The sequence below is a fragment of the Mirounga angustirostris genome, unplaced genomic scaffold (genome assembly GCF_029215605.1).
Source record: "Mirounga angustirostris isolate CCGP_5_RB_7025 unplaced genomic scaffold, mMirAng1.0.hap1 SCAF_8, whole genome shotgun sequence".
NCBI lineage: Eukaryota > Metazoa > Chordata > Mammalia > Carnivora > Phocidae > Mirounga > Mirounga angustirostris.
In genome coordinates, this window is record NW_026991716.1 from 132862955 (window position 1) to 133113558 (window position 250604).

General features: G+C 38.7%; 1 protein-coding gene, 1 non-coding gene and 1 pseudogene across 2 annotated transcripts; all 3 read right to left on the reverse strand.

Annotated features, from left to right (window-relative positions):
• Positions 1 to 30236: 30236 nt before the first annotated feature.
• On the reverse strand, positions 30237 to 212274 carry IPCEF1 (interaction protein for cytohesin exchange factors 1). Its single transcript, XM_045865784.3, has 14 exons — positions 212112 to 212274; positions 172938 to 173103; positions 169776 to 169845; positions 157779 to 157822; positions 118656 to 118709; positions 104955 to 104994; positions 104143 to 104312; positions 81692 to 81765; positions 80110 to 80181; positions 74792 to 74850; positions 73384 to 73472; positions 60602 to 60959; positions 44803 to 44996; positions 30237 to 35769 (listed from the first exon to the last, which is right to left on the reverse strand). The coding sequence occupies exons 5-14, from the start codon at positions 118677 to 118679 to the stop codon at positions 35563 to 35565; spliced, it is 1287 nt and encodes a 428-aa protein (XP_045721740.1). The 5' UTR covers positions 118680 to 118709; positions 157779 to 157822; positions 169776 to 169845; positions 172938 to 173103; positions 212112 to 212274; the 3' UTR covers positions 30237 to 35562.
• On the reverse strand, positions 54729 to 54830 carry LOC123838045 (U6 spliceosomal RNA). Its single transcript, XR_006789385.1, has one exon. It is a non-coding gene; the product is annotated as a U6 spliceosomal RNA (small nuclear RNA).
• LOC123838023 (U6 spliceosomal RNA) lies at positions 65017 to 65137 on the reverse strand (annotated as a pseudogene).
• Positions 212275 to 250604: the final 38330 nt, after the last annotated feature.

Consider the following 250604-nt stretch of genomic DNA (forward strand, 5'->3'; position numbering starts at 1 on the left):
TTTAAAAGCTCAGAAAAAAATTAAAATTGAATATATCAATCTTTGAAAGTATGTCTTGACTCAAATATATGAAAAGATGATTCTAGACCCTAGGCACATATTCAGAGAGAGATCAATTTTTCTGAGGTTCTTCCCATCACATACTTAATGCAAATTTAATAATATACTTTTTCAACTCACTTTGCATTTCCTATAACCTTGTGTGAAATGAGAATTCCATTAAAATCTGCACTTGAAATTGCACCTAAACTTTACAAAGTTACAGAGGAAATTACTACTTCCTCTGCTCTTTGAGAGGGGCTTAGGTTTGCATTTCATAGCCAACCCATCTGGAAACCAGTGCTTAGAGCACTAACATCCCCATGCCCCTGACCCCACACCTAGAAAAAATAGCCCTGTGATTTCGTGTGGTACAAGGGGTGAACTCCTTCCTTCTCTCCCAACCTCCAGAAACTTAGTTAAGTCTCTGATCCATTCACATCCAAAAGAGTGCCCCATCTGCCTGAAGACAAAATAAAACTCTATGACAATAGATTAAGATATTCGTAGACTGTACTACCAGGTCTGAAATAGTGCAAACGTTTTGCTATTTATTTGGGGAAAAAATGAACTGAGAATCAAGTGGAACCATAAAGGTTAAGGGAGGAAAAAGAGAGTTTACTCATTTTTATCATTCTACCATCAGAATTATTTAGCATCATACTTCACTACTGCTCAGAGGAGCTGGTTGGCATTACTATTCTTTATACAAAGAGATTGTTTTTAAAAAGTGTGCATTTTGTAGAGCAGGTAGTGAACTATTCAAAGTTGGAACAGTTCTGTAGAATATATTAGACCAGAAACAGGACCTACAGAAACCACACTTGAATGCAAGCAAGTTTTATAGCTTTGTGTTTCAGTAAAAACCTCTATATACTTGTAGAAAGAACATAAAACAATCCTAAGTAGTATGAAAATTGCCTGAAATTAATCATAACAGCCCCAAATGTTTTAATGCAAGCATAGATATGCTTTGATTTTTCAGATGATGTGTCTTCAGTTTTGATTTTGAAAGAATGGTAATATTAAATATATGTCATGAGGGGAGATACAATTTTTGCAGGAACTGAATTTGCCTCTATACATCTCAGTGATTGCACACCTCAATGATTTGCTGTCATTCAGAGCTATCTCATGAGTCAAACATAGTTTGCTTCTCCCCCTACAATTATGGCCATGAAATCCAAACCAGGGCAACTGAAAAAAAAGTTTATTGCTTAAGTTCCAACTAATAGTGTCACATTGTTAGCAATGTTTGCATAGCCTATACAGAATAAATGTATATTTGTCTTGTGGTTTCAGAGAAAGAACACAGAGGTCTTTTTGGAGACAGTAAGGAAAATTCATCTTAGTATTATCATATGCCCTGTAATAGGCATGTTTAGCAACAAAATAATCCTCCAGGAAAAGATGTGCTTTAACATTACCTACAACTTCCTTCTTACTTTGCTACTTGATTTTTGAAAGAACCTAAATCTTGAGAACAGGATATCATATTTACTTCCAATTCTCTTAAAAGAAATTTCTGTTGTTTTCCTTCCAATACATAAATGTTCTATTCAATTAGCATTACCCACTAAAGCTAGAAAGTTTTTAATGAATACACAGGGTTACAAAATGCCAAATGGAAATGAAAAAATAAGTGATACAAACAGAGGAAGAGAAGAGAAGAGAAAGGGAGGGAATAGAGGGGACACTAGGTTTCTGAGAGTGTGGATAAAATTGAACACAGTCACATTCATTGAACAACATGAGTGAGCTTCGTTAATATAAGCACAGTAAAACTGTTTTAATTAATGATTCCCAGAGAAAAGGGAGAGGAAATCACATTTGTGTGACCTGATGACTGAGATTTTACCATCCATAGTGGAGGGCGAAGCAGATGAATCACTGAGAAAAACAATAATTATTTTTCCCCATTTTGAGGAGGGAAGCAATGTCCCAACACTACATGATATTTGCAAAATTTGTATGTCTCATCGGCTCTCCTTTCTCTGGTTCCCTCAGAGATGGGCTTCTGGGATGCAGAGATACTTTTCACATTCCACTTCTGGTCATAACCATAACGTCACCACCCTGAACTGCTACGACATCAAAACAACCAAGCCTACAGGTCAGTTGGTGACTCACAGAAAAGACCAGTCTGCAAGTGCCTACATAGTTTTGGTTCCCAGAGATATTCCCATTCAGAGTTGGGAAAGGCCAGTTACAAGCATACAGTCTTTATTATGCCCTCAAAAGATCTCTAATCAGAGGTTAACCTGTGGATCCCACTGGTTTTTACTTTCTCTAAATAAGACAATGCAATTTGCATGAAATTTCCATTATCCAGCGTAACACTGAAATGTAGTATTAATTTCTACAGTTTTCCTGGCAGATTAGTACATCTGACTTTTTTCTTGCCATGGTCAAGATATCATGCTCTAAAATCGGTGGACATTACTGCCTAAGGAATCTGACTACCAGAGACTTTAAAAGGAGAAGAGTTCCCATTTATAAAGTAAATTTGGATAAAATGGTCAGTCAGATGTTTCAGAATGCCTATTCCTTATTTGCCACCTCTTTGAGGTTTTTTTGTTTGTTGGTTGCCTGGTTAGTTGGTTGGTTTGGAGATTCATTATTGTTGTTGGATTATTTTTTGTTGCTGTTCAAGAATTTTGACTTCACCCTGGGATATTTATCATCATACATAGACATGTTCCTCAATTTTCTCTACTCAGTGAATTTCCCTTTGTAATGACCAGTGTAGGAGGTCATCGTTGCCAGAATAAAGTGGAAAATTGAGACATATCTTTGCTCATGGCTTGACATCATGCTGGGGCCACCTACATTCCCCATTTCATAAAATAATGTCCCTCTTCTCTATATCATTTTGACTTTAGAACCAATCAGAATTCCATCTCTCATATCCTGACTAGCACAAGAAACCTATCAGCTGATTCTTTTCCTGCATCTCTGCAGGTGGTAAACCTGCTTCCTATTGCCTGCTCTGGCCTCTGCAGGAGTCCATTCAAAAAACAGAAAAATAACAAGGCCTTCCTGTTACTCTTTGGCTGTGAGACAATTTGTTCCCATCTGCCCCCAGGCTCACCAGCACTCTGACTCAGTGGGAAGCTGCTACTGATCATTGCTGTATTAACTCAAAACTCATTTGTCTTATGGAAATTCATGGCCCTTATTTCTCAAGAGAATGGAGAAAACAAATAGGCCTCCTACCCAGCTAGGTACCTTCCATGCAATCTACTACATCTATATAAATTAGATCCAAATAGCATCAGGGTATTTTTAAGATTTATAAACTCAGTATTGCAAATCATAGAACCTGGCAAGTAGTTCTTAGGATCCCCTTGTTGCCTATGACTCAATCACATAACTTCTACACGGATGGGGGGAAAAAATAACAACAATAAAAAAAACTTGTGTTTCCATCAAAAACTGCCCCATGATTTTTGTTTGTTTTAATAAATTTCATCCATTTACTGGGGATGGGAGGTGGATTTAATATTGATTACACAATTTCTTTTTCACTTTTATTATGAAATCCTTCCATTTCTTAGAATGAACTAAATCTTATCATAACTAAATGCATAAACCAAATGTATAATACAATTCCTAATAATGGCTGGTGATCCATTTATTGTAAGTAATGTTCACTACAATAAATATAATTCCAGTCAAATCTAAAAGCAGGGATAGCCCATTGAAGTTACTTGCACCAGGCTGTAGCTTGGCCCATAAAATGGATAGGCACATAAAAATATGAGCATCTCTTTTAAAGTATCATTTTCTCATAACAAGGATGAAGCTTCCAGTAGGAAATTGGGAGATCAGTTTGGTTTGTTTTCTTATTGATCCTGAAGACCATTGAAGTGATCTTGCTGGTTGTTGCTCACTTAGAGACAGCTGGACACTGAGCAATTAAAGACACTATGGGGAGAAAGCCACCCTATACTTCATGCAGAGATGAGGGAGAGGAGAGGGGAATCCACTGAACGGTAACTGATAGGTAGCAGCCATGCTGCTTCTGGCATGAATGTAAAAGCTAGAAGTCTTTCCTCTGGCTCTGGTTTTGCACAGTGCACAGACGTCTTTGTAAATAGTAGGAAATTAATATTATATTGGATCTATAAACTAAGTCATTTTGACTCTGTTACATTAAAAGAGAATAATTTTGACCTCTAACTGTATTTTGTAATATTTTGTAGTCTAAGAACTCTTGTCAACATTTTATGATACTGGTGATTCCCACATACAAAAAAAATTTGAGTTTGAGTGCCCACTGTTTGAGAAAATCCATAATGGAAAAACTAAAATGTCAATAAGACTTTTAGATGTCTATTTCATTTCATAAGAACATCTACATTCACTTGAAAAAAGTTCTATACATATTCTCAAACATATTTAGTTCATGGCCTGACAAACACGTGACCTTCCAAACTGGCTAGGAATAGCTCTGCAGCCTCTTGAAGATCAGAAGACTCTATGATGCTTGAAATGTCTGGTTTGGCTGAAGTTTCTATTATCAATCAGGTACTTTGCATTATATAGTATATTTGAAAATAACTATCATGGACATATACACATAGCAAAATGGAGCCTTGGAAATTATATGGTAATTGTAATCAAAGTAGAAAGCAATCAATGAAATAAAATTTATCAAGAACTTAGCTCCTTATTTGGAAGGTCCTGAATCAATAAATTACTTGCAAGCTTTTTTACATTTATACTCAAGAAATAAAATGAAAATTAGAAAATGCTTTAAACTATACATTCTCTATTTAAATCTTAATTTGGACTTCAAATTATGCTTTATCTCACCTAAACCATTAATTTCACTGAAAAGTTTGAATGGTCATAAATCCTGAATCCATAAAATTCAATGTTACAATTTATAATTTAATACTCCCACCATAAAAATTTCTACTATATGAATATAAAAATATAAACTCCCATTAATTTAATGGGAATTTAAAAATGAAATGCCAGTTTCCACTAACACATCCTTCTCTTGGCAATACATTTTCTGAATTTTTCATCTACTTTATAATAATTCTGGAAACTTAAAACAAGTGAACTTGTTGCTTTTATTTTGTTCTGTTAAATGAAAAATAAATTGCAAGTGGAGCTTTAAAAAAAAGAAATTCAAAAATCTGTTCTATCTAATATAGCAAATAGATGAGTTTTTTTAAAGTGTGAATCTAAGCATTAGGTGCTCTGTCACTTGTCATTAAACTGTTTGTAACATGGACACATTTTTGTTTTCCAAAGATAATTTCCATTAGAAAGGAGTAGTTGTGCTTCATGATTTTAATTATATTTGAAATTCAGGCAACTAAAAACACTTAATTTAAAAAGACACCCATGTTTCCATAGGAAAAATTAAAATATTATTTTTTAAATGTTTTATGAAATGAGATTCTCTGTGGTTGATTTAGTACAAATATTTTTATACAGATTCATGCCCTCACTATTCACAAACTACTTTTTCCCTAGCAATAGGAATGGCAGCAGAATTATTGCTTCCTTTTTCTATAGTGTGAAGTCAAACCTAAAGTAAGCAATCAACTCTCTTCGCATTGATTTTGTTCTGGTGGCTCCATTCAGGGGTCTGAGAGAAAAGCAGAATCAATCCTTTTCCTTGAACGTGTTGGGGATGAAAGGAGAGAAACAGATCTGCTGCTCTACATATGGATTCAGCTTCTATGCAGCAAATATCCAAAAAGCTGATTTTACAAATGCCAACTGGTAGCATAAAAAGAAAAGTCTAGAATAGTTCATGTTTTACAGATTTTCTAGCGAAGTAAATGAAAACATAACTACATCTTCAGAAAAACAGTATCAGTGTAAGTCCATAGATTTAACAGTGGGCACAAAATGCTTCCTGTTCATTTTTAAGAACTTCCCCATATCTGCCCTTACCTAGGTAGTGTATTTCACCCATATGGCCCTTCCAGGAAAACAGAGATAAATGAATTCAGTTGATCCTTGAACAACATGGATTTGAACTGTACGGGTCCACTTATAAGTGGGGGGTTTTTGATAAATACAGTGTCCTGTAAATGTATTTTCTCCTCCTTATGATTTTCTAATAACATTTTCTTTTCTCTAGCTACCTTTATTGTAAGAATACTGTACATAATATGTTTAACATACAAAATATGTGTTAATTGTTTATGCTGGCTGAAAGGCTTCCAGTCAACATTAGGCTATTAGTAGTTAAGCTTTTGAGGAGTCAAAAGGCTTATGCAGATTTTAAGCTGTGTGGTCAGGGTAGTCAGTGCCCCCAACTGCCGCCTTGTTCAAGGATCAACTGTATATGGTTGACTGGGGTAACACCAAAGAGGAATGTTTAGAATTATATGACATTGTTTTCATGTTGATGGTCTGGTAGTTTTTCTTTAGTGGTTTTTTTTTTTTGTATGTGTGTGTTTTTGGTTTTAATTAATGTGTTGGTCCCCTCATAATGTCTTTTTAATTGTAGAAAAATTAATATTTTCACTTGCAGTAAAGACGAAGCTATCATTTTGCACTTTATGCATATTTCCAGGTAGGAGAGGATGGTCAGCTTCAGTTTTCAAAAGAATGAACTGCCAAATCACAGTGGTCTCAGTGCAGGTCAAAATGTTGACTTGTACATCAAACAGTGAGCACATCAGTAAATTATTTTTACCTTATTCCTATTTAACAGTTGAAGATCGCTGTACATAAAAATATAAGCTTTTGACTGTATTACTCTTGTTGTGTCAGAATACATAATCATTTGGGCCTATATTGTGATTTTCTTGCATGTAATGTACAATGATATATATGTCTAATAAAGAAAATCTGATAGTGATATATAGATTTTCCTCTTGTCTTTCTCATTTGCACATGATAACTTACCTGTTTAAAAAGAATATTCTCCAAGTGAATGTTAATGTAGATAAGGAGCCCAAGAATCGACTAACAGATGACTTTGATAAGTACTTTATTTTTTTAAGTTTTTATTTAACTTCCAGTTGGTTAACACACAGTGTAATATCAGTTTCAGGTGTACAGTATAGTGATTCAGCACTTCCATATAGCACCCCATGCTCATCATGACAAGTGCACTCCTTCATCCCCATCACCTATTTCACCCATCCCCCCACCTTCCCTCTGATAAACCATCAGTTTGTTCTCTATAGTCAAGATTCTGTTTCTTGGTTTGCCTCTCTGTTTTTTTTTTCTCTTTGCTTTGTTTTTGTTTGTTTGTTTGTTTCTTAAATTCCACATATGAGTGAAAACACACAATATTTGTCTTTCTCTGACTTATTTCACTTAGCATAAAACTCTCTAGCTCCATCCATGGCATTGCAAATGGTAGGAATTCATTCTTTTATATGGCTGAATAATATTCCATTGTGTTGCTTGAATTCTGAAATATATGTGTATAAATATAAATATATACATATGTATTTAAATTTTTTAGAACTATAGCATTTTTTTATATGCTTTGTTGTCTCAAGTCACACTTTTAGGGGTGTTGATCAATTATTGCATACCTAGACGCCTACATAACAGAGTGACAATTCATTTTTCACATCCCTGGTTTCACTACAATAAAAAAACTTTTAAAATAAAAAAAAATTCCTATGTGTATGTGTATGTAACACTTATTTTTTTTAGTTCCTTTTATTTTATTATGTGATGTTAATCACCATACATTACTTCATTAGTTTTTGACGTAGTGTTCCATGATTCATTGCATATAACACCCAGTGCTCCATTCAATACGTGCCCTCTTTAATAGGTATCACCAGGCTAACCCTACCCCCCAACCCCCTCCCCTCTAGAACCTTCAGTTTGTTTCTCAGAGTCCATAGTCTCTCATGGTTCCTCTCCCCCTCCGATTGCCCCCCTTTGTTTATCCCTTCCTATTATCTTCTTCTTCTTTTTAACATATAATGTATTATTTGTTTCAGAGGTACAGGTCTGTGATTCAACAGTCTTACACAATTCACAGTGCTCACCATGGCACATACCCTCCCCAATTTCTATCACCCAGCCACCCCATCCCTCCCACCCCCCACTGCTCCAGCAACCCTCAGTTTGTTTCCTGAGATTAAGAATTCCTCAGACTAGTGAGATCATATGATACATGTCTTTCTCTGATTGACTTATTTTGCTCAGCATAATACCCTCCAGTTCCATCCACATTGTTGCAAATGGCAGGATTTCATTCCTTTTGATGGCTGCATAATATTCCATTGTGTGTGTGTGTGTATACACACACACACACACACACACACACATATATATATATATCACATCTTCTTTATCCATTCATCTGTCGATGGACATCTTGACTCTTTCCACAGTTTGGCTATTGTGGACATTGCTGCTATAAACATCGGGCTGCACGTACCCCTTCGGGTCCCTACTTTTGTATCTTTGGGGTAAATATCCAGTAGTGCAATTGCTGGATTGTATGGTCACTCTTTTTTCAACTTTTTGAGGAACGTCCATACTGTTTTCCAGAGTGGCTGCACCAGCTTGCATTCCCACCAAAGTGTAGGAGGGTTCCCCTTTCTCCGCATCCCCGCCAACATCTGTCATTTCCTGACTTGTTAATTTTAGCCATTCTGACTGGTGTGAGGTGGTATCTCAATGAGGTTTTGATTTGGATTTCCCTGATGCTGAGCAATGTTGAGCACTTTTTCATGTGTCAGTTGGCCATTTGTATATCTTCTTTGGAAAAATGTCTGTTCATGGCTTCTGCCCATTCCTTGATTGGATCATTTGTTCTTTGGGTGTTGAGTTTGATAAGTTCTTTATAGATTTTGGATACTAGCCCTTTATCTGATATGTTATTTGCAAATGTCTTCTCCCATTCTGTCGGTTGTCTTTTGGTTTTATTGACTGTTTCTTTTGCTATACAAAAGTTTTCTATCTTGATGAAGTCCCAATAGTTCATTTTTGCCCTTGCTTCCCTTGCCTTTGGCGATGTTTCTAGGAAGAAGTTGCTGTGGCTGAGGTCGAAGAGGTTGCTGCCTGTGTTCTCCTTTAGGATTTTGATGGACTCCTGTCTCACATTAAGGTCTTTCAACCATTTGGAGTCTATTTTTCTGTGTGGTGTAAGGAAATGGTCCAGTTTCATTCTTCTGCATGTGGCTGTCCATTTTTCCCAACACCATTTGTTGAAGAGACTGTCTTTTTTCCATTGGACATTCTTTCCTGCTTTGTCGAAGATGAGTTGACCATAGAGTTGAGGGTCCATTTCTGGGCTCTCTATTCTGTTCCATTGATCTGTGTCTGTTTTTGTGCCAGTACCATACTGTCTTGATGATGACAGCTTTGTAATAGAGCCAAAGTCCGGAATTGTGATGCCACCAGCTTTGCTTTTCTTTTTCAACATTCCTCTGGCTATTCGGGGTCTTTTCTGGTTCCATACAAATTTTAGGATTATTTGTTCCATTTCTTTGAAAAAATTTGATGGTATTTTGATAGGGATTGCATTAAATGTGTAGATTGCTTCAGGTAACATTGACATCTTCACAATATTTGTTTTTCCAATCCATGAGCATGGAATGTTTTTCCATTTCTTTGTGTCTTCCTCAATTTCTTTCATGAGTATTTTATAGTTTTCTGTGTACAGATTCTTTGCCTCTTTGGTTAGATTTATTCCTAGATATCTTATGGTTTTGGGTGCAATTGTAAATGGGATCGACTCCTTAATTTCTCTTTCTTCTGTCTTGTTGTTGGTGTATAGGAATGCCACTGACTTCTGTGCATTGATTTTATATCCTGCCACTTTACTGAATTCCTGTATGAGTTCTAGCAGTTTTGGGGTGGAGTCTTTGGGGTTTTCCACATAAAATATCATATCATCTGCAGAGAAGGAGAGTTTGACTTCTTCTTTGCCTATTCGGATACATTTTATTTCTTTTTGTTGTCTGATTGCTGTGGCTAGGACTTCTAATACTACGTTGAATAGCAGTGGTGATAGTGGACATCCCTGCTGCCTTCCTGACCTTAGGGGGAAAGCTCTCAGTTTTTCCCCATTGAGAATGATATTCACTGTGGGTTTTTCATAGATGGATTTTATGATATTGAGATATGTACCCTCTATCCCTATACTCTGAAGAGTTTTGATCAAGAAAGGATGCTGTACTTTGTCAAATGCTTTTTCTGCATCTATTGAGAGGATCATATGGTTCTTATTCTTTCCTTTATTAATGTAGTGTATCATGTTGATAGATTTGCAGATGTTGAAGCAGCCTTGCAGCCCAGGGATAAATCCCACGTGAATAATCCTTTTAACATACTGTTGGATCCTATTGGCTAGTATTTTGGTGACAATTTTTGCATCCATGTTCAACAGGGATATTGGTCTGTAATTCTCCTTTTTGATGGGGTCTTTGTCAGGTTTGGGGATCAAGGTAATGGTGGCCTCATAAAACGAGTTTGGAAGTTTTCCTTCCATTTCTATTTTTTGGAACAGTTTCAGAAGAATAGGTATTAATTCTTCTTTAAACGTTTGGTAGAATTCCCCTGGGAAGCCATCTGGCCCTGGGCTTTTGTTTATTGGGAGATTTTTGATGACTGCTTCAATTTCCTTAGTGGTTATAGGTCTGTTTAGGTTTTCTATTTCTTCCTGGTTCAGTTTTGGTAGTTGATACATCTCTAGGAATGCATCCATTTCTTCCAGATTATCTAATTTGCTGGCATAGAGTTGCTCATAATATGTTTTTATAATTGTATTTCTTTGGTGTTGGTTGTGATCTCTCCTCTTTCATTCATGATTTTATTTATTTTGGTCATTTCTCTTTTCTTTTTGATAAGTCTGGCCAGGGGTTTACCAATCTTATTAATTCTTTCAAAGAATCAGCTCCTAGTTTCGTTGATCTGTTCTACTGTTCTTTTGGTTTCTATTTCATTGATTTCTGCTCTGACCTTTATTATTTCTCTTCTCCTGCTTTGTTTAGGCTTTATTGGCTGTTCTTTCTCGAGCTCCTTTAAGTGTAGGGTTAGGTTGTGTATTTGAGACTTTTCTGTTTCTTGAGAAAGGCTTGTATTGCTATGTACTTTCTTCTTAGGACTGCCTTTGCTGCATCCCAAAGATTTTGAACAGTGTGTTTTCATTTTCATTGGTTTCCATGAATTTTTTTAATTCTTCTTTAATTTCCTGGTTGACCCATTCATTCTTCAGTAGGATGCTCTTTAGCCTCCATGTATTTGAGTTCTTTCCAACTTTCCTCTTGTGATTGAGTTCTAGTTTCAAAGCATTGTGGTCTGAAAATAGGCAGGGAATGATCCCAGTCTTTTGGTACCAGTTGAGACCTGATTTGTGACCTAGGATGTGATCTATTCTGGAGAATGTTCCACGGGCACTAGAGAAGATGTGTATTCTGTTGCTTTGGGATGGAATGTTCTGAATATCTGTGAAGTCCATTTGGTCCAGTGTGTCATTTAAAGTATTTATTTCCTTGTTGATCTTTTGCTTAGATGATCTGTCCATTTCGGTGAGGGGGGTGTTAAAGTCCCCCACTATTATTGTATTGTTGTTGTGTTTCTTTGCTTTTGTTATTAATTGGCTTATATAATTTGCTGTTCCCATGTTAGGGGCATAGATATTTACAGTTGTTAGATCTTCTTGTTGGATAGACCCTTTAAGTAGGATATAGTGTCCTTCCCCATCTCTTATCATAGTCTTTGGTTTAAGATCTAATTTGTCTGATATAAGGATTGCCACCCCAGCTTTCTTTTGTTGTCCATTAGCATGGGAAATTGTTTTCCACCCCCTCACTTCCAATCTGGAGGTGTTTTGGGCCTAAAGTAAGTCTCTTGCAGACAGCATATCAATGGGTCTTGTTTTTTTATCCAATCTGATGCCCTGTGTCTTTTGATTGGTGCATTTAGCCCATTTACATTCAGGATAACTATTGAAAGATATGAATTTAGTGCCATTGTATTGCCTGAGGGTGACTGTTACTGTATATTGTCTGTGTTCCTTTCTGGTCTATGTTACTTTTAGGCTCTCTCTGCTTAGAGGACCCCTTTCAATATTTCTTGTAGGGCTGGTTTTGTGTTTACAAATTCCTTTAGTTTTTGTTTGTCCTGGAAGCTTTTTAACTCTCCTTCTATTTTCAGTGACAGCCTAGTTGGATATAGTATTCTTGGCTGCATATTTTTCTCATTTAGTGCTCTGAATATATCATGTCAGTCCTTTCTGGCCTGCCAGGTCTCTGTGCATAGGTCTGTTGCCAATCTAATGTTTCTACCATTGTAGGTTACAGATCTCTTATCCCAAGCTGCTTTCAGGATTTTCTCTTTGTCTCTGAGACTCGTAAGTTTTACTATTAGATGTCGGGGTGTTGACCAATTTTTACTATTAGATGTCGGGGTGTTGATCAATTTTTACTGATTTTGAGGGGCATTCTCTGTGCCTCCTGGAATTTGATGTCTGTTTCCTTCCCCAAATTAGGGAAGTTCTCTGCTATTATTTGCTCCAATATACCTTCTGCTCTTCTCTCTCTTTCTTCTTCTTCTGGGATCCCAATTATTCTAATGTTGTTTCGTCTTATGGTATCACTTATCTCTTGAATTCTGCCCTCGTGATCCAGTAGTTGTTTATCTCTCTTTTTCTCAGCTTCTTTATTTTCCATCATTTGGTCTTCTATATCGCATATTCTCTCTTCTGCCTCATTTATCCTAGCAGTTAGAGCCTCCATTTTTTATTGCACCTCATGAATAGCCTTTTTGATTTTGACTTGGTTAGATTTTAGTTCTTTTATTTCTCCAGAAAGGGTTTATGTAATATCTTCCATGCTTCTTTCAAGCCCAGCTAGTATCTTTATAATTGTCATTCTGAACTCTAGTTCCAACATCTTACTAATGTTCTTATTGATTAGGTCCCTGGCAGTTCATACTGCCTCTTGTTCTTTTTTTTTGAGGTGATTTTTTCCGTCTTGTCATTTTGTCCAGAGGAGAATAGATGAATGAGAGAACAAAAATGCTAACAAGGTAACAATGATCCTAGAAAAATGTATGCTGAACAAATCAGAAGAGACCTGAAACTTGAGGGGAAACAAAGGGGAAGAAAGAAAAAAAAAAGAAAAAGATAAAAAAAAAAAGAATATGATCAAATACAATCAGGCTGGTGCATAGATCAGTGCCACACACTAGATTTTGGGTGTATTTTGTCTGTTAGAAGGAAGTGCCTCCCAAAATTTTAAAGAAAGACAAACTTATATATGTACAAAAATAAGGGTAAATATGATGAAGGGATGGAATATGACTGTAAAGATGAAAATTATAAAATATTTTATAAAAGGAATTGACAAGATAAGAAGTTGGTTGAAAAAAGAAAGAAGAGGAATTTAAAAAAAGGAGGGGGGAGACTGTGATCAGGCAGGAGACTAGAACAAAGCCATACACTATAGATTTAGGGTATATTTTGGTCTGTTAGAAGAAACTGTATCCCAAAATTTTAAAGAGAGAACAACTTATATATATACCAAAAATAAGGTTAACTACTATGAAGGGATAGAATATGACTCTAAAAATGAAAAATAAAAAAGATTTTTTAAAAAGGGATTGATAAGATGTTGGTTGAAAAGGGAAAAAGAAAAAAGAAAAATTCAAAAAAAAAGAAAGTTTTGTTGATTGTTTCATTGTTTCCTTCACTGTGCAGAAGCTTTCTTTTTTTTTTTTTAATGAAGTCCCAATAGTTTGTTTTTGCTTTTTTCCCCTTGCCTCCAGAGATATATCTAGCAAGAAATTGGCCTATGTCAAAGAGGTTGCTGCCTATGTTCTCCCCTAGGGTTTTTATGTTTTTAAGTCTTACATTTAAGTCTTTAAACCATTTTGAATTTATTTTTGCATTTGGTGTAAGAAAGTGGTCCAGTTTCCTTTTTTTACATGTTACTGTCCAGTTTATTGAAGAGACTGTCTTTTTCCCACTGGATATTTTTTCCTGCTTTGTCGAAGATTAATTGACCATATATTTGTGGGTTCATTTCTGGGTTTTCTATTCTGTTCTATTGATCTATGTGTCTACTTTTATGCCAGTACCATACAGTCTTGATCACTACAGTTTTGCAATATAACTTGAAGTCCAGAATCGTGATGCATCCAGATTTGCTTTTCTTTTTCAAGGTTGCTTTGGCTATTCAGGATCTTTTGTGGTCCCATACAAATATCAGGATTGCTTTTTCTAGCTCTGTGAAAAATGCTGTTGGTATTTTCATAGGGATTGCATTAAATCTGTGCAGTGCTTGGGTAGTATAAGCTTTAACAATATTTGTTTTTCTAATCCATGAAATGGAATGTCTTTCCATTCCTTTGTGTCATCTTCAATTTTTTTCATCAGGGTTTTATAGTTTTCAGAGTACAGGTCTTTCACCTCTTTGGCTAAGTTTATTCCTAGATATATTATTATTATTGGTGCAATTGTAAATGGGATTGTTTTCTTAATTTCTCTTTCTATTGATTCATTATTGTTGTATAGAAATGCAACAGATTTCTGCACATTGATTTTATATCCTGTGACTTCATTTATCAGTTCTAGCAATTTTTTGGTGAAGTCTTTCTGGTTTTCTATATTGAATAAGTACTTTAAAATGATTAAAATAAGTGGGCTTTTTCTCATCAATTGTTTGTATTTTTAAAACTAAAGTGTCCCTAAACCTTGACAATGATGACTCCTTCAATTAGAATTGCCAATCCAACTGTATAAAGAAAAAAAAAAGTCCTCTGCTATAAAGTCCATTGTTGAAAATAAATGTAGGTACCTTCACTTGTAGTCTACTTTTCAAAAATGAATTTGATATCTTAAGCAGTGAAATTCTTTGCAAGAAACAAGAAATTCAGTAGGGTAAATTTTAAAGCATGCTTTAAGTTGTTAGGTATGGTTTTTGAATAGGGAAGCTGTCTCCACAAGAAAACACTTTATGGTAAGAAAAAACTTTTTATTTTTTTTTAATTTTTCTTAAGAAAAAGCTTTTTAAAAATAATATTGGATAACTGCAGATTACATATTTTAAAAAGTTATAAATGTGAGCCTTTTGAAAAGAAAAACCTAAGTCCAAATCCCAATACATGTGAATGTTTTCTCTGCCTAACATTATCAGATGAACGTCCTGAAGCACAGCTTTGTTCTTCTGCTCAAAACCTCTGACTGGTGGTCCAGCACCTAACTATTAAAGTCTAATGCCTTCCCATGACATCCAGAATCTTCATACTTCCCATGAACATACCACAATTTATTCATCCAGTCTGCTATTAATGGACAGTTGGGTAATTTCTAGTCTTAGGCTGTCACAAACAATGCTTATATGTCTCTGTTTTCTGGTGCACATATATATCAATTTCTTTGGGGTACATACCTGAAAATGGAATTGCTTAGTAAACACCAAATGGTTTTCTAAATTGACTTCGTTAAATTACCCTCCCTCCAGCAGTGTGTGAGAGACTTTCAGTGCTACACATCCTTGCTAATATTTCATCTTGTCATTTTTAAACAATTTTAGCCATCTTGGTGGTATACAATAATATCTTATTAGACGTTTAAGTTGCATTTCTTTGATAATAATTATGTTGAGCATCTTATCATATCCTCATTGACATCTGCAAATTCTCTTTTTTGAAATGCCTATATAAGTTTTTTTGCCTATTCCTTCAGGGGTTTTATGTCATTTTCTGTTGACTTGTAGTTCTTTACATTCTGTGGGTACAAGTTTTTTACTGGATATATTCATGAAAGTATCTTTTCCCACTTTATGTCTTGACCTTTTACTCTTTCACAGGCATATTTAAATGAATGAAAGTTCTAGACTGTAATACACTCTATCAGTGATAGTTGTTTTTACATCTTGTTTGAGACATCTTTGCTGACTACAAAATGAAGACAATATTCTCCCATGTTTTTTCTAGAATCTTTTACCTTTTGCAGTCCATAATCCTTTCATAATATGCAATTATTTATGTATGAAATTAAAAAGACTTTTCCATATGGACATTCAACTAACCAACCACCATTTATCGAAACACGGGATCCCCTCTGCTTTGTAGTATACCTATGCTATAATTCAGGTAACCTTATATATCTGGGTCTGTTTCTCTTTAATCTGCTCCATTGGTCTATTGACATTGTTTTAAATACAGAAATTTTACAAGGAGTTTTGATTGTCTAATAGCATAAGGCCTCTAACTTTGTTCTTTGCCCTCAAGATTGACTTTGCTATTCTTGGCCCTTTACTTTTCCATATAGAAAATAGAATCAGCTTGTTGATTTCTACAGAAAAGGCCAAAGAGATTTTGATTAATACAAAGTATTGCCTGCTGAGAAGGACCTGTGCCTGGGGCATAGGGTTTGAGAGCTGAACAATGGAAGCAGCTTTAAGTTTGGCTGAAACCAAGTTTTAAAGAACTTTGAATGTTATTTAAGGAATGTATACTTTATTCAGTGGACAGTGGGGAGCCATCAGAGATCTTTAAGCTGGAAAGTCAAATAATTAGATTTGTATTTTTGAAAGATCACTAGGAAGCAGCATCCATGCCCAACTCCAACCACCTAAATTCCCAGATACCTGCCTTAAAAGTAGAGTTATGTTTATATCCAGGTGCTGGGTAATGGATTATTCCCCCTGGAACCTCAAAGCAGAGAAGTTGTTTCGTGCTTAGACCTGGGGTGGGGAGAGGCCTCCCCACATGTTAGAGTAAACACGGCCAGCAGTGTGCTCCTTTCCAATGCACCAGCATTCAGTCCAAGCCTTGTTTTGAGAATCAGGAGAGTGTCACCCTCTTTGAGCCAGTTCATGTCTGCAGGAAAGACGTGTAGTTCCCTGGGATATCAAGGTGATGAGAGCAGATACAATGTCTCTGTACTGGAGTTGTACCCAAATGACCCACCCTACCCCCTGCATTCTCACTCCCCCTTCCTCGAACCCCCAGACAGAGGCAAGGAACACACTCAGCACTAAAAGTGCTGGACACATAACACATACAGAAACCACACTATGTAGAATAAAACACACATAAAACAGCAACTTGTTAAAAGATCTTCATCCATGACTCAGACTCCTTTCATTCCAACTTCTGATCCAGACTGCAGGAGCAATCAGACAGTCCTACAAAAGTACAGACAGTTCTCTTCCAGAAACTGGCTGACTGAGCAGCTTATTTAAAAATTTGTATGCATTTTTAGGACAAGAGTCAAAGAAAAACATTATTCAAGAAGAGGAAATGGGAATCGTAGTTAGCCCACTTATCAAAAATAGATGACAGGAACTGTCTATTTAAATTAGATTTCATGTTGAGAAGAGAAGATCTCAGAGTCCTACTTTGTTTCCCGCCCATTTCCTATGCAGTCATGGGGTTTTCAGAGCAGTCTGGTGGCCAACTGAGACTTGGACCATTTCTGTAGGTCAGATCTATAGTCCGCATCCTTACAAAGCTTTGTTCACTGTGGGTATCATGGATTACTTGGAGCTCTCTTTTGTAAAAGCAAACTAGACCGGAATAACTAGAAGTCTATGAGAATAGATGTCTTCCCTTACTAAGTCTGTGTATGCATCCTAAGGAATATTGTTGGACTTAATCTCTGTCGAGATCTGGGGGGAGGGTGTGGGGGATCTTTACTTCTTTTTTCAATTTTATCCTCTCCCTAGTGACAGGCTCCATGTAAGCACAGAAAGGCTGAACCAGCCACAGTGCCCAAGCTCTCTGAGATACCTGGGTCTCTCATCCAGGCCTCTAGAGCCTCTCAGCCTCATCAAGGAGACACAGAGGCTCCCAATGATGAGCGGTAGGAGGCCTCCTTTTACAATTTTCCCAGAACAACCCAATGCTGGCAGCTATGTTCAGGATCTCCCACTGAAACTAGACCAGCCCTTTCTTAGAGCAAAATCAAAGCAGACATATACTAAAAACACCAAGCTAGAAAGAAAGTTGAAAGAATTTGATATTGGATATTACCTAAAGAATCACCAATGTAATCATAATAGAAAATTTCAAAACCTCTTTGGACTTCTCTTTTTTTTCAATATTGAGTATTTTTCACTATTTTGATTTGTATATGCAAAGTAGGTGAACCATCAGTTTTTGAGTGTTTAGGTCCTATAAAGACATAATTCAGTTCTGCCCATCCAGAAAGCCTAAGACATATCTTAGGGAGGCCTGGTTGGTCACATGGATGGCTGAAAGAATTTGTTGGTTTGGGGCTTTGATAAAGTAAGAAGCCATATAAAAAGGATCATGTGCTCAGTCCTACCTATATCACAACCTGTCACTAGTGCTGTTTTCCAGGCCTGCTACTTCTTCACCTCTGTTACCACTCCCTCACTCTTCCCATTCCTGACTGCACCAGAGCCCCATTCTGAAGCTATATAGTTAATATAAGATTCAATACTCTGCCTAAGGTACAGGAGAGAAGAACTGAGAGGAAACCCTTATGGGAATTTATGATATTCAGCTCTCCTTGACTCTTCTAGTGAAACAGTGATATCAAATTTCCATGGAATAATGTAGAAACTAAAGCTAGATACAGCCAAGTGGTTCTGCAGGCTAAGCTCACCTATATCCCTCATGCCCACCTTATATTCCCTCTCTGCATTGACTAAGGGACTTCATGTTCCACCTAAATTTTAGCCCCTCGGCCCCTTTTCTGAGCCTTCCTCCCTCAATGGCCCCACATCCCAGTAAACAGTCACCAAGCCACAATGTGAAATGCAGGCATGACAAAAATTTATAGCTCCTTAAATTCAAATACATGGAGAATGCAATGGAAACCAGCAGGTGTTTTCCATGATCTACCTATATGATATGGATGGAGCTAGACTTTGAAGGATTCCAACCTGTTCATGTGCCATGGAAAGGCTAATGACTGAAGCAAGCAGAGTATAGTTAGCTGCCCATACCTAGTCCCACCACTAGTTGGGAATGTAAAGTGCCTTTGAAGAACACTCACTTCATAATCCTGTTACTGACAATGAAGATGTAAAAGGATATTGTGAACATTCCTCAAGCCCAAACTATCTACAGTTTTTCTACTCAGTGCTTTACAATTATAGTTGCATTTAATCTGCACAATATCCTTACAGAGTAGTACTACTAGCATCCCATTTTACAAATGTAGATATCAAGACTGAGAGATTATATTCTCCATATAACCCAGGTAGTAAGTTATTTCAAAACTATGCTCTTAACTTCCACATTATACTACTTCTTTCAAAAATTATTCCCCAAGCATATAGGTGACATGCAAATGAAATATAAATAAAAGTCCATAATTAGAAAAATAAAGCTAGAGGTGAGCCTATGGTAAGGAGAAGATTATAGCTATGTACACCAATTAAAAGAAAGGATAGCAGGAATATATTTATTATTTTAAAATGTATCTGTTATCTCTGAATATGCTTATTTTCCATGGCATTACTTATGCAAGATCAACAAATTATTTTATGGTTAAATAAAGAAATAAACCTTTATACACTCAGTTCTTGATGCCAGGAATTTTCTAATGTCAAAATATCTTATTTCTATAATTTGGACAGAGGAAGTTAAACAGAAATTAAACAGCACGTGCTCTCTACCTAGAGTAGAGGAGATTATTGGAAATTCAAAAGAGAAGATTCTGGTTTGTTGACACTCTTATTACAATTATCTTACAGATCCAAATGGAGGTGTATGGTCTTTATACATAAAACAGATAATGGCACAGATTCAGTCATCAGTCAAATAATACAATACATGTTTTATGTGCCATGTGAGTGAGAGAAAGAAAAACTATTCCAGCCAAGTTAGCCTGGAAAAGTAAGTGAGATGAAGTATGTAAGCTGAAGGAAGGAAGTATAGAATGAAGATCAGTGGGTAGGATAATGAGGGACATTGGAGGTAAAGAGATTCACAGGAGGGATTCACACAAGAAAAGGAAGGATCTTGTTAAAAACAAGGTAACAGACCCAAAATAGAGTTGTTTATGCTAAGCCACATATCACCAAAGGAGCCTTAACTTACTTACAGTTTCACCATTCCCAGAAATGGAATCTTCAACCAATCAGGAATCTCCTGGCCAGCACTGTTAGGCAATATTCCTGATGGACCCTTGCCCTCACCCGTAAGGAAAGTCACCTGCAATTCAACAACCTGCCATTTTGCCTAATACCACTTCCTTGTTCCTGCTCCCTACTGCCTATAAAATCTTCCAAGCACCTTTCCATCTGCTACATTGGACACTGCCTGATTCATAATTGCTGAATAAAGCCAATAAGATGTTTACTCAGTTGAATTTTGCTTTTTAGCACTGAAGACCCAGAGGTCAATGCTGAGACTCATGTGTCTGCCAAAGGGCCCTGGAATTCATAAACAACATGTGTATTCACCTCTTCCAAATTTTCATTGGGAACAATGCTAAGTGCTAGAAAAAGAGAGATAGAAAGACATAGTCTTCGTCTTCATGGGGCTCAGATCCCAGAGTAAAACAAAACAAAACAAGAAATTGATGATGATCCCTCACCTGTAAAGCAGCTATGATGAGAGAAAAACTCTCTAAAGGCCTGATATACAAGGGAAGCCAGTGTAGATTTCTTTCTAAGTCAACATGACTGTGTATAAACTTTGTTCAAACCAAAAGCCTGATTTAGAGCCCACCACACATTCATTTGTGAATGAGTAGCCTAAAGAAAAACTATCTTGTCCTTGAGATATCAATCAATGCTCCTACTCCTGCATTCCTTTGAGATGAAACTCATGATTCCTGCCTATATGCTAATCTATAATCCATAATCTTTTGAGCTCTTACAAGATGTAAAAAGTATATAACCCTGTAAATACTGTTCATTCTCCAGCACACCTTCTTCCCTGTAAAGAGCATGTTTTCTGGGCAGCTGTCCTAACTTGGGCTCGAATAAAACTCTTTCTTACTTTTAGAGATTCTAAAAGATTTGCTCATTTAATGCTGACACGTGTAGGAATCCAGCAGAAAAGATGGGAAGAGGATCAGGTGTGTACCATTTATTGGAGAGGGCAGAAGCAATTCTCTGGGGACTTAAGCATGGTTTCCCTTTATGGTGCATCTCAGACTCCTTGAGTTCTCCCCTTACAATCTCTTATCTTTAAGTGTTCTTTCAACCTGCAGCAAACCACAAACCAGAAAATACACATAGTTTAACAACCGCAGTGGAAGGGACAGCAATCAATAGCAGTGCCTTTGAGTGGCCCCATGTTCCCGTTCACTCTGACTGTGATCACTCCCTCCGATCTGGTCACCGGCATGTCAGAAAGAGCCCCAGACATGGGGGTCACTGGGATACCCTTTTTAATATAAAATTGTCCTTAAGGAAAGGAAGAGTGTCACTATGGCTGCAGCTGGCTAATATATTTTCACAGAAGCAATCAGGGTGAAAGACACTTAAAGACCCAGGCAAGTGTGGGTGGCCACTCACATCAGCCCCTGTAGCCTGGCTTGCTAGAAATGTAATCAAATGCTCTTCATTTTCTCCACCATATATGAAAGACATGATCTGCAGACCAAAATGGCCAGAAACAAGGAGCATGAGATCCCACTACTCACATTTTAAATTTCCCCATGATGGTATCTCACACTTGAATCGGCTACCCCACAGGAAGATGAGGAAGCACGTGTGCAGACTCCACTTGTGATACATACCCCGTTTGCATTCCCTCTGTGCTGACAGGAGGCCTGAAACATTGATATGCAAGTCATTCTCTGGATGAGTCAGTTTTCTTCTCAAAGCAATTAGCAATTACCAGCATTTATTCAGTGAGCAGGATTCAGGCAGACAAACACTAACAGTCCGTCATTATCACAACAAAAGAAACACAGCTTTTATCCTCCCGAAGGAAGTAAGATTTTCAGAACTCCAACTTTCAAGCTCTCTCTCTCTTCCCAGACCTATGATTTATTGCATCATCAACCTTAAAATAATTTAAAGTTCAGCCATTTATTGATGAAGACCTGCTTACAGATGTGCCTTCCAGGAATCACACGCAGCCCCAGAAAGCTCCAAGAGACTATTAAACATAGATTTAATGGCTCAACCCACAGGGGCGCCATCTCTACACTCACCACCCTTTAATTATCTTCTGAGAGAGCCCACCATTCCTGCAAACCTCCTGTGGACTGCTTCCATGTTGTCACACCCAACAACTCAGATGCTCTTGCAATGGAGTCAAATCAATCATTATTTGCCACATTCCAATTATAGGCCAGTACTAGACACTGTAGAAGCAAGAACGAACAAACGACCCATGCACAGTCCCAGAGCCTCAGTAATGGAGCCAAAGCCAAACTGGAATGGAACCTAATCCACTTCCGGCTCTTACTGGATGCACAATTTTGGGCAAAGCATTTACCACTCTGAGCTTTAGTGTAGTTTCCTCATTTATCAAAAGGATAAAACCTACCTCACATGAAAGAGATTGTGTATATAAATTACACTGCCTTACACAAAATATGTAGGCAACATGCATTAGTGTCAGAAGTTATCAGTTTGTCCCAGCTTTCACCAGCTGGTAAGGATAAATATTCTAATGGTCAACCCTACCCTAAGCCTCAGCCTACCTGCCGCAGGTCCATCACGGCTGAAAGTCCAGCCCTTTCCATTAATTCCTTCTCTTATCCCCTTAGAAGTTTTGACGGGGGTGGGCATGATGGAATTTCTGGCAGCCCTGGCACACAGAACTTCAGACAAGGCTAGAATTCCAGCATTCCCAGTCTGCAAGCCTCCATTGCTGCTTTGTCCTGCGCCTCTCCTGACCAAGTTCCCATGTAGACCCATGGCACCTCTAGTGCCATGGATTCCTCTTTCCCAGGGCACTTGGACACTTGAATTGCAGAGAAAAATGAAAATAGCCTAACCCTCACTCACTCTGAACCTGGAATCTGGGACCATGAATAGGTCATTTATTCATTCGTGCTTCTACAGTATCTAGTATTGGTATATTTCTGTGCTACACCCAAGTTCTATAATTTCTCACCTGGATTCCTTATCTCTCATGAAGATATTTTCAAATGGGGATAGTTGCTTAAATTGATGTTTCTTTGAGGGGACAAGTGCTGGAAACTCCTATTCCACTGTCTTGCTGACATCTCTCCCCTTGCTTGGACTTTGATAGGAATATCATTAAATCTATTAATTTGGGGAGAATTGACATCTTTACCGTGTTGAGACTTCTAACTTGTGAACAAGGTATGTCTCTCCAGTTATTTAGATTTCTTTGATTTCTTTCTTCAATGTTTTGTAGTTTATAGCATATAAGTCCCATACATTTTTGTCAGATTCACACCTAAATATTTCATTTTTTTGAGTGATTATAGATGGTATTCTATTTTTAATTTTAGTATCCATGTGTCCATTGTAAGTATATGGAAATACAAAGGATTTTGTGTGTGTGTCCATTTACTCTGAGTCCTATGATTTTGCTGAACTCCCTTATTAGTTCCAGGAGGCTTCTGTTTGCTTTTTTGGCTTTTCTTTTTTAAGATTTCTTGGGACGTTTTACATAGACAATCATAGCATCTGCAAACAGGGGAAGTTGTATTCTTCTTTCCCTTTGTGATCTGTATGACTTTTTATTTCACTCTTTGTCTTATTGTACTGGCTAGAACTTCCAGCATTATGATGAATAAGAGTGGTGAGAGCGAACATCTTTGTCTTTTTCCCAATCTTGGAGAAAAAGGATTCAGTGGTTTACCATTAAGTATAATGTTAGCTATAGGTTTTTGGTAGATATGCTTTATCAAGTTATGCTATATCAATTAATATAATCATGTGATTCTTCTTTAGCTTGTTGATATGGTAGATTTGTTGACTGATTTTAAATATTGTATCAGCCTTGCATCCCTAAAATAAGCTCCACTTGGTCATAGCACATATTTCTTTTTATATATTGCTGAACTTTATTATTTTAAGAATTTTCAGATCTATATTTATGAGGGTCTGGTTTTTTTCTCCTGACTTTATCTGGCTTTCATATCTGCATAATAGTAGTTTCAGAAAGCAATCTGTCCCCTCCAACCTTCAGCCCTCTCTGCCAAACTTCTATGTTTACAGTTCCACAGGCCCTGTTACTCCTCTTGCTCTTTAGTCCAGTCTCATCTGGTGGTCCCGCAATCCATTAACTAGGTGTGACCTTATCTCAACCCCAATTGTGGACTAGTTCTTTTTCACGTCTCTTTAAGTTCTGTTCAATTAGATAGTAGTTTTAGATTCCCTAAACTTACTCTGCCTAGAATAGAGAACCTCCAACCAGAGTAACAGAGTCTCATTTCTAACATAGCAGAAGACCTGGTCATTAATATATACATACACACATGCATATAAATGCATAGGTATAATACATGTTCAATAAAAGAAGTTAATATTTATTTTGATTACTTTTCTACAGGAAGCTAAATTGCTTGTTTCATTAATACATCTTGTATTTTTCTGACTTCATGCTGCCCCTTTGTGTCTCAGACTAGCAATCCTAGTTCCTCTCTTCCTCTTTCTCCATCTATATCTCAAAATCCATCTCAAACCTCACCTCCCCTATGAAGCCCTCCTTGACCACTCCAGCACACAGTTCTCTCTTCTTCTTCTGCACTTTTTATAATTATTGTCTGTGATACACATCTGTCAATGAATTTATTCTTCCCCAGGACAGGAGGTAAAGATTAATAAGAATGAAAAAAAAAAAAAAACTGTCTTCACTTGTATAAACCACTGGAAAAGGCAGTGCATCTTTTGAAGAGGTAAATGAATTGCACTTGAGTTTGGGAGGGCCTGATGACCTATTAGTAAGCATTCATCAGCTGTTTCCATTTCCAGGAAAATTGAATAAATGTACTTTTTTCCTATTTTTCCAATAAAATACAACTAATATTGAAAAGAGAAAAACAGTAGAAAAAGTTAATAAAATTAAAAAGTATCTGTGAAAAGATCCATAAAATTGACAAATGTCTAGCAAGGCTAGCAAAGAAAAAAGAGAGGATGTAAATTATCAACATCAGGAATAAAACAGGAGTTATCAGTACAGACCTTGCAGACATCAAAAGATAATGAAATATTATAAACAACTCAAAACAGATAAATTTGGCAACATAGATGAAATGGACCAATTCCTTAAAAATCATAAACTATCACAACTTGTCCAATATGAAATAATTTGTATACCCTGTATTAAGGAAATAGAATTTGTTATTTAAAAATCCCCCCAAAAAAGATATGTCCAAGCCCAGATAGTTTCACTAAAGAATTCTACCAAACTTTTAAGGAATAATTAACAACAATTCTACACAATCTCTTTCAGAAAATAGAAGAGACTATTTCCCAGTTTGCTTACTTATCATTACTATAAATATAAATGGATTAAATTGTCCAGTCTAAAGACAGAGTAGCTAGTGGGAAAAAATTGGATCCAAATTATGATATCTACAAGAGACTCACTTTGGCTCTAAGGATATAGCTTTAGCTACACAGTTGGAAGTGAAGGGATGAAAAAAGATATTCCACACAAATGGTAACCAAAAGAAAGCATGGGTGGCTATATTTATATCAGACAAAATAGATTTTAAGTTAAAAACTGTCAAAAGAGACAAACATCAGTATATATTGATAAAGGGTCAATCCATCAAGAGGATATAAAAATTGTAAATATATGTACTGCCAAAATTGGTTTCTAACAAAAGGCCATAAACTGGGAGGCTTACAAACAACAGAAATTTCCCACAGCTCTGGATGCTGAAAGTTAGAGCTCAGGGATTGAGCATGGGTTCAGGTGAGAGCCCTCTTCCTGGCTACAGACTCCTAACTTCTTGTTTCATCATCACAGAGTGAAAAGAGAGTGAGCTATCCCTCTGGACTCTTCTTAGAAGAGCACTAATCTCACTCATGAGTGCTATCCATCTTCATGACTTAATTACCTCCCAAAGATGCCACCTCCTTGTATCACCACGTTGGGGATTAGATTTCAACATATCGTGAAGGGGCACCAACATTCAGTCCACAACAGTGATGTTATGTGGGACCCCACACATAGATTAGACATTCCACGAGCCCTTGAATGGTAGTGTTGGCTGAGGAACTATAGAAAGGCAAATCCCTTTGTGGATACTCGTCAATCCTAGTTAGAGTGAAACACTGCCTTTTTCCAGGTGGAGGAGGTCAAATTTAATCAACTTGCCAACAAGTATCTGCTTGGTTTCCTCAAATCATGGTACCTTCTTGGGACTCAGCATTGGTTTTTGTTACTAGTGGGCTAGATGTTCAGCAGAAGTAGCTTTCAGCTTGATGACAAAATGCATGGTCTGGGGCCCATGGGTAGCCTCCATCTCTGTCACCATGGTTTCTCTGTTTGTGAGCTCATTGCACAAGCCCTAGAGTGGTCAATGACAGAGGCTAGTAGACATCAGTTGGCTGACTCATGCTGTCCACTTGGTTGCTTAGTGCTTCTTCTGAAATGGATGCTTTTTGATGAGTATTAACATTTCATGCAAAGATCAGATCTTCACATATTATGCCCACTCTTATGGGTAGATTCTCAAGTCTCTCCCCTAGATGTCTTTGTCCTTGATGTTCCTTGGGCCACAGCTCTCTCCACACAAAGTGGATGACATGGGGTGCATTGCTGGAAGCTCAGACTCCTGAGAGGTTTTCCACTCACCAGTGGCTTGTAGAGTCGCCCATAGGTGAAGCTATGGAGCAGTAACAGTCATTTCTGGTTTGAATTCACAGATCAACCCAACCCAGTAGTGACCTAAGTGCAGGCATTTTCCTCCTCTATCTGACAGAGAACTCCCCCATGAGGTCAAATGTGTGAACTGAATGAGAGGTAATGATGCAATAGTGGGAAGTGGCTTAGGTGTCACTTGTTCATGGTATTTTCAACGCTCTCTGGAGCTGCTTAAGCCCAGTCTTGGATGTGCCACTTCCATTTCACAATGAATTACTTCTGCACCACTATTAGTGGTGTCTATTAGTACCCATCTCTTAATGTTTACTTCTGGCTGCAGAGTTAGCTGATACTCCATGGTTAGACTCTACCATAGTCAGTATCTACCAGAGCTATGTCCAGGAGCTATTTTTTAAATAGTGACTCTTTCTCTGTTGTAAATGGCATGGGCTTGGTCCAATGACTCTCAGATTGGAGATTGTCAGATTCCACTTTATTTCTTTCTGTACTGTATATATCTCTATTACCATGGGATCTGCTGAGTCCTTAAAAACTGCAACAGGCCCACCAGGCACAATGCTTCTTTCTTACTGGTAGAAGTACAAGATACAGTAACTAGTCCTCTACTTTGAATAAGCTGTCCTAGCTCTTCCCAGGCCATTGGACCCCTAAATCTTTCACATATTTGGCAGGCCCTTGAATCTTTGTAGGTTTATCTCTCACTCTCTGGTGTTCTTGTGTCTAATCACAGCCTCCAGTGCACTTGCCACTTCTTGTTCATCAAGTTCTCATTGTTTATTACATGATATTATCAATATAGTGGACTGATGTGATGTCTTGTTTAAATGGTTCATTGTCAGATAAAGGAGGAAAATGCCTCAACTTCTATTTTGTGACACATAGCAGCAGAATTAATATAGACTTGGGGCAAGACCATAAATGTGTATGGTCATCCATCACATATAAATGTGAAATGCCTCTGATCCTCCTTCATGATGAATATTGAAAAGAAAGCACTTACCTAGCCAAAGCCCATGTACTTGAGGTTGTAATCTGCTCTAGTAAAGACACCATGTCCAACATAGCAGCTACAATTGTGGTTATATTTTGGTTAAGTTTGCAAGACTCCACTGTAATTTGTCATGATCATCTTGGTTTGTCAGGAGTCAAACTGGAAAATTGGTATGAGTTGGGACCACTACTCTTATATTCTTAAAGTCTTTTAGGGTGGCACTAATCTCTGTCATTCCCCTTGGATGCGATATTGATTTTTATTTACTATTTTTCCTAAAGGAGGTAGCTTCTTGGACTTTTATTTGGCCTCTCTTAGTACAATAGCTATTACTGGTCAAAGAACCAACATGAGAGTTCTTCCAGCCACTAAGTATTGCCATTCCAATTATACATTCAGAAACCAATGGGTATGGGCCATTTATACCTTGACTTGTATATGTCCCTACCCTACTCTAACATAGTGCCATAATATTTGGGGGTGGTTCCTGGGAATCAGCAACAAGTTATACCCTGTATCCAATTTCCCTTGAAAATATATGTAATGTCTATTGTTGACATCCCATATATCTTGTCTCTAGGAAAACTATTTTCTGTTAATAATCTTCAAAGATGCTTACTGTCAGCACCAGTCCCAGGCTATCACTCTGAACTTGCTTCCCATTACAGTAATTCTGACTACCTTGCTGATAACTGCAAAGTGTTGCCATCTGACCTCAACTAGTCACTGGTCATGGGCACCCTGGTTGGGGATGGGGAACAGAACCTCCTGGCTTCTCTCATTTAGCTGAGGACAGTTTTCTGGAAATGAAGGATGCTGTTAGCTACAAAACCTCACAGTAACTGGGGAATGAAAGCTCTGGCCAGGTGAAGGGTTCTGGGAAGGCATCCACGGCGTCCATAACAATAGCTTTGGGCACTAGGATAATAACTAGCTAACCATCCAGGCACCCTGTTTGCCTGGGAATTTTGTCCCTTCCCTACATATCCTGCTCTGGACAGAACTGCCAAGACACACTGTGTATAGACTTCAGTGTTGGTAGAGTGTTTATGACTTCCTAAAAAATGTGGCTAGAAACACTAACCAGCATCATGGAATTACCTACAAATACAAGTTTGTTTGTTTGTTTAAGAGAAAAGATAATGTTCAGATTTACAAAGGCCAGCACGTCTGAAAATTCTATGCTTATCAGTACATTGGAACATCAACCCACACTCACAAGAGTTTCTTTATCCTGTGACCTGGCCACACCCTCGGTCAGTCTGACACGGCACAGGGCAGCTCACAAACCTAAGAATATGAATCCTAAATCATCCTTTGCTTTATGATACTTGATCCTTGAAAGTGACTTTGTAAGGCTTTGTCTTTAAATGCAGGATTATTAAAACCTGATCTGATTATTAAAATAATATACTTGTTACACCTGTGTACATGTGCTAAGACTTCGTTTTCTCAGAAAGATGGAATTACCTTTCTTATGATGAACATATTTTGACGAAATCAAATTCAAGTCACAGAGTAAGACAAAGAACTTTCATGCTTGGGGTTAAAACTTGGAAATCCTAGAATTTCTCGGAGAAATTGATGGTTCGGGGGGACGACGTAATAAATAAAATCTTTAAAAAAAAAAAAGATATTCGAAATGGAGGTTTGCACTAGGCAGAACAACATCCATCTCCTAATCACTGGAAACTGTGTACATGCCACAAAGGGCCATTAAGGGCAAGGGGGAATTAAAGTTGCGGGTTGAAGTCAGGTTGCTAATTAGCTGACATAAAAACAGAGAGTGTCCTGGATTAATCAAATGGGCCCAATGTAATGACCAGAGTCCTTGAAAGAAGGTGTGGCTGGAAAGAAGGGTACACAGAGATACAATATTGCCGATTTTGAAGACCGAGGAAGGGAGCCAAGAAGCAAAGAATATGGGTGACCTGGAGAGGGAAGGAAATGTATTCTCCCCTGGAGCCTCCAGAAGGAACATAATCCTGCCAACACCTTGATTTTAGCCCAAGAAAGACATTGTCAGACTTCCGACCTCCAGAACTATAAGAAAACACATTCTTCGAAGCTGCTAAATTTGTAGTAACTTGTTACAGCAGCAGTAGAAAACTAATACAAGGTTATTTAGAAATCAGGAACACACTGTACGTATGCCTTTTGCTGATCCCTTTGGTCTAGAATAATGTTTCCTGCTTCTGTGTGGGAGCTGGATGGAGGGAAAAAAGAGGGGAGGGCTCAACATGTGAAGCGATAACTGAGAGAGAGTGAGAAAAAAAAAACAAAACCCTTATTTGTTTGTGTAGACAGCAATCAAGGATTTGTGAATCAAGTTCAAAAGCAGGCTGGGGCTCCTGGGTGGCTCAGTCGTCAGGCGTCTACCTTGGGCTCAGGTCATGATCCCAGGGTCCTGGGGTCGAGCCCCACATCGGGCTCCCAGCTCAGTGGGAAGCCTGCTTCTCCCTCTCCCACTCCCCGTTTGTGTTCCCTCTCTCCCTGTGTCTCTCTCTTAAAAAAAAAAAAAAAAAAAAAAATGCAGTCTAACTTCTTCCCATCAGTGGTCCAAAATAAAGCAATTTATTATGCTATTTCAATATTTTCTCTGTTTATTTTTCACACAGAAACAGCTTATGCATTTTAAGGAACATATGTGCCACAGGTCTTAATTTTTATGATCTGCAAAATTTTTAAATTCTCTAAACAAAAGGTGGGTGTCTCGTAATGATAAGGGGTATGCAATGTGCAAGTCAAGTTTTGTGGACCAACAATTTTGAAAAGTATATCTTTTTCCTAACAAGCCTGTAAGCTGAGGACCACTGGAGAAGAGCACATCAGTTATTATTGAGATAGATTTCCCAACATAATTAAAGGCTGCATTTAAAAATAAAATCATCGAGTCAGTTATTCTTACGATGGCCACCAGAGGGCACCACAACCTTTGTAGAAGACAAAAGCCCAGCCATCAAACCCTTCCCAGCGAGTCTGTTCTTGGAAGAAGGAACACAGCAGGGCAGAAAACAAATACCAGTAGTATATTTCCATTTTTTTCATGTCATTTTACTAGATATATTTTCTCTTGTTTTTATTTGTATCTTACAAGTCAATCTAAAAAACATAAAGCAGAAGAAATGAGCCATGCCTCTTTTTCCAGTTCAAAGAGGATAGGTGACAGAGAGTGAAAGCACAATGAGATTGAAGAGATAATTTCCACATTGTCATCTTGCCCCAAACACCATGCAGTGCTAAAAGTCACATCCCCATCATGCAAGGACATGAAAGTCTATGGTGATTACAACTCCTGGTGTTTATTATGGGATGCTAAATGTCTCCACGGAGCATGCTTCCCCTTTGGACTCAACATAAAGAAATATCAATATAGAGCCATTAAGTCTCACGGGAAGAGATATGGAAGAACATTTGAAATGTAGAACTATTTTTCATGTTTTCTGTGGTCTGTGGTAGTATGGGGAAGAGGAAAAACGTGCAGAGGAAGCAAGGAAATCGCTTCCTGTCTCACAATGTAGAAAAAACATGGAGCTGTTCGGCATCTTGTTTACAGAGAGAGGCGGCTTTCTGTGAAGGTTAAAATTATTCCTCTGCCTTCACTCATTTCATATGGGTTGTTAAAATCTAGTTTCAGGGGCTTTCCTTTTTAATTACACATTACAAAACCCTAGCAGGGCAGTCACGTGACATTTCTAGGACTCGATTTCTCTTGTGAGGTAAGCACACAAAAAAATTAGAAGGAAATAAACTGGGAAATCTCAAATATATTTTATTAGACTGAAAAAGAGAGGTCTTCTAAAACTAACCAAAAGTTATTGGTTATTTTTATTATATTGGCTTGTTTGGGATAGGCATCCTCTGTACCTAAATTCCTCACTTAAATCTTCCGTGCGGCTATATATCAAAATATTATCTTTCAAGGAGAGTATCTTAAAAGAGGTCTGTATCCATGAGTTTACATATGGCTGGAATTTGTCTAGTACCTCTCCTCAAAAGACTTAATGTGTATTTTCTTTTTATCTGTTTCAATTCTATGATATTGTTCATCATTTTAAGTCTATCTGAGGAAGCTACATAATTACAAGGAGAAGAAATTGGGAGAGGAAGAGGGAGGGCCTAACTCCTAGTCCCTAGGCTCTCTGACATCTCCTGACATGCCTTTAAAAGAAAATAAATGAATTCCATTTCTTTAACTGCCTCTTTCCTCCTAGGATTTCACAGCACCTAAAACAAGCAGTGAAATTTCAAGAAGGAAGGAAAGAAAGCAGAGTGACTAGGTCACACCGCAATCCAGTCAACCCAGGAACCAATGGCCGCAGGAGGGACAGTCACTCTTCAGCCCTGAGGAGAAGAAGAGGCCCCCTCAGGTTTCCAGTGGCTGACTTCACAAAAAACCCCACAGGTGTGCCCGGTCCAGTGAATGCACACACCCCGCACCTCACAGGGCTGGGGGCCAACAGTGACTGCACAAGGTAAAGGGGAGAGAGAGAGGGGCAAGAGGAGCTTATTTCCTCCCCAGTGAAAAAGGAGGAAGGAGAATCCACCATCATCCCTGCAAAAACCACTGGGGAGGGAACGGGGGAGCCTGAACACACAGATCTGCAAACTACAAAGTGCTACATAAATACAAGGCTTGGGTTTCACATTGAAATCTGACTGCAAACACAATCTCTCTTAGGCTTCCTGGAGTCTTTGCCATGGTATACGTTATGATTCTTCCCGGGTCTTTGATGCTATGCTAAGATTGTGCCAGAACTAAGAATTATTAAAAGCAGTATATGCCTGTCAAGTGTGGGACCATTCATTTCGGCGTGTGCCGCAATGTGCCAGCCACAGAAGTATCCTATCAGGCACTAGTCTGGGTCTACACGCTAACCAGAGAGAAGGGGTCCTCCCTGCAACCCCAAAGACGAGTCCCAGCCGGATCCTAATCCACAGCCAGTGCCAGAGGGTTGGACTTGATTATGCTCAGATCCTCCGCTTCCTGAGCAGCCGTGGTTCTGGGTCATTCCACAGCCCTCAGACCCTATGTCTACAGGAGTGGGTAAAAGAATCACCCCTTAGACCCCATGAAACTACCCGAAATCCATTTCAGAGATGCCCCCATTCCCAGGAATAAACTGGAAGTAATCCAGTTTTCCCAATATCCTTTGCACCAGAAAAATGGCAGGGTTATTCCTAAATTGAGTAGAATGGAAAGTGTCACCCACTCTGCCTATCATTTCCTACTGCCCCCCACCCCCACTTCCTCTCAGTGGCCACAGCTGAAGCTGGGACCTCACAGAGGCAGCCCCCTACTTGCTAACACAAGGTAATGCAGAGGGAAAGCATTTACAGAAGGGAAAACCCTGACAAGCAGGCAAGCTTGGTCTAGAAGAGGGGGTGCAAGACTGGGCAGTTAGGTCTGACTTTCATCTGGGGAGTAAGTGTTTTCACAGAGGCAGAGCTTCTAGACTGACAACTTTGAAAAGTAACTGAAAGGCTCGATTCAATAATCTCATGGACCCATTTTGCCTTTAAGTTTGAGCTCTCCTAAAGGAATTTACACTCAGTGGTCAGTTATGTGTGCCTTAATGAGAAGCCCAAGCAAAGCACTGACACGTGTTCCCAAGCCTGGCCAAAAGCTTCTGAGCACTTCAATTTAAAGACTGTTTTGAAGTTTCTAGGTTGGTATCTCCAGCCAAGGGAAAGAAGGTGGAAGAGAACTGTGCCCAACGATTATCTCCTCCACTAGCAATTCTCCTTCCCTCAACATTTTCTTCACATCGTGACTCCTAAACAATGAACCTTCTAACAGCTACTAATTGTAGAAGTAATCAATAACTCCCAAAGAAAAGAGATGAAAGCACTAGCCTCTCCAAACAGGAATTTCAGGGTCTCATCTGAGGTCCTACATGGTTACTTCTCTCCAGCGCCGCCCGAGCCAACAGTAAATTCACCGCAAGCCAGGACCGCCGCCCCCCCACCCCAAGCTCCTATGTAGCCTGGATCCTTCCCCCAGCACTAGGAGCAGGTGCTCCTAAAGATTGGCTAGGCATGCCTTCTTATTTTACATAAGCTTCTAGTACTCTGACTTGTTTCCTGTTGTTTTTCTTTCTTAACACTGAGGTTGTTTTTGTTTACAAAGTATTAACACTTCTGAGTAAAGCGTGGGGAAACCTTCAAGGGCTCTTTCCATTTGGTCTGCAAATAAAATTCGGAGGGTTATTTCCATTTGAATGTCAAGCCATATGTTAACGCTCTGAAACACACCATATTGGGCTGACAATTAGCTAGGGGTAAGGGCAAAATGGGTTTTTGGTGGGTTGTGGTTATTCGTAGGATGAAAAATATTCATGGTGATTAGTAAGGGAAGATTTTCATATTATGTCTCTAATAAAATGAGTTCTCTTTAACAGCAGACCCCAAAATTTCTATTAGACCTTAGACAAAAGACTATATTAGTTGTGTTTCATTTGGTTTAGGGTTTGTGGGCATAAATGGCAGGAAGCTTAAAAAGTTTATTTACTAGAAGAAATAACCTAAGGTGAAAGTCCTTTTCTGGTTAAGAGAGTGACAGAATTCTGAGCACTCTGGGTTGAGAAAGAGGCAGAGAAAGAGAGAGGGAGAAAGAAAAAGAGAAGCCAGAAAGTGAACAATTAATAGTGCATGCCTCCACATTTATCCCACAAGATATCCTGAGCATTCCTCATACATTATAGTGCAACATAATAACTCCAGTGAATCAACAGTACTCCTATTTTCTCAAGCAAAAAAGTATATACTTGGAGAATATATATTGAGCAAAACATGTAATTACTTTACCATCTTTTAAAACACTAGTAATTTGACCTTCTATAAATATACTTAAATAACAAACATATTATAGATAGCTCTTCACATAGGACACAAAGTGACACAAACATACAAAAATAAAACAATCATATTTTAACTCTTTTGTTGTTTTTGTTGGGTTTTTTTGGAGTAAAGATATCAAACCCATTCAGACACCAGAATTATCTTGTCAATCTTGATCCCGGGGAGACAGGATGTAAGTTGACACTGGATATAGGCACCACTCCCAGGGACAAAGCAGCAAACATTCCTTGCTGGACTTATTTCTATCTCCTGCAGTGGTTTAGAAAAGCGAGGAGGGAGTAGAGGTCTCTACGAGTAATAAGATAGATTTCTTTAGCTGTTCTGTGGAAAGGAAACTTTAATCAGATCCCTCACCCTCCCCCCGCCCTGCCCCGGGGTCAAGTGTGGAAACATCAAGCTGTCCTTTGAGAGGGTGTTCAATAGAACATGCCTCCCCCTTGGGCTCTCCCACACACCAATCACCATGAAGTATTTCTCAGCTCATGGAAAAGGCACCACCATTCCAGACCAAAGGCAAGAGATTTGGGTTCCACAAAACCACATTTGTCCCATTCCAGTTTCTGTTGTAAAACATGTTCCTCCACTCCAAGAAATGATTTGAAGAATTCAACTACCCAACCCAGGGGAATATGTACATTCTTCTTTTGGAAAACGAACATTTCTATGAATAATTATCCCTGGTAAAATGTGATCTTTGTCCGTAGAACACCGTGGTTCTCTGAGAGCAAAGAACATACACTTCTCACATCCCACTTAAAGCCTAGCATAACCGAGAGCTCCGAGTAGGAACACGGTGTTTGTTCAACTGAACTCAATTCCTCGAGTCTCAATGAAAGCACTTCAGCCAGAATGAGGAGTCCTGCTGCCATCAGAGTGGGTCCTCACCTCAGCTGCATCTTTGGAGAGAGAGGCAATGCTTAAGGAACTGGTTTCAGTTTTCCTTTGAAGGAAAGCTCTTGCAACCTCTTGAAGAGTCACTTGGGGTAAGAGATCGGGGAGAGAATGCTGGCTTGTTCTCAAATAGAATTTTCAACACAGGCAGAGGAAGGTGGTTTCTCGACTCCCTCGGGAGTGCCTTCATGGGCAGACGTGGGGGCCCGCTGCTGCTGATAGATATCCTGGATCAGCAGGGTGTTCATCACCTTCCACTCCCTGTATTTCCTGGCTGTCAGCTTCGGATCATCCAGCAACTGGTTAATCATGGCCAGGTCGTGTTCTTTACACTGCCCCAGTAGGAAAAAAGAAAAGGTGGGGGAAGGAGGTGAGATATAGTGAGTACCTTAATTTCAATAAACCCTCTTCGGCGCTTTTACGAATGCACATATACATTCATCATAAAATTAGCAAAGTGTTTTTACACACTAATATTCTAATCCCTAACCAAGCCTAAGAGATATGGCAGGACACCCATTTGCATATATTTGCCAAATAGAAGGTAAGTATCCTACACAAAGGCTGGTGGAGAACTAGACATATAGCCAGGTTCTTCCATGTGGCTCTTCCCTGATCAATCCTTATTCCACACCTCAGTAATATTTCTATCTCAGGGTGAGCCTTATTACTTCTAAAACTTATAATTGTATCATCATTTCATTGACCACCCAAACTTCACTAAGTAAAATTGAAACATAGTACTCTCCCTAAGACATCAGATAATACAAAATATATTTTTATTTTATTAAATTGTCCTGTTTTAATAACTCACACACATGTATTTAATTAACATATACCGAATAAATATATAGGCTATCTTTTTATTCAAAGACTACTAACCTTCCATCAAAACAGTATGTGTTCCAATGATGCTAAATGAGCAAACAGATCTATTCATATTATTTTACCCTGCGTCCTCCATAACCAATAACACACATTTCTGAAATGTCTGGCTCAGGTTAGGGGAATGTTCTGTAGTCAAGGAATGGGCTAAAAATGAGGTGTTAACAGCCTCCACATTCAAGAAAGGTCATTCAGTCCTGACAATTTTCTCTCAAATCTATTGTTTCTTCCATCCCTCTGACCGCAATCCTAACTTGGGGTATGAAGTGCAGTTCATCACACTTGATGTGTCCCTGCCTCCAATCCTCACTTTAAATCCGCCATCCGCAAGGCAGTGCAGGGCATCACCTAAAAGCCCGAGTCCTCATAATGGCTCCCCTTCATGTCCGAGGTTGTATGGATTTGAGCTCCACCTGCTGACCTCCACTTCCTTCTCACTTCCTGCTCAAACAGTGGTGGTGTGCATTTCCCCCTACATAACATCAGTTCACACACTGTGATACTGTGCCACATGGAAGACCTTCCGTATCTTTTTCTGGTGAAATCTACCTCCCAGTGTTACTTTCACATGGAACACTTGCCAATCTTTCTTTACCGGATTTTACTATACCTCATAAATCTATACTCATTTCAGGCATCATGTTCTCCAGAAAATCTCTGAACCCCTCAACTGCACTGAGAAGCCTTTTTTTATGCTCTCATGCTTTCCAATGCTTAGAACTTACCATGTTATACTTCAATGTTAATGGATCTGTCATGCCCACAATTCTAAAGCTTCTTAAGGAAGGTGACAGAAAACATTTTATTCATCCCTGTATTCCTTACACCTAACACAAGGCCGCGTGCCAGGGAGACATTCAATACACGTTTATTACTAAACCAATCTTTCAGTCTGTCCCCAGGCCAGCATGTGTGTAGCTAAAAATTCACAACCAGGCTCACTGGTTGCAGTTCAAATTCATGACCACTGCCATTAAGTGGCTTTGCTACCACCCAGTAGTCATATTTTCCCACCTCTCTTCTCTCCCAATCTCCCAAATTACTATTTCAAAATTTTTCATCTCTACTCAAACCTCCGTGCCCATCCTCCCTTAGAGCTGATGAGTTTGCGCTCTAATTTTTTTTTTTTTTGAGGAAATGGAAACAATCAGAGAACACTTCTCCCAAGTTCTTATTGCCCACTACCTACATCAACACAGATATATCCCAGTCTTCCTTCCTGTTTTTTTGGATGAAATCTCTGTGCTCCCAGCAAAGGACAATCTCTCCATTTGTGCATTATCACCCACTCTCTCATACTCAAGAAATTCACTCCCACAATACTTCCCTCTTTTCTGTGACTCATTAATGTCCCACCTCCATTTGATCATTATATGTGCTGTCACCTCTCCCATCTTCAAAGCCCTCTCTAAACCCCAAATCTCTGCTCCAGGGAATGCTCCACTTTTCTCCTTGTCTCCAATGTTCCTCCCCACCCCCCACCATGCCCATTCTCTCACAGACCCACTCCCACCAAGATTCAACCAAAACTGCTCTTGTTAAGGCCATCGATGACCTCCATGTTGCTGAATCCAATAACTATTTGTCTTCACCTTATTTATCAACAGCATCTAAAACTGTTGACTACTCCTTCTTGAACACTTTCATCATGTCATTTCTGTGGCACATTTTCTTGATTTTTCTCATCCTAGAATGGCCACTTACTCTTAATCTCCATTGTTGATTCCTCATTCTGGCCCAATCGCTTAACATTGGAGATCTCCAGAACCCAGCCTTTAGCCTCTTCTCTCTTCTATGTATATCCATGTTCTTGCTAATTTCATGTAATCTCATGTCTCCCAATCTCCCTATATACTACAGGTCACAAATTTATATTGCAAGCCTTATCTCTCCCCTGAACTTCATACTTGCTTGTCTAAACTTCCTCTTTAGCAGCTCCACCTGGACACATACTAGGCATCTCAATATAACATGCCCAAAACTAAGCTCCTATTGGGGGCACCTGGATGGCTCAGTCAGTTAAGCTATCGACTTTTGATTTTGGCTCAGGTCATGATCTCAGGTCATGGGATCGAGCTCTGCATGGGGTTCCCTTCTCAGTGCAGGGTTTGTCTGCTCCAGATTCTCTCTCACTCTCCCTCCCCATCTGCCCCACGCCCCCACACGGGCACAGGCCCTGTCTCTTTCTCCCTCTCAGATAAAAAAAATCTTCAGAACTAAGTTCCTATTATTCTCTGCATGCCTCACCCACTACAAATTCTAATACACACTGAAACCTTTTCCTATCATGGCCTTTTGCAAAGCACCTAATGGCAACTCCACCTTTCCAGCAGCTCAGGCCAAACACTGGAGTGTCATACTTGACTCCTGCTCTCACTGCCAATGCACCAGCAAATCCCAAGTTCTACCTTCAAAATACGTCAAACTATGGCACACTTCTGTTCAGAACCTTCCAAAGGCTTCCTATCTCACTGGGTAGAAGCTAAAGTATTAGCAATGGCAATAAGGCACCTTATGTTATAATCTCTCATTGCCCTCTGACCCACTGCTATTCTCCCCGTGCCCCATTCTCCTGCAACACTCCAGCCACACGACCTCCTTGCTCTTCCTTAAGCCTACTAGGCATATTCCCACCCCAAGGCACTTGCAATTTTGTTCTTTCTGCCTGTAACATTCTGCCTTGGAACACCTCAAGACTCACCTCCCTTCCTTTCTCAGATTTTACTCAAATTCTACCTTTCAAAGAGCCTTTTCATGCCTCTCCTAGTTAAAAATCAATCCATCAGCATTCCTCATCCTCCTTCTATTCCCTATCAAATCTATCATCACTTAGCATACTATAAAATTTAGTTAGTTGGTTAGTTAGTTAGTTAGTTAGTTAGTTAGTTAGTTAGTTAATTTCTTCTTGTACCTAAATGTAAGCTTCTTAACGGCAGGCATTTTTGTCTGATACGCCCACTGCTATTATCCCCACGTGATATGCTAGACATTCACTAAATATTTGTTGGAAAAAAGTGAATATATGATGGGGCGCCTGGGTGGCTCAGTCATTAAGCAACTGCCTTCAGCTCAGGTCATGATCTCAAGGTCCTGGGATGGAGCCCCGCATTGCATTCCCTGCTCAGCGAGAAGCCTGCTTCTCCCTCTCCCTCTGCCTGCTACTTCCCCTGCTTGTGCTCTCTCTCTCCGTGTCAAATAAATAAATAAAATCTTTTTTAAAAATGAATATATGAAATAAAATGTGAATGAACAATTATGATTGTTTTTAAATCTCTTTTATATCATGAATCCTATTTAAAGCCTGAAGAAATCCTTTCCACAAACCAGAAAAAGGTTTATATGTATGTGTGTTTTATATACATATTATTTATTAAATATGTCACATTTGTTTATACATAAATATACAGATAGATATTTATATCTATACATTTGTATATAGTTTTAGGGATTCTAGAATTGGTAGCATTTATTCTACCCAAATGAGGGATCTGGTCTTAGATGATCACAAACATTGGCACAAAGAAATGTACTATTTGTTCTTTACAATTAGCTTTAACTTATGTTTTACTTGAGGCATTTTATTACATTTTCTTTTTTCTTTTCTTTCTTTTTTTCTACTTATTTTACTTTTTTTTTTTTTACTACATACACATAGTATGTAGTGGTAAGATTTACAATTTTGAATCAAGAGAACAAGAATATGGTGATAGATGGAGGTTAAAATATGTATTTGGATTCCAGGAAGGAAAGAAAAAATGTGCAGTGTGAAAGTAGCCAAAGAGTGATAACAAGCAGGTTGATCAAGAACCAGAAGCAGAAGGAAGGCAGGTTAAGTAAGTGGGTAACTAGAAAAGATTGCTTGTAGAAAATCAAGCAAGGCCAAGAGAATTTTCTTTCTTCTCTTTGAGTTCTCAACATCTGCACTTCAAATAACAATCTTTTCCCCCCAAAATAAGCTTTCATCCTTTGATATCACCATAGTGCTATTCATATGAAGTTGTTTAAGGAGTTTTACTTTGTTCTTAAGAAATTTTGACATCTGGGATGAAACAGGTGAGGGGATAAAGAGCACACGTATCATGATGAGCACTGAGTAATGTATGGAAGTGTTGAATCACTATATTATACACCTGAAACTAATATAACACTGTATGTTAATTATACTGGAATGAAAATTAAAAACTTAATAAAAATTATTAAGGGGCGCCTGGGTGGCTTAGTCGGTTAAGGGTCTGCCTGCATGATCTCAGGGTCCTGGGACTGAGCCCCCCCCATCGGGCTCCCTGCTCAGCAGGGAGCCTGCTTCTCCCTCCCCCTCTGCCTCTCTCCCCCCACCCCCCTTGTGCTTTCTGCTCTCTCTCAAATAAATATTTTTTAAATTATTAAAAACTATAATTTATTCCACACAAAAAAATTTTTGACACCTGCTTCAGAGAGACATCCTAATATTTTATTGAAAGTATTAAATAAGGGGGTGCCTGGGTGGCTCAGTCGTTAAGCATCTGCCTTCAGCTCAGGTCATGATCTCAGGGTCCTAGGATCAAGCCCCGCATCGGGCTCCCTTGCTTGGCGGGAAGCCTGCTTCTCCCTCTCCCGCTCCCCCTGCTTATGTTCCCTCTCTCACTGTATCTCTCTGTGTCAAATAAATAAAAAAAATCTTAAAAAAAAATAAAATAAAGAAAGTATTAAATAAGATCTTTGCAGATAAACAAAATTTAAAGAACCGATTTTCTTAAGGCAAAATGAATTAACTACCCCTCTAAATCTGATCAAAGATTTTAGGAAAAGTTCTCTTCAACTTTGGGCTAACACTTTTCATATGGTTAAACATATTCTAAACTAAACAATTCAAATTTCTTACCATTTAGCTCAAGCCTGTGTTTTATGGATAAAAGAAATAACTATAGAGAAGACTAGAGAGGAAGGAAATTAATGAAACAACAGAAGGGTCTGTAGTGCTAAGCAGAGCAGCATCCCAGCCAGCAGCATGGCGCATGGACCCTGCCTCTCCCTTGTGGTACAGGAGGCTCACTGGATGCTTTGAACTACATTTACAACATCCCCCTTGCCTTCTGTTAGGCAAGGTTTGGCAGGGCCTCCAGAAAATAGCATGAGAGAGACAATGCTCTACTCTCCTTTTTCACTCCAAATAGTACATGACTTGACTCAAAAACGTGTTCTACCACAGAAGTTGGGGAAAGGAGGGTTCGTTCCTCTTTTAACACAGACCAGAATAACCCTGAGAGCAAGTTTCAGTTGGATCCATTAATTACTCATTTTATTATTTTTTAAAGATTTTATCTATTTATTTGACAGAGAGAGAGAGGGTGATAGAGCACGCACAAGCAGGGGGAGCAGGAGAGGGAGAAGCAGGCTCTCCGCTGAGCAAGGAGTCTGATTAGGGCTCTATCCCAGGATGCCGGGACCATGACCTGAGCTGAAGGCAGACGCTTAGCCAACTGAGCCACCCAGGTGCCCTTAATTATTCATTTTTTTAAAAAGACAGGCTTAGCCAAAAGTCAATGGATGTCAAATTATCAGAAATTCCTAAAGATCGGGGCGCCTGGGTGGCTCAGTTGGTTAAGCGACTGCCTTTGGCTCAGGTCATGATCCTGGAGTCCCTGGATCGAGTCCCGCATCGGGCTCCCTGCTCAGCGGGAGTCTGCTTCTCCCTCTGACCCTCCCCCCTCTCATGTGCTCTCGCTCATTCTCTCGCTTTCAAATAAATAAATAAAATCTTTAAAAAAAAAAAAAAAAGGTTTGTGCTTGATGAATTACAACAACATGGACACATCTGTGTAACCCCACTGAGGTTAGAGGAGACTCCTACCCAGCATCTCAGAAGCTGTACTGTGGCCCCTCCCAGGAATCTCTTCCCTCCCCCTCAAAGGCAACCACTATCCTGACTACTCTGAATTTTAAAGATAATTATTATCAAATTTGATTCAATTATAGATAGTTAAAATAATTCTTATAGCCTTTTGACATGAATAAACAAACATGTACTAAATTATCTTTCTCCAGTGAATAGGTTGATGTGCTTTATCTTTCCAAGAAGGCCAATTTCCACATCAGTGTGTCTTCCTACCTTGTGATGAGGTTCATAGGACCACATAACATGGATTATGTTTCACCAGGCCCAGCATTACACTTTTGTGAGTTCTAAGGGGTCTGTGGAGAGGGCTTCTTTCCAGGAATGCACAGAGACAGCAGATCTTCAGATGGGTGTGGTCGACAGCCCCCAAATGGCCCCCGATGCTCCCTGCTCCCCAGCATTCCCGCCTTTATGTAATTCCCCTCCTTGAACGTGGGCTGACCCAGTGTCTTGCTCCTAATGCATAGAACATTGTAATTGTAATGTGGTGTTGCTGCTGAGACAGGTCTGATCCATCTTGTTCACTCCCTGTTGCTGTGTTACTCACTCTGAGGAAAGCCAACTTCCATCGGAGAAGCTACCGTATATCCACAGGACAAGGAACTGGGAGAAAAACTGGGACCTCAGTCCAACAACCTGCAAGGAACTGAATCCTACCAACCAGTCAATGACAGAGCCTGGAAGCACACCTTCCCCAGGAGAGAAATGAATGTGGGCCCAACTGATGCCAAGACTGCAGCCTGTGGGAGACCTGGAGAAGCATCCAGCCAAACCACATCAAGAGATGCCTGATCCACAGAAACAGTGAGCAAGTGTTCATTGTTTGTAGTTGCTAATTTTGGGGGTATTTTGTTACCTCACAATAGACAACTAACACATGGGGAGAAAAGCAAAAGGCTGCTGAATTCATAAATTCCATGGCCATAGTGCACGGAGAACAGGAGGTCACAGAGAACCAAAATTCTTTGTTCAAACCTGGCCTCCCAGTGGCCAGGTCAGGGCATGGTGTTGTGACAGTCTATAGAGTTTTGAGTTGCTATTCTGTGGAAAGCTAAAACAGTCATCTTTCTCCTTCTAGAAATGGCCTGAACTGCCCATCCTCTCCTTATCCTGTTCCTTGCTTCTCCCAACGTGGGCTGCAATGTATCCTCCCCTGACACATTCATCTTAGACCAGTTCCTCCTCCATGAAAGTTCTTTCTTCTCACCCCGATATTCTTCATCTCTTACTCATGGGCCAGTTGTCAGCACTTCCATGACTTTGTCCCCAGTGGCCTCAGACAAGCAGCCATGTCCCTCCTCCAGGCTACCAAAGCACCCAAGTTTGTATGAGCTACACCTCTCAACACACTGCATTCTGTTTTCCTCTCTATTTCCACCATCCGGTGGGGTGCACTCAATGCTCCCAATGCCCAAAAATAAGAGTCTGGGACATAGTAAGATTCAGGAAATATTTGTCTAATGAAAAATGTATTCACTTATATCAGTTATTACAAATAAGATAGAAAAATCCCAACATACTATGGTATATTACATTGAATGACTAAACGTATTTATCAACTTCATACATATCATGGAATATAATATATTTGGCTTTTACAGGAGTGCTACTGATGTGTTTCACCATTCAACATTGGAGAATTTCTTTACATGTTGGTTTTCTTCATATAATTAAAATACTCCTGTGCCTTTTCTTTTTCAGCCTCATTTTTGTAGGCTTTTGGGGGTGCTTAGCTGTTCTACGGACTAACAGGGACATCTGACTAAGAGTCACTCAGCCATTTCTTTGTAGCCTTGTCCTTTGATTGCTGGTATTTCTTCCTGGAAAGAGACTCAAATTCTTGATGCAAAAGAACATATACAAATCAAAATTAAACTGCAGAATCTATCAAGGCTTTTCAGAATCTATAAATCTTCTGCTAATTTGGGACTATTTTACAAAGTATCCTGGGCCCCTCTTGTTCATGCTACAGTCTACATGTGAAAGCAAGTTGCTTTTGTTATGAAGAACCATTTTAGTTCAGGAGGCCCTGAAAATAGCCTCACTACGTTTTGTACCCTGTCCCCCATTCCCATTGTGAAAACATCTGCTGGCCTTACAATCTACGGGACACTTCCCATGGCCCATCTCTCATGGTGTTTCCTGGTTCCAGAGCCTGGGGCTGAGAATCACGAAGTCTTGGCTCTATCTGAAATCTAGAGATTTTCTTCTGGACGTAGTAGGAGAAGAATGGCACTCTTTAATGACTCAGGTGAAATTCCAAGATCTTGTTTACTTTTACTGTTTATTCTCACAAGCTGACTATCTTAAGCCCTCATTATCATCTACTGTGCTAGGTAAAGGGTCTAGGAGTTTAGCATTTGAACTTTCATACCAAAGTGAATGTAAAAATCAAGGCCTATTGTAGGAAAGTGCAATGGGTGCTACTGTGTGAATGAGCCAGTGCTTTAAGGATGCCAAAGGTCATCTGACCCTACAGATGATTATATTTGGTTTTACTGCCCTCCCTCCACCCATACAAACACACCAGTGAGCATGAATCTCTCTGCAGAAACAGCCTTGCCCCACATCTACAGAGTTCATCCACAATCTGAAATTTTTTTACCTTCAATGTGCTATTCAAGGTTCGGATTTTGTGAAGTTTCTCATTTATGGATGGATTCTTACAACGCTTAACAAAGGATTTTCTCAACTCCTTTTTGGTTGAAGGTCGACGGTCCCCAAGAGGAGAGAGACTAGCTTGTTCTAACGATTTGTAGAGTTTCTCCATTTCATCATCTTCAGACAATTTTGTTTCTTCTATTAAAATAAGAAAAAAGCAATAACAATAAACCCAGTTAAAATCAAGTTGAGATCATTAGATGCTGTGATCCTAACACAAGCCCTGCTGACACCTTGATCTCACACTTCTAACTTCCAGAACTGTGAGACAATGAATTTTTGTTGTCAAAGCCACTAGTTTATGGTATTTTGTTAGGACAGGGCTATGTTCCCTTTGAAGGCACTAGGGAAAAACCTGTTCCCGGCCTCTCTCCTAGATTTTGGTAGTTCCTTGGTTTGTGGCAGAACTCCAATCTTCATGGGGTGATTTCCTTGTATGTCTCTGTGTCCAAATTTCCCTCTTTTATAAGGATACCAGTTGTATTGGATTAGGGGCTCACCTTCCTGACATCTCTTAACTAATTACATCTGCAACAACCTCATTTCTAATAAGGTCACATTCTAAGGTACTTCGGAACTAGGGTTTCAACATGCGAATTTTGGAATGACACAATTGAACCCATAATAATACACCATCTAGCTCCCTCCAAATTCATGTCCTTCTCTCATGTAAAATTCATTCACCCCATCCCAACAACTCCAAGAGTCTTAACCCATTGCAACATCAATTCTAAATCCAAAATCTAATCCAAATATCATCTAAATGTGGTATCGGTGAGACTCAGAGAATGATTCATCCTATGGCAAAATTCCTCTCCATCTGTAAACCTGTGAAACAAGTTATCTGCTTCTAAAATACAGCAGTGGGACAAACAAACCCTAGCAAACTAATACATAACCTAAAGCTTGAGAACCATTGCCTCTGATGAGTTTTTAATGTCCTTCTTAGAACTGCCCTTTGAGAGAAGGAATCCCATGTGATCTTTGTGGCTTTGAGGAAATAGTGATCATTTCTCATGCTGTCACATATTTCCACCCCCACTTCTTAACCACAACTTGCTAGCCTCAGCCCAAATGCTTCCAGTGAAGTGACACACAGGATCCAGAGGGGACCACGTGAACTAGGCTAAGCTAATGGAAGCTCCACCATGCTGGCTACAGTCATCGATTCAGGGATGAGCATGTGTCTCAGGTCAGGCTAACTGGGGCCAGGAAGACTCAGTTCTGAGACTTTGGTTGGGGTATCAGGGAACCAATCTCTCTTTTTTCCTGATCATTTGATGATGTGAGCTAGAAGCTTCCAGGGATCACCCCAAGAATCATAAGAATGGAGCCAATCTACAACATATAGCTGAAACATGGATCTTGGTGATTCTGTTGGAGACCTTGCAGCTAGTGGGAGCCAATATGTTGCCTTTGTTAAACTACTCTCATTGTAGATTTCAGTCACATACAACTGAAAGGACCCCAAATGATATAGGTTACCCAAAGAAAAATCTTCATCTCTCGATATCACTTTAATATCCCACTCAGAACTTTGGTCCTTTCTTCCTTTATTCCCTGAAAATAATTTTAATAAAGATGCATAGCGAGATTTGTTTTTCCACCATGTACTTTTTAGTGTCTATGTGTTTCACATCTTATCCTGAGAACAAGCTTGATAGAGGGCCATCTAAAAAGTATGGCATTAGGAAGAACTGAAAAAAATGGACCTCTCTAAAGGGGAGAGAAAAGCATACAATATTAATATAAGAGCGTCAAAATCAAGTAAACTTGACTTACTTTACAGTTTACTCTAGTCAGAATAGAAATCTTTAAGCAATAATTAATTTTTCCTTTTCTACTGCCAGAAAGTTACCACGGGTGTTCCCAATATATTTTCATAAAATAGAGGGTGAAGATGTTGAACTAACTTTATGACTAACTTAAAGTACTGGTCAGTAAACCCCTTTGCTCTCAACCAAAGCAGACTCCAAAAAGGAGGAGATATTCAAAACTGCATTTGAACACAATTAGACTTTTTGGCTCAGACTGTGTACACATATCAAAAGTGAGTTTTTCTCAACATGAAAAGATGCTCAACATCATTAGTCATTAGATAAATACAAATCAAAACCACAATGAGATACTACTTTGCACCAACCAGGATGGCTAAAGTAGTAAGTGTAGGCAAAGATATGGAGAAATTGGAACCCTTATACATTGCTGGTAAGAATGTAAAATGGAGCTGTTACAAATATCAGAAATCATCTTCCTCCCCCATACACATTCCTTTCCCTGACTTAAATTGGGGGCATTAATCAGAATGTGTGTGTGTGTCTATGTGTGTGTGTGTCTATGTGTGTGTGTAGTGTGGGGTGTATGTAGTATGAGGTATGTGTGTGTGGTATGTGTTGTGTGTGGTGTGTGTGTATGCATATGTGTGTGTGTTTGTGTGTGTGTTGCATGTGTAACTTGATCTTCCAGTCCCCCAAGAAATAGTGGAACTTTGAAATTAACACAGAGGTAAAGTGGACCTGTTGGGATTACTGAACATTAATGCAGAATTCACCTAAAATATGACCAAATAATGTTCAAAAAACACTTTCTATTTGAATTCATTTAGAAACTGGAGATAATGGGAAGGAGCAAGTATGCTCAGATAAGGTTAAAGCTGTTAGGGAAATGGAGGGAAACCTGAAAGGAAAATGTTCTTGCTGTGTTCTTGCCTCTAGCCATCCATCCCTTCTCAGGGGAAACCTGAAACTGAAAAACTATATATACGTCTGACCTCTAATAACAGGATTCCAGAATTGCCCATAAACATAAGGACAATAAAATAATAAATGGTGATGTTAGGAGTCAAGAAAATATCCCTATTGGTTTTTTTGTGTCATAATCTGAGAGATGTACAATATATCGCTAAATACTCAGGGGACATACCTGTGATCCAACCATGTCCATGACCCAACTAGGAGCTTTGCATTATTTTTACTGCTGTTAACGGCTGGTGCTTAGGTCTTCACGGGGCCATAAAATGAACATCCAATAACAATGAAAGCAGATGATAAACAGAATTCATAGGACAACAAAAGCACACAGCAAAATACAACTTACGCCTGACCCCAGAGCACAGATGAGAGTCTTCCCAAACCCTCCAGAGAGGGTAGTGCTGGTGTGTTAACCCCGTGCCTTTATGGGGCTTCTGCATAAAGTAATGTTTTAAAATCTCCTTTTCGTGTTTTTATGTAAATATTTTTCTACATTATAATATCATATTAGGAAGCACTAGGTTATTATCGTATTTTACCAGATTGTGGAAGGAGCAAGGAAAAAAAGATTGCCAGTAAAGACCGCTGGTCTGTCTCACGCTAGAAAGAGAAGCCAAGTTCATCATTTCCGCCTCCCTTGTCTTCTCCAGCAGAAGAAATGAATTCTGTCTGACAGTCAAGTGTTTCCAATGCAATTGCTAGCCTTCTTCTCAAGAGTCTCAGTCTTCTTGCATAAAGTAACAGGACTTTCACTCCCTCCACCACATAACGCACTTTACCTCAACTAGTTCCCAAGGCTTTGCCAAGGAAGATGAAAACTATTTTTATTTTATGGAGGAGAAAAAATGGAGATTCTTGAAAAACAGTAAGTGATCTTTCCAAAATGTAAATCAGTGATGGAATTAGGAATAGAAGTTCAATTCCGTACCATGCAGGCCCATGCGTTTGTAGACCAGTCTTCTCAAACTTTAATAGGCGAACAATAACCCAGGGCTCCTATTAAAATGCAGAATCGGACTCAGCCAGTCTAGGATGGCTCTGAGCTTCTAAATTATTAACAAGCTCTTAGGAGATACTGGAACTGCTGGCCCATGGACCATGCTTCACATAGCAAGACTAGCCTGTCCGATTTGTCATGCAATACCAGCTGCAACTCACTGGAAGAGAAAGGGCCTGGTGTTACAATTAAAAAGTAGAGACTCATCCATAAAGCAGCACCTACTTTCTCTGTGACCCTTTACACCTGTTAGGCTAGCTCAGGATGTCTCAGGGGTCCAACTAGTAAACTTTCTTTAAACTTAGGTCAATGTAATGCAGAGACAGACTCAAGAAACAAATTGAATTTTTAATAGGATCTTTCTTGGTGACTTTAGCAAATGAGGCAAAACAACATTTTAACTAATGGTTAGAAGTTCACTCTTTTCCAAGATTATGCCAGATGAATGTGTTGCTCCCTTGCCATCCTCCCACGTAACCCACCCTATTGTCTGCCTCTGACAGGGCAGGCATGCTCCCGTAGGCCCAGAATTTGGCTGTCGAGAACACTGTATGCAGATTATCTCTTTAAATGCAGTATTTTCAACTTTGCCTCCCCCACTATCTTATTTTTGGTATTTCCTTGTGCTTTCTAGAATGTGGTTTTTATTTTCTATTTAGAACATAAGTGCCGAAGGAAATTCACAGGCCATGTTTCATATCAGAATTTGAAAGGAACCCTGTTTGAGACTGAAAAAGTCTACATGATGTCCCAAGGAAGACTAGGTTAGCTCCCAAACATGAAATACTTGGGAGGGTTTACGTAGAAAACAGTATTCCCTGCTTTATGTGGGACGTTCCAAGTGTTTGAGAAAGGAAAAGACCACGGAAGGCACTTATCACAAAAAGGTAACTACATAGTCATTTCGACATTATGTGTAGCTATTAAGACTTTGCAAATGTTATTTAATAGAACACCTGATGCCAAGAGATTCAAAAACTTTAACAGGCTTCCTCTAATTAGTGATTCTGACGACTCTCCAACATAGCAATTCTAAGCAACACTTAGAATGATACTGACAGACAAATTTGAATCATGTAACTAAGACAAATCTGGATAATTCATTTTAACAATAAGGATACTACTGATCAAGAACATTCCCATGGCAGAATTTTGAGAGACTGTCTGTTCTTGCTGCTGGTGGAGATAGCCATTAGGTATTGAGTTTTTAGGATGTAAAAGATACCACATTAACTACTGTACCAACATGACCTCACTATCTTTGAAACAACCCTATGAAAAAAGTGTCATTTGCCCTGATAGAAGGGAGAGACTGTTGGAACATTAAAAACTTTGACCAAACCTATAAGGAGACAGACATAGGTTATGACTCAAAACCCACAGCCTCAAACACTATGCTATACTATAAATATATTTGATGAACTGTCTTTTGAATAAAGCCCAATGAAGAAAAACTTCAAATCAAGCAATAGACAGTGATTGAGATGATAGCCACATGAACCAGACAGACCAAGGCTCAGAGCCCTGTTCCCACTCTTCTGTCTTCCAAGGAAAAAACCCCCACCCAGAGCCTCTGTTTCTGAAGTGGCCAGGTTTTACATGGCAAACTCCGTTCTCACAGGGCCATAGGGCACCAGACCAGGAAATTCATAAGCTGGCCAGCAACCTAGGAGACAGGCTGTATAATCAGATTCTCTGCTTGGCATTTGTACTGGGCACTTGGCGATAATCTAGTTCCAATCAGGAGCAGAACCTGAGTCATGGTCATGGTAGGTTGGGCTCTGTGTAAAGCAATGATAGAAGAGCTTAGAAATGGAGAATAGAATGTTCGAAGAATACTAGCTGGGAAAGAGGGGATTAAAACCAAAAAAAAAAAAAAAGATGGCCAGTAAAATAAATTCTATTCGAAATCAGATTGAGCAAGACAAAGCATCCAAGTACAAAGCCAGTACTTGTACTCTTTTAAGTCTGAGAAAGAGTAGTTTCATTTTGATTTCCCTCATTTTTTTGTATTAGATTTACCTTTTCCACCAGAATCATATACCTTTCTTCTCCTGGGTATTTGATGTTTCTATTAAGGAAGCTGACTCAATACTCTTCTACCATATTATTGCTTTTATTAATAAGAACAAACCTAGTCTATTGGGCAATCTTTAATGTTGTTCTTTTTTATTATTATTGTATCTTATGGCAGTGATCTTTAGAAATAATCTTAGGTTGAGTCTGTGGTCCAAGTATCTGATAAGCAGCTCTACATTCTTAAAACAAATATTCTATTTGTTTTTAAAATGTATTAGTCCAATCATATGAGCACCTAGGATTAGGTGAAATATTTAACGTAGACATAAAATTTCTGTATCTGCTCACATCCTAAGAAAACAAAAAACATTAGCAAATACACAAAAAAAGGCATTTCCTTAGATTTTTTTTTTCCTTTTTAAAATATACTTGCAAGGTAGAGGTTGAGTGCGAATTTAAAAGGGGAAAAAAGCCAGAAAATTGCCTAAATTCAAGGATCCAAATCTAATGTACTGTAGATAAATATGTAAACCTTGGCTCCATAAACTGCTGAGTCCATCTACAATGTGGGTCCATGATGGAGACAAATGAGCACAAAATATAAAAATGGAAGATGCAGAAGGAGGGAAGGGATGCAGGGGGCAGTGAGGCAAGAGAAAGGAAGAAGTTAACCTATTTCACTAAGCAGAAAACAAAGGTTTGGAGCAGATAAATGCTCTTACCTTTTTAAGATGACACTCTCTTTTCCTTACCTCAATGATTATAGTCAGGTGTGATCTATAATTACTTGTAAAACATCCTTCGTTTTGCCTTATAGGAAATCCACAGTGTACATATTTAGAGTTATGTATTTAATTATGGCATTAAATCCCTACTAGCAAACCTTTTCCCAGGAAATGATACCAATCCCTAAGAGTTGCAATTATATTTAGTAATACAAGACACTGAATGTGCTGGAAAACTTGTAACTCATCCCTGATTCCTCTCTTTCCCTTGCACATCTGATCCATTCATTTACTCAATTCATCCATCAAATACTCTTTGAATGTTCACTGTGTGCTAAGGCAGTGTTTTTAGATACTAGAGATAGACTAAATAGGCAAGAATCTTTTATAATGTTTATACGCTTATATTTTATGTGTATGATATATCCCAAATGTATATTTTTTCTGCCCCCTGACCCACTCCACTGCTATCAACTTAGTCCAAGCACCCATCATTTCACTGTTGACATATTTCAACAACTAGATACGTGGTCTACTACAGATTCCTAATACCCATTTTCCATATAGTGAAGTAATCTTTTTAAAACATAAGGCACCCCATAACATTCCCCAGCTTCCAAGATCATCCCGTTGCACTTAGAACAAAATCCAAACACCTTACGGGACCCACTAGTTGCCACATAAGCCAGCTACTACCCACTTCTCCAATCCCTCCTGAGCTTCCCCTGCCCACTCTATAATAGCCACACTGAATTTCTTTCTGTTTCCTGAACTGCAAAACTTATTCTAGTCCTAGAGCCCTTGCATCTTTTTTTCTCTCTGGCTGGGACACTTTGCCAACTATTGTTTTCATGTGTAGGTTGCTTTGTGCCATTTGGCTCTCAGATCACCTTTTCCTGGGAGGTCCTCCCCAACCAGTCATCTAAATCAAGATCCTTCCTCCAACCCCCCATTATTATATACTCCTACCTTATTTCCTGTATAGAACTTATTCACTACCAGAAATCATCCTATTCTTATATTTACCTAATTGTCTCCCTACCCTGACATAATATATACACCAGATTGTAAATTCTATGCAAGAGGGCTGTTGCCTCTGTTATTATTCACTCACGTATCTCCAAATGCCAATTGTGCCAGGAAGATAGTAGATTCTCAATAAATATTTGCTAAACATTCATTATTTGGTCAAAATGTTCATTCTTTATCTCATTATTATCCCCTTCACCTATCCTTCTATCAAATAAGCACAATGAGCTAATTTTGGAATCAGAGTATTAAAGATTCAGTAAGTAAATTATACTTATTAAATTCCAAGTATCTAGATAGGCCAAAAGTAAAAATATGTATTATTTAGCTAGTTAAGAAAAAAAAGAGGACACAATTTACTAACACCAGAAATGAAAAAGGGGGACATCACTATAGATCCCACTGGACACCAAAAGGATAATGAAGAAATATTATTTGATAACCTAGCTGAAATGGACCAGTTCCTTGAAAGATACAATCTGTCATAACTAACATGAGAAGAAATAGATAATACAAACAGGTCTATCTCTATTTAAAAAGTTGAAACATTAATAACCTTCCAAAACAGAAAGCACTAGGCCCAGATGGATTCATTGGTGAATTCTATCAAACATTTAAGGAAGAAATTATACCAATTATCTACAATTTCTTTCAGAAGACAGAAGCAGAGGAAACACTTCCTCACTCATTCTGTGAGGCCAGAACTGCTCTACTACCAAAACCAAATACATTACAAGAAAAGAAAACTATAGACCAACATGTCTCAATGAACATAGATATAAAAGTCCTCAGCAAAATATTAGCAAATTGAATCCAACAATGTATAAAAAAATTATATACCACAAGCAAGTGGGATTTATCCCAGGCATGTGAGGCTGATTCAATATCCAAAAATTAATTAATGTAATCCATTACATCAACAGACTAAAGAAGGGAAAAAAAATCACATGATCCTATCAATAGATACAGAAAAAGCACTTGAAAAATCTATGACCCATTTATGATAAAAACTCTCAGTAAACAGGAATAGGAGAGAACCTTCTCAACTTGATTCAAAAGATCTACAAATCCTACAGCCAACTTCATAAATGGTGAGTAACTTGAAGCTTTCCCACTAAGATCAGTAACAAGGCAAGGAGGTCCTCTCACCACTCCTTTTCAACACTGTACTGAAAATACTAGCTAATGCAACAAAAAAAGGAAAAAGAAGGTATACAGATTGGGAAGGAAGAAATAAAACTGCCTTTGTTTGCAGATTACATTATATGACATTCTGAAAAGGCAAAACTATGAAGATAGTAAAAGGTCAGTGACTGCCAATGGGCTAAGGGGGAGGGCGGGCTGAATAGGCGGGGTACAGAGGATTTTTATGGCAGTGAAAATACTCGATATGATACCATAATGATGGATACATGTCATTATGCATTTGTTCAAACCCACAGAATACACAACCAAGAGGGAACCCTAATGTAAACTATGAACTTTGGCTGATAATGATGTGTCAGTGTAGGTTCATCAGTTGTAACAATATCCTACTCTGGTGGAGGGAATGTTGCTAATGGAGGAGACTATGAATGTATAGGGATGGAGACAGATGGGAAATCTCTGTATCTTCTCTCAATTTTGCTCAGAACCTAAAATTACTTCAAGAAAGACAAAAGCCTACTAAAAAAATTATTTTTCAATCTTCTGCTTACTATAGTTGTGTAGTTTGAGGAAGATAGAACCTTATTTGCTTTGGCTTTATTTAGGACAGCATAACATTGTAGGGAGAGAAATTAGAATTTAACAACAAAAGGATAGTGCAGGAATAGACCTCAAAGGCTTAAGACATTATCCTGATGAGAAGGGTCTCCCTGGAAAACTGACCTTCGAATTGTCCTTTCTAGCTAATTCAGACATGTGCTGGTATCTTCACAGTTCCTTGCTCTTGATGAATAGAGAAACAACTCCAGAATAGTCAAAAAGGGCCAGGAATATAATTATAAAGACAAAAAAAAAATGAATCTGAGACCATGAGGATAGAAGCATTTCAAAAAACTACACAGGAATCTTCCCAGAACAAATGGTGTAAACTGTAGAAGTCTGTTCTCGAGAAGACTTGTAGATCACAAGGGGAAGTCACCTTCAGTTTTGTGTAACCATACTGCTAAGAGAGATTGCCATAGCTGCTGTCAATGAAGAAACTTACAATCTTTTTCTATAAAGATCATGGTTCCTTAAATTATGTTATTGACCTTTTGTCACTGACCTTTTGTGAATCCCATGCAGACAGCTGAAAACATATTCACTTTGAAATATTTTTAAATATTGTGTGTGTGTTTAAGTTTTCATTTTAATTCCAGTTAACAAAAATATGGAACGCTTCATGAATTTGTGTGTTATCCCTGTGCAGGGACCATGCTAATCTCTGTATTGTTTCAATTTTCAGCATGTGCTGCTGAAGTGAGCATTCATTTTGAAATTTAAAAGCATTCTTCTAAAACTAGGTTTGGTTACAGAAGAAATTAAAAGTTAAATTACTCTTAAACCTTACTGTTTGCAAATGGCCAGCAGTGAAAGTATTACATAACACAAACTGCAAGTTCTAGTCAAAGAGGTATGCAGAACCCGCACATATTTACTAGGAAAAAGATATGAAAGTGAATCAACTAGGCAATTAATTTAAGGAGCTAGCAAAGGTCCAACAAAATAATTCTAAATAAAATGAAATAATTCATAAAGATAAAGCAGAATTTTATTAACTGGATAATAAAAATAATGTGCAACCAATAATGCCAAAGACTATTTTTTAGAGTAAAAGAGCAAATAAACTTCAGGCAAATTCTGATCACACAAGTAAGAAAAAGAAATTAATCATAAATATTAGAGAGGACAAGCTAAAATGGCCATTACATAAAGCTAGGATAGCTCATCTAGAAACAAAACAAATTCCAACTATAAGGTAGGGTGACTAGTATAAGACAAATGTGAAAAAATAAGCCTTCTATTTTCACATCAGCAATAATAATCATAAAATATAATGGAATTAAAAGATTCCATTCACAAATGCAAGAAAAATTATAAAAGGTGTAAGAACAAACTCAATAAGATATATGCTACACTTATAAGAAGAAAAATGTACTTAAAATCATAAAATGAGAACTGAAGGAGAAATATACCATGTTCATAGATGAAATGATTCAATGCTTTAAAGATAGCAGTTCTCACCAAATTAATCTAGACAAATTCAAGAAAATTTTAATCAAAATCCAAATGTGATTTTTAAAATTAAACTTGAAAATCAAATCCAAAAATTTACCTGAAGATAGTGCCAAAGAGAGTAATGTTCTACTGAATAATAAAGCATAAACGTAGAATCTAACTACTATACTGACAAAATAGATGATAAAATGTCAATAAAAGACTACAGAGATTGCAGAAATAAGCCTATATATATGAATTTTGATACTGTAAATGTGGCAATACAAGTCACTGGGGAAAGAATCTCTTTAATCACATCAGGTAATGGATATTCACTAAAAAATAACTTAGATGCTTATAGTCATGAATAAAATGGACTAGTTACATTGCACAAATTTGCAGGTAACCTAATCAGTATTATTTCACGACATCTTCTAGGGATCGTTAGCCACTGGGTATGGAGCAGATAAAGAAGGTAGTGGATCATCTATGCTTGAGAGCAATGCCACTGAGGTCAACAATTATAGATTCAGGATTTTCCCAATAGTAAATATTTACTTCTATTTTGAGATCCCTTCTCAAATTATAGTTCAAAAAATAGGATCACTGGGAAACCTTCTAGGGACTAAATTAAGTAATAGAGGTACAAAGACTAAGATCCTCACCTTGATAGGCATGCTATGGAAGCCCTCCAGTCTCTCTTTTGCTTCCTCTATCTACCACCACCCCAGCTACCACAGAAGTTTCCTAATTCTTCTGATTTCCTTTGTCCCCTTATATGCTTCTACCCCACATTCTAGAGCGACATAATTTTTCTAAAATATAGCATATCTCAGGTATTTGTCCAGCCTGACTCTTGCTGGCTTTTCATGACTTTAGAACAAATTATGATCAATAATTTTTAAAAAAAAGTATATCATCAATTATATGAGTACCCTGATTAAAAATGGTCATCCATTATCTACTGAAATAAACTAACAACTAACCCAGCATTCAACATCACTCAAATTTCTTTTCCATCCCTCCTTTCCACGGCTCCCCTCTCTGTGTGCAGATCCTCCCACTTGGATCACAGATTACTTAGATGTGATCTTCCATATTTTGAGTTCCTGCTCACCTTTAAATACCTCGAGTACCTTCTATCTTTCTGTAGCACTTACTTTACTCTGCTTGCTTTTGTTAAATGAGTCTTATTCCTCCCACTCTCCCCATTAAGATCTTAAAATTTTTTAGCCCAGAAGTTGTATCTTGTTCATCTGTATCTTCTTGTTAGGACTGAGTACATGAGTACATGTTAGGTACTCAAAAAAACAAGATTAAATTGAATGGACTTCAGTATTCAACTTTTTTTTTTATCTTCTTGCTTCCTAAAGAGACATGCTGTGTAATTCCTACAACAGCATCTGAATTAGCTAGCTAAAATAATATAGCATCTATCCTGTTTGTACTCAGATTATGTACAATTTTTGGTAATATTTGCTAACTCTTAAAATCTGGCTCATTTATGTCACATCTTATGTCTTAAGATGTCATGCATATTCCAGTATGCTTATTTCCTCATTAACAACTCTTTTTATTCAACATGATTCCTAGATTGATTCTGACTGGACTTGTACTTGACTGCTTATTTACATAGAGTATTAGTCTTTTCAGCTTTCTAGCATCCAGGGTATGGTCACTCCATTCATGGAGTAAGCAAAAATAAAATTGTCTCCACATTGTCAGAGTAATGTAAATAGAGACATACATGGGAGTCATTATCATCTAGGCATAAGTAACAGACCAAATAACTTCTCACAGAAGAAGGAAACAGTATAGGGTAAAATTGACCTGAGATGAATATTCCACTATCCCCATCACCTCTTTTCCCACTGTGCTTTGAGGAAAGACTCAGTGAAGAATCTAGAGAGCTATGGAACTCTGGAACTCCCAATGTGGAAAGGCAATGGGATGCAATTAACACCCTGCCGCATTTTTTTATTATTAGCTTATGCTGCAGAGAAGAAATGTCTAAAAGGCTATTTAAATTCAGTATAAAATTCTAGCAACCACAATTTTAACTGCATAACTGCAAAACATTTCTCTCATTGTTGAAATAGAAAGAAGGCTGTAACGCATGCTGCCTACTTGTTTCAGGACTCAGTTATTAACCTCTAAGAATGTTTTCTAGGAGAAAAGCCTCTTTCTCTAGCAAACGCATCCTGAGACAGGGACTTAACCTAAAATCCTAACTCCTGTCTTGGACCATGTCAACACTTCAATCCCTGTCATAAAAACACCCTGAACAATATTTCAGACACAGGAATATCAGAGCTCTTCTTTTTTTAATTGGCAGCTAAAAAATAATTTTTAGCAGTCACAGAAATGAAAAGCTACCTTGTTCTCCAATACACAAACATACACATGTAAAAAAATGCATAATATGCAGTCTGATTACTCAACAGCAAATCACTGCAAACACAAGAAAAGACCTGGTTGCTGTTTCCATAGCAATGACTTTATGTGGTTTAACTCTTCTGGGAATTTAACCAAATCCCCAGAAGCAGGAGAAAATCATCAGCAAAAATTTTGTAACATATGGCAACTGCCAACACATCAGTGAGGGAAAAATACTTTTATTTTCTCTTCCTTCTTTTCCACTGAGAGGAATACCTTCATGTCAAACTGTTGAAAGAAGCATAGAGATTTTGTTGGTCACCCTGCACTTAACTCAAAATTTTAAAATACTAGGTTTCTTCTTCCTTAGATTGAAAGAGACGTTGGTCCCCAGCCAGCTCTGTAGCTCATGCATCCCCAGAATGACATGTGGACATGGACAAGAGGTACATACATATTCCCATGACTCGCAGCTTATTCATCCTAAAGAAAAACTCCATCTGCAGGGTCATCTCTCGGGAAAGAATGCAAATGGAATTTTATTCTCTGTTTTGCTTTTAAAGCCGTCCTCATCCTGGGGTAGTGTGTGTGTGCGCTTGCACATGACATTTTTTAGTTCTACTTATGGCCCAATGATTAAAGCAAGAGGTTTTTGCAGGAAAATTATAGATGTGGTACTTTCCATGATTTTTAGTTCAAGCAGCCATGTATCTGGAAGGCTCTTCCAAGTACCAAGATAGAGGCGGTCCAGCTCAAGATACTTAAGTGCTCTCTTCAGTATGTCTTTGTAAGAACAAAGATTGTGGGGCACCTGGGTGGCTCAGCACGTTGAGCGTCTGCCACTTTGGTTTTGGCTCAGGTCATGATCTCAGAGTGGTGAGATGGAGCCCTGCATCAAGCCCCAGGTTGTGCTCCACGCTCAGCACCAAGTCCTCCCTCTCCCTCTGCATCTGCCCCTCCCCCTCCCCCTGCTCGTGCTCTCTCTCTGTTTCTGTCTCTCTCTCTCTTTCACTCTAAAATAAAATAAATAAATAAACGAAATATTTTTAAAGAAGAATAAAGATTGTGATCAATATGCAATATGCAATTAATACTCAATGAAAACGATTGTCTCAGAATGAAGAAACACCTCCAGGGACAAGAAATGCATTATTTTCCAAGAAACCCATTCAATTTTGAACCATTTTCAATGTTAAAAGAAGTTTCTTATGCTGAATCTAAAACTACCTCCTTTTTGCTTGCGCTTCTAGCTTTACCATCTGCATTAGTTTTGTACTTCCAAGGAGACAGAGATTACGCCCAACAGTTCTTCTATGTGACAGCACCTCTCAAACCTGAGGCCAGCTCACGTCTCCTGTTTTCCACCCATCAGAGGCCCCCTGTGGCCCCCTGTATTCCTCACTGGTGCTGTTCCCACTCTCCTCCCTATTCCACCTCCTTCACCTCTAGACATAGGTTATTTCACCAATGACATTTTTCACTCCACTCTTTTAAATGTAAAGTAGAGGTATTAAACAAAAATGCCATCAGTTGCCAGGCAGGTAACTCAACTGTGTGAAGCATCTTCAGGTAAGGCCACAAGGAGTGGTGACGATCGTGGTGACTTAGAGAATGAGTTCCCAGCCTGAGCACTCAATTTTGCATAGTTCAAAATACTGTATACACACACACAACTGGGACTACAGTCGTGATCCTTGACTTAAATTACCCTGATACCAAATATTAAATTAATAAGGTATATCTGAAAATTTGAGGACTTAAATAAACTTTCCGATTAGGCTAGGGGAGAGGGGACAGAAGTCGTCTGTGTCCTTGGGCCACTCTGGCAAGGTATCGTGAGAATTTCACCCGTCAACTTTCTTTCAAAAGTACACTGAAAAAATACAAACCAAACTCAGCATTCTCTTGTTGCTCGGTATCTTATATCAGGTAAGCTTGTTTTTACAGCTGAGTAAATAAGGTACAGACCATCCAAAAAGACACATCATGACTGAAAACTAATAATAAAAAAAAAGTTGGTCTGAACAAAAGATAAAGACCAATTATCACAGAGTATTAAGAAAGTTCACATTATTAATTTCCATACTCCATTAACTGTTTCCTTTGCTAAGATTTAAAATATTTTGTTGTTGTTGTTTTCAAAAGCATACACTGCTTCCTTTGTGTTTAAAAGTTCTGGTGCTGCCTTCCAAAGTGCATGCAAATTGTCTGTCTTCCCCGTTAACCACAGACACCTTCAGGAGCCAACTAACGAGGAGCCAGACGTTTTCTGTGGTTGTGGCCCAGGGAAGGTGGTTGCTCTCCGTTTGTTTGGGACCGCAAGATATCAATCTACAAAACCTTGATCTAATCACCACAAGCTCCAGGACATAGGATGGGACCAAAAGGGAGTCAAGCTTTTCCTCAGATCGGTGGAAAATTACATGTCTCATCACTATAAGCATGTGGCCAGTGACACTTACATGGGTAATTAATGGTCTCGAAGCTGGAGTCTTCCACATACAAACTCCCCTACCGAAGCAGCCCTTGGGCTTAGCCCCACCTGATTGTTTAATTATTGAATCACCATCCATGCCTTTCAACATTCTCTTAACAAATTAAGAGTTCTATATCCATGAACAAATATTCATTCTCTAGAAAAGAGTAAATAACTTTTTGGTTTACCTCTGTCTGCCATCTTTGATCCAGTGGGCTTGTCTGGGACAATAAGATGGTCCAGGTTGCTATTCAGTGAAGAAGTGTCATCACTAGACAGAGAGTTCAAAAATCCACTTTCTGATGTGGCAAAGCTGTTGTCCAGAGCCCTGCAACTGTTTGCCTCTGAGGGTGCAGGTGAGTGAACATGCACAGCAAATGTCATAGACTGTCCCTCACCGTCAGCAGCGGCGGAACTATTTACCATGTCGATCCAGGACTGTCTCTCTCTAGATAAGGAGGCCAAACTGCTGTGTGTCTTTATTGTACTTTCCGAGGAAGAGGAAGAACAGGATTTGGGTGAAGAGAGAGATGCCTGCTGTGCAGCCTGTTTCACAAATAAAACCAAAAAAAGAATAAAATAAATCATGATTAAACTGGCATTCTCTACTTTCCATTTTCCATGAAGGTACACCAATGTTTCAGAAACAAATTATTAGTAACAAATCATTTTTAAAACCATTCACAAGTTTTGGGTTCATTTTTTTTTCATTTGTTTTACCAACTGTAATTCAGAATAAAAGCGTTTTGTTCTTGTATTTAACCCTTTTTTTCCAAACAGCTGAAGACACCATATTTAACTTTGTATCTCAGTGATGGGGGAATAGCTGCCTTGGCCCTTGCATAAGACCTTAATTCTCACACTTCATGTGAGGATTATTAGTACAATCCCTTTTTATTCTGCTTGAGTTAAATTTGCTATAAGGGGAAAGTAATAATTCTTAAGCTTCCTCATTATTTAATTTGAAGATTCTTTAACATATCACAGGAAAGTTCATTATAAAACTGTTACGAAGACTTGATAAAATACACTGAGAGAGAATTGGCCTGTTTGTATTCCGTATTTCCATTAGTTGCCACAAGAGATGCAGTTAAGATTATATTTAAATTTAAATTCCATTCTACTTCTTATGGATCTACGTCCCCATGTTTAACTGACATGCTGGGGACTCAGTTGTGTGCTGTAATGTCTTATTAAAGAAGATACTAAAGAAACCTAAACTAGTCTAAAGAATCAGAAGAAAAATGTATGATATTTATATTCACATGACAAGAACTATGATGCCATTGTCCAAAACCAATTTGTATAACTTTAAATTCTCTGTTTTAGGATCTGAAAGATCTCCATAACATGATTTACCCTATTCTTCAATGCTCCCTAAAAATGTAAAATGCCCCTTTGGGGGATTCTTTGAAATACTAAAGGATACTTTGAGCAAAAAAAGAGATTGTAATTGATTACTGAATTCTCACTGATTGAGCAAAAACTCTTGAGAAAGGTAATTAAGAGAAAGAAAACAAAAGCTGAAGCCGGACGGGAAGCAAAATATTAACTGAGTGGAGACTACAGATGTGCACAAAGTACATATATTTAAGTTCTCCAATATCATTTACATATTCCTTAGCACACATCTACCAATAGCTCATAACTACATAGGTGAAATCATGTTAGCTCATTAGCTCTTTAATAACTTAAAACTTTTATAAACTTTGGGCACCTGGGTGGCTCAGATGGTTAAGCGTCTGCCTTGGGCTCAGGTCACGATCCCAGGGTCCTGGGATCGAGCCCCGCATCGGGCTCCCTGCTCAGCGGGGAGCCTGCTTCTTTCTCCCTCTCCCTCTACTGTTCCTCCTGCTTGTGCTCTCTCGCTCTCTCTATCAAATAAATAAATAAAATCTTTAAAAAAAATAAAAAATAAAACCTTTAATAAACTTTGACCAAAAAAGAATCCATTTGCAAGCTCTTAATTCATTAAAGAGAAACCAAAAATTGCACCCAGACTATGAGTAGTAGGTTGATGATACAGGATCTTCTGAAAGCTGTTCCTAACATACAATGCAAGAGTGAATAAGAGTTCTTGGCAAAATGTTCATCTCCCCATGGACAAAACATCAGTGCAACATCACCAATCACCCTCTCTCAGAAAGGACTTCATTTATTCCAAGATTTTATCCTTGTTTCATTTTGATGATAAAATATATTCCTTTTTTTGGAAAATGGTGATAGATGTTAGTTTTTGTCTTTTTAAAGTATTTTTTAATGTCCTATGTAGCAAAATAAAAATTTGGCAACTATATGTTGTTCCTTCATTTTTAATTTTATTTGTCAATAAAATCCAAAAATCTAGACAACAGAGACAACAGTGCTCTCTGGGTCACCTTATATCTCCAATGGCAGATGAGACAGAAAAGGCATTTTATGGCTCAGGTTCATCAATTTCAAGCATTCAAAACTCCAAAGAAGTGGTAGTAAGGAAATTGTTAGTGGGAAGAAGCCAAAGAGCAAACTAGGATTTTCTCCCAAAAGCCTCAGAATCATTGCAACTAACTCAGAATGGTTGATTTTGTTTCCATCCAGTATGTTCCCAAGAATTTTGCAGGTTCTAAACTCTGAGTTCTGATGGGAAAAGCCAGTATTTACCCAATGTATGCTCAATTTGCTGAATACTAGACATGCATTGTCAAATAATCAGTAAATCCATTTTTTAGGAACATGACATTAAGATATCCAGTTAAGGATATCTGGCTTAGACTGAGACAGCTGGGTGGCTCAGTCGGTTAAGCGTCTGCCTTCAGCTCAGGTCATGATCCTGGGGCCCTGGGATCAAGCCCTGCATCAAGCTCCCTGCTCAGTGGGGAGCTTGCTTTTCTCTCTCCTGCTCCCCCTGCTTGTGCTCTCTCTCTCCCTCTCTCTCTCTCTGAAATAAAAATCTTTAAAAAAAATAAAAAATAAAATAAAATATCCAGTTAAGATACTAGCTCATCACATACACCTTATTAATAGTATATTTGTACAGACATGAAAACTTTCCATTCAGGAATGTGTCAGTGGCTTACAAATCAGTTGCCTTAAATCATTCAGATCATTTAACAACTAAGAGATTAAGGATCTGTAATTCACTAAATAAAACCTTAGTTATCCAGAGGAGATAACACACAGCCCCCAAGCTGTCCAAATAAATGCTAAGCCTTATTTACCAGTCATCAGAATGATCTACGAAATAAATATCAACAAAAATACCGTTCAGACGTAGTCCTGACATGTTCCCCCATTGTTAGCTATTTTAGTAAAACTTGGCTTTGGTGGGGCCAGATTCCTTTTCCGAAAAGAGACCAAGTACAAGGTTTTCCTGTTGCTCCTGTTGATATTTCTGTAATTTGATTAGCAAAATGGGCTATTTGAGCAAAAGCCTGTCCACATAGCTGCTGCAGCACTTTTCCCATAAGCCTTTTTGGACCTCAAAACTCTGCTTAATGGGCCAAGGAAAGACATTTTCATTGAGCATCAGAAATTTCTGTGAAGTATATTCCCTTTGGAGGTACCACTCAAACACAACTCAAATGTTTCCAATCCATCGTCTCTACTCTTGTGCTGTGTAACATTTAGAAATTTGATTTTTAAATGGAAAAAGTGAGCAAGAAAAAACAAGGAAGAACTAGAGAGATGGAAAGAGAAAATGAGAAAAAAGATGATGTGTATCAGGCCAGAGGGAGCTTCTATTAGAAGAGAGATTAGCAAAACAGGAATCAAAGTGATCTTGGAGTGCCATCTCAGAGGGCTGAATATGGAAACACTCTTTATAGATACTGTGGTGCTAAATCACAAGTCATTATTTCCACCACTGTGTAGCTACCAATAGCCACAGTCAGAGAGAGAACATTTAGCTCAGTGCCTTCTATGAACCATCCATGTAATATACTCACAAAACGTCTCGCTGCAAATCTAATGAAGGTAGAAAGAAGTGACAGTCTCTCCTGGACTGCAGAAGGGAGGGACAAGCCCATCCCTCTGTATCAGTTCAAGGACCACCTCCTCCAGGAAGCCGGCAGTGAGCTCAAGGCCAGGTGGGTACCTCCGCGTGGTGTTCCCAGGCTTCCTTCTATCCTAGCAGGTGGAATATCACTTTATTTGTCAATTAATACTATAACTGCTGACAGACTTGTTCACCTTTTTTTTGATGAGCCACTTGAGAACAGGCTGTTTTTAACTATTATTTTTGCCTGTCTATTTTTTTACATCTGTACCTGACGTATAGCTGGTAATAAATTAATGCCAATACCAAATGGTCTAGAAGAAAAACAGCCCAGAGTAGTTCAGTCTTTTATGGAGGAACGCCCCAAAATTCTTTGTAGAATTGCTACAAATGATTTATCCCAACCCCAGGATCTAGGAGTGACTCTCACTGATTATAATGCAAATACTCCCACAAAATGTTCTCATGATCGCAAACAAAATTATTATTTTATCTATTAGAGGTTAATAATTGCATGGTGGTTCATTCATTTCAGAATATTTGGGTTTTAAAGATTTTACTTTTTAATGAGAAAATTTAAAGACATCTTAAAGATCTAAGTTTTAATGAAGAGACTATATGATTAAGTTAAAAAATCAATATTGCTTTTTCCCATTTTCTTCACGGATTTGGGTGTCATCCTTGTGCAGGGGCCATGCTAATCTTCTCTGTATCATTCCAATTTTCATATATGTGCTGCCAAAGTGAATACACTTTTTCCCATTTAATGTATATTTTTTTATTTGAATTCCAATTAATTAACATACAGTGTAACATTAGTTTCAGGTGTAGAATTTAGTGATTCAACACTTACATAAGATATTTGTATTTATCAAAGAAGCTTAGTTCAAATGATTAGCTCTAAAATCTTTTTCTTTGAATTGTTCAAAAACACAAATTTGACATAGGGAAAAACAGTTTAAGATAGCCACCAACATTCTGGAATTAGGAAGAAGTGAATCAGCATATAAATGTTAAGCAACATTGGTCAAGGCATATTTTAAAAAAAAGAAAAAGAAAATACAGGAATAACTTAAGACTAAACATACAAAACCAAACGAGAAAAAAAAAAAAAAAAGGAACGTACCCATATGGCTTTTCTTCTCTTTTATTGACCACATTCAAACCAGTCAATTGCTGCTAAACCCTAGGAAGTAATGTCTATATTTCTACCATATGCTAGTAGATGCATTCCTCTAAAAACCCAGATACCTTATAGAGCACACACCCCCATCTGACCCAGCCTTCTGCATGACCCTGGGCAATGAGGTGGCAGAGGATCTGCTCCTCCCTCCAATCCCTTGTATCCAAGTGACCTTGAAGAAGTCACTTTAGCTCTAAGTCCTATTCCTTTGACTTCTTCCTGCCACAATTACCCATCCCCTCCCTACCCTAGTCCATCTTCCAAACAATAACTACAGGTCTTCCTCCTTTTTTAAGATTTTATTTATTTATTTGAGAGAGAGAGAGAGAGAGGGAGCGGGGGCAAGCACGAGCAAGGGGGAGGGGCAAAGAGAGAGGGAGAAGCAGATTCCCCTCTGAGCAGGGAGCCCGATGTGGGACTCGATCTCAGGACCCTGGGATCATGACCTGAGCCGAAGGCACACCCTTAACAGACTGAGCCACCCAGGCGCCCCTAGAGTATTTCTAAAACATAAAATAGATCACAATATTGCCCTGCTGAAAATCCTCTAATAACTGCCCATCACAAGTAGAAAAATAGCCACAGTCCTCATTATAGCTGAGAAGGTCTACGTGGACCCCTATCTGCCCCGCCAGCTACATCTCCCTCCACCTCCCCCTCCCTCTCCTTTCCAGTCACAGCGGCCTTCTTTCCATCCCTTGAGCACAGGTTCTTTCTGCCAGAAACGTTCTCTCTGTGGATTTCTGGGTGGCGCTTCCTTCTCGCCATTTTGGTGTCAATTCAAGTATCAGCAGCCTCTTCCCTGACCGTCACAAAGAAGATCCTCCCCACCCTCAACCACAGCCACTCCCTAGCACATTACCCCTGTTTATCTTCTTCACAGCATTTATCAGCACTTGAGACTATTTGTTTGAATTACAAATTTATTGTGCCTCTTCCTCAACTTAGAACTTAGCCTGCTCTGGGGAAAAGATACTATCTATTTCAATTCAGCATTCTCTTATCTGCAACAGGACCTGGCACATGGTTGATACACAAAAAAAGTATTAGCTGCCTGCCTGACTGACTCATATTTATCAAGAGGAGCAAATGGGATAACATGAAAGAATATTCTTAGTAAAAGGTGAAGCTAAGCTTGCAAAGGATATTTGTGATAGTTATATTTATTTCTCTTTGACTTCCTCGTTTGTAAAATGCAGAACTTTTGTCAAAGTAAAATGAAATCATCTTCCTCAAAGCCACGTGAAAGTACTAGACAAATGTAAAGTAGCTATGTTCTAATTTACATGGGGAAATAACATTGGAGCAAGAAATCAGCAGAAAACGTGGATGAAGTTACAATTACCCACTTGCCCATTTACCAGTCCATTAAATAAAGATTTATTTCATTTCAAATTGTGGTAGGCACAGTCATAAATGTTGTGGGTAAGAAAAAAGATATTGGACACTGCCTCTGACTTTACGAATTTAATAATTAGAGGGGCGCCTGGGTGGCTGACTGTTGGTTTCAGCTCAGGTCATGATCTCAGGGTCCTGGGATCGAGGCCCGCATCGGGCTCCACACTCAGAGGGCAATCTGTTTGAGATTCTCTCTCTCCCTCTCCCTCTGCCTCTCTCCTTGCTTGCATGTGTGCTCTCTCTCCAAAATAAATAAATAAATCTTAAAAAAAAAAAAAAAAAAAGAATTGAATAACCAGAGAAATAAACCAGAAACACAAAATCTGTAATTCAAGGCAAATGATAATATGAAAAATGTTCCCCCCACCCCACCCCACAAAAATAGAAACATAAAGAGTTCAGAAGAGTTCAGAAGAGGGCAGGATTATCCTGATTTAGAGGACCAGGGAAGCTTTAGTGAGGGAAGTCACATTTAACCCGGAGATGGCGGAACAAGGGTGGGAGCACGCGGCTCCCACAGTGGAGAAACTTTATCAATGCAAGTGCAAGAGCAGAAAAGTCTGGAAAGCTTTGGGGAGACAGCAGGCAGTTTACTGGGCTGCTGAGAAAGGAGAAATCAGCAACAAGAACGTAATGACAGCTGGAAGTAAACCCAAGGGCCTTAAATACCACACCAAGTCGAGAAGTAATTTGATAAGCAACGAGGAGTCACTGGAAGGTTTTGTGCAGGTCAATCAATACCATCAGAACTGAGCTTTGGGATGACAAATCTGAACGTGGTTTTTTAAGAGGAGAGAGATATTAGAGACAGAGAAAGAAAAATACCTGCTGTTTCTATGACTTGGGCAAGAGCGATTGCAGGCCCCAACTGGGACAGCGGCAGTGGGAACGGGAATGGAAGGCATGAGGGGTTGGGGGCAGCCCCATGCCTTGTGATGGACTGCCTGAGGAGGAGTCTGAAATAAACTGCTGAAGCAAAGGACAAAGATGTAAATGCTAATTTTAGAAGTCTTGAAATCAGGCACACCTGAGTGGCTCAGTCGGACAAGCAGCCAACTCCTGATTTCGGCTCAGACTGTGATCTCAGGGCTGTGAGATTGAACCCTGCATCGGGCTCCATGCTCAGCAGGGACTCTGCTTCTCTCCCTCTCCCTCTGCTCCTCCCCCCACTAGGGAACTCATTCTCCCTCTCTCTCTCTCTCAAAAAAATAAATCTTAAAAATAAAAAAGAAGAAGTAGTCTTGAAATCAGTTAAATGTTCAACCATAGAGCTTGCGACAATTCCTGCAAGGATGAATTTTCTTTCTACCTTTACCTAGCTTGTATTTGTAGTGACTGATAATTTTTCATAAAATTATCTCACTTGTGAGCATTTCTGTTATATGGTACACATATCAAAAGATCAAGTGACTTTAGTAAGCAGCTGTGTGAGAGTCGTCCTACCAAAATTAATTTGAATTTCTAAAACCGGGCGCCTGGGTGGCTCAGTTGGTTAAGCGACTGCCTTCAGCTCAGGTCATGATCCCAGGGTCCTGGGATCGAGTCCCGCATCGGGCTCCCTGCTCTACAGGGAGCCTGCTTCTCCCTCTCCCACTCCCCCTGCTTGTGTTCCCTCTCTCGCTGTGTCTCTCTCTGTCAAATAAATAAATAAAATCTTAAAAAAAAAAAAAAAAGAAAAGAAAAAAAATGAATTTCTAAAACTGATTTTACCCCTTTCTGTGTTTCATTTTTTACTTCCTCCTCTGCCACTGGCCAAGGGGCCATGGTCTACAGTGTTTATTTTTATTTACGGCTCCTTTGGTTGGCTTTAGATGATATTTTTCATCATTTAGATATAAAAGGAATTGTACTTTTAAAAAGCATCAAAATATGAGGACGACCACGTTAAGATAATGTACAGGAGCTGTCTGAAGCTGTGGTTTATAAGTACTTATCTTCTCAGTTTCTCTCCTATCTGATCCACACACTGGGTGGTCTACCTTCCAACCAAATTCAAAAATCTGCCCATTCCATTTTTCAGTTATGCTCTGACCTGCATCACCACCATCTCCCACACCAGATCACTGCAACCCTCCCTTTGATTTCTTTGCTTCTATCCTACCCCCCTCCCACCTCCGAGGGTCTCTCCCACACAGTAGCCTGAGGGGTCCTTTTAAGAGGGAAACTGATCACATCACTCCTCTGCTCAAAACTCCCAAAGGCTCCCTAAGTAACTCAAAATATCAAAGTCCTTGTGGGGCCCTGGGGCTCTACATGGTATGGCCATCATTACCCTCCAAGATCATTTCCTGCTATTCTCATCTTAACTCACCCTGCTTCAGCCACACTGATCTCCTTGCACTGCTACCTATACACCAAGGAGATCTTGTCTCTAACTGTTCCCTTTGCTTAGAAAACTCCTTCCCAAACATCCACCTGACTGTCTCTCACACCACTTTTCAAAAGTTTTGCTCAGACCTCTCACTCAGGCCTCTCCTGGCTACTCTGTTCACAGTCCCAGTCCCACCCCCAGCACCCTATCTCCCCATATTCACCGTATTCTATTTCTACTACGTAGCAGATAATTTACTTAGTATATTGATTATTTATTATATTACAGAGACTATATTATATTATATAATTATAATTATATATTATAATATATACTTATATAAATATAATTACATATTATATTATAGAGACTATATTATAGTCTCTCTCAACTAAAAGTTTGACTCCATGAAGAAATAAATCATTGTCTTTATTTACTCATGTGTCCCAAATATTTAGAACAATGGCTCTCAACAAAATTAGTTAAATGAATAAATATATAAACATAGATCGAGGTACCAGACAATGCTTGTTCATAATTAAACTTAGAGAACAAACATGTGTAACCAATTTTTAATGATGGTTAAGCTCTTAAATCACTTTGGAACTTACTGAGTTTGAAAGGTGAATGAAGTCAGATCCTTTTTTGCTCTTTTGTGGGTTTCAAGGAATCATGGATTTCAAGGAATCCTAGATACTGATTTCTACAGAGAAACTTCCCAAGTGAAATCTACAGGGTCCCATCTATTTTAAGCCTTTTTAGTAAACCTGAAAAAAGGTCCCCATTTCTAATTTCTCTGTGAATCAATGGATGTCCTTTCCACTCTCCAGCCTGTGAAGTCTTCCCAAGAAGAAGCAACATAAACAGAAACCTCTTGTTCCCTCAGGCAAGACCCTGAAGCGTTCTTTATTCTCTCATGGAAGGTGATGCCACCCACGAGAAGCAGAGGTCCAAACTGGTCTGCTGCTGAAGTCTTACAGTTTGCAGCCATTAGAATGACTGGACATTGAATTACATTTTTAATTCCAGACTCTAATTTTGGGGAGATAATTTTCTAGACTAGCATTGTTTTATATTTTTGAGTCATCATTCCAAAATGAAAGTTCATGACCCAAAAAAAATTTTTTAAAGGTTTTATTTATTTATTTGACAGAGAGAGACACAGTGAGAGAGGGAACACAAGCAGGGGCAGATGGAGAGGGAGAAGGCTCCCCCAAATATTTTTTTAAAGCAAGAACTTAGAGAAAAAAATTTGCACCTAGGTTTATATAGCTCAGTCATAGCTAGCCCATGCCAGGTTGAGCCAAAACAATAAGTTGATTCATTCTCTGGATAAAAGTCACCATGAGGGCGCCTGGGTGACTCAGATGGTTAAGCGTCTGCCTTCGGCTCAGGTCATGATCCCAGGGTCCTGGGATCGAGTCCCGCATCAGGCTCTCTGCTCCTTGGGAGCCTGCTTCTCCCTCTGCCTCTCTCTCTGTCTCTCATGAATAAATAAATAAAAATCTTAAAAAAAAAAAAAAAAGTCACCATGAGTTCTTCAATTATCATCTGTTTCAATAAAAAGCTTAAATGTTATTTTAACCAAGTGCCTTGCATGTCTGTTTTTAAGAAACAAGAGGAAACAAAAACAAAATCTGCCTGGACAATATGTGAGCAGGAGGAACATATTCTGTTTCTAAGGAAAATAAAACCTAACTGTTCAACATGTATCTATTTCCAATATATTTCTTCAGAAAAAAAAAATAGCCTTAGTGGCCTTCCAGAAAAATGCTCAACTTAGAACTTTAAAAAAATAACATTTGATTAATGACTCAGAAATTTTTAAAGAATCCTCCTACTTCGATGACCTAACTTACTGGTCTCATATGCATCCCTTTGTTTGTTTGTTTTGAAACAAGCATTCCATGAGCTTCTACTGTAACATCAGGAAACACTGTCATGGTATAATGCAATTGAGCCATGATCCCTCATCTAAAAAGACAATTTGGTTGCTGTTACTTTCAAGTAGAGTTCTAGATACCTGACAATGCTCTTAGTAACCTGTGACAGTAGTTGCCCCTAGAAAACTAAAAATCACAGTATTTTAGAACTAAAATAAATCATCTAAGAGTCATGGCGGGGGGCCAGGGGGAACAGTAGGAGGGAGAGAGAATTTCAGGAAGAGAAGGATGGAGGACTGACCAAATCACTGTGTGTCACAGGTTAAAATAGGAGAAACAGAAAAGAAGAAAAGACAGAGATAGACAGAGATGGAGACAGAGAGACAGAAACAGAAAGAGAGAGAGGGAAGAGAGACAGAGACAAAGAGAAACAGAAACAGAGAAACTAAACAAAAATATATGCTTCTCTATTAAACCAATGCATGTCTATTTGTCTTTTCTAAATTCAGAAACTGATTTTAAAAGAGAAGAAAGTCTACATTAAGGGCAAGTTATGAATATATTCAGATAGGATATATTGTAAGTCTAGTTCAAAAAACAGTCTAAATTTTACTATATTCAAAGTTTAATTTTATTTATATGTTGCTTAATTTAACAGACGAGTCCTATTGCATAGAGATTTTGATAAAAATACTCAGTCAACAAATATTTATTTCTGGTGTTGGTTGCTAGCTAAGTAAACTAGAAAAGGGACCACAATTCTCCACTGACAGGTGACAATAATAGAGGTCATCACTTAAATGCTATTTAATACCCTAAATCCAGAAACTGGCAAAACAGAAATAAAGGTGCAAACTTCATCACACAAATAGAAAATTCTGGCACAGGAGGTTCAGTAGGTGATGGAGCTGCTGTAACCTATCAGAACCTCTCATCACTTGGGTCCGTGGATGGAAAAGGACTGTAGTGGGGTGGAAAGAACACGTACAATAGAGTGAGACACACTGGGTTCCCTTCTGAGGTGCCCCGTTCACTGCATGAGTAGCCAGCCCATTCTACCTCTGAACTTCAGTTTCCTAAATCATGAAATGAGGACAGCCATATCTACCTTCCCATGACCTAGCTATAGAAAACAATTTTTAAAATCAGAAACAAAGGCACTAACCACAACAGAAGTGATGGATGAATCTGCCACATTGAAACCAAGAACAACTGTCTACAAAAAGAAACCATGAAACCGTCTAAAAAAGTAAAAGCCATGAAACAGAAAAGGAAATGCGCCTCACTTTTACCTGACATAGAGCTAACGGATAGAATAAAGAAACTTTATAAATACAAAATAGTAATAGTAAGACAGCTAAAAATGTGCTAAAGACTTAACAGACATTAGACAAAACAAAATCCAAACGGCCAATAAATACGAAGAGATGCTCATTGGTAATCAGTGAAATGCAGATTAAATAATACTAGTTTTCAGGGTTATTTGGGGACGGGGGCAGTAAATGGTTATATATTTAAAGCACCTACATAAGTCCTGGCACATGGTAGGTAGAAGAACCATAAATAAGCTTTCCCGAAAATTCTTGCTTGAATCCTTCTAGGGGACATCACTATAATGCCAACAAGCATCTAAATACAAAGCAACATGCCACAGTCTTAACATCCATTGATAACCTGAACTTAATGCTGGATGCTTCCAAAGCTGATATTAAACTTGGACTTCTCTCTAGTGAATATACAGAAGAATTATTCCACGTGCAGATTGAATGCTGTAACCCCACTCCTGGCTTCCTGATACCTTTCAGACTCTAATTTTCTCTTCATCTATTGCCTTCATCCCCTTTATGTTCATTTGGCATCATTATAATGCCTGCGCCCAGGACAAGCACTTTCAATTCTTTCTGAAGACCAGTAGAGTATAAATAAACATTATAAAACAAATCTCTGCAAGCCCTGGCCTACCACCTAGAAGCCCTCTGCATTACCATAAGTCCTGTCAGCATGATACATCTGTGGGTCACTCACAAATACACCAAGTTTGTCATACCAGGGGGTTGCCATGGAGAAGACTCAAAATCTGAGAACTGCACTTGCTCCTCGGCAGGTACCTTAATTTAGCCCGTTCTAAAAAATTTATCGGCCAAAGTAGATTCTATGCCACTGGAAGGAACGATGTCCACGCACTTGATCATGACCAAAAGACTACTGAGGTCAGTACGTACCAAAGGAGAGAAAGTCTCTGCAGAGTAAGGAGGGGGTGGTGTCTCCACAGCTATTTCGGGGTCCTCCTGTTCACTCTCACTGTAACATTCTATACAAAAACGAAAATGCTTAATGTTTCAACCGTGTCATCACTCATTCCATAATGCATGAGCAGAGGTTTTGCTCCATCTGGCTATTGCAATTCCAATCCGATTCAGAAAGGACTCATCTACTGAGCTACCTGGTGCAAGGGCATTACATAGGAGCAGAAAAAAAATGATAGCCATATTAGGGTTTCCGCCCTCTTGAGTGTCTAATACTTAGGAAAAGGACTAACCATAGCTCAGGGAAAATAAAATCATTCCTCAAAAGAGGTGTGAATCATATACTAAGGGATCATAAAATCAGTAGTGATTAATTTTGATCATAGGAGCCATGAGGAGCTGGAAATGGCAGGATAAGTAAACAATCAACAGCGCGCACAGAGTAATGAGAGGACCAAGTCGAGGGTGCAGGCTGAGCCAATTATACAGAGTCCCCTAAGGGATGTGGTTAAAAAAAAAAAAAAATGAAACTGAAAGTTTGCTTAAGGCCATATCATGGAAGGCTTTAAATACCAGGATAGGGAGAAGATTTTTGTATAGTGATTTTTTTCCTCACAATCTATAAATGCACTTCAAATATACAATGGGTATTGATGTTGCAGCAAAGAGGACCAAGGAGATGGTCAGGACACTGATTTCACTTTTCTATTTCTCAATTTCAGCTTTTACAATTTTTGCTATCAAAAGATGTAACTCCCCACCTTCCAATTCCCAAGTTTTATATGGCCTGTGTACTTCAGAAATAGTATCAACTTTGTGACCCCGAACCTAAAGCCTTCTTCTTCTCAATATTTAGGAGTAATTGCAACTTTAAGAAGATTTTGACTCCTGTAGCTTTTGAACCCAGAGAACTACAGACTGAGCTAAAAATATGGCCTGTGTCCCAATTTGACATTCAGTTTCCGAGCACAAACTTAGAGTAATTAGCCTCAGCATACACCTGGTGGAAATATTAAAATATCAGAGAGGAAACGGTGGGATGAAAGTTACCTGTCTAGATCATGACGAGATCATATCTCTGAGTAAGAATTCAGTGAGTGGGACAATAAAACATTTACACTGGCAGTTGTTTGAGATGTCAGTGAAGCCTACAGCTGCTAGTGTGTGGGTGAAGTGTAAAAAGCATTCTTAGCCAGCATGGGAAGCTCTATTCCATGTTGGTGAGTCTGTGTGAATATGTCTGCTTCTACATATTTCCAGATAATCTTAAATGCCAAAGTATGTTTCATTAGACAAGACTATGCATAGAACTTGACATTGTATTTCCATCCTTTCTCATCCTAATATTCTTGCTAAATTTTCAGAAATTTAAAATAGAACATACCTTCATCCTTCGTAGCAGAATCATGATGGATTATAGCTATCCCAAGCTTGTTTAACCACCTAAAATTCAAATAGAAAATAAATGCTTAGCTAAAGAGATTGATCATCTCCTATCCAACTTCCCCTAGACCCTGAAGTAAGGTCTTGTGCCAGACTTTATAATGCAATTGTCATAATTCTATAGTTGGTCTAAACTTTTCCAGAAACAGTGTAAGTTTGTGGTATCGAAACCTAAAACCACTTGTTTCACAATACTTTCCTTCCTTGGGATATTCTTTGTAAGACAAGAAACAAGGTGGTCCATTATCCAGCTTGCTAAGGTGGGCAACTACATTAAATATTCTAAATATATGAACAAGTATATTTTTGTAGTTGTGCATTTCAAATTTTTAGCAAATTTTTAGCAATCAAACCTCTATCATTGAATTTAGTAACCTTACTTAACATTAACGTCCCATCTCTATAATTCTTAAAATGTAATTTTATTTTACAAAAAAAATAAAGAGAAGATGATCCATTTTTAAGACAGGATTTTTATATTAATCAATAGAAGATCTCAGAGTTTGACAGGGGAAATGTTTAATTCCTTGAAGAATTTTATGTTAGGTAAAAAATGACAGTGTCCTATCTTCTTATCAATTTACTATCTTATTGGCAATGATTTTCAACTAAACATCAATGATAAAAATAGAACTAGACACACCTTAAGGAACTCAAACTTGCCTCATGACCTAAGGCCATTGGAGTTCCTTCTCAAGGGGTTAGTCAGGAACATATTTCATCATACAAATTCATAAAAGACACAAAATGCATCTATTTCATATGTTCCTAGCTATATAACCTTTTATTTAAAGGGGAAAATATTATTTTTGGGGTGGTAATAATCTGATTTATTTCCCACTTCTTTCCAATTTTCTATATTTTTAAAAAGTATTCCATATTATATGTTCACTTTTTTTTTTTTTTTTGAGAAACCAGGGCATTCAATAGTGGCCTAAGTCAACCAATACCAATAAAATAAGAATGCTATGCACTTATTAACTCAGTTATGCTCTCCATTTCTTCTAGTCCTGTATTGCCTCGTGAACTATCCAGCACACTGCTCCCCTACCACATAATTATCGCGTATTCCCAAGTCTTCAACTGTCAACAAATTAGGAATCCTTACCCAACCCTCAACCTGCCATGGTCTTGCCATATTTATTTTTTATTGACAGGAAATACATAAATTTCATTTTTAAAAACAAATAGGCTCTCTACAAGAAGAAAGATGAGCTTCAGCCTCATTTAAGAATCCCCTCAGGGGTGCCTGTGTGGCTCAGTCCGTTGAGCGTCCAACTCTTGATTTCAGCTCAGGTCATGATCTCAGGGGCTCCATGCTCAGCAGGGAGTCTGCTCCTCTCTCTCTCTCTTTCCCCTCCTCCCTGGCCCTCTGCCCCTTCCCCCACTTGCACACTCTCTCTAAATAAATAAATAAGTGGTTTTAGGTTTCAACACCACAAACTTATGCTGTTTCTGGAAATGTTTAGACCAACTACAGAATTATGACAACTGCATCATAAATAAATAATAAATAATAAACAATAAATAAAATCTTTTTTTTAAAAAAGGTATTTTAAGAAGCCCCTTTAGCATCATGACAAATATGAGCTCCTTAATAGCCACTTAAAACCAGACCAATACATGGGCCCAGATCCCACCATAGGAACCAGAAAGTGTTCATCAAGACCCGATAGAATAATAAAAAACCCCAAAACAAACAAACAAAACAGGAAATCACAAAAAAATATATATAAATGGCTTATAAAAAAATAGAAAAAATTTATCAGCCTCCATAGTATTTTGGGAAATGCATATACAAACACAGGAAAATATTCACCACTAGATTGGCAAAACCTAAAATACCACTGATTTCTAGGATTTAGGAGGAAACATTCTCATCCTTTGCTTAGTTGAACATCAAAATTGATACAGCCAATTTTAAAAAAGGCAATTTGATGATGCTAGTCTAAATTTAAGTATCCACCCCAATTATAAATGTCTATCCTACAAACCACAAATAAATGTGGAAGAATGTTAATTCAATAAGATTTGCAATGGCAAAAAGATAAAAACACTGATACGATATAATCATCCATTAACAGGAAAATGGATAAAGTATACCACTAATTTCATCAGTACAATCAATGTTATTACGAAGCTAATAAAAAGACTGGGATAGGAAGCCTTCTGATGGCCTGGGAAAATCCTAACATACTGTTAAGTGAAAAAAGCAAGTACAGAACAATATGATTGGCCTGATTCAATGTACTTTTAAAACTATGTATTTGTGTATGTGCATGAATCGATATGCAATGAAAACCATCAAAAAGGATGAATGTCAATCATACTGTTAAAAGTAGTTAATCTTGGGCGCCTGGGTGGCTCAGTTGGTTAAGCAACTGCCTTCGGCTCAGGTCACGATCCTGGAGTCCCAGGATCGAGTCCTGCATCGGGCTCCCTGCTCAGCGGGAGTCTGCTTCTCCCTCTGATCCTCCCCCTTCTCATGTGCTCTCTCTCTCTCAAATAAATAAATAAAATCTTTAAAAAAAAAAAATGTTTAAAAAAAAAGTAGTTAATCTTGGGACGCCTGGGTGGCTCAGTCGGTTAAATGTATGCCTTCAGCCCAGGTCATGATCCTGGGGTCCTGGGATCGAGCCCCATGTCTGGCTCCCTGCTCAGTAGGGGGGTCTGCTCCTCCCTCTCTCTCTGCCCCTCCCCGTGCTTGTGTTCTCTCTCTCTCTCTTTCTCAAATAAATAAATAAAAACTTTTAAAAAAAGTAGTTAATCCTAAAGAGAGAAGTTGAATTGGAGGGTGAAGTTGGGTGGATAAAAAGGTTTTTACTTTACCTACTTCTGTATTATAGGATCTTTTACAAGAATATATTTTGTGTGTCATTAAACTAAAAGATACATTTTAATGTACAGTTTTAAAAACTGATCAAAGCACAGTGAATTTAACAGTTCACTTTTAAAATACCAAAATAAAACTATTCTTAGTTTATACCTGATTTCCTAACTGTATATTGACCCTTCCCCCCAAAAAAACATCTAAAAGTAAAATAGACAAATTTTTTAACATATCAAGACAAAAAATATTTTTGAACTGAGAATGCTTGAAACAAGAAAAGGCATTTCTAAGTTCCTTTCCGGAACACGGAAATACAGAAATATAGCAAAACGAAAGAGTATTGACAATAAAGAAATCATTCCTCCCAGCTCTTACCTAAAACTCATATCCTTTTAATTGCCACCATTAGTTACTTGCTGTGGAAAACGTGATTGTTTAGAATCTTGTTTGACTATTTCCTTCCTGGAATCCACTGGCTTAGAGTACCCCTTTTGCTAAGAACTTTTTTAAAAAAACATTAAGGCAGTAGAAAAATTTCTATTTGTGGCTAAATAGATGGATGCACAAAAAGACTTATATTTACATAAAAGAAGATGACAGATGTTTCTTGGGAGTTTGTTGTATATTAACTCGATGTGTTGGAGGAGCACAAGTGTTAAGAAATTGATATACAAAACAAGAAGGTTCTTCCCACAAACGCGGTCTGAGAAAGGCAGCTACCAACCAGTCTTTGTTTAGACAGCAACTCTTCCATTACCCTTAATTACTTACCCCTGTACTTGTAAATTGAGAGTCCCTGCAGAACACACAGCATTTCTATTAAACGTAATTACCTTTCCCTTCATCGTCCCTGAGAGAAATGTCACTACCCAAAAATGCAGTTTCCCAAGGAAGTGAACTTCTAAAACAGGACGCATCTCTCGACACGCCAGTCCCTCCTTCCCAGATTCTCTGCATCTCATAAAGAAATACCCAGACACGTTATTTACTGGCTTAAACTGGCCACCTCAGGAAGAAAGGGAGGTCTTCAGGTGCCACTGAGAACAAATCTTTAAATGTCATCTGCATCATCTTGTGGGAGAAGAGAGAAGTTAACTTGGAGGCCCGAAGAAATTCCACTTTGGTGTTTATTACCACCACCAGAGAATGCCAGAAAGAACCACCAGGGATTAATCGGTGGCTCAGCTCCAGCCTGACCCTCACTATGGCGGGACTCCAAGCACTGCTGGGTAAAATGTTAAGCCTTTCACACACCACCGACATACCAACGGCTTGCTAATCAATAGGATTTAGTTACCAACACAAATAAAAAGAGAAATAAAAGAGTTTTGGGAAGCCTTTTATCTTCTCTGGGGGCATCTGCTCTTCTTTTTCTCAGGCGCTTGAGAAAGCCAAGGGGAGAAAGCTAAAATCAGAAAGAGGGTAGAAACAACTCCTCTCTTCATTTAAGTAAATAAAAGTATTTTATTTCTATTGCCCAGGATCTGCCACAGTGGGGCACCTAGTAGGTATTCCACTGACACATTTTTTTTTAAAGATTTTACTTATTTATTTATTTGAGAGAGAGAACACATGAGAGGGGATAGGGTCAGAGGACGAAGCAGACTCCCTGCTGAGCAGGGAGCCCGATACGGGACTCGATCCAGGGACTCCAGGATCATGACCTGAGCCGAAGGCAGTCGCTTAACCAACTGAGCCACCCAGGCACCCTCCACTGACACATTTTTATTAGTTATGTGAAGGTAATGAGGAACACTGAGAAATCTGGGAATAGGGCTTAAGTTAAATAGAAGGTCCTCTGATGTCTCAAGCACCTGAAATATATATATATAGCCTCATTCAATTAAGAGCCATTGTGATCACACTATAATCTAAACCAGCAGGGGATGGAGTGGGACAGGTAGTGTTCTATGCATTTATTCCATTTATTTAAACAGAAAAAAAAAAAAACAAACAGGAAATGGAGTTAGGGATATAAAATTTTATGTGAGATATACTCTGAGCAAAATTTTTGCAAAATTTTCAGGATAGAACATGAATTAATGATAAACACAGGGATCATCATGATAATTACACAGCACATAAGAAATCCTACAGATATTTTTCATGTAGAAGTCTAAAAGCTGTGAGATTGGTCACAGTACTTTCAGGCCTTTCTCCCTGTGATGCTGATTCTCGCTGTAACATTTTCTTATAATGACTTCTATTCTTTCCTTTCTCAACTTAGTGGTTCCCTCGGAAGAATCTTATTACTTCTTCCTAAAATAGCCATTTTGATATATGTAGTTCTCCAAAATGCTTCCAAACAGTGAAGAAGAAAGCAAGAATGCTTTAACAAGAATTGATATGAACATATGCTTAAAATTCAAACACCTGACCAAAGTAATCTATTCCCAAAAAGATTAGATTTAGCAATTTTCTCTACTTACACACTCATTTCCTGTGCATTCTCAGCTGCAAAATAAAAGATCTTGATCTGTGGATGGCTGATCTTAAAAGCACTTGAAGGGGGAAAAACACAGACACATTAAAAATTAGAAATTAGTGTTGTTGTCAATGGGTTTGAAAGTAAATCATATATGTGTGGTAAATTCACCAGCTTTCTTTGTAAATTTACAAAAAATAATTTAGTTACATTAAATACCCATTGCCTAATCTCTACTTCATGTAGAGAGCAGAGAATTAACTTATCATGTTGAGACATCCAGAAAAGGACTGAGTCTTGGCTGGTCGATAGTTTCTATTTAAACATATGGGCATATTCTTGTATTTTCATTTGCTCACTGCTTTGCTAGAAAGAGACAATAAATTAAAGTTTACGGTCTTAGAGGTGTCCCTTAAATACTCAGATCCATAAAGCAAAATATTTATTCAAATTCAATCAAATACATACAAGAATGTTATGTGTAGGAAAATAATCAAGTATAGAATTTCCACAGTGTGACAACACATCAAAAATTATATCCAAGCCTCCCCCTATGAGTAGAGGAAAAATATATTTATTGTCAGTTTAAAAGAAAAGTAGAAAACACTGAAAATTAGCAAACACTGAAATGTTTCCCCTTTATCATTAGACCAGAAGTCCTGCAGCACAGGCCAGCATTTTGGTAAATAACCAGTTTGGTCAAAACCATGAAAATCAACACAAGCTTATGTATCACTGGATACATGCAGCAACACTAGAGTGACAGAGACTTAAAACTAATACCATTTATTCATTTTCTTAGAAAAATCTAGTCAATTGCCACTATTGGTAACATAGGTCAGTAGGGAAATAAATGTCTTTCTGATAAAACGGAAAAAGATGTCAGAGGTAGAAGAACAACAACAAGAAAAAGGTGAAGAGGGCACATCTTCCAAATGTGGCTGGATGCTATCACAGCAAGAGCAGGTGAATGGGAATACAGCTGGCTGACCAGCGAGGCTCTCCTGCAAGTTCTAGGCAAGCTCAGACTCTCTAGGCTACTCCCTTCTCAGTAAAATGGGGACCATACGCTGATGACTTTTTTTGGTTCCTGTCTGTTCTCAAATCTTTTGGACTTAAATTATATCAGGGTATAATCCCAAAGTCCAAGATCTCTCAGAGAATTCTATTTCAAGGATAATAATGTTATAAACTAAGAAAAAGAAACTGGTTTTGCTATCACATCTGCAGCTCTGGGGAGTCCTATTGAACTAGTCATCCTCTTCACCAAGAAAATATCTTGACATCTGATCCCAGCCACTCGTGGATGGGAGCTTGTTTTTCGTTCCATCTCAGACACGGTTGTCAAAAATATGCCATGCCAAGGCTCCATGGGGTTTTATAATCCATCTGTTCCACAAAATGAAATTCCAGAAAACAAGAGGTTAAAAGCTTACGCTGTTGTTTAGGATGCCAACCCATAAAGTTCAAAATTCTCAGACATTTGGGTGTTACCTTCACTAACTTCCAAGTTACCATATCACTCGAGAAACTAAAATTATGAAGCGATGTTATTCTGGCTCAGAGTTTTGTGGAAAACAACTCACTGCTTTTTCTTGCATTCAGATGCTCTCTCCACAGTGAAATCGGGCAGGTTGACAAATCCATCAGCCTTCTCTGCCTGAGAAAAATACATACAATAGATATGAATAAATGAGTCAATCCTAGCAGTAAGTTTATAGAGACCATATACATTGAATAGAGATCATATAATGAAATGATAGAGAATCAAAAGATACCTCCCTGAATCAGCATAGGACTTATCCAGATACATATTTTATGAGCGACATTAATATTCTCCTGCTAAGTCCTCCAGAATCTTTCCATGAGAAGTAACATGACACAGCTCAGGGACGGCCAACTCTTTCCCTATTGCCAACCAGAGTGCAACCCCTACTCTTTCTTCAGAAAAATTAAAATGAAGCATTCAAACCTATGCCTGTCCCATCTTCCCTCTCCTGTATGAATTAATCTATCCACACTCTTCATTTGAAATACTTTTTTCTTATAAGGCTTAAAACTCAATTCTAAAGGGAACTTCCTTCTTTAAAAATGATGTATATATATTTTTTCATTCAACTCATCTATTTCTTGATGAACTGTTTACTCATCATTTCACCAATCTATCTCAAAAAGAATGTAAAGTACTTAAAGAACATAGACGGTGTAAATCAACTTTTTCTATAATGCACAATGCTTCCCATGGATTCTCATCAGCATTTATAAAAGTATAGTTTTGAAAAACTGTTAGGCTCTGGCAAGTCTACTCCTAGATATATACCCAGAAGAAGCAAAAGCAGGTCCTCAAATAAATATATGACTGTGCATGTCCACAGAAATATTACTCACAATAGCCAAAAGGTAGAAACAGTCCCATCAACAGGGGAATAGATAAACAAATTGTAGCATATCCGTACAATGGAATATTCAGCCATAAAACCAAATGAAGTGCTGATACATGCTACAATGTGGATAAACCTCAATAGCATTAAGCAAAGTGAAAGAAGCCAGACACAAAACATTACACATTATACGATTCCATTTATGTGAACTATCCAGAATAGATAAATCCACAGAGACAAAACACAGATGAGTAGTTGCCAGGGGTTGGAGAAAGTGGGGACTAGAGAGAAACTGTTTAATGGGTATGGGTTTTCCTTTTGGTATGTTGAAACTGTTTGGAACTAGACAGAGGTGGTGGTTGCACAACATTGTGAGTGTACCAAATGCCACAAGATTGCTCACTTTAAAATGAACAATCTTGGGGTGCCCGGGTGGCTCAGTCAGTTGAGCATCCAACTCTTGATTTCGGCTCAGGTCATGATCTCAGGGTTGTGAGATCAAGCCCTGTGTCAGGCTCCATGCCCAGCATGCCCCTGCTTAAGATTATCTCTCTCCCTCTCCCTCTGCCCCTCCTTCCACTCCCTCTTTAAAAAAAAAAAAAAAAAGTGGATAATCTTATGTGAATTTCACCTCAATTAAAAAACATAACCTATGTTAGGCTAAAGTATTTTTGGTATAAATTTCCATAACTGTGTTAGAAAGAAAACAACTTATATTCACCATTTGCTTCTATTTCCTCCCCTCATTCATTTCTATGCCCACTGTTCCACAGAAGCTGTAGTTACATGAACCCCAATGAGTTTCATGTTGCTAAGTCCCATCTACCTTTTTTGGTCCTCACTCGACTGAACTCTAGTTACTGATACTAAAGCTCAAGGCCTCCCTCTAGAAATACCTCATTTCTTGCTTTTTTGACATATTCCCATTGCTCCCTTTCTCCTCCAACTATTCCTTGCTTGCTTTCACGAGGTCCTCTTCTTTTGCCTGTTTCTTAAATGTCAGTGTTCCCCGGACTTCCAAACACAAACCTAATCTCTTCTCATTCCAATACTCTCTGTAGGGGACCATATACACTACTATGGCTGCATGTATCACCATGTACACACATATCCAAAATCTATACCTCAAACTGGGATTTAATCCTGAGCGCCTGTCCCAGAGATCCAGCTGCCTAGCATATCTGTTCATATGAGTATTCCATAGGTTCCCTGTTACAGATTGATATTTGTTTCCGTGAACCCCAAATTCCTATTCTGAAGCCCTAAGCCCCAGTGTAATGGTATTTGGAGGTGGGACCTTTGGGAAGTAATTAGTTTTAAATGAAGTCATGAGGATGAATCCCCCATGATCAGATCAGTGCCCTTATAAAAAGAAGAAAAGACCAGAGCCCCCCAACTCTCTCTCTCCTCTAAGTAAGGTTATGGCAAAAAAGCAGCCATCTGCATTCCAGAAAGAAAGCCCTCACCAGACAGAGTTTGTCAGCACCTTGATCTTAGACTTCCCAGTCTCCAGAACCATGAGGAATCAATGACTGTTGTTTAAGCTACCAGTTGGAGATATTTTGTCATAGCTGTACAAACTAAGACACTCCCAAAGAGTGACAAATCAACACCAAACTTGTTATCTTATTCAACAAAATGCCTGCTCCTCTTTCTCCTGTGTTCTCTACTTCAGTGAATGATACCACTTGCAATCCTGTTGTCAAGAAAGGAAATGTGGCAGACATCTTTGACTCTTCCATTCCCTTCTTAGCATGCATGTAAGTCATCACGGAGATGTATCGGCACTGCTCTGTCCCGGGATTCCTTCTGTGCACCACCTCGCACCTCCTTCAGCTCACCACTGATTCTCACCTCACTTACTGTGAAGTCTGGCAAACTGCTCTCAATCTTCCTCTAATTTTGTCCTTTCTTCCAATTTGGTGTCCAAATCACAGTCACAGCAAATCGTGACTCCTTGAACACACTTCATGTCACTTCTCTCATTAAAATCCTGCACAGTTCCCAATGGCCCTTGGGCCAAGTCTGAGTGCCTCAGCAGAGCAGTAAGGCCCTTCATGATCAAGGCCTGCTTCATTACACAATTTCATTTCCTCCAATCCCCCTGGCCCCTCACTCAACCAAAAATAAACAAAAAATTCAAACAAAGAAAAAACTATGCTTCCATTTGAGCTGAATTAGAATTGACACCAAAATTATGGCATTATTATTCTGCAGACAATTTATTTTCAGAACAAAAAGCCCATCTTAGATGATAACAAGATAAAGTCAATCAACAAAAACTGAAATATAAATCAATTATAAATCTTCATTCGGTGGAATTTTTTTCTGCACGACTGAAACGGCTGAGAGTCCTTCAACTAAGAACCAAAATGAATTTGAGTAAAAGATACCTTAGTTCTTCCTCCGTAAATCCTTCCTTCATTAGCAAAGGCATTTTTTTTTACTGTACTGAAGACATTGAAGCTGCATTCAAATTCACAGATCACTGTGTCAAAAACTGCCTTTGCCTATTTGACTTGCAAAAATGCCTTAAAAATGACAATCACATTGGGAAAATCCTAAAGGAATGACAGTTTTCTCCTCTTCCTCCTCCTTCTTCTCCTCCTACCCCCTCACATCCCTTGTTCCTTGTTATATTAACCAAAATAACTTTTCTCAAATGTATCCTTCCTCCTCAATAGTTCCTAACTTTCTGAAAAGTTACTTGAAAGTTCTGCATCAGTACCTGCAATTTTTCCTCTGTATCCTAATGTAAAAAAATCTTGTTCTCTTGGGGCACCTGGGTGACTCAATCAGTTAAGGGTCCAACTCTTGATTTCAGCTCAGGTCATGATCTAAGGGTTATCACGTTGGGCTCCACACTCAGCTGGGAGTCTGCTTGGGATTCTCTCTCTCCCTCTCCCTCTCCCTCTGTCCCTCCCCCACACACACACTCTTGTGCTTCTCTCTCTCTCCTCTCTCTCTCTCAAATAAATAAATCTTAAAAAAAAAAAAATCTTATTCTCTTGCCAGAGGTATCAAACCATCCTTTGGTTTGTCTTACCAAGTCTCGCCTTACCAAGTCTATCTTAAATTCCGAAGTGAGACAATGCTATTCCATTTCTGGTATGATGTTCAACAATCTTAAAGTTACTCTTCCTCACATATGAATCCATCCACTTTCCCCAGCAACTTTGATTTTGTTCATCTCAGTGGGATCTAATCTTCAGTTGCTGTATTAAACAGCATTAAATACACACTTTCATCAAAACTCTTAGTGTTACCCATTCATTTATTCAACAAATATTTAATATGTACCTTCTTTGTGTCATGCACTGTGTCAGACATCTGGGGTGTATTAGTGGACAAGCAGACAGAGATCTCTACCCTTGAGGGAAAACAGACAATAGCTCAACATATAAACACATTTATCAACATAAATTACATAGCCCATTGCAGGCAATAATTGCTATGGAAAAAAATAAAGTTGATCAGAGTAAAGGGGTTCTGACTATAAACAGGGCAGGTTGCCCTTCTGCTCCGAGATTTATAATGCCGTTCCAACTTCACTCCCCTAGATATAGCTCCACAAATCAACTTAGGTATGACCTTTTCCAAAACTTTTCCCCTGCTCCTCTAAGCCTAGAATAAGTCTCTTCCTCTTTGTGCCCAGAGGCAGGCTTTCCTTCTATACTTCTCTTCCTGTATTTAGTTATCTGACTATTTCTCTGTTTCTCCAAAAGCCTCTGAGCACTTTGAAGGAAATGATTTTGTCATTTATTGTTATATCATTAATACTTGGGACAATGTAGGCAGTCAATACATGTGAAATAAAGAAAGGAGTTTTATGAATGAATGAATGACAGGAACATTGTCTTTTTCCTCTGACAATAAAGAAAGTGCTAAAATGAGATGCAGAGGTCACTTTGGAAAACTGTTTGGCAATTTTTAAAACACATAAACATATTATTACCATACAACCCTGCAATTCCACTCCCAAGTATCTATACGAGAAAAATGAAAGCTTATGCCCATGCAAAGAAGTGCATGCAAATATTTGCAGCAGTATTATTTGTAATAACCCAAAACTGGGAACAATTTAAATATCCATCAATGGGTAAATAAATAGTGTGGTCTACTCATACAATGGAATATTGTCTAGTGAACTATCGACACATGCTAAAAGATAGATGAACCTTGAAAACATGATGCTGAGTGAAAGCCAGAAATAAGAAACCACATATTACTGTACGATTCCTTTATGTGAAATGTAAAGAAAAGGCAAGTCTCTAGAGACAGAAAGTAAAATAGTGGGGTTGACTAGAGTCAGGTTTGGAAGTGAAGATTAACTGTAAATAAGCATGAAGGATTTTATTGATGTCATGAAAATTATTTAAACCTGATTCATTATGATGGCTTCATCACTCAGTAAATTTACCCAAACTATTGAACTGTAGATTTTAATAGAGTGAATCTTACCATACGTCAAATATATTTCAATAAAATTGTTTTTAAAAATATAAGATGCAGGAGTGCCTGGGTGGCTCAGTCATTAAGCGTCTGCCTCTGGCTCAGGTCATGAACCCAGGGTCCTGGGATCGAGCCCTGCATAGGGCTCCCTGCTCCGCGGGAAGCCTGCTTCTCCCTCTCCCACTCCCCCTGCTTGTGTTCCCTCTCTCGCTGTCTCTCTCTGTCAAATAAATAAAATCTTTTAAATAAATAAATAAATAAAAATATAAGATGCAAGGAAAGTTTGGGGACTAGAAATCCATAATGAACTCCCTCCTCTTTGGCTATCAGTAAGACTTGAAAGAAGGTAAAATATGAGGACTCAGATGCTCCTATTGGTGACTCAATGTGATTTGTTCAAACTTTAGACAAAATTGTTTTAATATTTCCCATATTCTATGGCTTAAGCTAAATTATGGCTTCAGTTTTGGACTATAGGAATTTTAGAGACAAAGATATTTTATATAGAATTTGCCACACTTTGGGCATATTTTTGAAAATTAATTAAAATGGGACACCAAATTTTAATATTTAAATGCAAACATCAGTATCCATTGCCATCGATAATGTTTGGCTCTTTCATACTACAAATACCTTTCAAAATAGACAAAATTACTTCATAAGTATCTACATATATCAGAAAGGTAGAAGGACAGACCTAGAAAAATAAGAGTGATATATATATTCCAGAGTAAGTAGGTTAAAGAAGACCAAACCAGAAACAAAGGAAGTGTGATATAGGAAACTATTATACATTTCATGGTTAAAAATAAAAAGTATAATTATCTCTCTATTCTCAATGGAATCATAGTTCTCTGATTCTAAGAAACCTGAATTTTTTACACTTCAATAATTCTGAAATCAGGAGGCACCTTAGATTCTATAAGTATTTTTAGTGCTTCACTTCCCCCCAAAACCTGATATTAAATAAACTGTAGGTCTTTAAATGAATAGAATCTTAAATTGGAGGGAAAAAAAATAGTTTAGAAAACAAAATGTATGTTTCTTTGTAAGATGTTTTTGTCTTTACATGTGAATATGGATTTAACGTTCTTGCAATGACTTGTAATAAACGTAAGTGAAGTTATCCAGTGAATATCAGAATCAAGAGAAGCTGCAAAACTCCATTTTCTCCAAATAAACCCATGGGTTGCTCAGTTCTGCCCTCAAACCCCTAGCATGCTGGAAATAGGCAAAATCTAACCTCTAAGCAGAGCCATCCTTTCTCATGTCATCTTGAACAGTTGTTACTAAGTCCTCACAGTACACACAGACTTGTGACCACTAATAAAATCTGAATTACAGTCTCTAAAATACAAACCAATATGGAAGAAAAGAAAAGAGAACCTACAATCAATTGTGAAAGCTCCAGTTCTAAAGAGAAACAGACATTTTCATACATGGCTGGTGGTGGTGCAGAATGGAACCCAATGGAAGAAAACTGGGCAGTAACTGGCAAAACTCTATTTACCCTCTGACCCAGAAATTCAACATTTAGGATCTGTCCTAAATATAAATATGTGTAGTAACATGTGCATGGCAACATTATTTGCAAGAACAAAAGAATCAAATGTGTATCATCAGGAGACTGTTGATTACACTGCAGCATCCACATGCAATGAATAACATAATATACATATAGAGTAACCTCCCAGACAGAGTAAGAGAAAAAGATACAGGATGGTAGATATAGTATGCAAATTTTATGTACAAAAAGAGATAGTATATGCCTCCGCAAACATACTTGCCTATATTTGTAGAAGGAAACCATGCAGGAAATGCAAACATAAAAGGAGGGAAAAGAGAGGGTAGAAATAGAAATGAGAGCAAGACTTATCTGGTCGTCATTTGTTACAGTTTTGACTTTGGAATTAGGTAGATGATTTTTATTTTTTAAAAAAACTAAAAAAATGAAGCAATTCCCAAAATTAAAAACAAACAGAAACAAATGAACCTAACTGAATCTAAACATGGTGATGTCACCCCACACAAATTATAACAACTACTCCAAGAGACCTTAGAGCCCAGAATTTTGACTATACATAGTGGGTGGAACATAGGCTAGGGACTTTTAGTAGCAACACTGCTATTTTTTAAGATAGTTTTAAGTAGTTTCTTCTGACATTCCCCCCACACACATAAAAGAATTGCATGGAACCCCAAGGCTCCCTCATTCTCTGCTTGCGCTAGAGGCCACCACGCTGCTCTGTTCTGATAAGCAGCTCATCTTCCTCTTCCTTTCAGAAAAGGAAACGCATGCACATTCTGCAAGTATTACCTGGACCTGCAGGCAGACAGCTGAGCTTATTAGCACTGGGCTGTGACAAGCACTGCAAGGGAAGCAAGAAAAAATGTTTGCCTTTGTATTGTCTTCCTCTCTTCTAGATATGGCAAGTAGGCCTGGCAGTGACGAAGCCTGAAATCCTGTTAAGGAACATGATAAACTTGAGAAACATCTAATAATAGCTAACACTTACTGAGTGCTAACTATAGGCCATCGAGGTACTACCTTCTTAGCCAGTGGAGGGAAATTAATCACATCTGAGTGTCAGAATTCATGAAACTGATCGGTTTTTAATCTCGTCACCAAACTAGGTAGGCATCATAAAATGGGAAAGTTATAGGGTTATTGTTAAAGAAACAGAACTCAGACCAGAACCGGTTAACTAATCCGGAATCGGTTAACTAATTCTAAATATGAGATGGAACGGTCTCAATCAGGAGCTAAAATAGAAGAGAATCTACAGTCGATGGATGCACAGAAGAAGAATCCCAGATTTGGAATCAGAATATTTCAATGCAAGCCCCTGCCACAGATCTCAAGCAGAGCATGTAACCTCTCGGGCCAGGGTCCACACAATGAAAAGGCAGATAAAACCAGATCGAGGCTAACTAGAGTTAACACGGAGGCAGGTCATGCTGTAAAACTGTTCAAGTTATTTTAAAAATTAAGATTTTATTGACATTAATTCCCAGGCATCAATGATAAGAATGGGGAAAAGGAATAGAAAAGACAAAGAATGATCCGGAAAGAGAAAGATGAAGTAAAATAAGTTTTTATTCTGTCCATTGTCAGCTGAGCCCTCTGAGTAACTGTCTCTATGTCTTAGTTCTCCCTTGTCTTCTTTGCATCAGATTAATCGCTGTAAAAAATATTTTAGGGACATCTGGGTGGCTCAGTCAGTTAAGCATCCGACTCTTGATTTCAGCTCAGGTCATGATCTCAGGGTCCTGGGATTGAGGCCTGCTACAGGCTCCATAGCACAGATCTGCTTGGGATTCTCTCTCTCCCTCTGCTCCTGGCCCCACTCATGCTATAAATAAATAAATAAATAAATAAATAAATAAATAAATAAATAAATAAATAAATAAAATCTTTTAAAAAATATTTTAAATTCTTTGGATAACCATAATGCTAGCAAGCTCACTATATCCTTCATATATATATATATATTTTAAGATTTTATTTATTTATTTTGACAGAGAGAGAGAGACAGCGAGAGAGGGAACACAAGCAGGGGGGAATGGAAGAGGGTGAAGCAGGCTTCCCGCCGAGCAGAGAGCCCGATGCGGGGCTCAATCCCAGGACCCTGGGACCATGACCTGAGCCGAAGGCAGATGCCTAATGACTGAGCCACCCAGGCGCCCCTATCCTTCATATATTACCTAGGTTATGCTTTTGTTAAAATCTCATTGCATTTGAGTTTATGTAACATTACCTTATGAATATAATGAGATTTTAATGCAAAGAGACTCTTCTTACAAATGCCTAGAAATAGATATTCCACATAGAAAATATTAGGTAGATGTGTTTAAGAAACACTGAGACTCAATTTCCTACAAAACCTACACATTCCCAGCCTGAATTATAAAAAATGGACTGAAACTTTGCAGGTGATCATCGTGATGGTTCGGAGGATGCTCTAAGGAGGAGAGAAAACCATCTGAAGGAAGCAAACCACAGACCACTTGTAGCAGATGCTGCGGGTGAGCCAGCCACGTGCCCCCCTCCTCACCGCCAGGCCAGGCTGGCCAGACTCCCCACCGACAGCACCTGCACCTCTCTGTGGGAGGCCTTCTCTGGCTGCCAGATTCCACCTCTCAGGATGAGCCCTCCAGCCATGACTGATGGGACTCGGTGTTTAAATAGCCCCATCTCCTGGCCCCTTGGGGAGAAAACTCGGAGGTGCGTGTTTTCTAAAGGCTTTCAGAGTTCCCCAGCAGAACTGGGCTTCCGTTCCCCAGTCCTAATTTACCCCCAAAGGAGAGTTTTACCAGCTAACTTTCCACCCTGTCCCACTTCCCTATTCCCTTTCCAAGTATTTCTGGTATCACTTCCCAAATACACTACTTGTACCCAAATCCTCATCCCAGGGTCTGCTTCTGGGAAATCTATAACAGGATGCCATTTCTCTCACAGAAATGTTTCTACTCATGGTTCCATCTGCTTGGCATCATAATCCCTCTTCATTATTTCCTCCTAAGTACCACCCAAGGCTATGACTACCTCACTATCATATTAGGTCACATTTCAGTGGTGAACAAGAAGTGACCGGCATCCTATTCTATGATTTGTAAATCAGGTCGCCTAGTTAGCATTCTTACCATATTCTTCCATTCTCTTTTTACGGAATGACATTTTAAATGAAATTAAGTTACTAGTGAACTTTCTGGTAGTCTGACATATGAAAATAGTTATTGCCTTCTGAAATATCATTTTAAAAACAATTAAGACAGAAACCTCACCATATAAAAGAGTCTTGTGTTACTGTTCTCTGTAATATAAAATCCTGAGCACACAAGGCCCTTCATGATCTGGCTCTGTCCACATCCTCTCTCACCTTTCAGAAGCTTTAAAACCCTAGAAATAATTTTCACCTACATAGGATTGGTGTCTTCAGCAGGAAAGAAATAGAGAGAGAGAGAGGAAGGGAGGAAGGAAAGAAGAAAGAAAGAGAAAGGAAGGAAGGAAGGAAGGAAGGAAGGAAGGAAGGAAGGAAGGAAGAAAGGAAGGAAAGAAGGAAAGAAGAGAAAGCACCACATAGGAAGAAAAGTTTTTAAATGAATATGAAAAAATTTGATGAAATCTCACTATTACAGAATAATTGCATATCCTGCTATCTAATAAACGTTATCTACCATCCATGGTTAGAGCAAGAGTGAGGGAAGAGTAAATAAAGGAATACCATTCAGGAAAATTAAAAATCTGGTGCATTCTCTTTCAAAATTAGAAATTTAGGAAAAATAAAAAAATAAGGTTGGTTCTTTTAAAATCACAGTCAGTATAATACATAATCTTGTCTTCATACAATGTATATTAAATCTTCCAATACTTCACGAACTTTCAAATATCTTCAAACTGTTTTCATGAGTCTCATAAGGGCCATTAAGCTATGACTCAACCCCAACAAAAATGGGAAAAGATATTTCTCCAAAGAGGAAGTACAAATGGCCAAAAAGCACATGAAAACATGGTCAAGGTTAACAATCATTAGGGAAATGCAAATCAAATCTACAGTGAGATAATACTTAACATCATTAGAATGGCTACTATCAAAAAAATTTTTTAAAAAACAGAGGGCACCTGAGTGACTCAGTCAGTTAAGCATCCAACTCTTGATTTCAGTTCAGGTCATAATCTCAGGATTGTGAGATCAGACTCCGCGCTCAGTGCAGAGTCTGCTTGAGATTCTCTCCCTCTCCCTTTGCCCTTCCCCCTCACATGCTCTCTCTCAAATAAATAAGTAAATCTTTAAAAAATAAATAAAATTAAAATTTTTAAAAATTTAAATAACAGAAAATAACAATTGTTGAGGATGTGGAGAAATTGGAACCCTTGTACACTATTGGAGGGGTATGCAAAAACAGTGCAGCCTCTATGTCAAACAGTATGTCAGCTCCTCAAAAAATTAAAAATAGAACTATCATATGACCCAGCAATCCCACTCCTGGGAACATAACAAAAAAAAAATTGAAAGCAAGATTTCAAAGAGATATTTGTACACTAATGTCCATGACAGCCGAAAAGTGGACACAACCCAAAGTGTCTATCAAAAGACATGAATGGATAAACAAAACGTGGTATGCACATACAATGGAATTCCAGCCTTAAAAAGAAAGGAAAATCTGAGCCATGCCACAAAGGCATGAACCTTGCAGACATTACGCTGAGTGAAACAAACCAGTCACAGGAAAGCAAACCCTGTGTGATTCCACTCATAGAAGGTACTGGAGTAGTCAAATTCACAGAGAAGGTAGAATGGTGGTTGTCAGAAATGGAGGAAAGGAGAGAAGGGGAGTTACTCTTTACTGAGTACAGAGTTTTAGTTTTGTAAAATGAAGAGAGTTCTGGAGACGGTTGTATAATAATGTGAATATACTTCTTGCCACTGAATTATATCCTCAAAAATGATTAATGGGAAATTTCCTGTTATGTGTATTTCACTACAAGTCTTCAAAAACAAAAAAAAAAATAAATTTAAAACATTTTTTAAAGATAATACTGCAAAACTCATTTGTCAGTAAACGAAAATGAATTTACCACAATAATTTTCAAAAGACAAAGTATGAAAATCCTGGTTAACGTGTTGTTAATGAGCACCATCTCTTTCACAAGTGAGAGCCATCTATTCATATATCTGTGAAACAGAAAAGGAAGAAGGCGCAGAGAGAGCAGGTGGTTTGCTTAAAGTGTTAACTAGCTGCAGCATCAGGGTAGAACCTGTCCTCCTGATTCCACATCCAGGGACATCTTCGACAATAGCATGTTATTTCCGTGTGTCTTTTTTGAAGACATTGTTTCAAACACGTTCTCCTAAATTCTGACTCCTTTAAAAAATATTCAATGTTTTAGGGGCGCCTGGGTGGCTCAGTTGTTAAGCGTCTGCCTTCGGCTCAGGTCATGATCCCGGGGTCCTGGGATCGAGCCCCGCATCAGGCTCCCTGCTCAGCGGAGGTCTGCTTCTCCCTCTCCCTCTGCCCCTCCCCCTGCTCCTGCGTGCATGCTCTCTCTCTCTCTCTCAAATAAATAAATAAAATCTTTAAAAAATATATTCATTTTTTGTTTTAATTTCCATTGCATAGTTTCCTTTTGAAATGTTCCTGAAATGCGCTCTAAGGGGGGCCAAACACAGCAGCACAATGACTGATGAGTTCACCAGTGAGCTTTTCTGTAGAAGCAGCTGGGTTCTTGGCCCTTCAAAGAGCTTGCTCCAGAAGGATGATCAATCTGCAAATAATGACTTCTCAGGAAAATCCTCAGCTGTAACCAAAAGTTCAGCTCATCCCATGGGCCTCGTGTCATTCTATTGCTTGGGAAATGTGCACACAAGCCTCACCACACAATCATGTATTACCTGAATTCTTCCTCCAGGTTAGGAGCTACCAAGCTGAAGAATCCTCCAGGGCTTTCTAGTTCACTCCTCTGTTTTATAGCTTAAATCAACTTTTGCACAGGGTTAGTAGGGGCATTTTTTAGAATCTCCAGCACAGGATAGGCCATTCTTGCCAAAAGAAACCATTTCTGGTGTCTAAAAACCTTTAGCCCAATTCTTTTACAACCCCAAATCACAGTATTATGCAAGCACATCTCACGTAAGCATATATAAAATTGTCTTTCTTTGTGTATTCCTTTGATTTTGTTGTTGTTTTCAGGTGCATTTGATCTTCTCAAAGTTGCTCTGAATTACATAAAGATCGTTCTTGTTCTAAGTGTACTTGTAAGAAAATGGATCCATAGAGAGTTACATCACTGACCCTGGGGTACCCCACTTTGTAAGAAACTGCAAGACTAAAATCCAGGTGATGTTTCTCCCTTATACCATGCTGGTGAAATCCAACTTCCTGCTGCTTGCTTAAAAGAATTTATAAGTTATATACACAGACACATAATACATGTATGTATACACACATATCAGTATATTTATACAGATATTAATATTTATACACATACCAATGGCTATATAAACATACATATATTTATACATATAAGTTAAAAATATGTATCACTTTATTTTTAAGTTAGTATATGTGTGCTTATGTATTCTATCACTTGTTGGTTATTTTAAGAAGTTTTAGAATAAAAGGCATTTCTGATTTTAAATTCTATGGATTGATAAACAAACTATGTTATAACTATATGTATTACAGCTACTAGAAATGATGTGGATGTATATGTGTTGACATGAAAATATACTGAGAATATATTGCTTAGGGAGAAAATCAAGTTACAATATTACACATAATATCATTTTATTTTTGGAAAACATAGAAAAAATTGGAAACATATACACCAAAATGCTTACAGTGAACACCTCAAGGTGGTAAGATTGTGATTCATTTAAATAAATAAATGATCTGGGCTCCTGGGTGGCTCAGTCGTTAAGTGTCTGCCTTTGGCTCAGGTCATGATCCCAGGGTCCTGGGATTGAGCCCCGCATTGGGCTCCCTGCTCAGCGGGGACTCTGCTTCTCCCTCTCCCACTGCCCCTGCTTGTGTTCCTGCTCTCACTATCTCTCTGTCAAATAAATAAATAAAATCTTTAAAAAAAAAAAAGAATAAATTAAAATAAATAAATAAATAAATAAGTAAATGGTCTTCATTCATTTCTTTCTGTTTGCCTCCTTAGCTGTCTTCTTTTTTTTATTTTGCTTAATTTTATTTTCTAATTTTTCTAAATGAACACATATTATTTTATAAAATTTTTAAGCATTTTCAAAATTAATTTAAATTTCCAACAAGCAAGAAGATGGATTGTACCAAAAACAGATAAAGTAAAACAGAGAGAAGTCGTGGAGACACCCGCAAAAGCATGTGAGGAAGGACAGTGCTGCATCCCCTGCATGGGCACATCAGTCAGTGCTGTGAGCTTAAAGGATGGTCCTCTCTTACAACCCAACCTACATCATTAACTCTGGTATCCTCTTCCAAATCGGCAGTGCCCAAGCATATCACTGCCTCCTGAGAACAAGACAAAAGAAACAAAGGATTTCATAGTCTTGGTGTTTCACAATTGATTATGTAAAGTTTGGAAAGATTTTAAAGGCGAATCATATTGGCAACACAAGCCATTGTTCCCACATCATATGAATTGAGCAACAATAAGTTATTAAAAACAGCCTGCCCCAAGTAGAGACTGGGCCGATCATAAAGCTTTAGTGGGAGACCATTATTCTAGAAATCCATTCTGGGACCTACCAAGGAAAATAAATGTTAGGACACAGCGACAGACAGCATCAGAGACAATAAGTAAATTAAACCAAAGTCCCCTTTAAAGATCTTTCCCACATACCTGAAATTTTAAGAAGGGAAGTAACAGAATTCAAAAAGTCCTCAATTATTCTTATGTTCAGATTTTCCAGTGGTACCCTAGACAATCCTTTTCACCCATGAGTCGTCACCTTGAGGTAAACTGCTCACTTACAGCTGCTAAAACATCCTATTTTGCCCTGTGTAGACTGTCAGTATTACACCTTCCAATTTCCCCTTTCCAGTACAAACTCTAGGAACATAGGTTGGCAGAGAGTTCATCAATTTTACACAATTAGTCTGAATTGCCTTCTCTGAAGAAACATTTTTAAATATTGGAATTTTGTTCAGGATACACTCAGAAGTTGGTTGTTGATTAACACAATAAATGAAGTTCAAATAAATTAGGCACCCATTATTAATAAAGCAGCTCATTTGGGCATAATTCTGGGAACACATAAGGTGTTCAATAATGCTTTGATTAATTGATTTACATAACTAATTGATGATTAAGCAATATAATAAGTAATTCATTCAAACAATACTGGTGCCCACTCTGTACCTACTAGCTCTAAGCTCTAGTGACACAGTTTAGACCAGACATGTAAAGAATATACCCTCAGCTGTTTCCACTGTAGTGGGTAAAAGATGAAAAAAAGAATATAAGCACCTCTGATTGAAGTATTCATAAATTCCTCAGAAATTTTTTCCAATCTACGGTAAACCCATGCAGACATTTTTCCAAAATCTATGCTAATAGGTGACTGCTAATGAAAGGTGCAGAAGACTTAAGTGTCTTTTTCCAAGGAAAAATGAACTCATTCTTTATTTTTCTTATCTGAAAGAAAGACACTTTATATTCACTGAAACTTTCAGAGGAGTTGCCTCACAAAAAGAGAAATTCTGGCTTTCAAATATCATTTTCTGCAAAAGTAAATTCTGCCTAATCTAAAAACCGATTAGATCGTTGCTGTAGAGATTCTCATAAAACTGATTCCAAGAAAAAAAATCCCTTCCTCTGAAATTCACATGAAACGCAAATGCAGCTAAAGACCAAAACATGATACAGACCCAATTGCTTGAACTCAGACAGTGAGGGAGGAAACAGGTCACAGCTGGGCAGGCAGACAGGATTCTCAAAAACGTTAAAGTCTGCATAATATGTATTAAACCAGATATTAACCTCAAACCTCATCAGTTCAAATGAAATAAAGAGTTGGTCGATTCACCGTTTTTATGTGAGGCCCAGGGGCCCTGAGCCTCCCTTGAATTGTTGATGCAATAGAACAAATGATATCAATGAACAGTTACTTAACTAGGCAACAATGCAGGTTTCTAGTAATTTTATACAAAGATAGAATGTACAAAACTAAAAGAAACTGTAAAAGACCAAAACAGTAAAAGACAATGAGTCTAAAGGAAATTCACATTTTTAACCATATTCTTCCTCCCTCAGTTTTCATATTATTTTCTCAATCTCCCAGGCTCCAAAACTTGGAATCATTCTTATTTTAGCCTCAAATGTTTTGTGTCTTATACCCAAGCACTCGATAGACATTTCTTACTGTTAAACGTGTCCCACATCCTCACTGTGTCTACTACAGGCCAGGAGTTCCTGTCTCAGTGTCTGCATTTTGTCATATCTACTAACTGACCTTCTGGAAGCTCCTTTATTCTCCATACATCCCACTTATCACTGCTAGGTTAATATTTTCACTTGCTAATTTCATTAGATCATTTTCAGACTCAAGAACCTACAGTGGCTCCCCACTACCCACTGGACCAAATCCGCATTCCTGAACAGTGCCTTTGATGCCCCCATGTACCAGCCCTGGCTCACCTCTCAGTAGGGACACCAAGCAGCCCAGGGAAAAGAGCCTGGCCTTGGTATTGGCAGATCTTGTTTTTTAATCCCAGCTCTGCCATTTGCTCTTTACTCAACTTTGAGCAAGTTACTTCAATTCCCTAAGCTTCAGTAAACTCCCTTGAAAAATGGGAATAATAATATCTCTCTTGCTAGGTTATGGGAATTCAATATCATGCCCAACACAGTGGGTTGGCACAGCTCATTTATATTTTCATTCCTTTGTTCACATAAGTCCCCTGATTGGAATGCCCAACCCCCCACCCTACTTCCCTGGGGGGAAAAAAAAAATCTGTCTTCCAAGGCAGGTCTTAAGAGAACCTTCTCCCGGAAAATTTTCTATATTCACTGCAATGCATAGAAATAATGTTTTCTGATTGGTGAAAACTGTGTTTACCTCAGAAAGGAAATCTTTGACCAAGGAAATCATACAGCTTTGGAAAATGATTTTTTTTTCTTTAAAAAAAAAAAAAAGGAAAAACATACCTTCTAGATAGGAAAAAAGAGAGAGAGTGAAAAACTTCCAGAGATTAAAAAAAAAAAAATCACTGTGGCAGAACTCCCTCACATTTGGCCCAAACTATTTCCCTTTACCCTAGAATTTACAGAATTCATCTGTACTGCTCAATCTCAGAGCCATTTTTTTCATCAATCTTTCTTTGATTATGTCATTTACACAGCTCTTTCTCCTCTACCAGTCTAGAAGCTCTTAACAGAGAGAAGAAATGTAGTCTCTTATTTTTTATTCCTATAACAGCATCTACAACTGTTAGTCCAAATTATTTTTAAGATCTCAATAATACTGGTAGAAGGATAAGTAAGCAGGTGGATAGGTGGATGAGTAGGTGGATGGATGATAAACTTTTCATGTTGGGTTCACTTAAAAAGAAAATTTTTTAGGGAGCCTGGGTGGCTCAGTCATTAAGCACCTGCCTTCAGCTCAGGTCATGATCCCAGGGTCCTGGGATCAAGCCCTGTGTCACACTGGGCTCCCTGCTCGGCGGGAAACCTGCTTCTCCCTCTCCCACTCCCCCTGCTGTGTTCCCTCTCTTGCTGTGTCTCTCTCTGTCAAATAAATAAAATCTTCAAAAAAAAGAAAAAATTTTAAATCAATTCTCTGTAACTAATATTAAACTGTGCTTTGTTAATTAAAGCCTAAATTGTTTAGGCAATGCCTCCAAGTTGTATACCAGCATAATGTATACATCCCTTGATGTATTTTAATAGTCCACACATGCTACTGGATAAAGTAAGAAAATACACTGCTGAGATGAGTAAATGTTCTCTGAATAGAAACATTTCAGAACTTCACTAATTTTAAATGAGTTATATAATATACATTTACTTTATAATCTAGGGTATAAATAAAATCCAAAATATATTTCCCAGGGGACGAAGCAAGATTTTAATTAAGAATTCTTATAAAAGAAAAATAAGTTATAGCAAAACTGGGAAAATCTAAAACCTTAAAAATGTAAGATAGTTTTAATAACTAAGTAACAACATCTTAAGGACTTATCTTGTCACTAATTTACAGTGGCATGCCTGAAGGAAAACAGTCACTCAGAACTTTGCTCCTCCTTCACCAGAGAGAAGTTGGTCCCAAACTTCTCCAGCTGTGCCTGAAATCCAGGTGAAGCACTGGAGCGCAGGGGATTTCCCTGGGAAACCTGCCATTTCCCTTTCTACATTTCTGCCCCCAGTATGGTGATCTTGATCAACAGACCCTTGTTTACAGCTAGGAGACATGGTTAGAAATACTCTTTAAGAAAAATAGCCCCTACTAAAATGTCACCAAATGGGAGCAAATGTGCAGGACCTACTTAGGATCATGGAGGCCTTCTAGCAAATCTCAAATTGTGCTTTTCCTCTATCTATTTATAAGAATACAAGTGGAAATCTCTTCACTGGAAAATTACTTTCCATCAAAAGCAGTCTTTAACCATCCCATTTCTCCAAATTCCCAGGGGTAATGTAAATGCTGATGACTCCTAAACCTTATATAGTATATGAAATCAACAAATATTAATTGAGTGCCTAGTAAGCGTCAGACACCGCACTAACAGTATACTTGTGGTCCTGTCCTACAGAGATTATCAGTTATGCAAAACAGAAAGCCTAACAAACACATGCAAAAGAGAAAGAGGAGTATAAAACTGAGAAAAAGATAAGCTGCCTATGGGAACAGGCAGAAGCGCTCTGAATTAGGTCAGAGGATAAAGTAAGACCATGTAGAAGAAAAGCTACTTAAGCTAAAATTTGACTTCTGAGGAGGTCAGTGGGATTGTGTGGGAGAAAGACTTGGGCATGGAGACAAACAATTTTCTGAGCAGAGCAACAGCATGTGCGAAAAGGCTTAAAGAGAGTGTCAGTATATGTGATGCTAACAAGGAATTAAAAAAAAAAAATTCTGTGGTTGAAGGTTGAGTGGCGAAAGGGAGGGGGGCACAATAAGAGAGATGCAGGTCAGGAGACTCTCACAAGCAAGGAAAGAAATTTATACTTTATCCAAGGGGAAAGGGAAAACAGTTGTGCGGATTGCAAATGCAGGATTGTGACCAGCTTGGATTTTTATGGGTGTAAAACTTGAATATGGTTTTGTAAGACCTGGCATGCACTCTTGCATGCTGTAACACAGTCTAAGCACGTAATACGGGGTGTGAAAATGGCAGCTGAGTGTCTGGACTTGACCTTTCTCAAGGAAATCCGGGTAGGACTGTCTGAAGCATAAAGTGTCATGAAGGAAGAAGGTACACCATGCCTCCATCACTGGGTAGCAGTACAACAGAGACGTGTCCAGAATGGTGAGGGTGACACCTCTCCTCAGGTAGTGTCAGAGAGCAATAGAGACAAGCAAAGGGATCCCATGAGATTGTCCTACATTCATGTAAGAATTGCCCTAGCTTCCATCTCTAGAGCTGTTCCTTCAGAACCCTACTGGAAACAGTCATTTATCCCGGTGTCTGCATGGGGTCAGGCCGGCATATGGCAACAAGCCTGGCTGCGGAGTCAAAGGGGCTTAAGGTGATCTGTTTTACCCACTTTACTACTTGTGTCACCTGGGGCTACGCACACCATCTCCCTGAGTCTCAGCCTTCCCAACTTTCAAAACATGGTGACAATTACTACCTCGGAGGGTGTTTCTGAGAAGAAAGAGCATGTGTGAAAGGCACCTAGCATATCCCTTAGCATAACAGTAGGCATTCAATAAGAGGTGGTTCTTGCTGGGCGGCTATTGGCTCCATTACCTCCCAGCATCAGGCCATGGAAGAAAAAATAAGGACTAGGGAAGGGAGAATAACAAGAAGTTTGCTCATTAAGCGTAGGTGCCTTGGGAGCTACTCTGAATTCCTTGGGTGGCAGAAAGTAAATAAATGTTCCTAGCTTGAGGATATGTGTTTGGCTCTTATTTCACAGTTGACATTCACACAGATACCAGGAATATGACTGCTAATTAAGTGTTCATTGAGTAGCCTTTTTTTCCCCCTGTAACAAACATATAATTAAGATGTCAGGGTATGCATGTACACTCACTCTTGTGGGGGTGTGTGTATGTGTGTGCGTAAAGAGAGAATTCCTCTATAACAGAGTCATAGACTGAGGAGTTAGAAGGTCCTTCTGTTAGATACCACTAGTTTATTAGGGTAATTCCAAGGCCAGATAACAGTAAACTCATTCTCCCTTCAATGTTGTTAATCTAACTCTATTTAAATACATGATTTGCTACCTGAATACTGCTTTATAGATTTGAATGAGGGCCAAGTGAGGACTGGATGCTTGAGTGTGTCTGATGCTCTCTCCTTTTCCTCTTTCAAATCTCGTCTCAGCCGACACTTCTGCTCCCTATGGAAGCAGTTGATTCCTAAGACCCAAAATAGGTAACTGTCCTGTAAGTTGCTGCTATGAGAGAAGTTCTAGCCAAATGAGCCAATGAAGACACATCAGCCAAATCTGTAACTATGTGTGATTCAGAGGGGGCTTCCTTTAAATTCTATGAAGACAGCACTCAGAACATATTTGTTGAATAACTTGTTTGAGAAAATTAATGCCATACTTATATCTGAGTTTGTTACTTACCACGATGTGCCATGCCCCGTCAACACCCAATCCTTCCAACAGCCTCTGGAAATTCCCAGAGGGTGTTAGAAGGTGTATCAATAAGTCCTCTCATTTTATAAAAGATTCAGATTATCACTTGCTACAACTACCCAAAAGCAAGAGCCTAAAATATTATGAAACAAGAGGAAGAAATTTATATTGACCTTAATTCCTCTTAAGAAAAAAGCTGTGTTCATTTAGGAACAATTCCTGAGGATAGAAAGTGAGACCCCAGTCCCACGTTGTCTTAAATTGGGTGAAACTATTCCACCTTAAACAAGAGATGATGACTGTATCCAGAAGGGGAGATGAAAAGAGAGAAGGGACATAGTGGGATACTGCATACTCTGCAAGGTGATTCTTTCTTGCAACCCTCCCACATCTTCAATAAAGTTGTTAAAGCTCACTGAAGCCTCAAAAAAATATATTTTTATGGAACTCAGTGAAAGATTTTGTACCACGTTTTGCATGGGGTGAAACCAAAGCAATAAGCTTGAGAACAGGGGACTGGGGAGGAGTTGTAAGGAGAGAAGCGTGAGGGTGGGAGGGAGAACGCTTATTCCAGAGCACTGGAGTTGGATTTGGGTCCAGTCTTACCAAACCTTTATAGGACAGGTGGCTTGGGGCACATGGGTAACATAAATTTCTTACTAATTGCCAATGAATGTAAATTTATCTACTAAAAATCTTACCAACAAACTACACCCAGCACTTACATTTATGAAGTTACATGCTCTAAAGCTCTGCTGCTTGAATGACGGGCATCCACAAGCCATTTCAGAAGAATGGTGTCATGTGGAAAAAAAAAAATCTTGCTTATGGGCAATCCCTAAGTAATTTCCCCTTAATTGATTAAAGGACATCCATTGCTGATCTTCACTAGACCCCAAAAGAAACTCCAGCTCTCCTGAGATCAGCAATTGGCTACTGGGGGTTAGTAGAAAGAATTACTATATGAAAAATCTCTATTCATTCACTATTCAACTACATCGTTGTCCTCAAAATGTTTCCAGCAAGGAAAGATCAGCAAACCTTCTAACAATAACTTTATTTCCAGCCCTTCCCAACAGAAAACTAGCCTGTGAAGCAGACCACAGAAGTGTACTGATGATTAAAGATAAATTAGGCAGGGCGCCTGGGTGGCTCAGTTGGTTAAGCGACTGCTTTCGGCTCAGGTCATGATCCTGGAGTCCCTGGATCGAGTCCCGCATCGGGCTCCCTGCTCGGCAGGGAGCCTGCTTCTCCCTCTGACCCTCCCCCCTCTCATGTGCTCTCATTCTCTCTGTCTCAAATAAATAAAATCTTTAAAAAAAAAAAAAAAAATTGTTTAAAAAAAAAAAAGATAAATTAGGCAACTTTCTTTTCAAGTGTTGTCTGATCATCCCTCTTTAATGCCATCACTTAGCGTGCCAAGGTGCAAGAGCCAACAGTCGGCAACACAGTGCAGGTTAGTGAGTCCAAAACCAACCCACCCGATAAAGAAGGGCAGAGGAGAACACAGTAAAGAAGGAGAAAGGAAAATACGTTCTGTGGACTGAATCAATTTACACCCCCGACAGGTCTTAAAGCTGATGCCCTTTTTTTGTAGAAATCTTAATAACACAAAGTTTCCAGATAAAGTGCTGTCCATGTAAATCCTGAAATGAGTACAATTTGTCATGGAGTAGTAACATTAATAGACACGGAAACCCTCCTTCAGCGAGGATATAAATTGGGACACCCTTCTCCAACCAAAGATGAGTCAAGCAGGATGATTTTTCTCTTGTATAAAATAACAGTAGAATAACCTACATATCTCTTGGATCAGGAATGGTTTCTAGAACTTATTTGTTTATTAGCTCTATTCCAAGTCCCAGAAATAAAAATGAACTTTCCCTTAGGGCCCACCTGCTCCTCAGTGCTCTTTAATCCACCCTTGTCCAAGCGGCTGAAAAGGAGAGGAAGACAGTAGACTCACCATTTGATTGTTGTACCAGTATAGCGACGTTCCCTTCAGCACTACCCAGAACTTTTTCCATTTGTTGCTCAGGAAAGTTCCTTTTTCTTTTTTCTTATACAGCCACCCTTGGCAGTCAGCATGTCCCAGGTCTTTACAGGATATCCTCCTCCGACTCATCGTGAAAAACCCTGCAACAATTATATGAAGAGGTAGGTAACATATTACCCTGGTGTATGTGACAGAGTGAAAGGTAACTGTTAATTGTTTACCTCTTGGGAGTTGGATTTTTTTACCAAGATTTATGCACAGTAAATGCAAAAAAAAAAAAAAAAAAAAAAAAGGCTTGTTTCTTTATTTTATTTTTAAGCATTCATTTGGTGCTTAGGAGGTACAAGATAGGACCAAAGAAACAATGAGACTAGAATGCAAGTGTTAGTCTAAGAATATTATTCAGCAAGAATAAGTTGAAATAAATGAAAATCGTGAGGCTGACAGGCAGATCATTGCACTAACACAGCTCCTTCCAAAATAATAGCAGTCCTTATGCAACAGATGGAGAAGGGTTAATGCCCACCGAAACACAGCCACTTCCCCACTCAGTGCCGGCTTTTCTGAGCTTTATTGACATACCCCGAGGGATTAATCCAAATGAACAGCATGCCGTCATTTCTTAAAATCGATCCAAAAACAACCAAAAATTTAATCTGCCATCCACCTTCTGATATTAGCATTAAGACGGACAAAAATCTGATCCCAAAGAAGGCATCGGACAGAAAACCCTCACTCATGCACACAAAAAGGGGATAAAGAAACAAAAGAGATCTAATTACCTTGAGTTTTCCTTCTCTGCTTCTGACGCAAGGGAACCTGCTGATAATGCAGGAAGGAAAGAAAAGAGGAAATTTCTGATTGTGTTGTAACATTTGTAAAGAGAGAAGGAGGGAGGGGGTGGCAGTGTTTATGAGCAGGATGGAAGCTAAAAAAAAACTCTCCAAGCAGAGCTAAAGGGGAGCTACTCGCTGAGGCACAAAATGTGCTAATTAGAATCGGCATACATTGAGCTGAACCTGAAGAAAGATACAAAGATGCGTAACTTGGCATGTATCACTAATGTTTCCTGTTTCCACCACAGACAGCTTTCGTGCTATCACTTCAGTTAGGACAGGATGATGTGCACTCAAGTTCTTAAAAATAATGATATATTTCCCCTTTGATTCTGTGTGTGTGTGTGTGTGTATGAGAGAGAGAGAGAGAGAAGGAAAAAACCAGATCCTGCTGCTTCTCCTGCAATTTCTAAATAACACCAATTATTTCAATGAACCGGGAAGATAATTGTGATCTCACAATATTACAGGTTCACATCAGATTATTAAATCCATGGCCCTGCCCCACATAGGGTGATACCTAAACCACATGAATTAAATATCCCAGAAAAACAAATTCCACAACCTCTTTTGGTGACATCGAAGTAAATATCAACCCTCCTTATCAGGAAATTCTTATCTACAGCCATATTTAAATTACTCATTCTGTCTTTAAGCATCTCTGAATATTTCTCACGTGTTTTACAGAAGATAAATTAATTTCAATTTCTATTTTATACTAGCTCTTCAAATATTCAAATCAGACATAAGATAACATATCTGAAGTACACATCTTTCACAATACATTTTAAACAATTTGTGTCAGATCACACTATCAGCAAAAATAGATAACAAAAAAAAAATGCTTTCAAATGACCCTGTGTGTGTGTGTGTGCATAGAGAGAGACATTTTAGATTAAAGGAGTTTCACTTTTTCTCCACAATATCTAAGCTGAATTTACTCAGATTTAAAAGACTTAATCTTATATGTTAACAAGTAGAGAATTTGAAAACACTGTGATAATTGCAGAGCAGGTCTCATAAGTTGGCATGCAATCATACAACAACATTTTTAAATGTTATTGTAGAGGTACTTGGCTACTAGTCTACATATCTAACTATTGATCTAACACAGCTATTGTATATGGTCCTATATGTGTGAAGAGGGAATACGACACAGGGGTAATAGGATGGGATTTGTAAATCCAGAGGCCTGAAATAAACTCCTTGCTGTCATAATTAGTAGCTGTTATTATGCAGGGAAAAGTTGATTTACCACTCAGAACCCACTTCCTCATTTGTAAAAGCAAGATATTTCTAATAATTCCAATCCTATGGGTCTCATAGATATTCAACAAGATTGTATGTGAAAATGCTCCAAAAACTGAAAAACATTATATGACTATATGTCATATGATATTATATTATTACAGATATAAGCAAATACTTCACACTAATAAACAAAAGTTTCAGCATTTTTAGGATAAGTAGGACTTGTATTTCCTTCAGCAATTATGATGATGTCAATGGGCTTAAATTATATTTTCTGGGAAATCTCATACTGACTTTTTTTTTTTACATATGTTAGAAAGAAATTTTATCCCTGAAGGAATCAATCATCCTTGTGAGACACGGACAGAACAAAAGCAGTAACTGCCCTAAATTTTAGGTAAGAATAGAGTTATTACAGTCATGACGTGTGACTAAAATTTAGGCATATGATTACGCCAGGGTCCTAGTCTCAGCTCCACTTCCCCAAGTCTCTCCCACCCTGACCTGCATCTTGGTTTGAAATTCCCACCATTTCTTCAAATGGTCTCCTGGGGTCTTTTTACTATGCAATTACCTGACATCAGGGAAATCGGTTAGTACCTACTCAAAAATTTTAGCCCAAATACATATATCATTTGGACAGTTAAAACTTAGGTAAGATCCAGGACTAAAGGCAAAGAAGAGAGTAAATAAATTTAGACGTGGGAACAGAGGCATTCCCAAAGGATTCTGGCCCCAGATGAACAAGGTGAATCACACTAGTTCATACAAAAAGAGCAACTCTAAGAACAAAAGAAAGGAAAGTCTCAAGAGGACAACTGTAGAACCTGTGAGGGGAGGCAGCGCTGAGACCATCTTTCCTCACTGCGAACCAGTGAATCTCTTCCATTCACCCCCTTCTGAGCTCCAGTGGGACTGGGAGCTCTCCAGCTTCTCCATCCAACCTTAGGGCTGGCTCCAGAGAAAGCCCAAATGAAACTGTCGGTTTTGTCTCAATTTTGCCAAGACCAGCCCTCGGTGTTTGCTAGTTTGCCTCGCTGGGTGATAGTGGGAGCTCCAAGCAGAAGGACAATACCTCAAACAGGGTGAGCACCCAACACCGAGAAAGGATTTTATTCAGACTTTTTTTAAGGAGGGCGAAAGAGTTTATAGTCATTGAGTACACCCTCCTCTGACAATACTTCTCCTAAGACAAATTATTACAAAATCTATATTAACTGTTCAAACGGTTTCCCGCAACCAGAAACAGAGTGCATATTATAGAAATAACAAATTATGGGGAGTTTCAGTTTCACTTGATGTATATGAATTTGAAACCTACATTGGTTTACATGAGAGAATGAAAACAATCTTGAGAACTTCAGTGAGTTTAAGATACATTTTACTCCTCACAACAGGAAGTGGAACCCACAAACTAGTCAGTTTCAAAAAGATCTTACATGTGGTTTTTTTCACTAGGTAAGGAAAAAAAAAAGCCAAGCAACCAGTTGAGCAATTTATAAGATAGTTTTTCAATAGAGAAATTACAACTCATTATCATAACAAGTATCCAGAGCCTAGTAAGATCTTCCCATTGGGATGTTGTGGGTAAAAGGGAAGAATTACTCTAAATTCTGAATTTACACTAACTTGATTCTAAAATATGGGGGAAATTTTTCTTTTAAGTATATATTTCCTTTTTACTGGAAAACAGCACTTTTATTTTACAAAATGGTTACAAAAATTCATTTGGTTACTAATCATTTAAAAACACAGATAAACAAGCAAAGGAACCAGTACAAAATATACAAAGGGACCTCCTTTGATGTTGAATGATGATAACACCCAAGTTACAGGGTAATTAGTACAGTGACTTCTAATCTATATAGTAATTGGTAAATCTTGCAGGCACAGTTTACCCCCATGATATATTAAAACTCACAGTAAGATGGTTTGTCATTGCATGAAACTTCATAATGATTCTGGTCTTTAGCAAAATTATACAGTGATATGATAATAAATGGGCCCTGATTTGTAGCATTTACCAGTTTCCATGGCGTGAAGCCTCACATCATTGTCAATTTCAAACTACCAATACTTTAACCAAGCCACAAAATTCCTAAATATTTTACAGTCAATTCCAGCTGACAGAGCTGTTAAGAACGTTTCTCCACCAACAACTTTCCCCCACAAAGATCTTTTCTCCTTCCTGGAAAATTAAACTCAACTTTATAAAGGGAATTTTAAAGCTTTCAATTATTAAAATTTTACCTGAGAAAATACATGAAAATCTCGCTTATTTTTTTTCAGAAGACTAAGCACCCTAAATATTACTTAATAATTCATATGAAAAGAAAATCTCCAGTAGTGAAAAATGGAAACAGATAATAGACATTCTAATAATAATAGACAGTAGTAGAAAACAATGACAGCTAGAAGATATATATAACATTTGCCATGTGCCAGGCACTGCCCTGAATCTTTTCCCAAATACCAGGATTGAATCCTCACAATTATTGTGGCTTAGGTGCTATTCTTATCCCCATCTTAAAGAAGAAGCAAATTGAAGCAAATGCATTCAGGATTTTGCCCAAAGTCACAAAAGTAAATGGTAACATGCAGATGTTTATTTCAAGAATAAAACTTGCAAAGTGGTAGCCTCTTACAATATTTGCGTGTTTGTTGTTGATGTTATAAAAAGGAGTAGGACAGGGAAGCAAGGACTAGAGTATGAGGGGAAGGAATGAAAGAGGGATGCCTAGGAAGAAGGCAGAGAAGGTGAGGGGGGAAGAGAGAGGGGAGAGAAGGAGCCAGGGAGAGGAGCCAGAGAAAGGACAAAGGGCCTGAGGGGGAGGAGGAGAAAAAGTGAGAATGTAGAAAGTGAGGGAGAATGGAATGCCAGGGAAAATCCTGGAGTTTCTAGCTTAAACAATTGAATAAATGACAGCAATATAGACAGCATAGTTTTAAATATACACATTCAGTAGTACATCCAAGGCATCCAAGTGGAAATGCTCTGTACATATTACACTTAAGGGTCTGGGATTTGGAGAAATTCTGGAATAAGGATATAAAATCGGGAATCATCCATGCATAGAGAGTAGAAACCTTGAGCTGGGATAAGATCACCCATGTGTGTAGAATAACAAAGAACTGAAGTCAGAGTCTGAAGGAGGCCCAATTTGTTACACAGAAGCAACAGAGCAGACAATCAAGGAGACTGAGCAGAATAGCCAATGAAAAGATAAAGAAAATCAGGAGAGGGGTTGTTGTGGAAGTGAGGAAGAGAGTCAAAAGAAAGGTGGGTTTAAACCGTCAAGTCCTGCCGATATAGAAAAGAAAGATCCACTCTCAGCCCAACAAAACACCTGCCCGTGTGCACAACACAAGTCACAGACAGTTGTGAATTGCAACACGGTGGTGGGAGAGCACAACTGTGGGAAGCTGAATGTGTGTGGGTATGTGAGTGGATAAATACTGTCACTCTCATTCATTGCTGTGCTCTATCAGAACTAGAGCTGCATGCAAAAAAATCTCAGAAACACTACATTGAAAATTAAATGTCTATATTAATGCTACTGTTTACAGTATTGTTAAATATTGCTTATAAATACTAAAATTGCATGGGAATGATAACCATCACAATGTAACCTGGGGTGAATAAGAGGGTAATAGTAAAAAGAAGGCATCAGTAGGAAAATGCAAGTGTATTTATGTTTTATTACTTTAAAAATAATATTAAGGGGTGCCTGGGTGTCTCAGTGGGTTAAGTGTCTGACTCTTGATTTCAGCTCAGGTCATGATCTCAGGGTCATGAGTTCAAGCCCACAATGGGCTCCATGCTCAGTGGGGAGGCTGCTTGAGATTCTCTCTCTCCCTCTCACTCTGACCTTGCCCCTGCTTGCTCTCTCGCTCTCTCTCAAATAAACAAATAAATCTTAAAAAAATAAAAAAATAGTTCATAGCAGCAATGTTCACAAAAGCCAAACTATGGAAGGAGCCAAGATGTCCTTCAACAGATGAATGGGTAAAGAAGATGTGGTTCATATATATAATAAAATATTACTCAGCCATCAGAAAGGATGAATACCTACCATTTACATCGACATGGACAGAACTGGAGGGGATTATGCTGAGTGAAATAAGTCAAGCAGAGAAAGACAACTGTCATATGGTTTCACTCATATGTGGAATATAAGGAATAGCGCAGAGCACCATAGGGGAAGAGAGAGGGAAAACTAAATGGGAAGAAATCAGAGAGGGAGATAAACCATGAGAGACTCTGGACTCCAGGAAACAAACTGAGGGTTACAGGAGGGGGGTGGGGAGATGGGGTAACTGGGTGATGGGTATTAAGGAGGGCATGTGTTGTAATGAGCAATGGGTGTTATACGCAACTAATGAATCATTGAACATTACATCAAAAACTAATGCTGTACCATATGTTGGCTAACATTAATAATAATAATAAATAATAAATAAATAAATCATCAAAAAGTAAGAAAAGAAGGAAGAAATATGTACTCAATGAGTTAGAATATGAATACAGTTGAGGTTTCTTTAACTTTTTGGATATTCCCAAATTGTTTTCAAGGGGCCTACTTACAATCTCCTCCAATATATGAAATGTTCAGTTCTCTGCAACCTCAAGTGTATTTTGGTGACTTATTTCAGGATTTCAGAAATCTTCCTACTTATTTTTTTAACTATTCCATTAATTTCTGCTCTTGAATTATTATCCCTATTTCTTCAAATTTCTTTATATTTACTCTGTTTTTCTGATTCCTGTAGATAATATTTACCTCATTTATTACTCTTTGTTTTTAATAACACACTTAGAGCTATAAATTTACATCTAAATTCTACCTATACTTCCTTGTTTTTTAATTCTAAGTCATTTTTTTTCCATCCAGTGAGATATTCCAGAATGCACTTGTAGGTTTCCTAACATATGAGAACTTTTTACTAATTTTTTTCTTTTTGAGTTTGAACTTCATTGCCTTTTGTTCAGAAAACATGATCTTTATGACATCAATTTCTTGAAATGTGTTAGCATTTATTTGTGACTTACTACATAGTCAAATTTTGTAAGCATTCTATGTAAACCTCAAAGTTGCTAATTTTGTCTCCCAAATATTTCCTATTTTTGTTGCCAGAGCTATAACTTTGTTAGTATTTCCGTTCTTCTATTTTCAATCTTTCTGTGTGGCATTTTTGTGTGTATGTTTTTTTGTTTGTTCATTTTTGTTGTTTCTTTTCTTTTTTTACTTTTGCTGTTTCCTTTATAAGCAGCCTATAACTAGATTTTTATTTTTTAAAATATGATTATATGTGCCTCTTGATAGGTGTTTAATCTACTAACATTTACTGTAATTTCATTTTGCATTTTTAGTTTACATTTATTTTATTTTTTCCCTTTCTTCCATTTCTTTACATGCTATTCCTCTGCTGCTCAATTTAGTATTTCTAAATTCATCGTGAATAGAACATGTACTTCAGCACATTTTTAACTCCTGCTTCAGTGTTCTTTCTCGGTATGGTAGTCAAGATTTTTACTTTTCTGTTAAAATGTTATTATTATCATCATTACTCATCAATGGACAATTAAATTTAGTGACATGTTATCAATTTCTGTGATCACCTGTGTTTCCTTTAGCAAATGTCTGTCTGTTGGATTCACTTTTCTTTTTACTAAGGTACCTCCTTTAATAGTCCTTTTAATGGGGGTTTGTAGGTAGCAAATTCTTAATCTTTATGTAAATAGTAATGTCTTTATTTTGCCCGCAAAATTGAATGATAGTTTAGCTGAGTATAAAATTATTTTCACCTGGCACTTTGAAGATTCTGATCATCTGTCTTCTATCATTTATTATGTTGATGAAATTGCTGCTATAAGTCTGTCAGTCTTTGTATGTGACCTATCTTTTTACTCTTTTAAGACATACTTATCATCCTTGATATTCTGTAGTCCCACCCCCCCTTCTCTCCACTGTGCCCATGGCTCCCTCTTTATCAGTTTGGAGGTTGCCTCTACAGGGTGCAGAATCAGCCCTAAATCATGTCCTGAGGTGAACATAAAGAATCGCATTTCCAGTCACTGATCTAGCTGATGACTAGGTTCTGCTCCTGATTTTGAAGCTGTGTCCCTGTCTCCTCCCTCCCTAAACTTTAGGGAGCTAATTGCATAACCCCAGGCAGTGGTTTGACAAATGTTTTCATCTTTAGCCCCTTTCACAAGTGGGGGAGCCCCCATTTACTTGTCATCAGGAAGTAAATATGACTTGCCTCATATTTAGTGGAGCATTTTTTTTACCCCTTTAACCTGGGCCAGGAGGCAAACTACTTCCTGCTTCCAGACAAGGTACCCATTAGGCCCATAGCTTCAGTCTTGCTTGCTGCTTTTCATTTCTGATCCATAGAGATGATTACTGTATTGTTGAACCTACCTGTGCTTTTTTGGTTTTCCATGTTTCTCTTTGTCTAGCATTGCTCTGTTTCCAGCAGAGTGGAATATCAAAGTGTGAACTCACAGGACCATTATTGAATGGAAGCCAGTCATTCATTAATTAGAGTCTATCTTGAAATCACAGTTCAAATGATAAGCAATTCCCTTTCCATAGTAGCCTTAATATACCAACAAGACATCCATTCATTTCCTTTTCTGGCACCTTAAACTTTATTCTACTATGCAGAAATGTCAAGTACTTTGACAACTCCATACTTTTGAATACCTTATTCCCTACCCCATTTTTCATCTGGTTAAGGCTTACTCATCCTTTCTGACCCCAGTCAAATGCCACCTCCACCATGAAGCCTTCTCTGACTTTAGAAGAAGTTAGCTCCTATAAGAACCTTATATTCATGCAGTGATATTTATTTGTAGTCACTATAATACTTGATTCATATTATCTCCCCAAAATCTTCATGTTAAGTACTGTTCTATCTTCCTTTCCACAAATGAGAAACTTCATCTTGGTATAGTTAAGTAACATCTCCTTAGATCACGCTTAACAAGTAGCAGAGCCAAGACTGGGACCCAGGCCAGTCAACTCCATTGTTTAATTCTATGTTACTTTGCTTATTCTGTCTCCTATATTCCACAACACTTTGCTGATGCTCTGAAGTGGATTATAATTAATTTGTTTACATATCTGTGTGGTACATATATGGTGGTAACCCTACCCACCCAATGGTCCAACGCAGAACCTGTGAGTATTCTCAGACAGGCCCTTTCCCTTAGTTCAAACGTTTACTCAGTCACTACCCCTGTTCATGTTGCTTTTTAAAGTTTTCAAGGATTGGGGCGCCTGGGTGGCTCAGTCGTTAAGCATCTGCCTTCAGCTCAGGTCATGATCCCAGGGTCCTGGGATCAAGTCCCACATCGGGCTCCCTGCTCGGCGGGAAGCCTGCTTCTCCCTCTCCCACTCCCCCTGCTTGTGTTCCTGCTCTCGCTATCTCTCTGTCAAATAAATAAATAAAATCTTTAAAAAAATAAAAAATAAATTAAAAAAAATAAAGTTTTCAAGGATTTTATCAGCTCTGTAGTTGAATGACTACAACTGTATTTAGATTCAATGACTGGCCAAGACTTTAAGATAGAATTGATGTTTTTGAACAAGTCCTGACTTCAAAATCTAGCACCTAGCCGACTATCTGACACATAGGGAGCACTCAATAAATATTTACCAAAACATTAACCATGTTTTATGTCAATTTTTACTTCATATGATGCCTTACTAGTAGCCTTGGCACAAGTGGAGATTTAACAAATATCCAGAAAGCCATCTACTGCTTGATTACTCAGAGCTGAAAAATGCCTCCACTAAATAACATCAACAGAGTTAAGCAACATAAGATTGCTCCAATACCTTTCTCGCCCAACGCAGCACATGCGTAGAGAAAATCTTCTGGTATTGATTGACACTCAATTTGAATTCACCTGAAGTGTTGACCCTTGCTATTTCCTTGTAGGTAAAATAAACTTGTGTTGACCAAATCTCTGCTTTTATCTAAAATACCACTTCCTCAAAAACTATCGCAGGTTTCTCCAGCATCCTGTTTTAACCATATCCTCCAAATACTAAGAATCTAAAACCAAAGAAATAAGAATGCATGGGGTAGAAGAGGGAGACTAGTAGGAGGGGCAGAAATTTTCCAGAGGCAGCTAACAAGACCCTACCCAGGAATCTATTCCCCAGACAGCTGCCAGGTACTGCTCTGCTGGAAGTCCTACTTGGAACAGCAAATGTGTTAAACAGCCTCCCAGTTTTGATCTGTACGTCAGGCTTGTGCACAACAGCGTTGGGAAAGCCATTTTAACATAGCATTATGTTCATGTAGCCTAAAAAACAAGCTGCTAAAATGTGAGCTCTTTTTAGTTGATCAAAAATGTGAAAAATAAATTCCTCTCTTCAACCCTGAATTATCCCCACATCCCTGAGACACACACCATAGGCATAGAGTTAGAGGAGCAGGCAGCTTCCCATGGGGGCTGCAATCATGTCCAGGTAGCCCACCGCACACAGTACACAACGACCAGGCAATACATGATGTGTAAGTAATGGATGCAGAGCTTTCTTGTGAAGGAAACACAACAAATACCAGTTTGCTGTTAGGCCAGCCATCCCTCAGATGGCAGTCCAGGCAACAGCAGATAATACAGCCACAGCGCCAGGAGTGAATGTCCCTTCACATTCAATGAGCTTGTCCTCATCGAGCACGAAAACTGAGCACAGTTACCATGATTTATATGCAGAGACTTTTGTTTCAGGTAAGTTTTCCCTTAACATTTTATTTAATATTAATTTATATTCATATACATTTATTATAATTATTATGTGTTAATACTTAATAAATTAATTTTATTTAAAATAATTCTTGAGAAATCACTGTCATAAAATTTTTATCAAAGATAAATCTGATCATTGCTTCCCCACGAAAGTAAGAATTTTCAGAAGCTTTAGGTAAAAGAATGACATATGATGGTAAAAGAGACAGTGTGTCACATTCCCTCTGAGCCTTGTCATCTTTAAGTTAAGGCTGTTTTCCTTACTTAGTTGTAACGTTATTACTAAAATCTGAGAACAGATAACTTTCTTAATTAAGCCTTTAGGATTCATATATGCTAATTGTTATTTGTTTATGTGTTTATTCATCTATTTCTTTATTTTAGTGAGAAACTAATCATAAAAAAAAACTAAGCAATACTGATTTAGCATACAATACTTTGTTATCACCACAGCGTGATATGCAGAAAGCCTTATAAATATCAAGGACTACACAAGTGGATTCTTAGAGATGTTTAGGGATTGTACTAAATCTAATCATTATGTTGAAGATTTCCCAACAGGCTATGGCCTAGATCCTAAAGATGATTATGCTAATTCTTTCTTTCAGGCCACAGTTGGGTAAATTATGGCTTTTGTTTATTCAACCACCAGTTATTGCACAATTACTTGGTGCCAGGGACTAGAGATTCAGTGGCAAGCAAGCTCTCACACAGCTTCCAGTCAAAGGCAGAAAAGAGGGAATTGAACAAGGAGGTCCACGTGGAAGTGCTATTACCCAGAATTGGGGAGTCAGGGGAAGTACCCCATGAATTGATAAAAACAAAAGCCTGAAAGATGAAGATCTGAGCATAGGAGGGTCTAATACAGAGATGCAGGTGTGAGCCCGAAGGCACAGACCCCAGAGCGTTGGGACATAACCACATTCAGAGTAGTGAAGTCACATCGGGTGGGGCCTTGTAAATTATGTTTAAAACTGTAAGGTTTATCCAAAAGCCAGTGGGAAGCCACTGAACAGATGTTAGCAGGCAAGTAGCACCATCAGATCTGCATGTAAGAAAGTTCACTCTGGCTGTCACATGGCCAGTGGGTTGGAGGGGGCAGGTGCAGAAGCAAGAAGCCCAACGGGCAGAGGGAAGGGCAAGTGTTGTGTCTGGGAAGGTGGGGAACTATTAAGAAGGTAAAACCAACAGAACTTGGTGAGTTAATACCTTTGGTGCTCTGTGAAGCTTTAGCTCTGAAAATTCTGCTGTTTCTTTCAGAGGAGAGAAAAGACTACTATCAGATAACAAACAACTCAGCTGAGCGGAAAAAAAAAATGTTCATCTACTGCACACATAATAAAATTTCAAATGCTTAGAATCTAGTTTCTTGAGCAGTTTTACTAGTACCATTTACTGTACCAACCTCAATAACTATCAGGTCAGGATCAACAAAAGTGCCTTAAAGTATTGCCCTCCCCCCTGAAGATGGCAGGCTCCTCATCATAAGCAGCAAGCAGAGTGCTCAGCACACAGAGCTCAATAAATGTTAGGTTAGTGGAAATGAATTGTATTTCGGGATGTGATTAGGTCAAATGTGTCAAGCCTACTGAAACTACCTAGCATAAAAATAGGTATCCTGTGCTACATTTTATTTAGAGAACAAATGACAGCAGAAAATTGAACTAATTTTCTGAATGGAAATATAAAGTAGGGTAACCATTGAAAAGCAGCTGGAAGAAATACAAGAGAGATGTTTAGCTATACCATCTAGACACTGATGACTATGAGATAAAAATAACAGGTAAATAGGCACACAAGGAGAACTGAGCTGATTGAGTCTAGGTGTGAAGGATGGCTCAGGAAATGAGAAAAACCCATAAATAGCCAGAGTTCCCACCAGTAAGGACAGAATCCACTTGCTCCCTGTCCAAGGGGAAGCAGGTTACATATTACAGCAGTACTTGATTGGAAATTATATGGTTGGTATGTTAGCCCTCTGGTGATCGCATCTGCAGTCTGTTCTAATAGCCATGGTTTTACTTGCCTTAAGATGTGGAGATTTGAACTTGTTTCAGATCATATTTCCATTTCCAGGACCTATGTAGTACAATGGCTGATACATGATAGAGTCAGGAGAGGTAATCAGTGAACATTAAATGAATGTTTGAATGAATGAATGAATGAATGAATTCATTAAAGTGTTTAGGTGCACTCTTATTATCTTAGTTTCCATTTCTTCTTAAACATATGTGATGAACTCTTTCCAGCTGGAACACTACATTCTTTCAGTAGGATAGGAAAACAGAGTAAAAATTAAACCCTCCATTACTTTTCTCAAGGATCCAACCATTCTAATTCTCCCTTTCCATTTCTTTGCTCCATATAACACATACACACGTCCTTATAATCATATGCATTTTTTAAAAAAATCTTATAAACGTTGGGTACTGTAAACTTTAGTGTTCCTCTTTTACAAATCTGTGATGGCCACCTCTTTTTGCCCTTGACCACAGGACCCTCATTTAACACCCCATGCATATGCCTTCATGTCTAACCCTGGCCAAGAATCTCATTGCAGCTGCATGTATGCTCTTCGTTGTTCCTCTTATCTTCATCATGATTATTCACATTTCCATGTTCAAACAACACCTACCCATTTGTGTCCAAGGGATCACATTTTCCTTTTCTGCAATTTTTAGATGGCAAATTTCCCAGGGTACATAACTGACTATAATTTGTGTTTTCATTTTTAGTTTTCTGCAGTCCTGTCTCCCAAAGTTTCTACCATTTTCATCACTAACAAGCTTTTCCTCCTCATTTAGAATTAGCATCAGAATCAAAGTGCTCTCATTGTTTTGTCTATTTCTGGGAAATGAAATTGTTAATGAAGCAGAGAATTAATCAGCTGCCCTGCTTTTTAGTAAGATGTCCCTTCCAGGAGCTATCTAGTTCAATTTCTCCATCACTATTCCTACAACCTGCCTTGACATTCATTTCCTAATTTGCATCAGGAAACCATTGGCCATGTCCCCTATTTGGCAGGAAGCCCCTACTATATTCTCTCAACACCCGACTTCTGATTCTGCTTTTGGCTCTACTCTAAAAACTCTGTCCTATTCATCCATCATGAGGTCATTAGATTTGCCAAAAGATTCACACCATACAATCCCACACTACCCCACATCCCTTCCTATTAGAAATACCATGTTATCTACATCAACTTTTTATTTTTCCCTTCATCATTAGTGTCCTTGTCTAATAGAGGTAATACACTTGCTCAATTGACTTACTTAAATAGGCAAATTTATAGCTATAAAATTATTTTTAGAAAAACCTACAACGTCAGCATAATAACTGGCAGAATGTTTCCCATAGAGGTGGCATGAGAGGTTGCACTAATACCATAGTTGACCTCAAACACAGAGATACATTACGTACCATACATGAAAATCATGGTTATGTTTTTGATCTTTAAAAGCAAATAGCTAGCATAAGAAACCCCGAAACCTAACCAAAGGATCATGTAATTCCAATGTGGCTAAGGAAATGGAGGACAATAAATAGCTAGCTGAACTTAAGATCAACTTTTTAAATTTTTTACTCATTCATCAAACTAACGATGAATATTTAAGTCGAAGGTTACTTACAAGAGCATCGCCATCAGTCGCCATGTATACTGTTCAAATTGGTAGAAACAAAAGCTAGAAAAGAAAAAAAGATTCTAAGTTAAATGTGGGATTAAAGTGTTCATAAAAGCATATAGCTCTTTGACAGGAGGAAAGGCATTTCTATTTTGATTGATGAATTTCACAATAAAAGCAATTCATTAAATAGCTTTTTAACACAGAATTCAATAAGCCAACATTTAAAACTGAGTTCCTAAAATAAGCCAGAATTTCATCTGCACATTGGTTCGTATCCTTTTAAGTCCACAGCAAGACATGCACATTATTTACATACTTAATATTGTGTGACATATAAACAAATATCTTTGAAAAACAAAACTGTTTTCCTCTCCATGATGAACAACACCGTGTAAGATGTGGAAATATTTTGATCCATTACTATTATTCTGATTGTATTAACGAAACAATTTCAAAAACGTAACTAATCCTTTGCCTCAGAAGTCCCAACTTTAGTATGAAGATGAGCCCCTTTTGACGTATTGCACTTTGTAGTGGATTACCTGATAGACAAGATGTTCTGTGGTTTCAGGAAAAGCAGGTGAAAACAAAAGCTCAACTTTTCAGAATTTGACAAGCAAAGAAACTTGTTAAACATCCACCAGCCACTGAAACTCTTCCCAACACAGAGAGACTTTCAGTCTCTTTCAGCGATACCAAAGATACAGACCCATGGTCTGTGTGACTTTATTCCTTATACCAATGGTTCCCAAATCTCAAAGAATGGATCCCCCTTTTTAATGTCAAAAATGTCATATACACATTATGTAGGTATGAGTAAAAGACTTATTTATAAAATACCAAAGAGAAAAACCACAGTAAAAAAATGACTCAAATTCAATTGCTTATTTTTATTTATTTAAAAGAATAGACTAGGGGCGCCTGGGTGGCTCAGTCGGTTATGTCGGCCTTCAGCTCAGGTCATGAATCCCAAAGTCCTGGGATCGAGTGCCACATCGGGCTCCCAGCTCAGCAGGGACTCTGCTTCTCCCTCTGCCCTTCACCCCACTCTCGCTCTCTCTCACTCACTCTCTCTCAAATAAATAAATAAAATCTTTTTAAAAAATAAATAAATAAATAAAATAATAGACTAAAGCCTAAGTAAAACTCAAATCACAAGTTGGTGAAAATACCTGCAATATATACTTAATATATAAGAATCAATTAAAAAATGGGCAGAAGACATGAATAGATGTCTTCTTTTCCAAAGAAGATATACAGATGGCATGAAAAGTTGCTGAACATCACTGATCAGGGAAATACAAATCAAAACTACAATGAGACTTCACCTCACACCTGTCAGAATGGCTAAAATCAACAACACAAGAAACAACAGGTGTTGGCGAGGATGTGGAGAAAGGGGAACCCTTGCACTGTTGGTGGGAATGCAAAGTGGTGTAGCCACTCTGGAAAACAGTTTGGAATTTCCTCATAAAGTTAAAAATAGAATTACCCTATGATCCAACAATTGCACTACTAGGTATTTACCCAAAGAATACAAAAATTCTAATTCAAAGGGACACATGCACCCCAATGTTATACAGCATTATCTACAATAGCCAAATTATGGAAACAGCCCAAGTGCCCATGAATGAATCAGGAAGATGTGGTTTACACAACAGAATATCACCCAGGCATCAAAAAGAATGACATCTTGCCATTTGCAACAACATGGATGGAACTAGAGTGTATTATGATAAGCAAAATAATAAGTCAGAGAAAGATAAATACCATCTAATTCCACTCATATGTGGAATTTAATAAACAAAACAAACAAGCAAAGGGGAAAAAAAAAACAGACAGGGAGGCATACCAAGCAACAGACTCTTAACTATAGAAACCAAACTGGTGGTCACCAGAGGGGAAGTGAGTATGGAGATGGGTGAAATAGGTGATGGGGATTAAGTAGGGCACTTGTGGTGATGAGCACCGGGTGATGTATGGAAGTGTTAAATTAACATGTTTTACAACTGAAACTAATATAACACTGCATGTTAACTACCTGGAATTAAAATAAAAACTTTTTTAAAAAATCATAATATAAAGAGTTCTTACACACTAATAAAATAATAAGCAAACTAATAGAAAAACAGGTGAAAAATTTTCAAAAAATAAAAATACATATGACTAAAGTTTAACCTCATTAACAATAAAATAAGTGCAAAATAAAACAACATGATTCCATTTTTAATCTTCAAGATTAGCACACACACAAAAATTATGTGATAGAAGTCACATTTGGTGGAGGTGTGCTGAAAAGAAGGCGCTGGGTTTTTTTTTGTTTTTTTTTTTTAAAGATTTTATTTAGGGGCGCCTGGGTGGCTCAGTCGTTAAGCGTCTGCCTTCAGCTCAGGTCATGGTCCCAGGGTCCTGGGATCGAGCCCCGCATCGGGCTCCCTGCTCAGTGGGGAGCCTGCTTCTCCCTCTCCCACTTCCCCTGCTTGTGTTCCCTCTCTCGCTGTGTCTCTCTCTGTCCTATAAATAAATAAATAAAATCTTAAAAAAAAATAAATAAATAAATAAAATAAAGATTTTATTTATTTATTTGAGACAGAGAGAATGAGAGAGACAGAGAGCACGAGAGGGAAGAGGGCAGAGGGAGAAGCAGACCCCCTGCCGAGCAGGGAGCCCGATGCGGGACTCGATCCTGGGACTCCAGGATCATGACCTGAGCCGAAGGCAGTCGCTTAACCAACTGAGCCACCCAGGCGCCCAAGAATGCGCTCTTTTTGAAATGTCAAATTATTACAGCCTAGCTGGAGGGTGATTTTTCAAGATGATGATGATGACAATCAGTGACCACCAACATTTGCTGAGTCTTTACCACCCTCTATCAACTATACTACACACTACCATACTAAACGTGCAGAGTTTTATAATATATCCTTAGTGAAAAAGTAGGTAAAAACATGTGCAGGGTGATCCCATTCATTTTTTATCATAAAAGTATAGGTTTATATACATACATCTCATGCATCAGTGCATTGGGGGGAAATGTCTGAAGATATTTACAGCAAAATGTGTACAGTAATCATCTATGAGAATCGGAATAACCAATAATGTATTGCTTATTCCCTGATGGATTTATTTCCCACAATAAGTACTTATTTATAAAATAAAATAAATATTTTTATTGACTCATTATAGCAATGTATTTTTAATTTTTTTTTAAAGATTTTATTTATTTATTTGACAGAGAGACAGCAAGAGCAGGAACACAAGCAGGGGGAGTGGGAGAGGGAGAAGCAGTCTTCCTGCCGAGCAGGGAGCCCGATGTGGGACTCGATCCTAGGACCCTGGGATCATGACCTGAGCCGAAGGCAGACGCTTAACGACTGAGCCACCCAGGCGCCCCATGTATTTTTAATTTCTATTGATTGAGCAAATACATAATAAGTAAAAGCTGGTTTGAATTCAGCAGCGCTTTTAAGTAAAGAAGCTTGTAAACTTGTAAAACTTAAGAGCAAAGCTCTGGGTTGGTCTGAACTGGATTTAAATCTCAGGTTAGCAATTTACTATGTAATCGTGGGCAAGTAACAGATATTTTGGGACCTCAGGACTCTCATCTGTGAAATGGGCATAGTAATAGTATTTCCTTCTTAAGACCAGACAAAAATGAAGTTAGAAAATATCTCTATAATACTCAGAGCAGTACCTAACATGTAATAAATATTTAATAAATTATTTTATTGTCATAAAACATATTTATTCCTTTAGCCCAAACTTATTAAAATAAAGGTCAGCTATATACACCCTTTAAATATGATATAAAGCATTGCTGTGTAACTTTTCCTGACTCAGAGGGCTAATAATCCCCTCCCCTAGAACAATAGAACAGCTACATTTGTTGTATTTATTAAGCCACTACTACATCCTCTGCCAATTGATGATTTTCATGTATCATGCCATATGATTATTAGAACCACCTATGAATAATCCCCTATTATTACTCCCATGTCTTAGATGAGACAATGTAGGAAACTTAGAGGAGGAAGTTAGTAAATCGATGTTTCCAAATCCAAGCCCAGACTCCACAGCCTTCTCTCTTAATGGCAGGGTACCACCCTCACTCCCCCAAAGTCTCCAACAGGACATTGTTCATAATTAACCCCTCAATGGTCATTTGGTATTTTATGTACCATGATGCTGTGGACAGGTCTCCCTCGTTGGACAATGAGAATATCAAAGGTAGAGGCCATGACCCAGTCTTCTTCATGCCCCAGGGCTATCCAAGTGAAACACACAGCTTTGGCAAGAGTTGTCAAAAAGATTTTTTTTTTTTTTAAAGAATAGATCACTCCATCAGAAAACTATTATTTCAGTGAAATTCTGAATCCCTTTGCTCAGCCAGCTTTCTAACAGTAAAACAAGTAGAACTGACAGAAGATGATGGAAGACAAAAAGAAAAAAATTCATCTCTAATTTTCCACTAAGCATTGGGGTTTGTTGACAATACACTGCTCTAGTCACAGATATTAAGTTTTCCTTTGATCATGTGGAATATTTCCCTGGTACATATTGTATCCCTTAACCTCCTAACAATCTCTTAGGTGTGTTCACTCTGTCTACACCCATTGCAACCACTATGGTCAAAGGCACCTTTCTCTTGGACCATTGCAGAGACATCCCAGCTGAGGTCCTGCTTTGCTTTCTTGCCCAGAGCATTGTTTTTCAATGCACATTTAACTACTCATCTCTTCCCACAGATCTTATGAGAGATCAATCCCCTTTTGTATGCTCTGATAGCACGTTGTCTTTTATTCATAGAAGTTCGCATAATTGTACTGAATTATTAATGTTACAATTATGTCTGACTCCCCACTATAGTATAACTTACCTGAGGGCAGGTACTGTGTCATACTTTGTTCACTTGTTTACTGCTGTATCCCCAGTCTTTGTACACAGGGTGATTCAGTAGACATTTGTTGAGTAAATGAATTAAAAATACAAACCAGTAAAAACACTGAACTCTAGATGAGTTTCCATAAACAAAACCTATGATTCCAAATTTTTTTGTTTAGGGGAATAGTGCTGTCAGGAATATCCCTCTAGAATTCTCCTTCCCAATCTGCAGGATATGGAAATGAGATAGTCAATATCAGACTTCTCTGAGTCAAAGAGCAAATGTGTAGAAACAATATGCAATCAGTGGTATTAATGGGGAAGAAGGGGAAGGGGGGTATGTAGGCATGGATGTGCCATTGTAGAGGCTATTATGTGAGTGTTTACTTAATAATTTTAGAGTTTCAGTACTTTATTTCTTGAAGTAGTGAGCATACATGAAATTGAAAATTTCACCAAAATGATTCAAAGATAATTTGGGGCAGAAGAATCATCAAAACAATTTAAGCTCAACTGTTGCCTCCCCTCTTCCATAAAAATCACATAGCCATAATCCAAAAGAATTAAGAAGTGAAATAGTGGTCATGGAGACTAATGTAAAAACATTTACTTATTGTTTAGATAATGAGAACCAGCTGAGCTAACCATGATACAGCATACTTGTTATCTATATATTGATAAGCTAAATATGTAGCTCCATGATTTTGATAAAAAATATTTATAAGCACACAATGAAAGCAGTTAATGAAAAATAATGACGCTGACAAAAGTATTTTGTAAGTAATAATTTTGCCTTATTCCTAACCCTGAGAATACCAGTTTAAGCAAGGTGCCCATAAGTAAAGAGTTAAAGGAAGAAGGAGTAGTTATTTGATATGTCTTGATAAAGGATTTTTTTTATAAAGGATTTTTATATAATTCCCAGGAATTAAATATGTATAAGAACCTAATGACAAGGCAACAAATAACTTTCATAAATCAAGAGGTTTCTAATTCTTTGCTTTCAACAAAATTAAAGAAAAATCTATTTTGATTGTCTGTTAATTATTAAAAGCAGTTGTGATAGATCACATGAGGTATTTGGCATATACTTGAAAGGGGTTCAAAAGTGCTTTATTTCCATCTATTTATGTGAAAAACAGTTTTAAGGGCTCACATACATAGAAACCAACAAAAGGATTAAAACTCGTTCTGAACTCTCTCTCATTCTAGCAATATTATTCACCTAGAAGTAGTTCCATAATTAGGGGGAAAAACCTCATCTATCTCATTAAATGATGCATTCTTAATAAAAGTATGTACCTCTGTATTAATCATTATTTGTCAAAATAGCATATTCATGTTGTTTGCTAAATTGTGTACTAATAATAATTATAATGATAACCCACTCCAAATGAAATCTTATATGGCTTAAAGAATTATGTCACACAAAAAAATTAAATCAATTTCAGTTTAAGTATGTATTTTTTGCTGAAATGTATAAAATCATCAATGAAAGTTTTTGAAGCAAAAAATATACATATTAAATAATTGGATAAAAACCCATGGAGTAGTAGAATGAAAATATGAGTTCCACAGGGGAAGAAAACAGAGCAATGTAAAATTAAAACTCCAAAGATGACTTTTTAAAAAATGTATATATGACGTACCAAATCTCTGTGTTATTTCTATCACATAGGTTATATTTAAAAAGAAATAGAACTTTTACTGTCAAGATTTATCATATGTCAGAAATGACATCTTTCACAACTATTTAAACAAACATAAATAAAAATTCTAGGTGACAATGTAAGGTGTCAGGGAGTACATAGGGTTTCCAAATTACTTTCGGGTAGACAACCAAAATAACATGTTTCAAAACTACTACCCACGCAGGGATTAGGGTCAAACATTTCATTCTACCACTATGTAAATGTGGAAACTTATTAAAATAGCTTAATTTGCCTGCATAGTAGACACCACATACGTTAAACAGAAGTAATAACCAGCTCAGGGATTTTGTGAGAATTAAATGAAATATATGAGAAACCTGCAAAACCCGATGCATGTTCACCAAGCGGTAGCAATCATCTTGAATGGGAGAAATTACCTGGAAATGGCTTTGTTATAGAAAACTATTCTTCCTGATGGAATTAGCACACAACTATAGGATGTGAGCAAGTGTGGTAACAGGTTTCATCAAATAAAATAGCTTTTATGCTTCAAGGTTGATTAAGCTCCCTAACCTACTCTCCTAGAGAAATTTCTGGTGCCTTGTTTCAGAGTTTAAGGGTTTAAGGGAATAATTTTCTCAGTCACATTTGAGACGGTTATCTTCTTTTAAAAATAACTCCTTAACACGCCACCGCATGAGACTCAGCCAAAACAATGAGGCCACAAATACTTTTTTTAAGTTTGTGAAATGAAATCAAATATATTCCTGATAAGCTCTGTAACTGAAAGTGGAAAACCCATTTCATTACCAAATGGATAATAAAGCTAATTTCAAACAAGATAAATCCCTTAATATACACTGGTTGTTAGGGACTGAATGTTTGTGTTCTCCACCCCATCCCAAAATTCATAGGTTGAAATTTAATCCCCCTGTGATGTGTTTGGTGGTGGGGCCTGTGGGAGCCGATTAGGCCATGACAGTGGAGTCCTCATAAATGGGAGTAAGGCCCTTTAAAAGACCAGAGAGCTAACTAGCTCCCTCTCTTTCTACCATGTGAAGAGACAAGAAGAGTGGGCAGTCTGCAACCCAGAAGAGATCTCTTACCAGAACCCGGCCATGACAGCCCCATGATCTTGAACTCCCAGCCTCCAGAACTATGAAAAATAAATTTGTGTTGTTGACAAGGCACCCAGTTATGGTATTTTGGTATAGAAGCCCAAGCTGACTAGGATGCCGGTGAAGAATCATTCTATTTTGTTTTAGGTCAAATAAAATGCAAGTTTATTCTAGCAACATATTTCAAAAACTGTTTAGCAAACTAGTTAATTTAGAAATATGGACTCTGGTCTTATATCATTTTAAAACCAGAAAATAAACCAAGAATATCAACATGCAACCAATGCTCTATTGATAAAGAAGGCAATTGCTAGTATAATTTTTTTTTTAAAGAAAAAAGAAAGATATTCACTAAAGGCAGTTATTGGTTCAACTGATCCAAAAGTAACTGCCTTGATTATTCCCCTCTAGACCTTATAATCTTTGGGATGATGTAGCAAAGTAAGCACCATGCCTAGTTTTAAAGGTTTTTGAAAAGAAGACAATTTAGATGAGCATCGGGTGTTATATGAAAGGGCTGATTCACTATATTGTACAGCAGAAACTAATATTACACTGTATGTTAACTACCTGGAATTTAAATAAAACTTTTTTTAAAAAAAGACAAATTTTTTGTGTAATTTAAAGATAGTTTTTCAGGTGGAACAAACTATGACCTAGGTTAATTCTTTTTTTTTTTTACAGAGTAAGACAACTCTGAACTAAAATTTTAAAAACCCACATATTAATTCATAACCTGGTTATCCTTTAAAATTACAACACTGGCATTTGACAAGAAATGCTCAGAGCAGCAAACAAATTTATAGAAAGTTCATAAACAGAGGCAAACAATGTGCATTATTCTTAATTCAGGAACAAGAGCTAAAGAGGAAATAGAAAATGCTGGTCACTCTAGAGGCAGAAGTCTCAGACACCAAAAAGCACATAATATGTGTGGTAACAAACTTAATTAGCAATTGAGAACCATAAGCAAGCATCTTCTGTTACATGGTAGTCCATCAAAGCAATGCCATGGGAAGCAAGAGAGAAAAATCCATCTTTGCTCATATATAAAAGCAAAGGACATGAAATAATCCATTAGTTTTGCCAATTAGCAGGAGATCTCTTGTTAAGGCAGAGGAGGAGAGAAAGAAGCAAAACACAAGATAACCTCCCTGTGAGCACATACACAGTGATGTATGTGGGGGATGGTCTGGAGTTGTTACTTGGTCCAGGAAATTCATGAAAGGAAAAATGGCTTAACCAAATTATCTCATTTTTTCTTTTATTTTTTATTTAAGATTTTTTTTTTTTCTGGTTGGGGAGGGGCAGAAGGAATGGGAGAGAGAAACTCAAGCAGACTCCATGCTCAGTGCAGAATCCAACCTGGGGCTCCACGTGGGACTCGATCTCACGACCCTGAGATCACGACACTGAGATCACAACCTGAGTTGAGACCAAGAGTCACACGCTTAACCTAGTGCAGCACTCAGGTGCCCCCATTTTTCTTTTAAATTTAAGCTCTATTGTCATCCTGATTCTAATCTATTTCCTGCAAGCTTTTAAACATCTTATTCTTTCTCTTTCATTTATTTTCTCTTTTTTATTGTTAACTTTTCCACTCATTCTGCTATATTTCTCTTCTCGCTCCACTTTGAGGATGAACTGACAGATGGTTTTCAGAGCACAGCTTTTTTTAAACAGAAACTATGATGATTAAAATTACTTTATTTTCAACACCACTAAAATACTGTGATATATCATCTGAAGAGACTGGCAGACCTCTCTCTCACTTGTCCTTCTTGCATCCCCACAGAAGCTGTCAGTCCCGACAATCAAGACTTAGACAGAAACATCTACAAATCTAAGCAAGGAAAGCTTCTCTTTCAGCCAATCGTGTCGATCTCTGCTCCCAAGGGACCATTTTACCATGGTAACAAGCAAGTGGCAAACTGTAAGACATCCTGAACAATCTGCCTCTTTTACCTCCTGGAAGAACCTGCACCAAATACAAGTGGCTGTTGACCATGCCCCTTAGGGAGGCATGAAACTCCTTTGTGTCCCTGGCCTGCGGAGGTCTCTGGCCCTTCTGTGAGCTTCCAGAACCCAAAACATCAGAGATTATGGTCTGCACCCCAGTATGCCCCTAGGGCTCAGGCAAATGGGTAGGACCCTGCTGATCTCCCAGTGGGACCATGACAGGTCACCTGTGAGGCACTTTCCCTTCCCCAGCTCATAGAGTCAACTGGATGCCAGAAGAGACACATCTCTGTGGGGCTAATTGTGTTCCCATGATCGTCTTAAATTCCATAATGCCAGCCCTGTAAGTGATTGCGCCCACAGGCCTTCCAGAATTAGGCTAGCACGTTGACTTTGGGCTCTTCAAATTATTTCTATAGGCAGGGGCCCTGCAAAACATATTTGCACACACCCCTAAACACACACACACATACACACTAGCAGCAGCCTTGTACAACAATGCAGATAAAACCTGCAGGATAATTGCCTCCTCTCCTAGGCCGGTGACAGATCTCAGGAACTTCTAGGAGCCAATCATTCTAAGATTCAATCTAGATGTGCATCTAGGTCCAACTAGGAGATTTGTGATTGAAACCCAAGGAAGCTCTTCAAAGATTTGTACTGGCACCAAGATGCTACATCAAGTAGGGAAAGGACCGCGAGGCCTATGATGAGGCCACAGGAAACATTGGGAGCCCCTAGACAAAGTATCAATTATTAGGTCCACTACAGTCTGACCTAGGAGCACACCCTAGTTCTCTACAATGGCAGCCCCTAAGTAACGACACCTGATGCCTTCACTCCAGTTTGCGGGGGTAAGAGCAGATGCAGTGCTCTAAGATAGATCAGACGAGAATGGCAAGGGATGGCCTCTACTTTTCTGCAATTTGCACCCCCAAATTTCTCTACTCTGCTATTCTTTATTCTACAAGAATAATATTCATATTTTCTCTCTATGAAAGATAGTACTGTTTCTGCTTGTAAAATCCAGACCATATGGGCACTGCTCTGAGGCAGCCAATCACTCTAATTCAGCTTTCCCAAATGACCTTCCACTGAACACTTCCCATCAAAGTTGATAAAGTATACCCTACATAGCGCAGTAGTCTCTACTACAGGACCATTGCTGGCTGGAAGAAAGCCAGAAAAAGAAAAACTATCACATAAGCTGCCTGCTGTTTGCACCTGTTGCTGTGGAGTTGAGCCAAAATTCCTTTTCTGTCTGGCTAGCTCTTTCACTGGGAAATACCACTTTTAATAGGCCTTATGATTTTGCAAAGGTAGTGTCCCAAGCCTTGTCAGAGAGGAGAGGTGGAGATCATTGAGAGCTAAACTGCTGTGCATAATAATGAGAAGGCTTCCTTTATTAAGAATAGGGTGAGGGCGCCTGGGTGGCTCAGTTGGTTAAGTGACTGCCTTCGGCTCAGGTCATGATCCTGGAGTCCCAGGATCGAGTCCCGCATCGGGCTCCCTGCTTGCCAGGGAGTCTGCTTCTCCCTCTGACCCTCCCCCCTCTCCTGCTCTCTCGCTCTCATTCTCTCTCTCAAATAAATAAATAAATAAATAATCTTTAAAAAAAAAAAAAAAAGAATAGGGTGACTGGAATGATATTACCAGGATGGTGACATAAGTTGTTTCTTACTTTGCTCTCCCTCACAAGAGGAACAAGTAATACCTTTTCAAGAACAAGACACCACTGAGAGAATCCTGGAGCATAACGGTGAGGCCAAAGCAGCCCCCTGCACCTCAAAGACCAAGACAATGCCTTAGAAGGATAAGAGAAGAGGCACGTGTTGATTATGTTGCCCTTCCCCCAGGACAGGGCTGCACCACGTGCAGGGGTCCCTCTGAGCCTCTAGTGCCTTCAGTGGCAAAAGAGAATCCAAGGGGATGACCAGACTCCCCCAGCATTGTGAGTCACTTTGCAGGAGCCTCTACTCTAAAAGAGCACCATAGGGATTGCAGAGGAATCTGTAGGGCCCAGCCACCAAAAATCTGACTGTGATGGAGAAGTGGGGAGGGACTTTCAACAACCAGCACACAGATCTTGGCAGACCAAGTCCACACCTGCAGTGCCCAAGTAGTAATCCCAACCAGTGGCTTTGTTCACCTATAGAACCAAGTTGGGACTGCACTCTGACAGGGAACTCTGAGGGGTGCAGGTCTGTCTGTTTGGGATCCTAAAACAAGTTTCGGCAGCCCCAGAGCTGTTTTGCCCACACCCAGGCAAGATACTGAGTCAGAGCCCCACCTGCTGTGGAGAGTGCCTTCCAGGCCCATGTGACAAAAGGGCTGATGACAAGTGCTGGAAGCTGTGCAGCCCAGTGGCACTGGAGCCAAGGGGCAGGTGGAGAGAGCCAATCTCCAGAGCACCATGCCAGTACAAAATGTGGAGGCGTCCTGTGCTATATGCAAGCAGAGGGATTCATTCACAGTCAAGGCTGACGGTAGCTTCTGGTCCCTCCCAACCAGACAGCCTATTTGGGAAGTTGAGGATAGCCTGGAATGTCTCCTCCCCTCCCACCCAGGCAAGGGGGCTGAGACCAGCTGTGGAAAGAGTCTCCTGGCCCCATTAAACCAGAAGAGCTGGTAAAAACAACTGGAAGCTGTGCAGCCCAGGGGTGCTTGAGTCAAGAGTAGGGCAGACAGAGCCAACAGTTTGCAGAGCAAAGTTTGGCCAGGGAACTTAGGGTGCAGGTTGGCTTGAGTTAAGACAACAAACAAAGAGGCTTTAGAGCTGCTTCCAGTACACTTGGGCAGGGAATCTACTCATCACTGAAGACAGCCTTCAGCCTGTGTGACAAGAGCACACACAAAGCTGCATAGTACATTTAACAGCCCTCCATACAGTGGCACTGGAACAGAGAGCACAGCCGGTGGCTTCCCTCATCTGCAGAGCAAAACTGGTGGATTCATCTGACCAGGGAATTCAGTGCACCCTCAGGCCTGATTCAGCTCCCCAAACAACAAGCCGTATAGGCCTGGGCCCTGGCCTACTGTCCTCCCTGGGTTGGAAAGCTAATTTATAGCCTCAGCTACTATTAAATATAGTACCCAGTCCCAACCATCTAGTAAGCCTGACCAAAGAATTCAAGCAACTGTGGGACATAGCCTATAGCCTCACTTGGGTAAGGAACCAAGCCTATACTCCTATGCAACTGTTCTCAACCAGTGGCACACCCCCCATCTCCATCATCAGAGTTCAAACAGTTGCCTTACCCAAAAATAGACAATAGCAGGTCTCATCTGCCCAAAGACATTACCAGCAGACACACCTAGAGACCCAAACTGAGCTAACTGGTAAAAAACTGCCTCTGCCAAAGCAAACCTATAAAGTCTGGAAAAGGAGCCCCATTACTCAAATGTACAGATACTGACATAAGGAAATAAGAAGCACCAAAAAAAAAAAAAAAAAAAAAAAAACAACCCAGGTAAATATGACACCACCAAAAGAAACTGACAAAACTCTAATAACTGGCCCTAAAGAAATGGATATCACTAAATTCTACACCTGAAACTAATATTACACTGTATGTTAACTAACTAGAATTTAAATAAAAACTTGAAGAAAAAAAAGTAATGGATTTCTATGAACTGTGAGACGAATTCAGAATAATCCTCTTTGGAAAGTTTAGGGAACTATAAGAAAACACAGACAAGTAAACTAAATTAAGAAAACAATGCATGAACAAAATGAGAAGTTTGAAGGAAATAGCAACCATAAAAAAAGAAAGAAATTCTCAATAACTGAACTGAAGAATTTGATAGAGTTTCAAAAGTAGACACAACAATGCAGAAGAAAGAATCAGTGACCTGCATGATAGGACATTATAAATTATCCAGTCAGAAGAGCAAAAATAAAAAAGAATGAAAAGGAATGAAGAAAATCTATGGGAATCATAGAACACAATAAAAAAAAAAAATTTGCATTATAGAATTCCAGAAGGAGAAGAGAAAGAGAAAGGGACAGAAAGTATATTTAAAGAAATAATGGTGAAAAAACCTTTCTGAACCTGGTGAAAAAAAACAGACATCCAGATGCATGAGTCCCAAAGGATCCCAAATAGGTTGGACCCAAATAGCACTACACCGAGACACATTATAATTAAATTGTCAGAAGTCAAAGACAAAGAATTTTAAGAGCAGCAAGAGAAAAGAGAGAAGTTATATACAAGGGAACCCCCATGGAATGGGATGACATGTTCAAAATATTGAAAGAAACTATCAATCAAGAATTCTATACCTTGTGAACTTGTCCTTCAGAATGAAGAGGGATAAAGACTTCTAAACAAACAAAAAGTGAGGGAGTTCATTACAACCAACCTCGCTTACAAGAAATGCTAAAGGGACTTCTTTGAGTGGAGGTAAAAAAACGCTAATTAACAGCATAAAAATACAAAAAGGTAGTATAAATTTCACTGGCAATTGTACATTTATAGTCATAGTTAGATTTTGCAATATGATAATAATGGTGCATAACTCACAACTCTAGTTTAAAATTTTAAAAAAATGAATGTAGCAAAATAACCATAAACACAATAATCTGTTATTAGTTACACAAGATAAAAACATGTAAATTATAACAGCAATAACCTAAATGTGAGGGGGATAAGAAATAAAAATGTAAAGTATACAAATTCTATTGAAGTTAATTCATTTTCAAATTAAAATAGGGTGTTATAAGTTTAAGATATTTTATGTAAGCCTCATGCTAACTACAAGGGGAAATCTTGTAATAATCATGCAAAAGGACATGATAAAGATGTCAAAGCATATGGATACAAGACATCAAAGCACACACAAAAAGGACAGCAGGATAAGAAACTAGGAACAATGGCTCTAGATAATAACCAGAAAACAATTAACAAAATGGCAATAGTAAGTCTTTACCCATCAATAATTATTTTACATGCAAAAGGATTAAAATCTTCCACCAAAAGACACAGAATGGCTGAATGAATAAAATAACAAGATCCAACAATATGCTGCATACAATATACTCACTTTAGCCTTAAAGACACACCTAGACTGAGAGTAAAGATGGAAAAAGACATTTCAAGTAAATAGTAACCAAAACACAAAAAAAGCAAGGATAGCTATACTTATATCAGACAAAATAGACTTTAAACTAAAAATAGGTAAAAGAGGCAAAGAAGGTCATTATATAATGATTAAGGGGTTAACATATGAACACACCATAACAATTGTAAATACTTACATGCCCAACATCAGAGCACCTAACATATAAAGCAAAAACTAGCAGAACTAAAAGGAGAAATAAACACTAATGCAATAATAGTTGGGGACTTTAATAACCCACTCTCAACAGTGTATAGGTCATCCAGACAGAGAATCAATAAGGAAACAGCAGACTGGAACACCACTAATGGATCTAACAGATATATAGAGAACAGTCTATTCAACAACAGCAGAATACACAGTCTTCTCAAGCACACATAGAACATTTTCTAGGATAGACCATATGTTAGGCCACAAAACAAGTCTTAACATACTCAAGAAGACTGAAATGATACTATGTATCTTCTCTAACCACAACCTCATGAAACTAGAAATCAGTAACAAGAGGAAAACTGGAAAATTCACAAACACATGAAAATTAAACAGCACTGTCCTGAACAACCAACGGCCCAAAGAAGAAATTAAAGGAGAAATTAAGTTTTCAGAAGTGGAAATACAACATGCGAGAACTTATGGGATGCAGCAAAATCAGTTCTAAGACAGAAGTTCATAGCAATAAACACCAATGATACAAAGGAAGAAAGATCCCAAATAAATAATCTAACTCTATATCTTAAAGAACTAGAAAAAGAAGGACAAACTGAGCAGAAATAATAACAATTAGAGCAGAAATAAATGAAATAGAGAAGAGAAAAACAATGGAAAATATTAACCAGACTTAGAGTTGATTCTTTGAAAAGATAAAATTGACAAACCCTTAGCTAGACTAAGCAAGGAAAAAAGAGAAGACTCAAATCAATAAAATTATAAATAAAAAAGGAGACCTTACAACTGACACCACAGAAATTCTAAGGATAATAAGAGGCTATTATGAAGAGGCTATAGGCAACCTAGAAGAAATGGAAAAAAATTTTAAACATACTACTTACCAAGACTGAATCAGGAAGAAATAGAAAATCTGAATAGAACAGTTAACAGTAAGGATATTGAATCAGTAATAAAAAATGTCCCAACAAAGAAAAGCCCAGGACCAGATGGCTTCACTTGTGACTTTCACCAAACATTTAAAGAATTAACACCAATCCTTCTCAAACTCTTCCAAAAAACCAGAGGAGGGAAGACTCTCAAAATGATTTCATAAGGCCAGCATTATCCTGATACCAAACCAGAAAAGGAAACTACTAGATAGGAAAACTACAAGCCAATATCCCGAATGAATTTAGATGCAAAAATTCCAAATAAAATACTGCAAACCAAATTTAGCAGCACATTAAAAGGATCATTCACCATGATCAGGTAGGATTTATCCCTAGGATGCAAGGATAGTTCAAATCAATAGTGTACAAATCAATGTAATACATCACATTAATAAAAGGATCATACGATCATCTCAATTTACATAGAAAAAGCAAACAAAATTCAGCTTCCATTCAAAATAAAAATGCGACAAATTACGTATAGAAGGAACATAACTCAACATAATAAAAGCCATATATGGCAAGCCCACAGCTAATATCATACTCAATGGTGAAAAGATGAAAGCTTTTTCTCTAAGATCAAGAATGAGACAAAGGTGCCCACTCTCACCACTTTTATTCAACATAGTATTGGAAGTCCTAGCTAGAGCAATCAGTCAAGAAGAAGAAATAAAATGTAGCAGAATTGGAAAAGTAGTAAAACTCTGTGGACAACATACTTTTGTATAAAGAAAATCCTGAAGACTCAACCAAAAACTGTTAGATCTAATCAATGAATTTAGTAAAGTTTCAGTATACAAAACTGATATAAAACTGATGCAAAAAAAAAAAATCTGTAGTGTTTCTATATACTACAACAAAATTTCTAGAGAGGAAATGAAGAAATCAATCCCATTTACAATAAAATACTTAGGAATAAATTTAAGGAGGTGAAAAGTCTCTAAACTGAAAATGACAAGACATTGAAAAAAGAAATTGAAGATACAAATAAATGGAAAAGTATTCTGTGTTCACAGACTGGAAGAATTAATATTGTTAAAATGTCAGTACTACCAAAGCCATCTACAGATTCAATGCAATCCCTATCAAAATTCCAATGGCATTTTTCACAGTAGAAAAAACACCCTAAAATTTATATGGAAACACAAAAGACCCCAAATAGCCCAAGAGATCTTGAGAAGGAACAAAGCAGGAGGTATCACACTTCCTTCAAGCTGTACTCTAAAGCTATACTCATCGAAACAGGATAGTAATGGCATAAAAATAGACAAATAGACCACTAGAATAGAATTTAGAGCCCAGAAATAAACTCACGCATATATGGTTAACTAATATTTGACAAGAGAGCCAAGGATACTGAGTGGAGAAAAGACAGTCTCTTCAATAAATGTTGCTAGATAACTGGATATTCAAATGTAAAAGAATGAAACTGAACCCATACATTAGAAGGTGGAGGAGGGACAGTAAAGTATCTTCAAATTTGAGAAGGCACTTTGAGACCAAAAAACAAAGTGAACCACTCCATATTGTTGGCACAGTTTTATTCAGGGTAACTTACTGACTGGCAGATAGATGACCTGGGCACTACGCAGCTATTCTCCACAAAGTGCAGACCTTAATCTACAGCTTTTATAGAGTGAGGGGCATTATGGTGAGGTCAAAGGGTAGTTATCTAAAGTGGTGCCATCTGTGTGGCAGAGCGAAGCTCAAGACAAGCCTTCCTGCATTCCAGTGAGGCCATATATTAACCTCCAAGGGGCCTGGAACACATAGCCCTAAGGGGGTCTTTGTGCAGACATGAACAAGGAGGGCCAAAGATGGAGTCAGCATTGTCAGCACTCCTACACCCTATCTTTCACCACCCACAGAAATTAACTTGAAATAGGTTAAAGACCTAAATGTAATACCTAAAACCATGAAACTCCTACAAGAATATCTAAGGAACAAATCTTCCTGACATGGGTCTTCGTAATGATTTCTTGGATATGACACCTAAAGTATAAGCAATAAAATCAAAAATAAACAAGTGGGACCAAATCAAACTAAGAAGCTTTTGCACAACAAAAGAACCCATCAACAAAGTAAAAAGAGGGGGGCGGAGCAAGATGGCGGAGGAGTAGGAGACCTGGATTTCGTCTCCTCTCAGGAATTCAGCTGGATAGGGATCAAACCACTCTGAACATCTACAAACTCAACAGGAGATTGAAGAAAAGAAGAGCAACAACTCTCTCAACAGAAAAGCAAGCACTTTCTGGAAGGTAGGACGTGCGGAGAAGTGAATCCCAGGCGATATTCGGGAGGATACACGGCGGGGGAGGGGCCTCCGTCGGCCGCTTCTGGCAAGTGATAGAACCACGGAGCACAAAATTGGAACTTTTAAAAGTCTGCTCCGCTGAGGGACGTCACTCTGGTGGCTAAGCGGGGGGTGGAACCCTCCGGGACAGTGTGGTCTCAGGACCCTCGGGGTCACAGAAAGACCAGGGGTGCCTGAGGGTGGCAGAGCTCCCAGGTAACGGAGCAGGGAAGCCGGCTGCAGAGGCGGAGCCCAGGCGCCATAAACCGTGATCCGCGGCCCAGTCGGGCCCCTGCTCCTCCAGCGGGGACCCAACAAGCGGCCAATCCGGGGAGACTCACCTTCCTCCCCCGGGAGGAGCCGCGCGGGAGGGCACCGCAGGGATCGGCTGGGTTTGGAGACTGCACGCGGGGTCGGGTGCCAGAGATAGAGGCGCGCGGTCACAGGCCGGGCGAGCACGGAGTGCGGCCGGAGACCGGGACACGGGAGTGACTGACGGCTTTTCTCTGGGGGCGCACTGAGGAGCGGGGCCCCGAGCTCTCGGCTCCTCCGGGGCAGAGATTGGGAGGCCGCCATCTTCACTCTCCGCCTCCAAAGCTGGACGGAAAGCTCGCAGGGAACAAAAGGCCCCGAGAGCAAACCCGAGCAGATCACTTAGCCCGGACCCGGCAAGGGTGGGGCAATTCCGCCTCCAGCGGAGACATTTGGAAACCACGGCAACAGGCCCCTCCCCAGAAGATCAGCGAGAACAGCCGGCCAAGACCAAGTTTACCGATCAATGAGAACGGCAGAACTCCAGCGCTAGGGGACTACTGCACATAGAAGTCACGGCTTTTTTACCATGATTCTTTAGTCTTTCAAAGTTAATTTTTTTTAACTGTCTTTTTGCCTTTTTCTTTCTTTTTGAATTTTTCTTTTTCCCTTTTTCAACCAACATCTTATCAATCCCTTTTTTAAAAAAAAAAAAAAAAATTTTTATTTTTCATTTTTAGAGTCATATTCTATCCCTTCATAGTGGTTACCCATATTTTTGGCTTATATATATAAGTTGTTCTCTCTTTAAAATTTTGAGATAGTTTCTTCTAACAGATTAAAATATACCCTAAATCTCTAGTATATGGTGTTTTCTATTCCCCTGCCTGATCACATCCTCTCCCTTTTTTTTTCTTTTTCTTTTTTCTTTTTTTAAATCCTTTCTTTTTTCAAACAACTTCTTATCAATTCCTTTTATAAAATTTTTTATAATTTCCATTTTTACAGTCATATTCCATCCCTTCATCATATCAACCCTTATTTTTGTACATATATAAGTTTTTCTTTCTTTAAAATTTTGGGAGGCACTTTCTTCTAAAAGACCAAAATACATCCCAAATCTAGTGTGTGGCACTGATCTATATACCATATAGATCATATTTTATCACATTCTGGTTTTTTTGTTGTTGTTGTTTTGTTTTGTTTTGTTTGTTTTTGTTTTTATCTTTATCTTTTTCTTTTTCTTTTTTTTCTTTTTCTTTTTTCTCTCTTTCCCTTTCTTATCCCACTGCTTCAGGTCTTTTCTGATTTGTTTAGAGTATATTTTCTGGGGACGTGGTTACTCTGCTAGCATTTTGTTCTCTCATCAATCTATTCTCCTCTGCACAAAATGACAAGACGGAAAAAATCACCTCAACAAAAAGAACAAGAGGTAGTACCTACTGCCAGGGACCTACTCAATATGGACATTAGTACAATGTCAGATCTAGAGTTCAGAATCATCACTTTAAAGATACTAGCTGGGCTTGAAAAAAATATGGAAGTTATTAGAGAAAACCTTTCTGGAGAAGTAAAAGAGCTAAAATCCAACCAAGTAGAAATCAAAAAGGCTATTAATGAGGTGCAATCAAAAATGGGGGCACTAACTGCTAGAATAAATGAGGCAGAAGAGAGAATCAGTAATATAGAAGGCCAAATGATGGAAAATAAAGAAGCTGAGAAAAAGAGAGATAAACAACTACTGGATCATGAGGGCAGAATTCGAGAGATAAGCGATACCATAAGACAAAACAACATTAGAATAATTGGGATCCCAGAAGAAGAAGAAAGAGAGAGAGGGGCAGAAGGTATAATGGAGCAAATTATAGCAGAGAACTTCCCTAATTTGGGGAAAGAAACAGGCATGAAAATCCAGGAAGCACAGAGAACCCCTCTCAAAATCAATAAAAATAGGTCAACTCCCCGACATCTAATAGTAAAACTTACGAGTCTCATAGACAAAGAGAAAATCCTGAAAGCAGCTCGGGAGAAGAGATATGTAACCTACAAGGGTAGAAACATTAGATTGGCAACAGACCTATCCACAGAGACCTGGCAGGCCAGAAACGACTGGCAGGATATATTCAGAGCACTAAATGAGAAAAATATGCAGCCAAGAATACTCTATTCAGCTAGGCTGTCATTGAAAATTGAAGGAGAGATAAAAAGCTTCCAGGACAAACAAAAACTAAAGGAATTTGCAAACACAAAACCAGCCCTACAGGAAATCTTGAAAGGGGTCCTCTAAGCAAAGAGAGAGCCTAAAAGCAACATAGACCAGAAAGGAACACAGACAATATACGGTAACAGTCACCTTACAGGCAATACAATGGCACTAAATTCCTATCTTTCAATAGTTACCCTGAATGTAAATGGGCTAAATGCCCCAATCAAAAGACACAGGCTAACAGACTGGATTAAAAAACAAGACCCATTGATATGCTGTCTGCAAGAGACTCATTTTAGAACCAAAGACACCCCCAGATTGAAAGTGAGGGGTTGGAAAACCATTTACCATGCTAATGGACACCAAAAGAAAGCTGGGGTGGCAATCCTTATATCAGACAAATTAGATTTTAAACCAAAGACTGTAATAAGAGATGAGGAAGGACACTATATCCTACTTAAAGGATCTATCCAACAAGATCTAACAATTGTAAATATCTATGCCCCTAACATGGGAGCAGCCAATTATATAAGGCAATTAATAACAAAAGCAAAGAAACACATCAACAACAATACAATAATAGTGGGGGACTTTAACATCCCCCTCACTGAAATAGACAGATCGTCTAAGCAAAAGATCAACAAGGAAATAAAGACTTTAAATGACACACTGGACCAAATGGACTTCACAGACATATTCAGAACATTCCATCCCAAAGCAACGGAATACACATTCTTCTCTAGTGCCCATGGAACATTCTCCAGAATACATCACATCCTAGGTCATAAATCAGGTCTCAACCAGTACCAAAAGATTGGGATCATTCCCTGCCTATTTTCAGACCACAATGCTTTGAAACTAGAACTCAATCACAAGAGGAAAGTCGGAAAGAACTCAAATACATGGAGGCTAAAGAGCATCCTACTGAAGAATGAATGGGTCAACCAGGAAATTAAAGAAGAATTTAAAAAATACATGGAAACCAATGAAAATGAAAACACAACTGTTCAAAATCTTTGGGATGCAGCAAAGGCAGTCCTAAGAGGAAAGTATATAGCAATACAAGCCTTTCTCAAGAAACAAGAAAGGTCTCAAGTACACAACCTAACCCTACACCTAAAGGAGCTGGAGAAAGAACAGCAAATAAAGCCTAAACCCAGCAGGAGAAGAGAAATAATAAAGATCAGAGCAGAAATCAATGAAATAGAAACTAAAAGAACAGTAGAACAGATCAATGAAACTAGGAGCTGGTTCTTTGAAAGAATTAACAAGATTGATAAACCCCTGGCCAGACTTATCCAAAAGAGAAGAGAAATGACGCAAATCAACAAAATCATGAATGAAAGAGGAGAGATCACAACCAACACCAAAGAAATACAAACAATTATAAGGACATATTATGAGCAACTCTATGCCAGCAAATTAGATAACCTGGAAGAGATGGATGCATTCCTAGAGATGTATCAACTACCAAAACTGAACCAGGATGAAATAGAAAACCTGAACAGACCTATAACCACTAAGGAAATTGAAGCAGTCATCAAAAATCTCCCAAAAAACAAAAGCCCAAGGCCAGATGGCTTCCCAGGGGAATTCTACCAAACATTTAAAGAAGAATTAATACCTATTCTTCTGAAACTGTTCCTAAAAATAGAAATGGAAGGAAAACTTCCAAACTCATTTTATGAGGCCAGCATTACCTTGATCCCAAAACCAGACAAAGACCCCATCAAAAAGGAGAATTACAGACCAACATCCCTGATGAACATGGATGCAAAAATTCTCACCAAAATACTAGCCAATAGGATCCAACAGTACATTAAAAGGATTATTCACCATGACCAAGTGGGATTTATCCCTGGGCTGCAAGGTTGGTTCAACATCCGCAAATCAATCAATGTGATACAATACATTAACAAAAGAAAGAACAAGAGTCATATGATCCTCTCAATAGATGCAGAAAAAGCTTTTGACAAAGTACAGCATCCTTTCTTGATCCAAACTCTTCAGAGTATAGGCATAGAGGGTACATACCTCAATATCATAAAAGCCATCTATGAAAAACCTACAGCGAATATTATTCTCAATGGGGAAAAACTGAGAGCTTTCCCCCTAAGGTCAGGAACGCGGCAGGGATGTCCACTATCACCACTGCTATTCAACATAGTATTGGAAGTCCTAGCCACAGCAATCAGACAACAAAAAGAAATCAAAGGCATCCAGATTGGCAAAGAAGAAGTCAAACTCTCACTCTTTGCAGATGATATGATACTTTATGTGGAATACCCAAAAGACTCCACCCTAAAACTGCTAGAACTCATACAGGAATTCAGTAAAGTGGCAGGATATAAAATCAATGCACAGAAGTCAGTGGCATTCCTATACACCAACAACAAGACAGAAGAAAGAGAAATTAAGGAGTCGATCCCATTTACAATTGCACCCAAAACCATAAGATACCTAGGAATAAATCTAACCAAAGAGACAAAGGATCTTTACTCAGAAAACTATAAAATACTCATGAAAGAAATTGAGGAAGACACAAAGAAATGGAAAAACGTTCCATGCTCATGGATTGGAAGAACAAATATTGTGAAGATGTCAATGCTACCTAGAGCAATCTACACATTCAATGCAATCCCCATCAAAATACCATCCACTTTTTTCAAAGAAATGGAACAAATAATCCTAAAATTTGTATGGAACCAGAAAAGACCCCGCATAGTCAGAGGAATGTTGAAAAAGAAAAGCAAAGCTGGCGGCATCACAATTCCGGACTTCCAGCTCTATTACAAAGCTGTCATCATCAAGACAGCATGGTACTGGCACAAAAACAGACACATAGATCAATGGAACAGAATAGAGAGCCCAGAAATGGACCCTCAACTCTATGGTCAACTCATCTTCAACAAAGCAGGAAAGAATGTCCAATGGAACAAAGACAGTCTCTTCAACAAATGGTGTTGGGAAAATTGGATAGCCACATGCAGAAGAATGAAACTGGACCATTTCCTTACACCACACACAAAAATAGACTCCAAATGGTTGAAAGACCTCAATGTGAGACAGGAGTCCATCAAAATCCTAAAGGAGAACACAGGCAGCAACCTCTTTGACCTCAGCCGAAGCAACTTCTTCCTAGAAACATCACCAAAGGCAAGGGAAGCAAGGGCAAAAATGAACTATTGGGACTTCATCAAGAAAAAGCTTTTGCAAAGCAAAGGAAACAGTCAACAAAACCAAAAGACAACCGACAGAATGGGAGAAGATATTTGCAAATGACATATCAGATAAAGGGCTAGTATCCAAAATCTATAAAGAACTCATCAAACTCAACACCCAAAGAACAAAGAATCCAATCAAGAAATGGGCAGAAGACATGAACAGACATTTTTCCAAAGAAGACATCCAAATGGCCAACAGACAGTTGAAAAAGTGCTCAATATCGCTCAGCATCAGGGAAATCCAAATCAAAACCTCAATGAGATACCACCTCACACCAGTCAGAATGGCTAAAATTAACAAGTCAGGAAACGACAGATGTTGGCGGGGATGCGGAGAAAGGGGAACCCTCCTACACTGTTGGTGGGAATGCAAGCTGGTGCAGCCATTCTGGAAAACTGTATGGAGGTTCCTCAAAAAGTTGAAAATAGAGCTACCATATGATCCAGCAATTGCACTACTGGGTATTTACCCCAAAGATACAAAAGTAGGGATCTGAAGGGGTATGTGCACCCCGATGTTTATAGCAGCAATGTCCACAATAGCCAAACTGTGGAAAGAGCCAAGATGTCCATTGACAGATGAATGGATAAAGAAGAGGTGGTATATATATACAATGGAATATTATGCAGCCATCAAAAGGAATGAGATCTCGCCATTTGCAACGACGTGGATGGAACTGGAGGGTATTATGTTGAGTGAAATAAGTCAAACAGAGAAAGACATGTATCATATGATCTCACTGATATGAGGAATTCTTAATCACAGGAAACAAACTGAGTGTTGTTGGAGTGGGGGGTGGGGTGGGAGGGATGGGTGACTGGGTGATAGACACTGGGGAGGGTATGTGCTCTGGTAAGTGCTGTGAATTGTGCAAGACTGTTGAATCTCAGATCTGCACCTCTGAAACAAATAATGCAATATATGTTAAGAAAAAAAAAAGAAGAAGAAGGTAGCGGGAGGGGAAGAATGAAGCGGGGGAAATCGGAGGGGTAGACGAACCATGAGAGACGATGGACTCTGAAAAACAAACAGGGTTCTAGAGGGGAGGGGGCTGGGAGGATGGGTTAGCCTGGTGGTGGGTATTGAGGAGGGCACATTCTGCATGGAGCACTGGGTGTTATGCACAAACAATGAATCATGGAACACTTCATCTAAAACTAATGATGTAATGTATGGGGATTAACATAAGAATAAAAAAATTAAATTAAATTAAAATTAAAAAAAAAAAAAGTAAAAAGATAAACCTACAGAATGGGAAAAAATACTTCCAAACCATGTATCTGATAAACCATGTATCTGTTAATATCTAAAACATATGAAGAACTTCTACAACTCAAGAGCAAAAAAACAAATAATCCAATCAAAAAATGGGCAAAGGACTTGAACAGACATTTCTCCAAAGAAGATATATGAAAGGTCAATGGGTACATGAAAAGATGCTCAACATCACTAGTCATCGGGAAAATGCAAATTAAAACTACAATGAGCTATCACCTCATGCCTGTTAGAATAGCCATCCATCATCAAAAAGACAAGAGCTGACAAATGTTGGCAAGGATGTGGAGAAAAGGGAGCCCTTGTGCACTGTTGGTAGGAATGTAAATTGGTGCAGCCACTATGGAAAACAGTATGGAGGATCCTCAAAAAATTTAAAATAGAATTACCATATGATCCAGCAATTCCACTTCTGAGTATTTACCTGAAGGAAATCAATACTAACTTGAAAAAATATCAGCACCCCCATGTTCATAGTATTATTCACAATAATCAAGACACAGAAACAACCTAAATGTCCATAAATAGATGATTGGATAAAGAAGTTTTGGTATATATATGCAATGAAATAGTATTCAGCCATAAAAAAAAAAAAAAAGGAAATCCTGCTATTTGGGACAACATGGATGGAGGACCTTGAAAGTGTTACACTAAGTAAAATAAGTCAGACAGGGAAAGACAAGATCTCACATATATGGTAATCTAAAAAAACAGGCAAACTCATAGAAAAAGAGATCAGACTTGTGGTTACCAGAAGCAGGGATTGGGGGAGGGGAAACTGGAGGACAGTGGTCAAAAAGTACTAACTTCCTGTTGTAAGATAAATAAGTACTAGAGATATAAGGTACACCATGATGACTAGCTAACATTGTTGTATGACATATAGGAAAGTTGTTAAGAGTAAATTCTGAGTTCTCATCACAAGGAGAAATTTTTTTCCTTTATTCTTTTGTTCTTTCTTTTTTTTTTTTACTGTATTTATGTAAGATGGTTGTTTGCTGAAGCAATTTGAGTAATCATTTCACAATATATGTAAATCAAACCATTATACTGTCAGGAATACAGTCAATAACATTGTAATAACTTTGTATGGTGACTGATGGTAACTAGACATCATGGTGATCATTTCATCATGTATATAAGTATTGAATTATTATTTGGTACACCTGAAACTAATACATTATATGTTTACCATAGTTCAGTAAAAAAAGAAAAACCATCGTGCTGTATACCTTGAACTTATACAATGATGTTGTCATTTATTTCTCAGGAAAAAAATTTTTTAAAGAATAGGGTGACTTCTCTTAGAGGCTCTTACCATGATATTTGGCAGAATTATTGCAAACTGTTTTTAGTCTGCGTGTCAACTCTATAAAGTAACATCATCTATACTTTTACAAAGAAACTGACACACAGAGCAGGTAGACCACTTACATTCCACAGCTAGCACGTTATAAAGCCAGAATTTTAATTCAGACTCCAGGCTCAGGGCCCTTTGGACATTAGCAGTGTTGTCTCTTATAATAATCTTTGCCTTTTCAGCTTAGCCTTAGCAACATGCTTAATTTTTCTGCAAACAGTAAATCTCATTACATTCTTGCAGGATGAAAGAGAGCGAGTAAATTATTTACCAAATTTGGACAATTTAGAGGGGGCTTATGTGACTCAAAGTAATTGATACCTTGTACTCAAAGGGCCATGTGCAACCACAAATCAGCTGCCACTGGGTAATTTTGAAGGATCTGATCAGGAAGGACTAGAGCTCCTAGAAAGAGACATTGGAGAGCCAAACACAGCTTGTTTGGGAATTGAGTATCCTTGCCACGGCTTCATTCAGAAATAATGTGGGCCTGACCTCCTGGTCATCATCCTAAATGGGCAGGCTCTTCCATCCTATCAGCCTGCCAACCACCCTGGTGTTAGTACCTGAATTTTGCATCTGCTGACAATCCTGGATTAACGTTTCCAAAACTTCTAACGAGCGAGAGAGATGTAGCCAAGACACATCTATTTATCCTTGCTGAATAATTGTTAAATTAAAGTCATCCCTAAATACACTCAAATGGAAACATTTGTTGACACAATCCATCTAACAATTTCCTTCAAGACTAGATTAGCTTTCTCTGGCTGGAATCCTAACACGTATGCAAAGAGACACCTAGTGGTCCAACATGTAAGTACACTATTTAGCTAGAGACCAAAGACTGAAACATTTGACTCCCTAATTTAACATTCTTTTGATTTCAATAGGGCATTTTTTTTTTAACTACTAAAGTTCTAAACTGAGAAATTTGTTTTGCAAAAGAATATTTTGTGTCTCTTTCTAAAGGAAGTGTTTACTACTCTATTTGTTTTTTAATTAGACGAAGTTGTACACAATTACAGGGTAGATTGTAATTGCCCAGACACTTCAGTTCACCTTTCCCTGAACACATGTGTGATTATTTTTGTTTCCATACCTTTCTAGACTTTGTGTGTGAGATTTTCCATTTGTCTTTGGGTTATTTTATTCTTGCTTTTAATTCAGTAAAGCCAAAGACTTTTTTTTTCCAGCCAGCTTCCTGTGGTCCGCCCAGCTTCCTGTGGCCCACCCAACCTTGTTACTTCACACACTGCCTTTCTCACTCACACCTCACCTACACAGTTTTATACCCACCTCCTCACAGTCAACTTACATGTGCACTTGCCACGCTTCCACCACCCTAGATAACATCATCTAACCTCAAAGTAAAAGTCTGTCCTCCCAAAAAACAAGGAATCATCTATTTTTTCTTTACCCCACAGTACAGAAATTTGGTTATGCCCCGAGTTCAGATTAGAAATCGTTTTTAATTAAATAGATATGTTTAATTACAATTTGCATGACCTCAGAGACTCAGACTCATAGGATTTTTAGATCTGAAAGAAATAGGCTTATTTGGGGGGTAACCAGATGACATTTATAAAGTCTGATTCCTCTGAGATGGCCATGCCATAAAACCCATGTGGATAGTCCCAGGAGGATGAAGCGCCACATGCAGAAGAAGAAGCCAAAGAATGCCCAGGCTCTAGATGTGTAGATGAAAAAGTGATCTTAGAAATAGATTCTCCTCCCAACCACTCCAGCTAAAACTGGGTGGATCAGAGATGAGCTGCCAAGGCTAGCCCTTCCCAAATCCTATCATGGGCAAAACAAGGAGGTCCTTACTCCACCATTTTCAGTAAGTAAAGTGGTCCTTATTTCCTCCGTCACATATTTGATGGTGAAATGTTGAAATCTTTTTCTTTAATATTAGGAATAAACCAAAGATGTTCACCATCATTCAACCACATTGTATTAGAAGAGCTCATTAAAAAATTGTAAGAATTACAATGATCAAAAATAAGAAATTAAGACTGTCAGTATTTTCAGATGATATTACATGTGGAAAAGAACCTACACATGAATTATTAAAAATAAGAGTGGTTATAGAAGGGTTACTAGACACAAGGCCAATATGTAAAAATCAGTATCATTTCTACATACCAGCAACAAATAGTATGAAATAAAATTTTTAAGAAAATACATATACAGCAACATCATTAAATTTCACATACATTAGAATGAATCTAACAAAAGATGTGTAATACTTGTATGAAAAAATCTGTAAATCTACAAAACATTATTGAAAGAAATTAAAGAAGAGCTAAATAAATGGAAAATATATCATGTTCATTAGTTTACAGTACTCGAGAGTGTAAAGATGAATATGGTTAGTGTTTTTAATTTGCTGTTAATTTTACTATCTTATGGTAATAAGGATATTATGCTACCTTTTCTTCTAAAACTTTCATTGTCTGCCTTTCATATTAGATTGACAATCTACTTAAAATTGATTTTTTAAGATTTATTTATTTATTTTTAGAAAGGGGGGAGGGGGAGAGGGAGAGAGAGGATCTCAAGCAGACTGCACTGAGCGCAGATCCTGACACGGGGCTTGAACTCACAACCCTGAGATCATGACCTGAGCTGAAACCGAGTCGGACACTTAACCAACTGAGCTACACAGGTGCCCCTCTACTTACAACTGATTTTTTATCCTAGTTTCAAATAAGAGTAAAGCTTCATTTTTTAAATTAATAACCAACTGTTTGAGTATCATTTACTGAAAATACGTCCACTTCCCCACTGGCTCTAACCATAAAGGAAAAGCTTCATAAGTTGGAACACACTGAAATTAAGAATTTCCACTCACCCAAAGACACCATTAGGGATTGTAAAAGCAAATAAATGAATGAGAAAAGACATGTGCAATACATATAACCTGTACAATCCTACACCAGAATGTGTGAAGGAGTCCTACAAATCAGTAAGAAACAAGCAAAAAAACCCAAGAGAAAAATGGGAAAAGACTTAAGAGCCATTTTACAAAGGAGGCTATCAATTAACCAAATATGTATGAAAAGGTGCTGGACACCTGGGTGGCTCAGATGGTTAAGCGACTGCCTTCAGCTCAGGTGATGATCCCGGGGTCTTGGGATCGAGTTCTGCATCGGGCTTCCTGCTCAGCGGGGAGCCTGCTTCTCCCTCTCCCACTCCCCCTGCTTGTGCTCTCTCTCTCTCTCTCTGTCAAATAAATAAATGGATAAAATCTTTTAAAAAGAGAGAGAGAGAGAGAGAAGAAAAGGTGCTTATTGCTCCTTTACAGGGAAATGCAAGGCAAAACTGCCAAAATCATGAAATTTTAAAAGACTGACAATACCATGTATCAGCAACATTGTAAAGCCAATGAAAAAAGTCTCAAACACTGCTGTTGGGAGTGTCAGTTGGGGCAACCATTCTGGAAAGCTGTTTAGCAAGATCTCCCAAAATGGATCACATGCAGAGTCTATGATCCATAAATTTTACTGTTAGATGCACATCTGTCAGATATCCATCACCTGTACACTGAATACATGTGTAACAATTTTTCCAGCAGCTTTAATTATAATAGACAAAAAGTTCAAAACAACCCAAATGTTCATCAATAGGAACGCAGATAAATTGTGGTATAGTCATACAATGAAACACTACTTAGCAATAAAAAGGAAAAAAACTACTTCTACTCACAGTCACATAATACTGAGAGAAAGAAGCCAGACACAAAAGACTATAAACAGGCAAAACTAGACCATAGGGTTTAGTAAAGTACACTTAGGTCATAACACTATAAAGGAATGCAAGAATGAATTACCACAAATGGCAGGAGAGTGGTTACCTTTGGGAAGATGGCAAGATTTATTGGAAGGGGCACAAAAGGAGATTCTAGGGGTTCAACAGTATTCTTTTTTTTAAGGTTTTATTTATTTATTTGAGAGAGAGACAGAGTGAGAGAAAGCACAAGCAGCAGGGAGGGGCAGAGGGAGAGGGAGAGGGACAAGCAGACTCCCCGTTGAGCAGGGAGCTCAACAAAGGGCTCAATCGCAGGACCCCGAGATCATGACCTGAGCTGAAGTCAGAGGCTTGACCAACTGAGTCACCCAGTATTCTATTTCTTGACTCACGTGGTCTAGAAGTTATGCTTTGTGATAAATCACTGAGGTATACAAATTTGTCTGTACACTCTTCTGTATTTATATTTTATTTAACACAATGTATATTATATTGCAAAATAAAAGTTATTTTAAAAACCAAGATCTAACAATATGTATCTGAAAGAAGAAAAACAGAAAACAAAACGATATAGAAGGTTAAAAAAAGATGGAAACAGATATCCAGGCAAACATAAAGGAAAAGCAAGCTGTGGTGAAAATTTTAATATCTGAAAATATAAAATTCTTACATATATATATATATTTACCATGTATCGTTAAACATACATTTAATAGAGAAAGACGGCATAGGCCAATAAAAAAAGCCAGAAAATATAACCTTCATAAGAATATACATATATTGCCTCAAAATACATCAAGCAACCACAATTCATAGAACTGGAAAAAGAAGTAAATAAGTTGGCAATTATAGTTGAAGATTATAGCACCCATCTCTCAGAAATCAATGCAGACAATAAGTAAATAGAAAGGCAGATGACACAAATTAATAAATTTCAGATACACAGAACTCTGTACTTGAGAAATACACACATTTCCATCACACGTGGTATATTATCAAAAATTGACAAAGTACTATATTACAACAGAAGTCTTGATAAATTGCATACAATCAATTTAACACAGATTATGTTCTCTGATTACAATGCTTTAATTGTAGAAATTAATAATGAAAACATAGCTTTAAAATGTCTGTATGTCTAAAAACAAAATTTCACACTACTAAAAAAAATTTGAATCGGGAAGGAACTCAAATGGGAAATATTTAGAATTTATCACCATTGAAAACACTACACATCTTTAGGGCACACTACTAAAGCATTTTTTAGAGGGAAATGTATACCTTAAATACATTTATCAGAATACAAGGGGGAATGAAAACAAATAAGCTAAGGACTCAACACATGAAACTGGAAAAATAGCAAACTAGCAAACCAAGGAAGAAGAGGAAAAATAAAGGCGGAAATCGATGAAATAGAAAAATAAGGAGAAGATTAATAAAACACAAAGCTAGTTCTTTGAACAAAAATTAATAAAATAGAACTCCAGCAAGACTGATTAAGGGGGTAAGGGGTATTAGATACAAATAAAAACTTCTGAGTGACAGCTCTTAGCCTGCCAATTTTTCAGCCAGAAATTAACTTCAAAAATTTCATCTGGATGCAGGCAAACAGTTAAGAAGAAATCTAATACAGAGAGATTGCCTGATAACCCATCTTGCAACCTGCTCTCCTGAAAGAAGTAAAATATTCTTTGCCCAAATCTACCTTATTCTTTCATACATTGGTCAGTGGGAGTAAAAATCTAATTGAAATTAGAAATAAATGATGTAGAAAAGCAGAAAAAAAATATCTTCCCTGTAAGTTTTTTCCAGGCAAAATTACCTAACATTTAAAGATTATTGTAACATATAAGGACAATTATATACACTCAAAATTCAAAATCAAACAAATTAGAAAATTACTGTCCTGTTTCAGAGTCTGCTCCTTTCTTCCACCTACTCATCTTATCCCCTTTTAACAGAGACCCCATTTCTCAATGTTCACCAGAAGGATCTTTTTTTGGATATTTATTAATTTTTGTCTAATCAGCTTCTTTTCCTTCCCCTCACCTCCCGTCGCATTGTCAATCATATGGCCCCACATCCCCAGAACAGGAGCAAGCATATGGCTAGGTTTGCCAACCATTCACTCATTCATCAAATATTTATGGGCTAACCATGTAGCAGGCACAGTTTTAGAGCCTTAAGATACAACCTAAATAGATAAAAATCTCCTTGCCCTCGTGGGGTTTATATTTCAGGGGAGTAGACAATTAACAAGATAAATAAGTAAAATAAATGGCATATGAGATGGAGATAAATGAAGAAAAACAAAATAGGGATGAGTATTATAGAGGATTGTCATTTTAATTGCATGGATGGGAACAGTCTCACTAAACAGGTGACATTTGAGTGAAGACCAGGAAGAGGTAAGGAAGCAGTCAGTAGAAATCCAAAGGTGAGTAGTCAGGGCTAGAGAACAGCCAAGGCAGAGACCTGAACTGGGATTGAGAGTGTGTCTGGCATGTGTAAGGCACAGCAAGAAGGCCAGCATGGCAGAGGTTGAATGTGCAACGGGGGGAGAGAGTAGGAGATGAGGTCAGAGGGGTTACGGGAGGCCAGCTCATGCGGACTGTGGGTGGCCCTTTGAACTGTCACTGAAGACTTTGGCTTTTCTTGAAGTGAAACAGGCAAGCTTTATAGAGTTTGATCTAACACACATGTTAACAGCTCCACTCCAGGACTGAGCAGAGACTGAAGGAAGCAAAGACATAAACCCAGAGGCCAGTTAAGAGGCTACTGAAGTAAGCTGGAGAATATATGAGAATGCTTTGGACCACAGTGAGGGTAGAAGAGGTGGTAAGAAGTTAATGGACCAAAGTACTTAGCACCTTGGCCACAATGGCCAATTAAGAGAAGAGTAAATGAACTAAGGCTAGCCAGGAAATTCTCCCTAAAGCATTGGGAAAGAGTCTTGTCATTTTTTCTGGGATTTGAGCCATGAGCACAGGGCAAGCCTGGAGTTAGAAGTGGCCATCTTGGGGGCGCCTGGGTGGCTCAGGTGGTTAAGTGACTGCCTTCAGCTCAGGTCATGATCCTGGAGTCCTGGGATCGAGTCCTGCATCGGGCTCCCTGCTCAGCGGGGGGTCTGCTTCTCCGTCTGACCCTCTTCCCTCTTGCGCTCTCTGTCTCTCATTCTCTCTCTCAAATAAATAAATAAAATCTTAAAAAAAAAAAAAAAAAAAAGAAGTGGCCATCTTGGTGAGTCGGTGGGGAGAATAGAGAACAAAACCAAAACAGTGGGGAGAGAGCCCTGGGAGAGAGGGGAAAAAAAAAATCTTCCTATGCCGCAAAATGCTAAACTAGATATTTAAGAAGATGAAGAGCTGTATATGACTTGTGGGATTTCAGAATGTCAAAGGCATACAAAGAATCCTAAAAGTTTAGGGACATCTGGGTGGCTCAGTGGGTTAAGCGTCTGCCTTTGGCTCAGGTCATGATCCCAGGGTCCTGGGATCGAGCCCCACATTGGTCTCCCTGCTCAATGGGGAGCCTGCTTCTCCCTCTCCCTCTGCCTGCAGTTCCCTCTGCTTGTGCTCTCTCTCTCTCTCTGACAAATAAATAAATAAAAATCTTTAAAAAAAAAACCCTAAACGTTTACAGATAGGATAAAATGGTATTACCTACAAAGAAACACGAATAAGAATAACATCAGATCTCTTATAGGCAACATGGAATGTTAGAGGGTATGTAATGCTTCAAAGTTCTGAATCAAAACTAAATATGTACATAAAATTCCATATCCAAGCAGACAATCAATCATAAGGGCAAAATAAAGATACTGGCAGACACGTTTATTCTCCATGTACCAGATATGAAAATATTGCTTAATAAAACACATCTGAAGCAAATAATGCAATATATGTTAAGAAAAAAAAAAAGAAGAAGAAGAAGGTAGCAGGAGGGGAAGAATGAAGCGGGGGAAATCGGAGGGGTAGACGAACCATGAGAGACGATGGACTCTGAAAAACAAACAGGGTTCTAGAGGGGAGGGGGCTGGGAGGATGGGTTAGCCTGGTGGTGGGTATTGAGGAGGGCACATTCTGCATGGAGCACTGGGTGTTGTGCACAAACAATGAATCATGGAACACTACATCAAAAACTAATGATGTAATGTATGGAGATTAACATAAGAATAAAAAAATAAATTAATTAAAAAAAACATTAAAAAAAACATTTCAATAAATAGAAAAAGAAATTTAGGGAGAAAAACATGAGATAAAAGAAAGTAAAAAAAAAAAAAAACCCACCAAAAAAACAAAAAAACAAAACATGAGATTAAGATTCAGGAAAAGATGACCATAAAATGGAAAAAAAAAAAGTATAAAATAAATTAAGGACAATCTATTAAAACTGATCTAAAGTATGGTTTCTTATTTCCAGTTCAATATCCCTTGCACTGATTTTGCAATCAATCCTTACTGCATTTGGAGTTCTGTTTAATTTCAAGTTATGGTTTTATAGAAAAGAAAAAGAGATAATAAAATATAACTAAAAATACAAATGAAGCCATACGTTGAAGCCAACATAGATACGTTGACATATGAGGGCCGTTTTTTCCGTAGACATTTTTTCCATGGTTGATTATATCTATACTTCACTGACTCCTTTTCAGTAATCCTTGTTTTATTTATTCCTACCTAAAATTAGCACATAAAAAAGGTGAAATTAATTTAAAAACATGAAAATTACTTACCTATATAGTAAAACATAAGGAATTATGAATGTGACTGATTTAGGAAGGAGAATTGTCTTGTAAAGATGCCTAATCCAAGACTTTCCAGCAAAATTCATCAAAGAGGAAATTATTGGTGCTCATTAAATCTAGTTTTTCTCTCCTCCCTCATGCCCCAGGAAGACCGCCCACCTCAGGTTGTTGGGAGAGGCCATGTGATTAGTTCTGGTCCATGGCTCTGGGTGGAGGTGATGTTCCTCACTTGCAGCCTGGAGAAGAGTATGAGTGCCCCACATTCTCTCCTTCCCTGTTCACGGCAAACCCAAAGCCACCTGTTGCCATGGTAGCGCCACTAGGAGGTGGAGCTTCCATCAGCTTGCACCTCCGAGAGATTGTGTGCGGAAGAGGGGCCTCCCCTTCTCATGCGAACAGCATTGAACATACAGTGCGAATAAGAAATAAAAATTCCTTGTGTTAAGCCACTGCGGTTTCGCGGTTAATTTGCTACCACAGCATAATTTAGCCTCCCTTGACAGGAGCTCCCTGTGCCTCACAAATCATTTGCAAAAGTCTTTGCTAAATTTCTTTAAGTTATGTTTAAAATTTTCCTGTGTAAACTGACATATACCCAAGGTCATTAGAGCCTTTTTTGAACACTTTCGTTGGAAATTGGCTTTATTAGGAAAGACATTGATATTTCTATGGAGTATAATAAACTAAGGAAAAATGAAATGTCTGACAACCAGAATACTTTTGCTCCCTGAGAAAGCTTATTCTTCCTCCTCCCTTCGCTCACTGTCCATAAACAATAAATGCAGAAGATTTTCTGAGAAAATGCCTCACTAATTTGTGGAATTAACCTCAAAAGACTTTGAGATTTTCAGCTAATAACCTTTCAGTTTTGGAATTGGATTCTGTCCCTTAGAAAGCTGTATCTATATTGTTGAACCAAAATTTAAGAAAACACAAATATTATTTAACCAGAAAAAATAATACCACAAATGTTAACCTGTTCTCTTGATAATTTGGAAAGCTTGCAGTCTGTTTCAAACCTCAATATAAGTATTTTTTCAGCTAGCCAATTCTCTCTCTGTAACCCAGTTGTCCCCATTCCTGTTCACATTGGTGTATTTTGTGCAAAAAAAAAATTATGAACCTTCAGAAGAAAACATATGTGGTCATCTATTCCTTAACTGCCAACACACAGGATTTTAACATAGAGTTTATTTTAAACTAAGCCAAGAAATCCTTGGAGTCCAAGTTGTTTTTCCATTAGAGGTATGAAACTTGGCCCCACATGTTTCTGTTCTGGAAAAAGTCCATTGACGCTCTGAATCACCTGGTAACATAAATTAACATTAGGTAGGTCTTAGAACATAACCCTCATAGGCACAGCAGGAAAAAGGAAATTGGAAAAATATAACCCTGCTTTCAGAATGTATTCACTTAAAACTTCACAATATTCATTGCCCAGTAGGAATATGTCAAAATAATTATACAAGCATGCTGTACTTAAGAACTCTGTGAAGTGTTGGTGGGAATGTAAAATGGTACAGCTGTTGTAGAAAACAATTTAAAATTTAAAATAGAATTAACATATGACCCATCAATTCCACTTCTGGGTATTTACCCACAAGGACTGAAAGCAGGGTCTCAACGAGGTATTTATACATCTATGTTCACAGCAACATTATTCATGATGGCTAAAATGTGGAAGCAACCCAAGTGTCTATCAACAACAGATAAATGGTTAAGGAAAATGTGGTATACACACACACAATGGAATATTAGTCAGCCCTTTAAAGGAAGGAAGTTCTGACCTCTGCTACAGCATGAATGAGCCTTGAGGGCATTACACTAAGTGAAATAAGCCAATCACAAAAAGAAAAATGCTGTACAATTCCACTTACATGAAGTACTTACTAGTACTTCAAAATTATAAAGACAAAAAGTATAGTGGTGGTTACCAGGGGCAAAGGGGAGGAGAAAATAGAGAGTTATTGTTTAATGCGTGTAAAGTTTTAGCTCTACAAGATGAAAAGAGTTATGGGGATGGATGGTGGTGATGGTTGCACAGTAACATGAATGTATTTAATATCACTGAATGTGAATGTATTTAATATTTAATAAAAATGGCTCAAATGGTAAATTTTATGGTATGGGTATTTTACCACACTTTTAAAAAGTGAAGAAAAATTCTGTGAAGAACTCAAAATAATCATGGGACCAGAAATGTAGGTACCTGTAAGTAAGAACTAAATATGAACTGTCTGCTCTCAAGGTGACTTAGCTAGTACAAACCCAGACCATCTGAGGTCAGAGACTGTCATTTTCACCACTATGCTGTCTCTGATTTTGTTCAGTGCGAGAATTTCTATAATGCTTAGCAAAACTCAGATTATCTAATCTGGTCATTGGCTGAGTATCTTCTTCCATAAGAATTATCGAGTTTTATATTACAAAAGACCACAGAGTTCATCTTACCTAGTCTTTCCACCAATGCAGGGTTCCCTCATAACATACCTCTTCTCTGACAACAAGCCAGCTCTTTCTAGATACCTTTGATAACGAGGAGGCCCCTAATCTGAGGATCAGAAGTGTTTTGCTAGAAAAGGTACTTGACAACTTTTAGAGATGGCAAAATCCACCAATGTTTGTCAATACCTTTTGGTAACCAGTTTGCAAACCATCAACAAAAAGTGTAAGTATGAAAAGTATCACTTAAAATTCCTCAATGAAACATCAAATGTTATGGTGAATAAAGTGTTCTTTACCATAGAAGGCAATGTGAGAGTATTATTGACTTGAGTCACACAATCTGTCTCATGAATAAATGCATATCTTAAGTACACCCATGTTGAAACAATTGGACTTTATGTGTTTGAAGACATCTAAACAGCAAATGTATGCACCAAAACTAATTTTTTTTGTCAGTGAGTTGGACAAACAACCAATGGGTTTTAACAACTACAGAAGGAAAAGAGAGAGCAATGCTCACCAAAAAGAATGGAGGTGACTAATGGATCATGGATAGCAATGTTTCAAAGACAGTTGCAATATAATTGGGAGTGGTAGAAAGTGCATACCAGGGGCAATAATGATTGTTATTATCATGGTTTGGCTCATAGAAAAATAATAGCACATTTAAGTGCTATTGATATTAGTTTAATGATGCACTAATATTTTCTGAAAAATTACCAGACTTTCAGTAACATCCATAGAGTCACACACTCAAGAAATGTGTCCTTGATAGATAGCTGTGAAAGAATGCTTCCCTTGTTAGGGCACCTAGGTGGCTCAATGAGTTAAGCACCCAATTCTTGATTTTGGCTCGGGTCATGATCTTAGGGTCTTGAGATCAAGCCCTACATCAGGCTCTACACTGGGCGTGGAGCCTGCTCAAGATTCTCTCTCTCCATCTCCCTCTGTCCCTCCACCTCTACTCATGCTCTCTCTCTCTCTCAAAAAAAAAAAAAAAAGAAAAGAAAAGAAAATGAAATTGTTTCTCTTGCATTCCCCAGCAGGCTTAGAATCATATTTTATCTTAAAAAAGAGTTAAACCAAACAAGAGATGGATATCCCAGTCAGGAACTAAGACATATAATAATTCTTTTTAAGTTATTTTATAAATATAAAATCAAAGGAATAATGAGAAGAATAAACACATATTCAAAAAACTCCAGTCTTGCCTAGATCATTAGTGATGAACTTTAAAGGCAAGAACATTTTAAGATTGTTTTACTTTTATATTATAATAACTAAATATAAATATTTTATTTGAATCAAGAGTAAATTTAGATCAGTAAATGCCTCATTTCTAGAGCATTCAATTTGCATTTGGGCATCAAAACACATACTTGCTTATAAATAAATCCTTCACATAATTATACTTCTATGGTACTTTGATAGTTATGGTATGTTCCTGACCACCGAGGGGGTCAAAAAAGATCATTCTATATATAAATTGTTTTACTAAACAACCCTCCCACTGAAAAGTAATTACCACCAAGAATCCATTTTCAAGGGAAATACAGAGGAACAAACATAGTTTGTTATTTATTAATACTATTAGCTTCCCTCTGCATTAATCCTAGCCTAAGGATAAATATACCTAGTCTATTACAGTTTAGTTCACAGATTAGAATGACAAAGTGAAGTACAGACCCTTCAGGTCATAAATATCACTAAAAGAAAGAATTAATTTTGAAGAATTTTCAATTACATACCAAAAAGCTATGAGTGTCCTTGTTCCAGGTCTGTTGCCTCTGATCTGTACAAGAAAAAGACAAGAAAGGGGTCATGAGGTTTCTGCTTGGACCTCACTCCCTAGAAGGAAGTCAGAATCTTACCACATCACCCCTGAGAAGAGGCAACAAAACAGTAACTTGCCCATCATAAAAACTACCCAATGTCTCTCTTGGAAAATGAGACAGAAAGTTCTATCTCACAGGAAAGAAGACCTAGGTATAAACTAGCAGGAAATCATTAAGCTGAGATCTCTTGGAATTGAATGTTTTCTAAACGATAGTGTGAAAATAATGTTCAAATCCCTTTGAACACTACTCAAGATATATTTTTACTTTATTTTTAAATATCTTGAAAGATGTTCACATGGATTTAGAACTTCCATCTGTTTTCCTGGAATTCTGTCAGTGGGAAAATGTTTCGTATTAGTAATAATCATCCCACTCATTGCCTAAACCATAAGTTTAAAAAATACAGATTTTTTAAGACTTCATTTTTTAAGAGCAGTTTTAGGTTTATAGTAAAATTGAGAGGAAGGTACAGAGATGTCTCCTATACCCCCTGCCCCCACATGTGCATAGCACCCCCCCCCATTATCAACATCACTCACCAGAATGGTATATTTTTTACCAAGGATGAACCTACACTGACACATCATAATTAGCTAAAGTTCATAATATACCTTACAGTTCACTGTTGGTGTTGTACATTCTATGTTTATAGAAAAAATGTACAGTGACATGTATCTATCATTATAATATCATATGATATAATATCATAGTATTTTCATTGCCCTAAAAGTCCTCAGTGCTCTGCATATTCATTTCTCCCATCCCAAGCAACCACTGAACTTTTTACTGTCTCCATAGTTTTGCTTTTTCCAGAATGTCATATGGCTGGAATCATACAGTATGTAGCCTTCTCAGATGGGCTTCTTTCACTTAGTAATATGCATTAAAATTTCCTTTATGTCTTGTCATAGCTTGATAACATATTTCTTTTTAGCACTAAATAATATTCCATTGTCTGAATGTATCAATTTCTTTATCCATTCACCTACTGAAGGACATCTTGGTTGCTTCCAAGTTTTAGCAATTGTGAATAAGCTGCTATAAATACCCATGTGCAGATTTTTGTATGGACGTAAGTTTTCAACTCCTTTGGGTAAATACCAAGAAGCATGATTGCTGAGCTAGCTATATGGTAAAATTATGTTTAGATTTTTAAGAAACCACTGTATTCCAAAGAAACTGTCTCCCAAAGTGGCTATTCCATTTTGCATTCCCATTAGCAATGTATGAGAGTTCCTGTTGCTCCACATCCTCACTGGCATTTGGTGGTGTCAGTGTTCCAGATTTTGGTCATTCTAATAGGTGTGTAAGTGGTTATCACAATTCTGTTTTGGGGTGCCTGTGTGGCTCAGTCATTAAGTGTCTGCCTTCAGCTCAGGTCATGATCCCAGGGTCCTGGGATCAAGCCTGGCGACAGGCTCCCTGCTCTGCGGGAAGCCTGCTTCTCCCTCCCCCACTTCCCCTGCTTGTGTTCCCTCTCTCGCTGTGTCTCTCTCTGTCAAATAAATAAATAAAAATCTTAAAAAAAAATTCTGTTTTAATTTAATTTCCTTGATGACATATGGAGCGTCCTTTTACATGATTATTTTGTATGCTTATTTGCCATCTGTAAATCTTTGATGAAGTGTCTGTTAAGATATTTAGTCCATTTTTTAATAAGGTTGTTTATCTTATTATTGAATTTTAGGAGTTCATTGTATATTTTGGATAACAGTCCTTTATCAGATGTATCTTTTGCAAATACTTTCTCCCAGTCTGTAACTTGTCTTCTAATTCTTTGTACTGCCTTTGTAGAGAAGTTTTTAATTTTAATGAAATCAATATATTAATGTTTTCTTTCATGGATCACATCTTTGATGTTATATCTAAAACAATATCACCATACTCAAGTTCATCTAGGCTTTCTCCTACACTATCTTCTGGGAGTTTTGTGTTTTCTATACAGGTCTATGATATAGTTTTAAATATAATTTTCTCCATCACTTCCTTAAGTAGAGATAATCATTTTTGTGAAGGGTATATGGTCTGTGTCTAGATTCATTTCTTTGCCTGTGGGTGTCCAGTTATTCCAGCACCGTTTGTTGAAGAGACTATCTTTGCTTCAATGTATTGCCTTTGCTCCCTTGTCAAAGATCAATTGACCACATTTATGAGGGTCTATTTCTGGGCTCTCTATTCTACTCCATTGATCTATTTGTTTATCTTTTTACCAATACCACACTGTCTTGATTACTGAAACTTTATAGTAAGTCTTGAAATTGGGTAATGTCAGTCCTCTAACTTTGTTTTTCTCCTTCAATATTGTTTGGTTAGTCTGGGTTTTTTCCCTCCCCATATAAACTTTAAAATATATTTGTCAATATCCAAAAAACAAATTGCTGATATTTTGATTGGGATTGAATTGCATCTATATGTCAATTTTGGAAGAATTGACATGTTGACAACATTGAGTCTTCCTATCCATAAACATGGACTATCTCTCTAGCTAGTTCTTTGATTTTATTCATCAGAATTTTTCCTCATATAGATCTTGTATACATTTTGTTAGATTTATACCTAAGTATTTCATTTCTGGGGGACTAAGGTAAATGATAATTGTGTTTTTTATTTCAAATTCCCCTTGCTCATCATTGGATATAGGAAAGCAATTGACTTTTGTATATTAACCTTGTGTCCTGCAACCTTGCTATAATCAGCTATTAGTTCCAGGAGGTTTTTTGTTTGTTTGTTTTTGGGGGGTTTTTTTGTCAGTATTACAGACTTTCTACATAGATGATCATGCCACCTAAGAACAAAGAGTTATGTCTTCCTCTTTATATCTTTTTTATTTTCTTTTCTTGCTTTATTGATTAGCTAGAACTTCTAGTATGATGTTGAAAAGTAATGAGAAGAAACATCCTTGCCTTGTTCCTGATCTTAGTGGGAAAGCTTTCTCACCATTAAGTATGGTGTTAGCTATAGGCTTTTTGTAGGTAGTCTTTATCAATAGCTATCAATATAAGTATAAATAGTTCCCTTCTCTTCCTAGTTTACCGAGAGTTTTTAACATGAATTGGTGTTAGAGTTTGTCAAATGTTTTTTCTGTATCTATTGATATGATCATGTGATTATTCTTTTTAAATCTGTTTATGTGATGGATTGCATTAATTGATTTTTAAATGTTGGACCAGCCTTGCATAACTAAGATAAATCTTACTTGGTTATAAAAATTCTTTTTATACTTTTTTGGATTAGATTTTCTAATATTTTATAGAGTACTTTTGCACCTATGTTCATGAGAGATATTGGTCTGTAGTTTTCTTGTAATGTCTTTGTCTGGTATTGGTATCAGGATAATGCTGGCTTCATAGAATGAGTTAAGACATATTCTCTCTGCTTCTATCCTCTGAAAAGTCTTTAGAGAACTGATATAATTTCTTCCTTAAATATTTGGTAGAATTTGCCAGTGAACCCATCTGGAACTGGGTCTTTCTGTTTTGGAAGGTTATTTATTATTGATTCAATTTCTTTAATAGGTATAGACCTATTCAGATTATCTATTTCATCTCATGTGAGTTTTGGCAGATTGTGTCTTTCAAGGAATTGGTCCATTTCATCTAGATTGTCAAATTTGTGGGCACAGAGCTACTCATAGTATTCCTTTATTATTCTTTTAATTTCCATGGAAGCTGTAATGATGTCACCTCTTTCATTTCTGATAATAGTAACTTGTGTCTTCTCTCTTTTTTCCTCAGTTAGCCTGGCTAGAGGTTTACTGATTTTATTGGTCTTTTTAAAGAACCAGCTTTTGGTTTCATTGATTTTTCTCTATTGATTGCCTATTGTCCATTTCATTGATTTTTGCTCTAAGTCTTATTATTTCTTCTTCTTACTTTGGATTTAATTTGTTCTTCTTTTTCTAAGTTCCCAAGATGGAAACTTAGATTATTGATTTTAGATTTTTCTTCTTTCCTAATATATGCATTCAATTCTATAAATTTCCTTCAAGCACTGCTTTTGCTGCAAGGTTCTTCTTTTTTAAGCCTGTATATTTATATCTCACAGTAAAATGAGATGGCAGAAAAACATGATCTGTAAAGGACAGATACATTAGAAGAAGATCTGTTTTTTAATGACTCATCTGTTTCAAATATTTGGTTTTTTTAACCTTTTAAATTTTCCTCCAACTTTTCATTTTGAAAGTTTTTAAAACTATAGGAAAGCTGTGGGAATATTTAACAATGAACATCTGGATAGCCTTCACTAGATTCCTAAATTATTACCATTTTGCCACATTTGCTTTATCTCTCTGTCCACATGTATAAATATTTTGCCAAACCATTTGAGAATTACTTATAAAGATGGTTGACTTCTAAAAACTTTAGCATGGACATCACCTCACACCTGTCAGAATGGCTAAAATCAACAACGCAAGAAACAACAGGTGTTGGAGAGGATATGGAGAAAGAGGAACCCTCTTGTAATATTGGTGTGAATGCAAACTGGTACAGCCACTCTGGCAAATACTATGGAATTTCCTCAAAAAGTTAAAAATAGAATTACCCCAAGATCCAGGATTCACACCACCAGGTATTTATCCAAAGAATACAAAAATACTAATTCAAAGGGATGCATGTACTCCAATGTTCAAAGCAACATTATGATACCATAGCCAAATTATGGAAATTGCCCAAGTGCCCATATACTGATGAATGGATAAGAAAGAGATATTACTCAGACATAAAAAATAATGAAATCTTACCATTTGTGATGACATGGATGGAGCTAGAGAGTATTATACTAAGCAAACTATGTCAGAGAAAAACAAATGCCTATGATTTCACTCATATGTGGAATTTAATAAACAAAGCAAATGAACAAAGGAGGGGCAAAAAAAAAAGAGAGAGGCAAACCAAGAAACAGACTCTTAATTATAGAGAACAATCTGATGGTTACCAGAGGAGAAAGGGGTGAAAGAAAGAATGGGGTAAATAGGTGATAGGGATTAAGAAGGGCACTTGTGATGAGCACCGGGTGATGTATGGAAGTGTTGAATCACTCTATTGTACACCTGAAACTATTACACTGTGTGTTAACTAACTGGAATTTAAATAAAAACTTAAATAAAAAAAAACTTTAGCATGTACCTCCTAAGAACAAATATCCTATCATGATTACACAATAATAAACATACTTGGGAAATTTGAAGTGATACAATTATCTAATATGCAGTTCAAATTTTCCCAATTGTCTCAGGAATGTCCTTTTCAGTCTAGGTATTTATTATATTTTATTTTAAATCCAGGACTCACTCAAGGTCACCATTGCATATACAGTCATATGTATATAGTTCCTTTTGTCTTTGACAATCGACATTTTTGTAAAGTCCAGTTGTTTTTTTGCATAATGCCCCTCAAATTGAATTTATCTAGTTGTTTCCTCACAATTAGACTCAGGTGAAAATTTTGACAGAGGCACACATGTGAAGTGGGAATGCTTTTCTTCTTTTTGTACATTAGAAAAAGCACAAAATAGGTCAGATTAATATTTTCTTTCAATCAATAACACTTAGTGATTATCTCCTATAAGTAAATTTAGTGTCATAGTTTGCAGCTTACAAAACGCTTTGACATGGATTCATTTACTCAATTTGCACAACCACCCCACAAGGTAGGTATTTTTAATTATGTTTTCTTGTTGGATGCAAATCTTTCCAAGTTTATAGAACCAGGAAGACTATATCTGTGGCCAAAATTTAAGCATAGAAATACCATAAATATCACACTGAGGAAGAAGCCCTGTGTTTTCAAGTCAAATGAATCTAGATATTTTTTCTCTTCTACAACTTGCACCTCTTCATTGTCCAAACTTTGTGCCTTACAGTTCTAGCTGTATGTTAAATTACAAGGTAATATAATATTATGCTTTATCAAAACATTTTCCAACTGTAATGATTTGAAATTACAATAATCAAAGCAGAAACAATATAAAAGTGGATGAGTGTTAGCTGTATTGAATGCCAAGTAATTGGCTTTTGTTCATGTTTATGTCTTTGCATTTGGTGCAACTAGCAATTCACCAGCTCTTCTTTTCTCCCTTGAAGAAGACTTTTTGTCAATTCCTTCTACTTCCCAAAGCATGAAAACAGCATTGTTTCACAGCATAGCCATCAGTATTTGTACAAGGATTTCTTAGCATATTAAATTAATAACGTTTTAATTTTTTTTTAACCTTGAGCTTCACATTCCCAGTATTGTTTAGTTTAGGGTCAAATCAAGAAACATTTGGCTATCAGTGTATGTAACTTGATTCACAACCAATAGCATAGATCCTTAAGTAGACATTCTAGCCAGAAAGAGCATAAACAGATTTTCCAAGCTGTGGGTTAAGGATACTGATGGGAATAAAAGTCAGACAACTTTTACAGTAATACTGAAATTCAAAAAGCAATACCACCCATGTCCAGGTAAGGACAATTGCAGGCGCTTGTTTGGGTGGTATTCACACTCAGATATACTATCTAAATCATTTTGAGTTCGGAAAGATCTTAAAGAAATAGGGTGATATTTTCCACTGATAAAAACCACTTTGCCACATCCCGAGAGCCTCAAGCTCAGATGACAGATCAAAATCCACTTACATTTTCATCTGTGCACAATTTCCCAGCACTCAGTGATTTGAATACCTCATTTCAAAGTAAAAGAGTAATTTCAAATGCCTAAATAATGGGTGTGATATTATTGTCCTTGTCCAGTGTTCAATTTCATAAGGAAGCAGAGACAGAATCCTGAAAATACTCAACGAAAGAGCAAAACTCCTTTTTCAACTTTCACAGAGTTCTGCAAGCATATCATTTTCTTTTGAACTGGCATATTATTTATCCCCTTAAAAGAAAAATCTACATTTTAATCCCAGGAAATGCACTATTCTCATTGTTCATTTGGATTAGTTTTCAAGACAACTACAGTAAAGGAAGCTGCATTTGATACTTCTGCTTTGAGCATATAAATTGTCCGGGCCCGAGTGATGAAAAATTTTTCAGCTGTGAAGTCTTTAATAGAACACATATCATTCCTTTTTTTCCACCAATCCTCATCAACAGACTATTATCATCAAATAACAATAAGAGAGGCTGCCTGCAGTTAATTTAATCACTGTAATTTCCCAAAAAAATAAAGACTGATGTCTTTTGAAAATTATTCCAATTATGTCTTTGAAAATGAGTTCAAAATTGTTAAAATTACTACTTTCAACACTATATTAACCTCCACCAAGTGCTATTAGTTATTCTCACGATCTTCCTAGAGCAAAAAATGACATCAGTGCTCAATTTTTTTATTTGGTAAAAATTCAACTTTGAGATGCCACAATTATTTTTAAAACTTTGCTCGAGTTCAATTCACTTAAGGTTTAATCTAACCCTTTTCAAATACATCCCGAGAAGCAATTTCTCTGCTTAAAAAAAAAACACAGCCAAAATTCATTTTATTGGATCACATAAAATCAAATTATATAACCACTTGAAAATAAGGAGAAGATAAGTAGAGAGAAGGGATCACAGAAACAATGATGAAGATAACAATAGCCAACATTTATTGAGCTCTGATTATTACTTGATTTGCACAGGCCTGTGCTAAATGGTGTACAGGCACTGATCATTTCGTTTCCACAGCAACCCTATGAAGAGGGTCCTGCCTTTATTCCCATTTTACAGGTGAAGACCGCCGCCGTGAAATCTGGGGCTGTGGCCAACATTGGCAGCCTGCGAGCCCCCCAGCCTCCGCTAGCTACCCCGCCCCCGCACCACACCCATGTTTCTGACCATTACTTTGATGAGGACTCTTCCTTTGACCTCATGATGAGCTCTCTCCCTTAGAAACCCACAGACACCCCTTCTAGAAGAAGAAAGGAGTAAGAACAGGGAGGGTCCATTCCCAGAGCAATGCTTCCTCCCACGCTGCCAGGCTTCCTCGCTCATCTTGGCTTTAACCAGCATTCCCAGGGCTCTCCCTCCAGTCCAGCTCCTTTTGGGGGCCCGGACTTCCGTCAAGTGTGTATTGTCTAAGCTGTAACTGCAGAGAAGTTTCGCCCCTCTTCCCCAGTGCTCTGGACCCCCTGTGGTGCACCTGCTTCTGCCTGAGTCCTTCCTGAAGCAGTTCAGCTGGTCCCCCACCGCTGTCTGGCTCCGCCAGCAGGGAGGCGACCCGCTTGGACACCTAGGTGCACGTTAGCGGTGGGTTGGCTGCAACCTAACATTGCAGATCATGTTGGCAGACTCTCACCCTGACGCGGCTCAAAATACTATTATTTTGGATAATTTGAATAATTATAAATTATTCCAAAATTGTTAGCTATGTGAAGGAGGCAAAATGCATGACTCTCAGACTTTTCCATGTTTTGATCCTTGATATACAGTGAACTCTGTATGCATTTCATGAGGATGAAAGCAAGCACTGAGAAAAAGAAAAGAAAGACGAGGAAACTGAAGGAAAGGAGGCCTTGGGAGTGAGGAATTTCAACCCTGTGTTATTGTTGGGACCTTGACCGCCAGAGAGGCCAGTGCTGAAAGGGACAGGTTTTATTCAGGACCCATGTTCACCATGTCCTTACTCCAAAGTTGGCTCTGCCAATAACTTAGCATCTATTCCATTCTTGGAAATAAAGCTTTTGATATAAAAAAAAATACATAGTTGCATTGTTATAAACTTAAAAATGCAATAGAGCAGTTAGTAAAACAAAAACCACCCATCATCTCAAAGTCCAGAGATACCTACTCTTAATGTGTATTTCCTGCTCCGTTTTCTTCCATTCGTTTGGAAAATTTGTAATGTAAGCAGGAGTATTCTATATATATAGCTTTGTGTCTACAAGGCCTAATCTTAGAGCTCTGCATGGACGTGGATTATAGCTAATATTTGAGCTGCGTGACAACTCACATTTAGAACCTTTAATCACAGCACAGGCCTGACATTCCCCTAACTTTATCAGGCATGTACGAGATTTTGGACAGCACCCTAATGAACTGTAATGCTCTGAAGAGCATTCTTTTCTTATCTCAGTTGTTGAGCAGGAGGTCCTAGGATGCCAAATAATCTGAACGTCCACATGTACATTTTCAGTGTTTGAAAACCAGTACATAAGGCACAGAAGTGCTTTTGAGAACAGGACCAGTAACACTTTTAAGGCTCAATGATTGGGGCAATCTCAAATATTTCCTTGTTTAATGCTTCTGTTATTTTAGGGAAAGAGCTGCATAAATGGCAGGATGCAAAGATCGTTTAACTCAAATTCACTGTTAATAGGAAAACAGAAGATTTAAGATCATCTGGCTCAATTTCAGAGAACCATAAAATAATTTCCTTAAAAAAATGTAAGGGCATATTAGAAAAATATATAACAATGGTATTTCACATACACATCACTTTGATTTCTCAAATTGTCCCCCAAGTGTCTTTTTAGAATTGGGTTGTAGAAAACTTCTCCATAATTACTCAGGCTAAATTTAAACCAGCATCTTAACTTTAACTTCCAAAACACTTCGTGAGTTATTATATAATCAATTATAGAATCTCAAGTCAAGAGGACACTTTTCTTTGTTAGGAATATGCCCAGTTAACTCAAAAATGATGCAAACTCAAAAGAAAGCAAAGGAAATGGAGAGTAGCCTTCCTTTAAAAAATGAAATACTGGGGGTGCCTGAATGGCTCAGTCCCTTAAGCGTCTGCCTTCAGCTCAGACCATGATCTCAAGGTTCTTGGGATCAAACCCCACCTCAGGCTCCCTGCTCAGCAGGGAGTCTACTTCTCCCTCTCCCTCTGCCCCTCCGCTCACGCTCTCTCTCTCAAATAAATAAATAAAATCTTTTTAAAAAATGAAATACTGTTAAGGGTCTCTTCTTTCAGTGGAACATAAGCAACTCCTACTTAGATTACCAGCTTCAGCGTTTCCCCTTTCTCTCTCTCCATCTTCTCTCTTTCTCACTCTCTCTCTCTCTCTCTCTCTCTCTCTCTCTCACACACACACACACACACACACGTGGTCTCAAAGGAAGAAAGGACACCAGTATTTCTATTTGTTGGGGTATTTCTCCCAGAAGCTCTCAGCAAATACTGCTATTTCCTTCACAGAAAGGTTGTGAATCATCCACGACTTAAAATGCTGTTGTCAAGCATTAGCCTCCTAAAACCCTGAACAGTCAGTCCCAGCAAGGGGCTTCATGAAGTCAAGTACCTGCTCTATGCCCAACCATGTGTCAGTTCTGCGAGGGCAGAGGAAGAGCCTAGGGAAGGGCTGCTGAGCGCCTGGGTGGGACGGGCGTATATGCACTTGTTGGTTTTACTGTGGATGCAGGGCATACTTCCATTCAGAGAAAGGGTGCTATGACTTTAAAAAAAAAAAAAATGCTTTTGAAATTGTGAATCGATACCCTTCTGACTTATTTTTCCGAAATTCACACATTCTATGCCTGAATAATTTATAAAGTCCATCATTGGGGTAGTACAGAGACAATGAAAACCCATTTTTAGAACTGTTATAAGCCAACTGAAGCTAATGTAGACATATTACCACCTCTAGTCCACCATCTTAACGCTCATTTTCTAAGACCTCATGAACAAAAAAGGAAATTTTTCCCACTAGTATGTGTTTTGCATCTCCTCCCAGAAGGAAAGGACAGGGGCTGTCCATCTCCATTAAAAATAAAAGACAGGTTTGGCCTCTTTGTGGGTAAAGACCAAAAAAGAGGAAATTTTAGGTTAAACCATTGTACCAATAGTATTCTCACTTATTCTACACCTCTGAACATTTTTATTTTTATTTGAATGCAGACATTGAGAGAAATGGATTTTTTTTTCTTTAACAAACAAGCGAAGTAGATACCTCCCATCCAAAATGTATTCAAACAAGTAAACATCGTGCTTCCCATCGGCTTTAAAGAAGCAGACATTTCATGTGCCTCAGCAATTTACTCTGCTTTTAGATGAAATCAATAGACACTCTCCTTCCATAGGTAATAAAATTAGAATTCTTATATTAAAAAATAATAGCTTTTATTGTTACCAGCTAGAAGTGGCCTTAACGGAGAAGTTGCCTTGATACTCGAACCCTGAAAAGAAGAGCTGTTAACCAACTATTCTAAACCCAAAGTGAATATCTTTGTTAGACTTAGCTCCACATTGAACTGGCTTGTAATCAATAAATGTATAAAATAAGTTAACTCAGCTACTTTCCAAAGCATATATTTTGCAGCCAGTTATCCTGGGGCATTTGCCAGAAAGTTATATTAATCATTTAAAATATTCCATGTGTGCTGTACTGAGTTTCATAGTTGAAACGAGCATATGGTTCTATCAGGTTTAAATTTTCCAACATAAAAATGACTGTAGTCATATTGTGGTCCATGTGTCTATGGCCTTAAATACCCTTGTATCTACGAATGGAAATGGATCCCAAACTGTTTCAAGTGGCCTTTCCTCATGCTGATTTTAGGCTGATATGTTCTGAGATATTTGTCTTATTAGAACCTATGGTAAGATCATACTCCTGCAATTGGGAAGAGGGTCTTTCCAGAAGAGAGTCTACATTCCCAGTGTCAAAGAACTTGGAAAGATTTGGACTCTGAGACATGGTAGGAAAAATTTCCCTCTTCATTCTATCTTGGCCTTGCTCTCTTGAGCTTAGACTTTAAGGAAACTTTTTTTTTTTTTAAGATTTTATTTATTTATTTATTTATTTATTTGAGAGAGAGAGAGAGCACAACGTGGCGGGCGGTGGGGGGATAGAGGCAGAGGGAGAGGAAGAAGCAGACTCCCTGTTGAGCAGGGAGCCCAGCTCGGGGCTCTATCCAGGACCCTGAGATCATGACCTGAGCCGAAGGCAGATGTTTAACTGACTGAGCCACCCAGGCGCCCCTACTCTAGGGAATCCTACCAGAAGTTTCTTTTCCGTGAAGATGTTATGAAGGTGGCTGCAGGTTCATGGAGGCAGTCCTTGGAGTGTGCTGGGAAAGAGGAAAGCAAAAAAAATCGCATGAGGGTGAGCTGGCCTACCAGTTCTGAGAGCAGGCATCTCTAGAAATGGGTGTACTCATTTTGTAATTAATGGGATATACTTATGTTGCTCACACTCTCTTCCTTGTATAGTTAAGTTATTGCTAGCTGTTCAAATATAGTAGTAACTTCCAGTAACATTCTACTTCCCACTGGCCAATTCACCTGGCATGGTGACATGCTGGCTCAGGCCAGAGGTCATATTACAATATGGACAAGTCCTGTATCTCCCTGTGTCAATGGGCAGTAGAGGAAAATAAGGCTTCTAATGCACAGAACCGGAAACAAGTTTATGGGGAATTCTTCCAAATGTAAAGCTCACAGTTGAAAGAAACATGAGAGAGAAATCCTAAAAACTTACATTACCAGTAATCAACTGGGAAGCCAGAAGAAGTTTTTCTAAACAATCAATAAAAACAAAAAAACAATTCTGATCAACTTATGCTACAGGAAAGACTGTATTATCTTTCTATGTTCTCTAGACAAAATGACTTTACAAAATCATTGTCATATAAAGGGGCAACCAAAAATCACACAGATAAAAATGTAGGGGAATGTATTTTAGAGATATGTCAGGCAGTTAATTTTAAAATTATCTTATTTTTCTGGATAATGTGCTCCTTTTGGTATCTTGTCAGTTTTTTAAAATTTGAAATTTATTCTCATTTCTGTCATGTCTTTTAAATATTGAGTTTCTTACAACACCCTCTTTGTAATTTTGTATTATTTTCCCTAAGAAGTCTCTCCAAATTGTATAAGATTCAGGCCCCACAAAGTCTGGATCCACCCTGGCTATCCGATTCCTCACATGACAGCTTGGTCTCAGCTGGACTATGGCAAAGGATGGGGTGATGGTGGAGGAGGTTGGGGTGGAGGTGGGTCTAGGGGCTGTGCCCACATTGTTGTTGTCATCTCCTGGGGCCTTGCAATAGTGGTAGTCAGAGATTTGTGATGTTCTCCAAGGGGCATGAGAATTTCAGGCACAAGATTTGAGACTGTATGATCCAGGCACCCCTCCAACCTTGAAATATTAGCATTGTATGTTGTTAAATATGCCTGCAGATTTCCTGTTCTCCAAGCTAGTAAAGCATTTGTTTAATTTCCAGCATAGAATAGCTGTATTCCCATGCTTGCCAGGAGCATTAAATCCAACTGGCTGGCTCTCGGTCCATGTCAAACTCTCAGTTACAATAAACAATACTTACATAGTATGTTTAAAGGCATATCCATTACTCTATATCCCAGAGTTATCTACTACTCAGAGTGCTGAGACTTCGAGAGATCTGTGATTCCCTAAAATTACATGCAGAATTTAATGTGTGTCTGCATATATAGCTTTCATCAGAGTCTCAAATTGGTCCATGACATGTAAAAATTAATAATCACTAGTTTACATTTCGAGAGTAAGTACCTCCAACGAGGTGGTACTAAAAAAAAAATACTTTATACCTCCAAAAAGGTTTCTAAAATTACACTACATAATTTTAAACCCATTTCTATATTACTGGGCCAGCAGAAACATATGTCATTGATTACACTGAGAAATTATAAGAGATAGCCCAATGAAACAAAGGAAGCTTTTAAACGTACCGTTAATTTCATTACAGTGTATCATTACTATGGACTGAATTAGGTTTCTCCCCAAATTCATAGGTTAAAGCTGTAACCCCCCAATATGAAGGTATTTCGAAGTAGGCCTCTCAGAGGTAATTGGGCCACCAGGTGGAGACCTCATGATGGTTTTAGTGCCCTTAAAGAGCTAGAGATGAGAGAGAGAGCACTTTCAAACCCTCTCCCTGTGAAGACACAGGAGGAGGAAGGCCATATACAAGCTGGAAAGACAGGTCTCACCAGAACCTGACCATCTCGGCACCCTGATCTGGGACTTCCAACATCCAAAACTGTGAGAAATAATTTCTGTTGTTTAAGACACCCAGTCAATAAAGTTGCTATAGCAGCTTGAGCTGACCAAGACAGTCATTATGAGGTAAGGTCTATGGAAGAAATTTCTCTCTAGTTTCAGTAGACAAAAAGTTGGGCATCTCATTTGATTTTACAGGAGATGTGGTCATGAATCTATAACTGTTTCTTACCCTTTGCATTGCATATCATAAAACTTAGAATCAATATGTCATTGTACTCTAGTAAAGATCTAGTGCCTTCCCACATACACTGTGTATTAACTTCACTCGAAGACACCGCTTACTTTTCACAATAACCTTTTCTTCTGTTCCTTCTTGCAATTTCATTCTATTTTGTTGTATGCATTTATGCAACTTGCCTTAAATCCTTTCACAAACAATGCAGATTCTAAGTAAGAATATGAATGAACAAATGAAGGAATGACATTTCCACTTGAGAATTAAAAATATAAATGTTCATTACTGCATTTGGAATTATACACAAATGTGTATTTGAAGAAATTTAATTTATCTCAACCATGCTCATAAACCTATGAAAATGATTTATGTATGCCAGGGGTTCTTAACTTAGGGCTCATAAACACTCCAGGGGACCTGCAGACAGAATTCAGGGAGTCTGTACACTTAGATGGGGGAAAGCTGATCTTCATTTGCACTGATCTCTAACTGAAATTTAACATTTCCTTCAAATACAAATATTGGCAACAAACCACGGAAGTATTTAGGAGTATCTGTGAATTTGTTTCCCATAGAAATCCCAGGTACGCTCGTCTCCCATTTGGGTTGTTGCAGCTATCCGAAAATATCACTTACACTTATCATCACCTTCAAATGTCACTACACTTGCTGCTGCTAGATTATGTTAATTAACGTATTTAAAAAACACATTATTTCTATATCACAAATTTTTTTATAATTATATTTTTATATATTTGGTTTCCTTGTAGTACTTTGCGTTTTGCTTTAGACATTTCAGAATATTATTCTGAAAAGGGGTCCATAGGCTTCCTAAGACTACCAAAGGTGTCCAGGGCATAAAAGAAGTTAAAACTCTGACAACACAAACTGTATTTAGGTAACATCTTTACGAGTGCTTGCAAATATCTTACTGAGATCTGTACCATAATTAGGGAATGGTGGTTTCTCTTGATTGGACAACAGTGGCATCCTCTTGTCAATAAAGGGGAATAGTAGAAGCGGCATGAATCTTCCTATCCCATTGACAAGTTAAGGTCACAATCAGCCCACACGCAGCAAACCTATTTCTTAGGTCTGCACCTGCAACTTCTGAAAAAAAAAAAACATTTAACAGCTTTGTGAAACTCAGGGTCAGCATTTCTCTAACTGAGAGAGAGAAAAAAAACAATTGACTTAACATTTCAAACCTCAACTAAGAAGCAGTACATTTGACTCAATCATGTAAAGACTCATTATCTATTTTGCAAATTATCTGAGCCCCTTCCTTTTATTTTTTTTTTTTTTTCTCCCTTGCATGTCAGGCTTCTTTTGAATTTTTATCAGACACTTTGGTACTTTTAGCACAATTGGAATAGGGCAAGAATAAGGAAGTAAAACAAAAGGCTGTCAGTATGATTACTTAACACACACTTCAAAATTATTTTTAGTTACTGTTGTGACATTCACAATGAGGACCTGGTACAAAGAAGTGTGAGTGTCTGTGTGGGTGTGTTGAGGGGAAGAGTATACCACCTCCAAACAGCCATGGGCAAAGGCCTTTGTCCCCACTTCCCAAGTCTGTGGATCTAAGATTAGGAGAGAGAATATGGACCCATTAGGGAGATTCCCCCACCCCAGGACAACGCAACTCAAGCATGAAGCCAGAGTGAGGAGGCATGGTGGATCCCTGGATGGTGGAATTTCTTCCCTCTCTCCTCTGGGCCAACAGGAGGATATTACCCCTGGGCCCCTTGCCCCATTCCAATGAAAGGTGTAGTTGGAAGTTGGATTTCATAAATAAATAAGGCACCAGATTATCTAAAATCTTCTGAGGATACATCACTTTGTATAATTAATAAGATTTCCAGATGGCTGACTTATCCTTTCAAGCAATGGCACCGTTTTCATGTTAGTTATCTTAGACGACTGACTGTATTATTAATGTACTATATACCCCCTACATACGTAGAAAAGTAGCCTGAAATTAGTTTAATCTTATACTGATGACTCTGGGTCAACACTGAAAAAATCCACTTTCTTGCATGGGCACATTACAAGGGTAATTTCCAGGATCCACACGGGGTCTTTGACCCTTATATTGGAACTGATGCTGAGAATTGAAGCTGCTTTTTCCATTTTTGTCTAATCCTTTCTTGACAGACATTACTTTTATCCTCCAACTAGATTTGAAACCAGATATGCAATCATGAATAGATTGAGGGCTTGAGGACATCTTGAATGGAATAAAAAGCACAATGCATGAGACTTATTATTTATTGTTTATGATATCCATTTGAGCATTCATAGAGTTTTACTGATTTGCTGATTCTTTGAAGAGTGTTAGATATAGGAGTTTATAATGTAATTTCCAAATAAATGAGATTCAACTGTACTTAGTTTCCTGTGAAAATCAACCAGAGAGCCTTCCATATCTACCCTTGCATGTCTATATACAAACTCAGAACAGAGTTTATCCCAGTTTCTGGTTGACAGCAAGCTTCTGTTGTTGAATTAGCATCCTGAATTCAGTAACTGACATATTTACGGACTTTGACAACCCAAACCACTAGGTCCCACTGTCTGAAATCTCTGAGTCACATACTCATTTTCACAGAGGCAGCAAAACCAAGTGTTCCCACTTCCTCTTTCACCCAAGCCTTTATTTGTCTCATTGAGTTGTAACCACACAATGTGGTGGAAGGACTATGGACGTATATTGAAATCCTTCTTCTGCTTCCAGCTCACTATGGAACTTTGGGGAAACTACTTTTTCTCAAGTCTGTAAAGTGTTTTCACCTGTAAAGTGAATATAATATAACTTGGGACCCAGAGTGTTTGTGAGAATGAAGTGACATAATTTCCATAAATTTACTCAGGTCGTGTCAGGCACTTAAGCAGATGCTTCAGAATTATTTGTGTCCTATCCTTTCCCTTCTTCCTTTATTTTCATGTTTATTGACTTTGCAGCACCCAGATATATAGATCACCTTCAAAATACATAGTTATTGTCTTCAGTGAGGCATTGTTGAGCAACAGCTAACAGCTTTAGTAACGCTTCTTAAGTGCCCTTCAGATTTTGAATACAGTTGTATGACAGCACTTCCCACGGTGTCTTAGGAACATGTACATGTATAAGCCTGTCAGCCCTCAGACTCTGGATTTCTTGAGGTGAGAGTTGACATCTCATGCACCATTGTATTCCCAACTCTTAGCCCATTACCTAGGACATTTGCAAACATTTAATAGATGAATAAAAGAATGAATCACTATTTAGATATCTTAAACAAAAGTTTGCATATATTAGGAGTTTCCTAATCTGGTATCATAAAAATTTGGATCAGGGACGCCTGGGTGGGTCAGTAGTTTAAGCGTCTGCCTTCAGCTCAGGTCATGATCCCAGGACCCTGGGATTGAGCCCCAGTCAGGCTTTCTGCTCAGCAGGGAGCCTGCTTCTCCCTCTCCCTCTGCCTGCCACTCCCCGTTTGTACTCTCTCTCTGTCAAATAAATAAATAAAATCTTTAAAAATTAATTAATTGGTAATTAATTAATTAAAATAAATTTTTAAAAAATTGGATCAGAAACCAGAGATCCTGAAAAACAGGAGGCAAAGGTGACCAAATCCATAGACATTACTTACCTGTGGCTCTCCACTGACCTCCTACCACCACACTTGGTTCCTAATATTAACCTGGGAAATTTCCAACTGTATCTTCAATACAGAAAAAGAAACAAATCTTCATTTGCATTTCTAGACAGAGTCAGTCTGCTATGCCTAAAATAGTGTGTCTATTTTAAATCATAGGAAAATCGGTGAGAAGGCTTGTACCCTGGCTGTCCATTCACTCAGCTCTCTCCATGTCAATGCTTATTCAGTCTTTCCTAGGAGGGGGGAAAAAAAAAAGCTGTAGCTAAATAGCCTGGTTCAGCACAATTGCCTTTCAGCTGTTTGGACTTTTGTCTCCTCTACCCCCTTGATACTTTTCTATTGTGCATTCCTCACCAGGCATTTCTCCATTTCCACGACAATCACCAGGCCCCCCATCTTTGTGCTTCTCTCTAGATATTTTCATATACATTGTGCCTTTACTGAGAAACCCCTTCCTCACCTTCTCATCCAAACTTGTTTCCTTCAATTCCTTAAACCCTAACATTTTAAAGTAAAAAAAAAAAAAGACCTTCAGTTACAGTCTAACAATGCAGGGCAATCCCCTCACTTCTTTGCAGTCAAGAAACTAAGACCCAGAGATGCTTGTGACATCCATCTGTCAGAAAACTCTCAGGATCAACACACCAAACTTTTTCAGCTCTTCTTAGGAAAGCACTTACATGGCAAGGAAGAGGCAGGTGGATGAATACTATGGAACGCCCACCAGCTCTAGTCTAAGTGCTTTCACATGTGCTCATGGTATCCTTATACTGAATCCATTTTATCAGAGACAAATGTAAAACTCAGAATGGTCAAAGAGTGAGGAGAGGAAGATGGTGGTAGAGTAGGAAAACCCTAGGCTCATCTCATCCCACAAACCCTAGATAATTATCAAATTATCCTAAAGACCCCAGAAATCGACCTGCAGACTGACAGACCAAACTCCACAACTAACAGGAGAGAAGAGGCCACATTGAAGAGGGCAGGAAGTGCAAAGATGTGGTTTAGGGGATAAACGGGTCATGGGTACTATGGATGGGAGAGAGCCATGGTCGAGGAGAAGGGTGAGAAAGAGAGGAGCACACAGGGGAATGCACAAGGAGAACATTTCCCCAAAGCCATTGGCTTGGAAAATGAGAGGGACTGAATTTTGTGAGCTCTTGCAAGATTTAAAGCCTGGAGTTTTAAAGGTCAGCGGGCTTGGCTGGGATAGAGCCCAGAGGGCACTGCACTGCTCCTAGGGAGAGGGCAGGCAAACAACCCAGTGGCAGACAACATGGAAATGATGATCTGGGGGAAGGCCTGGGGCACACAGAGAGGAGAATATTTGCTCTTCTCAGAGTGTGTCCTTGAGAGGCAATGTTCACGGAGATACCACCCTGGGCACATATAGCTGACACCATTTCCCTTCCCCACCCCTCAGCATGAACACCAAGCCACCTGCAGGAAGGAGAATAGCACCAACACTGGCTGCCTAACTTTCTTACACCAAGCCCTACCTCCCTGCATTCTGGTGGGACTGCCCTTCTCAGTCAAGCTCGCTTCAGTCCCAGTACAGCAGGCCCCTCCCCCAGAAAACCAGCACAAACCTCTGCCCACACCACATATCCCAACCAGAGAGTTCTGCAGGGCCAAAGTTCTGGTGGAGTTTATGTCAGGTCTCAGTTCATAAGCAGACCAAAGCACACCTAGTGAAAACTCACCACAATCAGGCCAGAGACCAAACACTGCCCATAGCAGGCATAGAGAGCTTCTGCAGATAACTGACCTGAAAGACAGAGCAGCCAGAACACAATAGCAGAGTGCATTTGGCACATACTGGAGACACTCCCTGAAGCACCAGGCCCTGGACACTACTTAACCTTTTCTTTATATGGCCATTACTTTTAGGAGCAGGAGATATAACTGGCTTTTCTAACACACAGTGGAAGGCAGAAACTTAGACAAAATGCCAAGATAGAAGAATTTATCCCAAATGAAAGAACAAAATAAGTCCATGGCCAGAGATCTAAACAAAACAGATATAAGTAGCATGCCTGATGGAGAATTTAAGGCAACAACCATAAGGATACTTACTGGGCTTGAAAAAAGAATAGAAGACGTCAGTGAGACCCTTACCACAGAGATAAAAGAGTTAAAAAAGAATAACCCAGAGATGAAGAATGCAATAAAAGAGATTGGAAACAGGCTTGATGCAATGAACAGTAGACTGGAAGAAGCAGATGAACAAATAAGTGATGTAGAAGAAAAATAATGGAAAATAATGAAGCTGAACAAAAGAGAGAAAGAATTATGCAACACAAGAATAGACTTAGGGAATGCAGTGATTCCATCAAACATAATAACATTTGTATTATAGATGTCCCAGAAGAAGAAGACAGAGTAAAAGGGTAATAATATTTATTTCAAGAAATAATAGCAGAAAACTTTCCCAGATTACTGGGAAGGAAACAGACATCCAGATCCAGGAGGCACAGAGAACTCCCATCAAAATCAACAAAAGCAGGCCAACACCAAGACATATTATAATTAAGTTTACAAAATATAGTGATAAAGAAAAATTCTTAAAAGCAGAAAGACAAAAGAAGTCCTTAACTTACAAGGGAAAAACCCATAAGGCTAGCTGGAGATTTCTCAACAGAAATTTGCCAAGACAGAAGAGTGTGGCATGATATATTCAAAATGCCAAACAGGAAAAAGCTGGAAAGAATATTCTATCCAGCAAGGCTATCACTCAGAATAAGAAGAGAGATAAAGAGTTTCTCAGACAAACAGAAACTAAAGGAATTCAGAAATACAATGAGATTTCACTTCACACCTGTCAGAATGGCTAAAATTAATGACACAGGAAACAACACGTGTTGGCGAGGATGCGGAGAAAGGAGAATCCTCTTACACTGTCAATGGGAATGCAAACTGGTGCAGCCACTCTGGAAAACAGTATGGAGGTTCCTCAAAAAATTTAAAATAGAACTACCCTATGATCCAGCAATTTCACTATGTGTCCATCAACTGATGAATGGATAAGGAACAGGTGAGATAGATAGATAGATAGATAGATAGATAGATAGATAGATAGATATAGCAATGACATGGATAGAGCTAGAGAGTATTATGCTAAGCAAAATAAGTCAGTCAGGAAAAGACAAATACCATATGATTTCACTCATATGTGGAATTTAAGAAACAAAACAAAGAAAGAAAAAATAGACCCCCCCCCCCAAAAAAAAAGACTCAAATGTAGAGAACAAACAAACTGGTTGCCAGAGGAGAGGTAGCTGGGGGGGATGCATGAAACAGGTAAAGGGTATTAAGAGCACACTTATCATGATGAGCACTAAATAATGTATAGAATTATTGAATCACTATATTGTACGCCTGAAATTAATATAACATTGTATGTTAATTATACTTGAATTTAAAAAAAAAAAAGAAGAAAGCATGGTGATTGTGGAAACAAAGAGGCCAAGGTATGATAAACATGCTTATATTCCTTTCTGAAATATTTAATGAGTGTCAAAAATTTAAAATTTTATCACTTAATTCATTTTTTTAAAAAACGTATCCCTTATTAAGAAGTCAGCCTCCCTGGATGCCTGGGTGGCTCAGTTGGTTAAGCGACTGTCTTCGGCTCAGGTCATGATCCTGGAGTCCCTGGATCGAGTCCCGCATCGGGCTCCCTGCTCAGCGGGGAGTCTGCTTCTCCCTCTGACCCTCCCCCCTCTCATGTGCTCTCTCTCATTCTCTCTCTCTCAAATAAATAAATAAAATCTTTAAAAAAAAAAAAAAGAAGTCAGCCTCCTACTACATATTAATTTCAGATTTCCTGAGAAAAGGCAGTAAAGGAATTATAAATACACCAGACCCTATTGCAAGACATGGGATGGTAATATACACTTTCAATTTCTACATTACCATAATGTGGTAATATTTTTGCATGTATAATGTTTTGTCAGTCTTACAGGATGAGAATATTTTTTAACTTAAGGTTAGTTGTGATATCTGGAAGCTAGGAACACAGGGACAGCCCATTAAAAATAGGTCATGCAGTCCTTCGTGGTTCTCATTTTGGACATGTAAACACGTACATTTACTAAAAAAAAAACAAGGAACTCCCTTACAAGTATGTCAAGTCTTCTTAGATGAGGAAAGTTTTGTAAAGGGACATATGGGGAAGAAGATTAATGTATGCTAAGATATACTGTCTCTTCCAAATGATACGATTTTCAAAAAGAAAAAGAAAAACTAACATATATTAAATATTATGTATCTAGTGTTCTCTCCCTATTTTCCAAAAATCTGTCAAGTAACCTTCCCTCAGCTCTCTGACTGAGTCAAAATACCCAGAACTCCAAAACCCTCTTGTTCAGGGTTCTTACCATTACCAAAAATTTGTATTTATTTGTGTGATTAAAATTAATGTCTGTTCTATGGAGAACAGTTATGGAGGTTCATCAAAAAATTAAAAACAGTCCTATCATATGAGTCAGTAATTCTACTCTGGGTATTTACCTGAAGGAAATGAGACACTAACTGGAAAAGATTTCTGCACCCCTCTGTTCATTGCAGCCTTATTTATAATAGCCAAAACCTAAGTGTCCATTGATGGATGAGTGGATAAAGAAAATGTGGTACACACACACACACACACACTCACAATGGAATATTAGTCGTAAAAAAGAAGGAATTCCTGTCATATGAATAGACTTCACAGGCATTTTGCTAAGTGAAATAAGTGAGACAGAGAAAGACAAATACAATGTGATCTCACTTATATGTGGAATCTTAAAAAAGGAACAAAAACAAAAACAAAATCACAAGCTCACAGATAATAAAGAACAAATGGGGGATTGCCAGAGGTGAGGGGGAGGGGTGGCAAGATGGGTGTAAGTGGTCAAAAGATACAAACTTCCATTTAAAATCTAAATCAGGGGCACCTGGGTGGCTCATGTGGTTGAGCGACTGCCTTCGGCTCAGGTCGTGATCCTGGAGTCCTGGGATCGAGTCCCACATCAGGCTCCCTGCTCAGCAGGGAGTCTGCCTCTCCCTCTGACCCTCCTCCCTCTCATGCTCTCTGTCTCTCATTCTCTCTCTCTCAAATAAATAAATAAAATCTTTAAAAAATAATAATAATAAAATAAAATAAAATCTAAATCAGTTCTGGGAATGTAATGTATAGCATGGTGACTATAAGTAATAATATTGTACTGAATATTTGAAAGTTGCAAAGAAAGTAGATCTTAAAAGGTCGCATCACAAGAAAGAAAGAATTTGTAACTATGTGTGGTGATAAATGTTAGCCAGACTCAGTGCAGTGATCATTTTATAATATATACATATATCAAATCATTAAGCTATACACCTGAAACTAACATAATATTATGTCAATTATATATCAATATTTTAAAATGAAAATAAAAATAGACCATCTTTAGAATTTTGATTTTAATCTTTACTACCCAGCTTATGGGTCTTCCTGAATGCCTTTGAAAATATTATGAAGCTACAGACCCTCTCCTGGAAAAATGCAAAACAAAAACAATAAAAGATTTATATCTGCCTCCCACCACCACTCTATGGTGACAGGCATCATATCTGTTTTTCTTCACCATTAATTCCCATTATGGTGCTGAAAATGTAACAGGTGCTCAGGACATGACTGCTTGACTGACAGAAGAAAACAACAGTTATTTCTACCTTCCCATCCAAAACGTCCTTCCTCCTTCCATCTCTCATTCAACCACCTCACCTTTTGTGTCCCGGAGGAGTTAGAGACCATTCTTATATACTTGCTGCCTTTCTCGTCCTATGGAAGGCCAACCCCTTAATAAAACAGCTGTTTTATTAACATGAATAAATTGAATTACAACTCCCATGTTTGGGAGCCACCCCCTCCTAGTTCTTCAAAGAAAGCACATTCATCATCCCTGCTCTCTCTTGTATCTTCAGAGAAACTTTTTTACTTTCTTTCCTCTAAATGCGTAACAATGTTTAAATCCCACCTACCTCTAAAAAAATCCTTTCTGCTGAAGCCCTACTTAGTCACTGCTTGTTTTTCAACCTTCAGGCAAGCTTCTTGAGAGAAATTTCCTCTTACAGCTCCGGTTCTCACCATACACTTGTTTCTGAAAGCCCTGAAAGTGAACTTCAGACACAGCGGTATCGGGATACTCACATCAAAACTGGTAGGCATTTTTTTTTTTTGCTGAATTCAATGGGTATTTTTCAACCCTTTTTTACTGACCTTCCCCCAGCACAGGATGCTGTCTCAATATTTCCCTTCCCTTGGTTTTCAGGACTTTACATCCTCCCAGTCTTCCTTCACCTCCCTGTCATCTCTCCTCAGACCCCTAGCTCCCCCTTGTCTCCTTTCATCTCTTAAATATTGGTGTTCCCTGGGGCTCTGTTCATGTGCTTTCTTTCTCATATTACATTTTATTTAACTGTCACTGATCCATTAATGCCAATGGATTCCAAATCCACATTTCAAGCCAGAATTACATTCTGAGCTCCAGAGATATCCGTTAGGTTGCCCACTGGCCATCCCCCATTTCCAAGTACTAAAGTTTCCTAAACGTGCCAAAAAATGAGCTTACCATCTTTCCTAAAAAATGTGTTCTTCATCCTCATCTCGATGAATGGCACTCCCCATCCACCCTATCCCCCAATCCACCTACTTATGTTCTCTATTTTCAAATTATCAACAGATTAATTACAATATTAACTTCTAAGTATACAAAGAACATTGTTCAACTACACTGTGAAAATTATATTTAAAGTACTTTTAAGTTATAGTTTTATTTGCTTTATGACAACAAATCAATGCCACAAAGATGTCTTAGAGAACTTAAAAAGTAGAGAATAAAAGGAAGAGATAGATGGTATTTCAAACTAAGGCTTATAAATTATGCCTCCTAAATGTTTTAGGGGGCTAGAAAATTCTATTCTAGTGAATATTTGTAACATTTTTCTTTGTTCTTTGTCTATACTATTGCATCAATTAAGCAGAGATATTTTGCATTAAATCCAGTCCCTTTTAGGCCCAATCTTTGTTCCAATTAATAAGGCTTTTCTGAATTATTATTTAAGTAAGTACTTTCCAAAATGATGTGTGAGTGGATACATGCGCATATAAAAGGGGCAGAAAGCTCTGTGGAGCCAAAACTTCATCTTCTGTTCCTATTTTTGACCCTGCACCACAGATGGCCACTGCCACATGACCTTGACATTTCCTCTGACATCAAGAAGGAAGTTTACCCTCCTCCATGGTTTATAATCATATCATTTACGCTTGTGCACACTTTACAGTTAATCTGATTTCATTTTGATCATAAAAACAAATCCTTGGAGTATGATCCACTTGTTTTGGAGATGTAGAAACTGAGCAGAGTCGAGGGAACCTGCTTAAGGTAATGACAGCAGGAAAATGAAATCAGACATTATGACCCTGTGCCCAACAGATCTTCCAAAAGAATGCCCAGCAGCCTGGAAAGATGAATGAGATGCTAGTGTATATCCAAGTTTGATCCAGTCGGTAGAAATGGAGGAATATGTAAATGTACATATTGTACACATTACCAACTAAGATACTAAGGACAAACCAATCAAAGATCAAATCTATCTGCCTGGAAAATATTTCCACATCTTCTCACCTTTTTAAACCTATTCTTTCTCTCATGTTTCCCTCTCTAGGCTAGTATCATAAGAATTCTTTGGCCTGTACTAACAGTGAAAGAAAGCTCAGAAATATATTGATTGTTGTGGTTCTCACTGAATTCTCATACACATTGACCATCTCAACAGTTGATCTCAAAACTTGACATGAGCAATACAACATTCTGAAAAGTTCTCAGTTTTGTAAAAGATAAAATGAGATAAGATCAGGACATGGAAGAAGTCCTTGAAAAGACCTTTTATCTCCAACAGTCTCAGGGATAAGCTCTCATAAAAGTGGGTTCCTTTCCCTTCAGGACCAAATTTACTTTGTAGTTATGACTTTATTAGCATGACTATTTCATTAACATCTGTCTCCACATCAGACTGAAAGCCTCAGGAGAATAGACGGAGTGAATGTTTTTGCTTGCCCTTGTACCCTAAGCACTCAATAGGTGTTCATTAAATATTTGTAGGACACTTCTATGGGACATGGGACAAATCATTTCTGTGTGTGACATTTCTATAGGGAAAGAGAGGGCCCATGAAAGGTATAGAGATAAAGTACTAAGAGTGGGAGTCTTCTGAAGAGCTTCAAAGCCAAGGGTTTTTTTCTAATAACAGCTGTTTTATTAACATGAATAAATTGAATTACAAGTAGCCCAGATCCCCAGTGTGGAGATCAATGGGAAGATACTTACTTCAAACATGGCTACAATATAGGGCATCAGGAAAAGTGAAGAAAAAGGGTCAGAGGCTCTAGTTAATCTCCTTTGTGGCAAGGATCACTGATGGGAATGGCTGGTATCCACCACTGATGGCACAGTGTCCTAAGTCTCATATTTTAGGGGCGCCTCGGTGGCTCAGTCAGTTAAACGTCTGCCTCTGACTCAGGTCATGATCCCAGGGTCTCTAGATCGAGCCCCGCATCAGGCTCCCTGCTCAGCGGGGAGTCTGCCTCTTCCTCTCCATCTGCCTCTCCCCCAGCTCATGCTCTCTCTCTCTCAAATAAATAAATAAAATCTTTTTTAAAAAAAGTCTCACATTTTATCTCTCAGTCCTGTGGATCCACTCCAAGCTCAGAAGCTAATAGTGCTGGCCCACTAGTGCCTCTGTATTTGGCCGTGGGATACCGATTCCCCTATCTATCTTCAGATAGGGAAGCCAGAGTCAATTCAAAGTTTTTAACATAAATATTTATTGGCAAATTAATGAAAATCAAGATACAGAAACATAGAATCAAGATTAAATGTGTAAATTCTTAACTTTTGCTTTAGGTAGCACTTGGTAAAACACTGGTTGTGTTGCCCTGATATTGGCCTCTCCCGCACTTAAAAGGAAGACCACCCGCTGGTTCTTTGGCAGGTCCCTTCCTTCTTTGTCAGATATCCCCACATTTGGACAAGAACTGTGACCTTAGTCAAGTAAAAAAACGAAACAACAAACAAAACAAAACCAGATTGTTAGCTGACACAAAGGTGTCTCTAGATAAAGGAAGAAATAATTTCAGATTAATAAATATGTATGTGCATTTCAGATGCTTAAGTGCAAACACAATCTTCTCCTCCCGCAACTCCCCCTCTGTGAAAATTACTGCACAATCGCTAACAAAATAATTTTTATTTTGTTGAAATGAGGGTGTCTTGCATTCAAAATTGGTAGGTTTATGGGCTTTCAAATAAAGTTCTACTTTAAGCATCATCTTTTTGAAAGAATGAGTATGACCCCTGAATATTTTCAGAAAACACGTATATAATCAAATACACATCTTCTAGCCATACAACTTAGGAGAAATCCTACTTGCCAACGAGATCAAGGGAGGGGAGAAGTATGAGGGAGTATAATAATATGTTGGTGGATAATTACTATAAATTCCCCCATACATGAACTACCAATCTCAGAAACTAGAATACATTTAAATATTAATACAAAACCATATTGGAGATATATGTGATATATCAGGATGAACTCTGAATTTCATAATGTGTCTACTCATAATTATAAGGAAGTTCTATAAAAAGTAGATCATATCCTGATTTATTTTTTTATTACCCTGGAGCTAAATATACTGTCTTCCAATTAAGTATGTCATATAAACAAATAAATGATGTTGCCACAGCTTACAAATGTCAGAATACGGAATTTCATTTAATAGATGCTTATGTGGTAATATTAATGTAATATTAATGGAAAAATAAAATAATATTTTATGTATACCACATATATGTTTTAAAGATTTTAATATAGATTCATTCAATCAATTCTCAAAATAACCATATAATGTAGAAAGGGTTACTAACTCTATTTGCCAGAAAAGGGTAGAGAAAACACTTCTAAACTATTTTTATGAGGCTATCAAAACAAAGAAGGAAATTTGGAGAAAAGAATATTATAAACAAATGTCCCACATGAACACAAACACAAAATGCCTTTAAAACATTTGCAATATATAAAAAGCAAAATATATTCCAGGAATACTAGTTTGTTCACTTTTAAAAATCAGTCAGTATAGGGGCACCTGGTGGTGCAGTCAGGTGAGCTTCTGACTCTTGGTTTCAGCTCAGGCCCTGATCTCAGGGTTCTGAGATCAAGCCCCATATTGGACTCTATCTGCACTCACTAGGGAGTCTACTTAGGACTTTCTTTCCCTCTCCTTCTGCCCCTTCCCCCGCCCCACTCTCTCTCTAAAATAAGTAAATAAATCTTTAAAAAAAATCAATATAATTCTGCACGTTGACACAATGAAAGGGAAGGATCATATATCTTAGTAGATTGAGAAAAAGCATTTAAAAAAATTCAATACCCCTTCATAAATTAAAGAAGAACTGTCAGCAAATTATTAATAGAGGAATTTCTTCAATATGAAAAATGACATGTATAAAAAGCTACAGCTAATACCATACCTAATGGTGAAAGGCTGACCACTTACCAATCAAGATCAAAAACAACACCAGGATATGCACTCTTATCATTTCTATTTAAAATTGTTCTGGTAGGTTTAGCCAGTGTAATAATGCAGGAAGAATAAATAGAAAGTATAAAACTTTAAAAAGAAGGAATAAAACTCTCTTCATTCACAAACAACATGGTTATATACGCAGAAAAATCCAAAGAAATCTACAAAACTATCCCACAACTAATAATTGAATTAGCAAGGCCTCAGGAAACACAGTCAACATACAAAAACAACAGTATTTCTAGATAACAGTTATGAACAAATGTAAAATTATATCTAAAAAAATAATACTCTTTATAATAGCATCAAAAGACAAACAAAAAAATTATGGATAAACTTAGCAAAAGATATCTAAAGCTTCTGCACTAAAAACAACAAAACAGGGCTAAGAAAAATGAAAAGAGATCTACAATAAAGCTATGACAATTGAGAGAGCATGATATTGGTATGAGGAGGTACAAAGTGACAATGGGACAGAGAGAGGGTTGAGGAATAAAGACACACTTTTATAGTCCATCAATTTTCAACAAAAGCACCAGAGCAAATCAATGTAGAAAGAAAAGACATTTTGATAATACTCCTGGAACAAGTGGTTATCTTTATGAAAAAAAAAATTAACTTCAGTTCCTACCTCATAGACCTAAATATAAAAGTTAACACTACAAAACTTCCAGAAGAAAATATAAAAGAATATTTTCAAAAACTTGAGGTACATGAAGATTTTTCACCCAGAATGCAGAAAGTATAAAAGAAAAAATTAAAGATTTTTTTGTCACTAAAAATGACATTAATAGGGGTCCCTGAGTGGCACAGTCAGTTAAGCATCTGACTCTTGGTTTCGGCTCAGGTTGTGATCACAAGGTCATGAGATCCAGCCCCATGTCAGGCTCTGTGCTCAGTGGAGAGTCTACTTGAGACTCTCTCTCCCTCTTCCTCCGCCCCACCCCACTATTCGCTCGCTCTCTCTCTGTGAAATAAATAAGTAAATCTTGAAAATGGCATTAATAGAATAAGCAAACTACAGATGGGAGAAAATATTCACAAAATGTCTATCAGGCAAAGGACCCATATCCAGAATATATAAAGAATTCTTCCAACTCAGTAATAAAATGACAGCTAGACCAATTAATAATGAGCAAATGATTTGAACAGATACTTCACAAAAGATCCACAAATGGCCCAGAAGCACGTAAAATAATGCTTAACATAGTGAACAATTAGGAAAACACCCCAAACCCACAATGAGATACTACTATAATGACAGAAGATAAAAAGATGTTGGCAAGATGGGAAACAACCAGAACTCTCAGTCATTACTGATGAGCATGGAAAAAGCTACAACATTCTTTTTAAATGCTTGGCAATTTCTTAATAAAGTTAAACACAACATACACTATGACCACCAGTTCCACTCTTTAGTATTTACTCAAGAGAAAGGAAAACATACAGACACACAAAGACTTGCATATGAATATTCACAGTGACTTTATTTATAATAATCCCAAACTGGAAACAACCCAAATGTCCAAAAACAGGAAAAGAAGTAAACAAATTGTGATATATTTTTATGATACCAAAGACAGCAATAAACAGAAATGAAGGATTACTGATACATGCAACAGCATAAATTAACCTCACACACATTATGCTGAACAAAAGAAGCCAGATCCATGAATACATGCCAGGCGATGCCATTGATAATGAAGTTCTGGAACAGACAAAACTAATCTGTGGAGAACGAAATCAGAATGATGCTTATGGCTGGAGAGAGGAGAGAGGCAGGACTGACTGTAAGGGAGCAAGAAGGGAAATATTCTGTATCTTGGTAACAGTGTGAGTTACATGAATATGTGCAATTGTGAAAACTCAGAACTAAAACACTTATGAGCCATGCATCTCACTATATGGAGACTCTACTCCAATAAAATAATTTAAAGCACAGAAGGTAATTAGATGATATTATTTTGATGAAGTGAAAATTATACTTGAAAACAAATAAAGCAATAAAATAGGGCCACTTCATTCCACTCTTCCCCTCTAGGAGAATAAGCTCCAGGCTGTGGAGGAGATGGAAGGCACAAATCTGTTTTCATTTGCATCTGACTAGAATCACAGCATGCTTCTCTAGTTTTAAAGACGTCAATAGTTACCCCCTCCCATTTGGCCCATAAACCAAAGCTATCCTCATCATCCAAAACCTGCAGAAGATATGGGGATCAGTTCCAACTCAGCTGTGTTGGTAGAACTATGTATTTCTGTCTCCAACAGCATGCCTTCCAGGGAGACTGTCCAGGGTGAGTCTGAATATATATGATTTTTACCTTCCATGCTGACTTTAGAACCTAATTAGGGTAAGCTAGGAATTCACAGTAATTGTCCCTATGTAAGTTGATAAGTATTAAATAATAGATTCAAATGCATAACTGAATTCCTATCAGATGATTCTTAGTGCTTTGGTTATAATTAAATGTACTGATCGTTCTTGAAATACATTAAAATTCTCACTAATCCTTTGTCTTCCCTCCCCCTACCAAAAATCATGAACTATTTATAAAACTTTCAGAGTCTCTTCATTTGGTTTTACTTATCTGAACTCATAAGCCATGCATGGTAAATTTCGGACCTATAATTTGTGGTTTCCTGCTTCCAAGATTACTCCAGAGAAGTTCTCATGTGACTGTTTTTCTAGTTAAATATTTACACATATTCACAGGATACACAGGCAGTTCATATTTGACATGATTTAACAGCATCTACATCTGTTTCTCATTATAACATGACTGGAAAATGTGCCTACTAAACAATTTTTTAATATAGTTGTCCAAAATATTGTTTGTACTCTCATCTTGAGACATTTCTGTATAAAGAAAACAAGGTAAGATGGCCCCTCTCAAGCCCTGTTTCCTTCTCAATTCCCTTCCTCTGGCTTCAGGATCCTCTCTTGCTATCAAGCATTACTTTCCAAGCCTAACCAAAATATGGGTCATGTCTTATTTTTATCAGTGTGTGAAAAACACAAAATAAATGGAGATATGAAGGGAAAAAAACCTATTTAAATTAAAAAAGCCACCAAATGCAACAATTGGCTTTCGGTGTGGTATTCCAAGGTTAGCAGGATTGCATCTGAATAAAACCCCTACTGATATAAAAATGCTTGAAGTCAGCTTCATGTTCCCAGTGCACAACTTCAAACATGATCTTTCCAAATACAAAAGAAAATGAAGAAGGAGGAGAAGAAGGAAAAGGAGGAGGAGAAGGAGAGGGAAAAGGAGGAAGAGGAGGAGAAGAGGAGAGGAAGAGGAAGAAGGAGAGAAAGAGGAAGAAGAAAAGAAACTTCTTGGTTTTCAAGTGGTAATAATGTCTACGTCCCCAAAATTTTAAATCACAACACAAACATCTGTTCTAATTCTTCCCCTGTCTAACAAAAAGAATCATATTTTAAGTTCATATATTTTCCCCAAAATATAAAGCATAGTTAAATTATGAGAGTATTTTCCTCAGAACAGTAATTTAGAATAAATTGATCTTGTATGAATTTCATTCTGTTGCTTTGGGTTTTAATCCACAAATCTGTTTTCTCATTTCTATTCATATACTGTTATCAGAAGCAATAACAAGGGAAAATGAAAACAAAAACTCCTGAGTAGATTATAAATCCTAGAAGCCGATCACAGTTCATATGTATCAAAGAAGCTAAAATAAAAGGAAAGATTGTTTTCAACTATTTTGAGACTCATTTTTCCAATTTGTGTCTAATTCAAGATCTTCACTTTTTTTCTTTTCTCCTCCCTGTTTATATTTTGGCCACTTCACAGCTCATTACACTCTGGAAAGAAAGAGATTGGATAACATAAAATGAGATGAAACTAAAATGAGTGCAATTGGCCTCAACAGCCCTGAGGAAAAGCTATATTTTAAAGAAGCCTAGAAAACTTGGATCTAATAAAGCTTTTGGTGCGTCTGAGAATTTAAATAATCTTCAATATTCTTAATTCCTGTCACGCTGATTAAAAAGCATAAGAATAGATTTTTAGACATACTTTGTAGACATTCTATTTTATGAAATAATATGAAAAGTTGCTCAAATCCAGCTATCACACTGTATACTCAGAGAAATGTTTCCTAGGATACTGTATATTTTCTCAAACAAGATATATATATATACACACACACATGCATGCGCACACATAAATAAGTGCAAATTTTGGTTTGCTGTTCTGATACTTCAAATACCTATGCTAGTTTTAGAAGAAGGTAAGTAATTACAATATGTAGATACAGACAACCTGCGGAGGATGCAAAAATTTTTTATTCATGAACTATCATTACGTAGTAGATAAACATTTCAGGAAAGGGGATAATATGTATATTTAAATTTCTTTCTCAGCTTTTAGAGAGGTAAAACATAATGAGCATCCAAAAAACCCAAAGAACCTTATAAAACCTTTCAGAAGGCCGAGGAGAGAATAGTTCTCAACTCTTTTTATGATGACAGCAGAACCTGGATACCAAAACGTGACACCGATATTATAAGAAAATTGTTGACCAGCATCTTTCATGAACATAGATGTAAAACTTTGTAACAAACTATTGGCAAACTGAATCCAGCAATATATAGAAAGGATATTATATCATAACTATGAGGAGTTGATCCATGATTTGACATTTGAAAATCAATCAATATAAACCATCATATTAACAGACTAAAGAGAGAAAGCCATATGATCATTTCAATGGATACAGAAAATGTATTTGCCAAAATTTAAAACCCATTTGTGATTAAAAAAACAAAAGACCTCCAAGCATGCAAGTTATAAAAGGGAACTTCATCTAATAAAAGGCCATCTATGAAAAAAACTTACAGCTAACATCATATTTATGATAAAATTTTAAGTACTCCCCTATCGTTAGGAACAAAGCAAAAGATATACCACCTCACTACTTCTATTTATCCTTGTATGGGCAGTGATAGCTAGTGCAATATGGTAAAAAGAAAACAAAATAAAAGACTTAAAGACTTAGAAAGGAAAAGACATAACTGCCTTCTTTTTTTTAATCTTATTTTATTATGTTATGTTAATCACCATACATTACATCATTAGTTTTTGATGTAGTGTTCCAGGATTCATTGTTTGTGACATAACTGCCTTCTAAAGAAAATCTTAAAGAAAATCAAAACATTGTTAGAAATAACTAAGGAATCCATGTAGAAAATCCTAATAAATCTTCTTAAAAAAAAAAAAACAAAACTCGTAGAAGTAATCATTGAATTTAGCATGGTCACAGGATAAAAGATTAATCTAAAAATTTCTATTATATTTCTATGTAGTAGCAAAAAATTGAGAAATAACATTTTAAAAACAATCCCCCTTACAATATCATCAAAGAATAATTGGGATAATTAGGGATAATTTTAACAAAAGCCTGTAAAATCTCTAAACTGAAAACTACTGTGAATTGCTGAGAGAAGATCTAAAGAAGGTGTAAATAAATAGACATATATTATGATTATGGATAAGAAGACTTAGTATTATTCAGATATCAATTCTCCCCAAACTGGCTGGTATGGTCAATTCATTCCCAATGAAAATCCCAGCAAGCTATTTCTGTAGAAATTGACAAGTTGACTCTAAAATTTTTGTGGAAATGCAAAGGACTTATGGTAGCAAAAATAATTTTGAAAAAGAAAAAGAAAGGTGGAGGATTCATAATACTTCCTAATGTCAAAACTTACTATAAAGCTAAAGAATCCAGACAGTGTATCATTGGTACAAGAAAAGATAAATGCAGAAGTAAACTCATAGATCAGTGAATTTATTTTCAACAAAGAAACCAAAGTAATTCAAAGGAAATTAAAGTGTTTTTTTCTTTTTCTTTTTTTTCTCAAAGAGATCTGGGAATTTGAATATTTATGTGGGAAAAAGTAAATATCACCTTCTACTCATTCTACAAACAAAACTTAATTTGAAATGCCTTATATATCCAAAGTAACAGCTATGACAATAATGTTTCCAGATGAAAACATAGGATAATACCTTCACAGCCTCACAGTAAGCAAAGATTTCTTAGATGTGCCACAAACAGCACAAAATATTAAATAATCTGATAAATTAGATGAAATAAAAATAAAAACTGTTGCTCATCAAGACTTCTTAAAATAAAAAAGCAATTGCTAGGCCAGGAGAAAATATTCATAATGAATATATATAATAAAAAAATTGCTCCAGAATATATAAAAGTCTAACAAATAAATAGCAAAAAAAGATGAACAATCCCTTTAAAAATAGAAAATAAAACTTGAACAAACCCTTCACCAAAAAAAGATATATAAATAGTTAATAAGTATTTGAGAATGTACTCAGCATTTCATCAAGGAAACACAAATTTTACTTTTAAGAGGGTAACTAAAATCAAAAGAACTAACAACACTGAATATTGGAGAATATGTAGATCAACAATGACACTCAGTATTGCTGCTAGATTTTAAGATTAAGACAGACACTTTGGAAAATGTTTTACTACACCTACCTTATCAATTCCACTCCAAGTAATTACTCAAAAAGAAAAAACTAAATGTCCTCAAAGCTGTTCACAGCAAGCTAATTATAATAACAAAAATCTGGAAAAACTCAAATACTCATCAACAAAATAATGGTTAAACACATTATCATATATCCAAACAATGTAATTATATTCAGCAAAAAAAAAGGATGAACTGCTGACACACAAAACAACATGAAGCATCTTAGAAACACATAAGAGTACCTACTATATGATTCCATCTCTATGAAGTTCAAGACCAAAGGAAAACTAATCTATAGTGATAAAAATCAGAACAGTGGTTGCCTATAGTGGGTGGAAATCTACAGGAAGGAGGTTCAGAACTGGAATATTGGAAAAGTTCTATTTCTGAGTGGAGTGGTGGTTATATGGGTATATCCATTCATAAAATCTAAAATTGTACACTTAATAAGGAAGTGCTCAAAAACCAAAAGGATAGAGACATGAGCCAATCTGAAAAGCCAATATACCAAAACTAGAACAATTTAAACAACAAAATAAATAACACAGTATTGAATTCTAACCAAAGATATAAAGGAGTATTCATGAGTCCTTGCCGATATAAATAAAAGATTGAATAATAAATAAAGAGGAGACAAATCCTTACGACAGAAATATTCCAAATAATACACATAGATACTTTCCCCTCCAGGAGGTGAAACTTAATTTGCTTCCAAAGAAGTGAGTATGAAAAAAGAAAAGTAGTAATTCCTGATCTGGTGCATCACGCTCATTGTGAATATGAAAAGTTCAAATTCATGTATCCTGAGTCAGAATTAAATGGAAAATAAATGACTGTCTTGAAACTTGATTCCTTTAAAAAATTCAGTATTCTTTTCCCTATGGGGCATATAATCCAGAGGTTATTTAACTATTTACAATTTGAAAGGGCCAGTTTTTCTTTTTCACTTTAACCCATCCTAGACTGATACTTCTATAAAAGACAAAATCAATTACCAGAAAAATAAAATTTTAAAAAGACACGCAAACTACAAGAACTCAAATTTTTACTATTAGATTTATTTTTAGCTACAGTATTCTTTATTTCTTTTTTTTTATTTTTTTATTGTTATGTTAATCACCATACATTACATCATTAGTTTTTGATGTAGTGTTCCATACTATTAGATTTAATAGACACAAAATTGTTGTACTGAGTTGGTAGAAAGTTTCTAAAGTTACTCTCAATTTCTATATTTATTTCATTGTGGACCAGTAGTTTGTGAACTGGCACTGATCCGTAGACCACATTTGAGTAGTAATTATATAGTTTGCAATGTAACAAAAATAAGGATTCATTCATTTATTCATTCAGTAAATGCTTATGAGATTCTTACTACATGTCGGGCACTGATATAGGTAATAAGAAATCAGTGTGAATATGACCTACAACATCCCTAATCTTCTGATGTTTATAATCTAGTGAAAAAAGAAAGATGTTTTAAAAACCTAATAATTAAATCATCTGGGGGAAATATCGGAAAGTAGTATCAGAGACAAAGGGATGGAAAAATGTGATAGTGTCTGGGTGGCTCCTTTGGATTGAGGATCAGGGAAAACTTCTCTAAGGAGCTGACATTTGACTAAGATCTAAATGCTAAAAAGATTCCATCATGTGAAGTCCAAGAGAAAGAGCAGTACGGGCGGAGGAACAGGTAGCCCAAAACCCCTCATAAGTACATGCATTTCCTGTCAACATGGAGTAACAGATAACAAAGGATAAATCTGTCTTTACCCTCCTTCCTGAAACAACAACAAAAATGGACAAACTATATGAAACAATGGCTCTCATGGCATTGGAAATCAGGAAATGTAGGACAGTGATCCCCAAGAAATAGGAAACAAATAAGGTAAGTCTCATGATCGCTTGAGTTTAGTGCATGGAGAAAGCTTTCAGTCCCCAGAGAAGTGTGGGGGACCCTAGGCAGAGCGTAGAAAAGTTGAGAACTCAAAGTTAAGAAAACTCAGAAAGACCTCTTTGCTGGGGACACCAAAGCAATCATAGTTCATAGGGCAGAGGAACAGAAAAAAGATAGCTATATAGAAAAAGGCCTCCAGAGATTTGCAGAGGATCTCCTTTAAGTACTCACTTAAGGAGTAATAGCTAATAAGCCAACAAAGGAGATAAAATCATAAAAAATTTCAACTAATCACAAAGAAGACAGAAAAAGAGGAAAGGGAACAAAAAATCAAGATGACTAATAGAAAGCAAATAGCAATATGGTAGGTTTAAAGCCAACCATATAAATAATCACACTTAATGTAAATGCTCCAGTAAAAGACAGAGATTGTCAAATTGGATATAAAAAAACAGTATCCAACTATATGTCATACAAGAAATGCATCAAAAATAAAGACACAAATAGGTTAAGAGGTAGAATAGAAAAAGATAAACCAAAACTAAATCAAAAGATAAACCAAAACTAAATCAAAAGATAAACCAAAACTAAATCAAAAGAAAGCTATACTAATATCAGAAAAATTATACTTAGGGCAAAGTGTATTAGCTGAGATACAGAGGGTCTACCTTAGAAGTTTGTACAGCTAATAACAGAGCTTCAAAATACATGTAGCAAAAACTGATAAAAACTGCCAGAAAAAAAAAAGAAAACTCAGCTTACCATCAGATTTCAGCTCTTCTCTCTGCTGCCACCAGTGATACATTTGTTACAATTGATGACACCTTATGATCATCCAAAGTCCATATGTTCACATGTTCAGGTCACTCTTGCTATTGTACATTGTATGGCTTTTGAAAAATCTGAAATGGCGTGTATCCACTAGAATAGTACCATGCAGAATATTTTCATCGCCCTAAAAATCCTCTCCCCACCCCCAAACCATCAACCTCTGATTTTTTACTGTCTCCATAGTTTTGCTTTTTCCAGAATGTCATATGGTTGAAATTATATAATTAGTAGCCCTTTCAAATTGGCTTAGCCCTAAGCCAATTTGACTTAGAACATTCACTAAAATTCCTCCATGTTTTTTCATGGCTTGATAGCTCATTTCCTTTTAGCACTTCATAATATCCCATCCTCTGGATGTGCCAGTTTGTTTATCCATTCCTCTGTTAAGGAAATCTTGGTTGCTTCCAAGTTTTGGCAACTGTGTTGCCAAACATCTATAAACATCTGTTGTGCAGTTTTAAGTTTTCAGCTCCTTTGGGTAAATACCAGGGAGTGCAATTGAAGGATAGTATGGTAAGGATAGGTTTTGTTCTATAAGAAACCACCAAACTGTCTTACAAAATAGCTGTGCTCTTTTTCAATCCCGTCATCAATGTATGGGAGTTCCTGTTGCCCTACTTCCCCTTTGGCATTTGGTGCTGTCAGTGTTCTGGATTTGGGCCATCCTAATAGGTTGTTCTAATTTGCATTTTGCTAACAAGGTAAGATGTTGAGCATCTTCCCTATGCTTATTTGTTCTGTATCTTTGGTGAGGTCTATGTGCAAATATTTTGCCCATTTTTTAATCATGTTGTTTATTTTCTTTTTTGTTGAGTTTTAAGAATTCCTTGTATATTTTGGATAGCAGTCCTTTATCAGATATGCCTTTGCAAATATTTTCCCAAATCTGTGGCTTGTCTTCTCATTCTCTGACAATGACTATATTTTAATGCAGCACATTTTAACACTAGCTTTCCCTTCAGTTCACCAAATCTAGCTAGGTACATATTGAAAAATAATTAAGATAAAAATAAAAAATAGTGTCAGAAACACAAAATACACTAATTTGTACTGTTTATCCAAGCATTAGCTGCTATTCATAAATCCACTTAGACTTTTAGAAAACTAACAAAATGAATTCTGTTGATGTTGTTCTTCAATGAGTCAGATTTTTCCGTGTGATTTTAGGCACCCCAAGATCATGGAATGAAGAGTAACAGAAAAATAACAAGGATGGAAATAGAACTGTATTGTTTTGTATTTTGCTCCCTGCGATCATCACTGTTACAGCGTTTAAAAATTACAGAAACTTTTAGGTTTTCCATTGTGAAAATGGTTGTTTATTTGTTGGGAGCAATGTGAGGGATCAGTTTTAAATAACACATCCTTGTTATCCCAACCTGCACAACTAAAGTTGTTGGACTGAAAGAAATGAAAATTTCCAGTCTTTAGATAAGGTCAAAAATGTCAAAATCTTGCCTATCAGGTCATCTTTCTCACTCTTCACTATCTACTTCTAGAAGTTTGGAATTTTCCTTAATAACAAAGTTAAATTTTTTAAAATGAATGCTTAAATACATTAAAATTTAGCAATGTGGCTTAATTAACCTATGAGCCATGAGGAAAACATCTAATAAAGCCATCTTTCATCAAATTAAATTTGATGTGAGTCAAAGATTTGAGTATATAAGATAAAATAATAAAACTATTAGAAGCAAATTAGGAGAATTTATTTCCTTTTGGAGATGAGAAAGCTTTCCTAAGCAATACACAAAACCCAAATTCCAAAAAGATTAGTGAATATGACAACATGAAAACTGTATTTTTCTGCACAGAAAAAAATACCATACAAAGTCAAAAGACAAATGACCAACTGGGAAAAATATTTCAACACATATGACAATGAGCTCATTTCCTTCATATATAAAGACCTCTTACAAATCAGTTATAAAAGACCATTAAATCAATAGAAAAATTGACAAAGAACTTAGAGGCAGTTCATAGAAAAGAAACACAAATGGTTTATAACATATGAAATCATCAAGAAATGAAAAATAAAATGTCAATGTTATATAATTTTTCATTTATTGGAAGCAATTCTTAAAATCTATGTCATTTAGATATTTAATTGAATAAAATCAACATGTAGAACAATCTTTATAGTGTGCCTCTACCTGTTTAAAAACAATCATATATATAAATGTATATGTGCATATACACATATACGTATGTATACTTAAATATGCATAGAACATTCTAGAAGAACACTATGCAAACTGGTTACCATGGTTTCCTCTATGGTGGGAGTCTGGAACTCCTGGATGAGGAGTAAATATAATTTTTCATCCTGTGTTCTTTCATAATGTGTAAATTTTTTAATGATTGTCTGCATTACTTTATCAATAAAGAATAACTAGTTAATAAAATTAAGTATTTTATTTAACAAATATTTACTGAGCATCTGCTTTGTGCCACTCTTTTAAGCACTGGGAATACATAAAGTGGACAACAAACGTGTATCTCTGGTCTCAGAGTTCTAACATGCTCCTGGGGAGAGGATAATAAAAGTTTCTAATGAATTCTGTTCAGTCTAGTAATTTTGACTGCAATGTCATGAATGTTTCCTTTGGATGTCCTTTTTTTTAATTTAAGAGAATATATTTAGATTCATATAAGGTAGTTGTTATAGTTTCTTACTGACACAATTGTTGTAAATAATTTGGATGTGCTTTGCTGAGTTAGAAGAAGCAAGACGAGGTTCATCCTTTATGCCTCCATATGTATTCATATCATTTAAGAATTTTGTTCTCCTTGCAACAAAACATTGCTGATTCTCTGCCTTTGTTTTATGGTTTACCTACTGAGAGTTAAGAAGCTTCTCATTCCCTTATCAGTTAATTCATTTTTTAGGATTTACATCTAACTCATGTCCTGAGATTCAGAACAATTCCAGAGTCACTTATTATTCTCATTTCCATTGCATCCCCATATCTTTTCCCCTAGATATAGAACAATGGGGCCAACAAAATATGAAATTACTGCTTTTAAGACTGTTTCACTTGCAAAAAAAAATAAATACATATTTTGGTTAAAGGGTGGAGTGAGGTAAAGACCAGTATTTCTAAAGCAGGGTTAATGAGCCCTAGGCTTGCTCAGTTCTGCCAGGACGGTATTCCTTGGCCAATAAATTGGGGAACGCTGCTTATTAAATTTCCCTACAATTAGGGGCACCTGGGTGGCTCAGTCAGTTAAGCCTCCAACTCACAGTTTCGGCTCAGGTCATGATCTCACGGGTGGTGGGATTGAGCCCTGAATTGGGCTCCTCACTCGGAGGGGGGCGGGGGGAGTCTGCTTGAAAGGTTCTCTCCCTCTGCCCCTCCCCCTACTCTCTCTCTCTCTCTCTCTAAAAATGGATAGCTAAATCTTAAAAAAAAAAACAAATCCCTACAATTAAAAATTGTCTCCACGTTGGAGATTTACAACACACGTCAGCATGTTAGGAGTGAGTTGGACAGTCAGGTAGTCAGGGCCGGGGTCCCCAACAAGAAGATATGGAGTCCAGACAGCTAAAATAAAACAGCACTAACATCCTGTTTTGCAGCTTAAACAGGATCGCATTAGCATTCTGCTTTGCAGCCTTTCCAGAAGTCTATTAGCTAAAGGTGAACCTTAATAAAGGAATCTTTTATTTTCATATGGAAAAGACACAGCTCCCATCAAGAATATTCTGCTACAATTTCATTAATTCACATTTAGACAAATGTAACAGAATCCCTATCACGGGCAAGGGGCAGTTAAGACATAAGCCCCCAGATGTCAGCCCAAAAAGACCATCAGCACGTAGACATTAACCTAATAGATAGACAGATACGTGACCAGAGCCCTGATTGGCACGACTCAGCACAGCCTGGTTGCTTAAGATAGTTCCACAAAAGATCTCATAAAAATCCCAAAACTTAGAAACTCCTGGGGCAACCCTCTCGGGCCCCCCTCCGTCTCCAGCAGCTTTGTGCGATTGCTCAATTAACCTTGCTCTGCTGCCCACCACTCTTCATCTGGTCCCACCTCTTCATTCTTCAAAGCTGCGTGACCAAGAACCAGAGGCACTAAAGGCAGAGAATTCCTGCAACAAACTTACCAGTGGCCCTCAACAAAATCCTTCAGTGAAGAAGTTTGCCTAACTTTGGAGCTTCTCTTTCTTCCTCTCTTCTCTCTGCCACAGGTTAGCACTGTGACCTCACTTAAGACTCCCATTCTCTCCAGCCTCAGGTTCTTCTGTCTCAAATCTAAAAGTTGATGCCGGATGATATCTGAGGTTCCCATTCCACTTTATCACGCTAGACTCTTGATTTCACCTTAGAAAAATTAAGCAACTTAAGCGTTCGACGCTATTGAATGATTCGAAACACAGCCAAGTAAATAATAATCTGGTTAGGGAATTCCAAAATATGCTTTATGATTGATTAACGTGATATGGAGTGATACTCAACCTAAAATACTGACTGGTTTATTATAAATACTAATGGTTTTAAATCTCTTTTCAAGGCTACTAAGCATAAATCCCAGAAGACGATAGAAAGAAATAATCTTCGATACCAAACTGCACAAAAAGCTATTAGTTTAGGTTTTAATTTTTCTGGGAAATAGGAAAAAAGTTTAAAGTTGCCTTCTTGTAAAATGACTAAGAATAATATATATTTTTTTTTAAGATTTTATTTATTTAGTTGACAGAGAGAGAGACAGCAAGAGAGGGGACACAAGCAGGGGGAGTGGGAGAGGGAGAAGCAGGCTTCCCGCGGAGCAGGGAGCCCGATGCGGGGCTCGATCCCAGGACCCTGGGATCATGACCTGAGCCGAAGGCAGACGCTTAACCGACTGAGCCACCCAGGTGCCCCAAGAATAATATTTTTAACTATTCACATGAGCAACTTTGTCATGACTTCCTAGATCGGTCATGCAAAAAAAGAAAATGGGGTATTTCTTACTGGATTCCCTACCCATTTGACCGCCAAACAGTCCTGCACCAGCCTTGTGTTATATTCAAATGGCTCGAAAGCCTGAGGAAGCAAATGAGGAAAAGAACAGATTCCGGACAACTCTATGCTAATCAAGAGATCTCCTGATATCAAGGGAATGTATAGTCTCAGATCTAATCAGAATCAGTTTCAGTTTTGAATCTTTGCTTCCTTCTCAGCAAACTCCAGAGCACTTTTGGCCCGCTCTGGAGTCCGTGCTGTTAAAAATGTATTAGCTCCTAGCTAACCTGAAGCTTCCATCTGTACGAATTACAGCACAACAGACCTCTGTCACAAGGAGCACGCTCTTGTCCCCAGGCAAGAAGAAAATGAAAAGACTAAGTATGTGTAGGGTGAGAACAACTGAAATTCCATATTGCCTACCAGAATCAAAGACTTCCTCATAGGGATAATCTTCCCTGGTATAACACATCAATAACCAATAGCAACAAATGCAGAATCCAATTTTTTTTAAGTATGGGACAAAAGAGATCCAATTCAAACCACTCCCTCAAAACAAAATAGGTTGGGGAATAACGTTCCATTTAACAGAATACCAACAGGACTTTTAAAATTACAGCCTCTCTTTCAACGAACACTCGGCTCAAGAAAGTTCTACTGGTTGCAACTCTAAAACCAATCCGAGAATTTTCTCTGACAGGGCCCCTCAAGAGTATGTTCAGCCATGGACCCAGGCTTCCTATGTGCTGATTACTTCTTGACTTTTATCATTACACATTGCTTCCAAGACTTCCAGGGGCAAAAATAGCCTTGCTTAGTCCTGAAGTTTGACTCAGCATTTTCCAGTCTATTAGCTAAAGGTGAACCTTAATAAAGGAATCTTTTATTTTCATATGGAAAAGACACAGCTCCCATCAAGAATATTCTGCTACAATTTCATTAATTCACATTTAGACAAATGTAACTAAAAAATCAGGGACCATGACATTTTCCTACTTCATACCCTGCAAGACATTGGGCCTATAGATAACTTTTTATGAAGCAAATGCAACTTCTGATGAAAGCCTGTGAATAACAAATACTTATCTGAGAGCCTAAGCTTAATAAATCAAGAAGCTAAAATTGGTTGTTTTGTGTATGTATTTAAAATCTTTCTGGGGCACCTGGGTGGCTTAGTCGGTTAAGCTCCAGCTCTCGATTTCAGCTCAGTCATGATTTTAGGGTGGTGAGATCTAGCCCTGCGTGAGGTTCCTCACTCAGCGGGGAGTCTGCTTGAAATTCTCCCTCTCCCTCTGCCCCTGCCCCCCCCCCCCCCGCTCTTGCTCTCTCTCTCAAATAAATAAATGTTTAAAAATAAATAAATAACAAAAAATAAAAATAAAAACTTTCTGATTTAAAAATCTTGAAAAAGTTTGAAGAGATTCTCTCCAGAGACTCAAGCATTTTGTGGAGGTTCTGCTTGAATTCCCACCTCTTCTATGCCAATTAAGAGTGCCCCTCTCCACCTCCATCTTGTGTAGACTTCCAAATCACCAGATAAACCAGCAGGTAAAAAGTCAGTACAAATACCTTCAGATCCTAAAAGAAGTTGTCATTTAATGAGGGAGACACAAGAGAGAAAAGGAGACTGGATAGAGGGCTCTGTAGAAAGGGTGCATTGCAGGATCAGGAAAAGCTGTCAGCAAAGGGATTTGTGTTTGGGATGTCCCCAAAATGGCTTACAGAATCTAGATACCCAGCTGACCTTGAAGCAGGCCTTGTGGGGACCTTCAAGGGGATGGTGGTTAGGGAGACTTCAAAGAAACTTGATCTAATGGAAAAGCCAGCATTAACTCCTACCTGTGGAAACACAGGTCTGTATCCTATCCAAGGACACCAAAACTAGATGGGCTTCATTTTCTGATGGTCTTCAGAATGTTACTGAAACTAAAGTCATGGGCTGCATCCTCATACAAGCCAATTCATTTCGATTTTTCCTCGGTCACAGACTGCCCCCTCAACCTTGTACATGCAAAGCCTTGACAGAAAAGAGTTTTTGAAGAGCAGAAGGATGAAATAAAGTAAATCTACTGTCTTCATACACATTGTTCTTTATCTAGAAAGACATTTTAAATGAGAAAAGTTGAAAGAACTGAAAAATAAATGATGCAGCCTTTTCTGTTCGGCAGTTAATATTTAGAAGATCTAGATCAGGCATTTATCAGCTCGAGGCTTGACATGTGGGCCAGCTGGTTTGGCAATCTGAATTAGCACTCACTTGGAAGAATCTGATTGGCTCATTCTCACATTGGTGTTAGTAACTCATATCAACTTAAAGAGCTTTCCCTTCCAAAAAAGTATTCATTTTAACCCAGATTTAACAGTGAAGAACATCTAGGACTAAGGAAATCCAGGCAGTGAACTGAGAGTTCACTCATTTGGGAAATCACAGAATCTCTTTGGACCTCAGTTCCCTATCTATAAGGTGGCAGTGTTAGAGTAAACAGAATCTAAATTCCCTCCTAGCTAGAATAGGTTTGGCGTCTGATTCTATGCAGTAAGCATTAACATTGGGCGTCTGAGACAGGTGAGTAGGGGCCTCCCAACCCAGGCAAGTATAAGGCTAAGAGCACATGCCCGATGGGATAACCCAGGCTGGGAGACATCGAGGGGCAGAAGATGATGAGACTTAAACTCAAACTTCACCTTAATGATAAATCAATAGAGACAACTTATTGGTGAAGTCCAGGCAATAGAATTCTCTAAAGGGGAAACAAACCTCCTATAAGAGACAGTCAGCTAGAGTTCAAGACTGAGCTCAGCCATTCCCTAACAGCATGTCTTGGACACACCATTGAACCATTCTGAGCCTCAGTTTCCTCAATGCGTGTGTTACTATCTGCCCCACATACAGACAGCACAAAGTCTTTGTATCAATATAAGAAAATAAACACACACACTCAGTAGATTGTAAAGCAGCCACACCTCAGAGCTTCCATGTGAACAAGCATTTAGGATTTAGAAGGAGGTCTCCCTAGGATAGAATAGAACAAAAACAAGAGCAAACACAAAAGTTAGAAAACTATTTTTGAGAAAACAGCTTCCTACTTGCCCAATCCTAAAATACAGACACCGAAATATCAATATGTGACACTTCTCTAGGCTCTTCAAGAGAATAGAGCAGATTTTCAATGGAAATATCTGCATAATAAAAAGACAGCTAAACCTGAGCTTCTGTCGTACTTACTCAAAGCCCCAGGGGATGTAAGACATTCAAGTAAGCCAAAGAATCACAGAATCTCTCTTTTACACCAGGACATCTGGCACAAGCTGAAGAGTCAAACAAAGGGTAGAGCTCAGCAGAGAGATTAGTCCAAGGTGCCTGAATAATCATGAAAAAGAAGTACAGAAACTGGGGACAGGGAAAAGAAAAGATATTTGGCCACAGCCAAGATTGCCTGGGGACTACTGATTGGGGTGAACAGGTCGGGAAAAAGAAGAAAGTTTTTTCTTACTTGAAGGACCAGTCGGCCAGGAAGAGAAGTATAATCCAGTATGACTGGAGAAAAGTGCTGTTAACCCCTAAATGAGGGAAGAAGAGAACCTAACGGCTTTTTAAAAAATTATACCTCACCGAGTTCATTTGTTCTGATCAACTCTCCATGCATTCTCTGAAGAGTCTAAAGAGAACATTCTCTAATGTTGGGTAATAATTCGGTTTTAAACATGACAATAATGTCAGTGTGTATGCATAACCCTGCTAGCAAGAGGAAACTGAATGGGGAACCAGAGTTATATCAGGACTGGAAAGATGGGTTTTCCAATCATTCTGTGAAACAACAGTTGAAGAGAATTGAGGTCAGGGAAATTCCCAAGAGAGAAACTCGAGAGATAGCAAGCCAGAGAACCAAGAAGTAAATCAGATCAGATGCTATGGTTGACAGAAAGGCTTAGGGAGAAATTTGAGAGAGAGAGAGAGTATAGGGCATTAAGGTAGAAGTGGTAGAAAATCCTGAGGCCTACAGAAGTGTTAATTGGGGTATGTGATCAATCCTGAAAGATGCTGAATCCAGGAGGCTGAATACAGAGAAGGGCCCCAGATTTGACCCAAGGGGAGACTTTGAGAGCAATGGTAAGAAACATATGCCCATTGGGCATAGACAGAGGTACTCAATGCCCGAACTCATCCAGGATTGAGAGAGGAAGCTCTTGCTAATTTGCTCCCAATGCAAAGCACACAGGAGTAAGTATTTAATGCAAAGTAGAAATGACCATACCCCATGTCTAGAACCCTGCTGTTACGAAGAATACCAAAATTTGAAAGCAAAGTCACCTCAGAGGGTATCCCCAAGGCCTAGTTGCTCTGCTCACTTACTCGGCTTTGATAAACGCTCTGGTGTCTCTCTCTCCTCATACTAGCTTGCTGGCGTCCCGGCTCAGAATAGCTTGGGGTCTGGTGTTCCTCCCAAGGCAACTGATTTGTACAGAACTGTGGAATGTTTCCGAGTGTTCACAAAACAAAACTAAGTGGTACTCTTGTGCCTAGCTCAAACCTTGCTTGACAATTCCCTCTTAAGTCCCCATTACCTACGCAAAAGCAGCTCTGGTTGATTAATCAAGTTGAAAATCCAGCTACAGGAAATCTTGGTAACTTGTGTTCCAGGGTGAAATCTGGTTCTAGCTGGAAAACTTGGGCCACATTTGACCAAGAGAGGTCAAGTTCAGATCCTTCTCTTTGACAGATGGCTGCAACTAAATCTAACCAAGAAAAGGTAGTGTTAATTCATATGCTATAAGGGAACTCGAAAGGTAATCTTGTTCGTTCTCTTGCAGTGAAACACCTGGAAAACATTAGGTATTCAATAGGCATGTGGTGAATGCTGAATATTCAAAAAGGGGCTCCTATCACATTACATGATTAACATCCGTACTCACTAGTGAGAACAATTATGTACCTTTTCTTTTTTGTCTGGATGGCAAGAGAGTTTGGGGTTTATGGTCCAACAAGGAACCAGAAAAAAAGGATTTTAGCAAAATTTGCTTCAAGAGTTTAACACGTGGAAAGAACAAGATTGTTATAACTGAACTGCACTTTAAGTGAATTAATAAAATGTTCTTGTTGCAACCGTTAATTTGCTAAAAGAGCAGAATCTTCAAAGGTGTTCAAGAAATTAATGAGACTACATATGGTCATCAGACTATAAAAACTATTGCAAACTTCCCTAACACTGTGCTATGCTCTGAGGTATCCAAACAGAATGATCATAAACAAGTAGCCTAAAAAGTATGGTTTTCATGTTGATAGCATCTTTGGCTCAATTTTTGAAAAGATTAAAGGTTTCTTCCTTAAAAGATGACTTCGTGTAAGTTCAGCCAAGTAAGTTGTGACACAGACATTGAATTACATTCTATAGGAATGAACAATGTTAAATTGAGATTCCCGGGAAATACTTGGAGTCAGCTTCATTTCTCTCCTTTCTGAGGGGTCTGTATTTTCCTATTTTAAACCAGAGTTCAGTATCAATACATACATTTGCCCATAAGTGGATAAATGTTCTGGGGTGCCTGGGTGGCTCAGTTGGTTAAGCGACTGCCTTCGGCTCAGGTCATGATCCTGGAGTCCCGGGATCAAGTCCCACGTCAGGCTCCCTGCTCAGCAGAGTTTGCCTCTCTCTGACCCTCCCCCCTCTCATGCTCTCTATCTCATTCTCTCTCTCAAATAAATAAATAAAATCTTAAAAAAAAAAAGTGGATAAATGTTCTATTTCTCTCTGGCATTAGAGATCAGTGCATAATACTCCTAAGAAAGAATTTTCCTTCACAATAGGAAAAGAACTGCCCTGCTCACATTTGAAATAGAATTTCACAAATTTCTGTCGAGCACTTTGAAAGAGATTATATAAAATGAATAACAAGTCTAAAGAAAATTGAATATGGATCAATTAAAAGGGGAAGCAAAAAAACCAAAAAACAAAAACAAAAACCCGGGGCACCTGGGTGGCACAGTCGGGTAAGCCTCCAACTCTTGGTTTCAGCACAGGCCGTGATCTCATGGTCATGAGATCGAGCCCCCCATCGGGCTCTGTGCTCAACAAAGAGTCTGATGGAGATTCTCTCCCCTCTCCCTCTGCCCTTCTCTGGCCACACATGCTCTCTCTCTCTCTGTCTCTAATAAATAAATAAAATCTTTAAAAATAAGTAAGTAAAAGGGGAATCAAAAATATATTTTTAGTTTTGTGCAGATTAAGTGACTAGCCTCATACAATGATGTTTTCCTGCTAAAAGAATGTTGTTCTGCTAGAGGTAATTATGTAATAAGAATTAGGGTAATTTAAACTCTATTGAAAAGGGGATTTAAGAGATTCTTATGTCACAGAGAAACCCAAGAATATGCTTGAAATCCTGGCTCTTATGCTGTCATTAAAATAGCTAGACAGGTACCAAATTAATTTTATGTACCAAAGGACTCAATAATTTTAGATTAAACCATTTTAGGTTAATTAATGACCTGATGGCTCATTAATTGGGGAGTTTCTATTTGCTATACGCTTAAAGTTTTAGATTTTATATTGGGATCAAAGAACCGTAACATTGCATTACTTTCCAAGTCAGAATATTTAAACTTTTCTTCCAATATACAACTTGAGGAAGTAAATATCCTCCCAAGACAACAAATGTTCTGTATCTAGCAAATGACCACATTGGTACAATAATCTGGAGTCCCTAGCTAGATTCAATTTATGAAAAGATGCCCTTTTATAGATTTCACAATAGCCTGATTTTCATTTCGTAAATGTGTTTCGTTGTTTAGTGTTTTTATTCATTCCCATTCAGTGAGGAAGTGAATCCACTGTTGGAGGCCCAGTGCCACAGGTTAAAGTCAGAGAAATGAGTCATGCTGGATTTAGTCCCTAGAAGTACTCGCCAGCAAATGCAGATGAGCTTATCACTAGCACTTAAAATGATTTCATTCTTTCCCCTCATATGTTTCCTAGGGCTGTCGTAGCAAAATACTACCAACTGAGTGTCTCCAAACAACAGGAATTTATGCTCTCCCAGTTCTGGAGACCAGAAGTCGGAAATCAAGATGTCGGCAGGGCCGTGCTCCCTCTGAAACCACAGGGGAGAACCTTGCCTTGCCTTTTTCTAGACTTCCGGTGCTGGTGGCAGTTCCTTGGCCATCGTTGGCTTGCAGCTATGTCACACCAATCTCTGTCTTTATCATCATGTGCTGTCCGTGTGTCTGTCTCTACAGTACTGCCTTCTTATAAGGACATCAGTCATGCTGGATTAGGGGCCCAATCCATTATGACCTCACTTTAATTCAACTAATGACATCCACATCCACAACTACTTTATTTTCAAATAAGGTCACATTCTGAAGCACTGGGGGTTGGGACTTCAGCATATCTTCTTTGGGGAGGGATGCACAATTCAGCCAGTAACACCCCCAGCTACCTTTAATCCTCTTCTGCCAGTAAAACTCTCGTATGCCGAAGGAGTCTCTACATGGTAAGAAACTAGAATAGGGATGAAGACAGAAGGCCCCATTGGTTTATAATGTTTTTACTTTCTTCCACACCAGAAAGCATACTGGTTAGGAATTTTTATTAGAGGTCTTTATGAGAAGACTTATGTGTAGAGAAGTTAAATGCCTTGCTTGGTAGCGCCCAAGTGTCATACGTCATGGGCAGCCCGGTCTCCTGATCCCTGGACTGGTGCTGTTCCCACTAATACATAGAGCCTAATATAAAGCCCCATCAGTATGGGTCCACTGACACTCAAAATGCAAATTGGATGTTTTCAGATTAGATGTTGTTATAAAGGGGCCACAAGGAGGATCCTTGCAGTGATGAAACTGTCGTGTGCCTTTGGGATTGCGGACTACCTAGGGATGGTCCTAAGATGGTCCCCAGGCCCCTTTCTTCCCCTCTGGTTGAGTGGCAGTCCCTTCATAATACCACCGGACCACCTAGAAAGCAGGCTACGGTGACAACCATAGGTGCCATCCTGTAGGGCATGGGAAGTTCCCTGAAGAAAAAAGAAAAAGTCCTTTCGCTACCTCCTCAGTCAGCAAATGGAAAGGAATTTTGCTTAAAGAGATTTCAAAGTAGACAATGCATCTGCTCAGACCCACCCTTTGCCTCCCAAGTCTTGGCCTCAAACCACTAGCTGATGTAAGAGAATCTCTAATGTGAATGAAAACAGCATAGGGCCCTGGGGCACAGTGGCCAGGCCACAAGGGACACATGCAAAGATCTGGGTTTGAATCCCCTCTCTGCCCCTGCCTCAAGTGGGGGTTTAGACAGGGTACTTTTCCTCTCTGGGCATCGGGCTTATGGAGATGACAACTCCTGTTTCCCGGGACTGCTTTGAGAAGTGACTGAAATTGTTCATGTACTAGTAAAAGCGCTGGTTATAGAGCCTGGAGCAGGTGTTCAGTAATATTGTTTGTCTTTATTCAGGGCCCCACACATGCAATATTCCGAAAATGCCATGGACTCTCTATTCAAGTCTGTTGTGCTATTTCTAGTTCAAGATTCCGCCCTGGGCTATTTCGGCAGGAGGTTTCTTGTCAGATTAATTCTTTCGTTTCTAACTTTAACTCACTCTCAGTAATGTATTCAGACATTTTTGCAAGGGCTTATCCACATTCTAGTAATTTGGGGGTGAGTTTAAACTGGCTAAATTTCACTTTTCCACTACTTCTATTTCAATGGCTAGTTGAGAGGCCTGTCTTTTGCTCACATTTGTTCATAGTTTGCCTCTTTGGCAAATATCTCTCACCTGATCATTTTGGAGACAAAGGAGAGTAGCTCAAAACCTAGGAGCCCAGGTATTTGATCCTGGGTTAGCATCTGATCAGGGACTCCTCCAGGGTGACAGGCTGTCACTGGCACTATGAGATGAGATGGCCAAGATCCTAACAACAAGAATTATGTCTTGACTTCACAAAAATGTTTTTCCAATCTCTCCCTATATATGCCAAGATGATAAAGATAAGTCATCATGCCCTAAAAAAGTAATTACCCTTATGCTGGCAAGCCTAAACGTAATTTAGAACTGTTAACTATAGAACTGACTATTGAATTTGCTAGAAAGTCATCCAATATGGATTTAGAGGCCATTATAAATCATCCAGAGAAAATAACCTCCCCTTTTTTTTATGTGATGCTAGGTACTAATTAGACCAATCAGCCCCAGGTGGGATCTTATTTATTTTCATGTTAGAGTTATCACATGATTCCATACCAGTCTTAATCTCAAAAGGAATCCCCATACAAACATTAAATAACATAAATTGTGTCATTTCTTAGATTGCAATGAACCAGAAACATTAGCACACTACATCTAAGAAGCTGCTTTTGTTTTATTTTTGGTGGAAGATTAAAAGAGGGTTAAATTTGTGTTCATTTATTTTAACTCAACATTTATTTTGTATTCAGATTACTAAGGTAGCCCAGATATGCTCCACTAGCAGAAAACTTGGAAAAAAAAATAGAAAAGTACAAAGACAACTATAACTATCAGTTATAAATCCACTAATCATATAGTATCATTTTAGCATATTTACCTCAGTCTTGCTTCTCTACAACATTTTTACATAGGTGAAACAGTTGTGCTTCTGTTTTTTGTTTTTTTTTTTACTTAGCATTCATAAATGACAATATTTCCATAAACATCCTTGGATTGATGGTATTCCTTTATATAGATCTACGGTCATGTGCTTAACCATCCTGATAACTAGGCTCATGACATTTATTTTTAATACAGAATTCTTTAAAAGAATCATGCTTACTTACGTAATTTAGAAAATACTGAAACGCATAAAGAAGAGAATATAAATTGGTGGCTAAATTTTTAAAGGTGGCCGTGATGATTTGAAGACTGAAGAAAATACATTGACAACTGGCATTTAGTGAAGACCCGAGAAGTAGCAGACCGTGGGCAGTTGGATTTGTGACCTTCACAAACAACCCCGAAAGCTCAGAGTGTTATAATCACCACTTTACAGGTCCAGAGCTCATAGGTTTTGAACAGATGGGTCTGACCCCATGTTTATGTTTTCTCTTGGCTATGTCAATATTGCTCTCCCAGAATCACCTCCACTCCACCGCCATGTCTACCCCCACCATCACCACCACCACCAGCTCCAACTCTATACCACCACCCCCATCACCACCAGATCGCCACCCTTAGGGCTTCTTATCTCCATCACCACTTCTTTCCATCTCATGTCTATATACCCTTTCTTCTCTTCTCACCTTTATATTCTCCTCCTCTCTTGCTTCACTTTAACCTCCAACAAGCATTTCCTTAAGTGTCAGAGTAACAGAGAGAGAGCAAAAGCCACCCTACCACACTCGCCTTAGGAACAATCCCCATTATTTATCCGTTCGACAAAAGCTGACGGAGAACATACTATGTGGCAGACACTGTTTTGAGCACTCAGTGTATAGGAAGTCCCCCATTTGCGGATTTTTTCCGACCCCGAGAGCTCATTGTTTAGAATTTTCTTCATTTTCACATACTGTTTGCCGTATGAAACACACTTGCAAATTGCCAGCCCATGTTGGTGCTACCAGTCCCCACAGCCTAGCCTCCATGCTGGCTGGAAAGCAGAAGTGAGCTGTTCAAGAAGGATCCCTGCGTCAAAAGGAAAGTCTCAGGCAATCATCATGAAGTAATTTCTTATCTCTTATTGCCACAGAAAACTACCACAGGAAAGAACTTCCTTTTTCCAGACTCAGCTGATGTGCATTTGCTTAATGCAGCTTGCTGCAATAATTTACACACACACCCTCCCCAGAAAAGACTCTTGATATAGGAAGGAAAGGAAAGGAAGACAATTCAAACATCGATGAAAGGATGAGTACCTCAACAGATACATACATTGAAGTCCCTTTCCTCCTCACTTGCACGAAAGAAACGTGTATTCTTTCTGTTCCTGTTTTCTATGTAAAATAATGAGTGGTAGAGGAATCAGACTCTGTATATGACTGTGCACTGCCTAGGACCATAGTAGGAACACATGGGCCCCTGCGGAAAAAGAAAATCCACCACTACAGTCAGAGATGCCTTGGTGGGTGGTAACTCTGACTCCTACAATTACATTTCTTTCCCATACACACAAAGTAAACCAAATGCTCCAGATGCGCTTGGTAAAAACCTTGGAACCAACATTACCTAAGTTGTCATTTATATACAGGTATGATTTCAAGCCTGTGACTTTTTCCTAAGACTAAAATCCCATCCAGCTGCCTGCCTACAAAGGGGGATCCTCCACAAAGAACCCAGCTTCTCCAAAGAGGGTGGCCACAGAGTGATTCCCCAGGCGAATTCCTCAGGACCCAAACAAGTACTAAATTGTGCTTTTCTAAATCAAACCCATGGTCCACAGTCCAAGCACCTGTCAATACAACATCCATTCAAGAAAGAGAAAAGCAGAATGAGTATACAACCATTCTCCCAGGGAATTAAAGAGTAATTTTAACACTGGACTTCCCAACAGCAGGTTCATGAAGAGCTGAGCCAACATTGTATCATCTCCCAAGAGTCACATTTTAAAACTCATCACCATTCTGAAAGAGAGAGTGCTAGGGTATCAATTGCTTTGCCACCTTGATAAGCCAAGCAATGACGCCTGATACATCAGCCAAGGAGTGATTTTACTTACATGCAAGAAAAAGAGAGTAAATCCAAGAGCTGGCTGGTTATCCCTGAGTTCAGAAAACTCATAATCCACTGAAGCAAAAGCTGGGATTCCACCCTACACAGTCAACAGCTCTGGAGGCTCAGTCTACACAGGACTACAATTAGAAACTGAGCAGAGACTAAGGCTCTTTCGAAAGAAGAGGAAGTGTCATCTCTACTTCCTCAATTTTCTTGTTCTTCCCTCTTATTGTTATTGATCCCTTCCTCAATCCCCAAATCCAAGGCACCGTGCACAAAGAGTACCCATGTCCTGTCTGTCCAACTTCACTTATCCCTAAACACCACCCACTGTCTTCGTTTCCAGGACACACGCACAAAACATTACCTGGTTTTGCTTTCCTGTTTTGGAGGCAAAGAAGTGTACTTACAGGCACGGAGGGTGGAAACATTGGCAGAGCTGGTCTCAGTGTGTTCAGCGGAGATGCTGCTTGTTCATCACCTACCTCGTTTAGGCTCAGTCCTATTTCAAAGTTCTCTTCTTTCTCTTCTCCAAATAGTTCATAATGCTCTTCTCAACAGAGGCTAAAAGCATTTTCGGGTAAAAATAAGTCTTAGCCTGCCACTGTTTTGCAGCACAAATCATAAATTCTCAAACAGCAACACTTGTCTTTCCCCCACCAGGCAAGGAAATGACGGGCTGGGAGTCAGAGATAATTGAACTCCTCACCAATAAATTCCTGCCCTCCCACCTCTCCTTTCCAACGGCAGCATCTTGTTTCTTGGGAAGAGTACAATCTCATTATATTTATACTCTGCTTTCAAAGAAAAGGAAACAAACCATTAGAATTGAGCTCGTGACCAAGGCAATCTTCCAGAATGTGGGAGCTACATCGTTAGCATGGGTATCGGTTATCTAATTGCACTGACACTTAGAGGCTTAAAACAACCAACACCTATGACCTCAAAGCTTCTGGAGGTCAAATGTCCGGGCCCAGCTGAGCTAGGTTCTCTTGCTAAGGGTCTTCCACAGGCTATATACTCAGGGGGTCAGCCGGGGCTGCAGCCACCTCAAGGCTTGACTGGAGAAGGAAACTCTTCCAGGCACAGTCCTGCAGTTGTTGGTAGGATTCAGTTTCTCACAGCTCTGAGACTGAGGGCCTCAGTTCACGCTGGCTGTTGACCAAGGCCACCCTCTCTTGTTTACCACATGGGCTTCTCTGCACGGCAGCTCAAGACATGGCAGCTGGCTTCACCAGAGGGAAAAAGCAAGAGTGAAAGGGAATGAAGGAGAGTGAGAAGCTCTCATTCCTGGTTAAAATCCTACATGTGGCCCATCAGTCCTGAAAATGGGTGCTTACAAAGGCTTTCCCCGGCTGGCATCATGGGGAAAGCTGCCCTCCCCACACCGGATCCCGTGACAGCGAGGGCACTTTGGTCTCTGAGGGGTGTTGCAGTGAAGGCCTTGGGGTCCCCTGGCCCATTCTCAGCCCCAGGTGTCTGAAGTGGGAAATAAAGGCAAAAAAAAAAAAATTAAATTTCCTTCCTACCTACAGCCCACTGACAAGTCCTTGAAATAGGCAGAGTGACCTTCCTCTCAGAACACAGCTGCCTCCATGTTAATACTTTGCTAAGGGCAAAAGGCAATCTAAGCCCGACCCCCAGGATCCTGTAAGTCTACTTTAACATATAAAAATTCTTTGGAAACTTCCTTTATCTCTACCCCCCCAAGATACGTGTTGGCAATCATCCCCCAAGCATATGGCTCACCGATATACATCTGAAGGGTCTCAGGTCTAAGGTTTTATTAGACAGTAATAAATGACCTTTTCCCAACAATAGCTAGCCTCCTCAAGGTCCTGGAAACCTTGCTTCCAAAATTCCTTAGAGACTTATGCTATCCCTAACCCCCTCCGAACTTGAAAGTCTATAATGGGCCACTCCTCATGACCCTGGTGCAGCTCTTCCTGCCCACAGGTCCTGTCCCTGGGCTTTAATAAAGCCACCTTTTTGCACCAAAGACATCTCAAGAATTCTTTCTCAGCCATCAGCTTTGAACCCTAACATCTTACCTACGTCATTGTCCATTCCAAGATCTCTTATCTGGGACCTTAGGTCAAGGTCCTCTTTGGGTACTTCCACTGAGGCCTCTTTATGCAGGAAGGAGGGAAGCTTTGAAGATACCTTTCTGACTACTCAGTACTTCCTAGCCACCTCCCCTCTCCACACCCACTAGGGTCTATAACACTGCTGGAGCCTTTTGTTTGGGGCTCCCTCAACATTGAGACTACCCCCACATCTGTGCTCATCCACCTGACTCCACCAGTGCACCATTCCATGGGGGAAAACGAAACAGGGGGAGTTGGTGCTTCCTCCAGCTTTAGACTCTTGCTTCTGCCCTGACAGTAAGTGATTAAAGCCTTAACTCTTTCAGTTGTGGCTGGTCGTTTCCATCAGCCACTCATCACCTCTACCTTGCCCAGCTCTGTTGAGCTCCTGACAGGAAGAGAGTGTGAGCAAGACAGAAGTCACAACTTTTGTAACCTATTCTCAGAAGTGATATCCCATCACTTTTGCCACATTGTGTTTGTGAGAAGAGGAGAGGGTCACACAGTGTGCACTCCCGGGGCAGGGATCACAGGGGGCCATCTTGCAGGGTGAGATACCGTATGGAAAATTTTACCCAAATACAAGTCGCCCTTGGTCCAGCCAAATGTTAACAAAAGGGAAAACCCTTCTAAAGATAAAATCACAAATATAGTCACACTGCTATGAGAAAATCTGAGACTTGCCTCCAGACATTATAATATCCTGCCACTCACTGTATTCATTACCAAGATCATACTTACTGCTCAGACCTGAAAACCCAATGACCCTAATCATTCAATCTCCAAGACACGGACAAATTAACATAGAAGCAAACCCTATAATAAACTACAAAACTAGAGTCTGCAATTTCAATCAAAAGAATAACTTTTCACCTAACCACAAGCATGAGAAGCCTTCAAGCAAACCCAGAGATTCCTCAGTGGGTTTATATAGTCTCTTTAAGCATCCATCTCAATGAGATTCAAACTCCTCAACACCTGGCTTCTCTCCTCTTGACACTCAACGAATCTTCTCCCTCCTAAGAATAGACCAAGCAGGGCTTCATTGCTACAGTCTCCCCAACACCCTATGGAACAAAAACATACTACTCCTTCCATCTTCCTTTGTAAGCATTTAGAAGGGCTACTTCCCGGCCTGAAACCACTGGGGGCGAGGAAGAAAGGGTCATTCTGGGTTGAGAAGTGAAGAATAGTAAAGAATCCCATTGACCTTAGATCTTCGTCATTTGATGATGTTCGGATAACAGCTGACATTCTAGACAGAAGCCTGAGGCACTGGATTTGCAGTTTAACTGGCAAAAGATGAAGGGCAACATTTTCAAAAGCCAAGTGGAGATCTTCTGTATGTCATGTTTTGTGTCTCTCCTTCTTCAGAAGTTTTTGAATTTACAGATTAAACATAGCCTACATCCCAACATACCCCACGTCTCACAAACCTAATGTCAATTAAAAACCGTGTTAAAAATAAATAATGCCAGGACACCTGGGGGGCTCAGTCGGTTGAGCGTCTGCCTTCGGGTTCCGGTCATGATCTCCAGGTCCTGGGATCGAGCCCCACGTCAGGCTCCCTGCTCTGCGGGGAGCCTGCTTCTCCCTCTCCCTCTGCTGCTTGAGCTCTCTCTCTCTCTGTCAAATAAATAAATAAAATCTTTAATAAATAAATAAATAAAGCCATTGGAGGAGCAGAGAAAGCGAGGGCATATAATAAAGTTACTATTTGGTGAAAGTGATTGCCTTTGGGGAAGAGAAAATAGTTTGAAAAACAACCTCAGTCTCCGGTTGCAGACTTCCTCTCCGTTTCTTTATATTCCTTTCATAAGGAGACAAAAATGAAATTGAATCTGTGGAGGAGTGAAAGGGTGACAAGAAGATGTTGTAATTCTGACCAGGAATAAAATGAAAGTTCTCTCAGTGGCTTCCTGTTTGCATGAACCTCCGTTTCTGGGCAATGCTGCCTTCTCCCCTCCCTGCCTGGACTTGTCCCTGCAGGACTCTGTTGTGGGTGGCAGCTGAAAGTGCCAGACGCTATGGGAAGGACTTAGTGACATCAGTAGCAGGGACTTGCTTCTCCTCAGGCTTTTCGATGCCATCATCGAAGACATCCCCCAAAGGGCACGTCATTCACAATTATGGGGCCGGGATTGGAGCCCTGAAATTCCACGAGCACAGATCTCCTGATTGATAGAAGTGAAATAGTGCTCAAGGTGGCTGGACTTCCAGTTTAAGAGGAACGGATAACAGATGCTTCATGCCCTTTTCCCTCCCTCCCCAGACTCCATTAAAATGATAGGAAAAGCATAAAAGGTATATAAGCCTAAAATAACAAAAGTAAAATTGGAGGAAGAGCATTAGAGCTTGAGCAATTTCAGCAGACTCCTGGAAGATGGAGTGACGGAGGGGGGTATGAAGCGTAGGAGGGCAGGAAACCAGAGCGTCCTGTCAGTAAGACTCCACACAGTGGTAGAGAAACTGGCCATCTGTGCGGCGGGATCCCAGAAAGGATCAGGACTCAAAAATCCAAGACAAGTCTGAGAATCTAAATAAGTGATGGGGCTGGGGCGATTAGGTGACTCATTCGATTGAGCCTCCAACTCAGGTCATGATCTCAGGGTCCTGGGATTGAGTCCCCGCATTGGGCTCCCTGCTCATAGGGGAGCCTGCTTCTCCCTCTCCTTCTGCCCCTCCCCACCCACCCCAATCCCCACCCTCACTAGCTTGTGGTGCACTCTCCCAAATAAATAAATATTTTAAAATACATACATACATACATACATACATACATACATAAAGGGGCTGAAAAAAGGGAAGATTGATTCAAAGTGTATAAGAACCTAGCCCCACCCCGGCCCACACTTCCCTTTCAAGTATCTCCATCAGCCTCCCCCCTTTATAGAGCAAGCACTGACCAGCCTGTGGGCAGCCATTTTCCCCCCCACCCCACACAATATTGTGAAGGATTCATCTCTAAAAATAGTGAAATTATGCAAAGAATACAGACAAGGTATGTGGCTATGGGCACTCCAGAGTGGAAACTCCACATTCTGGCTATTAGAGCATCACCCAGCATGTGCTGGGGCATAACATCATCTCCCTGTTGGGTAACCATGAAATGCTGTAGAAGAGTGGGGGGAGTGGTCTTCTAATGGGTCTCTCTACAGAGATGCATGAAGATCTTGTATCCGTAAAAATGAACAGGGTGCTAGGAAAAATAAGTAACCTGAGAACAAGAAAGAACTTTTGGATATTATAAATATGATTGCCAAATAAGGATTATCATGGAAGCGTCAGGGGATAAATCCAAGTAAGTCTTCCAGGAAATAGTATGCAATGATCTCATCAAAACAATAACGTAGAAGATTTCCCATGATAGAAGTCCATGTGTATTTGTTGGGCTCCTTGATCATTGGGGAGTCGACTTCTCCCTCTCCCTCTCCCTTTGCTGCTCCCCCTGCTTGTGTTCTCTCTCTCTCTGTCAAATAAATAAGTAAAATCTTTAAAAAATAAAAATAAAAAAAGTCACCCAAATAACTGACAGAAGCACTAAAAATGGAGGTTTGATTTTAACAGGAGGAGAATAGAGGCGAGGCAGTTCTCAAGCAAACTAAACCATCATCTCTTATTTCCTGAGGTCAATAGTTAGTGTCTGAAATTGATAAAGAGCGTGAAGACAATATAGAGAGATCTAGAGAAGGAGAGGCACCTGGGTGGCTCAGTCGGTTAGGCGTCGGCCTTCGGCTCAGGTCTTGATCTCAGGGTCCTGGGATCGAGCCCTGTGTTGGGCTCCCTGCTCAGTGCGGAGCCTGCTTCTCCCTCTCCCTCTGCCCCTCCCCCTTGCTCTTGCTCTCTCTCTCTCTCTCAAATAAATAAATAAAATCTTAAAAAAAAAAAAAAAAGGAAAGGAGGGAAGAAAGGAAGGAAGGAGGGAGAGAAGGAGGGAAGGAAGGAAGGAGGGAAGGAAGGAAGGAAGGGAGGAAGGAAGGAGGGAAGGAGGAAGGAAGGAAGGAAGGGAGGAAGGAGGGAGGGAGGGAGGGAGGAAGGAAGGAAGGAAGGAATTGCAAACAGCAGAGCTAAGGGGGAGCCTGCAGTCTGTGGACAGGGTTACAGCAGGAGAGCTGCTCTGGCCCAAGTCACCCCAGCTCTTCCAGCTGTCCATCCTTCAAGGTTCAGCCCACAGATCACACTTATCATATTTTATGATGTTTATAAGCACACATGACATGTACCTTCTCAAGTCCCTGTCCTTAGAAGGGCCCCCATGCTTGGTTTAATGTTCTGATGTCGCCCTTTTGAGAAATTCTTAATCATCTGTGAACAAGGAGCCCATGTTTTCATTTTGAACTGAGCCCTGCGAAGTATGCGGCCATCTGTTTATACATTTGGCTCCTAACTGGACTGTCAGCCCTTTGAAAGCAGGGATGGATCCTTTCTGAGATTTGTATCCCCATGAACCAGTATAAAGCCTTCAGTAAATGGCTGTTTGCCTAACTGATACTTAGATATATTTCACTTCTGAGGGCCATAATTTTATACTCTAAAATCCAAGAATATAATCCATCTTCAGGAAAGCTATGGAGTCACTCTAACACTATCCATAAAACATCTCTTAATCATTCTCTGATGCCTGAAATGTCAAAATTATAATTTTACTCCCTCCCCCCTTTTTTTTGGAAGGCATGTCCTCCTCTTGCACTGTCAAATGTCTCTGGGAGAGGTAGTCTTTAAATTTTGCTAGCGAACCTTAACTGATATGAATTTGTTACATCCCTTCAGACAGAACCAGCCCTGCCCCAAAAGAAGGCAAATCATTTTAAGTTCACACTCTGAACTTATAACATGGAGCTGTGTTACTGATTGCGGACTATGTTGGTAAAACATGTATACAAATAACTCAAATAGCTTTCTGAGCCTCAGCCATTGCAAATCAGTGAGGTGAAGATTTCAGCGTTATATGTGAAAACATATCAACGTTGACTCAAGATTTTTTTTGAAAGATATATTGTCTCCAACACGCATAACATCATCTCTAATTTCTGCCTGAAGTATTTTTTCACCGTTTCCACCAATCAGATATCAAAACCCTTACCTGCTTATTTATTATTCAGTGTATTTATAGAATGTGTTTCTCGGGTGATGATGTGCTAGAGGACGTGCTAGAAACTGAGGACCGTGGAGCTAGAAAAGGAGGAGGGGTCAGAGACCCAAGTAGACAAGAATAGGAAGCAGCGTGGGATAGACCTTGCCCAAGATAAGGAGTAGGAGAGGTCAGAGAGAGAAGGAAAGAACCTGGTTGGATCTACTTGAGCTAACGTCCCAGAGAGGATAGTGCAGGTGCTGATCCTTGGAGCCCAGCTGACAATACTGACAAGAAGATGAGCCAGGGGATGACAATCCGTGTAGTGGGTGAAGGTTCAGGAGATCAGCAGGGTGACGACCAGCTCGGTGGTCCTCACTGAGCTGGTAGAGCCTCCTAAGGAGCATTTTGGAGGTTTGTAGGGGCTTTTGATTGTCACAGTGATTGAGTTGCTCCCCCATTTAGTTGACTGAGGGTGAGTTTCATGAAGAGGTGGGGGGAGTTTGATGTCTCTCAGAACAAAAGGCAACCCTCATAACAAAGAATCATCCTGTGTCCCACAGAACTTCAGACGTCCTCTTAAGTGTGAATAGTATGTCAGTTTTAGCCACCTGAGTCTAGAAACAAAGTATATTTTTTACTTGGCTTTAGTACCACTGACATATCTAGGAATACTACTGTTGTTACTTCCAAATTTATCTTGTAAATGTGTTTCATTTGGAAGTTTGCAAAGAACTGCTCATCATTTCAGAAAAGCACTCACTGGCAGCCTTGCTTATGGAATCAGTCTGGTATTGATCTGCATCAATAGCTGTTAAATTCCCAATGATTTAGCATGTATATGAATATGGTTAGTTGAGCATGACTTCCAAAGCCAATTTTTTTTTTCAATAAAGTATCAAAACTATTTAGTTGAATACTGTCTTATTTAGCTTAACTCAAAACTTATACCTTATTTATTGGACCAAGTGTCTGATTTGTTTTCCTAGTGTGGTCATGTCTGAGCATTTATATATTAAAATACATATTACTTGGGGCGCCTGGGTGACTCAGTCAGTTAAGCCTCTGACTCTTGGTTTCAGCTCAGGTCATGATCTCAGGGTCCTGAGATCAAGCCGACATTGGGCTCCACACTGAGACTCTTTCTCCCTTTCCCTCTGCCCCTCTCTGCTCAGGCTCTCTCTCTCTAAAAATAAATAAACAAATACATCTTTAAAATACATATTATTTTATTATAAGCTACCTTTATATTTCATTTAGGACATTAAGAGTTAATAGAGGGTGTGCCAGACCTATTATATATAACTCCTTGAAGCTGGTGTTAATAGCCCCATTTCGGAGATGAGGAAACTGAAGCATAGAGAAATTAAGTCATTTGCCTGATGTCACGGTTAACAGACAGCAGAGCCTGAATTTGAACCCGGGCAAGCTAATGCATTTAGCCAAATTACCATATTGCATGATATTTGCTCTTTCTAAGCTTATGTATAAGTAGGTTATATTATTTATGACTCTCATTTCAAGATAGTAAACAGGGCATTTTAATATATATTCTCTCAAGAAAAGGGAAGCACTGCGTCTGATAAGGTTGAGAACCACTGGTCGATATCTTGTTCACTGATACATCTCACAATGCTTAGCACAGAGCAGGCTGTCTGTAAATATTTGTTGAATAGGTGAGGGAAAGATGGAAGAAGTGAAGAAATACCAGAAGTGGGTATATTAGTTTTCCGTTATTCTTGTAACAAATTACCATAAACTTGGTGACTTAAAGCACCTATCACCTTACAGTTCAGGAAGGCAAAAGTCCAAAATGGGTTGGCCAGGCTATATTCATTCTAGAAGCTCTAAAGAGAGAACCATTTCCTTGCTTTTTCCAGCTTCTAGAGGCTACTGAATTCTTTGGCCCATCGCCCCACATTACTCCAACCTCTGCTTCTGTTGTCACAGCTCTTCCTCTTAGTCTAACTTTCCCATCTTCCTCTTCTAAGGACCCTTGTGATCGAATTGGGCCCACCAGGATATCCAAAATAATCTCCCAATCTTAAAATCTTTACCTTAATCGCGTCTGTGAAGTTCCTTTGCCATGTAAAATAACAGATTCACAGGTTCAGGAGATTAGAACATGGACGTCTGTGAAGGACCATTATTCAGCCTACCAACAGTCCACTGGGATAGACTCTTTTTCCCGCACCTAATGCTTTTTTTTTTTTCAAGATTTTATTTTTCTTAAGCAATCTCTACCCCCAACGTGGGGCTTGAACTCACAATCCCGAGGTTAAGAGTTGCATGCTCCACTGACTGGACCAGCCAGGCGCCCCTTCTCTCACCTAATTCTAATAGTTTATATTGCTTTTATATTCCGTAAGCAGCTAGATCTTATCCAGAACGTGAGATACGTTAATACCAACTGAGCCAAAGCAGGGGAGACATTAGGGTTTTTTTCCAGATCCCTATCTACCCTCACAAATAAATCACCAAATTTTATCACTGTAACCTAATAATTCCCAAATCCATGTCCTTCTTCCAAACCTGCCTGCCACCTCACTCCACCTTCAGACCTCATCCTCCACAGAACTGCAGTACCTCTCCAGCCAGACTCCTCACCGCAAGCTGGATCTCCCTAAAGCTATCCTCCATGATTCTGAATTCTCAAACATAAAAATCTGTCACTCCCCAGGAGCTGCCCATACACCTTGAAAAAGATTTGCTGTAATACTTTCTAAAGCAGAACTAGTGATAATGGATATTGATTTAAAAAAAAAAGTTCAAAAAAGAGATCCTATAACCTAAGTTCTGCTACTTCCTTATTTGTGAAGGATTACTTTGATTGGATTTCACCTGTTTCTACTACATGATTCAATTCTGTAAGGAAGCCCATTACTCTGGTCAGTTAGTGCTTGTGTAATTCACATGAGCAGACCCCACATATTTATAACATTAGCTTTCTAAGATCGAGAAGATAAATCACAGGAGTTTGTGATGGACTCCTCAGCCTGGACTAAACTGATCACTGCCACCAAGTGGCAAATGTTGTCATTGGAGCGAGCCTTCACGCAGACACGACAGCCTCTTCCCTCTTTTCCATGACAGTCAGGCCATGAAACAGACCTCAGAGCTTTACTGGTCCAATGAGGTGCTATTTAGAACAGCAGTTTGTAAGATTTTTATGTCATAACAGGAAAAAAGAGGTAAAAATACTAGTGAGCTTCACCATAGGAGTTATTTTTAACTTCTACTTTCCACAGTCAGCTTTACAAAACACAGTAATACCTTGTTTACTTGACATCAAAGGGAATACAACAATCTGGAAGGTTATTTTCAAGGTAACTCAAGCTAGGTCTTTAAGAATTAATGCTTATTTTTACAATCCAACCATCTAACACGGGCATGAATAGGTGCGGTGCCTCCCTGCAACAGAAGTTCGAACAAAATGACGTGCCCGTTTCTCTCAGTGCAGTGGTGACAGGACAGCAGCTCCTGCCATGTTGCATTGTAAATTCTCCGCTGTCCAGGGTCAGGCCCATCCTTGCTGGCACAGAAACTCCATTTTGTCCCTGCCTTGGGGTTTCCTGGCCACAGGGATGCTGACTTACCCTAACCAAATAACACACAAAAACCAGAGAGCAGAGGTAGGTATTCATTTGAGATAAGAAATACAACACATGAGATATTGACATTAACCTGACTACTCTTTTCGGAACATTTTCTGAAGCTGTGTCAGGGGTTGGGGGGCAGGGGCAGGAGGAAAGAAGAGGGGGAGACATAGATCGCCCTTAACAGAGAGAAGCAGAGAGCTGGGTTCGGATGGCATTTCTGCTCCTGTTCTAGTTCATGTCGCTTAGCAATATGCCCCCTTTTTCTGAGATAAATTGCATGAGTCTCTGTTTCTTGAGAACAAAAGGATGAGCTAAAAATACTATTAAACACGAGAGTCCTTAAGGATGATGTTTTGTTTTTATGTCCACTTTTAATTTTGGAACACTTGAGAATTTTTTGTTATCATTTACATTTTTGCTATTCATTTCTAATTTCTTTACATAGTAGTAAGAGAAGGTAAGCTGTGCAATTTCTTTGTAAAATAGATTTATAATTCTTATTGTTCAAGTATATGACTATTGTATATCTTCAATGAACACTTAAAAAAAGGGCAGTTCTCTGTATTATAAATAATTTATATCTATTAATTCAACTTTCAATATATGTCACTGCTCTTAACTCTACTTCATCTACTTGATCTGTCGAAGACTGTGAGAGGTATGTTAATTTCTATGGCACTTGGATATTTGTCAATTTCCTTTTATATTTCCAATAGATGTTGTTTTATATGTTTTAAGTTCATGTATTTGAGCTTATATAGGTTTTTGACCATTACATCTTCCTTGTAGATTGTACCTTTTATCTAAACTGACACTCCAGGGAAATGAAAATCAGAACCACAATGAGGTACCACCTCATACCTGTCAGAATGGCTAGTATCAAAAAGACAAGAAATGACAAGTGTTGGTGAGGATGTGGAGAAAGGGGACCCTCATGCATCATTGGTGGGAATGAAACTTGGTGCAAACACCATGGAAAACAGTATGAAGGGTCCTCAAAAATTAAAAACAGAAATACCATATAATCCAGTAATTCCATTACCAGGTATTTACTTGAAGAAAACAAAAACACCAATCTGAAAAGATGTATGCACCTTTATGTTTATTGCAGCAATAGCCAAGATATGGAAGCAACCCAGGTGTCCATCAATAGATGAATGGATATAAAGAAGATGTGGTAAATGTATACAATAGAGTATTACTCTGCCATAAAAAAGACTGAGATCTTGCCATTTGAGACAACATGGATTAACAACCTAAAGGGCATCATGCCAAGTGAAATAAGTCAGACACAGAAAGACAAATACCATATGATTTCACTTATATGTAGAACCTAAATAACAAAACAAAATACAACGGGAGCTTATCAGAGGGGAGAGGGAAGGAGATGGGCAAAATAAGTGAATGGGGATTAAGAGGAACAAACTTGCAGCTATAAAATAACTAAGTCACAAAGATGAAGAATACAGCATAAGGAATATAGTCAATAATGCTGTAATAATGGTACATGGTGACAGATGGTGACTGCGCTTGTCATGGTGAGCACTAAATAATGTATACAATTGTTGAACCACTATGTTGTGCACCCGAAGCTAATAAAATGTACATCAACAATACTTCAATAATAAAAAAAAATTTTTTTAAGGAATGTTACAGGGAAATAAATAAATGACAGTTTGTCTTCTGCTTTTGCCTGGAAATTTATCTTATCTGAAATTAATATTGCCAAATCCTGTTTCCTTTTGTCTGTATGACTAATCTTTGCCTATCTTTTTTTTTTTATTCTTACACCTCCAACTAATTTCATTTTTGATGTTTTTGGTTGTCGTTTGTAGCTTATAGTTTGGTACTTTATAAAACCTTGCTTTAAGATTTTGCATCTGCTTGTGTTTGTCAAACTGCTGCGCGTGCTCTCTCGCCAGCTTGCTTTCTGCCCTCTGTCAGTCTGTGTTCCGCGGATGCTCCAAGTTGCGGGGCGAGAGCACGTGACTAGCCCTAAGCCAATCAGAGAACTCCATCTGTTCCGAGCTGGTCCAATCAGCGACATACCAGCATTTGTACTGGAGTTCTCAGGAGAAGATTCTCTTTCACGGTGAATTTCAACTTGTCAAGATGTGAGGTCAGAGCTGCTAGGACCACCCGCTGGACTGAGAATGAGCCAACACAATAGCAAAAATAGTTGAGAGTAGAATGAAACAAGACTCCCCGAGGCTTTGTTCAAACCCCAGAATTCAGCTATACTTGAAGAGAAGTCTATGTGTAGGCCGAGCACTATCCACCAACTTCCTGCAATGATGGAAATGTTTTACGATGTGCACTGTCCAAGATGGTAGCCCCGAGCTACATTGTGACTATTGAAATGGGGCTAGAGCAACAAAGGGGGTGCCTGGCTGGCTCAGTCAGAGAGAGTATGAGACTTCTGATCTCAGGGCGGTGAGTTCAAGCCTCACGTTGGTCGTGGAGCCTACTTAAGAAAAAAACAACAACAATGGGGCTAGAGCAACTAAGGAATTGATAAAGACAGTGAATTAACAGAGAAATGCAAAGATTAAGTATCTTGATTAAAATCACAGAATTTGTGGCAGGGCCAACACTGTAGCCGGATCTCCTAGAATCTACTCTTATACTGTGAATATATGAGCTGAGATTTGTAGCAGTGAGTTAACAAGGCAGTAATGAGCAACTAAAAAATAAGGTCTGTATTTGATGTGTGGATTTCTGACCATTTCTTTTCAGGTTTGTATTGCTTATGTTCACTGGCATCAAATATAAGTCTTTAGAGCTAAGTTATCTCTAATTATACCAAGTATAAAGAAACTGTTCTTACTATGTTTCCATCTATAAAACTTGATGGGCCAGATGTGAGGGTGATCTGACTAATTGCTAGTGTTCACTCAGCTGATCTGGCTGGTCAAGTGGGGATTCCCTTCCTCCCTCATGGGGCCATGTGTGTCCCTCCCGAAGCTGGGTGCTCTGTCCAAGAAGACATCCTTTCCCGATAGAGGAAGATCTTCTTTGGTCAAGGGTATATGAGTAGCTGAGCTCTCCTGTTAGAAACGTGAAACAAGTCTCAAGGTCCATTTGTAGGAGAAGGTGGGGTAGTCTAGCTTCCAAGCCTCCAGACACATCCATAAAGCACTGCATGTGGCATTCTGCCTTTCTTTCTTTTTTTTTTTAAGATTTATTTGAGAGAGAGAGAGAGAGACACAGCATGCGCATGAGCAGGGGGAGGGGCAGAGGTCAAGGAGAGAGAGAATCTCCAGCAGACTCCCTGCGGAGCACAGAGCCCAATGCGGGGCCCAATTCCGGGACCCTGAGATCATGACTTGAGCCAAAATCAAGAGTCTGACCCTTAACTGACTGCACCACCCAGGCGCCCCAAATTCTGCCTTTCTTAAAAACAACACAAAACTAATGTACCAGTTGTTTCTTAAGATATACTTAAGATAGGACCCTGTTTAGAAAACTTTAAATAATTCTGACTCCGTATTTTAATTCCTAGTTTACATTGAATACTTATTCTGGCATTTAAAATTATAAGATGTGAGGTGGGCCAGGAGCAAATGGTCAGGAAAGAATTCTTGAGACATTCTCAGTGCAAAAAGGTGTTTATATTAAAGCATGGGGACAAGACCCTTGGGCAGAAAGCTGCCTGGGTTTGAGAGGAGATTGATTATATACTTTTAAGGTGGTGTGGAGGTAGAGATAAAGGAAGCTTCTAAAGGGATTTTCATATATTACAAAAGATTTACAGGATCCTGGAGGTCTGGCTATTGTCAAGCTAAGACCATTGTGAGTTCCTTGAGGAAGATCATTCTCTGCCTGAGTCAAGCATTTGTCAATGGGCTGCAAGTTGTAAGGACCCTTAATTGTAGCTTCATGTCTTTTGCCTTTGTTCTCTTCATCAAGATGGAAAATGTGCCTCTTGAAAAAAAGGAGTCATGGAACAGCTTCTCGAAGCTTCTTGCCAGTATCTGGTGTAAAGAGTGTACTATGAACCTTGCATCGTACTCACTGTACTAGGAGGATCCTGTCAGGAGAACAGCCTGGTTCATTTTCCCTTTTGCATAAGCATTGTCCGTTATCTTTTGCCTTTCTCCTGCTTGAGTCTATTTAGAGATTTTTAAAATATTTATAATAATATTGTGGTATATTTGGATTATAAGTCTTGCTAAAATGCCAGCTCTCAATTTTGTTCATACATAGCAATTTTGTTCATACATACTCAGGAAATTTCTGGAAATTTCAGGCAATTTCTGAAGACCCAAGTAGTCACGTATGACCTCGAACAGATTATGCTATTTCTGCCTCAAAAATGTCCTAACTGGGTTGCCAAGAAGCCAAGAAATGCACCTAGCAGCCAAAATTGAAATGAGCTAAAATGTAGCTGAGGGGTTTTTTTGTTTGTTCGTTTGGCCATGACATTTCTGATTTAAATTTTTGCAGACCCAAGTGAAAGGAGAAGATTTTTACATGTTGATAATCATCAGTAAAAAAATCTGGGAATCAGAACCAAACCACCCAGTTTTAGACCCCAGGCTGCACCGGTCAGAGGGCAGAGAAGCAAGAGAAACATGGACCCCCAAAAGACTGTTCTCCTCTGCAAGGTGGGCAGAAACACCCAGAACGAAGTCATGCAGCTCACAATTGTAGCAAGTTCTATGATGAAATTTCCCTTAGAGAAAAAATGTCTCCTTTTATCATCAACATTCTTGCAATAAGACAATCTAACCCTGGGTTGTTTTTTTGTTTGTTTTGGTTTGGTTTGGTTCCCCCTCCTTGTTTTGTTGTTGTTGTTGTTGTTGTTGTTGTCCCCCCTCCTTGGTTTTGTTTGTTTGTTTGTTTGTTTAAGATGTGACTACTGCTCTAAGTTTCAAGGGGAAAACCACACCAGAGCATCTGCCTGAAGGCTCAGTGCTCTCAGCCTTGCATGACCCCTGGGCTGCACTACTTTAATATCCTTCCACGCAGCAAAAAAGGAACCAGACACATGCTGAATTCACAACACACCCCCTAAGCATCTCCAGTGAGCGTGAGGCAGAACTTCGGTTCCCACCAAAGGGAGTGTAGCTCCCCAGGTCTGTGTGACCAACTGCGGGGCGGTCCAAGCATCTCTCTCTCTGGTGTCTGTGCATCCTGCTCTGGACGGGAGTTCACAAAGAGACTCTCACAGGCCCCGGCAGAAGGAACACAAAGGCTGAGAACCCTAGCTCTGTTTGAAAGATTGAGTTCCAACTACGATTTTTAACTAAAAGGCCATGACTGGCAGCAAATAAGTTGGGAGGTTAAATTAACATAAAGCTGAAGGTGGAATTCAGGATCACATCTGTAAATTTCACCTCTGTTTTTGAAATTAAGGATACAGCAAGGCAAACACTACTGGGATCATTTTTGAACCAACGAAGGAAAAAGTTTGGGGAGAAGTTGTGTCAGGGATTAACTCCTCGGTAAGAGTTGCTTTTTGTACATAAACTTAAAAGTTTATATTTATATATATATAATATATATTATATTATATTAGGATAATAATATGTAGGTGGCTTTGTTGTATGGTTATTTCATTATTAGAAAGTAAGAAATAAAACCCATCCAGATATTGTCCCTATATACAGGTAGCCCGCGCTTTGCGAGGTTCCATTATGCATGACTTTGTTATTTTGGTTTAGTTAAATGACGCGAGTCGTGCAACAACATGTGCAAACTGCAGTGACTGAAGTACATTAACTGTGAGAAACTGATTGAGTACAAACTGCTGCTGGCCTCTCAGCCCCCTAATCACTACATAATAACAGATGCGGTCCATGATCAGTGAGATCACTTCTTCCACATCTATCAGTGATGGGTCACCGTGCACCCGTTATTCCGTTCACATACAGCCAGCAAGGTGTGCACAAAAAGGGTTAATCAAAGGCACCAAAATGAAAGGGCAGCAAAGAAATGAAAACTAATAAGGCTGGAAGTAAATTTCCAACCAAATAAATGTAAGTGAGGGGCGCCCAGGTGGCTCAGTCGGTTAAGCTCTGACTCTTGATTTCAGCTCAGGTCATGATCTCCTGGAATCAAGCCCTGTGTCGGGCTCTGGGCTTGAGGATTCTCTCTCTTCCTCAGCCCCTCCGCCCCCCCCCCCACCCCGATCTCTCTCTCTCTTCCTCTCTCTCAAAAAAATAAATGAATCTTAAAAAAAAAAATAAAAAATAAATGTAAGTGGAGTTAGAAAGAAACAGCCAACCACAGGACTGTGGACACTGCCCTCACCCTGAAGACAGATGCCTCATAAGTGAGGACGGTGGTTGTGACACAAAACATGAAGATGTCCTAAAAGAAGTGATGTGGGCCAAATAAATAATAAGTAAATAGATAAATAAAATTGCGTTTAAAGAACTCTGAGAGATATTTCCCATTAAAGCACAAAGGATAAAATGTCGGAGGCTGATTAAAACTTAGGAAAGGAGTATGAGCAGCTTCAAGGTCTAGGAGTGATTCGAAGAAGGCAAGCACTGGACAAAGTATTCTTGATAAGTTTTTTACAAAGAAATAAAAACACTTTAATTCTTAATGTTTTTAACATTCTAAAGTGGATGATACTAAATATATATCAGTTTTACTATCTTTTTTCATTTCCTTATACATTTATAACTGACAGGAAGAGTGTTTGATGTTTGGACAAAAACTTTCAAAGTTCACAGAAGAACCATAATTTTGCCCATTGGTTATGGGAAGTGCCCGCCTGCACAGTCATACTAAAGGTCCTATACTACTACCCAAAGCAAGGACTGTCTACTCTATTTTATTTTTTAAAAGGATTTTATTTATTTATTTGAGAGAGAGAGAGAGCACGATCAGGGAGAGGGGCAGAGGGAAAGCAGACTCCCCGCTGAGCAGGGAGCCCCACGTGGGGCTCGATCCGGTGACCCCAGGATCAGGACCTGAGCCACAGGCAGATGCTTAACCGACTGAGCCACCCGGGCACCCCTGTCCACTCTGTTTTAAATGGGAACATGAATTCCAGGGTTTTGACCTCTTTCTGATGAAATCACTGATACATAGGCTCTTGATGCAAATTCTCAAGGCTACCTCACCTTGTGCCTACCTTCCATGGCCACGGGTCCCCCAAAAAGAAAAAAAAATGAATGGTCTTAGTATCATCAGGCCTTTAGCCAAATTAACATACATACTATTGAAGTCAAAATGCCATTTTTTCCCCAGGGATCATCATCATTATTTCACCTATAAAAAAGACTATTTCAGAAACTGCCCCATGGTGATTATCAGCAATTCAAGGACAGAGTTCTAGAACTCTGGGTGTTCCCCATAACAAGCACTTTTCCCATGGCAAGCTGAATATACCTGGAGCATAGCTGTCATTTTCATGCCAGTTTTCGGCTTCAAAATAAGGGATATGTGGGCATTTGTCCCCCCAGTCTAGGCTCACATAGGACATGTTGCATATATTATCCTTCTAGGCTGAATAATTAGCTACTCACTCGAAAGCCTTACTCTCTCACAGCCACAGAGTCATTTCCTCTCTTAGAATGCCTTCCCCACTCCCACTATCTGACTGCCCAGCTCAGAGACCTATTTATCTTTATACCTTGGTCTCTACCACAGCGCCTAACAAATAGTATGTGCCAGGTAAATTCTGTTTTGAATGAATGAATGAATGAATGAATGAATCCTCGAGTCTCACTTCCAGCAGCACCTCCTCTGAGAAGCCTCCCCCTCATCCACCAAATGGACCACAGACTGGGCAACTCTCTCCCCTGCACTTGCACCTTCGTATCTTTGTCCTGATCAATGCTTTGCTATCTTACAAAAGTAAGTTGAAATCCGTGTCCTTTTTAAAAAAAAATCCTTTCCTGGGTCCTCACTACCTCACTTAAAGTTCAGACTCCTTGGTTGACATTCTCCATTTATTCATTCCTTCACTCAGCTAGGATTTATCAATCACTGGGTGTGTGATGAACAAGTTGAGAGCCCTATGCTTGAAGTTACCTGCTTGGACTGGCCGCCCGGCAGATGCACAGATAATTGAGGGACAATTCAGGGAGCGCAGGGACAAGGATGTACACAGTGTATTTTGATAGCGGAGGGGAGGGGCATCTAATCCATCTGGAGAATGAATAGAAAGGAAAGCTTCTCCCTGACAAGGCATTGCTGGACTGTTTTAAGGATAGTGAGAATCCGCCCACCAAAGAAAGGTGAAGGGGAAAGGGGGCGGACAAACTTTGTTTACATATACTTGATGTATCCGGAGACGTAATGTATTCAGAGATGATACCCCAGCAGTACAGAGAGAGCTTCATCACCCCTTATTGCTTGGTAGCATCCCATTATGTGGATGCAGCTAGTTTTTTCAACCAGTCTCCTATTGATGGACATTAATATTTCTCGTTCCATTATCTGCTATCGTAAGTCACGCTGCAACGAATGACATCGTGCATCTTTGTTGCATTTTGTATTTTTACCAGTTGTCACTTTGGGATAAATTCCTAGAAGTGTATATATGTTAACTATACTGGAATTAAAATTTTTAAAACATGGGGAAAAAATACCTAGAATTGTGATTGTTGGATCAAAGGGTAAACGGAGATATGATTGTGCTAAATATCGCTAATTTGTAGGGGTTGTGCCATTTGCATTTTCATTAGCAATGTATGAGACCAAAAGGCAATTTATAGAAAGATGAAGAAAAAGGTGACAGAAAAATCCTGGCCTCAGAAGCGTACTCCAGCGGCATCCATGAGAAAGGACAAGTTCAAAAATGTAAAGCACTAGGAACTCAGAGCTGTAGAGGCTGAATCATAAAATCAGAACATTTATTTAAATGGATAATGAGGTGCAGAGGAATAAACAGGCTTCTTATTATCTTTTGTCATGCAGCAGAACAAACCAAATACACCATCTCTCCTGAAAACTGGGAAGGTGGGGGCAGTGGAAGGAATTAACAGCACATTACCCCTTATTACTAATTCAGGGTTCCTCCGTTCCCCAGCTCGATTTTTCCATTCAAGTGACTCTAACAACTACAAACTTTTTCTGTCCCAAAAGTTTTCAAGATCTTTATCCTCAATTAGAGAGACCTGTCATACTCATTCCTGCTCCTCTTCAGACCCTTGGGTCCTAATTTTCTCTGAAGCGGAATTGGTTAGGACAGCTTGAAAGCTTAGCAATTTGAACTGGGTAACTCAACTCCCACACCTGATCTCACCTGCCTGAACCCCTAAATCTGTTTTTTGTTTGTGGGGGACAGGTAAAGGGGGCAGATGGTGTCGTTTTATTTATCTGCATATCTATATTTGGTTTAAATAAAAGAGCTACATATACACGTAAATACAAGCACAACCCACCCCTGCAACGTAAGAACCAGAATATGACACTAGCCTTAAAGCTCCCTGGGTGTTGCTACTTGATCTGATCCGAAGAAGATGTGTGTGTGCATTTGCGGAGAGTTAGGTGATTCTGGGGCCACTTTTGCCTCCTTTAGTCCTAATGCTTTGTACCCACAAAGCTTAGGCTCCACATCCCAGGGCTGAGGTAAGAATTTGCCCTCGGGCACACTTGCCTGTCCTTTCCAGTCATAATTCTCAGCTCCCTGGTGGAGGTCCCACCCATTCTCACAAATCCAGCCGTACATTACACAAAATCATCTTCACCATGATTAGTGCAAGATTTAGTTGTGGTGCAGCAGGAGGGCTCTCCGTGGTACCTAGCAGCCCAGACTGCTTTGAGTGGAAGTCTGAGGGGCATAGTCCTTGCCTCTGGTCTTGAGATGGTATCTCCCTTCTTTGCTATACTCTAAGTAAGGATTACAGCAAATCCTATTTTAGGTGCCACTGCCCCTTAAGACTTGGATTACCTATGACAGTTACAAATAGTTGGTAGTGGTTACCTGAAATTCAGTCTTGAAGAAGTTGGGATTTTTTCCCAAGCACTTCAGGAATGCAAGGTCAATCACCACTGCGAGAAGGCATATGAGCGACTGTCTCACAAGAATTCAACCTCGACAGCCTAAGGTCCAAAGTCTGCATTTTTCCGATGAATGTATATTTTTACTCTTCAAGGATTAGTCCTTGATTACCCAGATCTACCTTTGGAGCCCTTGTCATTAATAAGGTTGTCAGGGTCATGAGATCGAGCCCAGTGTCAATCGGGCTCTGCTCTGAATGCAGAGTCTGCTTGGCCCTCTCCCTCTGCTACTCCCCGTTTGCACTCTCTATCTGTAAAACAAATAAGTAAAATCTTTAAATAATAATAACAAAATAAAATCTTTATTAAAAAAAGAAATTTGGGGATGGTCAATTGGGTGGCTAGGGATCTCATGTGAGGTTACTGTTGGGATGGCAGCTGGGACTATGGTCATCTGAAGATGACAAGGTACAGGATCCACTTACAAGTTGGCTCACTCACATGGCCGGCAAGTCAGTGCTGAGTGTCCTTACAACATAGCAACTGAATTCCCCCACACTGAATTGTCCAAGATCAACGTCTTCTATGACCTACCTCAGCAGTCACTCACCGTCGTTCCCACAGAATTGCCATTGGCATCCCAGGTCCTCTCTATACAGTGTGCGAGGGAATCACCCAGTGGGATGATGGAGAAACTACACACTTGGTGTTGGAGATCACCGGAGGTCTTCCTGCAGGCTGAGTACTATACCCGGCAAATATTTTTCCTTTGGAAGAGGTGTCAAGCCAAAGGTCCCCAAAGCCTGACCCTTGTTAGTTTGTGAACTACTCCAGTGTGCTGAGTAAAGAGCAGAAAGTAAGCTTTTACGTTTCCTGTGCGGAAGAAGATGATTTCACATTTTTGCAAGAAATCTCATAGCTTTGTGGCTTATCACCTTACATCTTTTTTGAGATTCCAAAAATGAAATTACATTTCATGATTAAAGAGTGAGGAGCAGCAGAGCGGAGAGAAACAATGGGATCGTGGCAGAAAGCTGTTACTCAAATGTCCCTAAGTATTCCTCCTAAGAGTCTTTTGGTTTAGTAATTTTCCACCAAATAATAAGCTCCATTCAGTGAAAAATGTCCTTGCCCTTCTCCTTCTGACAGTAACTGTCATCATAGAATAATGGTAGACTACACTTTATTTTGTTTTGCTTTGCTCTCTGGAATGCTTGATATGACAGCACCCACAGAGCTTCTGGAATTTCCTCACAATCTTCTAAGGCAGTGGAAAGCCATAAGTCTAATTATAAAACAAGGTTAGCCTTATCATTGCTAGGTTAGCAAGCCAGAAATCTGAAAAGTTCAAAAAAGCAGTGGCTTAAAAATATTTATATAAAACTGTTTAGTTCCCCACCCCCTGAAGAAGGAGGGTTCTTCAAGGTGCATCAACATCACAAAGGAGTATTATCTAAGCTCTCTCCTCCTCCTGAGTAATCAAATTCAAAAGACACTTATGAAAGAATCTATCACCAGAATATGCCAGATATTCTTCTAGACTTCCAGCAGCTATCAAGAAAGCTAAGACCCTGCCCTCCCAGAGCTAGCAGGTCTCTGCTCAGTGTGGGAAACCTCTTACACCCGGTGTGGATTTTCATGACATCCCCCCTTTTTATCAACTTGTAATAAGACATAAGATCTGGGGAATGGAGCAAGATGGCGGAGGAGTAGGAGACCTGGATTTGGTCTCCTCTCAGGACTTCAGCTGGATAGGGATCAAACCATTCTGAACACCTACAAACTCAACAGGAGATCGAAGAAAAGAAGAGCAACAACTCTCTCATCAGAAAAGCGACCACTTTCTGGAAGGTAGGACGTGCGGAGAAGGGAATCCGAGGCGATATTTGGGAGGATAGACGGCGGGGGAGGGGCCTCCGTCGGCCGCTTCTGGCAAGTGATAGAGCCGCGGGGCACAAAATCGGAACTTTTAAAAGTCTGCTCCGCCGAGGGACGTCACTCTGGTGGCTAAGCGGGGGGTGGAACCCTCCGGGACAGTGTGGTCTCAGGACCCCAGGGGTCACAGAAAGACCGGGGGCGCCTGAGTGCGGCAGAGCTCCCAGGTAACAGAGCAGGGAAGCCGGCTGCAGAGGCGGAGCCCAGGCACGGGCTCTCAGCTCGGGGTGGCCATAAACCGGGATGGGCGGCACAGTCGGGCCCCTGCTCCTCCAGCAGGGACCCAACAAGCAGCAGATCCGGGGAGACTCACCTTCCTCCCCGGGGAGGAGCCGCATGGGACTGCACCGCAGGGATCTGCTGGGTTTGGAGACTCCACCCGGGGTCGGGTGCCGGAGATAGAGGCGCGCAGTCACAGGCCGGGCGAGCACGGAGTGCGGCCGGAGACCGGGGAGGCGGGAGTGACTGACGGCTTTTCTCTGGGGGCGCACTGAGGAGCGGGGCCCCGAGTTCTCGGCTCCCCCGGGGCGGAGATTGGGAGGCCGCCATTTTCACTCTCGGCCTCCAAAGCTGTACGGGAAGCTCGCAGGGAACAAAAGCCCCGGAGAGCAAACCCGAGCAGATGACTTAGCCGGGAGGGGGCAAGGGTGGGGCAATTCCGCCTCCAGCAGAGACATTTGGAAACCACGGCAACAGGCCCCTCCCCAGAAGATCAGCGAGAACAGCCAGCCAAGACCGAGTTTACCGCTCAATGAGAACGGCAGAACTCCAGCGCTAGGGGACTACTGCACATAGAAGTCACAGCTTTTTTACCATGATTCTTTAGTCTTTTAAAGTTAATTTTTTTTAACTGTTTTTTTTTTTTTGAATTTTTCTTTTTCCCTTTTTCAACCAACATCTTATCAATCCCTTTTTTTAAAAAACATTTTTATTTTTCATTTTTAGAGTCATATTCTATCCCTTCATAGTAGTTACCCGTATTTTTGGCATATATATGTAAGTTGTTCTCTCTTTAAAATTTTGAGATAGTTTCTTCTAACAGATTAAAATATACCCTAAATCTCTAGTATATGGTGTTTTCTATTCCCTTGCCTGATCACATTCTCTCCCTTTTTTTTCTTTTTTCTTTTTTTAAATCCTCTTCTTTCTTTTTTCAAACTTCTTATCAATTCCTTTTATAAAATTTTTTATAATTTCCATCTTTACAGTCATATTCCATCCCTTCATCATATCAACCCTTATTTTTGTACATATATAAGTTTTTCTTTCTTTAAAATTTTGGGAGGCACTTTCTTCTAAAAGACCAAAATACACCCCAAATCTAGTGTGTGGCACTGATCTATATACCAGCCTGATCATATTTGATCACATTCTGGGGTTTTTTGTTGTTTTGTTTTGTTTTGTTTGTTTTTGTTTGTTTTTATCTTTTTCTTTTTCTTTTTTTTCTTTTTCTTTATTCTCTCTTTCCATTTCTTTTTCCACTGCTTAAGGTCTTTTCTGATTTGTTTAGAGTATATTTTCTGGGGACATTGTTACTCTGCTAGCATTTTGTTCTCTCATTAATCTATTCTCCTCTGCACAAAATGACAAGACGGAAAAAATCACCTCAACAAAAAGAACAAGAGGTAGTACCGACTGCCAGGGACCTACTCAATACGGACATTAGTACGATGTCAGATCTAGAGTTCAGAATCATCACTTTAAAGATACTAGCTGGGCTTGAAAAAAATATGGAAGTTATTAGAGAAACCCTTTCTGGAGAAGTAAAAGAGCTAAAATCCAACCAAGTAGAAATCAAAAAGGCTATTAATGAGGTGCAATCAAAAATGGGGGCACTAAGTACTAGAATAAATGAAAAATAAATATAAATAAATAAACTAAGTGCTAGAATCAGTAATATAGAAGATGAAATGATGGAAAATAAAGAAGCTGAGAAAAAGAGATAAACAACTACTGGATCACAAGGGCAGAATTTGAGAGATAAGCGATACCATAAGACGAAACAACATTAGAATAATTGGGATCCCAGAAGAAGAAGAAAGAGAGAGAGGGGCAGAAGGTATAATGGAGCAAATTATAGCAGAGAACTTCCCTAATTTGGGGAAAGAAACAGGCATGAAAATCCAGGAAGCACAGAGAACCCCTCTCAAAATCAATAAAAATAGGTCAACTCCCCGACATCTAATAGTAAAACTTACGAGTCTCATAGACAAAGAGAAAATCCTGAAAGCAGCTCGGGAGAAGAGATCTGTAACCTACAAGGGTAGAAACATTAGATTGGCAACAGACCTATCCACAGAGACCTGGCAGGCCAGAAACGACTGGCAGGATATATTCAGAGCACTAAATGAGAAAAATATGCAGCCAAGAATACTATATCCAGCTAGGCTGTCATTGAAAATTGAAGGAGAGATAAAAAGCTTCCAGGACAAACAAAAACTAAAGGAATTTGCAAACACAAAACCAGCCCTACAAGAAATCTTGAAAGGGGTCCTCTAAGCAAAGAGAGAGCCTAAAAGCAACATAGACCAGAAAGGAACACAGACAATATACGGTAACAGTCACCTTACAGGCAATACAATGGCACTAAATTCCTATCTTTCAATAGTTACCCTGAATGTAAATGGGCTAAATGCCCCAATCAAAAGACACAGGCTAACACACTGGATTAAAAAACAAGACCCATCGATATGCTGTCTGCAAGAGACTCATTTTAGAACCAAAGACACCCCCAGATTGAAAGTGAGGGGGTGGAAAACCATTTACCATGCTAATGGACACCAAAAGAAAGCTGGGGTGGCAATCCTTATATCAGACAAATTAGATTTTAAACCAAAGACTGTAATAAGAGCTGAGGAAGGACATTATATCCTACTTAAAGGATCTATCCAACAAGAAGATCTAACAATTGTAAATATCTATGCCCCTAACATGGGAGCAGCCAATTATATAAGGCAATTAATAACAAAAGCAAAGAAACACATCGACAACAATACAATAATAGTGGGGGACTTTAACACCCCCTTCACTGAAATGGACAGATCGTCTAAGCAAAAGATCAACAAGGAAATAAAGACTTTAAATGACACACTGGACCAAATGGACTTCACAGACATATTCAGAACATTCCATCCCAAAGCAACGGAATACACATTATTCTCTAGTGCCCATGGAACATTCTCCAGAATAAATCACATCCTAAGTCATAAATCAGGTCTCAACCGGTACCAAAAGATTGGAATCATTCCCTGCCTATTTTCAGACCACAGTGCTTTGAAACTAGAACTCAATCACAAGAGGAAAGTCGGAAAGAACTCAAATACATGGAGGCTAAAGAGCATCCTACTGAAGAATGAATGGGTCAACCAGGAAATTAAAGAAGAATTAAAAAAATACATGGAAACCAATGAAAATGAAAACACAACTGTTCCAAATCTTTGGGATGCAGCAAAGGCAGTCCTAAGAGGCAAGTATACAGCAATACAAGCCTTTCTCAAGAAACAAGAAAGTTCTCAAGTACACAACCTAACCCTACACCTAAAGGAGCTGGAGGAAGAACAGCCAATAAAGCCTAAACACAGCAGGAGAAGAGAAACAATAAAGATCAGAGCAGAAATCAATGAAATAGAAACTAAAAGAACAGTAGAACAGATCAATGAAACTAGGAGCTGGTTCTTTGAAAGAATTAACAAGATTGATAAACCCCTGGCCAGACTTATCAAAAAGAAAAGAGAAATGACCCAAATCAACAAAATCATGAATGAAAGAGGAGAGATCACAACCAACACCAAAGAAATACAAACAATTATAAGAACATATTATGAGCAACTCTATGCCAGCAAATTAGATAACCTGGAAGAAATGGATGCATTCCTAGAGATGTATCAACTACCAAAACTGAACCAGGAAGAAATAGAAAACCTAAACAGACCTATAACCACTAAGGAAATTGAAGCAGTCATCAAAAATCTCCCAAAAAACAAAAGCCCAGGGCCAGATGGCTTCCCAGGGGAATTCTACCAAACATTTCAAGAAGAATTAATACCTATTCTTCTGAAACTGTTCCTAAAAATAGAAATGGAAGGAAAACTTCCAAACTCATTTTATGAGGCCAGCATTACCTTGATCCCAAAACCAGACAAAGACCCCATCAAAAAGGAGAATTACAGACCAATATCCCTGATGAACATGGATGCAAAAATTCTCACCAAAATACTAGCCAATAGGATCCAACAGTACATTAAAAGGATTATTCACCCGACCAAGTGGGATTTATCCCTGGGCTGCAAGGTTGGTTCAACATCCGCAAATCAATCAATATGATACAATACATTAACAAAAGAAAGAACAAGAATCATATGATCCTCTCAATAGATGCAGAAAAAGCTTTGACAAAGTACAGCATCCTTTCTTGATCAAAACTCTTCAGAGTATAGGCATAGAGGGTACATACCTCAATATCATAAAATCCATCAATGAAAAACCTACAGCAAATATCATTCTCAATGGGGAAAAACTGAGAGCTTTCCCCCTAAGGTCAGGAACGCGGCAGGGATGTCCACTATCACCACTGCTATTCAACATAGTATTGGAAGTCCTAGCCACAGCAATCAGACAACAAAAAGAAATCAAAGGCATCCAAATTGGCAAAGAAGAAGTCAAACTCTCACTCTTTGCAGATGATATGATACTTTATGTGGAAAACCCCAAAGACTCCACCCCAAAACTGCTAGAACTCATACAGGAATTCAGTAAAGTGGCAGGATATAAAATCAATGCACAGAAATCAGTGGCATTCCTATACACCAACAACAAGACAGAAGAAAGAGAAATTAAGGAGTCGATCCCATTTACAATTGCACCCAAAACCATAAGATACCTGGGAATAAATCTAACCAAAGAGACAAAGGATCTGTATTCAGAAAACTATAAAATACTCATGAAAGAAATTGAGGAAGACACAAAGAAATGGAAAAACGTTCCATGCTTATGGATTGGAAGAACAAATATTGTGAAGATCTCAATGCTACCTAGAGCAATCTACACATTCAATGCAATCCCCATCAAAATACCATCCACTTTTTTCAAAGAAATGGAACAAATAATCCTAAAATTTGTATGGAACCAGAAGACCTCGCATAGCCAGAGGAATGTTGAAAAAGAAAAGCAAAGCTGACAGCATCACGATTCTGGACTTCCAGCTCTATTACAAAGCTGTCATCATCAAGACAGCATGGTACTGGCACAAAAACAGACACATAAATCAATGGAACAGAATAGAGAGCCCAGAAATGGACCCTCAACTCTATGGTCAATTCATCTTTGACAAAGCAGGAAAGAATGTCCAATGGAAAAAAGACAGTCTCTTCAACAAATGGTGTTGGGAAAATTGGATAGCCACATGCAGAAGAATAAAACTGGACCATTTCCTTACACCACACACAAAAATAGACTCCAAATGGTTGAAAGACCTCAATGTGAGACAGGAGTCCATCAGAATCCTAAAGGAGCACACAGACAGCAACCTCTTTGACCTCAGCCGAAGCAACTTCTTCCTAGAAACATTGCCAAAGGCAAGGGAAGCAAGGGCAAAAATGAACTATTGGGACTTCATCAAGATAAAAAGCTTTTGCAAAGCAAAGGAAACAGTCAACAAAACCAAAAGACAACCAACAGAATGGGAGAAGATATTTGCAAATGACATAGCAGATAAAGGGCTAGTATCCAAATCTATAAAGAACTCATCAAACTCAACACCCAAGAACAAAGAATCCAATCAAGAAATGGGCAGAAGACATGAACAGACATTTTTCCAAAGAAGACATCCAAATGGCCAACAGACACATGAAAAAGAGCTCAATATCGCTCGGCATCAGAGAAATCCAAATCAAAACCTCAATGAGATACCACCTCACACCAGTCAGAATGGCTAAAATTAACAAGTCAGGAAACGACAGATGTTGGCGGGGATGCGGAGAAAGGGGAACCCTCCTACACTGTTGGTGGGAATGCAAGCTGGTGCAGCCACTCTGGAAAACTGTATGGAGGTTCCTCAAAAAGTTGAAAATAGAGCTACCCTATGATCCAGCAATTGCACTACTGGGTATTTACCCCAAAGATACAAAAGTAGGGATCCAAAAGGGTATGTGCACCCCGATGTTTATAGCAGCAATGTCCACAATAGCCAAACTATGGAAAGAGCCAAGATGTCCATCGACAGATGAATGGATAAAGAAGAGGTAGTATATATATACAATGGAATATTATGCAGCCATCAGAAGGAATGAGATCTTGCCATTTGCAACGACGTGGATGGAACTGGAGGGTATTATGCTGAGCGAAATAAGTCAAACAGAGAAAGACATGTATCATATGATCTCACTGATATGAGGAATTCTTAATCGCAGGAAACAAACTGAGGGTTGCTGGAGTGGGGGGTGGGGTGGGAGGGATGGGTGACTGGGTGATAGACACTGGGAAGGGTATGTGCTCTGGTAAGCGCTGTGAATTGTGCAAGACTGTTGAATCTCAGATCTGTACCTCTGAAACAAATAATGCAATATATGTTAAGAAAAAAAAAAGAAGAAGAAGGTAGCAGGAGGGGAAGAATGAAGCGGGGGAAATTGGAGGGGGAGACGACCCATGAGAGACGATGGACTCTGAAAAACAAACTGAGGGTTCTAGAGGGGAGGGGCGTGGGAGGATGGGTTAGCCTGGTGGTGGGTGTTGAGGAGGGCACATTCTGCATGGAGCACTGGGTGTTGTGCACAAACAATGAGTCATGGAACACTACATCTAAAACTAATGATGTAATGTATGGGGATTAACATAAGAATGAAAAAAAAAAGGACATAAGATCCAGTGATACAGAGATTCAGTTTGGAGACCTCTTCCTTACACTTTCCCTTCTACCCCACCCGCACCCCCTACTTTCCTGGGAACAGCACAGCTGGTGGAGGGGAGGGGCAAGAATCTGGCTCTAGGAATGTTTCTCCCTCCAAATCTGATACGTTCAGAGTCTCATTCGGTATATCTCAGCCCCCAGTGATTTACATGGAAGAAGTGTGTCCAGGGCTCCACAGCAGCCTTGAGAGCCAGGAACATCTGTCTTGGTGATGTAGGATGACACCCTTCCCAGGAAAGATGCATAGGAGTGGGAGAAGCAATGGCTTTTTCAAATGGACTCTCTGAGTTGAATCCAGCCTAGGAACTTTCTTCTTTTTCCCTGAGGAAGAAAAAAGTAATCCTACTCCATCCAAACTAAAGACTCACTCAATTATTTTTATCCTATTTATAAGTATCACCTTCCCTTTGCCTCTCTTATCTATCCCTCAAATCACTGAGAATTCTTTGAAAAGGCACAATGCAAAAGCGCCTAGGTTTAGGAAGTGGAGCTCTTAGTCTATTCCACCTTGAAATATCTAAATTTCCTAAAGACAGCATTCTTTTTTTAATTGGGGAATAATTAATGTATAACATTATATTCATTTCAGGTTTATGACATAATGATTCATTTGTACATATTATAAAATCGTCACCATAGTAAGTCTAGTTAACATTCATCACCACCCCCAGTTACACATTTTTTTCCTTGTAGTAAAAACTTTTAAGATCTACTCTCTTAGCAATTTGCAAATATGCAAATACAGTATTATTACCTATAGTCACCATGTTGTAGACTCCATCCCCAGTATTGATTTATTTTATAACTGGAAGTTTGCACCTTCTGACCCCCCTTCACCCATCTCGCCCACCCCCATCTCCTGCCTCTGGCAACCACTCATCTGTTCTCTGTATCTGTGAGCTAGTATTTTGCTTTGATTTTTTTTCTTAAGATTCCATGCATAAGTGAGATCATGTGGTATTTGCTAAAGATATCTTTCTACATTACAGATTAACCATCCTAAAACCTTCCATTAAAAAGCAATTTTAAAGCACTTATGGATTACATAATACCCAGATTCATACAAAATTATTAGCATTCTGCCCTCATGACAAGGAGTGCCCAAGTCCTCCAGCATCCTTCCACCTGTCAGTCTCTAAAATCAAAAATGACAATGGTCCCCTGAAATCCAAAGACAAGTTTCCCCTGTGTAGCTCCTCATTTTTGAAATGGGACTAAGTTACCCAAACCTACAATGTTAAAGAGAAAAATGAAAAAAAATCTTCGAATACGGCAATTATCAAAACATGAAGGTACTTTGTTCCATTTGAAAAGAATTAATAAAAATACGTTTACCACTGTAGCAACTGCCTTGGAAGTTTCTGATTTTCACTTCAGATCTACTCTTCACTCCCTCAAGCCTTCTCGGCACCCTGACCCCTGCTTTGGGCTATAGGAAGCTGCCCTGCGTGGACCCTTCCATCAACCAGCCTCTCCTGCCCTCTGTCTTCTGGCTGTGTCCTGCCAATGGCAGGAGGTAGTAACAGGAGAGAAAGGTCAGGACACGTTCTCCTCTCTCTCTCTCTCATCTTCTCTCACTCCTCTGCATTGGCAGTGATCTTCTACCAAAGATCAAGGCTTCCAATGGGCACCCCTTCCCCTCTCCTCCTGCCTCATTCTCACTGGGTTCCAGGGACCTCTCCCTCCCCTAACTTGTGGTCCTTCTTTCTGATACTGGGATGCTTCACTATCCCTCAGGAGATCTCTGCATCTGACAACACTTCTATAAATAACCCATTCACGAGACTCTCATCAATGACCCCTTTGGAGGGTGCCATCTGGTTCCTGCAGTGACCATGACCAGCATTGTACATGACTGATTTTTTTAACCTTCATATCAATGCATCAAGCATTTCACTCTTTTCCAAATGAAAAGTAAATTACAAAAGAAAAGAATAAGCCAACCACAGGGTGCCCAACTTTGCACAACTAATAAAATAATTTAGGCATCGCCGCAAAGAAAATTAAAGAAAGATGTTTTATTGTGTACATTATTTAACTGAGGCAATAGGAAAGGAATGTTAAGAAAAGCAGGAATGTTTGTCAAGTTCAGGGTCCATGATAACCGCAGATCGCTGCATGTTGCAGCCACATGAGTAATTCACGATGGATATGAATATGCATATGTAATGATTCTTCTACTTTTAATGAAACATAAGAAACTGGCCAGCCTTGGAAATTAGAAACATACATATTCAATTATTTTATTAGGCCTTATTTAAAGAGGAAAATTTTCTATAAGCAAATGTATTGTGCATTGTTTTTCAACATCTGAAACAATAGCTTATTAATAAAACTAATCAGGCTTAATAGTTGAATTTTTACAGGAGATTTGATTCTTTTTCTTCCCAAAGTAGGTTTAAAATAGCTTTTCAAAAGAGTCAGCTAATTTCCTGGATGCAAAGAAGAGTGAGGTTCTCAGAATTGAAATGCAACCTGCTTTTCTCTTTTGTATAGAAAAACAAACTTGGGAACACAGAATTGAATTATTCATAATTTGATCTTAGATTCTTTACACTACATCATCATCCTCGGCCCATACTTGTCCTTCTTTTACTTTTTTAAATTTCATTTTAAAAATAATAAAATGAATACCTATGTACCCACTATGCTAACCAAGAACTAGAATATTACTGACCAGCCACAAACCCCGTGCACCTCCCCAACCCTCTCAGGACTACCTGGTCTCAGGCCCCACCCACAGCTGACCAGCTCACCTGGGCACCCGGTTCCCCGCCTAGGGCTGATCAGGGCGGGGCATCCCCTTGACCGTCCCCACGTAACCCATCCAGGTTTCTAGTTCTCCTTTTACGATGAAAGGCCACACTGCGTGGCATGGGCTCCGGGTTCTTGAGCAGACACCGAACAGTCTGGATGACACGAGGCGAAAGTATGGGGACTTTAACTTCCACGGGCAGACCCTGACCAATGGGAGCCCAGAGCCGGGAGGCACCGGAAGATAAATTCCTTCTTCATCCTGCCTCCTTACAGCTTTCCAGAGAAGCCTCACTGAGCAGGACACAATCCCGAGTGACCCACTGTGCCTCTCCATGGCTCATCCTGAAGTGGTAGCCCATGACGCCGAGCACCACTTTGGGTGTAGTCTGCTCAGGCGGCCAGAACAAAGGACCACAGACTGGGTTTACACAACAGAAGCTTATCGACTCACATCCCTGGACCCCGAAGGCTGCTATCAAGGTGTTAACAGGGCTGGTTTTGTCCAAGGCCTCTCTCCTTGGCTTGTAGAGGGTCTTCTTCTCCCTGTGCCTTCCCATAGCCCTTCCTCTGTGTACACGTGCATGTCCAAATTCTGTCCAAATGTCCTCTTATAAGGACACCTATCATACTGAATTAGAGTCCATCCTAAAGACCTCATTAATTCTTTAAAGACCTCATCTCCAAATATGGTTGCATTCTGAGGGCCAGGGATTTAGGACTTCAACATATGAAAGGGAGCAGGGGTGGGGGAGGGGAGGGCGGTGGGGGTGATGAGGTGTGGGTGGTGAGGGGTGGGGGACACCATTCAACCCATTACACTTTATATGGCTTCACTTCCTTTTTTTCTCACTCTAGTTGCCCTGGGTCTTTATTTTGCATATAAAGTATCAACACTTTAATCTTTGACCCCAGCGAGACTTGGGTGAATACAGCAATCATTGCATACCCCCACCTGTGGGTGCTTTCCTTTCTCGTGCTCTTATCACCCCAGCAGAGGTAACATCCTGAGCTTGGTGTTTCTTATTCACTTTCTTTTCACTTTTCATTTAGATGTTACGTCTCAATAATATTTTCTTCAGTTTTACCTCTTTTAGAATGTTTAAAGAGTGTCGTCCTCTATGTTGCATTCTGGCACTTCCTTGTTCCACTCAACATTATGTTAATAGAATTCATCTTGGATGTGAAGAGCTGTAATTCATTCCTGTTCACTTGCTGCAGATTATTCCATTGTAAGAATCAACCACAATGTAAACAGTATTGTGTTGATGGACATCAGGTTGTGTTGTGCAAACAAAAGCAAATGCCAAGCAGCACCAATAGGCCTCTTGAGACCATTTGTTGGGGACACGCAGAAAAGTACAGAAGGAATGAGTCCCCTATTGTCGATTTCATCTAGACTTGTTCAATAGACTCAAGTCTAACAGACCCCAACCTCAGAGCTAGGAGAGAGTCCCTAAACCTCATGGGGTTTTTAAGCTGCCTGGTGAAAGATGCCCTAGGCCCTCCCCTGGGGTGATCAGGGGCTGTGTTTGTAACTGACATAATGCCAACTAGCAGCAGGATCAGCCTCATTAGCACTCATGGTGAAGAACAACAAGCTCTTCCTTCCCCTTGTAGCACCAGGAAAATAGGATCTAAGCCTTGCATTGGATCAGATTTTATTACCCTAAATAACGGGTCATAGCCAATTTCCATGAAGCTCTTTAGGAGTCCAACTCCTTTTTTGGGATACCAGCTTGTAGGGGATCAGTCTTTGACATGTTAGCATTTACCACGCAGGTAGTTACCATTTTGTTCTCCAGAATACATATCCTGGCTTGAAATTGCTGGGGCGTAGGACATATGAAGATTAAATATGCTAATTTAACTTCTCACCAGCAATCCACATGAAGTCCCACCTATCCTCCTAGTATATTCTCCTGGTATTTTGTAGTTACTTCATTTTTGCCAATCAATTAGGTATAGAAGAGTAGCTCCCTGTAGTTTTGACTTGATTTCCCTGATGACTACTGAGTGTATTTTCATGTGCATATGGGCCATCCGCATTCCCTTTTGTGAAATGCTTTTTGCTCATTTTTACACTGATTTGTCTTTCTCTAACCAACTTGTGAAAAGTATTTACATATTCTTAATGCTAATCCTTAGAATTTATCCTCTCCCAATTTGTAGGCTTCCTTTTATTTCGTTACAGTGTCTTTTGATAAGCAAAAGTTCTCGGGGTGCCTGGGTGGCTCAGTCAGTTAAGCCTTTGACTCTTGACTTTGGCTCAGGTCATGATCTCAGGGTAGTGAGCTTGAGCCCCCCATCAGGCTCCCTGCTGGGCATGGAGCGTGCTTAAGATTCTCTCTCTCTCTCCCTCTGCCCCTCCCCACCCTCATCACTTAGTGATATGTCGTGCTCTCTCTCTAAAAACAAAACAAAACAAAACCAAAAACAAACAGAAGTTCTTAACTTTAAGGCAGTTGAATGTACTAACATTTTCTTTTATAGTTTGCCCTTTTGTTGTCGTGTATAAGAGATCCTTCCCCATCCCAATGCCATAAAAATATATAAACTTCAAAGTGATGCATGGACCAAAAAATAAATCGTAATGGAAATTAAAAATTAGTTGGAATTGAATGATAATGAAATACCACATACCAAACCTTGTGAAATACAACAAAAGTAATGTTTCAAGGGAAACCTACAGTCTTAAGTGTTCATAGTTTAGAAGTTGTATATGAATGAGCCAAGTATCCAACTTAAGAAACATGGCAGAAACCACCTTTCCCAACGGCCCTCGCAGTGAGGGGGGCGTGGTCATCATTTCAAGGCTAAGTGGTTTATGCAGCTTCACTTCTGCATGTCCCACACCCCAATCTACCAGACAGGCAATGCCAGGATGAGCCCCAAGTTGGAGAAACCATAAAACAGGAGTCGCCCAAGTCCCCGAGTCGCTGGCCTGGAGAGTTGCCCACCGGCTCGTCCACAGAGGACTGTGCATGAAGAACATGTAAACTCTTCGTGTGCTGAGGCACTGAGACATGCAAGTTCTTGCAGCATGAACCTAAAATAAGAAGCTAAAACACAACACAAACCAGAATAAACCCAAAGGACATAGAATAAAGGAGAAAGTAAAAGGGCAGAAATCGCTGAAATGGAAACAAAGACGCAGCAGAAAGTCTCCAACAACGAGACAGCTGTTCTTGCCGGAACTCGGGCAAAGCCAGCGGATGACTGCTCCACTCTGCCCTGCCTCTCCTCGCCTTGGTGTTTTCCTCTCCCCACACTGCTCAGAAGAAGCACGCGTTGAGCCCCCACGTATTCGAAGCCGCATGGGCTGGACTGTTTGTTGCTTCTTTCTCCAAGTGTCAAATCAATGGGCTGTATTTTCCCCCATCGCAGCAGTATCAGGAAAACACCAAGGCGAGCGAGCAGAGCAAGAGACCAGAAGTCAGAGAGTAACGGTAAAAAGGGCACGGGGATGAAAGGCCCACAGAGCAGAGGGCAGGATTTCCTGGGGCGCTCAGGACAAGTGCTCCCCGTGCAAGGGAAAAAAGACAAAAGCAGATATTGTCATTTGTGCACCCCAAGCATTCTCCATTGTCAAGAATGGAATTCAATCCCATTTCCCATGTAATAAGTGTAGTCCACATGTTCAGTTAATTCTACAAGAATGCTTTTGATAAAAGTGCCCAGATGGATCCATCCAAGAAAAGCAACCAAAAGGAGGTCCAGTAATCCTCATCTTTAACTGTGATTTGCAAAGGAGGTTTTTTCTTATTTAATCACCTGATATTTCTTCCTTTTAATCTTTTTTTCTTTGTTGAAGGGCATCATAGTTGAACATCTCCTGCTACTTGTCATCTTTTCAGAGTGTGGGTTCCTGGGGGACCCTGCTTGTTTCCATCCATCAGCAATGTAGAACCCCACAGACTCAGGTGAGCCCAGCGTCCCAGTGAGCAAAGGACGACCTTATTGTAAAACCAGATGTCCACAATCTCAGATGGTAGCAACAGTGTTGTTTGTTGTCTCTAAACCACAGCAATAATAGTCTCCCTAGTGCTGTCACTCGCCCCCTCGGGATGAAGGCTCTTAGGAACATAGACTGTCTACTCAACAGCCTTCATACTGACACACTTGGCTTTCTCAGGCCCAAATTACTCTCCTTCAACGCAACATCAGAAAACTGGAATGGTCCTCCATCTTGCCTAAATTTATGGGAGTGTTCTTTTGCCCCTTACTCTCCAACTGTTAATTTTTCTCTGCCTAATTTGAAACTACCTGTCTCGAGTCTTAAATGAGTCCTCTGTACACTTCTGAAAGAGCTTACGTTCTCAGCAGTTCCTATAATCCTGTAACCAAAGAAGCTGTTGTTGATGGCCCGGGTAAATTCTTCCTATAAATACAAGTGAGTTCTGACACATGATATCATGTTTTTTCTTTAGAATGAGAGCCAATGTAATGAAATTCTATATGCAGTAGTCTGCAAAAAAACCTTAATATAGGATCTTTTTTTTTTTACAGAAAACTTTAATAATTTTCTCTAGTTTTTTTTCTGACTGTACAGTCATTAATTTTTCCATCTAGTTACTTCAATAATATTTGCTCTACTGCCTACCATGGGAGTTACACAGACTCTGATTCAGAAAGGCTCATAATCCAAGCTGGAGAGCCAAACATCTAACAGGATGAGTCAATCTTATAGAAAAACAGGAGAGACCAGTTAATTATGTCCAGAGTAGGATCAAAGAGAGCCTTATAGGGATGATCTTGGGACTCACCCCAGTGACTGGATCTGGAAGGATGAATCCATCCTCAGGATTAAAGAATCCAGAACTAAGTGCTAAGTAAGGGGTATGAGAAGAGCATTAGCTAAAATTAAATAGTTTAGTTAAAGCTAACATACAAACCAAATCTTATACCCCGGCATTTGTATTTTATGTTGTCTAAAGGACATAATTCAATTAACATCATCGAATACCCTCTAAGGGGGCACTTCAGAGGCATCCCCTCATCGAGGAAAACTCTGAAAAAGGCACTTCCAAGTAAAACATACTACTCTAAACAGTATTAGTTTAAATGTTCTTCCACTTATTTAAATGCCCTAAGAGCAAAAGGAGGAGCAAATCTTGCAAGGTCTTGGGGCACCTGGGTGGCTCAGTCGTTAAGCGTCTGCCTTTGGCTCAGGTCATGATCCCAGTGTCCTGGGATCGAGCCCCGCATCGGGCTCCCTCCTCAGCGGGAAGCCTGCTTCTCCCTCTCCCACTCCCCCTGCTTATGTTCCTGCTCTTGCTCTCTCTCTCTCTGTCAAATAAATAAATAAAATCTTTAAAAAAAATAATAAAAAAATAAAAAATCTTGAAAGGTCTTAGCTTGCGTCTTCTCTTCTCCAAATACCAGGTTCTAGTTGTTTTGTTTTGTTTTGCTGTTGTTTGCTTTGTTTTGATTTTTACTGCTCCTCTGATCTGAATGACCATGGCCAACCCTTATCTATCCTTGGCATTGCCCTGAGCACAAATAATATAAAATGCCAATTTCATCAATCCACGATTGTTGTCTTCCATTTTTTCTAGTAATTAAACAGATTATTTCTTAGGAAATAAAACAGATGAGTAAAATCACATTTGGGGGTCATCATTAGGTGTTCAGGGTAGTGAGAGATCCACAGAGACAGACAATTCGTACAAAATGCACCTGTGACACATGGTACAGAACAGAATTGAGTTTTGCTAGAAAGAGAAAGAAGGAAGAAAGTATGATTAAGTTGAATTGTGTGGACTGCTGATTATGTAGGTTTTTATTTCATATGGCCAAATTCACACATTCACATGGTTCCCCTCACAGAGGAGGGACACAAATGCAAGAGCCTGAGCCCTGAAGGGGCTGGGAAATTCACTGTAAAAAGTGTAACCACAGTCCCACCCCAGTCCCAGGTCACAGACAGATCAGCCGAGACTCGTGGGCAATCAGATATGGACTCCATTCAGGAAAGTTTTTCCAGAAACAATATTCATGACCAATATTCATGTCTGTATTAGCTAAGCATCTGTTGGTCTGCGTGCTCAACATGCCCAGATGGTTGAAAGTCAGGCACAGCTCCATAAAGCAAGTGAAAGCCAAGCCTAAAGATCACCTTCCAGCCCCCTTGTCCCTCCCACAGGTTCTCTTCCCTAATTACCCCCAGCCCACCACAGCATTAGTGGGAAAAGGCATCCAAGGACGGGCCTTTTCAGCTTCTGCAAAGGCAATACACAAT

Coding starts and splice junctions, on each gene's coding strand:
- IPCEF1 (XM_045865784.3), bottom strand. CDS start 118,679: ATGGCGACTGATGGCGATGCTCTT. Junction 81,766..104,142: donor ACTGGTACAACAATCAAATG/GTGAGTCTACTG, acceptor TATTTTTCTCAG/GCAGAGAAGGCTGATGGATT. Junction 35,770..44,802: donor CCTTGAATAGCACATTGAAG/GTAAAAAAATTT, acceptor CTACTGGGGCAG/TGTAAAGAACACGACCTGGC.